The 288,358-nt window shown below is 38.8% G+C and overlaps 5 protein-coding genes, 2 non-coding genes and 3 pseudogenes across 13 annotated transcripts in view; 5 read left to right on the top strand and 5 right to left on the bottom strand.

Annotated features, from left to right (window-relative positions):
• Nucleotides 1-38,636, top strand: part of PEX1 (peroxisomal biogenesis factor 1) — a 72,146-nt gene extending 33,510 nt beyond the window's left edge. Inside the window, exons 11-24 of the mRNA XM_043462583.1 lie at nt 5,660-5,756; nt 7,392-7,562; nt 9,484-9,638; nt 12,334-12,523; nt 12,906-13,072; nt 14,935-15,069; nt 18,212-18,276; nt 20,623-20,765; nt 20,846-20,949; nt 21,727-21,903; nt 22,964-23,194; nt 24,409-24,603; nt 24,889-25,019; nt 38,136-38,636. Of these exons, the coding sequence (XP_043318518.1) occupies nt 5,660-5,756; nt 7,392-7,562; nt 9,484-9,638; nt 12,334-12,523; nt 12,906-13,072; nt 14,935-15,069; nt 18,212-18,276; nt 20,623-20,765; nt 20,846-20,949; nt 21,727-21,903; nt 22,964-23,194; nt 24,409-24,603; nt 24,889-25,019; nt 38,136-38,220 (2,046 nt within the window). The 3' untranslated portion in view covers nt 38,221-38,636. The remainder of the gene's footprint in view (nt 1-5,659; nt 5,757-7,391; nt 7,563-9,483; nt 9,639-12,333; nt 12,524-12,905; nt 13,073-14,934; nt 15,070-18,211; nt 18,277-20,622; nt 20,766-20,845; nt 20,950-21,726; nt 21,904-22,963; nt 23,195-24,408; nt 24,604-24,888; nt 25,020-38,135) is intronic.
• A 16,860-nt stretch (nt 38,637-55,496) lies between these two features.
• On the bottom strand, nt 55,497-62,453 carry GATAD1 (GATA zinc finger domain containing 1). Of its 2 annotated transcripts, XM_043462581.1 has the most exons (5): nt 62,001-62,453; nt 61,120-61,245; nt 59,438-59,497; nt 57,848-58,031; nt 55,497-56,165 (listed from the first exon to the last, which is right to left on the bottom strand). In XM_043462581.1, exons 1-5 carry the CDS (start codon nt 62,259-62,261, stop codon nt 55,975-55,977), a joined length of 822 nt encoding a protein of 273 aa, XP_043318516.1. In that variant the 5' UTR covers nt 62,262-62,453; the 3' UTR covers nt 55,497-55,974. The 2 variants fall into 2 exon arrangements, with proteins under 2 accessions (XP_043318516.1, XP_043318517.1); XM_043462582.1 differs by lacking the exon at nt 61,120-61,245 and having other exon boundaries at nt 62,001-62,452.
• Nucleotides 61,216-89,370, top strand: LOC122438082 (protein lifeguard 2-like). Its single transcript, XM_043462580.1, has 10 exons — nt 61,216-61,524; nt 71,652-71,920; nt 75,500-75,578; nt 77,053-77,106; nt 77,757-77,847; nt 79,697-79,734; nt 79,824-79,911; nt 81,416-81,505; nt 84,003-84,050; nt 88,846-89,370. Exons 1-10 carry the CDS (start codon nt 61,517-61,519, stop codon nt 88,996-88,998), a joined length of 918 nt encoding a protein of 305 aa, XP_043318515.1. The 5' UTR covers nt 61,216-61,516; the 3' UTR covers nt 88,999-89,370.
• Nucleotides 76,121-77,004, bottom strand: LOC122438084 (annotated as a pseudogene).
• Nucleotides 89,371-96,253: 6,883 nt separating the features above from the next.
• On the bottom strand, nt 96,254-241,637 carry ANKIB1 (ankyrin repeat and IBR domain containing 1). 3 transcript variants are annotated; one of them, XM_043462572.1, is made up of 21 exons: nt 241,507-241,637; nt 187,844-187,941; nt 186,701-186,979; nt 171,401-171,701; nt 158,592-158,774; nt 148,897-149,014; nt 140,646-140,854; nt 139,377-139,465; nt 131,216-131,360; nt 128,347-128,513; nt 121,433-121,521; nt 116,030-116,160; nt 111,469-111,603; nt 110,422-110,508; nt 110,271-110,337; nt 108,429-108,574; nt 107,267-107,445; nt 106,389-106,440; nt 100,833-100,947; nt 99,771-99,904; nt 96,254-99,418 (listed from the first exon to the last, which is right to left on the bottom strand). In XM_043462572.1, the coding sequence occupies exons 3-21, from the start codon at nt 186,886-186,888 to the stop codon at nt 98,681-98,683; spliced, it is 3,273 nt and encodes a 1,090-aa protein (XP_043318507.1). In that variant the 5' UTR covers nt 186,889-186,979; nt 187,844-187,941; nt 241,507-241,637; the 3' UTR covers nt 96,254-98,680. The 3 variants fall into 3 exon arrangements, with proteins under 3 accessions (XP_043318507.1, XP_043318506.1, XP_043318508.1); XM_043462571.1 differs by lacking the exon at nt 187,844-187,941; XM_043462573.1 differs by lacking the exon at nt 187,844-187,941 and having other exon boundaries at nt 100,833-100,929.
• Nucleotides 177,882-178,993, bottom strand: LOC122438034 (annotated as a pseudogene).
• LOC122438942 lies at nt 193,539-193,645 on the top strand. The gene has a single exon (XR_006268687.1). It is a non-coding gene; the product is annotated as a U6 spliceosomal RNA (small nuclear RNA).
• LOC122438081 lies at nt 211,963-213,297 on the top strand (annotated as a pseudogene). The gene has a single exon (XR_006268443.1). The product of XR_006268443.1 is annotated as a Y-box-binding protein 1-like (transcript).
• Nucleotides 241,638-242,135: 498 nt separating the features above from the next.
• On the top strand, nt 242,136-281,128 carry KRIT1 (KRIT1 ankyrin repeat containing). Of its 3 annotated transcripts, none has more exons than XM_043462575.1 (17): nt 242,136-242,592; nt 247,188-247,313; nt 248,428-248,587; nt 252,853-252,945; nt 254,088-254,217; nt 254,852-255,095; nt 255,273-255,388; nt 255,603-255,746; nt 262,481-262,637; nt 263,378-263,485; nt 265,458-265,614; nt 266,839-266,990; nt 272,579-272,745; nt 273,375-273,462; nt 273,890-274,096; nt 280,202-280,318; nt 280,638-281,128. In XM_043462575.1, the coding sequence occupies exons 2-17, from the start codon at nt 247,212-247,214 to the stop codon at nt 280,704-280,706; spliced, it is 2,211 nt and encodes a 736-aa protein (XP_043318510.1). In that variant the 5' UTR covers nt 242,136-242,592; nt 247,188-247,211; the 3' UTR covers nt 280,707-281,128. The 3 variants fall into 3 exon arrangements, with proteins under 3 accessions (XP_043318510.1, XP_043318512.1, XP_043318513.1); XM_043462577.1 differs by having other exon boundaries at nt 242,148-242,592; nt 247,210-247,313; XM_043462578.1 differs by lacking the exons at nt 242,136-242,592; nt 247,188-247,313; nt 254,088-254,217 and having other exon boundaries at nt 248,566-248,587.
• On the bottom strand, nt 260,618-260,689 carry TRNAY-GUA. The gene has a single exon. It is a non-coding gene; the product is annotated as a tRNA-Tyr (tRNA).
• Nucleotides 281,129-288,358: the final 7,230 nt, after the last annotated feature.

Here is a 288,358-nt window from a genome sequence, read left to right as displayed (position 1 = left end):
TATATATGTCAATCCCAGTCTCCTAATTCATCCCACCACCCCTCCTTTCCTCACTCGATGTCCATAGGTTTGTTCTCTACGTCTCTATTTCTGCTTTGCAGATAAGATCATCTATACCCTTTGTCTAGATCCCACATATATGCATTAATATGATATTTGTTTTTCTGACTTACTTCACTCCATGACAGTTTCCAAGTCCATTCACATCTCTACAAATGACCCAGTTTCATTCCTTTTTACGGCTGAGTAATATTCCTCTGTGAGTGTGTGTGTGTGTGTGCACACGCACGCACGCATACACATGCGCCACATCTTTTTTTTACCACCTAAAGCATTTTGTGTTGGGGTATAGCGGAATATTGTGAGAGTTTCAGGTGAACTGTGAAGGGACTCAGCCATACGTATAGATGTGTCCATTCTCCCCCAACTCCCTTCCCGTCTAGGCTGCCACATAACATCGAGCAGAGTTCCTTGTGCTGTCCAGTAGTGTTTGGTTGATCATCCATTTTAAATATAGCTGTGTGTACATGACCTTCCCAAAGTCCTTAACTGTCCCCTCCCCCTGGCAACCATGAGTTCATTTGCTAAGTCTGTGAGTTTCTTTCCGTTTTGTAAGTAAGTTCATTTGTATCATTTCTTTTTAGGTTCCATATATTAGGGATGTCATATGATACTTTTCCTTCTCGGTCTGACTGACTTCACTCTGTATGACAGTCTCCAGGTCCATTCACATCTCTACAGATGACCCGACTTTGTTTATTTTTATGGCTGAGTAATACTCCATTGTGTGTGTGTGTATATATATGCCACATCGTCTTTACCAGTTCCTGTGATGGTCATGTCTTAGCTTGCTTCCTTGTCCTGGCTGTTGTAAATGGTGCTGCAGTGAATATTGGGCTGCATGTGTCTTTTTGAATTATGTTTTCCTCTGGGTATGCCCACTAATGGATTGCTGGGTCATATGGTAGCTCTGTTTTTAGTTTTTTTCAGGAACCTCCATACTGTTCTCCACAGTGGGTGTACCAGTTTATATTCCCAACAGCAGCACTTCTTACTGTGCTTTTCGTAGATGGGAAATCTGTTATGTCCTGTTTCCTGATATTGGTAATTTGTATCTTCTCTTGTTTTAATCTTTGTCAGTCTTACTAGAGGTTCCCTGCTCTTTGAAGGGGCTTACAGTTTTCTCCTCTACCAACGCAGTACTTTTTCCAGGGCTGGAGTGTGATTTTTGTGAGTCTTGTGTGTTTTTTTTTTTTTTCCAATTCAAAATCATAAGGCTTTTTTACTTCTATTCACTTTTAGCTCCAGTATAATAACTTTTTTCCTCTTACTACCCCAGTTGGCTTTCTTTTGATTTCTTACTTGAAATAGAGCAACTACTCCAGTAATCCCAAGTTTCTACTTTAGTAAACTAGAAACAGAAGAGCAAATTAAATCCAATGTAAGCAGAAGAAATAATATGAATTAGAGCAGAAACCATTGAAGTGAAAACAGGAAATCAGTAGAGAAAATCAGTGACACCAAAGGCTTTTTTTTTTTAAAAGGTCAGTAAAAATTGATAAACCCTTAGGCAGGCTAAGAAAAAAAAAAAAAGATACAAATCACTAGTATAAGAAATGAAAAAGAGGGCAGATCCCACAGACATTAAAAGGATAATAAAGCTCTGTGTTGACCTGGTGGGGTATAATGGGCAGGGGGTGGGGGCACGGCTCAAGAGGGAGAACAAACGTATACTTAAGCTGATGCATCCTGCAGGCAGAAACCAACACAGCATGGTAAAGCAGTTATCCTCCAATTAAAACAAATTTTAAAAGTGGATAATAAAGTAGTAAGAGTAATAAACAGCTTGTGCCCCTAAAAATTTTTAGCTCTATGCCTAAAAATTAGATAACCTAGTTAAATAAACCAATTCCTTGAAAGACACAGGTGCCAAAACTCACACAAGAAGAATAATGACAATACAAAATGGCTTACATCTATTAAAGAAATTGAGTCTGTAATTAATATCATTCCAAAACAGAAAGCACACACCCAGATGGGCGCACTGGGTACATTCTACCAAACTCTCAAGGAAGAAATTATCCCGGTTGTCTACAGTCTCTTCCAGTGGGTGGAAGCAGAGGAAAATCTTCTAGTTTATTCTGTGAGGCCAGCATTACGTAATACCAAAACAAGACAGGCATCAAAAGAAAACTACTGACTAAGATCTATCAGGAATACAGGTGTAGAAATCCCTAATAAAATATTAGCAAATGTGATCAACTAATGTATAAAAAGAATTCAATTCAATTCAGTTGCTCAGTCGTGTCCCACTCTCTGCGACCACATGAACTGCAGTCCCCTTCTCCTGCCCTCAGTCTTTGCCAGCATCAGGGTCTTTTCCAGTGAGTCAGCTTTTTGCATCAGGTGGCCAAAGTTTTGGAGTTTCAGCTTCAGCACCAGTCCTTCCAATGAACACCCAGGACTGATCTCCTTTAGGATGGACTGGTTGGATCTCCTTGCAGTCCAAGGACTCTCAAGAGTCTTCTCCAACACCACAGTTCAACACAATCAAGTAGGGTTTATTCCAGATATGCAAGGCTGCTACAATATAGCAGTTACTCAAAATGTTCTCTGAATTACCTATGTCAAATTTCAAAATATATCATCATGGTAGAATATTATTTTAAAAAACAATGTCCTATTTACTCAGAAATCAGACCTCCACCATCTGACTTGGGGGTAGCATGGTTAATGAGACTAGTGGAAGAACTGAATTTGAGTCCCACTTCTCTTATGTACTTACTGGCTGTGACTTAAGGCAGTTTTTCAGTTTCTAACCTTGTCTTTTAGGATTAATCTCACTTAAGAGAAATAATATATATGAAAGGGCTTTGTAAACTAAAAAGTGCTAAAATGTGAATTACTTTGAGTGAGAGAAAAGGCCTTCTGACTAAACCAAAAGTATGACAGGTGGGACATACAGCCCAGTACCCCTAATTTCTTTATTCTTTAGGGTCCACTGAATTTAAAAATAAATGCAATTCTGTAAACTATAATGATGGTAGTATTGTTGAATGCCTGCTAAATTTCAGACTTTACACAATAAGGTTGGCTGTTTTTCCTGTTCACAGTAAATAAAAAGCAAAATATTAGAACTGGTGCAGGGCTGTTAAAAGCCAGGCAGGGACTTCTCTGGTTGTCCAGTGGATAAGACTGCACTTTATCGCAGGAGGGCTGAGATTTGATCCCTGGTCAGGGGACTAGATCCCACATGCCACAACTAAGGCCTGGTTCAGCCTAAATAAATTTAAAAAATATATATGTTAAATAAAAAGCTCGTCAAAGCAACAATGGTAAGAAATTGTAGTAGACTGAGGGAGGAAGCCTCTATTAAAAGAATTATAGAAACCTAACAGAAGCAGAAGATATTAAGAAGAGGTGGCAAGAATACACAGAAGAACTGTGCAAAAAAGATCTTCATGACCCAGATAATCACAATGGTGTGATCACTCACCTAGAGCCAGACATCCTGGAGTGTGAAGTCAAGTGGGCCTTAGAAAGCATCACTACGAACAAAGCTAGTGGAGGTGATGGAATTCCAGTTGAGCTACTTCAAATCCTGAAAGATGATGCTGTGAAAGTGCTGCACTCACTATGCCAGCAAATTTGGAAAACTCAGCAATGGCCACAGGACTGGAAAAGGTCAGTTTTCCTTCCAATCCCTAAGAAAGGCAATCCCAAAGAATGCTCAAACTACCGCACAATTGCACTCATCTCACACGCTAGTAAGGTAATGCTCAAAATTCTCCAAGCCAGGCTTCAACAGGACGTGAACCATGAACTTCCAGATGTTCAAGGTGGTTTTAGAAAAGGCAGAGGAACCAGAGATCAAATTGCCAACATCCGCTGGATCATCGAAAAAGCAAGAGAGTTCCAGAAAAACATCTATTTCTGCTTTATTGACTACGCTAAAGCCTTTGACTGTGTGGATCACAATAAACTGTGGAAAATTATGAAGGAGATGGGAATACCAGACCACCTGACCTGCCTCTTGAGAAATCTGTATGCAGGCCAGGAATCAACAGTTAGAACTGGACATGGAGCAGCAGACTGGTTCCAAATAGGAAAAGGAGTACGTCAAGGCTGTATATTGTCACCCTGCTTCTTTAACTGATATGCAGAAATGCTGGGCTGGAAGAAGCACAAGCTGGAATCAAGATTGCCGGGAGAAGTATCAATAACCTCAGATATGCAGATGACACCACCCTTATGGCAGAAAGTGAGAAGAACTAAAAAGCCTCTCGAAAGTGAAAGAGGAGAGTGAAAAAGTTGGCTTAAAGCTCAACATTCAGAAAACTAAGATCATGGTATCTGGTCCCATCACCTCATGGGAAATAGATGGGGAGACAGTGGAAACAGTGAGAGACTTTATTTTTTTGGACTCCAAAATCACTGCAAATGGTGACTGCAGCCATGAAATTAAAAGACGCTTATTCCTTGGAAGGAAAGTTATGACCAACCTAGATAGCATATTAAAAAGCAGAGACATTACATTGCCAGCAAATGTCCGTCTGGCAAAGGCTATGGTTTTTCCTGTGGTCATGTATGGGTGTGAGAACTGGACTGTGAAGAAAGCTGAACGCTGAAGAATTGATGCTTTTGAACTGTGGTGTTGGAGAAGACTCTTGAGAGTCCCTTGGACTGCAAGGAGATCCAGCCAGTCCATCCTGAAGGAGATAAGTCCTGGGTGTTCATTGGAAGGACTGATGCTGAAGCTGAAACCAATACTTTGGCCACCTCATGCGAAGAGTTGACTCATTGGAAAAGACCCTGATGCTGGGAGGGATTGGGGGCAGGAGGAGAAGGGGACAACAGAGGATGAGATGGCTGGATGGCATCACCGACTCTATGGGCATGAGTCTGAGTAAACTCCGGGAGTTGGTGATGGACAGGGAAACCTGGTGTGCTGCGGTTCATGGGTCACAAAGAGTCGGACACGATTGAGTGACTGAACTGAAGTCTTCTAGGGGGCACTTACAGCAGTGTTTAGCAAAATTTAAATGTGTATACCCTTTGATGTAGTATTAACTTGTAGAAATTTATTCTAAAGGTATAATCTGACAAATAAACATATCTGCATGGATATTTATTTTAGCTTTACTTCTCATGGTTAAAAATTGGGAGTAACATAAATATACATCAGGAAGGGTTTTGATAAGCACATCATGGTCCAGTACATCCTCAGAGTGGTATTGTACTAGAGAGCTGATGAACCTCTATGTCTGTTGATAAAGAGGACAGTGATTTATTGTAAACCCTCAGGAGTACTCTAATCCCAGCTTAGTAAATTTGCATAAAATGTGTATGGAGTGTCTGGAAGGAAGATATGGCAAAACAGTGGACAGTAATTTTGGGAGGAGGGGTGATTACGGATTTTTTTTTAAGCTTTTGTCTCTAGTAAGTATTTATAGTTATCTTGTATTTTTTAAATGTTATTTTTAAATTAGGGATGTGGATTTTCTTCTTTTTCCCCAGGCTTATTGAGATTTAGTTGTTATATAGCATTGTGTAGTATATACTTGATTGATGAGGCTGAATCTTGGTGGTTACCACAGTGACAAGGGCTATTGCTGGGACTGAATACATTGAGAGTTCTTATGACACAATTATTTTCTAGGGAAGTGGAAAATCAACTTTAGCAAAGGCAATCGGTAAAGAAGCATTTGATATATTGGATGCCCATGTGGAAATAATTGACTGTAAAGCTTTACGAGGTATGAATATGGTAATATTCTACATAAATGTCTTTTTTGGTAGAAAGAAATGTTTATATTTAATGCTGCTAAGTAATAAATACAAATAGCTAATTTTTATTTAATTTTTCTGTTTGTCATTTGGTCATTGAAATTACTTAGAAATTTTAGATCTTTGGCATTCTAATGTTTTTAATAAAAATTTTAAAACTCCCCATATTTGCTGGAGGCTTTTTTTTTCCCTAGCCAAAACTCTTTGTAGACAATACTCCTAAAAAATGCCAATTTGCACAACTCTGAGAAAATTAGTATTTAGAATATACTCTAATTGAGATAGGTTACTTCTGAATTGCTTTGGGGAACTCGTGGGGTGACTGCTTCGGTGGAGGGAAAGTGGGTGGCTGTAGACAGCAGAGAGGAAATTTACAACCTGCCACACACAGCTGACTCTTGAACAGTGAGTGCCTTAGGGGTACCAACCCTCCATGAAGCCAAAAATCTTTGTATAACTTAAAGTCAGCCCTCTGAACACGTGGTTCTGCTGTATCCACGAATTCAACCAACCTTGGACCGTATAGTATTGTAGTATTTCCTACTGGAAAAAATCCACGTATATATAAGTACACTTGCACAGTTCAAACCTATGTTGTTCAAGGGTCAACTGTATGCTTATACTTCTGAAAGTCTGTAACATATTATTATCCAATAGTTTAAGAATCAGAAAAATTTAATGAGTAGTTAATTTTTTCTCCCCTTGCTACCTCTCCTACTCACAACTAGTCATTATATTGTGTTTATTAATCTAGCATATAGTAAGAAACTAAGAAATAGCCTTTTTTTTTTTTAATAGTTTTTTGATGTGGACCATTTTTAAAGTCTTTATTGAATTTGTCAGAATATTGTTTCTGGTTTATGTTTTGGTTTTCCGGCCACAAGGCATATGGGATCCTAGCTCCCTGGCCAGGGAATGAACCTGCACCCCTTGCATTGGAAGGTGAAGTCTTAACCACTGGACTGCCAGTCCCAAGATATAGCCTTTGAAAACCGATTACTTCATATTCTATAAAGCTGGTTTTTAGAGACCTTGTCCTTCTCTTAGAGTCTTGCTTGCAGCCTCATGTGAAAATTTTAAGATTGAAGTAACAGGAACTCTTGACCTTTCTTGTGAATTGGTATGTTCTCTATTCTTTGAAAATGAAAAGTTTGTAATTCACCATGAAGATGGAAGTCAAATTAGTAATTTAAATATAGCAATTCTAGGATCTTGAGGCAGCTATATTTGTGTTTGCTTTTATCTGATTCTTGACCCCTTACTTTCATTTATGTTTTCCCACATCCTGTTTTTATTTTACTGTTTTGTTATAAATAGGGATCTGAAATTCTCCATGGAATGAACAAACGCATATGTATAGAAATTATAGTAGCATAGTCTTTCAGTTTTATAAAATTCAGTACTTTACTGAGTCCTTTGAAGCTGTATTAATTAAACTGTGTTAATGACTAATAATTTTAGTGATTGGTATATTAACAAAATACTGTATGGATTAAATTTGCATAGTCAAATCAATATTGAGCTTTTCTAATGCTTTCAAGGGCAGCCTGAACTCTCTCAGCCTTCAAATAACATTAAAACCACTTTGTATCTCCTGTGTTAAGGAAAAAGGCTTGAAAACATACAGAAGACCCTAGCAGCAGCTTTCTCAGAGGCGCTGTGGCGGCAGCCCTCTGTTGTTCTGTTGGACGATCTGGACCTCGTCGTTGGCCGCTCTGCCCTCCCGGAACACGAGCATGGTCTGGAGGCCGTTCAGAGCCAGCGGCTCGCCCACGGTAATGCACACGTCCTGCTGGCTGCAGGCCTTTTCCTTTATCAGTCAGCATTTTTAGTGTTAGCAGTAAATCTGTGCTCTTCAGAGAACAGAATATGTGCTATGTAATGTGTTGCTTTTGAGGCCTCTGGGAACATTGTATAATTGTGTAGTTATCTTGTATTGGCAAGATCCATAGAGCAGTGTGAACATTCTCCAACCTCATCATTAGTCTTTGGGGCCATATTCTCCTCTGCAGTGGGTTTCCATTTCCTCCTCCAGGGGATCTTCCCGACCCAGGGATTGAATGCAGGTCTCCCATGTTGCAGGCAGATTCCTTACCATCTAAGCCGTCAGGGAAGTTCTCCCTTCTCCACTTATTAGAAATTGCTGAACTGTACAGCTTTACTCTTGTTTTGCTCATTTGACAAATACTTCTCTATCGCTCATGCACAGTCTCTAGTCTCAGAGTCTTGGAGAGGAGATAAAAGTAAACAGAGTTAGTACGGAAGACTCACAGTGATAGCCGCCGTGTGTGGACTGCGAGGGGTTGCTTTGTATTCCCCATGCAGACACTCTCCTGGTTTTCCAGTTGAGTAAATGGAAACTCAAGGTCAGGGAATTTGACCAGGAAGACACAACTAGGAGGTGGGTAGGATGTGTTCTGCTGGAAGTGTGTCCAGGGCGCAGTAGGAGCACATAGACTAAACTGGAGGTGGTTGGGTAAGAAGTTGTCAGGGGAGGTTTCTGAGAGGAGTTCGTAACTGAGGTGAGTTTTGATGGAGGAGTAGAAATTGGCGCGGAGCGGCCAAAGGTCCAAGCAATTCCAGTGGAGCTTAGGGTTCTAGGAGAGGATGGGATCAGGAGTTGGAGGATTTGACAGTGTTCTTCTGCATCAGGATTCTTATGAGATGAATCCAGAATGCAACCATAACTGCTGGATCACCAAAATAGTGTTAATTTCACATTTGGAATCTCGTAGTGTCTGAAAGACTTGCTAGTCTCATGTTTAAGGGAATGCTGCAGATTCCTAGGTCAGGATCAGATGTACGTTTTTAAGGCCTGTTTCGGTTCTTACCTCATACCAGTCAAACCTTTCTTGAGCCAGGTTGTCCAGAAAGCCGTAGGTATATAAGCTGTATTTTGCTTGCTCAATAGAACACAACATGAAAGTTTTTCATCCTTCTATAATACTTATTTCAGAGACTCCTTTTCTTTTTTTTTTTTTTCCATTTATTTTTATTAGTTGGAGGCTAATTACTTTACAATATTGTAGTGGTTTTTGTCATACATTGACATGAATCAGCCATGGATTTACATGTATTCCCCATCCCGATCCCCCCTCCCACCTCCCTCTCTACCCGATCCCTCTGGGTCTTCCCAGTGCACCAGGCCCGAGCACTTGTCTCATGCATCCAGCCTGGGCTGGTGATCTGTTTCACCCTTGATAATATACATGTTTCGATGCTGTTCTCTTGAAACATCCCACCCTCGCCTTCTCCCACAGAGTCCAAAAGTCTCTTCTGTACATCTGTGCAGAGACTCCTTTTCATTTATCTATTAAGATCCAGAAGTTTACCTAGTAAGAACCAACCTCACTAGGCATGGTTCTGAGTACACGGCATCTACATTGCTTCCCTTGCCTCTGTTAGAGTAACTGGAACCTGGCTAGTACTAGGTCCTCAGTCTAGATGAACTGCAGAATGAGTGGAAGATTTAATTTTTGAAAGGTAAAGAGGGGCCATACCTTTCATACTCTACTTTAAAGCTCGACTTTAGGTTATTATTATTATTATTTTTTTTTAAGTTGAATTTGTTCTGATTTTCACTCAAAAAACCACTACAATATCGTAAAGTAATTAGGTTATTATTTTTAATTAGTGTATGATTTTAAAATTTCACTTTTATATAATAAGCTTTTACACTGTGTTGCTCAATTCCAGCTTTGAACGATGTGGTGAAAGAATTTATTTCCATGGGAAGTTTGGTTGCGCTGATTGCTACAAGCCAGTCTCAACATTCTCTGCATCCCTTACTTGTTTCTGCTCAAGGAGTTCACGTATTCCAGTGCGTCCAGCACATTCAACCACCTGACCAGGTAACTTACTACTTGTGAGGACTGTTGAAATGTGTCCCCTTCTATATAAATTATTTATCCATTTTATTAATGATGTATAACTTTAATTTAAATGTAATGCTTATGTTAGTGATCCTAAGAAGACTTAAAATCAACCTTCAGTGCGTGTTTTACTTAGATACAAAATTCTCATCTGTAACCATCTGAAATATTACCAGGTACTTTCCAAGGAAATATCTTTTTTGAAAAGAACATTTCTTCTGTTTTTCTTATTAAAGTTTTTTTTTTTTTACTACATTTAAAAAGAAACAAAAAACCCTGAAAATTCTGAACTGCTTCATTCCATATCAGTAAAATCTGTAAATACACTAAGGAAATTAGAATTCTTTTTAGATTTAGTGAGATACAGTTGACAAGAACAATTATATATATTTAAAGTGTACCACAGTGATTTGATACACATATACATTGTGGAATATTTACCACAGTCAAGTTCCTTAACACATCCATTACCTCATATATTTACCTTTAAGAGTTTCTCCTTTTAAAAATGTGACTAGCTAAAACATTTTTTTTTTTACCAGCACTAATATTCTGTGCCCGCTGTGATTCTGACATCCGTTTCCAGGATGTGGGGTTTCTTCCCCTCACCACCAAGCGATTCTTGTAGACCAGCCGGGTGTCCCACATCAGCCTGACTCTGACGCTGCCCAGAGCGCATCAGATTCCCCGGGTTGAGGGCTCAGCCCCACAAGATGCCCTCCACATCAGATGCCAGTGTTACCCCGTGCTCCGGAATGGTTTTCCGTCAGAGGTTCCCTTGACTCCCTCTTTGGGTTCCGTTAATTTTCGATAGCAAGTCACAGAACTTGGAAAACTAGTTCACTCAGTGGATTACCAGCTTGTTACAAAGAGTATGAACAGATACAGATCAGCAGTCAGGTGGAAAGGCACACAGGATGAGGTCGGGCACAAAAGAGCATCTGTCCTTGCGGAGTTTGGGACTTGGTCCGGGTCTCCAGCCTGAGAGCGAGTGCGCTCCTTGCCCAGTCGTGTCCGACTTGTTGCGAGCCCATGGACGGCAGCCCGCCAGGCTCCTCTGTCTGTGGGATTCTCCAGGCGAGAATACTGGAGTGGGTTGCCAGTCCTTCTCCTGAGGATCTTCCCGACTCAGGGACCGATCCCAGGTCTCCTGCGCTGCAGGTGGACTCTTTACTGTCTGAGCCGCCGGGGAAGCCCTCCTCCCACCTGGGAGCTCTGCAGACCCTGTCCTTTTGGGGTTTTGTGGGAACTCTGTTACGTAGGCACTGTTAATTAAATCATTGGCCATTGGCACTGACTCAGCCTCCAGTCCCTCTCCCTCCTGGGAAATCAGGGGTTGGGGCTGAAAGCTTCAGTTCTCTAGCCTAGGCAGGTTACTGTGGCAACCAACCCCTGTACTTAGGTGCTCCCAAAAGTCACCTCATTAACATAAACTCAGATGTGGCTGAAAGGGGTTTGTTAGGAATGTCAAGACGCGTTTATCACTCTTATCATTTAGGACATTTTACAGGCTTTAGGAACTCTGTGCCAGGAGCATGACAAAGACCAAATGTACATAAGCACACACAACCCATCATCTCCTCTGGGGCTTACAGTCCTGATGGTTTTAGTGGCAGCGCGCTCCAAGAATGTTCCCAGACAGGCAGCCATATTTTAACTTTCCATTTAAAATTCTTACCTAGCATCCACGCTAAGTACTCAGACCCTATGCTGATTAACTGTTATTGTAGTTAGGGTGTCTGGGGTGGTCAGGTACACACTGCTGTATTCAAAACGGATAACCAACAAGGACCGACTGTAGCACAGGGAACCCTGCTCGATGTTATGTGGCAGCCTGGGTGGGAGGGGAGTTTGGGGGAGGATGGACCCATGTGTATGTATGGCTGAGTCCCTTCACTGCTCACTTGAAACTATTACAACATTGTCTTGTTAATCAGCTATACCCCAATACAAGATAAAAAGTTTACTTAAAAAAAAAACCCATCACATTGTACACTTTAAATATCTTATAATTTTATTTGTCAATTATATCTCAAAGCTGAAGGAAAAGAAAAGGATAAAAATATACTTGTTATTAAGCATAACAGAACATAGTGATATCGACCACTAAATGTTTTTAGAATTATGTTTTATGGGAATAACAACAACAAAATACTCTTAAAGGAGCCAAAATAAAAATCTTTTTACTGGAGAAAGAGCAGTCATTTATCAATGTAATTCTTTTTACAGCTTTATTAAGGTATAAAAAAATTGAAGACAACAAACTCACTATTTAAAGTGTACAATTTGGGAGTTTCCCGATGGAATACTGGTTAGGATTCAGCTCTTTCACTGCTGTGGCCCAGGTTCAGTTACTGGTTGGGAAACTGAGATCCTGCAAGCCACACGTTGCAACCAAAAAATAAAATAAAAAATTACAGTGTGCATTTGATGAGTTTTAACCTGTGTATGTACCGTGAAACCATCACCACAGTTAAGGCAGCAAACGGTTCCCTCCCTCCCCAGTGTATCCTTGGTGGCCTTTTGCAGTCACCACCCCCCAGTCTATCTGCAGGCAAACACAGGCTGCTTCTGTCCCTGCAGATTATGGCAACTGGGTTTTCCCCAAAATACACGTACAAAAGTTTGCACTCAAGTAAAATTATAAATTTGAATTTTGTGTTTTTTTTCTTAGCATCAAAGATGTGAAATTCTGCATACTATATTAAAAAATAAACTGAACTGTGACATGAAGAGGTTCACCGGTCTTGATCTGCAGCGTATAGCTAAAGAAACCGAAGGCTTTGTGGCCAGAGATTTTACCATGCTTGTGGATCGAGCCATACATTCTCGTCTCTCTCAGCAGAATGTGTACAGCAGGGAAGGTACGTTTTATTGCTGAAACCAAAATTTCGTTCTTTCCTTCCGTTGTGGAGAAATGTAGTAAGGTAAGAATTAAATATAGTCCATGTTAGCATTCAATTAAGCAGGTATTTGAGTAGAAAATGGGCATTTCCAGCTAAATTAATGACATTTTTTTAACCGAGTTAAGATTGGCTAAGTGAAATCAGATGGGGAAAGACAAATACCACATGATTCTATTCATGTGGAACATAAAAAACAAAATAAATGAACAGACCAAACCAAACATAAATACGTAGACATGAAGAAGAGAGTGGTGGTTGCTAGAGGGGAGGGCAAGCTGGGTGAGTGAGAATTCATATGTAGATGAGGCTACCAACAGAAGTTGTGTTTATTTTTAAACAGAATTAGTTTTGACAACACTGGACTTCCAAAAGGCTCTCCGAGGATTTATTCCTGTGTCTCTGCGAGATGTCAACCTACATAAACCTAGGGACCTGGGCTGGGATAGGATCGGTGGGCTACATGAAGTGCGGCAGACACTAGTGGATACTATCCAGTTACCAGCCAAGGTACTTAAAAAATTGAGTACTCCCTGCTTCCTGTAAAACCCCTGAATCATTGGCTCTGGCTGTATGTGTTGGCTTGCCCAGTCTCAGTTTGACCCAACAAGAATTGATTGTTACCAAATAAATGTCCAGTCCTATTTGGGGCACTTGAACAGATTTTAAGTATTTGATATAGTCCTTGCCCATAAAGCTGGGGTGATATTTACAGTAAATAACTTATTTTTATTTTTGCCTGCACTGGGTCTTCATTGCTTTGTGGGGTTTCCTCTAGTGGTGAGCAGGGCCTGCTGCTCCTTGGAGTGCCCGAGCTTCTCATTGCAGTGGCGTCTCCCTTTGTGGAGTGCAGGCCCTGTAGGGCACGCGGGCTTCAGTAGATGTGGCACATGGGCTTAGCTGCTCCAAGGCATGTAGAGTCTTCCTGGACCAGGGATCGAACCCATGTCCTCTGTATTGGCTGGCGGAGTCTCATCCACTGTGCCACCAGGGAAGTCCTGTAGTAAAAATACAGTTTGATGTCAATTTCAGAGTTCTTGGATTTTTCTTGAATAATACACATTTCACTGAAGCTTATGAGCCATCAGTTGGGATTGAGCAGAAACAGATAGAAATCAACTAGAAGGTGGGAGAGTCAGTGAGGTCCACAGAACTCAGGATCAAGCCAGACTTGGATGACAGTCTGGAAAGGCAGAGTTAGCAGGCAGCACCGACCAGGCTGACTGTTCTTTAGATCAGCAGTAGAATCTAGAAGGTGGTGTGTTTGGATGAGAAACCTGAGAGAGAAGGATCTTTGCATGAGATCAGGGACCCGACTGAAGATAAAGAAATGGGTCAGGCCCTCAGTTACGGGTAAGTCCTGGGAACTGGCTGGTGGGGACTGGGACGTACTGAGTGCCGCCCACAACCGGGGGTTAAAGCCTGTGTGGAAGGACATGGGCGTGGGACGTGGCCTGCAGGGTCATGACCCGAAGGCTGGGTCTGGGCATCAGCATCAGTGTCCAGGTGTGTGAGGCCATCCACGTAAATGCTGACTTTGGGACCTCATTCAGATTAGAGTGGAGGTCAAGGTGAGGTTGGGATTTTGTCAACAGTGGGACTAAATAGACATACCCAACAGAGGAGACCCAGTGCCCCAGTGGCTCAGGAGTAAAAAATCCACCTGCAGGAGACATGGGTTCAGTCCCTGGGTCAGGAGGAGCCCCTGGAGAAGACTGGCAGCCCACTGCAGTGGTCTTGCCCGGAGACTCCCGTGGACAGAGGAGCCTGGCGGGCTCCAGTCCCCGGGGCAGCGCAGAGTTGAACACGGCTGAGTACAAGCTGCCAGGGGAGACCGGTGGCTGCTGACAGAGCCAGAGGGTTTTCTGGCTGTTCAAAAAGTTTTCTTGCAGAGAAGCTGGTGGTTTAGAGGGTGAAATAGAGCAGTCACATTACTTGTTCAGCATGGAATGTCCTGGGAGATTTTATTATTATCATTACACATGTTTCTTTATTATTTTCTTTCCTTGATTAGGGTATATTTGAATAGATGTAGCAGTCACAGCTTGCCCCATGAGCCATACGAGTGGAGGGCAGTATACTTATTTTTATTTTCTTAATGTTTGGGGGGATAAAACAGGAAAAGTGGAAAGAAGTTCAGATCCATTTAGATGCATTTTATGTGGAATGTATTCCATGGTCCAGTGGGAAAAATCTGTGATAGTTCCTTTGAGTTCATTTATTATTTTACGTAGGAATTTTTTTTCTGTCATTGCACTGTTACAGAGATGGCAGTTGTTACCGTCCAAGGACTTTTTTCTGTACACTGATCTCTGGCTGCTCAGTCATTTGTTTCAGAGCTGAGCTCTTTGTCATATTTTTGTATTTTTCAGTACCCGGAACTATTTGCCAACTTGCCCATACGACAGAGGACGGGGGTGCTGCTGTATGGTCCCCCTGGGACAGGAAAGACCCTACTAGCCGGAGTAATTGCACGGGAAAGTGGAATGAACTTTATTAGTGTCAAGGTATGTTTGGCTTTTTTATTTTTTCTTTTTTTTAATTGAGGCAAAACTTAGATAGTTATTTTAAAGTGTACATTTCAGTGGTATTTAATGCATTCTCGGTACTGTGTAGCCACCACCTCTCTAGTTGCAAAACCTTCTCATCACATTCGCAATCCTCTGGCAATCACCAGTCTGCTTTCTGTCTCTCTGGATTTGCCTGTTCTAGATATTTCATAGAAAAGGAATCATGCCGTGTGTCACCTTTTGTGTCTGACTTCTTTCACTTACCATGATGTTTTCAGGATTCGTCCAAGTTGTAACGTGCCTCAGGACTTCAGGACTGTTTATGGCGGGATGATGTTCAGTCTTTTTTAAGTTGGTGTGGATATGCCATGGTCTGGTGAACATCTGGATTGTGCTCACTTCTTAGCTGTTATGAATAATGCCACTGTAAACATGTGTGTGTAAATTTTTGTGTGGACATATGCTTTCAGTTCTCTGGAATACACATATGCCTCAGAGTATAATTATATATATAATCACTCATACGGTAATTCTGCGTGTAACTTTTTGAGGAACCACCAAACTTTTTTCATAGTGACTATACCGTTTTACATGTATAGCAGCGTGAGAATGAGTATACCTATTTTTCCATATCCTCGCCAACCCCATTTGTTTCTTGATAGTGGGTTAGTCTCATATTTGGAAAACTATTAATAGTAGAAGCAGTGATCAGTCTGTTAAGCTGTGTGGGAAAATGAATAATGAGGCATCTCTCTTTTGTAGGGCTTATTATTATGTTTTTGCTTAAGGCGGCAATAGAATTATGTGTAAGTGTTCAGATAAAAGAGCAAACTTGAAGGGGGAAGCAGAGCTAGAAGACTAGGGCCTGGAGACCACTCTCAGGCAGAAGGTGCAGTTTTATGTTTCTGTTGCTTGTTGTCTGTATCTCACCCTTGCTCCATCACACCAAGTCTTAAGTTTTCTCAGATGCAGGATGAGTGTGGTACAAAAAGGGCATGCTAGCAGATCACCAGGCAGTCACCAGGTGGCGCTGGTGGTAAAGACTGCCTGCCAACACGTGCGAAATCGGGTTTGATCCCTGGGTCTGGAAGATCCCTTGGAGTAGGAAATGGCACCCCACTCCAGTATTCTTCCCTGGAAAATTCCATGGGCAGTGGAACCTGGCAGGCTACAGTCCGTGGGGCTGCAAAGAGTCAGACCTCACTGGCACGCAGTGGATCGTTTTGAGTAATGCTTCTCACTCCACCACTGGTGTGTCATTATGGTCTGGGATGTGATGTCTTATTTGTACAGTTTCAGTGCCCCAGCCATATGTATTTGCCAAAGAGCAATTACTTTTCAAGGCAAAGGAATCATAAGCAAATTTTCCCCCACCGCCTGGAAGTAGGATGTTTCTGTGAAACATTTCCGTAAACCAGGATGGTATAAAGCAAACTAACAGCCAGACACATCCTGCTAGTGGATGAAGAGAGTAAACTGAGGTAGAGCCCCGCTGCTCCCAGACGCGGTCCCAGCTGTGACAGCTCGGTTCTGAGTGGAGGACGGGAAGGCTTGGGAGGAGGCCTGGCGGCGCCAGCCCCGCTGCTGGGCGTGTGCTGCCTCGGTGATGGCTCGCAGCAAACAGACACAGTGCTGTCTTCACTTCTGCTCCATTTCATAAATGTGAGGTGTTTCTTTGGATTTCTTGTCAGTGAAAACAGTTACTGAATAGGTCTTTCATGAATGCAAAGTAGTGTAAAATGAACTTCAAAAAGAAAGGGGAGGAAAAAAGAGGGAAACCTATATTGTAATCTTATTCAAAATTGATTGAAAGCCAGTTTAGTAATTTGCAGTTGTGTTACATCTACCCTCTTTATCACGTCAGTTTTTGTGAGCTGGTTACCTGAGTATCCTGGCATTGATGGAGAGCAATGATCACATTCTTTCTTCTTCACTTGTCACTAGAATGTAGCTGTATTGTGTGTTTTTTTAACATATTTTCAAGATTAACACTTGCAAATATTTTTGTACTTTGGGTTGTTCCATTAAGGGGAACGTCTTATCTCTCCCCTTCAGTAAGTCTTCAGAGCACAGTTGGGATGGGTCTCGGTAGAGAGTGAGGCTGTCGTCAGGGTGGGTCCTAGGAGGTGTGCATCAGAAGCAGGCCTGTCACTGACGCCAACATGTTGCCTTAGTTATTTCTTATTTCATCCTCTATAGTTCTCTATGTTGAGAAAATACAATTAAATACCAGTATATTAAAAGATATCAAATGATGGCTGAATATTAGAAATTCTTTATTTCGGTCACATATCCTGATCATATTTGGTCTTTTTATGGTAATGATTTGTCATTGGAGACAACGTTAGGGCTTATTCAGTTTTTTTAAATATCCCAATTTAAGGAAAAACTGTCCTCATTATTAATTTTGATAATTATATGTACTAAAGCTTGTTTTGAAAGTTTTTTCTGTTGACTTTTAGGAAAAACAATATATTCTTCAAATAACTTATCTATTTATTGAACAAATAAATTGGTTTCAGTAATTGAAGATGCTGATTAAAGAAATTCATGTCTCATTACATGTATTTTGGAGTCTCCAAAGATTGGAGAAAGATGGAACATTTTCCCTTTTTAAACCATTCATTACTTTACTAAATCAATTATTCAGCACTTATCATGTAGCAGGCACTGTTACTGGATTCGATAATAAAGCTGTCTTTTCTGAGCCAATATTCTGTTACTGGAGAGAGACAGTAAACAGACACTTTAATGTATAATACACTGTCAGGTGGTCGTGGATGCTATGTAGGAAGACAGTCAAGGAAAGATGTAAAGTAACTGGAGTGGATTGTAGAGGGGGTTGTCAGACAAGGCCTTTCTGGGGATGTGACATTTTGTCAGAGGTCTGAATGAAATGAAGCAAGAAGCTGTGAGACTCTGGGGACAGACGTTCTAGGCAAAGGAGACATCAGGTATAGAACATGTGGTATAGAGAGTATTTATTCTACTTAGGTTAAGTTTTTACATGTATTTTGGAGAAATCCATTTAATTAAATGTTTTCTATTGTTACATTTAGACTTAGCCATGGACAAAAATGGTACTTTGTTTTTAGTTAGTTTTGAATTCATTATAATTTAATTTTATTTTACCTAACAGGGACCAGAGTTACTCAGCAAATATATTGGAGCAAGTGAACAAGCTGTTCGGGATGTTTTTATTAGGTTAGTACCCTATGAATGTTTTTTTAACTAACTCTGTGGTTATTTATCAGTCAATACTTGTTGATCTTGTTTTTTTTAAAATCTGATTTTTGAAACCTGTGATTTAATGTAGGTTATTAATACGCTGGAGAACAAAATTTCACTGTTTTACCAAACACTACTTAAATATACAACATTTTTCATACTAAGCTTTAGAAATTATTTGGTTTTATATTTATAATAGAAATATTTCTGAAATGTTGAAAGTGAAATCATTATCGGTTATTCATAGATGCTCAAAGTACATGAAGCACATAATTTTATCTCTCTTATAAGATTCCATGTGGCCAACTTAATTAAAATAGAGTATAATTATTACTGCATTTATTTAAAAATAAATGTGAATACAGAAGCTAATATTTAAGAATGAAAATAATACTTAAATGTGATGGGATTACAGAAAGCTTATGAATGAAAAAGCCACTTTGTTCCTTTACTGAAATTTTATTATGAAATATGCAGTTAGAATATATATAACATATCTATATATTTTAAAGAATAATAAAATGAACTCTTATTTCTACCACCTAATTTAAGAAAAGACTATTACCAGGAAAGCCTTATTACAGATAAAGACAGTCAACCACATACTGACCAACAGTTCAAATTTACCAGAATGATATTACAGTTATAAAATTGTATCTAATACTGTAACTTCAAAATATTTATAGCACTCCAAAGAGAAACTGACAGATCTATCTTCATAGTGGAAAATTTTAACACAGTTCTGTTATTAATTTAAAAATAGTAAAGAAAAAAAGTAAAAATTTAGAAGATTTAAACAACATATTCAGCACGCTTGATGTAAGGATATTTAGAATATGTGCCCAACAATTGGGGTATACACATTCTTTTTAAGCATACCTGGAACATTTTTGAAAATTGGCCATATGTCAGGCCATACATAGCAATTGTAGTAAGTTTCAAAGAAATAATGTAATGTGGACTCTGTTCTCCTTTTAAAACAAGTTAAAGGATGAGGGCCCCCCCCCCAATACATTTAGTTGGGCTTCCCTGGTGGCTTAGACGGTAAAGAATTTGCCTGTAATGCAGGAGATGCAGGTTTGATCCCTGGTTTGGGAAGATCCCCTGGAGAAGCACATGACAACCGACTCCAGTATTCTTGTCTGAAGAATTCCATAGATAGAGGAGCCTGGCAGGCTACAGTCCCATAGGGTCACAAAGAGTTGGACACGCCTGAGTGACTAACACTTTCACTTTCAGGCTGGAGAACTGGAACACTTCCGTTTGCCACCAGACCAAGTTCCAGCGATGAAAAAGATAATAAGAGAATATTATGAAATAATAATGTAAATTTTATGCCAGTATATTTGAAATTTGGGCAACGTAGACAAAATATATTTGACCAAAGTCAAGCAAAGAAGAAACAAAATCTGAATTCTTTTTTTTTTTTGAGTTTGAAAATTGTAATTTATTGATGAAAGTGAAGTCGCTCAGTTCTGACTCTTTGAGATACCCCATGAGATACCTCATGGACACCAGGCTCCTCCGTCCATGGGATTTTCTAGGCAAGGGTACTGGAGTGGGTTGCCGTTTCCTTCTCCAAAAATCTGAATTCTTGTACCTGTAGGGAAAAAATGAGTCACTAGTTAAAAATTCTTGCACAAGTCAAACATCAGACATCTTTGGTTTTTTAAGAGAGTTTTGCCAGAGATTCAAGGCACAGGTAATCCAGTCTATTGTCAGTGCCAGATTTATCTTACTTGCCATGTATTTAATAAAGTTTTTTTTTTTTTAATCAACTTGATGGTTATTTTGTATTAAGGGTGATTCTTCAGATCTCTAGTCTATTCTTTTGCCAGAGATGAGATTTATTTTCATTTTATTTTGTAAGGTTCTCTATAAAATAATTTTAGTCACATACGTTTTTTCCTAACTTGAACTTTTAGTTTTATTAATTGACTAACTTTGTATTAATTAAAAAGAAGGTAACATAATAAGCGTGCCAAATTTTAAATTCACAGAAGACATGAAGAGACATTGCACAAAAGAAGTGCAGGTGGCCAAAGCATATTAAAAAGAGTTTACTTGTAATAAGGATCAAAGAACCTTTTTTTTTTTCCAAAGAAGCTTTTAACTTATTGAATAAGACTGGTCCAGAAGGCACGAATCTTCCCTGACTTCTCTAAGACCTAGTTTACTAAAAGCAAGGATAATTACCCTTTCTTAAGGGTTTGTTGTGAAAAATTAAATACATACATATGCATGTGTACACAGATATATATATATATGAAATCGCAAACCCGGAGGCCCTGTTCAACTGTGAGATACTGTTTGTTTCCCCAGAGCACAGGCCGCAAAGCCCTGCATCCTTTTCTTTGATGAATTTGAATCCATTGCCCCTCGACGCGGCCACGATAACACAGGGGTTACAGATCGTGTGGTTAACCAGTTGCTGACTCAGCTGGATGGAGTCGAAGGCTTGCAGGGTAATAATTGTAAATACAGAAATACCTTCTAGGAACCAGATTCCCCCAGGATTTAGTAAAGTATTTTCTTTTCCCTCCAGGTGTTTATGTATTGGCTGCCACTAGTCGCCCTGACTTGATTGACCCTGCCCTGCTCAGGCCCGGCCGACTAGATAAATGTGTATACTGTCCTCCTCCTGATCAGGTGACAATTTCATATACCTACACACGTGCCACTTTCCTTGTGAACTTTACTTCTGCCAGGTAATAGCAGTTGTCCTTAGAAGACCAGTTTTGGGCAAAGGCCCTAGTCATTGTTTTCTTACAGCATGAAAAGATTCTGAATTAGATGCAAAGCCTTTCTTTGGCCCAGCCATCCCATGCAAACTCCCATCTGAAGACTTTGTGTTAGCCGGATGGAAAAAAGGGAGGGAAACAGAGTATTGATGTCCATGTTCCCTGTGTTCAGAGATCACACACCTCATTATCTTGACAGAAGACTGATACAGAATCAAGCATAGTGTATAGGAAGCGTCCATGCCGGTTACGTAGAGATATGCCTTTTAACCACTCTAGTCCTGTGTTCCCAAATTTAGAAACGAATGGATAAGTGAAAGAAGAAATAGACAAATCAGTAGTCAAAGGTATAAATGTATATCACATGTAGCAGTTACTTTTAATTTTCTTTTTGAAACATTTCTTGGCTCCTTTGCCCAAATCCAGAAGATAAGCACTAAGAAATGACCTACACTGAATGGTTGAGAATGTTGATTTTCATTCATTTTCCTCCCTGTGTTCCTTCTGTTAGACAAAAAGGACCAAGGAGGACAGATGTAGCCTGGTGGTACATTCCTCAACTTATTTATAAGTAAAACTTGTTAGATATATGAAGTGAATGTATAAGAAAAATCCTGTAAGATGCACAGTTGAAAATACTGTATTCAATGTTATTTGTTAAGTCAATGAGCTTTTCTCCCTTCAGGCGTCACGTCTTGAAATTTTAAACGTTCTCAGTGAGTCTCTACCTCTGGCAGATGATGTGGATCTTCAGCATGTGGCGTCAGTGACCGACTCCTTTACGGGAGCGGATCTGAAAGCGCTGCTTTACAACGCCCAGCTGGAGGCCTTGCACGGGAGGCTGCTGTGCTGTGGGCCCCAGGTGAGCTTGGAGGAGGCCGCTACCGTGGTGTCTTACGGTGGCGGGAGCCGTTCAGTGTCAACCTTAAAAAAATGTTTATTTTTGAACGACTTCAGTTTAACTTTATAGAAACTTGCTTTTAGTCACGTGTACCGTAATTGGGATACTGGCTTTATAGAGAATTTGTAATTACATGGAGAATTTGGTGTCTGTTTCTTTGACCTTACCTTACTATTGGCAAAATATAGTTGGTGTGTTTAAGGGTATTCTTTGAATTGAGGTATCAGGAATTACATTGCGGATTTCAAATTTTTTGCTTTTTTAAAAAAATCATCAAGTAGTTATTTTGAAGCTCAGACTGTCCCAGATCTGGCCAGTAGGAGCCCCTTTTGGTGGCTTCTGCCTTCGTGGCGTGTCGTCCTCTTTCTCTGATCACCTGCTTCCCTGCAGGACAAGATGTTCTAGATTTATCTTATACTTTTGGTACTCCAGCCCCAGAACGTTTTTTTCTCTAAGGATAATATTTTAATTTTTGCAGCAAAGAATTTGAACTCTGCCACATTATGGACTTTTCCACATATTTTCTAGGAAGGCTTTTCCTATATACACATTTTGTTGGAAGTTATTGCAGGGACTAAATTAGATACTTCCAAGTTTGTGCTACTTATTTTGGTAAGCCATTGAAGGTGTTTCCTCCCCCCGCCCCATTTCACTAGCAGAAAGGGTGTTTATTTGTAAAGCAGTCCATAATGTTGCATCAGCCATGTTTTAGACTGCTTTCTCATTTCAGAATAGAAAAATGTGAATTTAAAGAGACATGAAAATAAAATCCAGAGGTCTGAGTCCTAGCTTTGTTAGTTTTGGGGAAGATGGTTGGCAAATTACCTGTATATTCCATTTTGTCTTTCCTTATTTTAATAGTTAAAATTATGTGACATGCCTCAGAACCATTAGAGAATCGATAAGAACTTTTGTAAAAAGGGCCTGGAGTTTCCTTGGTCTGTTAGAATGCTGTGTGGTTTATTTTTGAATTGTGGATTATTTAGAGCTTTACAGCGGATTGCCCTTTTGTATGTTTTAGGATGGAGGTTCCAGCTCTGATAGTGACCTGAGTCTGTCTTCAATGGTTTTCCTTAACCACAGCAGTGGCTCTGATGATTCAGCTGGAGATGGAGAATGTGGCTTAGAGCAGTCCCTGGTCTCTCTGGAGATGTCGGAGGTGCTTCAAGATGAATCGAAGTTCAGCATGTACCGGCTCTACTTTGGAAGCTCTTACGAGTCAGAACTTGGAAACGGAACCTCTTCTGATTTGGTAACTTGTGTAGTTGTACAGTTCTGAAATAGCAAGCCATATGTTGGTTCAGTTTGTGTCCTAACCAGCCCCCCGTGTTCTTTCTGGTTGGTGTGACTCCGTCAGTAAAGCAGTCTTTCCGTACACTAATCAGTCATTTTCATTCCTTGTGAAGACGGGGCTGGCAGTAAGGGGAGCCGAGGTAGCCACTGGTTGTGATCACCCTTTGGTTTCTTTCAGGTTTTTCTCTCTTCATTAGCAGCTTTAAAACATCTTCAGTAGCAGGTCCATTTTATGTTAAACTTAAATTCTCTTATTGTAGAATAGTCGAGGATAATGAGAAATTTAGTATGATAATGTCAAAAATTCTGACAACAAAATGTTGTCTTTTAGTAATACTTCTGGTAGAAAGTATAAGCATAGTGAAAAAGCTATTAGTAATGTTTCAGCAGGGAAAATGTTTAGATTAAATTTATGTGTTTTAGTCACTAAGTCGTGTCTGTGACTCCATGGATTGTAGCCCGCCAGGCTCCTCTGTCCATGGGATTCTCCAGGCAAGAATACTGGAGTGGGTTCCCATTTCTTTCTCCAGGGGATCTTCCTGTCCTAAGGAATCGAACCTGGGTGTCCTGCATTGCAGGCAGATTCTTTACTGACTGAGCTACAAGGGAAGCCCAGATTAAATTTGGGCAATAGCATTTTTCTAAATTAAAATAGCATTCAACAATATCTCAGAAGACAGTGATTCACTGTTTCTTTATTGGTAATCTTAACATTTTTACAAATATTCAGTAATTTTTTAGGTAGATTTCCTTAATTAGGTTTTAAAAAATATAATAAAAGTAACCCATTTTTATTCTCAAGAATAGTAAGCAGTTTTAATTCTAGTCTTTGTTTTGTGTTTCTTAACATGTAGAAATGTCCCAGAACTTTAGTATACCCTATCACTAGAGCATTAGTGGTGGATTTATAACAAAGCATTTAAAAAAAAACACCTTGTATCATGGCAGTTTTCACTCTGTGGTAGTTCAACCACGTAGGTATAGATGATCCTTTATAGAATATGAACATATTTTAAACCTGCTTCAATTTTAGCTAGTTAAAATGTAAGTTTACCCATGTTAAAGTTTTCCTGCTGAAAGTTTGTCACTTTATCTTTGATAAGCACATGACTTTTTCCTCCCTTGCTCTTTTTCCTTCCCTCCCATCTCTCATTATTGTACTGAACCATGCAGAGCTCACAGTGCCTGTCAGCACCGAGCTCCGTGACTCAGGAGTTTCCCGGAGTCCCTGGGAAAGATCAGTCATTACGGCCCCCACTCTTCAGAACAGCCTCCCAAGAGGGTTATCAAGAACTCACACAGGAGCAAAGAGATCAACTGAGGGCAGATATCAGCGTCATCAAAGGCAGATACCGGAGCCAAACTGGGGTAAGGCTTTCCCCCTTCGTCATAATCGTAAAACTTCTTACAGGTTGTTTTTCCGGTTTTTGATATGTGTTTTTTTGATTTGTAAATGCGCTGTCTTTATAAAGGGCTGAAACACATCGATCGGTCAAATGGTTATGTGCTAACAGTTTTTGGTAATCTTATGAGAAAGGGAAGGCATAGTCCCAAGAAAATGGCAAAAGCAAATAACATTCTTTTTCAAAAGCAAATAACTCTTTTTCATTATGTCCCTTAGTTCACTTTCTGTCATTTTATTTTTTGTTTAAGGAGGATGATGCTCTTAACCCACCAGGACCGACCAGAACCAGTTTGGCTATTAGCCAGTCACATTTAATGACTGCGCTTAGTCACACTCGGCCATCCATCAGTGAAGATGACTGGAAGACCTTTGCTGAGTTGTAAGTAACAACTTCTGATTCAGAAGTATACATGCTGTTACAGGTGACAGTTCTTCAAACTTCTAAAGTTCTAAAAAGAAAAAAAAACTTCTAAAGTTCTTTTTCGAATCACAAATAATATGTGGAATATTTAAAAGCCAATTCAGAAGCATTTGCTTAGTAGACATGCATTCAAACACAAAAACTTCAGGAATAAAGAAGTCAAAAATAAATTATTTTTATATAAATGTATATATAAATCAGATTTAATCAAATGAATTGGTTAATGGACTTTTTTTTGTTTGTTTTGGTTTTTTTGTTTTTTTTGGGTTTTTTTGGACTTTTTAAAGTAAAAAAAAAAAAAAGTAAAATCATTTTTCTTTGATTTCATTCCAAACTGTATGTTGGAATAATTTCTCAAATGACCCCCATTTCTAACATAAATAATTACAGTAAGACTAAACTGTTTTCAAATTTAAGTCTAGTTTCAATTTGGGAAATGATTCCAATATATAGTTTGTAGAAATTATGATAATACACCTGTTTTGTTTTCAAAATAATTTATATTAATCTCAAAAACATTTAAATATATTCACATTTATTCACTTGTGGACCATGTTTAATACTTATTTGAGTTTATAGGCTTCTTCAGTTGTCTCTGTAAAAACTTTGGAGTCTGAGACCTGTAGACTGGGGACCATTCTAGATCAATAATTCAACTTAAGAGATGTAGTCCTCTGTAATGTATAACATGATGACTACAGTTAATAGTACTGTAGTGTATATTTATAAGCTGCTAAGAGAGTAGGTCTTAAAAGCTATCACAGGAAAAGTAACTGTGAAGTGATGATAGTTGACATCTAGACTTACTGTGGTAATTCTTTCACAATATATTCATATATCAAATGACTATGTTGTACCCCTAAAACTAATACAATGGTATATGTCAGTTGTCTCAGTTTAAAGAAAGTCAAAAATGGGAGAAAAAAAAAGAAGTGTATTCCTGGTGTTTAGAAGTTACAACCTTCTTGTTGAGTTTTGCTAAACTCTGGGGTATGTGTGTGTACATTGAAAGGGTAGAAAAATTATTCCTTCCCTTCTAAGTTCTTTGGGTGGTCTAATAAATTGAATAAGGTGGATTAACAGGAGGAAAATCTAATGTTGTACATTCAGGATCTGCATAAAAATAGAACGAAGGCAACCGGATAGTTGAGGTTTATATATTGTCTTGAGATAAGGGGCTGGACTCCACGGGGGAGGAGAGCAATTCACAGGAAAGTGGGAAGAACAGATGTTTGGTGATCAGATGTTTGGTGATCAGATGTTTGTCCTAAGTCTTTTGAGATAAAAAGAAGAAAAAGTTCTTTCTCTCTGGTCATGACTTCTTTCTGGTGCAGACCCCCTTCCTAAATTCTTCTTGGCAGTTAAGGGAGGGATAGAAAGCTTTTCTCAGCTCTGTTGGGTCTTGATTCTCTTTAGCTCAAAATAATCCATGTGGCAGTTTGGGGTGGGAACTAGATTAATTCAGGATCCAGTCTGTTAATAGTTGACAGGTAGAAAACCAAATGTCAGAGACATTTAGCACCAGAATCTGATATCCACAAAAGTATATTAATGAAACATGATTTCTCTCTCTAAAACAACCCCCATTTCTAACTTAAAGAACCACAGTAAGACTAAACTGTTTTCAAATTAAATCTAGTTTCAATAAACTTGGCCTGATTATTTACATAAGTTCAGCAAGAATAGTAATTGACCATATAGGTGCTTTTTGCTGGAAATTTTCAGAAGGAATCTCAGTTTGATGTTTTGAAAGACTTGATGCTTGGAAGCCAAGGCAAGTACTTACCATAAGATTGTGCTTGCAGTAGCTATAGCCTGTTGACCCTCAAACAACATGGACTTGAATTACATGAGTCTACTTATGCTCAGATTTCCAGTAAACATGCACTGTAGTACTACACAGTCCATGGCTTGTTGGATCTGTGGATGCAGAACTGTGGACACAGAGGGCTGACTGAAGATTTATGTCGTTAGTGAGGGGTGGGGCTGGCGCCCCTCACTGCTGTGTTGTTAAAGGGTCAACCATATTCAGGTGGGTTAAATTCCTCTCTTTTGGCGGTCCCCAAGATACCCTGAAGTCCCTATACCTGCCAGGAAATGACCTTCCTAAACTTATCTGGTAAGGTTACTGGGAACTCTGAAAAAAAGGTACCAGGTGGGTTTTCCATAAAATCAATCTTAGTTTCTTAAAATTGTCCCGTCTTTTCTGTTCTCCATGCATTCTCACATATGACGTTACAGTCAAACCCTTGGTAATATAACCAGTGTGTCCAGCTGCGTCCTGTTACAAGGAGAAAGGATTCTTATTGAACTTATGGAAGTAACTGTAGCCATAGGAATATTCATTGAGAGTTTCTGAATTCTGGAAGGATCAGGTCGGAGAAAACATGTTTCATTTTTGTTCACAAAGGCATACTTAACCAAATTATTGATAGCTTAGAAGAAAAAGGTTTCCTTAAATCTGCAAAAATAAAACAATACTTGATAAACACAAAGTCATAAAAACTATAATGGTCCTCAGTAGTTCATTCAATCCCATGTAATTAATTTTTATGGATCTTTTGTTAGCAGTTTTATGAAACCATCAGTTTCTCCATTAGAGTTCTACAAATTCTTACCTAAGTTAGTGGTATAAACTGAAAGTTATCAGAAACCAGCTCTTGTAAGAGTCCATCTCATGAGTCTCACTGAAGATCTAGCACTTTTGCAGGAACACTTTTACAATAATTATAAATGACAAAAGACTTAAAAATGACCATGGTTAAAGATTTGATGAAACTCTTTACTATCTTTGCCAACTTTTCTGTAAATCTAAAGCTCTTCTCCTAAAATAAAAAGTTATTAAAATTTTTTAAAAATCTGATGAAACATCACTATAATGTAGTTGGTGAGGAAATTTGGTTATTTCTGTGACATATAATTTTAAGATAACTGGAATTACAGGAATTGTATAAAATTCCTAAATTTCTAATATGTAATATTCATAAGGCATATCAATAACATACCCATATAACTTTGAGTATCATTTGTAGTGTTTTTTTCTTGCCAGTGCTTCCCGTGTAATGTAATAATATCAAGTAAGCCTAATTTATCTCTCTTTTTGTAAGGAGAAAGGGAACAGATCTCTTGAGATGTTCCAGGGGACCTCTGGAAAATCACAGTTCAAAGTCAAAAAACCTTATTTAGAATTTGGGGAAGTTTGTCAAAAATATCAAGAGGTTTTAAAACACCGGTACTATCTTAGGTATCTTACTGTTAAATACTTATTCGCTTAACCATAGTGTCAGAGACTTTGCAGGCAAATACAGAGTTACATAGTTGTAAAAACAAAACACTTAAGAGAAGACTTGAGAAATAAGACATGAGTCTTAGGAAATTATTTGAATAAAATAGGATTTTGATTTTTAAAAATGTTTTCTATGAAGACTTCTTAAAAAGGTAAAGAACCTTTCACACAGTCTCAGCAGTAGCAGACCAAAAAATTTTTGTCCTGAAGGAGAACATTTTAATATCAGTAGTGTATAAAACTAAAACTTTTTTTAAAACCCTGTAGTAAATTTATTCCATCTTATCCACCTTGACTGCACAGTCTCTCTCTCTCTCCAAGTTTCTGTATTCATTTAATTTTTCCTTTATTCTTTCCCATTCTGAAACAATCAGAATAGAGTTGCATACAGTTGTTTTCCTTGTAATGTCTCAGTTCTAATACATTAATTAGACTTCTTAACACAAACCTTAATTTCTGGTAATTTTGAACTGTCACGCTAGCATTTTGTAGACTGGCAGATTACTGCATACATTTCATAATTTCCGGAAGACTACACCTTAACAGTACAATTCTTCAGTGTAGAATAGGACACATTTCTTTATACTTTGAAATATTTTTAGTTTATACATTGTAAGAAGCCAAAAGTAAACAATACTATGTTCAGTAGTTAGTATTTTATCATATTTAGAAATGATCTAGATATCCAGTGAATTTTCATCATTTACCAAAACTAAGGTTTTAAGTTACCAAATAGATTATGGAAACAAAGTAGACATACCATGAAAATTTATTATTGAGAAGTTCACTTAAGAATGAGTTTTTTAAATATGATTTAGATTACTTATTAAAATTTTATGGGATATTAAAGCAGTTAACTGTCATGGCAAGTTTCATAACAGATATACTTTAATTTTTTAATGGATAGTATCCCAGATCACTTGACTTGGATTAGTTTGTATTATGTTTCTGAGAGTTGAGAAATATTAAATTTGTGCTGCTTTTTTCTTTAAGCCAATTAAGTAGATCACTTTACACATTATGGCAGTATTCATCCAAAATATCACATACACATCGATATAGCAAACACAGACAAACAGACCCGGTTTAACTTCCACCCCCAGATTTTAGCCTTGGGAGGTTTTTTAATTGGACTGTTTTGCTGTGCTGCGTGAATCAGGTGTCCGCATGCGCGTGTCCTCGCCCCCCCCCAGGTTGCACCGGAGCGCCCAGCTGGGCTCCTGTCAACACAGCGGCTCCGATAGCTGTTTCACACGTGGTCGTGTGTGTGTCCGCGATGCTCAGTGCATCCCACTCTCCCCGCCCCCCGCCGCGTCCCCAAGTCCACTCTATACATCTGCTTCTCTTCCCGCCCTGCACCTAGGTTCATCATATATGCACTTGAGTTCAGATTCTAGATTCCACCTATATGCAATAATATGCAATGCTTGTTCTGACTTACTTCACTTTGTATGACAGACTCCAGGTACATCCACATCACTGCATATGACCCAAATTCATTCCTCTTTACACCATGGGAGTTTGTGTGTGTGTGTGAAAGTCGCTCAATCATGTCCAACTCTTGCAACCCCATGGACTGTAGCCTGCCTGGCTTCTCTGCCCATGGACTTCTCCAGGCAAGAATACCAGGGTGGGTTGCTGTTTCTTCCTCCAGGGGATCTTCCCAATCCAGGGATTAAACCCAGGTCTCCTGCATTGCAGGCAGATTCTTCACCATCTGAGCCCCTGGGGAAGCCCAGGAATTGGTATAAGTCTGTAGTTTTTAAAAAGCTTCTCCTGCTGCTGCTCCTTTTTCCCCCAGTCCCAGGTGATTGTAGACTGTGTTTTAGCTGTCTCCTAGGATACATACAGGGACAGAGGAAGAAAGTACGTTTTCTGCTTGTGTTTCGAGTTGATTTACAGTGTTAGCTTCAGGTGTGCTACATAGTGATTCAATATTTATAGATTACACTCCACATAAAGTTACTGCAAAGTAATGGCTACATTTCTCTGTGATGAACAATATAGTCCTTGTTCCTTATTTTATACAGAATAGTTTGTACCTCTTAATCCCCAAACCCTGGCTTGCTCCTTTCCTTCCTTATCTGGTAACCACTAGTTTGTTCCCTACATCTGTGACTCCATTTATGTTTTGTTTTATACATTCATTTGTTTTTTTAGATTCCAAAGTAAGTGATAACAGTATTTGCCTTTTCTGATGATATTCTCTAGGTCCATCCATGTTGTATGAAAGGGCAGTATTTCAGTCTTTTTAATGGCTGAGTAATATTCCATTGTGTATACATACATCTTATGAAGCCAGCTGTTTATTGATGGACACTTCTGTTGCTTCCATACCTTGGCAATTCTAAATAATGCTTCTTTGAACATTAAAATGCATGTATCTTTTTAAGTTTCTATTTGTTTTTCTACTATCTTACTTACTATACACTTAATATTCTATATATATAGCAAATAGAGCATACTAATACTATATGCCATTACTATACTACATTACCAGTATTACTATACATAGTAATATCTAGTATACTAATTAATACCATATATACAGTAAACTATATGTTACTATACAGACCCAGATTAGATTACTGGTTATATGGTAGTTCTGTCAGTGTAGTTTTTTGAGGAACATCCATGTTGTAAGGAGCCTGTATTTTGTTTTCTATGGTGGTTACACAAACGTTCGTTTACACCAGTAGTGTCAGACGGTCCCCTTTTCTCCTCATCCTTGCCTTTATTATCTATAGTCTTTTTGATGATAGCCATTCTGACCGTTGTGAGGTGATATCTCACTATGCTTTTGGTTTGCATTTCTCTCATTGGAAGATGTTAGAAGGCTAACATCTCTAAAGAATGTCTTCTTTGGAAAAGGTCCATTCAGATCCTTTGCCCATTTTTTTCTCAGGTTTCTTTGATATTGAGTTGTATGTACTCTTTATAGTTTGGGTACTAACCACTTATTGGTCATATCATTTGCAAATATTTCTTCCCATTCAGTATGTTATCTTTTTATTGATTATTTCCTCTTTCTAGGAGTTTGGAGGTATATTTATTATCAGAAATCTAGAGTAATTATTTACATAGTTCTAACATCCTGATCTTTTATACTACCTGCAAGCATTTTGAGAACAATAGGGGAGGTCTGGGGGTTGGTAAAGAGAGGTGAACTTTTGAATTGTTTCTAGAGCCACACTTCTCGTTTTGCAGAGACTAGCTTGTAAAATATGCACAGTTTCTTATTTCCTCAAAAAACTGCATTGCAGCCTGAATGCTATCAAGGGCCTGACCCAACCATCCAACTACATGAAGATTTTTAATTATGAAGGAAATCAAAAGATTACTACAATAGCCTACAATATGTTGTCTATAAGAGACCCACCTTAGGGCAAAGGACATGCGCAGATTAAAAGTAAGGGAACGGAGGAGGATTAGCTCAGGACGGCAGAGTAGAAGGGTGTGAGCTCACCCTCTTCCTGCAGAAACACCAAAATCACAACTAACTGGTGAGCAACCACTTACCAAAAAAACGATATTCTACATCCAAACACAAAAGCCACAATGAGATGGTAGGAGAGGCATTATGCAAATCCCATACCTGCTGGGTGGGTGACTCACAAGCTTGGAAACAATTCTGCCATAGAAGTTATCCCACAGGAGTGAAAGTTTTAAACCCCACATCAGCCTTCCCAGCCTGGGGGTCCAGCCCCCAGAGAATCTGGCTTTAAAGGCCAGTGGGGTTTGACCACAGTATTTCTACAAGATGGGGAGAAACACAAAGTCTGCTCTTAGAGGGCGCACACACAGTCTCATGTATACGGAGACCCAGGGGAAAAGAGCAGTGACCCTATGAGAGACAGGGACAGACCTACCTGCCAGTGCTGGGTGGTCTCCTGCAGAAGTGGGGGACAGGGGGAGTAGCGACCTCGACTCACTGCAAGGACAAAGACACCGGGATGTACTTACTAGTGTGACCCCTCCCCAGGCTGCCGTTGGCCTTGCAGGTTCCAGCGCTGCGTCCCCTCAAGCCAAACCACCAACGAGGCAGGAACACAGCGCCCCCATCAGCAGACAAGCAGCTTAAAGACTCCCTGAACATGGCCCTGTGCACCAGAGGGACAAAATCCAGCTCTACCCACCACTGGACCAGAATCAACCCTCTCATCCCGAAGCCTGCACAAACCTCTTAGACAGCCGCAACCACCAGGGGGCAGACAGAAGAACTACTCCTGCAGCCTGTGGAACAGAAACTGCAATCACAGAAAGTTAGTCAAAATGAGATTGAAAAGGAATATGTCCCAGATAAAGGAACAAGATGAAACCCAGAACAACTAAGTGAAATAAAGATAGCCAACCTACCGGAAGAAGAATTCAGAATAATAGTGAAGATGATCAGAGATCTCAGAAAAAGAATGGAGGCAAGGATTGAGAAAGATACAATAAGTGTTTGCTGAAGACTGAAGACTGAGAAGAACTAAGGAACGAACAGTTGAACAGTATGAAATGAAAAATACACCAGAAGGACTCAAAAGAATAAGTGAGGCAGAAGAACAGATAAGTGACCCAAAAGATAATAGTGAAAATCACTGCCACGAAACACAAAAGACAAACACAGTCTAAGAGACGTCCAGGACAATATTAAAGGCACCAACATTTGCATTACAGAGTTCCCAGAAGAAGAGAGACAGAAAGGATCTGAGAAAATATTTGAATAGATAATAGCTGAAAAATTCCCTAACATGGGAAAAGAAATAGTCACCAACATCTAGGAAGAATAAAGAGTCCAGATAGGATAAACCCAAGTAGGAACATGTGTAAGGAACATGCTGAAACACATATTACTCAAAGATTGAATACAACAAAGAAAAATTACAAAGATTAAATATAAAAGCAACAAATGCCATCCAAGGGAACTCCCATAAGTTTATCAGCTGATCTTTCAGCAGAAACTCTGCAAGCCAGAGGGAGTGGCATGATATATTTAATAGATGCAGAAAAAGCTGTTGACAAAATTCAACATCCATTTATGATGAAAAGGCTCCAGAAAGTTGTTTCAGAAGAAATACACCATCAATATAACAAAGGCCATATATGGTAAAGCTACAGCTAACATCTTCAGTTCAATTGCATCCGACTCTTTGCGACCCCATGGACTGCAACACGCCAGTCCTCCCAGTCCATCACCAACTCCCAGAGCTTACTCAAACTCATGTCCATTGAGTCAGTGATGCCATCCAACCATCTCATCCTCTGTCGTCCCCTTCTCCTCCCACCTTCAATCTTTCCAAGCATCAGGGTCTTTTCAAATGACTCAGTTCTTCGCATCAGGTGGCCAAAGTATTGGAGCTTCACCATCAGTCCTTCCAATGAATATTCAGGACTGATCTCCTTGAGGATGGACTGCTTGGATCTCCTTGCAGTCCAAGGGACTCTCAAGAGTCTTCTCGAACACCACAGTTAAAAAGCATCAATTCTTTGGCACTCAGCTTTCTTTATATTCCAACTCTCACATCCACACATGACTAGAAAAACCATAGCTTTGACTAGACAGACCTTTGTTGGCAAAGTAATGTCTCTGCCTTTTAATATGCTGTCTAGGTTGGCCATAACTTTTCTTCCAGGGAGCAGGCATCTTTTAATTTCATGACTGCAGTCACCATCTGCATTGATTTTGGAGCCCCCAAAAATAAAGTCAGCCACTGTTTCCCCATCTATTTGCCATGAAGTGATGGGACCAGATGCCCTGATGTTAGTTTTCTGAATGTTGAGTTTTAAGCCAACTTTTTCACTCTCCTCTCTCACTTTCATCAAGAGGCTCTTTAGTTCTTCACTTTCTGCCATAAGGGTGGTGTCATCTGCATATCTGAAGTTATTGATATTTCTCCTGGCAATCTTGATTCCAGCTTGTGCTTCATCCAGCCCAGCGTTTCTAATGATGTACTCTGCATATAAGTTAAATAAGCAGGGTGACAATATACAGCCTTGATGTACTCCTTTCTTGATTTGTAACCAGTCTGTTGTTCCATGTCCAATTCTAACTGTTGCTTCCTAACCTGCATACAGGTTTCTCAAGAGGCAGGTCATGGTGGTCTGGTATTCCCATCTCTTTCAGAATTTTCCAGTTTATTGTGATCCACACAGTCAAAGGCTTTGGCATAGTCAACAAAGCAGAAATAGATGTTTTTCTGAAACTCTCTTGCTTTTTTTGACGATCCAGCAGATGTTGGCAATTTGATCTCTGGTTCCTCTGCCTTTTCTAAAACCAGCTTGAACATCTGGAAGTTCATGGTTCACGTCCTGTTGAAGCCTCGCTTGGAGAATTTTGAGCATTACTTTACTAATGTGTGAGATGAGTGCAATTGTGTGGTAGTTTGAGCATTCTTTGGTATTGCCTTTCTTTGGGATTGGAATGAAAGTTGACCTTTTCCAGTCCTGTGGCCACTGCTGAGTTTTCCAAATTTGCTGGCATATTGAGTGCAGCACTTTCATAGCATCATCTTTTAGGATTTGAAATAGCTCAACTGGAATTCCATCACCTCCACTAGCTTTGTTCGTAGTGATGCTTCCTAAGGCCCACTTGACTTCACATTCCAGGATGTCTGGCTCTAGATGAGTGATCACACCATCGTGATTATCTGGGTTGTGAAGATCTTTTTTGTATAGTTCTTCTGTGTATTCTTGCCACCTCTTCTTAATATCTTCTGCTTCTGTTAGGTCTATACCACTTCTGTCCTTATTGTCCCATTTCTTCATGAAATGTTCGCTTGGTATCTCTAATTTTCTTCAAGAGCTCTCTAGTCATTCCCGTTCTATTGTTTTCCTCTATTTCTTTGCACTGATCACTGAGGAAGGCTTTCTTATCTCTCCTTGCTATTCTTTGGAACTCCGCATTCGAATGGGTATATCTTTCCTTTTCTCCTTTGCTTTTTGCTTCTCTGGGCTGAGACATGGAAACAACCTCGACATCCATTGACATGAATGGATAAAGAAGCTGCAGTGTGTGTATATATATATATACACATGTATATATAAATGTACATATATACACATATAAACACACATATATACACGTACATATATACACATACATATATATACACACACATACACCTCGGAATATTGCTTAGCCAAAAAAAGTGGAATAATTGCCTTTGCAGCAACATGGATGAAGCTGGGGAGACAGGTCAGAAAGAGAAAGCCCTGCAGACACACGCAAGCCCCAGGCTGGCTGTTGTACTCCTTTGTGCCTCCTTTTTACTGTTGTCTTTCCATAGGCAACAAAAGATACTTGTTTAGCATGAGCTCTTTCATGTGTTTTTCAAAAACAGAAGTTTTCTCCAGTTTAAAGGATCCATCTGGCCACTGACAGATAGGGTCTTAATGGTGACTGTAACCTGCAACCCTTTTTATGGCTTAACCAGGAATGACCACAAGAAGTGTCCCAAAAGAGTACAAAAGACGTAGCTTTCACAAGGTCCACAGTTTCCTCACAGAACTAGCCAAAGAAAGCGGAGCCCTGCGTGGTCAGAGGCAGTGAGAGTGGGGCGGGGAAGACGGAGTCTCCCGTCTCCCACCAGAGTGCGTGGCGCTGCAGTTGCAGACCTGCCCATCACCGCACGCACAGGAGCTACTGGAGTGGGACTTCCCCGCGCCAAGACGACAGTGACGCTTGAGCCAGCAAAGGCCCCTGAGGGCTGGGGCACCTGATGCCCATCAGATGCAAGCTGATACTTAATCTTCTGGCTGGCTTCTCACAGAGAGTCACAAACCCATACCAGCCACAAAGCCAAGCTCTCAAGACAGAACAAGACAAGAGGAAACCTCACCTGTTTAAATACAGGGGACCCACTGCAGAGTGTGTCTAAACAAATGCACGTCTTTTAGAACCATGAACTCACCAGTCTGTGAGGCCAGTGGGCTTGAACAATGGGTGTAAATTAGAACCTATCCCTGGTAGCTCAGCTGGTAAAGAATCTGCCTGCAAGGCAGGAGACCCTGGTTCAATTCCTGGGTGGGGAACATCCCCTGGAAGACAGCATGGCGACCCACTCCAGTATCCTTGCCTGGAGAGTCCCCATGGACAGAGGAGCCTGGCAGGCTACAGTCCCTGGTGTGGCAGAGACCTGGACACAGCTAAGCACACGGCACACACTGCATCTCTCTCTCTAGAGAGGTTTTCCTCCTCGTGAGACGTGACGCAAAGACTAGAGCTGGAAGCAAACAGTAGCCGTGTGCGGGGAGAACTGGATCAACAGAGGACAAGAGTACTCAGAAGGTGTCTTTCCCAGAGTCGCTGTAGCTAAGGCACTGCCGCTGCTGCTGCTAAGTCGCTTCCTTCGTGTCCAACTCTGCGACCCCATAGACGGCAGCCCACCAGGCTCCCCGTCCCTGGGATTCTCCAGGCAAGAACACTGGTGGGGCTCCAGTTCACACAAAAATTTTTCTTCTGCTTCTGAATTGAGAAAAGGACTCTCCCCACCCTCACTTCCACCGAACCTGCAGGCAGAGACCCAGGAGACTGACGTAAGGATTCTGACCCTTGACTGGCTCTTCTCAGCGGTCCCAGGATCTCCCACCCGCAGCCAGGGGAGCCCCCCATATGCACCAAACTGCAGGGGTAGCAAAAACTTTCCCTTCTGGGTTCTTTGGCTTGTCTGTGATTGACTGACATAGGATGTTAACAGGTGATAAACTAATTTTGTAGACACAGGACCCCCATAAAAAGAAGACTCATTGGCGGTCAGTGAGCTGAGGCCTCTGTAGTGTCCTGAACTGAGGGAAGGGATGGGGCCTGAAGCTTCAGAGGTGAAGAGGGCAGTTCACAAGGGGATGAGAGGAGCAGATGCTCGCCCCGCCAACAGATAACAAAAGCCATGTCTGCTAGTGGCTCTGTCTGGTGCGGGCCGTCTCAGTTCTGTAAGGCAGTGAAGAGACAGACAGAAGGCTTTCCCGGGTCTGCTGCGTCTCGATTCCCTTCAGCTCAAGATAACCCACGTGCCAGAGTGGCTCACTGGGGGGCCATATTCTGCTCCCCTTCAACAAAAATGTGCTTACTGTAGAAAAATCAGAAAACAAAGGGGAAGAAAAACCACCAGCAGATTCCCTAAACCTCACTACCTCCCAAATCTCATTTGTACGCTTGTTTTCTGTTAATAAAATAAGACACTCTGCACATACTGCTGTATCGCAGTCCCCCATCCATCCACACATCTTTAACATTCTGTCACATTTTAAATACATTTACTATTTTGTCATTTTATATAGTAAAGCTATGGCGTGACATCCAATTTTTGGATTTTATCACATTGCTCATAGTGAAAACCTTTCTCCTACCTATGTTTGCACATATCCTTAATTATTTCACTGGGATAGGAGTTGTCGCATCAGTTTACTCACATTTTTTTTAATGCTTTTGAAATCTACTGCCAAAGTGTCTTTCAGAAATGTGTGTTACAATAGTAATGTAATTATAGTACCAGCCTCACCATACCCTAATGTTAAATATTTTAGTATTTCTCTAAACTTGGCCAATTTTGAGAACAGTTGTATGTATCTTAAAATTTTACATTTCTCTGATTAAAATATAGTGGTTGATCATTGTCATTCGTATTTTCCCTTTTCTAATTTGTCTGTTCATCCTCTTTGTTCCTTTTCTATTGGAGTGTTCAACTTTTAAAAACTCTTATAAGAACTCTTTTGTTTCTTAAAAACTTGTTTGCAGCAATCCATTGTTTTGTTTTGTAAATTCAGCATTTATAAGTATTAAATGTTATCTTTTTTTTTTTAATAAGGTATGAAAGCTTTCAAAATCCAAAGAAGAGAAAAAATCAAAGTGGAACAGTGTTTCGACCTGGACAGAAAGTAACCCTGGCATAAAATATGCTTCTGACTTTGTGTGTGTGTGTGTGTGTGTTTATGTGGTGTTTGTCCCTGTGTTGTAACAATGAAAATGTCATCTGTACATTTCTTTTAATTTAACTTGTTAATCTATAAAATCAAAGATTGTTAAACCTGTTATCTAATGATCAGGGTTACTTGACAGTAATACTTTAAAATAAATTGAGATATTTATAACAGATTCTGTATTTTATTTCCTATATATATAAATTCTTATTGAAATAATATTGGCCACATAGAATAACTGATTTTTTTCTCCTTTGAAGAAAAGAGAATGTAATTAAATACATTTCTTAGAATTCACGATTGCATATTCAACATCTTTCTTTCATTTGATAAGTTTTATGCTTAACACCTTGATTATTTTGGAAATAAAAAATTCAGTTATCTACTGATCCAATGATCTGTTCTTTTTATCTGAAAATGTAGAATTTGCACACAATTTAAATAAACTGAGTTGTTCCTTCAATCAGAAGTGAAATGACATCCCCTAACATAAACTCCGTCCAGCTGCCGGGCCAGGAGCTTAAATGAGGTACAGCCCTCCCCGCCAGCTCCATGACAGGTCTGTCCTGCCGCGCTCTGTGAGCTAAACTGTAAAGTCACTGCCATCAACACAAGCTGTCGTAATGTGCTGAGGGGAGAGGAGAGCGGTCAGTAGACCACGCAAGTGAACACATGAGAGAAAATGGAAATGTATCGGCTGTAACCACTGCCCTTTTTGCAGCTAATTGTTTGGTCGTGGCTGATAGGTTTTATTTCTCTCTTCCGTTATTTATTCCATGTTCCTCTGACTTCACCCCTCATGTTTGTGGATTAGAAGCTTCCCTGGTGGCTCAGCTGGTAAAGAATCTGCCTGCAGTGTGGGAGACCTGGATTCGACCCCTGGCTTGGGGAAAAAACCCTGGAGAAGGGAGTGGCACCCCACTCCAGTATTCTTGCCTGGAGAATCCCATGGAGAGAGAAGCCTGGTGGGCTACAGGCCACAGCATCACAAAGAGTAGGACACAACTGAGCAGCTAGCATTTAGTGGATTAGAGGCCTTTACTAAGTAGGGTGGTCTAAGCTGTCATTTCCATCTTCGCCTTTGGTGACCTAAGATTGCAGGGGTCCTCCGTTAAATTAACCGTGCACACTCAGTCTCACAAGGGTGCACACTCAGTCTCACAAGGGTCCAGCCATTCTTCTCCCATCACCCATCGTATAGCATCAGCCGCGTACTCACTCAGCCAACATGGTAAATCCTCCCCTTTCAAACCAATGGAATCATCACTGTGTGCCCTTCCCAGAAGCATGCCTCCTTTGTTTACCTCTAAATCCGCAAAGCCCAGAATCACAAGAAAGGCAAGCAGAGATGTTTCAGTCACTAGGAATTAACTGAGACACGTCATTCTCCCTTGCACTTTGGTTCCCAGCTCCTTAGCGCCTTCCATTAAGGCCACGGGCCTTAATACAGTATATATACTCTGTACTGCATCTTGCAGAAAGGAACTCCAACTTCACAGTCAGTTATATCCCCAGAAGCCCAGCTGTTTCCAGGTGAGGGGAATTTACATTAAGTCTAGGGAATTCACTATAAAGCGAGTTTTGTGATCAGGAGCAAATGCCGTAAGGGATAGAGTAATAGTGTGAGTGTGTGTGGTGAGTCCGTGAAAGAAATGCTGGACTGTATGAAGCACAAGCTGGAATCCAGATTGCCAGGAGAAATATCAATAACCTCAGATATGCATATGACACCACCCTTACGGCAGAAAGTGAAGAAGAACTAAAGAGCCTCTTGATGAAAGTGAAAGAGGAGAGTGAAAAAGTTGGCTTAAAACTCAACATTCAGAAAACTAAGATCATGGCATCTGGTCCCATCACTTCATGGCATATAGATGGGGAAACAATGGAAACAGTGACAGACTTTATTTTGGGGGGCTCTGCAAAATCACTGCATATGGTGACTGCAGTCATGAAATCAAAAGATACTTGCCCCTTAGAAGGAAAGTTATGACCAACCTAGACAGCATATTTAAAAGCAGAGACATTACTTTGCCAACAAAGGTTCGTCTAGTCAAAGTTACGGTTTTTCCAGTGGTCACGTATGGATGTGAGAGTTGGACTATAAAGAAAGCTGAGCACAAACGAACTGATGCTTTTGAACTGTGGTGTTGGAAAAGACTCTTGAGAGTCACTTGGACTGCAAGGAGATCCAACCAGTCCATCCTAAAGGAATCAGTCCTGAATATTCATTGGAAGGACTGATGCTGATGCTGAAACTCCAATACTTGGCCACCTGATGCGAAGAACTGACTCATTTGAAAAGACCCTGATGCAGGGAAAGATTGAAGGTGGGAGGAGAAGGGGATGACAGAGGATGAGATGGTTGGATGGCATCACTGACTCAATGGACATGAGTTTGAGTAAGCTCCGGGAGTTGGTGATGGACACGGAGGCCTGGCGTGCTGCAGTCCATGGGTCGTAGAGAGTCAGACACAACTGAGCGACTGAACTGACTGACTGAACCTGGCTTCCCAGGTTGCTCTAGCAGTAAAGCATCTGCCTGCCAATGCAGGAGACCTCAGAGACTGGGGTTTGATCCCTGGGTCAGGAAGATCCCCTGGAGGAGCACATGGCAACCCTCTCCAGTATTCTTGCCTGGAGAAGCCCATGGACAGAGGGGCCTGGCAGGCTGTAGTCCTTAGGGTCACAAAGAGTCAGACGTGAGTGCTGCTTAGCCTAGCACCAAAGGTCTCTACCTCCAAATATATTCTTTAGATTTTGCATGTAAAAGGCAAATACATAGTGCTTGTCTAAGCCTTCTCCTTCTATTACTGTCTCCCTGGGGCATGTCGTAGGGACAGGACAATAGAAGGAGCTTCCTTTTACAAGGCTGACCCCACACAGATGGAGGTGATTTGGGTATTCAAGCAAGGGACACCGGCTGGGTCACTATCAAGCAAGATTTCAAAAGGCTGGGGATAAAAGGGACTCCAGTTTTATTGGGACAGTAATTGGGACATCCCAATTACCAGGATTCAACTCTTTTCCAATCAATACCTAACTTTTTCATAAGAGACTAAAATGGCTGTGAACTCAACAAATAATGCCGTCCAGTAAACTGTGCTATCAAACTCCTGTTTTTGTGTCAGAATTTGGCACAAAAATACAGATCAATGGAACAGAATAGGAAGCCCAGAGATAAACCCACACACTTTGGTCACCTGCTCTCTGACAAAAGAGGCAAGAATATACAACAGATAAAAGACAGTGTCTTCAATAAGAAAATAGAAAATGGGACAGCTATGTGTAATAGAATGAAATGAGAACATTCTCTAACAGCATATGCAAAAATAAACTCAAAAGAGAACCCTTTTACACTATTAGTGGGAATGCAAATTGGTACAGCCACTACAGAGAACAGTATGGAAGTTCCTTAAAAAACTAAAAATAGAACTACCGTATGATCTAGCAGTCCCACACCTGGGCATATATCTGCAGAAAAGCATACTTCGAAAAGATACATGTCCCTCAATGTTCATTGCAGCACCATTTACAACAGCCAAGACAAGGAAGCAACCTAAATGTCTATCAGCAGGGCAATGGATAAAGGCGACATGATATATACATACAGTGGAATATTACTCAGCTATAAAAAGAATGAAACAGGCTGTGGGAGGAACCCCGGTGGGGCAAGGATTTGACCCAGGACCACTTCCGCCCGTGTCGTCTGAGGGGCCCCTTCGTCAAAGAGTCCAGAGAGAAGCTCCAGCCTCTGCCGGGGATTACGGTCACTGAGTCACCTGCCCACTTGCCTGCTGCCTTTGTTGAAAGTCATCATGCCTCAGGGTCAGAAGAGCAAGCCTCGTACCCGTGAGAGACGCCGCCAGGCCCAAGTTGAGCCCAGAATCTGGGTGTTCAGAGAGCCACAAGTACTTCATCCACTGAGTCCACCCACAGAGGCCATATAGATGAGAAGGTGGTTATAATGGTGTAAAAATGGAAGTAAGCTGCAATGCAAGGCTGAGAAATCGGATCGAGATTCCCAAGACAGGCCTGCTGATGGCTGTTCTGGGTGTGATCTCCATGCAGGGCAATTGTGCTAGTGAGGAGCAAGTCTGGGAAATCCTGAATGTGATGGGGCTATATAAGGGGAGGAAGCACCTCATTTTGGGGAGCCTAAGAAGCTCATTACCAAAGATTCAGAGCAGGAGAAGTGCCTAGAGCACCGCCAGGTGTTCTATGTGACCCTCCATGCTGTGAGTTCCTGTGGGCTCTAGAGCCCACGCTGAAACCACCAAGATGAAAGTGCTAGAGTTTATGGCTAAGATCCGTGATATGGTCCCCACTGCCTTCCCATCCTTGTATGAGGCGGCTTTGAGAGACGAGGAAGAGAGAGCTGAAGCTAGAGCTTCAGCCAAGGCTCGTATTGCTGCCCGGGCCAGGGCCCGCTCCAGTGCCTTAGCCAGCAGTTCCTCCCGCTCCAAGAGAGTCTGAGGCAGATTCCTTACTTTGTTGTTAAAAAGAAGTTCACGTTCTAAGTAGTAGAAGGTTGGGGCGGGGCTGCAGACAATACTGTGCGTAACATATTTGTGTTTTTGTGTTCTATGCAGTATCTTGGAAAATTTTTAAAAATTGCTCCTTTTAATAGAAGATTTAAGTAGCTTTGTAATCCAGACTTCTGAGTGATATTGCTCAAACACCGATGCTATGGGTGAGATCTAAGAGTTTTATTGTTTGTATAACTGGAAAAGTTCCACCTTACTTAGTAATTTGGAATAAGATAACATGGCAATGGATGAGGCATTACTTTGGAAATGTGAAAAACTCAGCATTGTAATAGTTGTGGTCAAGAAATGCATAAATAAAAGATAAAAATTCTTGGTTTCCAAAAAAAAAAAAGAATGAAAAAATGGCATTTCTAGCAACATGATGGAAAAAGAGTTATGACTAACCTAGACAGCATATTAAAAAGCAGAGACATTATTTTGCCAACAAAGGTCCGTTTAGTCAAGCTATGGTTTTTCCAGTAGTCATGTATGGATATGAAAGTTGGACTATAAGGAAAGCTGAGTGCCAAAGAATTGATGCTTTTGAACTGTGGTGTTGGGGAAGACTCTTGAGAGTCCCTTGGACTGCAAGGAGATCCAACCAGTCTATCCTAAAGGAGATCAGTCCTGAATATTCACTGGAAGGACTGAAGCTGAAACTCCAATACTTTGGCCACTTGATGTGAAGATCTGACTCATTGGAAAAGACCCTGATGCTGGGAAAGACTGAAGGCGGGAAGAGAAGGGGATGATAGAGGATGAGATGGTTGGATGGCATCACCAACTCGACGGACATGAGTTTGAGTAAGCTCTAGGTGCTGGTGATGGAGGGAAGCCTGAAGTGCTGCAGTCCATGGGATTGCAAAGAGTCAGACATGACTGAGCAACTGAACTGAACTGATGGACCTAGAGATTATCATAGAAATCAAAATAAGTCAAAGATAAATATCATATGATAATCTAAAAAAATGACACAAATGAACTTATTTATGAAAACAGATTCACAGACTTAGAAAACAAAAAAACGTATGGTTACAAGGAGGGAAAGGTGGGGGGAGGAATAAATTAGGAGTTTAGGATTAACATATATACTATTATATATAAAATATATAATAACAAGGATCTACAGTATAGCAGATACCACAGCACAGAGAACTCTACTCAATACTGTGTAATAACCTATATGGGAAAATAATCTGCAAAATAAGGGATATAGGTATATATATAACTGAATCAAAAAGATAGGACACTGAACCCCCCAGGTTGGTAGATGGCCAATAGGCCAATATGCTACTGGGGAAGAGCAGAGAAACAGCTCCAGAAGGAATGAAGAGGCTGAGCCAAAGCAGAAACAACGCCCACTTGTGGATGTGTGATGGTGAAAGTCAAGTCCGACGCTCTAAAGAACAATATTGCATTGGAACCTGGAATCTTAGTTCCATGAATCAAGGCAAATTGGAAGTGGTGAAACCGAAGATGCCAAGACTGAACATTGACATTTTAGGAATCAGCGAACTAAAGTGGACTGGAATGGTGAATTTAACTCAGATGACCATTATATCTACTACTGTGGGCAAGAATCCCTTAGAAGAAATGGAGTAGCCCTCATAATCAACAAGGAGAGTCCGAAATGCAGTACATGGGTGTAATCAAAAACAACAGAATGACCTCGGTTTGTTTCCAAGGCAAACCATTTAACATCACAGTAATCCAAGTCTATGCCCCAACCACTAATGCCAAAGCAGCTGAAGTTTAACAGTTCTGTGAAGACCTACAAGACCTTCTAGAACTAACACCAAAAAAGATGTCCTTTTCATCATAAGGGGCTGGAATGCAAAAGTAGGAAGTCAAGAGATACCTGGAGAAACAGGCAAGTTTGGCCTTGGACTACAGAATGAAGCAGGGCAAAGGCTAATAGAGTTCTGCCAAGAGAATGCACTGATCATAGCAAACACCCTCTTCCACCAACACAAGAGAAGACTCTACACATGGACATCACCAGATGGTTAATACTGAAATCAGATTGATTATGTTCTTTGCAGCTGAAGATGGAGAAGCTCTATGCAGTCAGCCAAAAGACGACTCGGGAGCTATCTGTGGCTCAGATCATGAGTTCCTTATTGCAAAATTCAGACCTAAATTGAAGCAAGTAGGGAAAATCACTAGGTTATTCAGGCATGACCTAAATGAAATCCCTTATAATTATACAGTGGAAGTGACAAATAGATTCAAGGGACTAGATCTGATAGAGTGCCTGAAGACTATAACCAAAGCGATCTACACATTCAATGCAATCCCTATCAAAATTCCAATGGCATTTTTCACAGAAGTAGAACAAGCAATCCCATAACTTGTATGAAACCACAAAAGCCTTCAAAGAACCAAAGGATCTTAAACTTATCTGGAGGCATCATACTCTGATTTAAAACTATAATAATCAAAACAGTAATAGTACTGCCATAAATACAGACGCATAGATCAATGGAACTTAACAGCCCAGAAACAAACCCACATATTTATGGTCTATTTATGACAAAGCCAAGAACATGCAATAGTGAGAGTATCTTCAATAAATGGTAAGGGGAAAACTGGACAGCCACACACACACAAATGGAACATTATCTTATACCACACACAAAACTTAACTCAAAGTGGATTAAAGACTGAAATGCAAGACCCGAAATCATAAAACTCCTAGAAGGGTGATCTCCATAAGCAAAGGCAACAAAAGCAAAAATAAACATGTTGAACTACATCAAACTAAAAGCTTCTGCACAGCAAAGGAAGCCATCAACAAAATGAAAAGGTAAACTACCAGTGTCAGAAAACATTTGCAGATATTTCTGATAAGGGGTTAATATCCAAAATATACTAAGAACTCATTGAACTCGTCAGCAAAAATAATGAAATAATCTAGAAAATGACATTTTTTTCAAAGAAGACATACAGATGGCCAACAGGTACATGGAAGGATGTGCCAACAGGTACATGGAAGGATGTTCAACATCACCGATCAGGGAAATGCAAATCAAAGACACAATCAGATAACCACTCACATCTGTTAGAATGGCTATTATCAAAAGTACAAGAAATAAAAAAATGTTGGCAAGGATGTGGAGAAAATGGAACCCTTGTGCACTGTGGATGAAAATGTAAATGGATGCAGCCACTATAGAAAACAGTATAAAGTTTCCCGAAAAAATAAAAAATAGAACTACCATGTGATCCAGCAGTCCCACTTCTGTGTCTTTGTCCAGAGAAAACAAGAAACACTAGCTCAAAAATATACAAGCACCCCCGTGTTCACTGCAGCATTATTTACAAGAGCCAAGTTATGCAGACAAGTGTCCACTGATGGGTGAATGGATAAAGAAATGGCAGTATGTGTACACAGTATTAACCAGCCTTATAAAAAGATATAAATAACTAAAAAGATTTAAATCTTGTAATTTGCAGCAAGATAGATGGACCTTGAGGGCATTAAGCTAAGTGAAATAAGTCAGAGAAATCAAACCATACAATTTCACTTACGTGGAGAATCTAAAAAATAATAATAAAAACATGACCTCATATAGAGAATAAACTGCTAATTGCAAGAGATGGAGACAGAGGGTGGAGAGGTGGCGAAAGGGGTAAAGCCAAAAGGTCCAAACTCCCAGCTATAAGTCATGGGGATATGATGTACACACAGCATGGTGACTATAATTAATAACACTGCTTTGTATATCTGACAAGTTGTTAAATCTTAAAATTTTTCATCACAAGAAAAGTTTGTAACTATGTATGAAAGTGAAGTCACTCAGTCGTGTCCGACTCTCTGCGACCCCATGGACGTAGCCTACCAGAGATCTCCATCCATGGGATTTTCCAGGTAATACTACTGGAGTGGGGTGCCATTCCCTTCTCCAGGGGGGTCTTCCCCTCCCAGGGATCGAACCTGGGTCTCCCGCATTGCAGGCAGATGCTTTACCCTCTGAGCCACCAGGGAACTATGTATGGTGACCTGTTAACTAGACTTTTTGTGGTGCTCATTTTGTGATGTATACAAATAATCCATCATTGATGTTGTACACCTGAAACTAATGTTGTGTGTCAATTACACCTCAGTTTAAAAATATTTTTTAAAGGAAACAAATAAGTATCACATTCTGTTTGGGAGCCATTGCTTTCAAGCGCCCTTCTTAAGTGAAGTATCTTATGCAATGGGGAGGTTCCCCATAATAGCCACCGTAATTCTAGGTTGTCTCAGTGAGATGTTGCCCATTTGTGTAAGTATTTACAGCCTCTGGGGCCACAGTTCTCAGATACCCATCAGGCAGGTGTGCTGGGAGGTGGTGAGCTCAGTTCTCCGAGACTGAGGACTCCACTTCTTTAGCTACACCTTGGGTCTCTCAAAGCCAACCGTGTGTTGTTTTACAGCGCACCTTGTTAGTTACATGGAAAATTTCTTGAGCCTGGCAGGTGGCAGGTGTCAATCCAGCCCATTCGTGACCAGCTTAGCATAGCTCAGGTGTCTTAGGTGGCCGGAGCTCTACCAGCTCTGCCCGCCAACTTTGCAGTGCTGGCTTCGCAGTTTCCACTAGTGACAGATCTGTTGTTTTTTTTCTGAGAAGATTTCTCTTACAGTGGTGGACACTGTAATGGATTTAAATATTTTTAACTGTGCCTACCTACTCCAGCTTGTACCGGCTGGCGAAAACCACCAGATACTTCTGGTCTCCACTTACTTCCGCAAGTTCCAGAGCAGTTTACACTGTGGACTCACCTTGAGGCTTCGCGAGTCTCCTCACACTTTGCCATCTTGCTTCCTTTAGGTTGACAGGTCTCTATTATTATTCCTTGTTGCAATGATCCCAATTCAACCAGAGTTAGTGTTTCTGGCTGTCTTTTTTTTTCTTTTAATTGCTGTGTGATTTTATTACTCTAAAGATACAGTAAAAAACAAAAACTAGCCAGAATACATCAAACGATAGCACACGTCAACCCAAGACAGGCCAGTCTGCACCCCATCCTTCCGAGTTACGGGCACTATTACTGATGGCGAAGGCCAGCATGCTGGCTGTGGGAGGAGAGGGGTGAGAAGGGGGACACCACCCCGCCTGGGCGTGTGCGTGCATTAGCACGCCTGCACCTGTGGGCACCTGTGGGCAGGAGGGGAGGGGTGCAGCTCCGAGTGTGGCCTCTGCTCACAGGCTCAACCCAAGAGAAAGGAGTCACCCCCCACCGAGTGCCCCACTCAGCTGAGCCTCAGGCTGGGCCGCGGCCACCCCAGAACCGTCCTCCCCAGGGCAGCTCCTCGGGCAGCCAGACCCTCTCTGCCCACCAGGGACGTGTCTGTGCCCGGGACCTGCAGACCCCCCACCTGGCTCGAGGTCTTGCTGGGCAGCTCTTCCCAGTGGGGCACCCAGACTGAGCGTCCCTTCTGCCTTTGTTACCCAGAAAGTTTATCTTTAAAAAAAAACAAGGTCATCTCAGATGGGACCCACAAGGTCCCCCCTCAGGCGCCCCAGAAAGAACCAATCACAGAGCGAGGCAAGGGGCCAGGACCTGGCAGGGCCTCCCCGAAGCGCTTACCTTGCAGAGGAGGTTGGCTGCAAGGTCCCAACGCTGTCGCCCACGAGACCTGGAGCTTCTCATGCTCCAATTGTCCTCCAGGAAGGATCCAGACAAACCTGAAGAGCTCAGAAGGCAAACTAAGAGCATCCTGGCGAGTGGCAAAGAGGCAGTGAAATCCAAGGGCTTCCGGGCTCCCTTCGCCACAGTTGGGAGCCCCCGGCATCTCCAGCAGCTGTCTGCAGGACCTATGTTGTGGTTCAGTCGCCCCGTTGTCTCTGACTCTGCCACCCCACAGACTGAAGCAAGTCAGGCCTCCCTGTCCCTCACCATATACCCTGGAGTTTGCCCAGGTTCATGTTCTTTGCATCATGGGTGCAGTAGAGCCATCTCATCCTCTGATGCCCCCTTCTCCTTCTGCCCTCGATCTTTCCCAGCATCAGGGTCTTTTCCAGTGAGTTGTCAGGACCCATGTCCTCACCAAAACTGTCAAATGATAAAAACTCAAGCAATTTAGTAAGGATTTTGGAGTCCTTTGGTCAAGGGAAAACCACGCACGGACTCAGGAGGCGCAGGAGCTTCGTCAGCCTTAGAGGCTATGTGGGAACAGCCTGATTGGTCAGGGGGCTTCACTAGGAGGCGAGCAGGTCCCGCGCTCTAGGGCCAGGTAAACGAGCCACAGCTGAGCTGGAGTGTAGCCTAGCGTGCTCAGAGTATGTCCATTCCCTGACAGGTGACTAGTTACTTTTAACAAGGCTAACTGGTATGAACAGGCCTTTGATGAGCTTCCTAAATTACCCCAAAGCAGGTGTAGAAACTGAAGTCCTTACCAGCTGCATTTTATATACAGAGAGAACTAGCCTGAGAAGTGGTTCTCACCTCTGGAACTGTAAACATTTTTTTGGCTTCTCTTACAGTTTACTAGATTCTTCGGACCCTAAGGAGGTCCCAGTCTCACGCCCACAGACACTGATTTACTTAGTTGCTTGTCAGAACTTCCCAGCAGGGTTTCCTTTTTCCTTTTGTAATTTTTGTTTCTAGTTGTTAAAGCTCCACAGGTGATTGTAATGTGCTCCTGATTCACTGGTATAGATGCAGGGGAGGCCAGTGGAATCTAAAAACATACTCAAAATCCATATAATTCTTAAAATATAAAACATGGATAATTCGAGTGTGATATTTGTGAATCTGTGACTATGGAGGAGAATGAATAGAAAATGAATTTTCCTTCAGCAAAAGATGATGGTGTCGGCCTTTGTAGCTCAGAACCTCTTAGTCCTGTTAATAAAGCCACAACCACGAGGACCACCAAGTATGGTGGTAGAGGATACGCCCTGACCGAGGGTCCTGGGTGGGTGGGAGCTGGGCCTCTGGGCCTCTGCCCCAGCCCTGACGTGGCCGCCATATTGAAACCCTCACAGACGCCAACATGTCCTAAGTGTCCCCCACTGTGAGGCCCGAGTCACGAAGCTGCCCACTTCTCCCTCGTCCAAATTAGGGTGCTGCTAAGGACAAAGAGGAATTTAAAATAAGACGCTTAATTCTCTCTGCTGAAAAGAAGGCAAGAGATTTTCCTTTAGGTCTGAGTATTTACCTTAGAAAACTTGTATTTTCTCACACTCTTTGAAATGTATTTTTAAGAAACTAAATAAGCCTTAGTTTTGCCCCCTAGCAGTGTTCTTCTCAAGGCCCTGGGAGCCATGTCTTTGACATGTAACTGTCAGGACAGGGCACCCCGTCCTCCAGTTTCTGTGGGAGAGGAGGAGACACACTTCAGTGCCCCAAACTGCTCAAGTCTTCCTGTCACACAGACATGTCTGCCCCTCTCACCCCTCAGAAAGTCAACTAGCTAACGGAGGCGGTCACCCCAATCACCAGGTAAATGTAGCAAGAACTGCATGTGACAAATGGTGCTGTCAAGTTCTCTGAGGACCACTTACTGTTTATCTGGAGAACATGTATATAATGACTGTACCTGTTTGGCCACACAAAAAGGTGAAATTTCTTTGTTTTTGCGACCTTAGCCAAATGCCTGTGATGGAGCAGCATATTCTAATTTAATCCTCACTCAATAGTGTTTTCTTTCTCTACTACCTTTTTGGAGATGTCTGAATTGAAAGAAGTTTTTTCAAACTGTATTTCCCCAACAGCACCTTCATTCTTTAAAGTTATGGTCTTAAAAAAATAAATAAATAAAGTTATGGTCTTTTTAACTTGCACCTCTCCTGTCCACAAGGAGAAGTACTGAAGGTTAGGTATTTTTGTTAAACTTGCTCCCTTCCACAACAGGTGAAACACAGAAGTCAGAGTAATTCCAAATAGCGGTGATGTCACTAGAAGTTGAGGCTATGATTGTAGCCACTGTTTGTAACTGAGTAATTACTTCATGCCAGTCTGTCATGTTGAGTGAGAAATAATGGTTCATGATTCCCACTTCTTGAACAAAAAAAAGAGAGTTTGCTTTTTAATTTTATACACACAGTTAGAAATTAAAAATTTTAATAACCCAATGTGTTCATCTTTCCCTTTGTGACATCCTTCATTACTTTTCAATTAAAAGAAATTTACCAAAATAATACCTATACACATTTTTTTAAAAGTCCAAGTAATTCTAAATAGTTGTAATGAAAAACAGCAGTTCTTCGCTTTATCCTTGTGTCTCCACAACTGTATCAGGATTTGAAGAGAGAAACAGAGCCACTTGGAAAGGTAAGAATCTATTACAGAAATATCACCTTACACAATGATTGGAGCCCACTGAACAGCCTGTGGAAGGCTTTTGCTTCTATGAATGGGCTGGGGTCGAAGTCGCCAGGGTACGCAGTCTGGAGGGAAGATGCTCATGAAAGGGGAGCAAGGACAAACTGGAACCTGCATTAGCCTCTCAGCCACTTGGAGATGAGGCTGGGAGCACAGTCTGTGGGCCCCCTCAGTGCAGGCCTTCATTATAGGAGAAAAGACACAGATCTACACCGTGAGTAACAGCAGCCACTGGTGTTTGCTAAGGAGGCAAATGAAAATTCAATCTTAGTTCTAAAAGATATTACACAAGTATCCACCAAATTATGAACAAATGGTCAGTTTATACACTGGTTTTAAAATATGTCATTTAATAAGTACCTTACTTTGAATTCATTTTATTGATCAGTCATTCTTTGAGTATCCTAATATCTATTACATATTGATGACAAATCTGTCACTCCAAATTATAAGTAGTACAACACTAGTGTCTTCTACTTACACCATTTTTGGGTGGAAAACCCTTATTTACATGAAACAAATGAATGAAATAAATTCAAAGTAAATATATTGGGAAAAATACATTTTAATCCACAGCTCTGAATACTAGCATTTAGTTATTGACAATGGTATTTACAATCAATTTTACAACTTTTGATAAGAGAGATTAACTATAACATAGGGCTATGTATCTACAATATACAAATCGTAACTTTCTTCCAACTAATAAACCATAACTGTGTATAAAAATGGTAACAGTTAAAACTGCTACAATTCAAAATCATTATAATTAAATTAGATTCTGATAAATTTTCTTGGGGTTGTGAAATAATGGTCAGCTCAGGAGAGGAGGCAAGTACGTGTTAAGCCCCACTTCCTCCCACTTTGAAACTGTTGCTCCCTGACGCAGCTGACCTGCCCTTCAAGTAAAATCTGTCCCTGAATTCTGACTAGAATTCCTGTGCCTGGCCTTCTAAATCTCAAACACTCTTTTAGGCCTGTTATGATGAATCCACAGCAGATGGCTTTAACTTGGAGTAGACTTTTTTTAAGATATCAATGCTCAGTACAGTTCAGTTGTTCAGTTGTGTCCGACTCTTTGCGACCCCAGGACTGCAGCACACCAGGCCTCCCTGTCCATCACCAACTCCCAAGTTTACTCAAACACATGTCCCTTGACTCGGTGATGCCTCTGCATCCTCTGTCGTCCCCTTCTCCTCCCTCCCTCAGTCTTTCCCAGCATCTGGGTCTTTTCAAATGAGTCAGTTCTTTGCATCAGGTGGCCAAAGAATTGGAGTTTCAGCCTCAGTCCTTCCAGTGAATATTCAGGACTGATTTCCTTTAGGATGGATTGGTTGGATCTCCTTGCAGTCCAAGGGACTCTCAAGAGTCTTCTCCAACACCACAGTTCAAAAGCATCCATTCTTCGGCGCTCAGCTTTCTTTATAGTCCAACTCTCACATTCATACATGACTACTGGAAAAACCATAGCCTTGACTAGACGGACCTTTATTGGCAAAGTAATGTCTCTGTTTTTTAATATGCTGTCTAGGTTGGTCGTAACTCTTTTTCCAAGGAGCAAGCATCTTTTAATTTCATGGCTGCAGTCACCATCTGCAGTGATTTTGGAGCCCCCAAAAATAAAGTCTCTCACTGTTTCCCCATCTATTTCCCATGAAGTGATGGGACCAGATGCCATGATCTTAGTTTTCTGAATGTTGAGTTTTAAGCCAACTTTTTCACTCTCCTCTCTCACTTTCATCAAGAGGCTCTTTAGTTCTTCACTTTCTGCCATAAGGGTGGTGTCATCTGCATATCTGAGATTATTGATATTTCTCCCGGCAATCTTGATTTCAGCTTGTGCTTCTTCCAGCCCAGCGTTTCTAATGATATACTCTGCATTTAAGTTAAATAAGCAGGGTGACAATATATAGCCTTGACGTACTCCTTTTCCTATTTGTAACCAGTCTAACTGTTTGTAACCAGTTCTAACTGTTGCTTCCTGACCTGCATACAGGTTTCTCAAGAGGCAGGTCATGGTGGTCTGGTATTCCCATCTCTTTCAGAATTTTCCAGTTTATTGTGATCCACACAGTCAAAGGCTTTGGCATAGTCAATAAAGCAGAAATAGATGTTTCTCTGGAACTCTGTTGCTTTTCTGATGATCCAACAGATATTGGCAATTTGATTCCTGGTTCCTCTGCCTTTTCTAAATCCAGCTTGAACATCTGGAAGTTCACAGTTCACATACTGTTGAAGCTAGGCTTGGAGAATTTTGAGCATTACTTTGCTAGTGTGTGAGATGAGTGCAATTGTGCGGTAGTTTGAGCATTATTTGGCATACCTTTTCCTTAGGACTGGAATGAAAGTTGACCTTTTCCAGTCCTGTGGCCACTGCTGAGTTCTCCAAATTTGCTGGTCATGGTGGAGGGTTCTGAAAAAACGTGGTCTACTGGAGAAGGGAATGGCAAACCACTTCAGTATTCTTGCCTTGAGAACCTCATGAACAGTATGAAAAGGCAAAAAGATAGGACACTGAAAGATGAACTCCCCAGGTCAGTAGGTGCCCAGTATGCTACTGGAGATCAGTGGAGAAATAACTCCAGAGAGAATGAAGAGATGGAGCCAAAGCAAAAACAACACCCAGTTGTGGATGTGACTGGTGATGGAAGCAAGGTCCGATGCTGTAAAGAGCAATATTGCCTAGGAACCTGGAATGTTAGGTCCATGAATCAAGGCAAATTGGAAGTGGTCAAACAGGAGATGGCAAGAGTGAACATCGACATTTTAGGGATGTCAGTGAACTAAAATGCCTGGATATGGTTAATTTAACTCAGATGACCTTTTTTTTTTTTTTTTTTTTAGATGACCATTATAATCTACTATTGTGGGCAAGAATCCCTTAGAAGAAATGGAGTAACATCAAGGTCAACAAGAGTCCAAAATGCAGTACTTGGATCCAATCTCAAAAAAGAATGATCTCTGTTCATTTCCAAGGCAAACCATTCAATATCACAGTAATCCAAATCTATGCCCCAACCAATAATGCTGAAGAAGCTGAAGTTGAACAATTCTTTGAAGACCTACAAGACCTAGAACTAACATCCCAAAAAGACGTCCAAAAAGACTATAGGGGACTGGAATGCAAAAGTAGGAAGTCAAGAAATACCTGAAGTAACAGGCAAATTTGGCCCTGGAGTACAGAATGAAGCAGGGCAAAGGCTAATAGAGTTTTGCCAAGAGAGTGCAATGGTCACAGGAAACACCCTCTTCCAACAATACAAGAGAAGATGCTACACATGGACATCACCAGATGGCCAACACCAAAATCAGTCTGATTATATTGTTTGCAGCCAAAGATGGAGAAGCTCTATACAGTCGGCAAAAACAAGACTGGGACCTGACCATGGCTCAGATCATGAACTCCGTATTGCCAAATTCAGACTTAAATTGAAGAAAGTAGGGAAAACCACTAGACCATTCAGGTATGACCTAAATCAAATCCCTTATGATTATACAATGAAAGTGACAAATAGATTCAAGGGATTAGATCTGCTAGACAGAGTGCCTGAAGAACTATGGACAGAGGTTTGTGACACTGTACATGAGACAGGGATCAAGACCATCCCCACGAGAAAGAAATGCAAAAACGCATAATGTCTGCCTGAGGAGACCTTACAAATAGCTGTGAAAAAAAGAGAAGCAAAAGGCAAAGGAGAAAAGGAAAGATATTCCCATTTGAATGCAGAGTTCCTAAGAATAGCAAGGAGAGCTAAGAAAGCCTTCCTCAGTATCAATGCAAAGAAATAGAGGAAAACAACATAACGGGAAAGACTAGACATCTCTTCAAGAAAATTAGAGATACCAAGGGAAATTTTCATGCAAAGATGGGCACAATAAAGGACAGAAATGGTATGGACCTAACAAGCAGAAGACATTAAGAAGAGGTTGAAAGAATACACAGAACTACACAAAAGAGATCTTAAATGAGCCAGATAACCACGATGGTGAGATCACTCACCTAGAGCCAGACATCCTGGAATGTGAAGTCAAATGGGCCTTAGAAAGCATCACTATGAACAAACCTAGTGGAGGTGATGGAATTCCAGTTGAGATATTTCAAATCCTGAAAGATATCATTGCTAATGACCTATTAATCATTTTTATGGCTGTCCAATGTTAGACCTAGGTGCGGTCAAGAACCTACTGCTCTGGGGTGCCTACAGAGCATATTTCCTGTATGTTCAGAGAAGGTGACTGTCCACACTGTAAGCCTAACCTTTTGATGAAGCCTCGTTCCGACTGAGAAGGCAGGTCAGAGCAGTGAAGAGCAGCTCTATTAAAATCAACTAAATGATTATGAATTTCTCTCTACTACAGAAGAATTAAAGTTTTAAAATGCCTGGGCTAATAAAAATCATCCACCAATCATTTTCCTTAATAAAGCAGTCAACAGTCTTAATTTATTTTCTAGATAATAAAATAAAGCTTTTTTAAGAGATGCTGTGAGAGAGATTGTTGATCACAGCTATATTTTACTTGATTTAGCCCTTGGTTAGAAATTTATATCTTAATTAATATTTTATTCTTATAGAAAAATACAATCCATTTTATGAGTTTCTAGAAATAAATTAAGGAGAAAAATAGACACTACCTGTTCCTAATAGTCTCCCTGGAAATGACAGTATTTGCCTGGGAGGATATACACACTTAATGTGTGTGTAATACTTCATTTCAAAATATATTTAATTCTTTTCTATCTCTTTTAATTTTCTAAGTGACTACTAATAAACAAGCTAGTGATTACTTTAGTCATTTTTCCATCTAAGAATTTCATTAAAGAAACATGTGGCATGTCTTACAGTGGTACAAATGCAAGGGAATTGGAAATCCAGGTTTACTTTTTAAACTATAAATGGTTGGCAACTGTTTCCTTAATAGTTATTGCAGGAGTAGGTCCAACATGAGTCCATATATAGCCCTTCTCTGGTCTGGTGGGAACTGTGGGAAATGGTGATGAACGTGACTTGAAATATTCAGAAGGTGCATGACAGACAAATTCCAAGTATTCCATCTTCCTTGGAAGATCCTCCTCTGGTCCTGGAAGGGAGCCACCATTTACATTTTTGAAGATATATATCATTTTCATAAAAATTAAAATTCCTAAACACTATGAGAAACTGGTCTGGTGCTAATGTGACATTACTCCTTGAAATATATATTATTTTGAAGTTACTTCCTATCATTTTTTTCTGCTTTAACTGCTTAAGGAAGATAGCACTCTCCCCAAAATGTAACTCAATATAGAAAGGATTCCAAAAGTGATATTTAGCCTTAGATAATATCTACTATATGTCTACACTGATCTAAATACTTGCCAGATACATCAATGCTTTGAATCCTCACAGCAACCCTCTGAGTTAGGTACCATGATTATTCCCATTTTACATGAGGGAAAGCAGCAAGAGAGATGAAGGAACCTGCCCGAGATCACACAGCTTCTAAGTGGCTGTCCTGTGAACCCAGACAGTCTACTTCAGAGTCTGGGCTCTGAAACTTTATGATATGTGGTCTCCTTCAGAACCTGAGGAAGAAGGGGTGAGAGAGAAGGCCGAGAGGCGGTTCAGGCACATTACTGCCTCTGCTGACAATCCGACCTGATAGGACAGGTAAACGAAAGCTCACCCTTCTACGTACTTACAAGCAAAAGACTAAAACTGCTTGGCCATGTGTCAAAACTTGACACGCAGGTGAGAATAACAGTGATACATTATTTGTCCTTCCGTTCTCTCAGAAAAATACCTTCTGTGTTTTTTCTTAGAATGAAAAAGTAATGTATGCTCATTGCAGAAAGGTTGAAAAGTTTGGGGTAATTTTAAAACTCTAAACACTCTCAAAATTCTATTTATCAACAACTTCTTGTGAGTCTATGTCAAGAATCAATTCTTTGGTCAGCCTGGAAATCAATAAGTACAGTGGCTGCCATTTCAGCCACCACCACCAATGTAACAGGTTACAAAAGGTCCAAGATGACGTGTGTGATATATAGAGGAACATACGTTGATAGTTTGTAAGATGTTGAGACATAAACATGACAGTTCCTCTAGAAATTATTTTTGAGTAACTTTTTGTATGTTACCTAAATAATCTAGTTCTTGAGCAATAAATTCTTTATTTTAATAGAGTTTAACCCTGGGTCACCCAGAAAAATCTTATCCACACAGCTTTTTAGTAGGTGTATGCTGCCCCATAACTCAAAATAATTGATAGCCTCAAACCCCAGCTTTATAAAATTTCATATTTTCTCTAAAATCATCCTTTTTGTACTTATGCTTCTTTGTTATGGACTGAATTGTATGCCCCCAAATTCACATGCTGAAGTCCTAATCCCTAACGTGATAACATTTGGAGAGATGGCCTTTAGAGAGGTAATTAAGGTAAAATGAAGTTGTAAGGATGTGGCTCTCATCCAATAGAATTGGTGACCTTATAAGAAGAGGAAGAGATGCTAGGAGTGCACGCACACGGAGGAAAGTTCCTGCGAGGACACAACCGAAAAGCGGCTGTCCACAAGCCAGGAAGACAGCTCTCACCAGAAACCGACCCTGACAGCACCCTGACGCTGGACTTGCAGCCTCCAGAACTGTGAGACAGTAAATTTCTGTTGTTAGCCCACTCAGTTTATGGTATTTTGTCATGGCGGCACAAGCAGACGAATACACTTTCACATAATAATGGAAAATAAACCGGTTCAAGAGCCTGTCCGTCCCTGTCTAACTCACCCACGATGTAGGACGCAGGGTCGAACTGGTCCCTGGGGCTAGCCAGGGTGGGAATGAGCCACGTCAGCGCCGCACTCTTCTCACAGTACTGGTCCTGGATAAAACCTCTGATCTGAGCATAGTAGGGCTTTCCATCTTGTTCGTCAATTACAGAAACAACATCTCCAATCTGGTAATAGACTCCCTGGGAGAAACAGAAGATAAGCTCATATTTAAAATAACAGAACAACACTACAGGTGCGAATGGAAACTTCCTTAATATGAAAACAACAATTTTCCAAGTGGTCAAGAGAAGGTCTTTGAGATGATCTAATGCGCCGACATTTATATGGTCGTGACTGATGCCAATTCTAAAGCTGTTTCTTTTTTCTCTCTTTGGCTGTGCTGGGTCTCTGCTCCTGGGCATTCTTCACTGGGGCCTGTGGGCTTTCTCTAGCTGTGGTGCACAGGCTCTCTTGTTGCAGTCAAAGGGCTTCTTGTGGTGGTGTGTGGGCTGAGTAGCTGCAGCACATGGGCTCTCTAATTGTGGCTCACTGGCTTAGCTGCCCCTAGGTGTATGGGATCTTATTTCTCTGATCAGGGATCAACTCAAGTCCCTTGCACTGGAAGGCAGATTCTCAACCAATGAACTACCACGGAAGTCCCTAAAGTTGTTTCATTTTTGAATGAAAAAAATTTCACATACACATGGTGACTTGCAGCTGGAGAAAGCATTTGTTTATAAACGTAATTTTATACCACAGTAGTACGATCCCTACATTTTTCCGCCAGAGCCACTGCACTGGACAAAGTTAAGAGACTTGCTAAAAGCTACCTAAGGCAGCACTGCAGCTGAGGCTCCTGTATCAGCCGGAGTCCACCTCTGTTCAGTCTTGAAAAACAGCGCTTTTATCAAAACAACGTCACCTCTCTCTCCCTCACCATGGACTTCCAGGAGCAGCCAGTCCCCACCACTGCCCTTCTCCTTTCACTTCTTAAAGGCATGTGTGAACCTGTCTGCCTACTCCCATCTTTGTATCAGTCTCCATCCTCTATTTGTCCAAATTGCTCCTCTACCTTCTTAGCCTTCAATGTTGTCAGGTTGACTAGGACGGCTCGTTGCCCTGGCTCCACACCGCACATTTGTATTTTAAAAACAATTCCCATAATCTACATTAAAAAATACTTCAGATCCTCATATAATATTTCAATAGGCAACTTCCTCTCCCAACTCAGCTCTGGATGTTTTATGATAGCCATGTATGGGGAGAAAGAGCTTAGAAAGGAACAAAAAACACAATCACATCTTATACAGAGTAGCAAAGATCTTTAGACTAACCCATATTTTAGTACCACATTATGCCTTCCAGGTGGCTCAGGGGTAAAGAATCCACCTGCAATGCCGGAGACGAAGGTTCAGTCCCGGGTTGGCAAGACCCACTAGAGGAACAAATAGCAAACCACTCCAGTATTCTTGCCTCGGAAATCTCACGGGCAGAGGAGCGTGGCAGGTTACCGTCCATGGGGTCACAAGAGAGTTGGATAAGTGACTAAAAAACAAAAAAAACCCACAATAGATTCAAATCTTCCTTCAATAACTATGATGCTCACCTTGTAGAAGATTGATTCTGCAGTGATTATGGTGGAAACAGACTCAGGAGCTTTGATGGGCTATGAAAAAACAGAAGTAAAAATATTAGCACATTCATAGTGTGTGTGTGTGTGTAGTGTGTGTGTGTAGTGTATGTGTGTATGTGTGTGTGTGTGTATGTGTGTGTGTGTAGGCATTTTTCCAGACACATATGAGTTCTGTAATTTGAGAAATACTAAAGTTGTTTGGTGACAAGAACTGCAGTGTTAAAAAAAAAAAATCTTCTGAAGATTGTGGCAAAGCATGGTCTGAATATTTCTGCTGTTATTTCCGTTACCTTTAGCTTAAAAATTGCTGAGACTCAAAGGACAAGCTCCTGATTATGTGGCTGAGACCTAACAGAACCCTTCTCAGAGCTTTACTGCACATAACAATCTAGTTTAAAAAAGTATCTGTGGCTTTAATGGCCAGAGCATGACAGAGGTGGAAATAACAAACAAGTCTCCTCAAAGACATTTTCCATTTCAACTTAACTATAGCTATGATAATATCATCAGAACTAGTTTTCTAACTAGTCTGAACCAAGGCCAAAGGAAGCTTTCTTGGGAGTGGCTAGTAATTTGCCACCACTCAATCATCATCGAAATTCCTTCTTAAGCTGTAATACACACTTTTATGCCACAACACAGTAACTAGGCCTTCCCAAATATGTCTTGGTATCATCCTTGAAGAAAGCGGTTGCCAGAGAAATTAATATTAAAATACTTTCAGAAAACATATTCCACCATACTTAAGAGGAAAAAGGTGTTTAAGTGTGTACAACTATAATCAAGTATTCACATATTTTGTCTAGTCAATAATCACATTTTAGAAAACAAATTCATTAAAATCCTAAATAAATTAGAAGCAACTACTCTCAAGAAAAAGAATCCACAATCTGCACAAGAATATAATGCAAGGCCTCTCTGAGTTTTTTAAATGAATACATCCAACTTCAGAAAATGTCTTTACTGGTGAATGAAGCATTTCTGCTCTGAAAGCGAAGAGTATCATACTGAGGTTTAAAAAAAAACAACAAAAAACAGTATCTAATGCTTTGCCCATTGTGTCTGACCACTGTCTCTTATATTTACAAAACCAAAAATAAGCTTTTTCAGTTATTTCAACACAAATCTTTCAATGATCTATCTTCTTATAAAAGAAGAGATAAAGATTTAGTAAAACTTTTGATTCATATTCATCAAGTTGATCATTATAAATCAGTAAGAAACATTTTTCTGGGGCCATATAACAAGCAAATATGGAACTGAATGAATTCCAGTGTTATTATTTACTTAGAGCTTTATGGAAAAAAAAATACCATGCCCACACCAAGAACTGTAACTGCAGCTCATCCTTTGCACAGAGAACCCAATAAAATGTGCTCAAGATTAAGGTTTCTTTTAGAATCATGTTTTATGTTCCCCCGGGGGGGGGGGGGGAACTAAAACAAGGAAAAGAGGATATGGTTAACTTTATAAAACAATAAGCCTCCTAAAAGAGTTCCTTCCCTTTCTGAAAGCCTGGATCAGTCCCCAGAAGGCTACAGAAGGGCTGCCAAGAGCAGAGTCCAAGTTCAATGGTGAGAGATGAAGGCGGTGGTTGGTCACACTACACACAATGCCACAATTACAGTACAAGACACTGTCCACAATCATCTTACATTTTTTAATTTAAAAATATGTCTTCTCCCTTTCCCTTTAGTGGAAACTTTCTTTTCAGCAGCTGGAGCGGATTTGTATTTAGTGTTTCTGAGACGAGCGGACCTCCTGTGAATTTCCTGCTTACTCTGTTACGTAAACAAAGAACAAAAAAAAGAGAAATAAAAAGTGTAGAAAGTTTGCTGTCCTGATACCACCATCTTACAAGGATCCCAGAGTATGCACTTTAAACGAACATTTAAAAATTAAGAGTGCAACTGTTCTTTTCATGCTGGGTAATAATCAAACGAACCGGCTTAATTTAAAAACGGAGAGCCACAGGCAAACATCTCCAGACTCCAAAAAAGGTGTGAACTACTTGTAAAAGGGCAACGGGCAGCAAGAGGAGTCAGTCAGTCTATGCCAAGGTAAGAACCATTCATCGGTTGCGTTTATAACACAAAAGTCCTTAAAAACTCAACTCGCCTAAGCCAGAGAATGGGTGTGGTATGCCACCTCCTGCAATGGAATACTTATGTTACCATTGAAAATGACCTGATAATCTTAATAAAATGACATTATGACAAAGTAAACTTTATTAACAGGGAAAAGAGGTCCACTAGCCGTGACCCTGCAGGCATCTCTGTGTAAACGTAGGTACCCTGAGATGTCCGGCTGCTACCCAAAATATACACGGGAGGGCCTTCTGAGGGTTTTTCCTCTTCCTGCTTCTCTAGACTTCAAACGTCTCATAAGAAAAGGCGCTGAGAAGGGGCCACACCAACGACGGCCTTGTCGCGAACTGGAGGGGGCGGCCCGGCCCAGTCAGGGCGCGGCCGAGCTGGGAGGGCGCCGCGCCGCGCCGCGCCGGCCTCCGCCCGCGGGAGGGGCCGCAGGGGCTCACCTGCTTGCCGCCCCCGCCCCCGTTGCTCTGCGGAGGGGCGGCCGAGGTGCTGGCGAAGGTCGCGGCGCCGAAGCCGCCCCCGCCGCCGGCGCCGCCGCCGCCCCCTGCGCCGCCGGCCGCCCCCGGGCAGGAGCCGCCGCCGCCTGCGCCGCCCCGGCCTGTGCAGAGGTGGCAGAGGATCTCCCCCTGCGCACCCTTCTTCCACATGGAGGACGACGTGGTCTTGCAGACGCTGCAAGTGGGCTTCAGGCCCAGCGGCATGGTGGCCGGCTCGGGCGGCCCCCGCGGGCGCAGCGACACGGGAATGGCGACCGCCGGCCTCGGCGGCCCGCGGGCCGGCCCGCCACTCCCACAGACAGAAGAGCGGCGCGGGCGCGGCGCCGAGCTGCCCAAACTGGGACCGGGCCGCGGCCGCCGCCCCCTGGAGGCAGGAAGCCGGTTCCGCCCGCTCCGCAGCCAGCTCCAGGCTCCGGCAGCCAGAGGCGCCAGGAGGCGGGGCGGGGCGGGGCGGGACGGGGTGGGGCTTGGGAGGACAGCCTGGCCTCGGCCTTAGGGGCTTCCGGTGATGGGCGGGGCGGGGTGGGGCGGGGCCTGGGAGGACAGACCTGCCTCGGCCTTAGGTGGCTTCCGGTGATGGGCGGGGCGGGGCGGGGCCTGGGAAGACAGCCTTACCTCGGCCTTAGGAGGCTTCCGGTGGTGGGCGGGGCCGCACACTGGCCGCCAGCCTGGCCGGAAGTGCCTTGCCGGGAATTACTGGGGCTGCGGGCAGGTTCACCAGCTTTTCGGCCGTTGCTTATCTGGAATTTAGATTCACTTTAAGTGAATCTAAATTCCAGATAAGCAACTAACAACTTACTAACGCCAATGTACCCCATGCAATGTTCGTTGCTTATCTGAATTCAAATTTAACTGGGCAGCCTGTATTTTTAATTTTCCAAGTCCAGCACTCCTACTTAGGACCCCATTACACTCTTTAAAATTATAATTGACACCCCCAAATACTTTTGCTTATAAGGGACATTTGAGTATTAGGAGTTGGAACATATTTTAAAGCCCTGGAGACGACGTATACGTTCATTGGCCCTTGAGTGGCGGTGTCATCTTGAGTCCCATAGCCTCTGAGCATTAGTCCCGGGAGATAGTGATGGTTTGGCATTGTTGGGAGGCAGATTTGGCCCTGGGAACTTCCAGAAAGAGTCTTGGGTCCTCCCTGGACCGCACTTGGGAACAGCTGGCCTAGGACAAGGGCATCATGAGAATCCAGCCTTCTCAATTAATGCCGCTGGTCAGTACCAGCCTAGCCAGGGAAACGAGTCTCTACCCAGCCTCTCTCAGTGGAGCGGTGGTTGCCTACCTGTCTTCGTGATCCTGGGTTTCCTAGGCTTGAAGTTCTCTCACACATGTTGATGAATATGTTGGTGGAGGGGTGGGGGAGGAAGAAAAAAACTGTATTGACTGCCTTATCAAGTTGTGAAACTGCATTTAGGGCTTCTGCCAATTGTGATTTAAGATATTATCCCTATTTTCCTCTTAACTGATGATCAACAGAGGGACTGTGGTTTGGCCTGGATGCCCCGGTGGACACTGGTCTTGGAAGCACACCTGGACAGGGCTCTATAGCAGCCCTGCATTCTAAGTTGTGGCTCTGGTCCTCCTGGCTCTGAGTCTAGGGTTCCCCAATAGTACCACAAAAAATTAACTACTTTTCAGACTGTTATGGGCTGTAAGAGCAGTTGTGAAAGTGGCTGAGGAGAACAGGTACACAGTGTGGTCTCCTCACTGTAGAAGGATGCACTCTGTGAGAGGCATCTAGGTATTAAATTCTGTGCTCCCTAATTTATCTCTCCTGCTGATACACCTGTTTTCACACCTCCTCCTGGGAGATTACTGCCTCTCACTCACAGAAAACTTTGGCCCCTGGCTCACCAGCTTCCTCTCCAGAGACACCATCCTGGTTGGGGCCCACATCCACATGTATAACCGTTCAATGTCCTCTTTTCTCCATTCTTCCTCATTCCAACATCTCCATCTCCTGTCCTTGTAAGCTCCCATAGCTCCTGGTTACACCCTCTACCCTTCTGAGATCATCAGAAAGAACCACATTTTTTCCTTGATTTAAAAAAAAAAATTTTACAACCTTTTAAAATTAGGTGTAATATACATACTGTAAAGTATCCAATGCATCTATATACAGCTTATCACAAAGTCACCGCACTGGGCCAACCAAATCAAGAAATAGAACATTAGCCCCTCACATGCTCTTTATCCAGAGATCACCACTATACTGATTGCTAACACTGTAGATTTTGTGGCTTCCCTTTGTCAGGGTAAGGAAGGTCCCATCTATTCCTGTTTTCATCATGAATGTGTAGAATTTTATCCAACAGTTTTCTGTGTGAGATGATCATAATGCTCTTTCTCCTTTTTAAAAAATTACTTACTTTTCCTCTGTTGGGTCTTTGCTGCTGCACGTGGACTTTCTCTAGTTGTGGAGAGTGGGGGCCGCTCTCCAGTTGCAGTGCTTGGGCTCCTCATTGCCCAGTGGCTTCTCTTGTCACAGAGCGCAGGCTCTAGAATTCTCAGGCTTCAGTAGTTACAGCGTGTGGACTCAGCAGCTGGGGCTTGTGGGCTCTAGAGCTTGGGCTCAGTAGTCATGGTACATGGGCTTAGCTGCCTGTGGGATCTTCCTGGGCCAGGTATCAAACCCGAGTCACTGGTATTGGCAGGCAGATTTTTATCCACTTTACCACCAGGCAAGTCCTGCTTTTTCTTCCTTGTCTGTTAATAATGTGAATTCAGGTTTCTCAATGTTATATTAATATTGCCACTAATGGATTGAATCCAACTTGGTTATTGCGTACTGGTTCTTTTCACATATTGCTGGATTACTTTACTAATATTTTAAGATTTTTTGTATTTATGTTCATGAGTGGGGCTTATAATTTTCCTTTCTTGTAATATCTTTGTCAGGCTTTGGCATCAAGATCATGTCAGACAAAGAAAGGACTTTGGATTTTATTCTCAGTGAGATGGGAAACCATTCAAAGCTCTTCTATTAATATTTACTGATATGAAAAGATTTCAGATATAATGAAGAGGTGAAAAAGCAGTTTATAGAACAGTGCATAGAACATGATCACTGTATGTAAATTAAATATCTGTGTACCTGGTGTGTACCTTTTTTAGTTATTCAGCAAAAAAATTGTTGCTAATCGATACACAGAGATGGTGAGACAGGCTTATACTTTTCTTTTTGCACCTTTTTTTTTCTAACAGCTTTATTTATTTGTACAAAACAGTTCACCCTTTAAAATATACAATTCAGTGGTTTTTAATACATTCACAGATTTGTACAACTATCACCGCTATCTAATTTTAGAACATTTTCATCACTCCAGATAGAAACTATCCATTAAGTAACCATTAAGTAGTCAAAGGGTTAAGTCAAATCTCCCCCAACCACTAATCTACTTTCTTTCCCTATGAATTTGCCTGTTCTGGACATTTTGTATAAATGGAATTATACAATATGTAGCCTTTTGTTTGCACCTCTATCATTTGAAATATTTCTTACCACATTGCGTGTTACTTTTACTTTTAAAAAGAGGGAAAAGTATCAAAAGGAAAAGAAGGAAATTGGTGGTTTCTTGGTCCTAAAAATCCTCTGCCAGTTGGAGGTGGTAGGTCACAGCAGACAGTATCTAGTCAAGGACTGGCAAGCAGACCACCTCTCAGCATCTCAGTCCCTTGTCTGTAAATCGGGAAGGGTATCGCCCACCCCAGGGCTGCATCAAGATTTGATCAATTATCACACCTGGCACAAAGTTCTCAGTCAAAACATAGGGCTTCTCTTCCAAGCAGCAAAGCCATAGTGTCACAAAGCTCCCATGCAGATGTACTGGAGTGTTAACAGAATAGACCAGTGTGCTGCAAGGATAAATAGGACTATGTGACGGGTAGGGGGGAGGCGGGTGGGGTCAAGCTGGGAGGTGAGAGAAACGGGCGGGAGAGAAGGATTCAGGAAGACACTGTCAGTGGAGGCTCTGACCCAGTCCTGCTCCCTCATGGGCACCTCAGCAAGAGCCGGAGCCACCACTGGCCAGGCCAGGGCTCCCCGAGGTGCCACGGGAGATCTCAGATTGACAGGAGAGAGTCCTAGCTTGGACCCAGGGGAAAGAGATGATTTGGTGCCTATGGGGATGTCTGAGAATATTCTGCAGGTGCAGTGTGTCTGTGAGTATGTATGTTTGTGAGTGTGCAAGCTGTGAACACAAAAATGAACACCTCCCAAGGTCTTAACATTCACACTATGCGAAAGAAATAAAGCTGAGCTCCCCAGGGGATTATCATTGTCAACATGCAGTCTAATTTGCATGATTTAGGTGCTGCATGCTTCATTAATTAAAGCTCTTTTTAAAAAATGCATAAAATATATCCCACAAATATATTTTCAAAGAGATGCTGTTCACCACATCTTGTATCTTGGTTCTGTTTGGACGGCAGAGTTCCTTGTCCAACCACACCCTTGTCCTGCATACCTCAAGGGCACACAGCCACTGAGTCTCCTTTACCTGCCTGTCAAATGAGGATGACGAGAGAGCACACCTCATGGGTTAATGGGAGGATTCAGTGAGTTAGCACAAGTGAGGTGTTAACAGCTCTTCAACCTGGGCACTGCTTGATATAATGCCAATCCTAAGGCTAATAAGACAGGAGGAGGCATTCTTTTGACAAGGCTGGTCAAATGTATACCCCTCTCCCCCAACTACAATCTTGGAAAAAGTGTAATTAACTCAAGTTGCCTATTAACATTGACAAACTAGAGAAAGAAAGCGTGAGGACTGGGCAGGGTGAGCCCTATGGAAGTGCAGGAAGACAGAGAGGGCCAGGGCAGGTACTCCTGCTACCTCATCTCTGTCCTCAGGAGGGGCATCATGGCAGCCCTGTCTCCCACTGCAGCCACACCTTCTGTGCAAATAACCCAGAACTTACTTTCTGTTTCGTGTGTGTGGCCCCATGGTTCCCATGCCAATGCCTCCGTTCAGGGTGTTCTCCTTACCTGGAATATGTTCCCTCTCAAGGCGTCATAAGGACCCTATCCATCTTTCCAGAATCAGCTCAGGCATCACTTGGTCCAGGAAACCTCATGCCAGGAGTCGCAGCCCTCCCCCGCCCCTGCCAAAGCTCTTCCTTGCTGTGCCTTCTCCCTCCTTTTACCTTAGGGGACCCTCGTCTCCTCCGCTACACTAGGAGCACGTGGGGGAAAGGAAGTTTGCCGTTTTCCTCTTTGTGTTTCTTCTACCTCCCCACATCTTGCATTGTTTGTTCTTGTTGTTTAGTCACTGAGTCATGGGACTGCAGCCCACCAGGCTCCTCTGTCTGTGAGATTTCCCAGGCAAGAGTACTAGAGTGGGTTGCCATCTCCTCCTCCAGGGGGCCTTCCTGACCCAGGGATTGAGCCCAAGTCTCCTGCACTGGCAGGCGGGTTCTCTACCACCGGGCCAGCAGGGAAGCCTCAGTAGGTAGGCATCAGTTAGCAGTCTAATGCGTGTGGGTTAATAGATCAGTCAGCCTTTCCTCGGCTGAATGAACAGCGCCCGCCCCATTGCCCTCCTCACTGCCCCCACCTCATCACCTGACTTCTCACCGACCAGCCTGCATCGGGCCTCCCTGCCTGCCTCCTCCCTGGCCTGCAGCCTAAGCAGGCATTCCCCTGCACCACAGTGGGCACTCAAGTTGCCCATTAACGTCATCGCCCGCCATCCAGCACTGGCTGGATCACAAGAGTCTTCCTTATTGGAAATAACCATGCCGGACCCCTGGTGGAGCTTCCTAAGCGTCCTCCTCCTGTTTGGGAAATGGTGATGATGTGGTGCGGATTCCGTGTCCTCCGGTTGCCTCTGCTAAGGCCTCGGGACCCTCCTTGACATGGAATCGGCTTGGAGATGGCGGAACAGGCCTCCCTGAGACTCAGCGCCGAGGGCCTTGGCCGTGAGCGGCCACTAAGGGCCCAGCAGAGGGACCGGACTCAGACCCCCTCTCCCGGGCAGCGGGGTCCCGGCCCACCCCATCCTCCAACTGTCGCTCCCCTAACTGCCACTCAGAACTTCGCTTCTCAGTATCCCCGCCTGTGCCGACCTGTCCTTCGATGACTGCCAGCTTAGCAGCCAACACAGCTCTTTGAGGACTGGGTGAAAGCCACATTTTGTGATTCAGGTAGCCAACCGCTGTAGTTTTATAAGGCAGTCTCAGCTGTCTTTGACTCTTCTTCCTTTGGTTCTGGTCTCAAGAGCTCTTTGAATCTTGCTGCCTCTCCGCCTTCCGATTTTCGGGATGTCTAGGGAACAAAACCAACTTGATTGTTTGAACATCTTTTAACCCTTCTCAGCTCTATGTGAAGACTGTGTTCCTCAGAGGAGTCCGGATTTTATCAAAAAGGGAAATATTTTATTTACCCGAGGAAATGTAACTATCTTTTTAATATAAAAAGTTTTCATTATAAAAATTCATACAATTCAGCATATCCCTCAATTCTGCTGTGTTAGTGATAACCCATTCCTCTGATGTTGGATATTTAGCCTGTTTTAAATTTTTTGGAGTTAAAATGACTGATATAATGAACTTCCTTACACACGTATTGTTGCCTGTTTGTGTGGATATTTTTATGAGGGAAATTCCTAAAAATATAACTGTTGTGTCTAAAGTGGCACACATTTTGAATTGTGATTGATGTTGCCAAATCACTAACCCACAAAAGTCTGCACCACCTGCCAACTCCTGTGAAATTATGTTAGGGCTGATTTAGTCACTGGACACGGAAGATGCATTGCTGAGGGCCCACAATAGTTCTGGGGGTTATGAAAACTTAAAATTTCTTTTAAAATCAGGAGAAAAATGAATACAATAACAATATATAATATACAGTGAATCCAGCCTGGATATTATTTTTAATACTAATGAAACCCTTAAAATATACTCCTTCATAGTTTATTACGGAGGTAGGACACAGGAAGGCAAATATGTATAGGGCCCTTACCAGTCATAACGTGGCCCTGGCTTATCCATTTATCCACATCCTTGCAACTCTGAGAATCCTCTTTTTAGTTTTTGCCAGTCTTTTATGCTAAACAAACAAAAAAAGCACTTCACGATTGTATTTCTTTTCTTTGACTATTTGTGAGGTGTGGTCTCCTAAGTTAATTAACCATTTAAATTTCCTGTATGAATTTCCTGTATGAATGTATAAATTTCCTGTACTTATGTTCCTTTCTCATCTTTATATTGACTTGCTCATTTTTTCCATGTTAAAAAGTTCTTTTTACATTATAGTAAATATTGCAAATTTTATTTTCAGAATTTTTCATTTCAGATTTGTTGATATCTTTTTATGATGATATTTAAAGTGTTCCTCTACCCCAGATCTGTCAGGCATTTTTTTCATGGTATCATTCTCACAAAGGCTTATACAAACTTCATTGATATTTTCTTATTTGGCTATTAATATTTATTATTATAATCTTTCATTCATCTGCAATGAATTATTGTAAAAGATGTGAAATAGCTATTAAACTTTGTTTTCCAAGCATAGCTAATTGTTCTGATACCACAAGACAATGGAAATACCACCTTTACCAAATATTAAATTCTTACATATATGATTCTATTTCTTGAATCTCTTCCATCCTGTTGATCCATTTATCTGTTGCCCTGTGAACACTACACTTTTAATTATTTAACTTTATTATATTTTGATTCCATTTTCCCTCTTACCCAAAATCCTCTTTCAATTTTTGTCTTGATTATTCTCATACATTAACTCTTTCTGGTGAGCTTTAGAGTTATGTTTGCAAGTACTGAAAAAAATTTCAATAAGTTTTGTAAAATTTAGAGATTAATTTGAGAAGAAGGGATAATTGTATACAACAGAGTCTGCCTCCCCAGGGGCGTGGTATCTTGTTCACTTTCTTCAAATGCCAGTCCCACCTGGTCCATGGTTTGCCCAAGCCCTCCCCATCTCATTCATCTCCTCAGACATTTCCATGGTTCTTTGTGGGGCAGGGTGCCACTAGCAGGAGCCTGCCTGAGTCTGCATGTTCCCAAGAGGTGAATGGGGGCCTTTGGCTTTGCCATAAATGATCTGCTTGGTACTGGTTTTCTGAGAACTCTGTTCTGTTGAGAAGCGCTGTGGCAAAGCCCACCAGAGTCTCTTACTGGATTTCTGGTCTCCGCTTCCACATTTGCTTCCTCTGGTTGGCTCTCCACACTGCGCCTCCTGTAACCTTTCTAGTCAGATCCGCGGGGCCTCCTGCTGGAAAACCTTCAGCGATTTCCCCATTGTATCAATTACTTATTGCTGTGGTAACAAATTAGGACAAATGTAACACCTTAAAACAACACAAAAATTTGTTATCTTAGAGTGCTGGAAGTCAGAGGTCAGAAATAAGTTTCACTAGGTTAAAATCAAGATACATTCCTACAAATGTAAGAATACATTTCCTTACCCATTCCAACTCCTATGGGCCTCCTGCATGTCTTAGCTCATGGCCCCTTCCTCCATCTTCATAGACAGTCGCTGAATCCCTCTGACCTGTGCTGCTCTTATCACGTCTCCTTCCTGACTCTGACCCTCCTTTCTCTTTTTTTTTTTTTTTCTTTCCTCCTTTCTCTTTTAAGTATGGTGATAAGGACCCTTGTAAATCAACTGGGTCCACCCAGAGAGTCCCACCTCATACTCCTTGACTTAATCACGTCTGCAGTGTTTCTTTTGCCACATGAAGCAACAGGTTCACAGGTTCAGGGGTTAGGACGTGGACACCTGCGTGCGTGCGTGCCCAGTTGCTAAGTTGTACCTGACTCTTTGTGACCCTATGGACTATAGCCCACCAGGCCCCTCTGTCCATGGGATTTTCCAGGCAAGAACACTGGAGTGGGTTGCTTTGGGGGACCACTACTCAACCATGGCCTTCAGGATGAATTTGACTTGCCAGCCCCACAGCAACCTGCCCCCTCTGCTCTCCTGTTTCTAACCTCATGCTGCTTTCCTCTTCCAACTCCCAACTCCATCCACATGCACTTCTTTCAGTTTCTGGAACCTGCCTCTCTGCTTCCTCCAGTCCTGGTCCAGACAGACTCTTCTGCCTCGGAAAACCTTCCCCTACCTCTTACCTGTCTGACTCCTTCTCATCTCCTCAACTTGCCTTAAACCTCACTTTCTCTGGAGGCTTCTGACAGCTTCTTCTATTCCCTGCATCTTCTTCCACACTTTGTTACTCTCATAATATCCTCCATGTTTCTGGCCCTACTTCTATTGCCTTTTATATGATTGCTTATTTGATTATCTTCTCTCCCAAAATGTAAGCTCTTTAAGGGCAAAGGTGACAAGGGCAACTCAATATAAGAGGGAGTTTATTCACTCATTGCAGAATAAAGCTATAAACATATTACTCTCATAATAGAAATCAAGTTATTTTAATCTATTGTTCTCATATTAAAACTATTTTTCATCATTTATTCAACCAGTATGTGTGGAGCAATGACTTGGAAAGTACAGAGCCAAGGGAGTTAAAGAAAAAACATCATCTGATATCATGAAGTTGCTAAGGTTGTAGTGATACACTCAGAAGGACCTGACTAACAGTGTTCCCTCTCCAGGAAAATGGACTTGGAGGTCAGTGAACCCATAGACTTCAGCTCTGGAGATCATCAACATCTGGTTCGGAAAGCTTCAGATTCTTATCCTGGGGGCAAGACTTCTCGGTCCTACGGAACTGCACCTTCCACTGAGGGGCCACAACAAGCTCGTGGAAATCCACACTCAAAGGCTGGTAAGCGAGCAGATACCTACGTGGTGCAGATTTCACCAGAGACGACAACAGACGACGTCAGCCCAGACCCATTTTCAGAAGCAGCTGTCCGCAGAGGTAAGAATGAAGCAATGGCCTTTTTGCAAGAGAACAGCAGAAGTTTCCTTAAAATATTTCCACGGGATGGGTTGTGGGATTTAAATTTGCCTTTAGTTTTTCCAATGACGCTTTACCATGAAACATGACATATGTAAGAACAGACGGCTCCCCAAGTTTTCCAGGGCATTCATAAATTCATGATAGACATATTATGGTGAATAAATTGTGGTTTTCTTAAGAAATGTGAACTCGTCATTGAACACAGAATGTCTTAACTTAAACATGCAAAGTGATACCATGATACTGGTTTTAGTTTTAAAGAACACTAATTCAGAGCCCTACTTATTAATTCTATATCAGAAATACATTCAGCTGTAACAGAAGTCCAAAAAACTATGGCTTAAATAAATGAGAATTTTTTTCTTTCATGAAATATGAAGTTGGAAGTGAAGCAATTCAGGCAAATGCTGTAGGTCCTCAGAAAACAATATGCCACGCTTAGACTTTCTTCTAACTCTTCTAACTTCTAACTCAATGAAACTAAGCCATGCCATGTAGGGCCACCCAAGACAGACAGGTCATGGAGGAGAGTTCTGACAAAGTGCGGTCCACTGGAGAAGTGACTGGCAAACCACTTCAGTATTCTTGCCTTAAGAATCCCATGAACAATATGAAAAGGCAAAAAGATAGGACACTGAAAGAGGAACTCCAGGTTGGTAGGTGCCCAATATGCTACTGGAGATCAGTGGAGAAATAACTCCAGAAAGAATGAAGAGACGCAGCCAAAGCAAAAACAACACCCAGTTGTGTATGTGACTGGTGATAGAAGCAAGGTGTGATGCTGTAAAGAGCAATATTGCCTAGGAACCTGGAATGTTAGGTCCATGAATTAAGGCAAATTGGAAGTGGTCAGACAGGAGATGGCAAGACTGCATGTCGACATTTTAGGAATCAGCGAACTAAAATGGGCTGGAATGGGTGAATTTAACTCAGATGACCATTATATCTACTACTATGGGCAGGAATCCCTTAGAAGAAATGCAGAAGCCACCACAGTCAACAAAAGAGTCTGAAATGTAGAACTTGGATGCAATCCCAAAAACAACAGAATGATCTCTGTTCATTTCCAAGGCAAACCATTCAATACCACGGTAATTCAAGTCTATGCCCCAACCAGTAACGCTGAAGAAGCTGAAGTTGAATGGTTCTATGAAGACCTACAAAACCTTTTAGAACTAACACCCCAAAAAGATGTCCTTTTCATTATAGAGGCCTGGAATGCAAAAGTAGGAAGTCCAGAAACACCTGGAGTAACAGGCAAATTTGGCCCTGTAGTACAGAACAAAGCAGGGCAAAGGCTAATAGAGTTTTGCCAAGAGAACGCACTCATCATAGCAAACACCTTCTTCCAACAACACAAGAGAAGACTCTACACATGGACACCACCAGATGGTTGGCACTGAAATCAGTCTGATTATATTCTTTGCAGCCAAAGATGGAGAAGCTCTATACAGTCAGCAAAAACAAGACTGGGAGCTGACTGTGGCTCAGATCATGAACTCCTTACTGCCAAATTCAGACTTAACTTAAAGAAAGTAGGGAAAACCACTAGACCATTCAGGTATGACCTAGATCAAAACCCTTATGATTATACAGTGGAAGTGAGAAACAGATTTAAGGACTAGGTCAGATAGGCAGAGTGCCTGATGAACTATGGACAGAGGTTCATGCAATTGTACAGGAGACAGGGATCAAGACCATCCCCAAGAAAAAGAAATGCAAAAAAGCAAAATGTCTGTCTGAGGAGGCCTTACAAATAGCTGTGAAAAGAAGAGAAGCGAAAGGCAAAGGAGAAAAGGAAAGATATTCCCATTTGAATGCAGAGTTCCTAAGAATAGCAAGGAGAGATAAGAAAGCCTTCCTCAGTGATCAATGCAAAGAAATAGAGGAAAACAATAGAATGGGAAAAACTAGAGATCGCTTGAAGAAAATTAGAGATACCAAGGGAACATTTCATGCAAAGATGGGCTCAATAAAATACAGAAATGGTATGGACCTAACAGAAGCAGAAGATGCTAAGAAGAGGTGGCAAGAATACACAGAAGACTGCACAAAAAAGATCTTCATGACCCAGATAATCACAATGGTGTGATCACTCACCTAGAGCCAGACATCCTGGAATGTGAAGTCAAGTGGGCCTTAGGAAGCATCACTATGAACAAAGCTAGTGGAGGTGATGGAATTCCAATTGAGCTATTTCAAATCCTGAAAGATGATGCTGTGAAAGTGCTGCACTCAATATGCCAGCAAATTTGGAAAACTCAGCAGTGGCCACAGGACTGGAAAAGGTCAACTTTCATTCCAATCCCTAAGAAAGGCAATCCCAAAGAATGCTCAAACTACTGCACAATTGCACTCATCTCACACACTAGCAAAGTTGCTCAAAATTTGCAAAGCCAGCAATACATGAACTGTGAACTTCCAGATGTTCAAGCTGGTTTTAGAAAGGCAGAGGAACCAGAGATCAAATTGCCAACATCTGCTGGATCATCAAAAAAGCAAGAGAGTTCTAGGAAAACATCTATTTCTGCTTTATTGACTACGCCAAAGCCTTTGACTGTGGGTCACAATAAACTGTGGAAGATTCTTCAAGAGATGGGAATACCACACCACCTGATCTGCCTCTTGAGCAATCTGTATGCAGGTCAGGAAGCAACAGTTAGAACTGGACATGGAACAACACACTGGTTCCAAATAGGAAAAGAAGTACATCAAGGCTGTATATTATCACCCTGCTTATTTAACTTATATGCAGAGTACATCATGAGAAACGCTGGACTGGATGAAGCACAAGCTGGAATCAAGATTGCTGGGAGAAATATCAATAAACTCAGATATGTAGATGACACCACCCTTATGGCAGAAAGTGAAGAATAACTAAAGAGCCTCTTGATGAAAGTGAAAGAGGAGAGTGAAAAAGTTGACTTAAAGCTCAACATTCAGAAAACTAAGATTATGGCATCTGGTCTCTTCACTTCATGGCAAATAGATGGGGAAACAGTGGAAACAGTGGTTGATTTTTTTTTTTTTTTTTTTGACTCCAAATCACTGCAGATGGTGATTGCAGCCATGAAATTAAAAGACACTTATGCCTTGGAAGGAAAGAATGACCTATCTAGACAGCATATTAAAAGCAGAGACATTACTTTGCCAACAAAGGTCTGTCCAGTAAAGGCTATGGTTTTTCCAGTAGTCATGTATGGCTGTGAGAGTTGGACTATAAAGAAAGCTGAGTGCCAAAGAATTGAACTTTTGAACTGTGGTGTTGGAGAAGACTCTCGAAAGTCCCTTGGACAGCAAAGAGATCCAACCAGTCCATCCTAAAGGAGATCAGTCCTGGGTGTTCATTGGAAGGACTGATGTTGAAGCTGAAACTTAGTTGGCACACCATTGGCCAACTCTAAACTCACATTCCCTTTCCTGTCCTCAAGAAAATCAGAGGAAAAACTTATTTCACTAAGTGTCAAAAAAAGGCAGTTACATTTATACTTTTACTTTTGAATATTGTATCATAAAAATAAGTTTTTGTCTCCTCAGCTTTCATCGTAAAAGTGTTCTTCCTCCTGTCCATTCAGCTTCTGATCACTGGGGCAATCATCAGCCTGTTTGTTTTCTGGTAGGTCTTCATTACTGATGGAGATGACCTATTAAGTTGCCCACATTAATTCTCACTATTTAGCTTGACTGAATTTTGATCATTAAAAAATTATTTTTCCTTAATCATTCATATGTGTCTGAGCTCAGTTGCATCTGACTGCGACCCCACGGACTGTAGCCCGCCGGGATCCTCCATCCATGGGATTCTCCAGGCAAGAATACTGGAGTGGGTTGCCATTTCCTTCTCCAAGGGATCTTCCCAACCCAGGGACCGAACCTGCATCTCTTGTGTATCCTGCATTGATAGGCGGGTTCTTTTCTACTGGGCCACCTGAGAAGGATATACCATTTCTATTGCTTTGTTTTTCTGAGGCAACTCCTAGACCAAAGTGTTAGTAGACTTCTAGAGTTTCACTTTATTTTTTTTTCCAACAATAATTATGATATTTATTTAAAGTAATACATTTACAGCCCAAATAGTTCTACATCGTACATTTTAGGTTTAACCAACTTCATAAAAATACTTGAGAACAGCTGTATCCACAGATTTAGACTACTAAGTTATTTCTTTGCCCATTCTTCTCTCTCTTTTCTTTCCCAAATAACCTCTTTCAGATACAGTTCAAGGTAGGATTTATCCTCCTCCTATTTTGTCCACTGCTCTTTAGGCAGGATCTGCTGCCTCATGCTGAGGTCCAGTGCTCTCTTAATGGGAACCACTCTGTCGTTATAAAGGTTCTCAGGAAGCCTTTTTACGGCTTCTTTTACATCGTCATTCTCATGTATTGTGTCATCTCGCACGAAGCCCAGTTTATTGAACCCGGCAGCGTTGTAATACCGTTTTCGAATACCCTCCAGCCACTTGCTTGATGATGAAACAGCCGGCCTGCCCGCCATGTTGACCTGACCCAGAAACATTGCCTCCTGGGTCCGGAGTTTAACTTCCTAAGCCAGAAACTTTTCCCTTACTCTTATTTTGGGTACTATTTTCTTTTTTATTTTCCCTGAGCTATTTCCACAGACAAAATCGAGTAAAGGAAAAAACGTGAGATTGTGAAGGCCTTGAAGGCTAGATCTCTGTTAAATGCAGAAATTATTTCAGGGAGTATGATCCATCACTGCTTAAGCTCATCCTTTGAAAATCTATATTTTAGACAAATATATGAAAATTTTATTACTTTTGTTTATATACATATCTTGGTATTTCTAAATAAAATCTTCACTGGGACATTTGCATTTATCCAAATTTCACTTACTACTTATGACTGTACTTTTTATGACCCTATTTTAAGAAGTGAGATACAGTTTATCTTTATCTTACAGTTTAACAGTTATATGTTTCACTGTTTCCTTTCCCATCTGTCACTGTCAACTACTTAGGGTTTTCCCCCTTTCTTCTCGTGAGATTGTTTAATTTATACTTAAATATTATACTAGTTAGCAAAATAAACTACTTATTGTGTAAGACAATATCATTCTTTTTTTTTAACCAGGGACGCTTTACGATCTTGGGTGATCAAGCATCCCTGGTTCAATTACTCACTCTTGTAAGTATTACTGGATTAAATAAAAGGTGTTCTTTCTACTAGCTATCAGTTGATGTTCTTTATTAAAAATTAGGTAAAGGTAACATTTTCTTGTAATGACAAAATTATAGAGATGAAAAACAAGCAAATTAGTGGTTGCTGGGAGTTAGGGCTTTATGAGTGCATGTGTATATGTGTGTGTGTTACTATAAAGGGATGGTACAATAGTTTAATGATGAGATAGTTCCACACCTTGATTGTGGTGCTGGTTACATGGATCTGCACACATATTTGTGTCACAGGTCTATGCCATAGCATTACATATATACACACTATACCAATGTCACATACTGGTTTGGGTATTCTACTTTAAATATGTAAAATGGGGGCAAACTGGGGAAAGGGTACACAGGGCCTCTGATCCTTTGCAATTTCCTGTGAATCAATAACTATTTCAAAGTTTTAAAGAACCCACAAACTGTGTGTGGATGGCAATGGGAAAAGTTAGTTTTAAAAGCCAAAAAAAAAAAAAAAGAGGTAAAAATAATAATCTTTATTTTTCTTTATCATACTTATTATCAGACCAAATGTCTCTGTATCTATCTACCTGTAATACATCACATGATATAAGCCCTGGAAGCAAATAACACATGGTTTTAAATTATGCCCAGGCCAGCCTTTTTCGTTGTATTTATTATACTTGCCTGCTGTGGGAAACTCCGCCGCCAGGTGCCTGCGAATTACATTCTCCTGGGATTATTTGTAAGTAAACCTCTTTAGCATCCGTTGTCATTCACCTCTGAAATATATTTTCATCTCATTATTAAGTTCATTCCTTTTTTTTTGTGGAAAAATCTTCCTATGGAATAAGAAGATGGAAATTATTTGTGAGACGTTCTCTTGGATGAATTTTGAAGTCAACTTACATATGAGGGGGAATCCACACCCTTTTAACAAGCCAGAGAATTTGGGGGCCTGTGGCTACTCCGTCGGGCCAGCAAACTTGCCTTTGAGAGGCCTGCTCCCAAGTCTCCCAAGACAGTTAACCCAACTGTCCTCTGTCAGGCACAACAAGCTCATTTTGTTACAGAGAGTGAGTTCCACATTTAGTTCACAAATTGTGTGCAAGAAATGTAACTTTCTCTGTAAAATTTATGTTACTTCTATTTCAACATCTCCTGACTATGTTGTAATTGAATTGGTTTCTGTTCTGTTAATGCTTATACCAGTTGGGCCAACACTCTTGCCTCCTGGAGGCAGTGAACTCACTGACAATAAGCATTGACTCCTCTTGGCAAAACCCAGAGGAAATCTCACTGTGGTTCAATGAGTTGGAAAGAAAGTCAGATTCCATGCACTTGCTCCCATGAACTGCTGACCGCCCTTCCAATGAGAAGATTTACTCACCAATTCATTTGCTTTTCACCTGGTTCCACATCAGTGTTGAGGCAGCTTATAAAAATACACACAATGTAAGAAGATAAGTTGGTGGGGAAATCTGATGGAAGGAAAAATAAGGAAAGGAAAACGAAGCCAGAGGTGAGATTAGTGCACAAAATGCCTAGTCCCAAGCATTTGAGTTTGATCAGCCTAGATTTGGATCTGCGCCTCCTGGTGGTCAACATGAGCAAGGACACATGGGCAACAGTGAGTTTGTCAGCACTCTGAGAATCTTGCATCTTGCATCCTGAAAGTCTGAGGATCTTGCACTGTCTAACGTGAATTGCATGTTGGGAAGAATAGCTTCCTCGTGTCACTGGAGAAGACAGAGCATCTGGCCGGCTGGGAATGTCCTCAGGCCCTGCAGCACTGCTGACCGCAGCTCTCAGCGGCCTGCCAGTCAGTCCTGGAGCCGACTGTGGGCCCAGGCACACCATCACTGCCTTCTTGGTCTCGCCCTCCGGCTTGACTGCCCTCTGGTTCTCAGCTCCCCTGTCTCTCCCACAGCGCCCCATCTCTGGTCCATTTGGACCAAGGGAACCCTCTGACCCCATACAGCCCCCATGCTGCCCCGACGCAGCCCACTTCAGGGCTGAGGACTGGCACCTACCAGTGCAGCCACGTGCTCTGTAGCTAAGTGTCCTCCAGCCCCACCCCCAGGTATTGAGGTCTCGATCCTCATCCCACATCTGAGGGTTGAAGCATTTGTTCTCATCCAAGCACTATGGGAAAGGTCAGCACTGAAACAGTTGCTGTGGCGTTAATAGAAATAGCACATCCTGCTCTGAGAAAATGTTAAGATTTGTGTGGATGGTCCCATTTGATTAATGACAGTATGGTCTACAGATAAAGCTTATACCTTGGTTCCTACATTCCTAATTAATACATGTTTAACTCACTGAATATGAAAGTTGAATTGAAAGTTACTATTGTATTCTAAGAACTTTTTACTCATATGAGAATAGTTTTCTTGTCAGTCTTTGGGAGAACATTAAGAAAATGTTTATTTCCATTATTTCCATATGGCATAGCCTATAGCTTTGTGTGCTAAGATCATGCATATTCCTGCTAGTTCCCTCTAACCTTCCAGAACACACACACCTCAACCAGCTCTTCTGGATTTGGCGCCTTGGGAAGCAGCCTTCTGATTCATTGTGAATTTTGTTTTTAGACAATTCTTCAAGGTTTGCTGCTAGGAACCGTGTCAGTGTAAGTCTCTGATACCCGTTCTTTTCATTTGTGTGTGTGTGCTGTTCTTCTAATGTTATGTGAGCAATAACCACAGTCTCTGGTTTTAGTTTCTATGACGCCGAGGAAGTGTTATGGGCAACAGGAGTGACTGCTCTGGTGACGCTATCACTCAGTTTATTTGCTCTTCAAACAAAAGTACGTATTTTTGAAGCAGCTTGCTGTCATGGGCAGTGTGTGACTGTCTTCCTCGGCCCCTGCTGACCCATTCTGCTTCCTCCTCCCCCTGGCTGGCTGCTTCCTGTGGGCCTCACCTCCACCGAGCACTCGTCCTAGTGACCGTGCTAAAAAAGTAAGAGGGACTTCCCTGGAGGCCCAGGAGTTAAGAGTGCAGGGGGTGTGGGTTCAATCTCTGGTCAGGGAGCTGGGATCGCACATGCCTCACGGCCAAAAGAGAAAACATAAAGCAGAAGCAATACTGGAACAAAATTCAATAAAGACTTAAACAGATGCTCCACATCAGAAAAAATTTTAGGTAAAGGGAAACAGGTAAAATTAATGATATATTTCATTTAACCCAATATATACGAAGGGTTATTATTTCAACATATAATCAGTAGAACAAAAGTAGTCATTTCACATTCTTTTTTTTTAAACTAAAATTCAAAGCCAGTATTTTCTACTTGCAGCCATCTCAGTTTGAAGTAGCTCTATTTCCAGTGCTGATTAGCCATGTATATTAAAAGCACAGCTCTAGACGAGTTTTCTTGGCAGACGTCATAGCCACCTGGAGAGCTAGTGAAACGTAGGCTGCTGAGAGCCAGGCCTGTGAGAAGACAAGGTCTGGGCTGGGGCTCAGTAACGTTCACTTCCCAGGCGCTGACGATGCTTCCAGCCCCAGAACCAGGCTCGGTGACCTGGTACCTTATTCTCTTGGTGAGTTGAAGGCAGGGAGTGACATAAGGGAGACAGATGAACTAGGAAAACATGTTTGCAAGAAAACACATTGGATTCGAGGATCTTCTTTTGCTTCCTAATCCAATTTTTTTCAGGTCAGAAGATGCATATTTCTCTTTCTTTTAAAAATGCTAATCTTCTCTAAGCTGATTTGGTTATTGATTCATAAAAGCACATTAATAAATTTTAGGTTTACAAAAGGATCATTAATTTTTGAAAGCTTAGTATATATATTTCTACTGAAACATATACACTAAAATTGATACATACAGATGTGAAAAAGGTACCCAGTTAATATCTTCATCTACTGAATGCCATTAACGTATTCTATGCACATGCTTTTAAAAATATGAATGATTATGATCATACTATACTTACAAATTTACATCCCACTTATTCAGTGTACATTTTTTATTAGGGAAAATTTTATAAAGATACACACAAATAGAATATTTTAATGAACCCCCACGTGCCAATTACCTAGTTTCAAAGATTGCAAATTTGTGGCTCCTGTTATTTCATCCATACCTTACCTTTTCTCTCTCTTGAAGAAATACAATACCTTTTAGGTAGCATTTTTCAGTGTGTAGGGCTAATGGATTTCCATGGTTCTCGGGATTAGCCAGGGTACATTGTTAGCAAATGGGCCAGTTTCTGTCTAGGGGGTATGAGATACATCTCTAAACACCCTGAAATCCCTATGGATGATAATTGAACTGTTTTTGTGTTTTTTATGTTTCCTCAGTGGGATTTCAGTTTGCTAAATGGAATGCTGTTTGTTTTACTCTTCGTACTTATCATCTATGGAATTCTCTTAATCTTCATTCGATCATATGTAAGTGGGACCTCCTTGAAAACCCCAGAGGACTGGTAGGATATCAGGTGAAGTGCTGGTTGAGTGGTTAGTCCAGAAGCAGACACCAGATGGGTGAAACGTGCAAGGACACTGGTGGGAGAAATGTCTGTGACAGAACAGCGTGGGCGTGACAAGAGCTGGCAAAGCATGGCAGCTCACGTGAGCCCAGGCGGAGGAGAGGGAAGTAAGAGGGGAGCTTGCTGGATGTGGTGCCGTCTAAGGAAGCTCTGGCAAGGCCATCGGGGGGTCCTGGGTCTCCCAGGAAGGCTCTGCTGCCCCCTACCAGTGACTGACAGGGTAAAGCATGACCCAGGAAGGAAACTGCAGTGGGTCTCACCGCATGGCCACCAGGGCCCTGGTCAATGACACGCCCCTCCCCATAGCTGGGGGTCTCCGAGGTCGCCTGCCACACCAGTGTGGTGGGGGGACCACTGACAGGAGGTCTGGGTATGAAGACTGAACTCCAACCCAGGACAACAGCTGTCCTCCCCCGAGAGGATCATGGAGGTGACCAACCCACAGGGCAGATCAGATTCCAGCTTCCCTACATGGTGCTGCCTGCCTGAAGGAACGAGGGTGCAGAGATGGGCAAGCCCGGATGGGCTTGCTCTTCTGACAGCAGCAGCCTAGAGGAAGCTCCTTGTTTTCCAATTCCAGCTTTCTTCCTTCCATTCTTTTTTTTTTTTTTTTTTGCTTTACTATATTCAATCCTTTCTTACTAGATATCATACATAGGCCTATATGTTTTTCACAAAGGCATCAAAGTTAACTGTCACAACATTCCTGACAAGTACATCTCATCTAATCTTATAGAAAACAGGCTCAGAGAAATTAAAGAATTCACACTCCACACTGCACCCAGGGAGTAGATGGTAGGAGTGGGGTTAGAGCGAGGTCTGTGTGATCGGGTGGTCACACCCTTTCCACCACGCACACGGTCCGTGGACTGAGTCCGGTGTGCAAGTGGCTAGGCAGAATGAGAAGGTCTGGCCCCAAGACTGGCAGGGGCCTGGAGTGGCCCCTGTATGGAGACCTTGCTGGAAGCCAGGCTCACAGGACCAGCCTGGGTCTGGTCTAAAGCCGGACCATCTAAAGCTGGACCATCTGTCTAAAGCCCTGAGGCCAACTTGGTCCTGCTGCTGAATTAAAGAATTTCTGTGGCAACAAGTGGCATTGCTAAATGGACTTCAGACATAGAATCAGTATTTTTGCCTGGATTTTGGAGATAAACTCAAAGACATCATAGATATGTCTTTAAAGGCCACAGTTCTCCATTTATTGTTACTGACGGTGGCACAGATACTGTAGTAATAATACACATATTCATGTGGTGGGTGGGTTCCTTACATCTTTACCATGCCACTCAGGAGCAGTTGAGAAACTGTGTTTCCTACTAGATACACGAACCCTAGTTTCCATTCTAAATTTCCTGTCACAAATACCAATCGTATATAATCTTCTGCATATGATTACATGGCAGACTGACAGAACTGTGTCCTACGTATGCATGCCCGCTGGGCCCTGGCAGTTCTGAATCCTGGGGACTACAGCCGTCAGCTGTGTTCTCACACCAGCTCAGCCTGGAACACTGTGCCTCACACAGTGTATCGCGGGCATCTGCTTTCTCTTTTTCCTCAAGAACCTTCTCTGGTTAGCAGAGTGTTCCCCATCTCTCCTAGACCAGCTCTCTCACCCTGAGGAGTGAATGCCATGGTGTTCCTCAGATGATGTACACCACTTCCTTATGCTTTTCTGCAGCGTTTAGATCCATTTGTCAGATACGCTGATCAGGGCTGTTTTGGTGGCAAGGGACATATACCACTCAGACGGGCTCAAGGCAAAGGCCCAGAGACTCTCATGGAGCTTCTAGCTGGGAAGGGGAGGAAGACTTCACAGAAATGGAAACCCCACCTCCCTTTCTTGGTCATCTCTGCTTGCAAAGCACTAACTATTCCAGCACTAACTAATCACACAATGGCTGCCTGGATCCCTCTATCATGACAACTGGTTTCTACCTGCCCCAGAGGATCTCTTTGATCCTGGTCATGTAAGAGGTTCCTGGTCAGTCAAGAGATTCACTGCTGTCGGAGTGGCATCTCCCACCTCTTGTCAATCAGCTCTAGCAAGGCTGTGTGAGGGTCACAATATTCCCTGAGCTGAGGGGAGGGCACTTTTTCTAGAAGAGCTGTGTGGATGGGGCAAAAAAGGAGACATACTCAGTATATCCCATTTGCCGTACTATGCATGAGATGTTTAGTACTTGCTCGATGACCCTTACTTGATATACATAAAGGCTAGTTTTCACTTGCTTGCTGAATGGAATTGAGTTGATACTGTCGACTGACTATGTTAAAAAAAATTAATTTCCTCACAGTTTTGACTTTCTAAGCATCTTATCTAACAGCAGTGACCTAAGTGACCCCTGTGTTGTTCCCAATCTTGCTCCTAACATACGTTGTATCCTTTCTTTCTGCAGTGGTTGCATCTATTGTATGCTGGACTTGGAACTGTGCTCTTCTCACTAGTAAGTTCATTTCTCCCTTTCTTTGATAAAGAATATGAATGTGCATTGGCAGGGCCTTAAGACCTCCCCTAGTCCTGGAGTCAAGTGGAGTCAGTAATTCACTGGAAAGCCCTCCCGCTGACTTGCTCCTTCTTTCTTCTCATCCTCTTCCTTCTCCTTTTCACTTTTTATAAAGATAATTCTTCTTGGAGTAGCTTTAGGTTCACAGTAAAACTGAAAATCACTGTGGATGGTGATTGCAGCCATGAAATTAAAAGACACTTGCTCCTTGGAAGGAAAGTTATGACCAACCTAGACAGCATATTAAAAAGCAGAGACATTAGTTTGCCAACCAAGGTCCGTCTAGTCAAGGCTATGGTTTTTCCAGTAGTCATGTATGGATGTGAGAGTTGGACTATAAAGAAAGCTGAGTGCCAAAGAATTGATGCTTTCAAACTGTGGTGTTGGAGAAGACTCTTGAGAGTCGCTTGGACTGCAAGGAGATCCAACCAGTCCATCCTAAAGGAGATCAGTCCTGGGTGTTCATTGGAGGGACTGATGTTGAAGCTGAAACTCCAATACTTTGACCACCTGATGCGGAGAGCTGACTCATTTGAAAAGACCCTGATGCTGGGAAAGATTGAAGGCAAGAGGAGAAGGGGACGACAGAGGATGAGATGGTTGGATGGTATCACCGACACAATGGATATGGGTTTGGGTGGACTCTTGGAGTTGGTGATGGACAGGGAGGCCTGGAGTGCTGCGGTTCATGGGGTCGCAAAGAGTCGGACATGACTGAGTGACTGAACTGAACTGAACTGAAAACTGAAAGGAAGACACAGAGATTTCCCAGTCTCCATGCCGGCATCACCATCCGCAATGTCAATATCTGCCACCAAAGTGTAACATTCACTACAAGTGATGAACAAACCTACATTGATATATTACAGTCACGTACATTAGGGTTCACTCTTTGGTGTTCTACATTCTACGGGTTTGGACAAATGTATAATGATATGTACCCATCACTGTAATACGATACAGAGTATTTTCACTGCTGTAAAAATCCTCTTTGCTGCTCCAAATTGATCCCTTCCCCATCCCCAACCCCTGGCAACCACTAATCAGATTATCTTACTGTTTCCAAGTTTTGCCTTTTCCAGAATGTCATACAGTAGGAATCATACAGCATGAAGCCTTTTCAGATTGGCTTCTTTTACTTATTAGCATGTGCACTTAAAATTCCTCCATGTTTTCTCATGGCTTGGTAGCTCATCTCTTTTTAATGTTGAATAATATTCCACCATCTGGATGTACCACAATTAATTTATTCATTCATCTCCTGAGGGGCATCTTATTTGCTCTCAAATTTTGGCAATTATGAATAAAGTTGCTACAAACATCCGTGTGCAGGTTTTTGTGTGGACAGATGATTTCAGCTCCTCTGGGAAGATTCCAAGGAGAACATTTACTGGATCATACAGTAAGAATATGTTCAGTTCTGTAAGACAGTATTCCAAAGTGGTTGTAATATTTGCATTCTCCACTAGCAGTATATGAGAGTTCCTGTTGCTCCATGTCCTCACCGGCATGTGAGGTTATCAGTGTTTCAGATTTTGGCCATTCTAATAGGTGCATAGTAGTATCTTATTATTATTTTAATTTGCATTTTCCTGTTGACAATAAGATGTAGGGCACCTTTTCATATGCTTATTTGCCACCTATATAACTTCTTTGGTGAGGTGTCTATTAAGTTCTTTCGGAGAAGGCGATGGCACCCCACTCCAGTACTCTTGCCTGGAAAATCCCATGGATGGAAGAGCCTGGTAGACTGCAGTCTATGGGGTCTCGAAGAGTCGGACAGGACTGAGCGACTTCACTTTCACTTTTCACTTTCATGCATTGGAGAAGGAAATGGCAACCCACTCCAGTGTTCTTGCCTGGAGAATCCCAGGGACGGGGGAGCCTGGTGGGCTGCCGTCTATGGGGTCGCACAGGGTCGGACACGACTGAAGCGACTTAGCAGCAGCAGCAGCAGCAGCTATTAAGTTCTTTGGCCCATTTTGTAATCAAGTTGTTTGTTTTCTTACTGTTGAGTTTTAAGAGTTCTTTGTATATTTAGGGTACCAGTCCTTTATGTTCTCTTGCAAATAATTTCTCTCAGTTTGTAGCTTGTATTAATTATCACTCTCTTCACATTATCTTTCACAGAGCAGAAAATATTATATTAATTTTAATGAAGTCTAATTTATCCATTACTTCTTTAATAGATAATACTTTTTAGCGTCATATCTAAGAAACCATCACCATACCACAGGTCATCTAGATTCTCTCCTATGTCATATTCTAGGAGTTATATGTTTTACATATAAGTCTATTATTCATTATTTTAAAAATTTATTTATTTAATTTTTTGACCATGGTGCGTGGTATGCAGGATCTGGAGCAGGGATTGATTCTGCACCTCCTGCAGTGGAAGTCCCTGTTATGAGCTATTTTGTGAAAGGTTTAAGATCTGTGTCTAGATCCTTTTTTTTTTTGGCATGTAGATGCCCAGTTGTTTCAGCACCATCTGTTGAAGAGACTAATGTTGCCTTTGCTCTTTATTCTGTTCTGCTGATCTATGTATTTGTTAAGCCTTTTTGCTAAGACCATTCTGTCTTGATTACAACTTTATAGTAAATGTTGTTGCCTGGTAGCATCAGTCCTCCCAACTCTGCTCTCCTCCACTATTATGTTGGTTGTTCTGTGTCTTTCGTCTCCCCATATCAATTTTAGCAGCGGTCTGTCAATATCCACAAAATAACTTGCTAGGGTTTTGACTGGGGTTGTGTGGAATCTATAGATGAAGTTGGGAACAACTGCTATTTGACAATATTGAGTCTATCCATGAACATGGAATGTCTCTCCATTGATTTCTTCCCTAATCTCATTCATCAGAGCTTCATTGTTTTCCTCATACAGTTCTTGTCCGTATTTTGTTAGATTTATATCTAAGTATTTAATTTGTTTTGGACGCCAGTGGAAATGTTTTTGTGTTTTTAATCTCCAGTTTCACTTATTCATTGCTGGCATATAGGAAATCAGTTGGCTGTTGTGTAGTAACTGCGTATCCTACAACCTTATTATGATTGGTCATTGAACCCTTAAATGTTCCTGGGGCTTCAGACCTTGACCAGGGCTTCCCTTGGAGCTGGCTGCCTCTGGCATGGTGCCCTGAGTCCTCTTTCCCTGGGGCCCGGGGGCAGACAGCTTGATGCCAGCTCACTTGACTCTCCCACTTCCCTGTCTGCCTTCAAACACACACCCTCACCAGGGAGGCGCACTCTGCACTCCTCACTACCGACACATGACATGATCAGCAGTCATCATCTCTCTTAGAAGAGATAAGATAAAGTCAGCAGTTCTTGGAGGGGAGAGAGAAAGAAAAGCACTTTTCCATAGAAGTTAGGACCCTGGGGGGACAGATGGAGGCTAGGGGCAAGGCTGGAAGCTCAGCTGCTGGAGGCCTTTTTCTAAGGATGACCAACTGTCCTGGTTTGCCTGGGAGGGAGGGGTTACTGAAGACACATGAAGTCCCTGGGCAAACTGGAGTGGTTGGTTCATTCTAGTTTTTTTCTGCACAAAGTTGCTGGCATCAGACATTGGGAGGGGGAGGATAAGTGGGATGAGACTCAGTGGTCCAGGCGAGGGAGCTGCCTTGGCAACCCCAGCCTCGGGTTTGACTCCCTTCTCTACCACTTGCCACAGAGTGATCTTCCCTTCTTGGAGGCTCGGTTCATCTCACCTGCTTCAACTAAGTCGTTCCCACTTTATATGAGATGATGTCTATCATGAACGGATAAGAGGCTACCTAGAAGGTGCCCAATTCTTCCTTTTCCTCCTGTTCTTTTTTCCTCCTCCCCTGTTCATTCTTAGAAGCCTGAGTGGGAACCACGACCCAGGAAGAGCTGATAACCTGAACTACTTGGGATGGGTTTCACAGTAGTGGGTGTTGTTCTAAAATGGATTATTTTTAAGAATCTTTAAAACCCCAGGAACTCCCTGTGGTGCTAAGGTTGCCCTGCCGCCTCACGGCACTGGACTCTGAGCCCGCAGTCTGGATATAAAGGCCCGGGGAGCCGCTTGTGTGCCCTCCCTCCCTCTCATGCACTTGCGCTGCCCACATTTGCTGACTTTGCAACAAACGCAAGGGTGAGAGGCTCTCCGACTTTCTTCTTGATGTTTAAGAAGCTTGTAATTTTACCTACCACAGCTGAGCTAAAACGTCTATTTGGGGGTTATTTAACCATACATAAATCTTCTCCTCATTCTATTTTGGAAATACTGACATCATCACAAAGCCATCTCCCATGTCAAGCTTTGAAAAATGCTATCACCCAAAGGAGAGTCCAGAACTGCTGCTGTGGGCAATGTCAGTATCAGGGAACCATCTGTCTCTTCCTTCTTTGTTTTCAGTGGGAACATGCTGGAAAGTCACAAACACAGGGCATTTTGTAGTTTCTCTCTGTGTCCAATCAGCCCACCTGGTCACGTCACTGACCAGAGGCACAGAGGTTTCTGGACTTGGAAGGAAAGGAAGGCTCACAGATTTGGTCCCACTGGCTTCAGGAGAGTGAAGCACTTGCTTTAATAGATAGAGCACCAACCTGGGGAGATTGTGAATGATTGAGGCTGTAAGAATAACATCTCTAGCTACACGTTTACTGTTAGTGATATATTTACTGATGGTAAAATACTTTCCAGGTAATCTCAGGACACTTCTTTGATCAAAATGTACAGTTTAAGTAGCTAATTCTTCTTTCTTTTCTTTAAGTACTTGGTGATGGATGTGCAGCTGATGGTGGGAGGGCACCATCATCATTCTAACCTGGACCCTGAAGAGTATGTTTTTGCTGCCCTGAACATCTACATGGACATAATCAACCTTTTCCTTTTTATTTTGCGACTGATTGGAATGGGACGGTAGTCACATGGGCAAGGCTGGCTCATGCTGAAGAGAGGGAAGGAGGGACGGCTGTGAAGACTGCAGAGGTTACCACTCCATAAGCCCCTCTATTTTATAAAATAATTTTTAAAATACCTTTTTTCTTGTCAAATGAAAGCAAGCATTTGGTAGACGGTAGCTATAGCTGTTATATATATATATATATTTAGTTCCACTGTTAGGTTACAAAACTTTCTGGTGGACATTTTCTGATTTTTGTAAATTTAAAAGATGAATACATAACTACATACTTACAAACATTTGTAAGATGCTCATTACTTTGTTGAAGTTTTCCAGGTACTACTTAAAACTGTAAACAGTGTCCCTACATGAATAAAACTGATTACAGAAACCTATATTTACTACATTCTCTTCTCTTGATATGGATATTTGGTGGGAATATTTTGCCATCTGACTTGAGAGTAAGGTGAACCAAAGAATTCTGCCTTTCTCTTGGATTCAAGTCAGACTGGAGAAGTAAATTCTATCTTGATAGATCTCTTTATTTCTGTCTGAAACAAATATCTGTTTGCTCCCAGGCCAACCTCTGAGGGCTGAACTACTTCAGTGTCTGGCAGGAAGATAAGCAGGGGCCATTTCTAGCACGGATGGATTGTGCGGGGGATAGGATGGGGAAATCAGATGACATCTTCTAGTCTCTCTAGATTTACCATGGAGCTTTCTTTCTAGATTTAACTGAACATACAGATCTCAGATAGGACATATGGGCGTAAGTAAAAAGCACTATAGTCACATACACCTACCTGAATTTGATTACCTGTTTCAAATTAGCCATATCTCCACTCCTGTGGTAGAATTTCGTTATATAGTGTTTGTACTCTCTTATTACCAGCAAAGTCCTGAAGATGGATGTAACCTTTGAAATGTGAGCAAGTAGCAGAGAAAGGGACTTCACAGCCACCCAGCAAAAAAAAATCTAGGACCCTGTAAAGCTCCTGGGTAGGGCTGTCTCAACAAATACCACCACGTGCCCATACACCTGCCTAAGTCATGGGGAACTACCTCCACACGAGAAAGCAAATTCCCCTGGGAAGCCTGAGGTTTGCATATTCTTTTGGCATCAAGACAACCTTCCTGCATGTCATAGGGACACCTGGTCAGTTTATTTCTCCATTGACATTTCTGCTGTCCCCACACCACATTAGGCATTTCTGTTGCCTCAGCAATGCTCCCAGCACAGTCCACTCTGACTCTGCTCTATGTGCCATCACATGGAAGTCTGTCACTATACTCTATTTAGACTGATGGTCGCTTAGTCGTGTCTGACTCGTTGCGACCCCGTGGACAGCCACGCTCTTGTGTCCACTGGGGTTTTCCAGGCAAGAATACTGGAGTGGGTTGCCATGCCCTCCTGCAGGGGATCTTCCCAACCCAGGGATCAAACCCAGGTCTCCTGCACTGCAGGCGGACTCTTTACCAGCTGAGGCACCAGGGAAGCCCCTGGTGGGGTGACCCAGTGATGACTCAATTAAAAGAGATTCTAACACTTCTATGACACACTTTTGACTTCTGCATTTCATAAGGACTCTGAGCAAGACATACCTTTTAGGGTCAGTCTATGAAATGAGCAGATTACTTTGTTCTCAAGGATAGAAATTCATCTTTTGAGAAGACAGTCCATGATTTGAAAATCTGTCAGAAGTGGTCCCAAATTCCGTGATGGGTAGCACATCTGTAAAGTCAACCCAAGGTGTCCAGAATGGGGCAATGGAAGCTTAAAGAAAAAGAATCCATAGAAAAATTTAGGTTATACTTTCATAATGCTCACAAATGCTGGGCCTATAATTTACTTTTAGATTTTGTTCTTTGTGTTATCCCAAATGGGTATTCCTTCATTTACCTTTGGGCGTGGTTTGCTGAGCAAATCTATCATACACAAATAGACCCTGGTGAAACTACTCATGTTAAAGGCTAGTATGCTGTTAGCCATGGCATTTTTAACAGTGGTATGTCACTTAAAGAATGTCAATGGCCCAAATGCCATGCCATGTATTTGACACAAATGTTGGCAGTTTCGGTATCTTTTGCTTAATCAAAGTCCTTGAAACGAATCAACTGCTGAAAATGTAAAATCATCAATGGTTTGCAAGTTGTAGCACTTTGATAACTCATAATGCACTAAGGTAACGTTTATCTGATTGTTGTGCTAAAGCAGGGGTCAGCAAACGTACAACACACACCAAATTTAGCCTGCTTCCTTTTACATTTTTAAAATTTTATTTTGAAATAATTATAGATTTACACGAAGTCGCAAAGGTACTTCAGAGAGAGTACTCTTGCCCCCTAGTGGTTACCTCTTACATAATGTACAATATCAAAACCAGTCAACTCACACTGGGTACAGTATGTATGTATAGTTGTCATTTTACCACATGTAAACGCATGTAGCCCCTATTGTAACCAAGATACAGACTGTTCCATCACCACAAAGATGTCCTCTTTTCTATCCCTTTATAGTCACACACATAGCTCCCTTCCCCTCCAACATCCCTAACTCATGGTAACCGCCGATTTGTTTCCATCTATATTATTCTGTCATTTAAAAATGGCAAATGGATGAAACCACACAGTGTGTGACATGCTGAGATGATTTTCACTCAGAACGCCCCTGAGATCCATTCAAGTTGTTACAAGCTGTGTCACTAGTTCACCCCTTAAATATTCCATTTACTGCAGTAAATCATGATGTTACTATAGGACATTTTGGTGGACTTCAGTGTTTGGCATCAAGCTGCTATGAACAATTGTGTACAGGTTTTGTGGACCTAAATTTTTACTTCTCTGTTATCAATATCCAAGAGCGCAAATGCTTGGTCATATGGTTAGTGTAGTTAGTTTTTAGCAAAACTCTTCAGCTATTTCCCAGGGAGGCTGTCCTGCTTTACGTCCCCACAGGCAGTGTATGAGTGACCCAGTGGCATCCCTGGCAGCATTTGGTGATACTGCTAATCATTTTAGCCATCCTGGTACGTGTTTAGTCTGCCTTGTGTTAACCCCTCGGTTGTGTCTGACTCTGCGACCCCACAGACTGTACCTCGCCGGGCTTGTCTGAACATGGAGTTCTCCAGGCAAGAATACTGGAGTGGGTTGCCATTCCCTTCTCCAGTAGCGTGTCTTACTATGGTTTAAACATGCATTTCCTACTGGGTAGAGATGTTAAACATTTTTTTCAGGTGCTTATTTGTTAGCTAAACATCTTCTTGGCTGAAATGTCTTTTTTCCATTTTATATTGGATTATCTTTTTACTGTTTAGAGAGTTCTTTATATATTCTCGATATGTGGTTTGCAAACATTTCCTCCCAGTCTGTAGCTTGACTTTTCATCTTCTTCATAAGGTCTTTTGCAGAACAAAGCTATAAATTTTGATTAAGTCCAATTTATAAATTTTTCCTTTTATGGCTCATGCTTTTGGTACCAAGTGTAAGATCCTTTGCTTAATCTAGAACATATTGTTATTTTTTCTGAAGTTTTTTCAAGAGTTTTGTATTATCTATGATCTAGTTCAAGTTTTGTATAGTGTGCGGTTTAGTGATTCATATTTTTGACTGCCTTATTTAGTATCACTGTCCCTCCTCTGTTGTAGCATTGTTGTACATTTGTCAAAATCAGTTGATGATGTGGGAAGGAGACTATTTTTGATTCTCTGTTCTATCAATGTATGTGTCTATCCCCCTATCAGGATCAGTTTTGATTACTGTAGTTTTGAAAATGGGTAGAATGACTTTTCCCACTTTTTCTTTTCCAAAATAGTTTTAGCTGTTTCAGTTCCTTTGCCTTGCCATATTTTTAGAATACTTCACAATTTCAGAATTATTTATAGCTATAGGAAAATATTGCTGGGCTTTCCTAAAGTTGCTAATAAACAACTGAACCAAACCCAGGCATTCTGCGGACTGAGACCCCTGACGAAGCCAGTGGCTTTTCTTTAGGAAGTGAAGATATACACAAAATATTCCCCCAAAGATAGCGACTGATTTTTCATGTAGTCAAAATACTTGTTGCAGCAGGAGGCTGGCTATGCTAACTTACCATTTGTTTGACTTGCAAGGCCTGTTGGGTCCCCGTTGGTTGCCAGGCAACCCACCCCAAAGTGGAGATGTCACATCAGTGACTCCCAAGGCCTCCAGGGGTCAGGCTTCAGTTTCAAGAAGAGCCTAGGAGCCAACTGGAGTACCGGGTGGCTGGGTCAGGCAGGCTGCAATGTCTTGCTGGGAAATGGCTTGAGTGCTTGGGCTGCTACCAAGTCTTTAACAAAAGGAGTGATTTCCCTTTCTCTTGCTGGACTTTATCGTACTGAAACAGCTGGACCACCAGAGAGACAAAGCAGCAGAACGGGGAGGGACTCAGGCCCCACTCTCACCTTGAGGCAGGTAGCAGTCCCTAAACAAGAACAGCCCCGCTGACTCTTAGACAGGACCTGTGGGTGCATAACACGTCAATCCCATTAGACCTTCAGAGCTGGGAGCAGCGTGACAGTCAATCAGCCAAAGGGAAGCCTCCCTTCTCCACTAAGGAGAAACGCCCTTTTCCGAGCTGAAGAGTCTAAACTGCATGAGTCAGGAGCCATATAACAAAAGGTGGCAAATGGATGCCACATCACCTTGTCCCTTAGCTGAGAGGGTAAGGAAGCCAGGGGTGGGGGAGGTAGGCTGCTGGGGGGGAAACTGAATTGTTTTGGTCTTTCCCCGCTCCCCCACCCCTTGCTCCCTGGCAGTGCCTGAAGATCTGCACAACTCTCTCTCCTATGGCAGTGGTGATGCCTGCAGGTATCAGAGCAAACTACAGTCTAGGGGCTCCTTTCTTCTTCACATGCACAACTCTGTAGTCCTTGGCACCTTCTGTCCCTCACAGGAACTGCTGGCCCTGTCATGAAAACATTCCTTCTTCTCTGCATGCCAGAGTCAGCAACAATCAAGGCACATTCGGACAGTTTGTTTCAACCCTATTTCTACCATTCAGCCTGTAAACATTAACTCAACTCCTGTTCAGTAAAAGCTAGGCCAGTGGGAACACTTATCCTCCCCCCATCTTTACTCATCTCGAGTGACAGCATTGACTACCAGACTGATTCCAGGGAATCTAATATTCCCAAACCTGGCCCAATGGTTCACCTTCCAGAAAAGTGTGTCTCTGTCAGCATTCCAATCCTTGCTGCTGAAACAATCAGGTCTGAGGTTTGATTTCACCCAGTAAGTCAGCCTGTCAGTTTTGTGGGTGCTGACAGAAGACACAGGATCCTTGCTCAGAGGCAAAGGCCTCTATTTCTACCACTCAGGGTGTGCAGCACGCAGAGGGAGTGTCAGCATATTTATGTCAGTTCCCACAGGCAACACCGCGGGCCTGGATGAATGCCAAGCATGCAGCGGTCTGTGTCACAGCTGACCAGCAGAGTGCAAGGAATCCAACACTTTTACAGCAAACCTGCTTCTCGTCCCCAGGCTTACTAGCGATATAAATGCTGAGAAGTGGCTCAGGCAAAGCCCTAATCAGGCCTTGCAGTCTTGGCACACTCAGCAAGATGTGTAGGCACTTCAGAGGCCCAGGAGAGCTGGACTGTCTCATCCCATAACTACCATTTTCTGTACAGTATTCTGTTTATTCCTCATGAATCTTTCTCCCAGCTTGTCTGTAAACTGATGCCTTGTGAAGGCTAGGCTGGCTAAGAGATGACATCTATATCCTGATCAGGAATATTTTCAAGTTACGATTTTAAAGACTGAATAATTTCTTCAAAAGTTTGGCCACCACTCAGTTGGTCGAGAGAAGGAAATGGCAACCTACTCCAGTGTTCTTGCCTGGAGAATCCCAGGGACGGGGGAGCCTGGTGGGCTGCTGTCCACAGGGTCGCACAGAGTCGGACACGACTGACGTGACTTAGCAGCAGCAGCAGTTTGTCAGCCACTTGTCAGTCCTAAGTGCAACAGAGAGCTAAATTTAGGAAACTGTTCCGGTCCATCTTTCTTTAAGCATGACTAGTCCCAGTTCCTAGAAGAAAGATCACATACATCTTTCCAGAAAGAAATCTACTGGAGAGAAGGGGATAATGACTGACAAGGCAGTAACATACTGTTGCTAGGAGACAACCTTGTAATTACAACCACAGCCCAGGGCTGAGATACAACTACTACTCAGCCCCAGAGCCAAGCACATCAACACTTTTCTCCTATGGAGTTTGATTTCAGCCTTAAAAAGGAAAAAACCCAAATTTGTATTATCATGTAATATTTAGATTCTAAAATTTTACTCTTTAGTGATTTACTAACTGTAACTTTTAAAATTATGACTAAATTTCAGTAAGTCTGAGGCTGTAATTTCATAACAAGTAAGCCACAGTGCACGCTATGTCACTTCAGTCGAGTCTGACTCTTTGTGACTCTGTACTGTAGCCCACCAGGCTCCTCTGTCCAAGGGATTCTCCAGGCAAGAATACTGGAGTGGGTTGCCATGTCCTCCTCCAGAGGATCTTCCCAACCCAGGGATCGAACCCATTAATCGAACCCAAGAAATTACTCCTGCACTGGCATGGGGATTCTTTACCACCGAGCCACCAGATTTTAATGTCATTAACGGTTAAGCAACATGATCCAAGGACTAAAAAGGGAACAGAAATGAGATCAGTGGCTGTAATAAACAACATTTAAAGAATAATTCAGCATACGGACATTGGAGTTAAGCTTGGGATCCACAAACTGACAGGCACAAGTAAAACGACTCTCAGAGGTTACCACGGGCACATCTTATGCCGCGTCAGCTGGGGGTCTGGGACTTGTGCCTGAGCACTGAAGTTCAGATGCCGGGGGCTGCTGTAATTACTTAGATGGGAAAGAACAGTAAAATGATTGAGAAGCAGGCATTTCTATTCATATGGCATAAAAAAATTTTCCTATCCTAGGCAATTTCACAAACCACCTTAAAATTCTTTTTCCATGTGTATTAGAGACTTCAAGGAAAAACCATAAGTTTTCTTTTGAAAGTTACAGTGATTAAAAATAATGAGTGCTGAAGTCACAATGTTTTAACACATTATCATGCAAAGTTTTAGGCTTATCTCTGGGATATAAAATGCTCAGTAAGTGGGCTAGTATAAAAAATATTAGGAATTAATCTATTACATGTAAGAACCAAATTAACCCCATCAATTAGAGGGAATTTAATGTGAAGAAGATTAGCTTCCTGACTTGGTTAAACAAAGTCTATAATGAGACAAAAGTGAAGTAGTTTAAGTAATAAATGTTTAATCAAAGAATTTTACATATTATTAACAGCATTCATTTGGCCAAACATCTACACGTTTGTAGAATCCTACTGTATATAAAGTGGGAATGTATCAAGTATAGACTATGAAAGTGCAAATAACAAGTCAAGGTTAGAGTAATTTTTTCTTACATTATAAAATTAACTTGTTTACAAAATAGGCTTTGCCAAACTTTATTTCTGAATCGTAAAGTCAGTGACTGTGTTTTTAAAATATGTACCAAGGAAATACAAATTGGATACTGATGGTTTTCATGCTCAGGAGAGACCACAGAAACACAGGGAACTGCACAAGAGTGTGGACCCAGAAGCCCCGACCACACTGCGGCACACGGCGCTCTTCCTCACTGCACCGCGGCGCTCAAGCCGCCTCAACGCGACACAGACTCCTCCTACTGAAAAGCTACAGCTTGACCTAAAAACCGACTGGTGTTGATATTTCAATCTAAAATAAATTTGTAAAAAAAATCCTTTAATGGACTATTTCAGTTTCATATACAGTAATACACTGTAGATAAAGGTAGTATTTTCCCCAACTAATTTTAATAGGGATTGATATCAATCAATGTTTCTGATAGCTGGGGAAATAAAAACCAATGTGGACTTCCGATATCCATGGCACAGGAGCAATTCCTACACAGTTTATCCTAAGGGAACAGGGGAATATTAAATACTCTAATATAATGTCTGAGCCATACGATTCGAAGTACAAGGAAATTTCAAAAGCAGGGTTTGGGAACAAAAAGTAATCAAAAATCGTTAATTACAGCTCATGTGGATATTAATACTAACATAAACCTTTCACCCAGCCCAGGACTTGCCTGTACAAACTTGGTACTAGAATTTTGGTAACTGTAGATTTCGGATAAGAATCTGGCAAAACATTAAATAGAGTGTTGCATATCTACTTTGCTTATGTTATGCTAGTTTTCATAATATGTAAGTAAAACAGCCATTCCAACAGTTTATTCTAGTTTTAATTACACACTGTACCACTGTATCTTAATTACAACTAAGACCAGCATTTTCTTCACAGTAAGACACTGATAACTAGGAAGTTGATTTTTTTCAACACTAAACAGTAATCACACAGCAAATGAGTATTGTGCAATAGAACAAACACGTCAGCATTTGCGATTTAGTCAAACAAACCGATTGGACATTTAGTTGTTATATTTACTGTAAAGGCAAGGCCATGGGTGGTTTTATGGAGGTCTTTGCAATCCATACAGCATAGTTACTTCAGAAGAGACATTGAAGTTGGAATTACTTACTTGACTGGCAACTACCCATTGAGGTGAGGCAAAGGCACGGTAACATGTTGCGCAGGATGCTTTACTGAGTTTTTTTTTTTTTTAATAATTGTGGGATTTACTATAACTCATGAAAACTCCACTTTTTTTTCTATTTTATAAAACACTTACCATTAAAAGTAATTGCACCCATTAGTAATTAGAATGCACTGTAAAATTGTGAAAACAAAGAACTATGATTGCACTTCCAATAAAGTGTCTCTTAAAATACAGCACCGCTGTTGCTAATCAACTGTATTTTAATATTAAAATAAACTGTTTTGAACAGCAGCATTAGATTTCGTTAACTTAAGCTACAGGCTACATTTATTTAAATGCAGTCTCCATGGCAACAAAAGCCCATTAAATTCCGGAACAGCACTGCTACCGAGTGGCACCGGTTACCTCCAGGAAGGCTGAGACTGCTTGGAAGCCCTCTGGACACCGCACACCTGAACGCCTTGCTAGCGCACGAGTCAGTTTGGCACACGTGGACTGGAAATAGACATGAAAAGAGATCTCTGATTCATGTGAAATTAAAATTAATTACACCGTGGTAGATGCAGTGTTAAAGAGAAGCCCTGGCTACCTCAATTCACACCGCTCAGACAAGAAGGCAGAAGGAAAGTTACAGAAGAGCACAGAGAGATGGAGGAATGAAATGTTATTAGATCTGTCCAAAATAACTTCTGAAATGAAGAAAACTTTCAGTTTTTTCTTTTTTAAAGGAAAAACCACCCAAGGATTAGAGAGTAAGCCTTTCATTTAATGTTCAATTTAAGTACTGCTGACCTAAAGAGAGGACTGCACTTTCTTCGAATGTGGAATCTAAGCTATTTATTCCATTTGTGTTGCTCTCTCCTGCTCTTCTGTCTGTCAGCATAAAGGGGAAAAGCTATCCAATTAAATACAGAAGAAATCCCCTGTCAGGTTAAAATAGAAATGAAGCTATGCCATTCAAGGGAACTCCTTCATATTTAATCCTAATGTCAGTGGTTTATAATTAGTTGAAATTAAGTGGATCAAGTCTCTATAAAGCATACTCCTCTAGCATACCATCTGTACCTGCATTCACTAGAGCCCCGAGATGTGCAGTTCATACTAAGTGTACTTGTTCAGGCCAGTCACTTGAGGTCTGAGGTGTCTGACTGGGAACATCGGAACCATCCCCCTTGCTGGCAGCCTCATTACCACTGTTGCCAGCTCGAGATGCTGCTTCCCCAGCCAGAATATTTCCCTCCAAAGGATTTTCTTCTCTTTGGGTTCCTCTCCCTTCACTGATCGCAGCATCTTCAAACACTGAATCTTCTGGAGGTATCAGTTCCACATCCCTCACAGCTTCTGACTCGTCTTTGACACAGGGGAGCTGAGAATCTGCACTGATTTCTGTAGCTGCTGGAGGAATCAGAGCAATACTTTGAGGGTTCATGTCATGAAACCAAGCCATGATATTGCCAAGAAGATTGTCATTGATGTTGGCGTCCTGGCTGGCTGAGTCAGGGTCACTGGATGAGGGGAAGAATTCACTTCTCGCCTCACTGGGAGGGTGGGAACTCAGGGTGTCAGTTGAAAATGGGTCTCTTTCTGCTCCTAGTCTCATGAGGCTGTCACCAAGTTCCAACAGCTCAGAGCTGCTCAACGCGGCTCGAGGGCTATCTGTGTTCCTGGGGACGGAGTCCAGTCTGGAAGGTAAAGAGGTACCTATTGCTCCTAAGGACGCTTCGTTACTGAGAAAGTCTGTACTTTCTTCATCGATGGCCAGCCCAGATTCTTGCAGAGATAACTGTATTGCAAGAAGTATATTGGGATCATCTTCATCCAAGGAACTCAGAGCCTGAGGCAACAGAAAGTAAAACTACTTCAAAATTTAAAAGGAAAAATGACTGAACCCAGTGAGGTCTGCCACTGTTCTTTTACCAAACAGATAATTAACAGTACCTCTATTTATACAGAAGAACTTTTTGACCTACTAGAATCTTAATTTTCTCCTTGCCCATGATCATGGGAAAATAAATTACTTAAGAGTAAATCTGAAATAGAAAAATCTTTCCCTGTAGTACAGCTCTGAAGCAAAGATTGTGGAAGGGAAGGGAGAAAAAGGAGAGCAACAAAAGTAAAAGTAGGAAGCCAGGCTCAAGGGAGAAACAGCAGAAGGCAGGGGCAACGAAGCCGCGCAGCAAGGCTACCTGAAGGGAGTCCTGGTTCTCGGAGCGACTGGCAGGCGTGTAGTCCCGCAGGGAGGAGGTGTGCAGCGCGCTCATGGACGCAGAGCTCACCACGGAGGCGCCCGGCCTGCGGCCTCCGCCACCGTCAGGGAGATCTGTTTCAAAGCAAGCGGCGCCAGAGAGTTTGGTCACATCAGGTCTCACGCATCTTTTTAACTAAATCAACGACTTCTCTTTGAGTGGTGGTGAAAACCCGGGGTCACAAGTTCACGTCATCTTTCAGAGACTTTTCATCCATATTGTCTCACCACAGGCAACAATATATATCTAATACAATTATTTCAAATTCATGATCGGTCTTTACAAGTTTATTTAGATTATACATAGTTCTATTCACAAAGGCAAGTGCTACCAAGTGTTCGTTTTCTTCCCCTTAGGCAACAAGAAAGGTGTTTTAGTTTTCAGAGTTCTTAAAACTAAAGAATTTGCAAGTTACAATAGCCCCCAAAGCTAATCTTTAGGCCTGTCAATCCTGATATATTAAAGATGAGCTGCTGACACTGCTGTGGTTTGAAGATTTTGAATTAACAATTTAATATTTAAAGGATGATAGTTTATCTTCACTACTAGAAATTTTTAAAATGTTGACAGGAGAACTGAGGTTAGGAGAAAAATATTTCATGAACACACTGAGATAACCAACAGCTACAGTTTATCCAATGTTCGCTAGGCGCTGTTAGTGTGTAAGGGTCTCACACGCACTATCTCATTCAATGCTCACAACAAGCCCACAGAGTACACTACTGTTACTGCTTCCTTAGAATGAGGAGACCAAAGCCTGGAGAGGCTCAGTGACTCAGGTTTCACACTGACATGCGGCAGAGCTGGAGTCATGAGCTCAGGTCTGTCTGACTCTCCATACTCTTAATCGCCCTGGTTTTCTGCATCCTGTAACATTAGAAGCACCTGCATGCTGACTGTATATCTAAATTACAAACTCTCTCAGAACATTTAGATTAGCCACTTTTATGAAGACATGCAAGAGAACTAAGAGATTACAACAAACCCAATGCAAGGACTCACCCAAAGTGCTTTCACTTGGCTCGTCGGGGTCTGGAGGGTTACTCATCAGACTGTGCACATCTCCTCGACGGCGCTGTTGTCTGTGCCTCCTCCGATACTGAAATTCAGCATATTCCTGCATAAACCACAGGTTATAAAATACGGGAGAGCATGCACACTTTAAAATGCAAATAAAACCAAACATACACTCTTTTTCCAGGAAAAAAAATGTGTGATTTTATACACATATTATAAAATCACTTGGCTTTAGAAAAAGAAACTTCAGGCTTTGCCATGCCAAAGAAAACAGAAAAGGTTGCCAATGGAAAAGAAAATGGAAAAGAAAAACTTTACATAGCCATTATAATTGTCTGAATAAATTGGGAATACTTGCAAGCTCCAATGCTAGATCATAACTGAGCCTCATTTCATGTGCCTGGATCTTATTATCTAAAGTTATAACTAATACCAGAATGATTTTACTGATATGAGTTAGGCCCTCTGTGAAGGTCTGGTTTTTAAAAAAGGACTGTGATATATGTAACAGGAAAAAAAAAAAAGGAAAAATAAAAGCACACACAGTTAGGTACTTGTTAGACTGATTGATTTGGTATTCATTGCAAAAAAGAATATGAGGTTATCTTTAAAATAAGGTACTACTTGGCTTCCTTCCTGTGTTAGTGCATATGTAGGGTGATCTACAACCCAGGCAAGGCAAAGTGTTTTCAATTTAGCATATGGGAAGAACACAGATGTGGGCAAATGTCCCCGAGTCTATTTCACATTTGTGATACTAGTTTTAAGTGGGTCTGCTATCACCAGAGGCAGAACCTGGGACTATGTGCTATCATCTGGGTATACATGTCCTTTTCCAGACTTTAGCGACAGACAGACCAGTATAGATGATACCAGCATTTGTGTGTTAGTCGCTCAGTTGTGCCCAACTCTTTGTGATCCCATGGACTGCAGTCCACCAGGCTCCTCTATCCATGGGATTTTCTAGGCAAGAACATTGGAATGGTTTGCCATTTTCTTCTCCAGGGGATCTTCCTGACCCAGGCATCGAACCTGGGTCTCCTGCACTGCAGGCAGACTCTTTACTGACTGAGTTACCAGAGAAGCCCTGATACTAGCATAAAAAGGCTAATTTTGAGAATCACTGTAGAATTTTTGAGTGATACACACTAAAATATGATTTTAGTTTATGATTCGTGATTATCTAGTTACTATGATTTTATGATTATCTAGTTACTCTAGAATATTCAATATGATTATATTGTGAAAGTAACAGAAATAAATGAGAATAAGTTTTATAATCCCAGTAAAACTTTCACATCGTATGACTCACGTGAAATTCTTCTTTATCTATGTAAGTAGCTGGACTCTAATTAAAGAATGGAAGGCATCCTATCAGGTTAGAAATAAATGAACATAATACTACAAGTGTCCAGAGAGATTAACCAGGTTCTTTAAATTTACAGCTGAGCTGAGGCATTGTTTCCTCTTTTACTGGAGGCCGATGATCTAAAACCGGATGACTGCTTCATCAAGGTTCACAGGACCACCAAGTACTACCACATTTCTCAGACAAAGACGGCAATGAAATATTATGCCACTTTGAGATTTACCTTTGTGATCCACACAGTCAAAGGCTTTGGCATAGTCAATAAAGCAGAAATAGATGTTTTTCTGGAACTCTCTTGCTTTTTCGATGATCCAGCAGATATTGGCAATTTGATCTCTGGTTCCTCTGCCTTTGACTATGCCAAAGCCTTTGACTGTGTGAATCACAATAAACTGTGGAAAATTCTTCAAGAGATGGGACTACCAGACCACCTGACCTGCCTCTTGAGAAACCTGTATGCAGGTCAGGAAGCAACAGTTAGAACTGGACATGTAACAACAGACTGCTTCCAAACAGGAAAAGGAGTACGTCAAGGCTGTATATTGTCACCCTGCTTATTTAACTTATATGCAGAGCACATCATGAGAAACACTGGGCTGGAGGAAGCACAAGCTGGAATCAAGATTGCTGGGGAAAATATCAATAACTTCAGATATGCAGATGACACCACTCTTATGGCAGAAAAGTGAAGAATAACTAAAGAGCCTCTTGATGAAAGTTAAAGAGGAGAGTAAAAAAGTTGGCTTAAAGCTCAACATTCAGAAAACTAAGATCATGGCATCCAGTCCCATCACTTCATGGGAAATAGATGGGGAAACAGTGGAAACAGTGGCTGACTTTATTTTTTTGGGCTCCAAAATCACTGCAGATGGTGATTGCAGCCATGAAATTAAAAGACACTTACTCCTTGGAAGGAAAGTTATGACCAATGTAGACAGCAGATTTAAAAGCAGAGAGATTACTTTGCCAACAAAGGTCCATCTAGTCAAGGTTATGGTTTCTCCAGTGGTCATGTATGGATGTGAGAGTTGGATGGTGAAGAAAGCTGAGTGCAAAAGAACTGATGCTTTTGAACTGTGGTGTTGGAGAAGATTCTTGAGAGTCCCTTGGATTGCAAGGAGATCCAACCAGTCCATCCTAAAGGAGATCAGTCCTGGGTGTTCATTGGAAGGACTGATATTGAAGCTGAAACTCCAATATTTTGGCCACCTGATGCGAAGAACTGACTCATCTGAAAAGACTCAGATCCTGGGAAAGATTGAGGGCAGGAGGAGAAGGGGACGACAGAGGATGAAATGGCTGGATGGCATCACCAACTCAACGGACATGAGTTTGGGTAAACTCTGGGAGTTGGTGATGGACAGGGAGGCCTGGTGTGCTGTGGTTCATGGGATTGTGAAGAGTCAGACACGACTGAGCAACTGGACAGAACTTGAGATTTATCTTTAGGAAGAATTTGTTTACTTTGTACACTTGATGATGGTACAAAGTTATTTAGAATTAAACTACTTCATAGAATATACATATTTCCATTGAAGAAAACTAAATAGTTGAAAAACAACTGTGAAAGAAACTTGTTACAATTATTCTGATAAAAATCAAACAGCATTCTCTCACCATGCAGTAGACTTTTAAAAAATTGTTTTCATAAAATTAAACTTATCTGAAAAATTCCATGGATTCCTAAGATCTCCGGGTAAGTATATGAAAGGCTTTAGTCAAAATACTCCAAATGGTTTGAGAGTGTTATGGCTATTTGAGAGTGTTACGGCTACAGGGAAGAGTGAGAAGTTCTAGGATTTATAGGGGAAAAAGCTGCCAGGAGTTTTTACTGAACACCAGTTCTGTCAGTGACTTAAGCAGATGCTTTAATCCTTCCAGAACTTCCATGGGGTAGATATCATGATCCACATTTGAAGGATGAGAAACGAAGGAAGGTACATCCTAAGTTGACCTTAAGTTACAGGGTTAGACTTTGAGTTCTGGTGTCCCTGAGACATCTCGATCACACGCTCTCCTCTGGGCTCCACTGCCTTTGTTGCTGTTTCAGTTGCTCATTCGTGTCCGACTCTGTGCGATCCTGTGGACTGTTGCCCGCCAGGCTCCTCTGTCCATGGGATTTTCCGGGCAAGAATACTGGAGTGAGTTGCCATTTCCTTCTCCAGGGGCTCTTCCCAATCCAGGGATGGAACCCATGTCTCAGGGAGCACCTGCGTTGGCAGGCAGATTTTTAACACCGAGCCACCAGGGAAGCTGCAGCCCTCAAAGCGGCACCAAACAGACACTGCTGCTGGCCAGTGACTCTCCCACTTTAGTTCAGGAAGGGTAAGATGTAATCAACTTTAACAAAAACGTAAATTCAACCTCAAAGTCTTCTCCAGTTTGGCAACAAGAGCTAAGTTTCAAAGGTATAATTTTGGCAGATGCTTGATAATCACACACATGAAGAATGTTAAAATTTCATACTGCATGGTAATTCTTTAGAATTGCAATGTTTTAGAATTTGCAATGTTTACACAAAACCTTGGTGCTCAATGTGCCAAAGGCCTTAAAGATTAAAAAAGTTAAATTATTTTTAAGAATAAAATATTATTTACAATTTCACATTTTTTCAATCCCTGGAGAACAAGAGCGCAATAATTTTATTTAGAAATATTCACCCGTGAGATAAAAAGCTTCTCTATTTTTACTAAAATGAAATTGTGTCAGTCCTATTAGTAGGCTCTCAACATTCAAAGACAAACATTTTGAAATTCTTTAGGTTCCTGCCATGAGTCAGAAGTCTGAGGATGACGCACACCTGACTGTGAATATGTTTTTGCTCTACTGTGTTCCTACCTTGATACTGAAATCTTTGTACTCTGTTTTTGATAACTGAAGGTTATTTATTCCTCCTTTTAGGTAGAAATTTTCCAAACTATCCTCAAAGCTGAAATTATATTATAACACAGAAATATTAAAGTATAGGTTCAAGTAAAGAAAAGGTTCATAATTTGTTCTACAATAGAAATTTCATTAATATATCAAAAATGTTTTAAAATTTTAAGTGACTTTAAAATTTTCGTATCAGAGCTCTAAGCACAAATTTTTCCTCAAGTCAATGCTGTTTGGATATATCTACCAATATCAAAAGGCCACAGGTGATTGCAAGTATTCTCAGCAGCTGAAAAGAGAAAATATCTGATTTAAATACACCACAGTCGTTTACGAATAATAATCAATTCCACTGTCTTTCAGTTGCAGTTATTATATGGGCTATAAATGATAAAGGTTTCATAGTTTGTCCTTCCCCCTTACAAGGATTACATTAAAAGATTATATCAAAGTGTCAAATGTTATACTGTTGTATGAAGACCAACGTAGAGAAAACTGCTAAAACCATTTAAAATCAGACTCAACAGTGACAGTGGCAATTTAAATCTCAGAAAATAGCAATGTGATTAAGATTTTCACTTTATCGTGTTTTTATTGTTATTTGCAGTATTAAGGACCTTCCTATTTTAAAATGGGATATAAAAAACAACAATGAAAACAAGAAGATTGTGAAAATCTTAAAGACAAGCAAAGAGCAAATGATCAAAGCATTCTTTCTGCATAAAACATTAATGTTGAGCTTTCACCTAACTGATTATAAATCAATTCTAACAGGTTGTTTCAATAACAAAAAAATAGATTTTGTATTTATGTTTTTTATAAATTCAGACTGAAACAAGTAATATTATCATTAGAAGTGCATTTCTAATAAATAAAATTTCTATTTCTGTTAAAGATATTTTCCAAAAATGTACCCTGTAAGTTGGCCTTCCATAATTAAAATTCAGTAATTAAAATTTTAAGAGGGGGTATGCATTTAATAATGTGATGATAATTCAATACCATAAGAAGGTAAATGTAGGCTTGGCTGAGGCACTGTTACTATAAAGGACAGAAAAAAAAAACCACTGTTTACAGCCTCAAAGGGATATTTAGAAAATAGAAAAAGTGAAAGGGAAAGTGAAGTCGCTTAGTTGTGTCTGACTCTTTGAGACCCCATGGACTGTAGCCTACCAGGTTCCTCTGTCCTGGGATTTTCCAGGCAAGAATAGACAGATGAAGGTACAAATATAAGCAGGACTGCACTAAGGAAAATTGTAACTAATCCAACCCAACCCAATCCCCCATAAAACAATTACCTCAGGTGATGCAAATCCTAGATATTCCCAATCCCATGTTCCACCAGCAAAGCTACAAGGAAATTAAACACACCATTTGATTTATTATCAGTACAACAAAGTACAAATAATCAGACCCTTGTTCTTTGAACATTACTTCTAACTCCTTTGCTTGGAACTTGCTTAAGCAAAGACCAACTACTGAATATAATTAAAATAATTCTTTCATTATTTTTTTCAAATTCTATGTTGTTTTGTTTATGTAAAACAGTGGAAAATTAAAAATCACCATGCTATACCAGAGTATTTTTTATGATTGCTTCTATTTTTGAGTGTTTATATAAAAATAAGGGTCCAAGGAATTTTTAATCCTTAAAACTAGTACAAACAAGAAAATATGCTTCAATTTATAATGGCAGTGTAAGTGTCTGAAATAAAACAACCAAACTCAACTTTTCTTTAATGGATGAGTATGTGGATCACTTACAAAAGTTTACTAACATCAGATTTCTAATTTCCTCGCAACTTTTTACCAGAAAATGCAAGTATGATGATAACAATTTGGCAAGGCTTCCAAATTCTACATCATAAGATGTCTATGACTATCAAAATGACACATTAGAATACTTGTTGAATTATGAGTTCATTGAAGTGTGAAATTTACCTAGCTTAATTAGTCTGAGAAACTACAGAATGACCAACAAAAAATAACAAGAAAAACAGAAATAGTACTGGAAGAAAAAAAAAATCACCAAAAAGAAGTTAATATACTTTTATCAGCTATCCATATTTCAGGTATAAGTAACTTTCAGGAATATGCATCCCAGATGGACAAAAAATACACTTGCTGCCTCTGTGGCTGGTGCTAGGGTGAGGTTCACAGTGTGTATCCTTTTTACCTGCGTCGTGGAGCTTCCGGTGAGTCTGCAGGAGCAACTCCCCGAGCCACAGATGCCAGGAACTCTTGCCTTTTCTGCTGTACAAGGCATGCAGCCTTGATGATCTTGTGGCGGGGTGTGCGAAGGTAAGGCCTATTGACTTTTTGGGCAAGGTCTTCAGTGACCATTTCTAGGTCTGTCTATGTTAAGAAAAAACACACAAACAAAAAGATTATAGGATAAATGGGTAAGTCAATAGCAAATTCAGTGTCTGTCTGGTTAAATCTAACTCTCTTTTGAAATCAGAAAGTAACCCAACTTTCGTAGTAACTTCCAATTTAACATGTAAGTTTTAGGAAAACAGCATTCATTAAACAGGCATTTATAGCAATGTAGTTGGTATGGATTACAAAGTAGTAGTGAGTACAGCAGCTGTATAAAAAAATTTTATAACTTGTCTGTGTGAAAAAGAACTAATAAAATTCAAAGCATTATACATGCAAGTGCAAGGCCACATGGCACAGACTTTATGTAAATGCTGAAGGAAGGTGAGGCAAGGCAAAACCTTTGGGATCTGGGGCTAGGTCTGGAAGACCTCATGGAGAATATGAATATCAAGCACTGAAAGAAATATAAGACATAAATTAGTAGAGGGGAGTTTAAACGAATGAAAAAAACATCCGTATCAAGAGGAGAAAGTTTAGTTACTTCAAAAAAAGAAGAATGTATAATGTACTTGGTTGGCTACACTCATGTCAGTTGGCTTAAATGTTTTACTTATTTTTAAAAGTGCTCTAAGTTTTTCTTTCAGTTGCACTGTTAAAACGAACTGGCAAACACCAATTTTCTCATCTAGTAAGTGATGCTGTTAGTTTCATTTTTGAAGATAAGATTCTATCAGACCAGATTTCAACCTCAACCAGTTTAAAACAAATAAGTGTAGTAGGAAATGCTTGCCTAGCTCAGAGCTCCCTCGAATCTGCATAGTGACAAATTCAAACATAAAGAAAATTTCAGTTTATTACCGTAACTTTTGGTTTATTTAAAAACCATATTAAAAATGGAAACAAAACTGTTTATTACACTTTAGTAAGATAAAACTTAGTTATAAAGCGGTTGAGAAAGGAGAAAATCTGTTTTTCATCATAACTACATTTAAGTTTAATAAAAAAAGATATCTTACTTGCATGAGTTCAAAAATTTCTTTCTTTGTGCTTTTAAGTTCTAAGAAAAATCCATATGGATAAGAACACTTAAGAATGCGTCGAGTTTTTAAGAGCACATGAACTGCATCTTCAATGAAAGTGGTATCTGGACAGGCTCCTTCAGCTATAAAGTAAACCAGGCACCGTAAAAAAATTTTTTTGCAAATACGCTGTTATAAAATTAATTAAATGACTAAGTTTTCTTAAAAGAAAGGTGAAAAAAAGAAGGGACAAATCTCTAAGAAGAAACTGAAGAAGCTATATCATAAAATGGACTTGACTCAGACTAAAAACCTATGTAAAACTCATACATTTTGCATTTATGTGAGCTGCATACATTTATAAATGGAGCACACCCCTGCAGTAGCCCAGGAATGCAGTCCTAAAGGAATGCACACAATGACCGTGGATTCTGCTCCCACCCTGTCTGTACACAAATCCAACTTTAGGTCACCTCAAAGGTTCCAGGCTTCACTAAGTTTCTCAGGTTGTCCATGGCAGAATTTTGCTTATCATGATTTAGAACAAATGCCTTGCTAGGGCCTCAAAAAAAAAAAAAAAAAAAGAGTCTAATTATAAATTATGCTTCTGCAAAAATGATACTGTAAGGTAAAAGATCCATCGTGGGAAACTACTGGGTAGCAAATGCTATTAGCAGTAAATGAACCCTTCAGGGAGAGAAAGAGCAGAAGTGGGAAGAGCAGCTTTATTTCTTCCTTTCTTAATTTTCTTCTGATTCTTTCTTATATCTTACTATGCTATCTAGAACCTCCAAAAGGTTGAACAGAAGCAGCAATTCAAATCTACAAATATTTATTTTATATTTACATGTTTGGGGCACTGTTCTAAGTATTAGGGACACATCGGTGACAGAACATACTGTACAACCTCTGAGGATTTTTTCTTTCAATTTTTACTGTGGACAATTAACACTTTAAGAGTTTGCTATTGGCTTGATATAGTTATGTCATTACTATGGTCTAAGAACTAGTAATTAACAAGGAGATTAAGCTGCTATTGATGCTTTTTGTCCCATTCTAAGCTATTTAGCTTACGGTTATTGTTTTAATAAGGAAGTTATTCTCATGAAAAGGCTGTTAGTACTCACTACTTCTATAAAATGGACCAAAAAAACATAAAGATGATCGATTGCATTTTGGGCTTAAAACCTTTTATATATAAGCTATGATAATTTTAAAAATATGACTTTTTAAAACAGACATGCCAGAACCTGTATGCTGTATAGTCACTGTGAGGTATTTATTATATTCTAATTATGTAAATAGTATTCAATCCATTTTTAGGGATTTTCTTTTTGAACTTCCACTTTAGGAACCGTAAGTAAGCGCTATCTCATGACCTTGCTTTTTGACTCCAATGTCCATTATTTACTAATGAGATGATTTTCTCCCAAACCTGCACTTGACTTCCATTCCATAAGGCACTCTGCTAAATTTCTCAAGAATTTCTGGGAGTTAGTCATGCAACCAGACAGCTTGTGAGTCCTGCTCTGTTGACTAGGTCAGGAATGCCTTTTCGGTCGCATCGGCCACGGTGCTGAGTAAGCAAAACCATGCTGTGTGCTTACCGGCCAGCAGTGGAGGCTGCACTAAGAGGAGCAGATGAGGTAACCCAGGCGGAAAACCTAATCAGAGGTCTCAAATGCTAAACTGCACTCTGGACTTCAAAGAGCTTCAAACTGCCAAATGAGCTAATGGAGATAATATATTCCTTTAAGGGTCTTAATCTCCTGCCAAAGAAGTGACTTAGGCATGACAGATACTTTACATTAACTGTCACATGTATCACTTATAACTTACTTTCTTTGAGAGCTCTACTCAATTGCTCCATCTTTTCTTTGGCTGTTTTAAGAAGGCGTTGTTCTAACTAAAGGAATAGAAATAAACACATCATTTTCTTTCTTATTCACAACAGTATTATTCAGTACATCTGAGATGATATAGGACATACCTGATAACTATGTTCATGATTTTTAAATCTTGTGTAATAGTGCATAAATCTGTCAAGTTCCTGAAATCGCTTGTGTTTTTTTTCAGCCTAAGAAACAGAAGTACACAAAGGACTTTTATAATACAAACAAAAGTACTAGCTATTAAAATTGGACTTTTTTTTGACCACACAAAAAATTTTTATTAGTAAAAGATAGTAATGCATACAAATTTGCTGCTTGCTTTGTTGAGAAAACAATAACCAGTATAAAGTCTTGAATTTGTATTTTCTGTGACAAACCACTGAACCCACTATTCCCAGAGTGTGAAGTAAATATGTCTCTCAAGCCCTATGGTCATCACATCTTCAGTGTTTTATTATACTGTTTATTGCTATGGACCGAAAAGGGTCTCCCATCAAATTCATGTTGAAGGTCTAATCCCCAACATGACTGTATTTGGAAACAGGCCCTGTGATATCACCCTGAGGTGATAAAGGTGGAACAAGGTCCTGAGGCTGGAGGTCTAATCCAGCAGAGCTGGTGCTCTTACAAGAAGATGGAGGGACACCAGAGCTTGCTCTGTCTCCTCACTGTGAAGACACAGTAAAAAGACAGCTGTCCATAAGCCAGGAACAGACTCATCACCAGAAACTGAACTGGCACAGATCCTGATCCTGGACTTCATAGTCTCAAGAACTGTGAAAAATACATTTTTGTCATTTGAGCCACTTGGTCTATGGGATTTTGTTATGGCAGCCAAGCAGACTAAGATATTTATTGTATGAAATAACAATATGATATTGTTCATATAATGTTAAAATTATTTTTAAGTCATTTTAGAGATATGCTGGGATATATGTCTTTTCTGATATTACCCATACAATCAAGAAAAAAAAAAAAAAAGAGCCCAGGCTTATAGAGCCATTTTGTTTAAATTAAAAGCTATTTAAAAGTGTATTGAATTTAATGCCTCATTACAATAAAGGTAGGAAAAGAAGAAATGCAAAATACTTCCACTGGTATTAAGGGGCTTAACCAGAGGTCTTGGCTTAAACAGTTTTCTCTACCTCCACGGTCATTTCCTTGGATTGCTCCTCCACATGCTGAATGACTTCATAGCGAGTACATCTGTAATATCCTCCAGTGGAAGAACTATGTTTTTTCCATTCTTCCAGACAAATCCAGCAAAAGTCATACTTGCACTGCAAAAGAAACATGTGCAAAAAAATGTGCAAACATATCTCCCCATGTTGGTATGCAAATTACTTTCCAATTCTTAGTTAATCAGTTTGTTGAGACTGAACAATCCTGCCTGTGTGACCAGGGACACAAACCTTCTCAAAGACAAGCTCTCTGTTTCAGGTCTTCTCTGAAGGCCTTATCTGCATTATGGAAAGATGTGGGGGTAATTTAAAATTATTGTTTATAAGGATAAATTAAAATACAAATAATATTATTAAGTAATCTCAAGAAATCTTTAAAAATATCAATATGATACTTTTTCCAAAAAACAGAAACAGATACTGACAAATGTTTCATTTTTCACGTGCACAGCAATCTTACTTTGGTCTCTAAAGCTCTACGAGTGTATCTGAAAACTTCTGTTGACTTTGACAAACTGGTTTTGAAACTGGGAATAAGTTAAAAAGGTCTTTAATCAGAACATCTAGCAAAAAACCTATTTCTCATTAAAAAAAATTCTTTCTTAATTACTGTAACTTGCAAACAATGCTAAAAATATGAGCATTCCAGTATGAAAATATATCCATTTTTTTCCTCTTAAATGCTTATGGATTTTGAGTCAGAAAGATCTTCCTAATTTAAATCGATGTTTTCTCGTGGTAAGTTTACAGCTTATTTTTAAAAATTATTTACATCTTTGATCTGTTCAGAATGTATCTGGGTATTCAGTATGAATTAAACTTTTGTCCACGTGGCTGTCCAGTTGTCTCAGTACCATTTATTACACAGCTCACATTTCCCTACTGGTTGGCGATGTTTCCTTTACCAGCACGAAATCCCCATGAATGTATCTATTTTCTGGGCTTTCTTTCATTGATCTGTAGATTCATGTGCCAGAGCTATGCTGTTTTAATTACTGAGCCTTTATAGTGTGGCCTACTATTTGGACAAGGATAGTTCCTCCTCACTGTTCTTTTTCAGAGTTTTCTGGCTCTTATTTCGTTTCTCCATATGAATTTTTGAATTAACCTGTCTAGATGCAGAAATAAAACCTGCTGGTATTTTTGTTTCAATCTTTCTAAGAACTTTGTTAGCTTTCCATTTGTTTGTCGGCTTCTGTGACCTAAAGTTAGAGGTCTTAACATTTTCTTCAGGTACTCTTATACGTTTCTTAAGCTTCTTTCTAGATAAAGGAAATCTCTTCTTTCAGCACATACTCTATCTGGGTGTTGCTGGAACACGTGAAGGCTATTACTCTCTGTGTATTACTTTTGTATTCTGCTAGCTAATTAAATTTTTCTTGTTTGCAATAGTTTTTCAGTTGATTCTTGTGGGTTTTCTAGGTGTACAATCATGCTGTCTATAAAAAAAAGACAATTTTATTACCTCATTTCTAATCTTTACATCCTCAATTTCTTTTCACTGTTGAATTATGTTGACTGGTATCCTTGGTCCAATGTTAATAATATTTGTGATGAGAGCATTTTTATGTTGTTCTCAATTTTAGGAGAGTACCACTAGTTTCCCCACTAAATACCATGCTAATTTTTGGACTAAGGTAAATTTATTTTTATCATACTTAAAAGGAAAATGATATGTATTCCTGAGTTTTTGTTAAATGCTTTTCTACCATCTATAGAAAATTTACATGGTTTTTCTTCTTGTATCTATTAAGTTGAGGTACAGTAATAGCTTTTTAAATATCAAGCCATTCTTATATTCCTGAAATAAACCCCATGTGACTAATTACCTTTTTAAAAAATTTAAAACATGTTTTTTCATTTAGATATAACCAATGGTCAATTACTCTTCTAATGCACTCTGCTGGATTATATTTGCTAACATCTGTATTTTCTCCTCCAATATCTTATTTAGGACTCATTCATTGTTATTTATAAATAAGACTGATCTATACTTTCAATGGGGTTCCTAGGTGGTGCTAGTGGTAAAGAACCCGCTTGCCAATGCAGGAGACTCGAGATAGGTGGATTCAATCTCTGGGTTGGGAAGATCCCCTGGAGAAGGAAATGGCAACCTGCTCCAGTATTCTTGCCAGGGAAATCCCATGGACACAGGAGCCTGGCGGGCTACAGTCCTTGGGGTTGCAAAGAGTTGGACATGACTCAGTGTGTGCGCGTGCACACATACACATACACATTCAATATTTATCAAGCGCTCATATCAAAGTTCTGCTCATTTTATTGCTTTTAAAGAAGACATTGTTGAAAAAAACTCTTCCGGGGAGTGAGTTTGTTCAGATATTTCTTCTAGGGTTAGTTTAATAAATTAAATTTTCTTAGAAAATCAATCCATTTCAAGTCCAAGTTCAAATTTATCTGAAAGAGTTGAGCAAAATTATCTATTATTATTTAACATTCTATGATAAGAAATTTTACATTCTATGATGAGAAAAAGAAAATAGAACTTTGATAATCTGTAATTTTTTAGTTGCAGGATATAAATTTTCCACAGAGTCAGATCAAAGTTCAAGTGATTTCAAATGTGTAAGAATATAAAATTTAAATAGTTTCCTAAAAATCATCTAAAGGGAAACGAATTTTTTAAAAAAATGAACCTATTTTTATATTGCCAAATCTATCATTCTTTTAAAATGTTTCACCATTTTATTCCAGATAGTAAAAACTATCTATTGAGCAATTACAAACACTGAAGAATTAATAAAGGTATATTATCATTTAGTCATTGTGTTAGAATATGGATTCAATTACATATGACTTCTTGTTCTACCTTAATAGTTAAAAAGAAAAAACTCTAAAAGCATAAAAACTTTCACTTTCTAGATGTCTCCTTTTATGTCATAAGAATGAAAGAATTACTCATCAGTTTCCTCTGTTGAATGCAAATACTAAAACAACAAGATTCTGTAAAGTGATTATCCTTCAATTAAAAAAAATAGGATAGGACAGGGCCTGAGTTTGCTAGAATGAGATAGGACAGGGCCTGAGTTTGCTGGAAATAAATTTTATTTGATAATGTACAGAAATACTGACCATAAGAAGAAATAGGTATGTGTTTACATACATATAATTTTAAATCAACTATTAAAAAATGTTGAGCAACAACAAAAATAAGACTATTCTTATAGAATGTAAGTAAGTGCTCCTTTTATATATAACCGAAACTTAAGCAAACTTTAAGATAAGTTACCCTGTATCATTAGCCTGATTAGTTCATGAAAATTTTATTTACTTGATATGTATTTATCAACTATTTACTGTTGGTGAGTGCTATGACTGAAATAAAGGTAACGTTGGATTTGGTCTTTTTATTAGTACTCCAGCTGTTGATTTTTTATGGTCAACCTTTTGTTGTGTAAAAAATTTTCTTTTACACATCTATGTAGTCTGTATCAGACTGTCCAAGAAAAAACTAATATGAATGTTGGAAACACAACTGCATATGAATGAAAGAATTTTGGTCTGATCAGCTGAACTAACCAGCACTCCTGAGCATTGAGAATACTGTGTACAAAGTTTTTCTTCTGAGGAAATCACTGCTGTCTCACTAAGACAATTCACTCATGTTAATTTATTATAATATAAAATCATCTGGTAACTGTCATTATTTTTGAAGTCATAGTAATAATCATCATTAGCTTCAAGGTAAAAAAATCAGTAAGTGCTCAGAGAAGATATTGATGTCTTTTATCGAAATCTTAACTGTACGGGTTTCTTTCACATCCTAAATCAGAATAATTACATTGTTCTTCTCTCAATAATTTTAAATACATATTTTTATATACATGGCAATTCCAAGGAAAAGGAAAAAAACTGAGACAATACAATTAAACAAAAATGGTCATGAAAGTAGGCATGGGTTAATAAAATATTCTTAACTTCTAGAATATTTGTTTTAAATATAGTAGCTTCTTTCTGTGCAACTAGGTCAGGAGGGTAGCCTTTTGAAAGTAATTATGTATATTAATTTTTAGCCAAGTGACATTTTCACTTTCAATATAGTAATGAGTTACTTATTTAATTAATTTTATTAGCAAATCTAAAGTGTGCACACTGCTTTGGGCACTTTTCTTATACAGGATTTAAATTTGGGCTTAAAGGAGTTGCTTGGGGCCTGATTTGAACCTTAAGACTAAGCAGTATGCTCCAAAATAAGCTTTGTAACATCTCTATGTAAGGTAGCACTTGATCATTTACACATACACAGAACTCTCTCAGGATCAAGAACTCCGGCATCTCTGATGTGAACAAGGGCCATCGAATCCTTACCTTTGTTTTTAACATTCACTATGATTGTAAAATTTAGTAATATAAATCAACATTTATGTTAATTAACAAAGAATGTAGAATACAATCTCCTAGAATCACTCTGAAAGACAAGATTTTTATGCTTACAGTATTTTTCCTTTGGATTCACAATCAAATTAAGGTTCTAACCGCAAAGCAAGTACAATCCTCTTTAACTTACCTTAGCACACTGCATATGATTGCATCCCTCATTCTTCTGTATCGGAGACTTACAATTAGCACAAGGCTTGGAATTAGTTAACAACCAGAGACAATTGGCAGCATCCTCATAAGCTTCACTGACTCCCACGACTTTGGGGTATTAAGCACAAATACAAAAATAAACAATTTAGTGTACAACTTCAGATGGAAAAACACTCAAAGTTTTCTTTGCAGGTTGCCTCTCAATTTTAAATATATATACTTATTTTCCTATCAGAGACTCCTATCAGAGTCTATGGCAAAGTTTTTAATCCATGATTATTTAAGATAAACTAAAAATGAATCCAACGATATGTCTAGAACTAAACTCATCATTTCCCCCAAATCTTCTCCTTTCCCTATCCCCTGCCCTGGTAAATGATTATCTACCCAGAATCAATCTAGGAAGAACATGATCTTGGACATCTTCCTCTTTGCCTCATCTGCTGTATCCCATGGGTTCTATCTCTTACTCTCTCATATCCATCTCCTCTCCATTTCCAGGTAGGATCCTCCAAACCTTTTGCCTAGACAATTAAAACACAGAAACCAACTTATCTCCCCAGATCCTTCTCCCTCGTCCCCTAAACCCACACTATACTGCCTCTGTAAGATGATCTTTTAAAAATACAAACCTTTAAATCTTTTAGTTGTTCCTCACTGACTACAAGATTAATCACATTTCTTTAGCAAAGAACACAACGGCCTTCATGATTTGGCCACTGACTGACTACCTGGCGAGGTCCTCCCATCTGCTATCCCGACACCAACCTTATCCTCTTCACCATCTTATAAACCATTTATTCTACTTTAATATGAGATCTGCAAGCTTAAAGAATGCCAGGGTTTTTAAGGACTCTAAATTTTACATTTTATATTCTATAAATCCCTACCACCACCTATGGAGAGATTTAGGGGCTGGAGAGAGTGGCACATGCGTAATTTAAAATTTATTTTTTCCTGCAAGATTGTCAGTACTCAAGTTTGGTTTCTAATTTCAAGTACAAAGGTAAGTTCTACCTTTTCTTCACTGAAAGAGATTTTGAAAATCACTGTGAAATCCTTGAGTGGTCCATTCTGTTAAGGCCCTCATTATATGCAGATTGTCTAGAAAGGGTGGGGTAAGAGGTGAGCCCTACAGATGAAAGCAGGGGAGAAATCAGACTCTAAGTTTTGAAGTCTAAAAGAAAAAGTCACTCAACTCCCAGATTCAAATCCCTGAAGAGGGAAGGGGACAAAGGTCTGTGCGGGCTGACCCTTGGGAAGTAGTTCTGCATATGAACTGGAGGCGCTGAGCACCAGCAGGAGCCCTCTGATGGAGTCCAGCAGTGGAGGGGGATGGTGTCTTGCCACACGGAGCCCTTAGTATCTACCTACTTAAGTTGGTGTCAACAACAGAACAGCAGCTACTGCTCGACTGTAAAGCGCTGCTATTCCACATAGCAGAGAAACAACTGCAGCAATGAACTGCTGACTCCACTCCATTTCTAAACCCACGTGGTAAGATGGTTTCATTAGGGTGCTGGTGCAGAGAATTCTTTGAAAATTTCGTGGAAAACAGGAGTTTCAGAAGGAACTTACTACCCTTACCCTTAGCGGCTGCTAATCAACTCTGGAGGTAACGCTGTTTACCAAGGGTACTGCTATAAAACCTAATTTCTAAGTACAATGTCTGATTTCTGTTTAAAAGTACTGGCCTTTCTCCTCCCTTTAGCAAACCATTATTTTTAGCTCAGAGGCTCCAACATATTCTTATGACCTTTATTGTCCATTGTTACAATAAATAAAGCACAAAGGCATTTAAACAAAGCAGCTGTGTGGCCTGCAACATAACAGTTTTATTCTCGCACCCTTGGAGAAAGAATGCTAGTTTCTGATTGCATTCTAGGGGATTACATGAAGTAAATGGTGTTCAGAAAATAATCGACTATCAGAACAACAAATCCTTGTGCTGGAAAAAAATGCCTTCACTACCAGTGCTCTGAACATGCTCATGTCAGACATCTGCCCTTTGTATATCTTTTCTCAGTATCTCCAACATGAAGGTCCCTTCAATCTACCTGGTGAGCCCTCTTCACCCCTTCAGACTTCCAAACTCTTCTTTCAGCTGCATGTCTAATATAGCTTGATCTTCTTTCCTTAATAGTCTAGTCTCTTTGTAAGAAAAATTGACTTCATTCAATCAAGTATTACAGTATAACAATATATTAATATAATCAACATCCATAAGTGAAAACTAAGTTGCTTTTAAGACTTTATTGTGAAAAAAAAAAAAGACAATTCTTAAAAAACTATTTGAACTTCATTTAATAACTATTATTATGAAAACACACTGGTGTTAAATTTTTATAAATTATCATTTCACAGAAAATATAATCATTCCTGTTTTTTGCTCTGATTAGCTACAAAAGAGGTAGGTTTGGTACTGAAAAACGGTGTTTCAAATTTATATGGAATTAATTATTTCTTTTCTTCTTTTTTTTTTTTTTTTCTTCTTTTCTTCGAATTAATTATTTCAATTGAGCTCAGTATATTTTCTAGTTATTTCTCTCATCAATTAGACTCTGTCACTCCTTTTAGGTCTCATAATTCAAAGACTGGAAAACCAGGGATAAGGGAGAAAACAATCTCATGAATCTACCAGTTCTGTTGAAAATTCTTATGCCATATATATGTGACCCTGACCTAAACTAATATGTAAACCCAATACAGCAGGGAATCAAACTTTTCCTTTTTAGAGTATTATTTTTGTATTAGTATATTTAACGATGATGTTCTACTTACGTATTACAATTGGCCTATTATTGTTTGCTTTAAGTCTTACCATAAATGTCATACACTTCAAAGTGGCTATTAAGAGTTTACTGGTCACCACCAGCTTTCACTGTGGTGGGTGTGCATCAGGACAGTGAGAAAGTTCTCTCAGCAAGAGGGAATTTTCTCATCTAGGAGAGAGGTAGGGAAGGCTTCATAAAAATACTTGATGCCTAAGCCATATCTTGAAAGGTGATGGATGTTCCTCACACAGATGGAACAGGAAGGGCATTCTAGGCTCATGTGCAGTAGGGCTGTGAAACAGCACGGCATAGCCAAGACTGAACGTGCGGGGGTGGGGCTGTGTGTAACGCTGGGAATTTTCTCTGCAGTCTTGCTGTTGGCTCCCTCTACAGTAGACCACTTGTGGGTGTCCTGGGTCTCTTGCTTCCTATCCAATTTTCTAAAGTTCCTCCATCTTTCTGAAATAAGATACCATTTGGGACTCTTTGAGGGTGATCTTCAGTTTTTAACTTGAGGTCTCCCTGTCTCTGGGCACCAGAGATAGCCATGTATACACCGTGTACACCATTTTCTAATTCTATTTGTCTTCTTTCTTCATTATCAAGATCTTTATCTTATGCAAGGATATTCTGTCACAATTCCACCAAGAGTCCCTAACTCATCATCCACACTTGCACCTGACTGATTTTTCTAAGCAAACATCTTCAGTTATCATCCACACTTGCACCAAAAAGGAGTTTTGAGAAAGGAAATGATAACTGAAGATGTTTGCTTAGAAGAATCAGTCAGGTGCAAGTGTGGATGAAGAATTAGAAAATGGTTAATTCTGTTAATAGGATAAATTCAGACAACTGGGCAAGAACTCTTTCAATCTGGCAATACCTATCTTTCCAGCCTCATCTTTTGCAAATTTCTCCCATGGACCTTAATTTTAATCTCTACAGAATGTATAAAGACATGCAGGTAGGTGGGCAATAGCAAGCCATCTCTAATGGAAATATAGATGTTTCCAGGTGTTAGAAGCAGGAAAAGGAAAGCAAAATCCAATCATCTTACCATATTTAAATGTGTTGGAGGGTAATGGTAGTAATATCTCTATGGAACTCTCATATACAGACATACTACACACAGATGGAGAACAGGGAAAATGGATGGGTAACTGGAGAGCAATGACACAGTCTACCTGGTATTCAGAAGAGAGATACGATGAACCAGGGGACCAAGAACAATCTATACAAGCCTTTCTGATTTGGGAAGCAGATGTTCAGAAGATATTTGACTGAATTATGAATGTTCAGGAAAGAAATGATTAATCAGATATCACTATAAAATATCCTAAGACTATCCAGTTGCCTTTGTTCCTGTTTAAAGGACATGTGTTTTCTCATCATGTGAAAGAGATCGCCCTCATGGTCTATTAATAAACTGCTATTCTAGTCTACCTAAGTTGTCTCTTTTCCATGGGTCTGAATAATCCGCAGTCAGTGCACAATATCATCTTGTGAATATAGAATGCTGAGAACCATTTTTCAGGCAATGGTATATTGTCCAATATAACAGTAATACAGGCCTGAGGAACTCAAGGCTGCCAGCCAGTCTCTTCCAGTACTGCTTTAGTTGCTGACAGATATGCCTCTGCAGTATGCTAACATTCAATTCATATCTTGCTGCTGTCAGGAGGATTCCTTAACATCCTCTGTCCCCAACCTAGTTAGTTGTTATTGTACTCTCATCTAACCTAACTATGTTAGCTACCATATGATGCTATAATATCTGGCTGCTTCCCTACTAGCCTCTGTACTCCCTGGAGACTGATGTCATCTGTATTGTGTGCTTTGCTCATAATAAGTGTAGATGAACCACGTGAATTCTTAATCCTGATTTGCAATACCTCAAACGCCAATATTTAAAAAGTAAAAAAACTCCAAATTAGTTTTAATTTATATTAATTTAAAAGAAAACAGCTGTCATAAAATACGTCAGGGGGTAAAAAATTACGGCAAAGCAGATATATTTACCTGTCAAACATAGGAACTGCTATTAGGAAGGCTAATTCAAACCTATTCTATTTGCCCTGTGTCACTCAATCCAATCTGTTAGCTTCCTATCTGTGCAATGGTATAACTAGCATCAGTCTCACAGCATTTCTGTGAGGATGAACAGAGATATTATACTTAGAGACATCTCATTATAAACTAGTTAAACAGACACTGCATTTACTATAAGTAAATCTACAGAACCACATAATACCAAGAAATTGACTGGCCTTACCCTCTACTGGAAGCTTCCTCTCAGTATAGACCATGCATTTCTTTTCATGAAGTCTAGAAAAGCTGGTGAGCTCACTCCAAGATAAAAGGGAAGGACTACAGGAGCAGAACTTAGTGTGAGCTTGTCTACCTTGGAGTCCTAATAAGTCCGTCAGAAACAAGGAACCCGTCTATGCTTCCCCCTGAGCTCTCCAAAATGATACTGGCTAGAGGGCTTAAAAGGGGAGCTCTGCATTAACAAACTTGAAAACTTTAGAAATGAAGACTAAGAAACAGGACCACGTTATCTTTGGAATGCTATTAGAAAATATGTAGCTATCTAAAATTCCCCTTACGTTCTTCCGGTTTCATTTCAGTTATTTTTTGTAGCCAGTTTTTCCACGTTTGGCAGTCACAAGGCTCATGGGCTTCACCAAGGCACTCCCTGAAGAAGAAAACATGGAAAAGGCAATTTAAAAACATCCTTCATCAACATCAAGGTAAAAGAGCAGGTACTGTTTTGAATGTAAAGTTGAGAACACTGAGGCACAGCGGCCACTGAGAGACGAAGCATTTCAGTAGAGGAATGCGAGCATGACTCGACAGCTCGGCAGCACTAGGTCAGAGTTTTCCTTCAGCAGTGCATCTATTCACACATTTTAAAAAGCCCTAAACAGATTAACTAATATTTATAATTTAGTCCTTCAGCTTCCCAGGTGGTGCTAGACGTAAAGAATCTTCCTGCCAACACAGGAGACATAGGAGACGTAGGTTTGATCCCTGGGTGGGGAAGACACCCTGGAGAAGGAAATGACAACCTACTCCAGTATTCTTGCCTTCTAAAAGCTGGTGTGGGTTGTCATTTCCTTCTCCAGGGTATTTTCCTCATCCAGGGATCAAACCTGCATCTCCTGTCACAAAGAGTTGGACACGCCTGAAGTGACTTAGCACGCAGGCAGGCCTTAAGAGCGGTAAAGATATTTTTATCATTTAGGTTCTGTCTCACTAACAGTTTAAATTTTTGCAATTCAAAGTGTGTTTCCCTGGGGAACAGCACTGTCATTACTTGGGAGCTTGTTTATGTGCAGAGGAGCAGATCCCATAAAACATACTGATTAGAATCTGCCTTTTCTCAAAATCTCCACATGACCCTTCTGCATTTTAAAGTTTGGGAAGTACTATTTTACATCACACTCTTGTCACTACTTGTACCTCTGAATCCCCAAGTAACAGCAAGGGCAATCTAATTTACTTTCAAGTCTTTGACAAATCCTAATTTTCTGTTCTATTGGCATTTGGCAAATTTTGACTTAAATAATAAAAACCATATCAATTTATTATTTGTAACTTAATTATATATTCTTTCTATAGGCAGGCATATAAAAGTCAAACATTAAAAATGACATAGAACCATTACAAACTGTTTAATTTATATTGTATAGGACAAATTGTTACAGTTAATAACAAAATATCATTTTTTGGGAAAGAAAAAGGCAATCTATAGGTGCCATCATCACCATTATCATCACCAGTGTCATTTTAAACAAAAATCTTATTTACAGTTTAGCTTTGTTAAGAAGACGGGCCAACTGACAGATAGAGTCTTACAACCTATGAGGTAACATTCCACTGTGTTAAGAATGTATCAATTCTACTTCATACCCATGGCTACTATTTTTGAAAAACAAGACAGAACAAGTGTATGGAAGAATGTGGAAAAACTGGAACCCCTGTGCATTGCTGGCAGGAATGTAAAATGATGTTATGGAAAACACTTTGGTATAGTTCCTCAAAGAGTTTCAACAGGATTGAAAATAAGGACTCAAACTTTTATGCCAGTGCTTATAACATTATTCACAATAGCCAAAAGATGGGAACTACACTGTTCACTGACATATGACTGGATAAACAATGAATATATATATACATTATATATATACACAGTGAAGTATTAGTCATAAAAAGGTATATCTATACACAATGAAATGTCAGTCATAAAAAAGAATGAGCTTGTGATACATGCTATAACATGGAAAGAATCTTGAAGACATGTTAAGTGAAATAAACCAGATACAAAAGGATAAATATTGTATGACTCCACTAGAATAGGGACATTCATAGAGACATAAAGTAGAATGATGGTCACCAGCAGATGGGGTGGGGAGGCAGGATGGGGCGTTACCGCTTAATGGTTACAGAGATTTTGTTTGGGATGATAAAAATGTTCTAAAACGGATGGGATGACAGTTTCACAACACTGAATGTACTTAATGCCATCAAATTGTATACCTAAAAAAATCACTATGTACTCCTTGAAAGAATAATTTTCTTAAATTTCTGATTATTACCATATTTGGGGAATCTTTTCCAAAACTGGTTTTATGTAACTTAGCTATAATTTAACAGCCTTTAAAAAAAATATTGGGTTGATTAAAAGTGGAGGTAGACGTATTCAGTATATATTTTAGCACATACTAAAATCAACTCTGCTTTCCAGAAATGTAAGGGATATCTGTTGTAACTGTTCATTTTAATTTGACACATATATTAGAGTAAGAAATACACCACAGATCTAAGAACAGTATTTCCATGTGTTGTCTGAAAATGGAATACAGAATCTATACTTCTCATGAATCATCAAAAAAACCCCAAATGAACATAAAAAACCAAAGTGCAGAAATTTTACATATCTGCAATATCTAAAACAAAACAAACGAAGTCAGTAAAATACATTATTCTCAATAAGTTTAGGATTTCCCTCCTCCCCCGGAAACTAAATAGCATATTCAATATTTTTTTCCTAGTAGAATCAGGATCAGTATGACTGACTGTGCTGTCAGCACATTTTCTGACAGAAAAAAGAAAAATAATAATGGAGGAAGGCGTCCTTTGCTTTCAAATAGAGTCTGAAAAAAATGAATGCCATGTCTTCAAAAGGCCGTGCTTGCTTACTAGTGGGCTTGGCTCACGGAGGCCATTCTGCATTAGAGAGCAGTATCAGTTTTTCTTTTCTAAAACCTCACAGGAGGGCACAGGTGCTTCCTCAATCGCTAGCCTAATCAGTATGATCATGTCTGAGTGTTACAGCCCATTGGCACAGTTTCCACCACTTTCCAATGCAATGCTAATGGGTATAAAATGCAATGGGTATAAAATGCAATGGGTATAAAAAGAAGCACATGAATAAACGAGGAGCTAGAGCAGAAACCACGACTGAGAAAGTGTTGCCACTGAATACCACCAAGATTCTCTGAAAACTAAGACGTAAGAGAAAACAAGCCTGAACTTCTGCAAAGCACCGTAATGACAATGCTATCAGATGTCAGTAGGTGACTGACCATCTAGATCTAGCCATGTGCAGGAAGAGACAGTATTCTGATAGGGATAATGAAGATACTGGAAAGTTCTGCAGACGCTGGAAAGTTAAACTCCTGAAGAAAGTGTTAACCAAGACACCAATGACTGGTGGCAAATACTTTGACAAATTGCCATCACACAGGCTATTGGGAGAAAGCATTGTAGGTTCAGTTATCAGGGGCACAGAACTTGTTGGTGAACAAGTTAGAACAGAAGGGCTGTCCTGTGGTGGGAAGGAAAATGCCCGCTCCCACCCTCCCTCCTAACAATGAAGTATTCATTGTGTCCAGGCAGACATATCCTGGGGACAGCTCTCAGCTGATTCTGTCACATTTAGTTCTTAAAAAGAAGAAATTATTATTGGCATTTCTGATGGTTTTTGCAATCATATTTAGCAAGTATTTTTGAACTTTTGGGAGAAAGAAAGAAGCAAACCCTGAATCACATGCTTTTATTTTATAAAGATCTCACTTGCAAAGCTTCCTTTTGCATGAGGCAGATTTTTTGTCTTTGAAACATGAGATAAGGGCAGCAGAATTCTACTTAGAACTTCTTTTTTTCTTAGAATTTCTGACCACAGGCAAAGCTCTGAATACAGTCAGTGAATATGAGTAGGAAGCTATGTAAAAACAAAAAATGCCAATTAATGGTTAGAGAAGTAAAGCAATAGAAAAATCCTAGAAAATACATATATCATACACCTACATATATCATTCTTGTAGCTTAACGAATTTCAAAACTGAAAAGTAAGGTTAAGCCTTGAATTGCTGTGTTAGAAAATGATGATACTATTCGTATCCTACCACCCTACCACCAGAAGGAGTAAATAAGTGTGATCTTAAATCCACACGGCCATCCGCAGACCCCTTAAACTGGGATAAAATTCGAACTAGGGCCTGTGATTTTGGCATACAGTTTCCAATGGAGATTGAGTATATCCAGCCTAATATTTTGGAGTATGAGAAAGAGTAAGCTGACATATTTCTCTAAACATTACACTAGAAATGCACAGCGTCTAGCATCATGTCTGTGTATGCACGTTTTACCATCTCATCTATCTTGGTAGGTTTCTCTACTAGTTTCCATATTTCCAGTTAAGCCACACTTGCTACCTATAGCATACAAAGAGAGGTGGGGAAGAATGTAAGAACATAAAAGCAAATTCTGAGTAAAAACTAATAAAAACTAGACCACAGAAACCAGAGTTTAAGAAGACAACGCCAATCACAGGTTTTTCTTTCCTTTCAAAACTTTATTACCCTCAGATCTCAGGAAATGTTATCGTCTTATCTTCTAAATATTTTACTAATTTGTGTTTTCTATTTTCTAAAAATCTTACTAATCTATGGTTTCTATTTTTGTAGGCTCTTCACCAACCCTCTTAATCAGAGAGCTCAGAAAATGATTTTCTGAAGGACAGTACATAATTAATAACACTCTAGGTGGAGTGAAGGTACTAGAACTTAAGTTTCTCAAGAAAATAACTTCAAATAAGTTCTTTTATTTCCTTATTTTAAATACTCTTACTTTAAATAAAGTAGACTCATATTAATCTAAGGATAATTTATCTACAATTAAGTTTATGTACATTCATTAACTCACTTCCCACTTCTGTTGCTGGATCCTTATCTCTTCTGCTGGGGTAATGAGGTGGAACTAAGGGTCAACCACTGAATGATAAAACATGTAAAATTAAAAATCTGTTATTGCTGTTTAGTCGCTAAGTAGTATCCGACTCTTTTGTGACCCCATGGACTGAAGCCTGCCAGGCTCCTCTGTCCATGGGATTTCCCAAGCAAGAATACTGGGGAGGGTTGCCATTTCCTCCTCCAGGGGACCTCCCTAACCCAGGGATCAAAACCACATCTGATTTGGCAGGCGGGTTCTTTACCACTGAGCCACTTCAGTTTAGTTCAGTCACTTAGTCGTGTCTGACTCTTTGAGATCCCCATGGACTGCAGCACGCCAGGCCTCCCTGTCCATCACCAACTCTGGAGTTTACTCAAACTCATGTCCGTTGAATTGGTGATGCCATCTAACCATCTCATCCTCTTTCGTCCCCTTCTCCTCCTGCCTTCAGTCTTTCCCAGCATAAGGGTCTTTTCAAATGAGTCAGTTCTTCGCATCAGGTGGCCAAAGTATTGGAGTTTCAGCTTCAACATCAGTCCTTCTAATGAATATTCAGGGCTGATTTCCTTTAGGATGGACAGGTTGGATCTCCTTGCAGTCCAAGGGACTCTCAAGAGTCTTCTCCAACACCACAGTTCAAAAGCATCAGTTCTTCGGTGCTCAGCTTTCTTAACAGTCCAACTCTCACATCCATACATGACCATTGGAAAAACCATAGCCTTGACTAGATGGACCTTTGCTGGTGAAGTATAACCTGTCTGCTTTTTAATAAGCTGTGCCACAAGGGAAGCCCAAAAGTAAAAATTAGGCATGTGTTTTTTAAATGTTGTGAAAAACTACCTCATGTGGATACAGGCATGTGGATATACTCTAAATATTTATTCAGTATTTTGTTGCTATTGTACTTGTTGAATCTGATTTAGTTATGAAAGGAGTAAACATTGTTTTTCTTTTATTAATCACTATATTCAAGCAGTTAGCATAGAAGCCTAGCAAACTTTTTCTGTAAAGGATCAGATAGTAAATATTGTGAGTTTTCCAGGCTACATGGTCTCTGCTCCAACTACCCAATACTGTCATAGTCTGAAAGCAGCCACAGAGGATAGGTAAACAAACTGACACAAGAGGGTATGGCTGTGTTCTAATAATACTTTATTTTAAAAAATTGGTGCAGACGCTACGTTGTTGAGCACCTGACCTAGAATTCAGTGCTATATATAGGTTGGCAGTTCAAGTAATAATTTTAGTTAATGATAATGATGATGAGTGTAAGAAATAGATCTTTCATGGTAGGGACATTTCCCTAACTATGCCTTTTTACCTACCATCTAGCAGTGCTACAATTTGACTTTGGATTCTGATAGGTATACTAAATAAAGATTAGTGTTTTATATCCACCTCAAATATATCCTTGCATATGTGGTAAATCTGGAAATGAGCAAAAAGCATTACAAATACTATTTCTTCCTCTGATCATTAAACAAAAACAAAAGTTATTATAATTGAAACTACTCTGAATAAAGTATAATGCTGATGTTAGACAAACATACAGTCAAGTGACTACACATACTGACTATACTGATTATACTGATTCATTATTGATTTATCATTACTGATTTATCAGTTCATACTTACTAAGTACTTATCAGGCACTAGAAATTATATAAAACACAAGATCCATGAAGTGGTTTCTAACTGGAACTGTGCAACAGAATCACATAAGAGTTTTTTTTTTGGAGCCCCACTCCAAAATCCACTAAATCAGAATTTCACTTGTTGGGGTCTAGAATGAAAATATGGAAAAGGTGTCTTATATTAAACTCTGGGCATCCCTGGTTAAGTATCACTGCTAGACACTTCTACTTTAAGAAAAAATATCAAACTAAATATTTTCTAATCTAAGGTCAATAATTTGGTATTAAAGCTCAAGTTCATGGGCTCTAGCATCAAACATAGAGGGGGTCTAATCTCATTTCTACCAGTTCCTAGCTATATAGTCCAGGGCAACCACTCTGCATCTAAATTTCCTTATCTGTAAAATGGGTATAATAACAGCATTCCATTCACAGCACTGTTGGGAGAATTCAATATTTGAAAATTTTGACAAGGTGGCTGGCACACGTCAAGCACCCAGTAAATGTAAACTATCACTACTGTATACATTTTTTAATGAATAATAATGGTATCAAAAATACTACAACTTAAAGGCATGATTCGGAGTATAAAGTCTCTTTAAAAACTGTCAGAAAGGTGACTAGGCTATTCCAACTTGTCCTGTACTGACCAGCAGAAGAGGTGTCCTTTTCCACAGTCCACAGCAGGAGCTCTGAGCAAGGGGAAGCTGAGTGTATCAGACCCAGAGGTGTTTGATCCTTGTTTTGTCAGTCTGACTGCTCTTTCACAGCCTGGAGTAGGACACCATTTAATGGCAGGATTATTTTCAACAAAGGCCTGTTTAAACAGCAATAACAAAACATAAAAAATATTTTAACTCTCAATTCTAACACAGTGTACCCTATGTCAATTTATTTCAAAGTAAAAACAGAATGAAATGAAAAAACAAACAGTAGTCAGTCTCAAGAAATACTTAAAACAGTACTGGAATGTATAAAATAAGAAGGAAAAAATGTGGCAATTACCTTAGTAATAATGTTTAAAATTTATGTATTCTTTAATCTAAGAAGAAAGTAGATTGATGACAGAGTAAAAATGCAACTATTCATACATAAAATGTGTAATTTAAAAATGTTTTCTCACAATATGCCACTTTTCTGATGGAAAATAGTTATAATAAATAGAATCTTGAGTATTAGCTGTATTAGAATAATAAATTTCTATATGGTACTTTAATAATACATAAAAATCAATATTACAAACACAGTTATCATATGATCCAGTAATTCCACTTCTGCATATATACCCCAAATAATTAAAAGCAGAGACTGGAATAGATATTTGTACACCCATATGCATAGGAGCATTATTGCTGCTGCTGCTGCTAAGTCACTTCAGTCGTGTCCGACTCTGTGCGACCCCATAGATGGCAGCCCACCAGGCTCCCCAGTCCCTGGGATTTCTCCAGGCAAGAACACTGGAGTGGGTTGCCATTTCCTTCTCCAATGCATGGAAGGGAAAAGTGAAAGTGAAGTTGCTCAGTCATGTCCGACTCTTAGCGACCCCATGGACTGCAGCCCACCAGGCTCCTCTGTCCATGGGATTCTCCAGGCAAGAGCACTGGAGTGGGGTGCCATTGCCTTCTCCAAGGAGCATTACTAACATCAATCAAAAGGCACAAACAACTCAAATGTCCAGGGATGAAAGTGTGGATAAACAAAATGTGCTACATACATTATTGGAATATTACTCAATCTTAAAAAGAAATTCTGATACATGCTACAATGTGAATAAACCTTGAAGACATTAAGCTAAGTGTAATAAACCAGGCACATAAGGATAAATACTGTATGATTCCACTTATGTGAAATAATATTATATGGATATAATACGGTTTATAAGGATAAACACTGTATGATTCTACTTCTATGATTCCACCAGGCTTCCCTGGGTCAGGAAGATCCCCTGGAGCAGGAAATGGCAACCCACTCCAGCATGCTTGCCTGAGAAATCCCATGGACAGAGGAGCCTGCCAGGCTCCAGCCCATGGGGTTGCAAGAGTCAGACACGACTTAGCGACTAAATCACCACTGACTGCCACCACTTACATAAGATGCCTAGAAACACACAGAGACAGAAAGTGGAACAGTGCTTACTGGTGGCTATGGGAAGGGGAAATGGGGCATTTGTGTTCATGGAAACAGAGTTTCAGTTTGGGATGACGATAAAAATTCTAACCATGAAGGGTAATCATGGTTGCACAATAATGTAAAAGTACTTAATAACAACAAATTGGTCACTTAAATCTGTTTAAACTGGTAAGGTTTATGTGTATTTTGTCACAATAATGAAAAATGTAAAAAAAAAAACCCAATATTATCATACTTTCTGTGTTAATGAAACAGTAGGACTTCTTTCTTAAAAGTCAATATATTAGGGTTCAGACTATAAAAAAATCTGAACACTCCTGTTAAATCACACAAAAAAGATTTGCACATAGTAATGAATAACTCCTGAGTAAAAATAAAGAAGATGAAATAAACATTATAATTTATTATATGAAACTATTAAGCAACCTAGATGCCCATCAGCTGATGAATGGATAAGGAAGCTGTGGTAGATATACATCATGGAATATTACTCAGCCGTTAAAAAGAATTCATTTGAATCAGTTCTAATGAGATGGATGAAACTGGAGCCCATTATACAGAGTGAAGTAAGCCAGAAAGATAAAGAACATTACAGCATACTAACACATATATACGGAATTTAGAAAGATGGTAATGATAACCCTATATGCAAAATGGAAAAAGAGACACAGAAGTACAGAACAGACTTTTGAACTCTGTGGGAGAAGGTGAGGGTGGGATGTTTCGAAAGAACAGTATGTATATTATCTATGGTGAAACAGATCACCAGCCCAGGTGGGATGCATGAGACAAGTGCTCCGGCCTGGTGCACTGGGAAGACCCAGAGGAATCGGGTGGAGAGGGAGGTGGGAGGGGGGATCGGGATGGGGAATAAGTGTTAATCTATGGCTGATTCATATCAATGTATGACAAAACCCACTGAAATGTTGTGAAGTAATTAGCCTCCAACTAATAAAAAAAAAAAAAGAAACTAATACTTGAAATATAAAAAAATCCATAAATTTCCAGGTTGATAATCTTTATTTCTAAATATTTATACTGAGGAGTAAAAATACATCATTTAAAAATTTAAAATAGCTACTATTTAATATGAATTTTTTTTGACCAATTAGTTACAAAAGTTCAACACGCAAATCAATAAATAGTTCTGCATATTAGTTTTATTTTCTGGTAAACTACCATTGCCACTTTTTACTTTTACTTCTATCATGATTATAAAATAATACTTTAGCTTAAAACTTTAATTTAGGCCACTACTCCTTTATTCTGAGAGACAAAAGCCAGAGTCCATTATTTTACTTTCGAAAATAAAACAAAAAATTAAAATTTTTAATATAGGTTTAATAAAATTTAAATTGTGGAGATCACACAGATTAATTGGCAACATACCTTAATATCAAACTGTAGGTATCGTTTGTCCATCTCCTTAGAAACTACACTTTCTATTATATCCACAGGCACAAGTTGGAAGCAATCATACGCAGGGCAGAAAATGTTGTGAGCTTCACCTTCTTGAATTTTCAGATTCAAAAACCTAATAAAATTGTCAATTGATAGAAAAAGGGCAAGGATACAATTTATTTGCATATTCTAAGAATTTTTTCCTGATGCTGAATTTTCTGTTAGAGTATAATTAAAATACACCAGTAAACAAAGGGTACAGTATCAACTGTAATACATTAACTCACATAATTCACAAACACTGAACATTTATCATCTGCCCAGCCATTCACTACATATGTATGACTATTTATACACATCTATGTTTTATACATTTTTTACATTTGTTTGCTCTGTCCTCTTTAAAAGCTTGAAAAATATATTTAAGAGTAAAAATTAAGAAATAAGTGAGTTAGAAAAGTCATATTCTATTCTCAGTATTCTATGCCTTTAAAAAAAGACAGCAATGGTACAGATTTAAGCCACACAAAATTTAAGAGAGTTTTGAGATGGCACCAGAATCTAGTGCAACTTTCAGAAGAAAAGGTTTTCTACTTATATTCAGATAAACATTAAAATGTGTTTCATGTCCTACTCTAGGCATACTAGTTGAGGTAGTAGGGAAAAGGCATCCTAGAAAGTGACAGGAATCTAACCCAAGGTCAATTAAGTGGTCAAGAGCAAGATTTGGAATTAGAAGTCCAGGTCTGCTACTAACAAGTTGTATGATCTTAAGTAATTAACATTTAAGCATTCTGTGCCTCAATTTCACTATCTATAAAATGGAGATAACAATATGCACTTCCCAGAGTTGTTTTCAGATTATATGACACAATGTATGTGAAATATCTACATGGTGCTGGGCACAGAATAAAGAATTAAAAAATTTTTACTGAGGGTTTTCTTATTAATAATATTTCCCATGGAAAAAGAAGAAACAAACTTTTGAAGTGTGAATTTCCCTTGCCTGAGGGAAAAAATCACCAAGACTGATTTCAAAGACCTTACATTCTGTTTTATTCTAGAAGTTGGTGGTTTCAGGTCTTACATTTCAGTCCTTTACTCCATTCTGAATATATTTTTATGCATGGTATATGAAAGCAGTCCAGTTTGATTTTTTATTCGTGACTGTCTGACTTGCCCAGCACCATTTACTGAAAATATTAATGCCGTCTCTTCTCCATCGTTGACTCTTCCCTCACTTGTCGCAGATTAACGGCCCACGAAGTGTAGCTCATTTCAGGGCGCTTTTCCTCTGCTCCACAGAGCTCTGTGTCTCTGGGCCAGGACCATACTGACTGACAACTGCAGCTCTGTTGCTGCTGCTCAGCTGCTCAGCGTGTCTGACCCTTAGCGACCCCATGGACTGCTGCACGCCAGGTTCCCTGTCCTTCCCCATCTCCTGGAGCTTGCTCAAACGCATGTCCATCAAGTCGGTGATGCCATCCGACCATCTTATCCTTGGTCGCCCCCTCTCATCCTGCCTTCTCTCTTTCCCAGTATCAGAGTCTTTTCCAATGAGTCAGCTCTTTCCACAGGTAGCCAAAGCACTGGAGCTTCAGCTTCAGCATCAGTCTTTTCAATGAATATTGAGGGTTGATTTTCTTTAGGATTGACTGGTTTGATCTCCCTGTAGTCCAAGGGACTCAAGAGTCTTCTCCAACACCGAAGTTTAAAAGTATCAATTCTTTGGTGTTCAGACTTCTTTATGGTCCAAGTCTACATCCATACATGACTGCTGGAAAAACCATGGCTTTGACTATATGGATCTTTGTAGTAATGTTTAAAATCAGGGAGTGTGACAAATTTACCTTATTTCTTCTTTCTCAAAATTGCTTTGGCTATTAAGGGTCTTTTGTATTTCCATACAAGTTTTAGAATTATTTGTTCTAGTTATGTGAAAAATGTCCTCAACAATTTTTAATAGTGTAAAGGGGTGTTGAGACTGAAAATTTGAGAACTGCTAACTACAAGTTGCTTTTTCAACAAAGCAGGAACCTCTTCCTTTTAGCTATGAACAGGTTCCCTGTGAAGTCAGATATAATTTATCTTAATACTTATATTCCCCTGTCACAGTGCACAATGTACACAGACATAGTTAATATATGATGTTTTTAAATTTTATGTATTCTAAATATATCAGAGCGGAACTGGAGTGGTGAGCGGCTGAGAGGAGATACCCCATGTCCAAGGTCAGTAGTGGTGGCCATGAGGAGATACCCCATGTCCAAGGTAAGGAGCAGCGGCTGCGCTTTGCTGGAGCAGCCGTGAAGACATACCCCACGTCCAAGGTAGGAGAAACCCTAGTAAGACGGTAGGTGCTGAGAGAGGGCATCAGAGGGCAGACAGACTGAAGCCACAATCACAGAAAACTAACAGATCTAATCACATGGACCACAGCCTTGTCTAACTCAATGAAACTAAGCCATGCATGTATGGCCACCCAAGACGGACGGGTCACAGTGGACAGTTCTGACAAAATGTGGTCCACTGGAGAAGGGAATGGCAAACCACTTCAGTATTCTTGCCTTGAGAATCCCATGAACAGTATGAAAAGGCAAAAAGATAGGACACTGAAAGAGAACTCCCCAGGTCAGTAGGTGCCCAATATGCTACTGGAGATCAGTGGAGAAATAACTCCAGAAAGAATGAAGAGACGCAGCCAAAGCAAAAACAACACCCAGTTGTGGATGTGACTGGTGATAGAAGCAAGGTCCGATGCTGTAAAGAGCAATATTGCCTAGGAACCTGGAATGTTAGGTCCATGAATCAAGGCAAATTGGAAGTGGTCAAACAGGAGATGGCAAGACTGCATGTCGACATTTTAGGAATCAGCGAACTAAAATGGGCTGGAATGGGTGAATTTAACTCAGATGACCATTATATCTACTACTGTGGGCAGGAATCCCTTAGAAGAAATGCAGAAGCCACCATAGTCAACAAAAGAGTCTGAAATGCAGTACTTGGATGCAATCTCAAAAACAAAATGATCTCGGTTCATTTCCAAGGCAAACCATTCAATACCACGGTAATCCAAGTCTATGCCCCAACCAGTAACGCTGAAGAAGCTGAAGTTGAATGGTTCTATGAAGACCTACAAGACCTTTTAGAACTAACACCCCAAAAAGATGTCCTTTTCATTATAGAGGCCTGGAATGCAAAAGTAGGAAGTCCAGAAACACCTGGAGTAACAGGCAAATTTGGCCCTGTATTACAGAACAAAGCAGGGCAAAGGCTAATAGAGTTTTGCCAAGAGAACGCACTCATCATAGCAAACACCCTCTTCAAACAATACAAGAGAAGACTCTACACATGGACATCACCAGATGGTCAGCACTGAAATCAGTCTGATTATATTCTTTGTAGCCAAAGATGGAGAAGCTCTATACAGTCAGGAAAAACAAGACTGGGAGCTGACTATGGCTCAGATCATGAACTCCTTATTGCTAAATTCAGACTTAAATTGAAGAAAGTAGGGAAAACTACTAGACCATTCAGGTATGACCTAAATTAAATCCCTTACGATTATACAGAGGAAGTGAGAAATAGATTTAAGGGACTAGGTCTGATAGACAGAGTGCCTGATGAACTATGGACAGAGGTTCATGCAGTTGTACAGGAGGCAGGGATCAAGGTCATCTTCAAGAAAAAGAAATGCAAAAAAGCAAAATGTCTGTCTGAGGAGGCCTTACAAATAGCTGTGAAAAGAAGAGAAGTGAAATGCAAAGGAGAAAAGGAACGATATACCCATTTGAATGCAGACTTCCAAAGAATAGCAAGGAGAGATAAGAAAGCCTTCCTCAGTGATCATTGCAAAGAAATAGAGGAAAACAATAGAATGGGAAGACTAGAGATTTCTTCAAGAAAATTAGAGATACCAAGGGAACATTACATGCAAAGATGGGCTCAATAAAGAAGAGAAACAGTATGGACCTAACAGAAGCAGAAGATATTAAGAAGAGGTGGCAAGAATACACAGAACTGTACAAAATAGATCGTCACGATCCAGATATTCATGACTCTAGTGTGATCACTCGCCTAGAGCCAGACATCCTGGAATGTGAAGTCAAGTGGGCCTTAGGAAGCATCACTACGAACAAAGCTAGCGGAGGTGATGGAATTCCAGTTGAGCTATTTCAAATCCTAAAAGATGATGCTGTGAAAGTACTGCACTCGATATGCCAGCAAATTTGGAAAACTTAGCAGTGGCCACAGGACTGGAAAAAGTCAACTTTCATTCCAATCCCAAAGAAAGGCAATGCCAAAGAATGCTCAAACTACTGCCCAATTGTACTCATCTCACATGCTAGTTAAGTAATGCTCAAAATTCTCCAAGCCAGGCTTCAGCAATATGTAAACCGTGAACTTCCAGATGTTCAAGCTGGTTTTAGAAAGGCAGAGGAACCAGAGATCAAATTGCCAACATCTGCTGGATCATCAAAAAAGCAAGAGAGTTCCAGAAAAACATCTATTTCTCCTTTATTGACTACGCCAAAGCCTTTGATTGTGTGGATCACAATAAACTGTGGAAAATTCTGAAAGAGATGGGAATACCAGACCACCTGACCTGCCTCTTGAGAAACCTGTATGCAGGTCAGGAAGCAACACTTAGAACTGGACATGGAACAACAGACTGCTTCCAAATAGGAAAAGGAGTACGTGAAGGCTGTATACTGTCATCCACTTATTTAACTTATATGCAGAGTACATCATAGAGAAATGCTGGGCTGGATGAAGCACAAGCTGGAATCAAGATTGCCAGGAGAAATATCAATAACCTCCGGTATGCAGATGACACCACCCTTATGGCAGAAAGTGAAGAACTAAAGAATCCCTTGATGAAAGTTAAAGAGGAGAGTGAAAAAGTTGGCTTAAAACTCAGCATTCAGAAAACTAAGATCATGGCATCTGGTCCCAACACTTCAAGGCAAATAGATGGGGAAACAGTGGAAACAATGGCTGACATTATTTTTTTGGGCTCCAAAATCACTGCAGATGGTGACTGCAGCCATGAAATTAAAAGACGCTTACTCTTAAGAAGGAAAGTCATGACCAACCTAGACAGCATATTAAAAAGCAGAGATATTACTTCGCCAACAAAGGTCCATCTAGTCAAGGCTGTGGTTTTCCCAGTAGTCATGTATGAATGTGAGTTGGACTATAAAGAAATCTGAGCACCAAAGCAATGATGTTTTTGAACTGTGGTGGTGGAGAAGACTCTTGATAGTCCCTTGGACTGCAAGGAGATCCAACCAGTCCATCCAGTCCTCAGTGTTCATTGGAAGGACTGATGTTGAAGCTGAAAGTAGAATACTTTGGCCACCTGATGGGAAGAAATGACTTTGAAAAGACCCTGATGTTGGGAAAGATTGAAAGCAGGAGGAGAAGGGGACGACAGAGGATGAGATGGTTGGATGGCATCACCAATTCAATGGATGTGAGTTTGAGTAAACTCCAGGAGTTGGTGATGGACAGGGAGGCCTGGCGTGCCTCACAGTCCTTGGGGTCGCAAAGAGTCGGACACGACTGAGCGACTGAACTGAACTGAAATACATCAGAACAGGTTTAATTTCTGGGGAATTACAAGACAGAAACCAGAAGACCTTACTGAAGAACAGATAACTTCTCTGTGAGCTAGGCTATCAATTTTCAGCAACATAAAATTTCTCACTAAATTTAAAAGTATAACATAATGTTGATAAATGTTAGTAAAAGAGGGAAATCTTGATCAAGCTTAACTTATCTTGTAGGTCAGCTTCACAGATTATATCCTAAGCTCCCACTCTACTGTTCATTACTGAGCTTAGTAAGATTCTAATAACTAACATTTACTGAGTGGTTACTATGTGCCAGGCGCTGTTCTAAGCATTTTACATGTATTTAGCTGTTTAACAATTAACTGGAAACACTCCTATAAAGTAACACCACAGTTACCATTTTATAGATTACAAAATTGAGGCACAGGGAAGTTACTGTTTACTTAAATCAACAACTAATAAGTAGCAGGAAGGATATTCTAGGTTTGACAGAAAAATACTAATTTTCCTTTCATTTAAGCCCTTGGCATATATGCTTCAAAGCATCTGCATGGACTGATGAGACAAGGGGGTAGAGAAGAGTAAGATAAATTAAGAGGTTTTCAAACTATCTAAGGGCCTTTAAAAATTCTTCCTTGCTTCTTAGACTGGGGAGTTTCTTTTCTATGTCCGATGAAAGGACTGCAATTAATTTCAAAATTGTTTCATTCACATATGAATCACTCAACCTGGAACGTGTTTTACTGATACTGTAGATACTTGACTGGACAAGAACTACCTGGTAGGAGTGAGGAGAACATTAGGTGGGCTGATAAGGGACCATGGAAAAAAACAATTAGTCTTTCAAATTTAAATCTTACCATTAATTTCTCATGGCTAGTCTGTCATGAGTATGAGAGATGGTTCCTGTGATAGGAGTTTGGTGAGGAAGATGAAAAAAATTCAAAAAAACTCAAGTAAATCTCTTAGGGGGGCTCAATTTTATAGAGAAATCAAGGTCAACAATATCAAACTTGGTAGAACCCAAATACTACTTCCTAATGCAATTCAGTTGACAGTTTTAAGCTAAATAAAGTACTAAACCTATGGAGGATTTTCTGTGCTTAGAACTAGGTCAAAGTTTGCTTGTGTTGTGAGCTCTGACCCTTGCCAATGAATTTATCTGTTATCAACTGCACTGATTTGATCCTATCTAATTAGACTCAGAGTTGAATCTAATCTATTTTATAAAAAGAACAACCAGATAATTTTTTTTATTCTGATTTTTTAAAACCCTTTATAAAAGGTTCTTTTACTCCCTCCTCCAAATAAAATCTTGCCTTATATTCCAATTTGGAAAACAGATAGAGAAAAGGTGATGTGCTGTGTGCTCAGTCATGTCCGACTTTTGCGATCCCACAGACCACAGACCACCAGGCTCTCCTGTCCATGAGACTCTCCAGGCAAGAATACTGGAGTGGGATGCCGTTTCCTTCTCCCAGAAAGACAGAAAGAAGATCAGTGGTTGCCCACAGATGGGAAGTAGAGCGGGGTGGTGGTGGTGATGGTGCAAGTGTAAGATGGAGGTAGGAAGAGATGGGTGGGATGCATTTCAGGGAGAAATGAGGAAACAATGGGGGGTAATGAATATATTCATTAACTTAATTGTTTCATGACATTGTATGGTATATAGAGTCAGAGCTTTTTGAATTATTTCATTTGATTATGTGGCTTACTATATGTTAATTATACTACGACACAGTTACTAATAAAAGAAAACCAGGAAACGTCCTCAGGTCCTTGTCTCATCCAACATAGTGCTCCTCAATTCCCTACACTTGGTACTCAGTTTTAAAAACTTTTATATAGTTTGAAAGAATAGTTCTAAAACTTTTGTCTTAAATATTAATGACATGCCTTGCTTAGGTCATCAATCAATAGATTTATGTGTCTCCAGGGATAACCTGATATCATATTGCTCATTACAGTGATCTTCATTTTGTTTATAAACCTCCCTTGAAAAGTATATTAGAATAAAATTAGTGGATGGTGAGAAAACATAAATTGGCAAGGTAATGGGAAGGAGAACAGAGACAAACATGAGAAGGAAAATAAAATTTCAATTTGTAATATAAACCAATCATACCTAGAAGAGACATATAACTTTGAATTGATTAAAAAGGAATTTTAAATATCCGTATTCTTACAGATTTTCAAGTCTATTGGCTTGTCACAAAAAGTTCAAAGAATGAAAATAAGTGCCTAAAAAAGCTTGAGATATAAGAAACTGACTACAACATGAACTAGCATACCAAGAAAACTTATTTACATATATCTGCTTTCTTCCCCACAGTATCTCACATTAAGCTAAATAACCTTAATTACTAAGTTAAACAATTTTATAAAATTAATAGATGGGAAGATAGCAAAATAAAAACAAAATTCTGCTTTAGTAGCAAAATATAATACATTTCAGTGTAACTCTGAAAGCAACATAAATAATCCATATCACTGAATACTGAAAGCAAGCAGCTTTACTGCCCAATCACAGCGCTACCCTGCAGTGAGAAACACTGAGTTGCGTGTATACTCACGACTCCCAGCATCCTCTGCAGAAGTCATGTCCACAGGGCATGTCCACTGGGTCTTCAAACACTGAAATACTGCACATGCAAATGTCACACTGAAAATGAAGGAAAATGAGTTCAACAAAGTCATACTCTCGAAGGAGAATATTCCTTTGTTCATTAGTTCATGGCAAAAAATGCCAGCAATTCATGTAATCAAAGTGTTCCGAAATTATAAGGGAACTTAAAATTACTGTGCCTATCTTTGACTAAATAACAAATATCACGCTTACCTCATTATAAATTGCTGTGGGATCGAAATGTTTTAATGCAAAAGTTAAATTCTTAAATTCTAAACTTATGTGCTAAATTAGTCAGCAACTATTTGTTTTGAAAGGAAACATAAGAAATAAATCATTACAATCTATTCAGGTCAAGATCAAATTGCTCCTTGCGAGATAACCACTTCAATATGGTGTCCTCCACCCTATACTCAACCCAGAAAATCTACAAAAGTAAAAAGTAACTTTATTTTTTCAATACAGCAACTCAGGATATTCAGAGTAGCAATTGAAGGATTTCTACCCAGGGAACCATGCTACAAAGCTTTGTATCTTCTAGCATAACTAGGAGAATCAAACTTTAAAATGTTACAGATGCGAATTACATAAGTAGGATGCTGTTTTCCAAGAAGGTCCAGATAAAATCTGGAGTGCATTCATACTTATCATGTATTTTGAGCAGCTGAATTATTCAAGAAACATAAAAATTGTTTATATAAGTGCATCAATGGTCTGACAATTAAAAATGGATATAATGGCAGTACTGTGTCTCAATAAAAAGCAAATATTTATTAGGAAATGTATCTGGATGAATAACTCCAGAAGCTTCATTGAAACACAGTTATCAACATATTATAAATATATTCCAAAAAATATAAAAATATTTTCATATTTTTGGTTTTAGGTGCCTATCACAAACTCAACTTTTAACATTTCAATATGGCTTATTCAAAACTGTAAGTAACTGGAGTTTTTCAGTGAAAATATCATAAGCAGTTTTGCCAAAACCTTTAATGTTTCTTGTTTTAAAAGAGAAAAGAAAGCCCACTTGTTTTTCAATCTATAATTCAGGGATCACAAAAACAGTCTCTGATAATAAATATTTAACCAAAGTATGAAATAATCGAGCCCTTTAAGCAGGGTTCAGGATTCAATTACAAGAACACAACTAGAGGCTCCATGAAACAACGTTAAAATTAAAACTATGAGAAGTACACTGAGTACTAAACCGTACCAAACTGGTGTCCAAATCCCCAGGCGATAAACTTAATTCATCTGGAGAGGTGACGGAAGAGCGGGTAGTCCTTGGAGTTCTCGGAGAAGGGAGTGTGTCCCAGGCGTTATACCCGCTTGGTGGTGGCGTTGGCATCTGAACACCCGATCGCTGGCAGCAGTTCTCTGGGTTGGACATCCAAGCTTCAAGTAATTTCTCCCTGTCCCAGTCTTTAAGACAAATGGAATGGATATCTCTCAAATAACAGAGAAAATATGGTGCTGTTTTAAGAGCTTCATAATAACAAAAGAGAGACTAAATTACAGGGCTATAGGTCCTGTAGGAAGAAAAGTTATTTGTTAGCAAAGTTGTAATTACAAATGACATATTTAGGTATGTTATATCCATTCATATTTTTAAACAGAATTTAAACTTTTATAATTTACCATGGCTAACCACCATGTCAACATTTAAATGATGGCTAAAAACTTCAGGCATTTCTACTCATAATCATAAGTGGTGGCTCACACATCATTGGAATTTACTAAATTTTTATTGGTAAAGGTTTGATTAAGCCATTTTATTCTTTCAAGAATAACATATAACTTCACAATTGGCCTCACTGCTATCAAGTTGTAAAATATTACATAGTTCATAATAAACATGTCAAAATGCCAGCAACTCCTAAAAATTCATTTGATAAACATCTTGAAAGCAGAAAGAACTTCTTAAGGGATTATGATTATAAAGTTTTAGGGAATTTGATGTAAATTATATATTAAGTGAGCCTGAATCTGGCTTAACTAAAAAAGGTTATCTTTCTACTATGAATACTTTCAAAACAGCCAAGTGACCTATGTTATTATACAGAGTCACAAAAACCTAAACCTTTAAAAACAATAAACTGATATATCCAATGATTTTGCTAGGTGTTTAACATATATTATTTCACCCATTCCTCCCAATAAACTTTCCAATCATTATTGAGGTGAAGAAACCAAGACTTGGGGAAATTATGTGACTTGGCCAGGCTCAAACAGATATGAGGTATGTGAAGCAAACTTCTGTGAATCCAAAGTCTGTGTTCTTTCCACTGCAGCCCAATAAAGCACAGGTCAAGAGTAACATAGAGTAAATTATTTATCATAGGCCCATTCTATATCATTTTACAAACCAAATACAAATATCTGTGGAAACTCTGTATGGAAGACTTTTTTCATCCATACTGTCAATATATTTGGCGGTTTAACAGGATAATTAGGATTCAGGTATGCAATGAAGACAGAGTGTGTTTCCACAGGTGCAAAGGCATAGAAGTTCAATGGAGAGATGTGAACAGCTCTGTAAAGTTCCAGGGTACTATACTTTGGTTTGGGGAGATGGAAGATAAGATTGGAAATAGGAGTCAGATTACAAAGAAGAAAAATCCAACAACTGAAAAGCTCTGCATACAAGTGTATTCTGGGAAATGTTGCTAAATGGACCTGAGGTTTTTGATAGGTCACCACAGGCATACTTTGAAGATATTGCAAGTTTCCTTCCAGACCGCTGAAGTAAAACACAGTGTAACAAAGCAAGTCATACAATTATTTTTGTCTCCCAGTACATGTAAAGATTATGTTTACACTACATGGGCTTTTTTTTTTTTTTTTTTTACTATAATGCTATTGCACACTTAACAGGACTACAGTACCGTAATTAAAATACTTCATTGCTAAAAAACACTAACCATCGTCGGACAAGGTAGGGTTGCCACAAATCTTCAAGTTGTAAAAAAAGCAACATCTACAAAGCACAACAAAGTGAAGTGCAATAAAACAAGGTATACTTGTAATTAACAAGTTCAAACTTTCTTAGAACAGTATGATTACTTTCCAAGTCTCCATTAAAACACTTTTAAATAAAGGGAGAAAAGAACGGCAATAATTTATATACACACAAACAAATTAAATTCTAGTCTTGGATTCTGTCATATAGCTCATTTAGCAAACATCTATTGAGTGTATTTTATGTGCCATATACTATGCAAGCTGTAGGGATACAATGGGAAGGAAAAATAGGCACAATTCCTGCTTTCAAGGAATGTAAAGTCTAGTAAAGAGAAAGTCATTAAATAAAATCAACACATTAAAAAAAATCATCACTGTCAGAAGCAGCATTAAGAAGAGGTAGAGACTCCCATTTAGGGAGGTCAGAGGTGACTGGGGAAATGGCCCGGAGTGAACATCTGAGGGATGAATGAGAGCTAACTAGGTAAAAGGGAGACGTAAAAGGGAGAGCTAACAAGGTAAAAGGTCTCCAGAGACCAGAAGGACCGTTTGAGGGAGGCTGAAGAAACAGACCGGGACTAGGCCATACAGGGGGCTTCCCTGATGCTCAGTGGTAAAGAATCTGCCTGCAGTGCAGGAGCTGCATGAGACATGGGTTCGATCCCTGGGTTGGGAAGATCCCCTGGAGGAGGGCATGGAAACGCACTCCAATATTCTTGCCTGGAGAATCCCATGGACAGAGGAGCCTGGAGGGCTACAGTCCATAGGGTCACAAGGACTTGGACATGACTGAAGCGACTTAGTATGCATGCAGTCCATATAGAACTTCTAAATAACACTCCTGTCATCAGTTTATGAGTGACAGGAAGCCAGTGAAAAATTTGGCATACGGGTAGGAAGAAAAGGTTGTCACAGTTAGATCTGAACAGATCTTTCTGGCTACAGAATGGAGAAAGAAATCGGAGAGGGGGATAGTGGAGGAAGGGCAGACTAGCGAAGAGGCTACTGGGAAGTACAAGTAAGAGATTATGCAGCTAAGGCCATGGCTGGCGCAGTGGAGATGAAAAGAAAGGGAGAAGTTAAGATTTGGGAGGTCAGACTGAAAATTTGGTGACAACGGGATATAGTGACTGAAGGAGAAGAAATGTCAAAGTTTTTGTCCCTGTTCTACCATGTTGGTTGGGTGGTGCCGCCTTCCATGTAAATAGGAAATACCAGAGATTCAGGTACAGGTTTAACAGTGTGATTTTAATTTTAGACATGATGAGATATTCTAGAGGTACTTTTAAATAGGCAGTTAAATATAAGTGTATAGAGTTCAGAGAAGAAGTCTAGTCCAGAGGGAGAAATGTCTACAGAAGCCTTGGGAGAAGATGTCATTTCCTAGGAAGAGAGTAGTGAGAGGAGATGTGGACTATTCAAGTTTAATTACCTTAGAAGTGATGAGTCTCCAAAGGAGCTTTAAAAAATACTTTAATATACATTTACTTCAAGGACAGTCAAACTAGACTGGGTCTCATATTTTAAAAAACCGAAATGGCAACCAGCTCCAGTATTCTTGCCTGGAAAATTCCATGAACAGAGGAGCCTGGCGGGCTAGAGTCCACAGGGTCACAAAGAGTTGGACACGACTGAGTGACTGAGCAAACACACAAGTAAATTTTACTTATTTTCTCATTAGGTAGCTTTCAACTATTAATACATGTTACTTTTATTACTGAGGAAATGCTCAGAAAATGACCTTTGTATTTTTAACAGAGTCATTCTTAAAATTCAATTACTTCTCAGTAAACATAGCCAAACATTTCTGTCTTCTGTCTTCAACCTCATTACTTTGGGACTAAATTTGACAGTACATACAATAATGCTTAAATCTATTTTCTTGTGGAAAGCTGAATGAATGTTACCAAGGATACAACCTATAAATCTACCAAAGAGTTCAGTTTAATAGCTCTGAAACAGAGCCCATCTGGGTTTTGACAGCAATTAGTGTAAACTGTAGTTCTGTGTACTATTTTATTCACTAACATCATTTACCTCTGAAAATCTTATTTGATTATCAAATGTCATTGATATTACCTAGAAGAATGTAGAAGAAATGTTCATTTGAAAGCCTGCATGAGCCTCTATTTTATGTTCTAACAAGGGAATGCAATGTATTAACAGAACTCTTAAGTATCAAAAAAGTTATCACAGAATAGACAAAAGTCAACTAGTAAAATTCAATTAGATATCACCTTATTAGAGTTGAGCCTATTATGTAATAGAAGTTAAGGAAATATCAATGGAGTGAAAATGGAGTTTATCACTTAAAAATACTTGATGACATAATGTGTAAACACTAGAGAAGAAAATCTTTGTTTTAATTACAATAAAGTTACTGGTTAAGTTAGCCTTAGATTTTTACAGGATACAATAAGTCAGAATTATGATACATTATATAACTTAGCCGAATGTAGACACCTGTGGCAGAAATGGGTCTACACACAGAGCAGAATTGCTGCTTACAGTGAAATGTGACCATGTGACTAAATTCTGGTCAGTGGAATGATTTATGTCAGGGGTGATTTATGTCACTTCTGGGACAGGCTCAAAAAACCTCCCACATCTTTATCTGCATGCTTTTTCCTTTCTGACTGGTTGGCTGGAACGGAGAGAATCCCTAGGGCAACCTCCAAAGCCACTGTTAGGATGGCAGAGTTTCTCAGTCAGTCGGGATAACTGTATGGAGCTGAGCCATTGCCCCATTCCTAACCTAAATAAAACACCTTAGACTACTATTATGATTAAGACACATTTACTGTGGTTGACTCTATACTTTCACTTCAGCAGTGGCCTACTCTAATATAACTGGCACAACACAGCCCCTCACAGATGAATGACTTCTACTTTTATGTCAGCTCTATATTATATATAAATACACTCTCTTTATTTGAAAGCTCAAGCAAAGGACAGGTCGCTGTGAACCTTACACAAAAGAAACACAGTTTAAGATATTTTGTATTTCTTTACAAGTTTCTATATTATGACTGTTAAGCATTATTACTGATTAAAAGGAAAATATCTTTAAATTCTAAGATTTTAAAAACTATTTTGAATTCCTCAATTTCATTTTTGAACCAGGTCTAGATTTTTTCCCCAAAGGATTACTTCAAAGTTCTAAAAGATGACAATGGAGAAATAGGGTTCTATAATAAAAAGGTGGGTTTAAAATGTACAAATAACATTTCAAATATATTATCTATTCATTCTGTAACTATGTTCTCAGGGCTTTAAGGGATGGTTATTGTGGAAACAAAAAAAACAATAAAAAGCTGCCCTCTAAGAGCTCCCAGGTTAATGTAGAGAAAAAGCAAATACAGAGATTATTGTAATATTGTATTCTAAGTTTATGACACATGTATGCACAGAATATAATGGGAAGAGACAGGAAGGCTCTCAAAGTAACCCTGGGAATACATAAGCTGAAAAGATTTCCTGGAAGCGGTGCTTAATGAAGACAAGCAGGAGGGGTAAACACGTGGAGACTGACAGCCCAGATGCACAAGCCTGAATCATGAAGATATACTGAAGAGATGGGATGTTCCACGTCTGGGGAGAGCCAGTGAAGGGTTTTTCAGCAGGGGAGATAAATGCTCAAAATTTTAAAATGCAATATAAAAAATGAATACAGGTGAAGAGGAATGCCAACACTGGACTACAATTTAGATGAAAAATAATGACAAACTGAATTTAAGTCAGGGGCAGTGAGAATGGAAAGAGCTAGGGAGACTGGGGAGAGGATGGGAGCTATTTAGGAAGAGAAATGAGGAGGCTGTGCTCAAATGTGATAGAGAGGTAGAAGGAAAAGTGTGACTTCTCAGTCTGGTCAGGGTGACTGAATGAATGTGGAGGCCATTTATCAAGACAGTGGGAGAAATGATGAGTTCATGTATGGACATCCTTTGGTTGGGGAGAAAAGGTTAAAAAGCCATTTAGAAATAAAGTCTTGAATACTTCATTAAGGTCAGGTTGCAGACATGTTCTTTATTATCTAGGTGGTTTTTGAAACCCTTGGTGTCATTAGATAAATGTGCACAACAATGTTTCTCAGATAAGGGTCTATTTGGTAGGCTGTTTATAACACATGCTTTTATGCCTATTCCCGCACCTAAAGAAAAGACTTAGATTCTCTAGAAGTTATCCTAAGAATTTCTAGTTAGTTTTCCAGGAAATTCTTATTTATACCAAAAGTTAGAGCCACTGGTATATAAAGTGGAAAAGAGTGTCAAGTACAGAACTCTGGGAAATAGCAATATTGAAGCTGGTGATTCTGGAGGGTTATATACCAAATTATTCACAGAAATGACCAAAGGAAGATGAAATATGCAGTTTAAAATTTTCTTCTAATCAAAAGATCATATAAAAATTTTTGGAAGTAGGCATTCTATTTTAATACAGATGATAAAGATTTATAGTTAAAACAAAGAGGTATGTTTCAAAATTACTGGATGAGAAAAGCCATTCACCTTTCCCTTTTTAAAAGTAATTTCTAAATCAGAAAAAAACTCTTTGAATAAGCCAAAATGTCAAATATCAAGTGTGCAATTGGAGGGTCCAACTCAACATGTGACAATTCCCAGAATGGTTGTCTTAAGGATCACAGAGGACTTAAAATAAGCTAAGCACTTTTTCTAAGTAAAGTTGGTAATGTCCTCAAAAAAATTTTGAAAATGAATGAAAAAAACCCCACCTTAAAAGGAACAGTATGTTCTTGTGTTGACCCTATAGATTTTGCTTTGTGCATTTCATGGTGAGGAACAGTTTTTACATAAATACAACTGACAAAAAAAAATAACAAACTGCTAGTTAACTGACTTTATTTAATCAGCTTTAGTAAAAATTAATGTCAAAACCAGGACTAGGACTATGGACTCCAACTCTCAACCCTGCTCAAATCAGATACATTTCTAAAATTAGACAATCTATAAGTTGGTTTACTTGTTCAATTTTCAAAAAGAGATTTCTTATTTCTTCTCTATGATTCATAGCCAGTTTATATTTACTTCAAAACACAAGGATGTCGAGTACTGCAGTAACCACTGCACAAATAACAACTCAGGCTTGTTTAGCAAACTATTTTGTTTTATATTAAAACATTAAAATAGCCACCTTTTTTTTTTTCATATTGATTGATATTTATTTCAGGACATGCCATGTCAAAAATAAAACGAGAGAGTCAATCCTTGCCTTTAACAATAACATTGTATTATAAAAGCGCTTTACAACTCCATCCCATTTTTGAGTACCAGTTACTAGGGTATGTGGGCTGATGATTATCTGAAAGCATTTCTCTATTCACATCCATAATCCAAGTGCTCTCTGAATATTATAAGGTGACAGTAAGTGGGAAGTGGAGGAGGAGGAGGAAAGAGAAGGGAATAAGTTTCTCCCAGTTAAGGGTTTGTTGCAATGAGGGGATGAGGATGTATGAAGATATTTTTGCTGTCTTTTCACCCTTATACTGTGTTAAGTAATGCTTACAACATAAATTCAGCAGGCTTTTCCTGAGCTGTAACTCAGAAATTTACTTCCTGCAAACAATGTATTTACAAATGTGTTTATTAACTTACACAGCAATCTCACAGTAACTAGTAAAGATTAAAATGGTGCACTCCTAGTATATTTGTTTACAGTGTTTTAAGGGAAATACATATTGCCATTGTGATGAAGCTCTAAATAGACTGAATAAAACATCTAAAAATTGAAAGTAGTTAAAAAAGGCAAAGAAATAAATATCACCAAAGAAAAAAGATTAATTGTAGCTTAAATATAAAACTGAATCACTAATTAACCAAACTATACAGATCTAATAAAGAGCAAAACCACGTTGAGAGAACATTAAAAAAATGCTGAAAAATAAGGCATAAATCTGCATAATGTTAAGTTTTATTTTCATTCTCTCTTTTCCCTCTTCTATGTATGCTTGTTCAGATCTGCCTCTAAGGGCTTATAAGAAAACTTTCCATATTCAATTTGATCTCAAATGTTCTGGGCAAAGTATCTGCTATTCTGTTGAAGATTCTATACTTGGTAAGCTTTAGATATCATTGTTTCCATTTGTTACAGTAATTTTGATCAAGGTGCCAAATTTACATTCTTCTAAAAATTGAAAGTAGTTAAAAAAGGCAAATAAATAAATATAACCAAAGAAAAAAGATTAATTGGTTCTTCTTAAAGGAATTTGATCTCTACAGTGCCTTGCCTGCATAGCATTTTTTAAAAAAGAAACAAAGGAAGAAATAAAGAAAAGAAACTCAAGAGAAATCTATTGCTTAAAAAACATTTCTTTTTCAAACAGATCTCTATTTTGATGATTTTAAAATCTTGGGAGAATTAGCTCTTAGAAGAATTAAGTATTTAAAATGTTCTGAAAAAACAAGAGAAACGTAAAAGTGCTTCAAAACAGCCATCTTTTAACTGTGAAAAGTTTCAGAAAGTACTCAGGACATTTCTTTCATTACCATGAGCTCGAAGTAAAGCTTCAGCAGTAAATAGTGGAGCCTGGAGCATGTCTGCTGTTTCCACAATAAGCATATCTTTCAATCTACGAAGATCCTGAGGTCTTAATCCTTCATATGGCTTTAAAAAGAAGAAAAACAAAATTAAATTGGCTATTATACCTTTAGGAAGTTCTGCAAATCTGTAAATAAATATATATGGTTATCATTTATTTAATCTTTCAGTTCTGGGTTGGCAATGAAGCTAAAAAGGCACTCACTGTATCTTCCACTATCACGAATTTCAAAACTACTTTATCACAAGTCTTTTTTTAAGTTGGAAAGTAGATGCCTGGTCTCATGAACCTCATCACTCTAAAACAAAGAATTATACTATAACGACAAGATCATCTTACTTGATAGTTTCAAAAATCTAAATAATACTAAAAAAAAAGCATTAGAAATAAAAACCTACAATTTCACCACTGACCAATGGTCATGATTAACGCTCTCAAGTATTTTTATCCAGTCTTTTCTTTCGGCAAATCAGCTGTATGTGAATATGTATGTATTCACTTAGATACAGTTTTAATCACTGAACCACCAACATTTACACTTAGTAAGACTGAATTTGGAGAAAAGTGATTATGACATACTATTCAACTTACTCATAAATGTATTATCTCTGTTTATTCAAGTGTTTGTTAACACTCCATAAAGGTACTTTATCATTTCAGGTGTTTTTTTATTCTTCTGTATTCCTTTATCCTTTCCCCCCTTGCTTTTAACAGAAAATATATAAAGAATAAAATCACAAATGTCTCACTATTCATAAGTTTATAAATGCCAAAATAACCTGTGACATGTTTTCCTCATTTCACTTCCCTAATTTCCCCATCCTGCTTATGGCAATCACTACCATGAACTTGATTTGTAGCTACTGTAATAATAAGGCATAACATTAGCAATTTGCCTTTATTTTTATTCAATATTGCATTTTTATTACTAATACTGATATAAATATCTACTTCAATCCTTTAAACAGATGTAACCAGCTTACTGCAGTAAGCACAGAACTAAAGGTAACAACTTAAAAAACAGCAGAAATTCTGAACTACTTATCAGAACTACAACCACTGAGGATGTCCTTTGGTGTCATTTATCAAATATTCCAGAGAGTTCTGGAAACCCCAGAACAGTATGCAGTTAGTAAACCCCAACTTTTACAGTTGATTTACAGATATTTTAAAATTAGATATTAACTTTATTTCTTGTTTTGCTTTATTAAATTATCATGGAAACCATTTCCTCAATTCTTACTCAACCCCATATGACAGGAACTCTATTCATCAAGGCTATTTCTCTCACTTGATACAAGTTTTCTAACCCTAACATGTCTTCTGGTAAGGATGCATATATAAGCAATGAGTGCATTCATGACAGGAAAGACTGACAGACTTGACTGCAAAAACACTGCCAAGATTTAAACATAAAAACTGTGTTGCTTTTAATACATAAGGAATCTGTGGCAATCAGTAAATTTAAAATATCGAAAGTCACAAAAACACAAACATCCTTAAGTATATAAGCTCTTTACCCAACAAAATGGCTGTTTGAAAACAAAAAAACAAAAAACCCAACCACCACCCTCAATATTGCTAAGGTTGTAGTGAAATAGTCCTCTGATATACTGTGGGTAAAAATAGTAATTGGTATGTCATTTAAAAACTAAGCATCACATCCCATGAGTCTTTAAAATATTCATCTTTTGACTCAATAATCTTACTTACAGGAATTCATCCTAAGGTCTAATTGCAATGTGAACAGAACTGGTCATCTGCACTGTTACTTATAAAAGTGACAAAATGCAACTAACTCAAATGTACTTTAAGGGAGTTAAAGGATATCTACATGTTAAGAGTAGTCAGCAGTCACTCAAAATATTTCCTGTAAGTTTATAAATATCAAGAAATGTTAAGGAAAATAAAAAAGTACAGGATACAAAATGTCCAATATCATCACACTGATGAAAAATGGAAGGCAATATGTTACAAGTATTATTTATAAGTGGTAGAACAATGAATATTTAAAATTTTTACTGTGCTTTTTATAAAGAGCATGTTTGGTTGAAAAAAATTTAATTAAAAAAAATTAAAGAAAAGTCACTGGGGCTGTTAAAGAGCTTTAAACACTGGCAGAGCATGCACTCAGTCAGTCTGCAGTGTTACTCTTTTTATAAACGACGGTAAAGCCTTATACTGAATACACCACAAGGCACGCTCTTTAATAGTCTACTATACCAATACATGCATTCAGCTATACTGCCATGAATCTCTACATATTACAGGTATCCTATGACCCTAACTAGAAAAAAAAATTAACCTAAACTTCGAATATAGTTTATTATTATATCCCTCTCTAGGGACTAACTAAAAAGAAATTAAAAAGGGAAATTTAATCCAAACTATCCTTTAAATAGTACCCCCAAATCATCATGTAAAGCTTGCTTTTAAGCTAATTTATAAAATACAGCTTTTCACGCAGAAACTCACAAATCCCTTCACGATTAAATCTGAGTATTCATTCTGGCCTAGAAGTTATTCACTATATATAACACTGCTTCTAGAAAATGTGCTCTAAGTTCAGATTTGGGACTCCAGGTATTTTTCTTGGCTACTGATAATGAAAAACAACATTTCTTGATATTCCCAGTGGTGGCAGCTGTATATTTCCTGGTATTAATTCCTAAATGTTCCTCTTTAGAGTAGCCTTCATTCTACCTAACTTATGTTGAACAAAATAAAATTTGATTTTAGATATATTAAGAAAGGAATAATGTAAAGCAACCTGTATAGATTCCTTTCTTAAAAAAATACACAGCTTAAAACTTAAATAAGTAACAATGGAGGAAAAATAGTTCTTGAAGGAAAAAGACATACTGCCTACATGAACATGTAACATGATCACTCTGAATCTCTGCAATTGAACTAGGTTATGTGAAGCATTTTAATACATTGTTTAGTTCCAGGTCAGTAGGAATCCAATATGCTACTGGGGAAGAATGGGGAAATGCTCCAGAAAGAATGAAGAGGCTGGGCCAAAGCGGAAACCATGCTGAGTTGTGGGTGTGGTCTGGTGGGGAAAGTAAAGTCTGATTCTATAAATAATAGTAACACACTGGAACCCAGGATGTTAGGGTTCATGAATCAAGGTGAATTGGCTGTTGTCAAGCAGATGGCAAGAGTGACCATCCACATCTCAGGAATCACTGAACTAATTAAAATGGGCGGGAATGGGAGAATTTAATTCAGATGACCACTATATCTACTACTGTGGGCAAGAATCCCTTAGAAGAAATGGAGTAACTGTCATAGTGAACAAGAGAGTCTGAAATGCAGTACTTGGGTGCAATCTCAAAAACAACAGAATGATCTTGGTTCACTTCCAAGGCAAACCTTTCAGCATCAGAGTAATCCAAGTCTATTAGCTCCAAACACTAACACTGAAAAAGCTGAAATTGAATGGTTCTATGAAGACCTACAAGACATTCTAGAACTAACACTAAAAAAAGATGCCCTTTTCATCACAGGAGACTGGAATACAAAAGTAGGAAGTCAAGAGAAGCCTGGAGTAATAGGCAAGTTTGGCTTTGGAGTACAAAATGAAGCAGGGCAAAGGCTGACAGAGTTTTGCCAAGAGAACGCACTAGTCATAGCAAACACCCTCTTCCAACAACACAAGAGAAGACTCTACCTATGGACATCACCAGATGGTCAATACCAAAATCTGACTGATTATATTTTTTGTAGCTAAAGATGGAGAAGCTCTACACAGTCAGCAAAAACAAGACCAGGAGCTGACTGTGACTCAGATCATGAACTCCTTATTGCAAAATTCAGACCTAAATTGAAGAAAGTAGGGAAACCACTAGACCATTCTGGTATGACCTAAATCAAATCCCTTATGATTATACACTGAAGGTGATGAATCAATTCAAGGAATTAGATCTGGTAGACAGAGTGCCTCAAGCACTATGGACGGATGTTCGTAACACTGTACAGGAGGTGGTGACTAAAACCATCTCCAAGAAAAAAGAAATGCAAGAAGGCAACATGGTTGTTTAAGGAGGTGTTAAAAATAGCTGAGAAAAGAAAAAAAGTGAAAGTCAAAGGAAAGAGGGAAGATATACCCATCTGAAGGTAGAGTTCCAGAGAACAGCAAGGAGAGATAAGAAATCCTTCTTAGGTGAACAATGCAAAGAAATAGAGGAAAACAATAGACTGGGAAAGACTAGAGATCTCTTAAAAAAATTGGAGATACCAAGGGAACATTTCATGCAAAGACGAGCACAATGAAGGACAGAAACAGGAAGGACCTAACAGAGGCAGAAGAGACTAAGAAGAGATGGCAAGAATACACAGAAGGACTATACAAAAAAGGCCTTAATGACCCACATAACCCTAGAGCCAGACACCTTGGGGTGCGAAGTCAGGTGGGCCTTAGGAAGCATCACTATGAACAAAGCTGGTGAATGTGATGGAATTTCTGCTGAGCTATTTCACATCCTAAAAGATGATGCTTTTAAAGTGCTGCACTCAATATGCCAGCAAATTTGGAAAACTCAACAGTGACCACAGAACTGGAAAAGGTCCGTCTTCATTCCAATCCCAAAGAAAGGCAATACCAAAGAATGTTCAAACTACCATAATATTGTACTCATTTCACATACGAGCAAGGTAATGCTCAAAATCCTTCATGCTCGGCTTAAACAGTACGTGAATCAAGAACTTCCAGATTTTCAAGCTGGATTTAGAAAAAGCAGAGGAATCAGAGATCAAATTGTCAACATTCACTGGATCATAGAGAAAGCAAGGGAATTCCAAAAAAAATCCCATCGACTTCTGCTTCATTGACTTTGCTAAAGCCTTTGACTATGTGGATTACAACAAACTGGAAAATTCTTAAAGAGAAGGGAATACCAGATCACCTTACTTCTCTCCTAAGAAACCTGTATAAAGGACAAGAAGCAACTGTTAGAACTAGACATGGAACAGCAGACTGGTTCAAAATTGGGAAAGGAGTATGTCAAGGCTGTATACTGTCACCCTGCTTACTTACAAGCAGAGTACATCATGTGAAACGCCAGGCTGGATGAATCACTAGCTGGAAACAAGATTGTTGGGAGAAATATCAATAACCTCATATATGCAGATGACACTAATGGCACAAAGTGAAGAGGAACTAAAGAGCTGCTTAATGAAGGTGCAAAAGAAGAGTGAAAAAGCTAGCTTAAAACTCAACATTCAAAAAAATAAACATCATAGCATCCAGTCCAATCACTTCAGGCAGAAAGATGGGGAAAAAGTGGAAACAGTGACAGATTTTATTTTCTTGGGCTCCAAAATCAGTGCAGACAATGTCTGCTGTCATAAAATTAAAAGTTGCTTGCTCACTGGAAGAAAAGCTATGACAAACCTAGAGAGCGTATTAAAAAGCAGAGACATCACTTTGATGACAAAGCTCCGTACAGTCAAAGCTATGGTTTTTCCAGCAGTCATGTATGGAAGTGAGAGCTGGACCATAAAGAAGGCTGAGCATCAAAGAACTAATGCTTTCAAATTGTGGTGCTGGAGAAGATTCTTGAGAGTCCATTGGACAGCAGGGAGCTCAAACCAGACAATCCTAAAGGAAATCAGTCCTGAATATTCACTGGAAGGACTGATGCGGAAGCTCCAACACTTTGGCCACCTGATGTGTAGAGCCAACTCATTGGAAAAAACCTTGACGCTGGGAAAAGATTGAGGGCAGGAGGAAAAGGGGGTAACAGAGGATGAGATGGTTGGATGGCATCACTGACTCAATGACATGAGTTTAAGCAAACTCTGGGAGATAGTGAAGGACAGGGAACTGGCATGCTGCAGTCCACGGGATCGCAAAGAGTTGGACACAACTTACTGACTCAAAAACAACAACATGAAAAAAAAAACCAACAACAACAACATGGAGGCAGTATCCCTCTCTACCGCAGGAAGGATTAAAATGAAGGCGCCTTTCTCTTTTCTGTTGCAAAGATAAACTGCTTCTATTTTCAGATTAATACAAACCATCAATAACCTTCAAAGTAGTCCAATACTGATACCAAGAAAGAAAAAGTAAACTACTTTAAAGACAAACAGGGAATAAAAGTGCCTCTTTTGCATCAGTGCATATTACTGCTACCAAAATACCACTGAAGAAAAGTGAAACAGTCCAACATATAAATTGTACCACTTTGATGCCATGTATAAAGTGACAGTATCTTCAAAAACTGTTTCAGAAGAGACTACGACAAAGGAGTTATTAAAGAAATATTTATTTTCCCCCACAACTAAAATAGCTTTCCCCTGATTATATAGGTGAAATAAATTCACTGTTAGAAAAAAATGAAAAAAAAAAACAACAGGTATTTATTGACCAAGTATATTGGTAACTGTTAAAATTTTAAAAGACACTCGGGGAAGAAGAGGCTATTTCCAATTTCTCTCAGTATCAACCTCACATTAGCTGACCCCTGAGCTTAGCCTGGCTCAGCGGTAAAGAACCTGCCTGCCAATGCGGGTGACAGGAGACTCAGGTTCTATCCTGGGTTGGTAAGTTCCCCTGGAGAAGGGAATGGCTACCCATTGCAGTGTTCCTGACTGGACAATCCCATGGACAGAGGAGCCTGGCGGGCTGTACTCCACGGGGTTGCAAAGAGTTGGACACGACTGAGCACACAGCACAGAGCTTACTTAGCCTGAGAAAGAGTGGGGAAAGAATAGGCAGAGAAAGACTGAGGGCTCTCAGAGGAAAGCAGCTACCCCCTCCTAAGTGTGGTAGCCAGCCAAGGCAATGGCCAACCATACTGGTTCCCTGTCAGAAAAGGAGCTTCGAGCCTTCCTGAGTTATAGGCTGGGAGGGGAGAGGGATGGGTGGGCTCTTGAGATGGCTCTCACAGCACTGTATTGCTCAGTTTTTCCTTCCCTTATCTAGCTACCGTCACACAGTCTTCTCTCACAGAGCCTGACTCTTACTAGAGTCTCCGTTCTTTCTTTGGGGGGTTGGATAAATTAAGTACCCCCATTCCCAGCTATCACTCTAATATTTAATCACCTTGTTTTTATGTCTTCAAACCAGTTACAACTCTCAGATATTGTGTTCATTTATTTTTCAATCTTACTTGTGAGCATCTCTCGACCTTTGCTAGAGTATAAGCTTCTAGAGGGCAGGAGATCTTCGTTCCTCACTGTATCCCTAATTTCTGTTAAAATAGTGTCTGGTAAAGTAGTCACTCAAAATTTTGTCAATGATGGGCTGAAGAAGACTGCCCATTTACAGACTAATCACCTGGAGGAAAGGACTAAATTAAAATGTGTCAGGACTTCCCTGGTGGTCCAGCAGTTAAGGCCTCGCCTCCCAATGCAGGGGGTGCGGGTTCAGTCCCTGGTCAGGTCGCTAAGATCCCATGTGGCTCATGGCCAAAGTACCAAAACATAAAACAGAAGCAATATGGTAACAAATTCAGTAAAAACTTTAAAAACAGTCCACATTAAAAAAAAAAAATCTTTAAAGTAATCTTTAACTAAAGAAAACAAGATAGGTAAAACAATATAAATCTTTTAATTTTAAGAAACTTTTTTTGGCCATATGGAGAGGTAGGAGCTTACAAACTGTCAGAAATTCATGGGAAATTAAAAAACAGACAATAGAGTAATTTTTCTAAACACAAACAAATAATAGTTATATAAGTCCTATCAGAACCAAGTTAGCACTGAATAAACATTGAGAAATCAATCACTTTTAGAGGAAAAAATTTACTGTGTATTACAATAACTTCTTTATTTAAGTATTATCTATGGATGTCCACTGTACAAGCAGTGCTTTCAGACGTGGAAAATATTCTGCTGAATAAGAAAGTTATGATTCTGGCACTCACAGAATTGACAATCTAATAAAAGAGAAAGGGGGTAAACAAGTAAACAAACACATAAAATAATTAAAGCATGTGATAAAAATAAACAGGGTACTATGACAAAGAGTAATGGAAGGAGAGGGGCCTACTTCAGAAGAATGGTCTAAGACTGCCTCTTTGAAGATCTGATATAGTCAAGAGAAAACTTGGGAGATGATTTCAGACATAAGGAATAGTAAGTGCAAAAAGCCTTAGTGTAGTCTAAGTACCACAGCATGCCAGGAAAAGTCATTTAAGATAAGGTTGGAAAGGTAAATAGCGGCAAGACCATAGAAATTCTTATGTCTGAGCAAACAGTTTGGATTTTATTCTAAATGCCATGAAAATCACTAAATGGTTAAGTGATATGATATAATTTAAGTTTAATAATGTCACTCCGGCTACTGTGCACAAAACGGATTCTAAGGGGACTAGAACAGAAGGCAGGAAACCAGGGAGGAAACCACTACAGCAGTTCAGATGAAGAGTGAAGGTGGAAAGGACGACTGAGGGAGGGAGGAGTAGAGAACCAGAGAAGTAAATGGATTTAGGTTCTATTTTTGGAAGTAAATTGACAGACCTTCCAGATTGTTTGGATGTGATGAACTGAAAATGTTGCCACATTTATGCTTGAGTGGGTGGAGGTAATGTTTACCGATATAAGACTTAAAGGAAAGCCAGGAAGCAAAGTCACTGCAGCCCAGGGAAGAAGTGTCTCACCAGGGCGCTCAGGGCTGGTGCACTCGGATGATCCAGAGGGATGAGATGGGGAGGGAGGTGGGAGGGGGGTTCAGGATGGGGGGGGACACATGAACACCCATGGCTGATTCATGTCAACGTATGGCAAAACCCACTACAATACTGTAAAGTAATTGGCCTCCAATTAAAATAAATAAAGTAAACAAAGAAAAAAAAAAAAAGAAGTGTCTCAGTAAGAAGGGAGTGGTTAATTGTGTCAAGCGGTGCTGCAGAATTCAGGTGAGATGAGGAGAGAAAAGCATCAAGTAAGAGGAGGAGAGAAAAGGATTTGGCAAGATGGTGACTCTTAATGTCTATGTCAGTGCAGTTCCATCAGAGTAGAAGGGAAGAAAGTTACCCTGCAAAGGGCTGGAGAGTGAAGGGAAGCTGAGGAAGTCAGTATGTACAGACATCTCTTTAAATTTCATTTTTCTCATATGAAGATCAGAGATATGGGGCTATAACTGAAGGGGGACAGAGACAGGAAGAGTGGTTAATGGAGAAGTTGTTTTGTATTTTAAGATGGGTGTAATCCAAGCATGTTTGTTGAGAAGAGCAATCCAGACAGGCAGAGACTGAGGAATAGAAGGACTGGAGTCTTGGAGTCAGCATCTCTTTATATAATTAAACATATATATGGGGCTTCCCTCATAGCTTAGTTGGTAAAGAATCCGCCTGCAATGCAGGAGACTCCGGTTCAATTCCTGGGTCAGGAAGACCCCCTGGAAAAGGGATAGGCTACCAACTCCAGTATTCTGACCTGGGTCACAAAGAGTCAGACATGACCGAGTGACTTTCACACACACACACACAAATGTACATATGTCAAAGGACAGGTTTTCTGGATGTTTTTCATACTCATGGCTTTTTTAGATGTATTTTCATACTTATGGCTATACAGATGACAGAACGTATAGCATACTGGAAAGAAGACCACATAAACTGGCTTTTAAAGAAGAAAAAAAAATTTAGTACAGTATTTGCACAATCTCTTTCATTAAAAAAAACTTACCTCTCGTTTATCTAAAGCAGCATATTCAGCTTCTATTTCTTCAGCTTCAGGATCTCGTGAGAAAACCATCTGAGATTCTAGATTGAGGGCCAAATCTTTGTGGTGTTGCTTTTCAGCACAATCACAAGGAGTATCTTTATTCTCATTCTCAGCAAACAGGTCTCCTCCATGTTTTACTAAAAGCTAAAAAAGATTTTTTCAAAAAACTTGCACCTATAGATTTAAATGACAAGTTATTCCATGCTACATATTAAAACTTTTTAATATAATAAAAGAAGCATGACAAAAAATCAACAATATGTAATAATATGAATTGACAGTAAAAGTTAGATACCAGTGGCTTCTGATTTTAAGATAAGCAATTATTGTTAGTCAGTGTTAAGATGACTTCCTTTGGTTAAAAACAGCAAACCTGTTTCTTAAATTTTATAAAGAAATTCTTGAACATTCTGTCCAATCCAAAGTTTTACTTAAAAATTAATAATTTTATAGCTATTCAATGCTTTAAATTTTATACATTTCTACAAATCTTTCTTAAACAAGAAGGACATAACCACTAACACCTGATGTCCTGGCAAGGCAGACAAAAATTTTCATTTGTATCATTTATCATCCAGTTAAACACTGAAATGAAATTAGGTTGAGCAAATCACTGAAGCAAAACTGTTTCCAATATTACTCAAAATAAGCAATGGGAATAGCAGCTCACAGCCAAGGTGAGAAGATACTCTATCAAATCTCTTGATATTTAAAGAAAGGATTTCACCCAAAGAAATCCCACTTGTAAAAATGCATGAAAGAGTACCAATGTGTTTACTACTGAGGTTTTTGCTGATTTTGTAGAAGCTTAATACACTGTTACTAAGGGCTGTAGGTTCAAGGTTCCCCATTACACCTGCAGAGGCACTGGGAAGGACACGAATACCATGAGGGCCATAATCCAGGACACCCCAGGACAGCATAACAATCAGTCACAGAGCCGATTCTTTTACAGAATTCACTCACCACCATATAACACAGTAACAGACACCACCTATTGTTTTCTAAGTGCCAAGCACTATGCTGAGACTTCTAATACATATTCTTATTTAATGTTAACAACCCCAAGTAGCAGGGATACTATGATGTTTCAGAAGAGTTAAATAACTTGACCAAAATTACCCAACTAATAAGCAGCAGAACTGGGATTCAGACACAAGTCTGACCAAGTTCTTAATGACACTGTATTGACACAAAGAACAGGCTGATCACAAACATTAGAGAAGTCACATGTATCCTGGGCCTACCGTAAAGTTCTGGCCAGATCTCATTTATGATCTAAACATGCATACTTTTTAGCGATTTTCTTTGTTTAAGGGAGTTAATCAAAATGGTAGCTTCTTTTCATTTTCTTCCAAATTTTATCTCCTCTCCCTCCAACAAACACAGATCTTCCTGTAAAATTCCTTTATTGCTTCTGCAATTCTCATGGTTCCTCTACAGTCATCCCAAGAGGCCCTGACAAAATAAGGGACCTACACCAATGCCAGGCCTGGAAGCCACTGACAAGCCTAGTGGACATGACTCTGGCTTCTTGCTTTAGGCCAAAGGTATTCCTCAGAGCTAAGATGGTTTACAACATTTTTTAAGTTGTAAAAACAAGCAAACAAATCAAGAAGAATATGAAACACAGACTTGTGGTCTCAAAGCTTAAAATAGTTACACATTACATCTGGCTTTTTTTTTTTTTTTAACATCTGGCCCTTTAAAAGAAAAAAACCATGTGAAGCATAAGTCTCAGCAGCCACTGTTACCATCTGGAACCCTTCAGTCTAAATGCGGTCTGGGGACCGGTGGTGTCACTGGGGGTTTGTTAGAAATGCTGAATCTCAGTGTTACCACCCAAGCCCCTCCCCTCCAGACCTCTAAATCAGAATCTGATTCTAATCTCAAGGAGCTTCTTAGGCACAAGCACTGACCCTACACCCTGGCCTAAGTGACATGGAGACTGGCACCTTTATATCACCTACTCTACTCAATACTGGGAAGGAGCAAGCCCACAGGCTTACCATACCAACTGCAGGATCCGTTACTGTTTTCAGCCGTTCAGCTTCACAGGTTATCCAACACAAAACAATTTGCTTCTGACTGCTACAGAACTAAGAGCTGACTTTGTTCTCTGTTCGTTATTCAGAGCAGTAGGAAATGATTTCTAAAAAGCACACTGGGATAGCTTTCAAAGCCGTGATTTGATTTATGTCCAAAATAGATACTACCACAGAAGACATTCCAAATATTAGCAAACAAGATAAATCATATTTAACTTAATTATCCCAGTCTTTAGCAAAAGCAAAGACAACAAAATTTAAGAGGCTGTGCCATTCCAAAATATTGGTGAGAGGAACCTTCCAGTCTGCATTCCATGGGGTTAAAAAAAAAAAAAAAACGTGTATGGAGAGGGAATGTGTGAGAAGTCATTGTTGAGAGTCACTTTTGACAATTTTCAGAAGTTGAGATTTCTTACCTTGACTGGTGATCTGTCTTTGAAAGCAGTCCCAAAATGAGTCTGATGGGAGTGGGGTGAGAGGTCCCAAAAACCTGTATCTCATTGCTGGAGAGACACCCGTAATGGGTGATGGAAGGGAAGGTTCGTGTTTGCAGTGCGTCCATTTGTCTTGGCAAGGAAATCAATGTATATGCTACTTTTGGCAGAGAAGCTAGCTAGCTAATAGCAGTGCTGCCTGACAATGGAGGAGGGGTTTTTTAAAAAGTGTTTCAGCATACTGACCTTTGGGGCCTAAGGTCGAAACACCAGTAAAAAGAAGATGTCAAGACATGGTAAACTTCTGCTACATGAGTTAGTCGCTCAGTCGTATTCGACTCTTTGCAACCCCATGGTCTGTAGCCCACCAGGCTCCTCTGTCCGTGGAATTTTCCAGGCAAGAATACTGGAGTGGGTTGCCATTCCCTTCTCCAGGGGCTCTTCTCAACACAAGAGATCAAACCTGGGCCTCCCACACTGCAGGTGGACTCCTTAATGTCTGAGCCACCATTTTCTGCATAAAGTCAGATGTTTTGCTTTTGCCTAATAGGGAGTTACACCTGGTTTTGAAGAGGCAGTTTTTAAATGCTTCAACCAAAGCATCCAAGTATCATTTTCTTCACTCTCAAGCAAGGAGAACTGAATATTTCATATATATGTATTTTTAGCCTGTCTCACATACTTGGTGGTATATACAATTTTCTACCTTAAAAGGAACATCCAATTATCACCATCTCAGCACATCTGTTTATCGACGTTGTCTTCCTTTCTATTCATAATCCCACAGGAAGAGGGGAAGAACAGCTTCGAGTTGATGACAAATCCCTTTCCACCCCTTTGATCCTTCACCTAAATGGCTGGTGACTCTGCATAAGTCATTTAACTTCTGTAAGTCTCAGTTTACACAGGTCCATTTGTAAAATGAGGCTTACATTATCTTGAGAAAAAATGTAAAAAGAAAGATGATTCTTAAGAGTCTGTTCTCGTTGTAAAATCACCGTTTCCTAATCTGTCTCCTCGATGACCCGGAGCACTCCGTTACTCCCACCCTTCAGTCTCTGACTCCACTGGCTCCCGGCAGAGGAGCCCCTATCTTAATTCTGTTAGTCCTCTAATGACTTCCTTAATACTTTCTCAGCCACATTTCTGAAATCAGTGACTGACACTCACTGTCTCTACATTTCCTCAGCAAATTACTCAATTTCTCCCAGCAATCTAACTTCTACTCTGCCCACTTCACTCTAATATTATTCCTGAAAGTCATTAATACCTCTCAAAGCCAGGAGCCTTTCTCAGTCTTCTATTTCCTTGCCCTTTCTGAAGCATGTCAAATGACTGACTGCTTCCTCTCCTTGAAATTCTTCTCTTGGCATCCTCGACACTGGATTATTTTGGTTCTCTTCTCTGCTTTTTTGTTTTTTTGTTGTAGGCCACTTCTTGTTCTCATTCCCTTTAAACACAGACATTCTCCAAGTTGATGCTGTGACTTTAATTCTGTAATTTTATCTATAATCTAAAGTCCTGTCCTTGGATTTGTCATCTATACTTTATCTTGCTTTTAGTTATCAACTCTATGGAGATAACATTTAATTCTAAATCTATATTCATTACCCCCAGTTAGTTCTAATTTTTAACAGCCTGAATATCATTTCATGTGGATAATCTAAGGCCTCAATCTTCTTCTAAATGGCAATTCAAGATATTCGCCTTTCCTTCTAACCAATTTCGTCACCTCATCTCACTTTTAATTTTTTTCTTTATACTATTTAAGTACAGTTCACATACAACACCTGAACTCACTTTTTAGATGTCTGTCAATTGCTAGCAGGCTTCAAAGTGAACTAGGTTCAAAATCATGCTCAGTTTACTTAAAAATAAAGTTAATTTGCTTTACTCTAATTATAGATATGACAGCAGATTGTTATACAAAATGCAGAAAAATCAAAGTGAGAAAATTATATTATCCAAAGATAGCTCACCATTGTTAATATTAATATTTTATTTTATTTTATTTTTTTCGTTGTTAATATTAATATTTTAAAGTCTTCATCATCTTTAACCTTTGTCTTACTTTCTTGTATCAACTGACCAAGTCACCAAAATGCATTTGTTTCATTCTTTCCATTTCTAATACCACCACACATATCCAGGCTCTTTATCAGTTCACAGTAGAATCAATGCAAATAATATCCTAACTCCTATCACTCCTTCTAGTATATTGGTTTTCAACCTTGGCTGTACACTGGAATCATCTGGAGAAGTTTTATTACAGGGGGCCCATGCTCAGAAATCCAATTTTATTGGTTTGAGATATGGTCTACAGAATGGGATTTTGTGTGCAGACATGGTTACAACCACTGTTCCAACACAAAGGTTTCCAAATTGTTTAAGAATCACTTGGGTAGTCTGATAGTTATAATAGGGTGACCTGGAATGGAGACTAAGTATATGCACATTTTACAGATGATTTCATTGTAGGTCCCACAGATTACTGCTCTAAGGTAAGGCTTCTCAAACTTTAATGTGAATATGGATGACTTTAGGGTTCCTGTTAAACTACAGATTCAGAATCACGTGATCTGAGATGAGACCTGAGATGCTGCATCCCCAACAATACCCAAACTGATGCCACAGTCTGAGGAACAGTGTCTGGGTAGCAAGGCTTTAATAACCACTCCTTTAGAAGTACCCCCTTTCAAATAAAATCTATTCTACATTACAACCATTAGGCTAATCTTACTATATTTGCTTTCATAATCGCACCAATCAAAAAAATTAAATGGCTCAATTTTCTATAAATAAATTTCAAATTCTTGGCATTAGCACTTAGGATTTTCTACTTACTATGGCTTCTATCTTCATTTTAAATCATCTGTCTTATCAAACCTCTGCAAGATATTTCAATTTGCATATGTTTGAGATATAGAACAGTCCTTCTCAAACTGCAACATGCAGATGAATAACCAATGAAACTTGCTTAAAGTATTCCTGGAGTCTACCCCAGAGATTCCTATTTGGTATCTGGAGGTCTGGCGGGCACAAGACTTTGTATTTGCAACAAAAGTTACTGATGCTACAGGTCTGAGGACCACATTTTGAGTAGCCTCCTCCAAATACTTAAACTGAAGTCTTATCCACTCAAATATTACTACTATCCAAAACATTTTCTAGGATTAGGAAAATTAAAATGATCTTTCTTCCCTTCAATGCCTGTAACAATATTTTGGATGCAATAATGAAATCATAACTATCTTGATTAAAAATTAGGAAACCGAGGCCCAGACAGGCACAGTTACTCCCAGTTGCTAAGCTGGGACCATAATTTCCTTATTCTTTTTTACAGTTTTAAAACTCCAGGTGCTAAAAACACAATATAATTAAGTAAAACTTTTCAGTATAACTTGTGAATGATTTTTATGGCTTTTCAAAGAAGTGTGAAATGCTCTGACAGCTGCTGAGTGTCATATAGGCCCTGTGGCTATAAAGGGGAAGTGGGACTTACCAGCTTTGGTTTCCTAGTGACCTTTATTTGATCTGACAATAAGTAGCAACACTTAAAGCTTTGAATAAGCAGGTAGGACAAAGGTGCATAGGAAATATCTAAAGATAATATTCATTTAAAAAAACGCTTTTCACAAAGAGTTGAAGCACTATCAAACACAACAGCCACCTCTGTCATATCAACCATTTCTTGAATCACTATGACAGGTGAAGCACCAATATAAATGAGGCTTAATGACTGGGCTTGCTCTAGGCAAGTCAGCCAAGGGGAGAAAAATCACGAATTAGGCCTTGCTAACAGACCTATGCTGGCCAAAAAGCAATAGTGAGAACCCTGGATCAAACAACTGACTGGTTCAGGATTGAGAAAGGAGTATGACAAGGCTGTCCATTGTCACCTTGTTTATTTAACTTACACGCAGAGCATGTCATGAGAAATGTCAGGCTGGATGATTTATAAGCTGGAATCAAAATTGCCAGGAGAAATATCAACAACCTCAGATATGAGGATGATACCACTCTAATGGCAGAAAACAAAGAGGAACTAAGGAACCTCTTGATGAGGGTGAATGAGGAGTGAAAAACCAGTTTAAAAATCAGTATTTAAAAAACTAAGATCGTGGCATCTGGCCCCATCACCTCATGGCAAATAGAAAGGGAAAAGGTGGAAGCAGTGATAGATTTCTTCTTCTTGGGCTCTAAAGTCACTGCAGCCATGAAATTAGAAGACAACTGCTTCTTGGCAGGAAAGCTATGACAAACCTAGACAGTGTGTTAAAAAGCAAAGACATCACTTTACCGACAAAGATCCATACAGTCAAGACTATGGTCTTTCCAGTAGCCACGTACAGTTGTGAGAGCTGGACCATAAAGGCAGAGTGCCAAAGAATTGAGGCTTTCAAACTGTGGTGCTGGAGAAGACTCTTGAGAGTTCCCTGGACAGCAAGGAGATCAACCCTGAATATTCACTGGAAGGACTGATGCTGAAGCTCCAATACTTTGGCCACCTAGTGCGAAGAGTCAAGTCACTGGAAAAGACCCTGATGCTGGGAAAGACTGAAGGCAGAAGGAGAACAGGGTGACAGGGGAGGAGCTGGTTGGGTGCCATCACCGAGGCAATGGACATGAGCTTGGGCAAACCCCGGGAGATGGTGAGGGACAGGGAAGCCTGGGGTGCTGCAGCTCAGGGGGTCACAAGGCGTCGGACACGACTTGGTGACTGAACAGCAGCAGGCCCAACACATCATTCCTCTCCAAAGTCTATCTCTACTCCAAAGGAGAAAACAAAAACTCAGCAACTAAGGAAAACATGCATTATTTATAGCATGAAATTCTTCTAAGACTTGTATTTTTTAAGTCACTTATTTATTCACTTATGTTTGGCCGTGCTGGATCTCTGCTGCTGTGTGGGCTTTTCCCCAGCTGCAGCGAGCAGGGGCCCCTCTTCACAGCGGCGTGCAGGCTTCTCACTGTGGTGGCTTCTCTTGCGGCGGAGCACGGGCTCCAGAGCACAGGCTCAGTAGTTGTGACACGTGGGCGAAGCTGCTCTGTGGCATGTGGGATCTTCCCAGATCAGAGACTGAACCCCTTTCTCCTTCACTGGCAGGCGGATTCTTTACCACTGAGACACCAGGGAAGCCCGAAGATTTAAATTTTAATGGAGTTCCATTTTTGCATGCTAGGCATCCATTACTTAGTATTTTTAAAGTTCTTTATATACTTAAAGTGTACAGGAGTTGCTACATATTGATAATTTTACATATTTAAAATAAGCTTCTATAGTAGGACATCCTCTTCGTTTTCCTCTCCCAATCTTTGCATAATGCAGGGATCCACTGCAAACTTGTGGGCCAAATCTAGCCTACTGTCTGTTCCTATACAGCCTGCAAACTAAACTTTGTACATTTTTAAATGGTTGAAAACAATCATAAGATTATTTCACGATATGTGAAAATTGTAAGAAATTCAAGTAGGAATGCCCATAAACAAAGCACTACTGGAACACTGCCATGCTCATTTACATACTCTATGGCTGCTTTCACCATACTGCGGCACGGTTGAGCAGGTGTCTAAAGGAGTTACCATCTGGGGATTTACCTGTTGGCACAGTGGGTAAAAATCCACCTGACAATGCAGGGAACATGGACTTGATCCCTGGTCGGAGAAGATTCTACATGCCATGCAGTAACTGAGCCCACGAGCTGCAATAAGGGTGTAACTTCTGAAGCCCACTGTGCTCTCGGGCCTGCGTGCCGCAACTACTGAAGCCTGTGTGCCCTAGAGCCCGCACACCGCAACTTCTGAGGCTGTGTGCTGCAACTACTGAAGCCTGGGTGCCCTAGAGCCCGCACTGCAACTTCTGAGGCTGTCTGCCTTACAGCCTGCACACCACAACTTCTGAGGCTGTGTGCCTTACAGCCTGCACACCACAACTTCTGAGGCTGTGTGCCTTACAGCCTGCACACCACAACTTCTGAGGCTGTGTGCTGCAACTACTGAAGCCTGTGTGCCCTAGAGCCCGCATACCACAACCTCTGAGGCTGCGTGCTACAACTATTGAAGCCTGTGTGCCCTAGAGCCCGCATACCACAACCTCTGAGGCTGCGTGCTACAACTATTGAAGCCTGTGTGCCCTAGAGCCCGCATACTGCAACCTCTGAGGCTGCGTGCTGCAACTACTGAACATTCGTCTAGAGCCTGTGCTCCCCCTCAAGAAGCCCATGCACCATAATGAACAGTAACCCCAGCTCGCCTCAACTACAGAAAGACCCCACGTGGCAATGAAGCCCTAGCAAAGCCAAAAATAAATAAAATTATAAAAAAATTTTTTAAATTAAATATACACTACCTGGGCTTTCACAGAAAAATGTTTGCTTACCCTTGGAATGATTCTTTGAAATATGAAAAAATTAGAATGAAAGGGACTTTAATTTGCATTAATAAATATTCAACATATAAGCATTTCTAATTTTCAAACAACTGCAGTCTAGTCTTGTGTTAGTTTTATCTCATAAATAATCTGAATGATTAGTCAAACTTCAAATTTTCCTACTTAAGGAAAAAGTAGGATTTGATATAAGCATAAATAAGCATCTGTTGTTAGAAGGTGCCCAGTAGAGATAAAAAGAAGAGGCTGGCCAAAATAGGCAAGGAAGAACTATATTCTGCAAATTAGTGGCATGAGTTTGACACACACACAAAAAATAAAACAAAAACATTGCCAAGATAATTCCAGGTATTAAACGTAGATATGGTGGTAACGGTAGCATCATTAATAGGAACAAGGCAGTCCATAAGAGGACCTAGTGGATAGAGAAGCTTGAGTAGTTTTGGAAACCCTGAATTTGAGAGACCGCTGGAAAGTCCATACGAGGAAATCAGCTAGGCAGTAATACAGCATGAGAAACTTCAGGGTGAGCTCTCCATATACGTGTATGTGCGTGCGTGCGTGTGTGTGTGTGTGCGCGCGCGCATGTGTGTGTGTGTATATAGATAGATCAGTATATCTGTATCTTATGTTTAGCCACTGATGCCTTCACACATGCAAGTTTCTAAAAAGACTATGATTAAGAGGTTTCTTATATTCTGTGTATGTACATGTGTGTGCCCCTTTAGCTTACTACAGAACATAATTATTACAGAGAGAAGGGGAAGTTATAAACATTTTATTTAAATGGTTCAAAATAATGAGCCACAAGAATCTATGTGTTTAAATGCACATACAAAATTGCCCAATGTTGACTTTATCAACTCTGTCCTTAAATAAACACAGAAAAAAACATCTTCAATAGCTAGAAAAGACCTATTTCCATAGACATTTATAAATAAATCCTTAGAGTTAAAAAAAAATAGTTTGGCCTTAACCATGGAATAAAATAATCAATTTAACCTTAAAAGCCAGACATTAAAAATGGGATATATTTTACTACAATCACAGATTAACAGAAAAATTAGTGCTAAAGCGTTCTTTTGAGATAACTGTGATAGTTACCTCTTGGATGGTTGGATAGTTTCCTCTTCTTTGATAATCTCAAAGAAGCTGAGTGACTGAAGGTCTACAAATAATCACTGTGAGGACCAGGACTAGATATCAGTGCTCTTTACACCATACTATGATAGCTTAATGAAAAAAATTAATAAACATCTGATAATACTCTTTCACTCAACCCAAACCCTTTGTATCATGCTTGGTACCAATGAGCACTATGAATACTAGGAAGACCTTACACAAAGACACCTAAGGACTAATACTCTAAGACGTACAGTTACAGAGTAGGTTATATATGTCAATGTATTTGTTTTATGTACTAGAACTAGAAAACACAATAAGGTCTCTGGAAATTAGTTAATGTACACTTTCTTGTGAAACTCTTTGTGTTTAATTAACAGTAAACATTATCAAAAGTCATTTAAGACCTGAGGCTGGGTAAATATACAGTCAAGTATATAAAACAGATTTAAAATAGCTTTATATGGGTAAAATGACATGCTACAATCTGTTGATGACAACTAGAATAAATGCAATGAAGGTATTTATAGGGTTCTATTTATGGTTTTTACATTAAGTCAAAGAGCTCTTTTGAATACAGAAAAATGAAAATAGCTATTAAATGGTGTGATTTGAATAATATCATATACTGAAAGATCAAACAGTAAAACATACACATTCACACCAAGCAAATCATCAGGCTTGTCAGTCAGAATAAATCTGGCATTAATTTTCTCCACTGAATAAAAAGTGATATACAAACACATAAATGTGTTGGCAAAAATACTACATTCACTTTTTGAAAACAATTTAATAAGCCCATCACTGTAAACGTACTTCAAAATCAACAACTACTGAAGCAATGCTTATAGAGAATTTTTGGAAGCAAGATACAAAGCAGCAATTTAAGAGCAATATTATTACTATCAAGAATAAGCTATTTTCTACCCTAGCTCACTTGAAAATTATTAATATTTTGCTGATGCAGTCCTGTCAACAAGTCACTATAGTAGTGATTCATTCATAAGAGGTGGGTGTAGAACAACATATAAAAAAACTTGTGTAAAAGCCTCAGGAATTCTGTCAATAGCCTCCTTCCATGCTAAATCCTAGGACATCCTTCTACCACAGAGAGAATCAATGTTAGAAAGTAAAGCTTAAGATTAGTTTTAAGTTAATGACCGTCACTGGACTTCCCTCATAGCTCAGTTGGTAAAGAATCTGCCTGCAATGCAGGAGACCCTGGTTCGATTCCTGGGTTGGGAAGATCCCCTGGAGAAGGAAATGGCAATCCACTTCAGTGTTCTTGCCTGGAGAATCCTATGGGCAGAGGAGCCTGGCAGGCTACAGTCCTTGGAGTTGCAAGAGTTGGATACGACTTAGCAACTAAACCAACCAACGAAATGACTGTCACTTACTAAGTAGTGGGCAAAGGTGACACAATTCCAAGAGCTGAAATGACTAAGATTCTAAAAGATCAGTAAGTATCACAAACAAGAGCAAAAAACACAAGATCAAATCAGAAGACTTTCAGAAGTTGAAAACAACTGACACTTCAGATACACTAAAGAAGTCATATAAATGGCCATAATCTTTTAACATGAGTAAGAAAATGGAGAACTTTCATGGTTTTTTGTATATTTACCAATTTAGAAGTATAAGTTTATACACATGAATAACATTAAGGAAATACTAAATTTTCAGATATATATTTTAATCTTATTAGCATATATTTAATCTGGAAAACTATTTTTCTAATCAAGTCCTACATTTCTGGTAAATGGATACTCTGATTCAATTTATAATGCTCCCCACTGAAACTTAAATATATTTACGCAAAAGAACTTCTAAGAGTTATGTATGGATTGACATGTGCATAGCTGAGAGACTATAGCTGTATAGCAGCGAGGACAGTATAAAGAACAATGATTTCTTAGCTTGGTTAAGACCTTATACTATATGGCTGATTTTACCTAAGCCTGTTGTTGGATATTTATATATATAAATATACATATATAAACATATATATATATGAAAAACATAGATGGAAAAATTAAAATACAAGGTACTCAGGTACTTCGGCGCAAATTACACAGGAAAAACCTAGCACATTTTAATATACACATTTTTTAAAGCCCCAATAAATATATTAATTAATATTTATCCCTTGCTGCTGCTTCTTGTTTAGTCAATAAGTCGTGTCCAACTCTGCAACCCCATGGATTATAGACTGTCAGACTATAGCTTCTTTTATCCATGGGATTTCCCAGGCAAGAATACCAGAGTGCGCTTCCCAATCCTTCTCCAGGGGATCTTCCTGCCTGGGGATCGAACCCAGGTCTCCTTCATTGCAGGCGGATTCTTTTACTGCTGAGCCACCTGGGAAGCTCATATGCTTAGGGAACTGATCAATTCTAGATAATATAGGTAAACGTCCCACTTGTCAAGATTTGCCATATGTATACATTCTATAAACTGGCGTCTAAAATCAGTGACAAGTGAAACTTTTGATATCAAAAGTATTACTCTCAATAAGATAGTGTTTGTATGACGACTGCTGTCTTCAGGGATATTAGTCAATCTTAAATTGCTTCTGATTTCATTTTATTTCTGAGGATGAATGTTTGTGGGTTTGTTTTCCCTAAAAGAAGAGCTCCTAGTTCTTTTAGAACCACAAGAGACAGAAATGACTAGTCAAATTAACTAAGTAAAACAAATACTGATTATTACACATTACCAAGACACAGATTTTACCATGCAGAATGCTAAAACAAACAAACAAACACACCAAAGTTTTACCTCTACACAGGTTTTCATCCCTGAGGCAGCAGCATAGTGCAGGGGTGTGTTCTTTTTGTTATCAACAGCATCAATAGCTGCTCTCTCATATTCGCCTTGGTCAAGTTTTGCTCCTTTCCATCTTAAAATCATCTGTAGACAATCCGCTCTTCTAAAATCATCTTCTGCAGGGCGTGCTAAGCGAGGATGAAGGGCTCCTTCTGAGATCATAATTTGAGGTCCCATACACAACAAATGCATAGATGTTTCATTGTGCACATTCCGTTTATTTGGATTTCCATCTCTACCAAAAAGAAAGGTCCTAAAATGGTAAAGAATGAAAATCAGGTTTTTCCTACCTGGAAATAATACACAGGAGATACATTTAAAGCTCTACTTCTAAGCTGCTAATCCAGTTTCTACTGAAGCACTGTTTCACAATAGGTTGAATGACTTTTTTTTTTTTTTTGCTTGTGCTGGGTCTTTGCTGCTGTGTGGGCTTTTCTCTAGTTGCAGAGTGAGGGCTCCTCTCTAATAGCGGTGCACAGGCTTCTCACTGCAGTGGCTTCTCCTGCATGAGGGCCTCAGGAGTTGCGGCACATGGGCTCAGTAGTTGCAGCTCCCACACTCTAGATTATGGGCTCAGCAGCTGTGGTACACGGGCTTAGTTGTTCTTTGGCATGTGGGATCTTCCCAGATCAGGGATCAAACCCGTGTCTTCTGCATTAGGAGGTGGATTCTTTACCACTGAGCCACCAGGGAAGCCCCACTAATTCTTAAAATTGTAAAAAGAAACTTCATTCTAGAACACTACTACTAAAAAAACAAAGTTGACTATCATCACTGTATTTGCTAATAAAACAGAAAAAGGCACAGGAAGAAAAAAGAAAGGTAAGGAAAAGGAAAATGAAAGAGAAGGGAAAAGGGAAAGGAGGAAGAAGGAAAGGAACCAAAGGGCCACATAACGGACTGCTGCTGCTGCTGCTTCTGCGTCACTTTAGTCATGTCCAATTCTGTGTGACCCCACAGACGGCAGCCCACCAGGCTCCCCGTCCCTGGGATTCTCCAGGCAAGAACACTGGAGTGGGTTGCCACTTCCTTCTCCAATGCGTGAAAGTGAAAAGTGAAAGTGAAGTCGCTCAGTCGTGTCCGACTCTTTGCAACCCCATGGACCGCAGCCTACCAGGCTCCTCCGTCCACGGGATTTTCCAGGCAAGACTACTGGAGTGGGTTGCTACTGCCTTCTCTGCAAAATGGACTAGTATATCAATTAACATAAATGTCTTAGGTACATTATTAAACATATCCCAGTGATTTATTTTTTTTGTTACTGCTCTGCTATATTTTATTTCTCTTGAGTACATATTTACTTAAGAAGGATGCTGACAATATAGGAGAAGCAAGCAATGCCTAAGTCTGGAAGTAAATGTTAAATCTAGGAAAAATTTATCTGAGTTTTCCGTAGCCTTTGAAAGAATAAGGCATATATTTATACAATGTAATACCTTCTTAAGGCAGTAAGCTAGGTGAGTTCTGGAAGACCACGATCTAATTTCAAGGTGGTAGACCTTACCAATGATTATAGATGAGCTGCCTTAACTTCTGCCAGATCCAGATCTGAGCTGTGCCTAGCATCCACTACATCTTTTGGGCTAGGCTCAGTGGATTAACATTTGAGCCAGTTCAGTGGCCATAATAGGAAATGTGTTGGATAAAACCTAGCATAATTCAGTCAGCCTGCACTAAAAAACACAAATATACTATGAAATGGGCATATAGTCCCATATTCAAAGATGAGTCAATTTACTATGGAGGGCTGGTATCACTTGCATTCCTATGTCTAAGGGCAGAAGAGCAATGGGAAGGGAGCAGAAGAGTCAAACACTTAAATCCTAGTTACAATTCAGTTAAAATCTGAATTGTTTTTAGGTTAGTTTTAGCTTAGAACAAGAAAAAACAAAGACAAAACCCTGACCAGAAAGGAACTAGGATGAGCTCTTCAACTTGAATGAATGAGCCAAGCTAGAAAGCTCTTATGAGGAAAATGGCTGAGTAAGACGTCCTAAGGTGGTTTCCAGATTTTTAGAACAACTCTGGATATCTCCTGCTTTTATCATTCAAGATTCTAGACAGCTCAGCAATACAGCCCTTCAAAACTAGCCTATTAGGCTTCTAGGGTCCACACTGATTTGAGTCATCCTGAAAGTAAAACATGAAGTCTCTGAAGCAGGAACAAATGAAATATTATAGTAACTAGTCCCTCATACCCCAACTCCTACCACTGGGGTGATGCAATCTGAGCCAGATCAGACATCATACAGTACATGCACTGGGGTCTGCACTGCAGGGCAATGTGACCAGCAGGCTAGTATCTCCACCCCAAAGAGGTCTATGTCCTAATCCCCGGGACCTGTGAATATGTTACCTTAGACAGTAAAAGGGACTTCACAGATAGGATTAAATTAAGGTTTTTGACATTGGGAAAGTATCCTAGTATCCAGGTGGGCCCAATGTAATTACAAATCCTTAGAGAAGAAAGACAGGAGGGTCAGAATCAGAGACGTTGGAAGATGCTATGCTGCTGTCTTTAAAAACAGTGGAAGGGGCCACAAACCAAGAAGTGCAGGCAGCTTTTAGAAACTGGAAAAGGTAAGGTAAGGGATTCTACCCAAGAGCATGCAGAAGGAATATAACTCTGCCAACACTTTGAGTTTAATTCAGTGGAACCATTTCAGATTTTTGACCTCCAGAGTTTTAAGATAATACATTTGTGTTGTTTTTAGTCACCAAGTTTGTTGTAATTTGTTATACCAACAATAGGAATAAGCCCTAAATATAAGACTGTGGGAAGCCTGTGTAGTAGATCTCCTTCCCTCTGGAGATCAGGGAAGGTGTGAAGAGAAGAAGGGGTTGGCAGTGGGGTGGGGATGGGGGTGGGGGGGTGTTGTGTGTGTGGAGGGGGAACCTATCCCTGCGTATGAACACTGTTCTAGGGAAGATCTTGGGTTCTTATGCTTTGTAATGTAAAATATGTTTCTGGGCAAAAGATAAGGCTATCATCTCTGAATCTTACAATTCAGGGAATGTAAGAATGGTCACAGGTCTCACCCACTCCTTACCCCCCAGTCAAATGTTAAACAAGTATCTCCTGAGAAGTAAACCTTTGGAGTTCTCAATCTCTACTCAGTCCAAGTTTAACTTTCAAAGCTTGTCTTTGAAGCTCAGGTCCCACGTCCTAATAAAAATTTGCTCAGAAAGCCCCATTTTCTCTAAAGGCCTACAGAGCCTTTATGGCCTTCTGACTCCCTCAGTACATGTGTAGGCTCTTTATTGCTTTCTCTGCTATCTGGTTTCCAAGGATCTGACCTAGCCATCTAAACAAACCCAACCCTACTTAGAAGCCTCTTTACACTAAGCTCCCTCCTCCAGTTGCTTTGATCATTCCCTTCTTTGTCTTCCTATAACATCCTAATTATATAATTCATTATATCGTATCACAGTTACTTTCTTACATATCTGTTCCTTTCTCCCACTTGGTTTATAGCCTTTTAAGGCAAGGTCTATACCCTATTCTTTCTTGAATCCCCAATATAGTGTCAAGCACAGAGGAGACTCTTGCTATACTTTTGATAGATGAACTACTTTGTGCATTACTTTTATAATGAAGATTAGTGATGTGGCATTAGGAATACATTAGGACAGAATTCTAGATCTCTCAAGCCAGTAGCACAGCAGACTGGGCAAGAACACAGTATCTACTGACCAGCACAGACGGCCTGGCTGTAGCCCTAGTTCCGTCACTTTCTAGGTGTATGGTCTTGCATAAAATAGCTAATATATAAATTATACTATGCATGTAACCAATAGAAATATACAGCTAATATATGTATTATATACATAAAACCAACTAATATATGGTTCCAATTCTTTGACCAAGTAAACCTACTCCTGAAATTTATCCTAAAGGAAACAAAGAATAAAAATGTATAATAATAATGATATTCAATAGAACTGCTATTTTGAACAGAAAAAGTTGTAATCACTTAAATGTCTGGTTTTAGGAAAACTGGGAAATATAAATCAGTATTTCTGTACAATAGAAAATTATAAAGTCATTAACAAGTCTATATAAGAATATTTATATTGTGAAGTAATTAGCCTCCAACTAATAAAAAAATTAAAAAAAAAAAAAAAAAAAAGAATATTTATAGCAAAAATCAGAAGGGACATGGAATGATTCTAACAGTTGTTTAAGGGAGGCAGCAATGTGAGTAGTTTATTTATATAACCATAATGTTGCTTCATAGTTAAAAAAAAGGAAAAATATATTTTTTCTAAGTCAACAACTGATGATAAAATTTTCAATGATATTTCCCTGTATTTATAATGGCTGAATTACAGTGAATAACCAAAATTTAAACACTACTCTAAAAATGTGTTCAAGATTAAAATCTCTTCCAAGAGTCATTAATAACAATAAAAAAGATTTCATTTTCTTAAAAATTTAATTTAGAAGTAAATTATGAAAATTAATTCAGATTCCATAAGATTCTGTACAACAACATAGACTTAGCTTTTCCTAGCCCTATTTCCAATATGTCACATATTTTCTCTTTTAGTTTGTTCAAGAGACCTAAGGTTCTCATCACCATGGAATTTAATACAACTTGGAAGGATGTCAGCTGATATGGAGACCAAGTCTCTCATTACACAATCCTACATCCTCCCCAATAGAGGGAAGAGATAATGTGATAATTTTGCAAACATTCTTATACCCAATCTGTCAGACCCTGATTAATCAAACCAAAGCAAGCTTATTATTCTGAAGTTAAAATATTAAAATAGCTTAATTACCTATATTTATTCAGGAAAGATTCTCAAATTTACTAGATACAGTAGTATACCTGCATAAACATTTTGTACTAAAACTGTCAAGCTGGATATTCTACTTTTATTGATTCACATTACTACTTTTATATTATATGCTTAAATTCAAAAGTAGAGTCTTCTTTAATTTACATGAATGAATAAACAGAATTACAAATTCGTAATTGACATGTAAGTTTTAGACAGGCCCCTCTAGTAACTATGCCAGTAATTATGAAGTGTATTTTACTACTTACACACAAGGTTAATTCTTGGACCAGGATAGGAGATAACTGACAGGAAGGTAGAGTAAGGAAAACATTAACCTGGAAAAAAATTCCTTTCAATTGATCTTAATACCCCATTAAAAGTCATCTGTTTGTCTAGATTCTTTCAGTGTTCATTGTCAGTCAATTTATAACTGTAACCTATAAATCTACATTTACTCTCCACTTCAATATGACCCGATTCAGATCACTGTACTAAAACTACACTCTTTCACATCATCAGGAATTTCCTAAGAGTTAAGTTCTTATCCTCAATTCTTGTTTTAACCTTAAACTGCTAATAAGTCATTTATATCCTGATCTCTTTATTACGTTGGTTTCCCTAACTACCCATCTTTTTAAACAGGTCTCTTAATTTTTCAGAACAATCTCTCTTTTACCTATGATGATGGCTCTACTTTCCGATCTCCTTAATGGAAGCAAACTCACTTTGTGAGACTATTTTCTTCTCTGTACATCTTCCTTCCTTTCAGATAGCACATCCATTCTTAAAGTCACTTATCTTTCGGTGGTTTCTATGAATACACTTTGTAAACTGTTAACTTTTATTGGAACCCAAATGACAGACAGTGATAGCAGAATCATGGTTTTTTCTCAAAGGGCTTCTACTATTATTTCAGTGACAATTCTTAATGCTCTATCACCCTGACTACTACCCTGACCTTCAGACCATATTCTAAATTTTTATGGCTTTCCCTGGTGGCTCAACTGGTAAAAGAATCTGCCTGCAATGCAGGAGACCTGGGTTTGATCCCTGTGTTGGGAAGATCCCCTGGAGAAGGGAAAGGTTACTCACTCCAGTAATCTGGCCTGGAGAATTACATGGAATGTACAGTCCATGGGGGTCACAAAGAGTCTAGGGCCCATTTCTCTTGCCCATTCCATCATTATCTCATATTCAGCTGAGCTCTCCTGAAAATAACAGTCTTCCCTGTTACAGTCTCAATTTCTTGTCGTAACACTATTATTCCAGTAGTTACTAAGATACACATATACTTTCAGTTCCCTTTACATCTTTCCTTTCGAGCAACATTATTTTTGAGTAGCTGTATTTGCCAGGTACTATTATAGAGGTTAGGCATATTGTTAAGAAAACAGATTAAGTACCTGCCCTTACAGTGTGTACACAGCAATGGAGCTTAGGAGAGAACTGAATTTCAATCCATTTATAAGAATTTAATAACTCCTGAAATACAAGAATCAAAAAAGCCCCCAAAAAACTGGAAACTCTATTTTAATTCTCAAAGCTTGATATTAACATATGCTCTGATACACACGTACTCTAATAAAGATTATATATATATATATATATATATATATATATATATATATATATATATTTTAACCTTTCAAAGAAGTGCCTTTATTTATTTACAGGGTTTAGGAAAGGGAAAAAAAGCTCTAGAAAAAGGAAATTCCAAAATAGATGTCTTCGGCAAGGGTCGGGCGCGGTGACAGGTTCTGACCGGTCCGGGCTGTAAGTCTTGCTCTTGCCGGCGGTCACTTCCAGGTGGTGAGGACGGTCCTCCCGGCATCTCTCTATCGGCTCCCTCTGGGCCCCAGCGACTGGCCCGGCGGACTCCTCAGCTCTCGGTCAGCCCCGTCGCCCTGCACCAGCTCCTCGTCGTACAGGATTTCATAATTGCCGAGGACTTCCTTTGGGGTGACTTGTTTCATTTACAGTGTGGCATTTCACCGTTAGGGCCCGCGATGTTGAGGGTGTCGTCGATCAGGCTGTACTTCAGGATTCGGTAGTTGGCAGTGCTGGAGGAGAGGGACGGTGACGCGTTTACCTCGATCAGCCAGGGCTTCAGTTTGTCGTCGATGATGATGATGTCGTAGCCGTAGCACTCAAAGCAGTGCTTGTCGCTGTTCCCCACGGGCACCGCGGCCTTCAGGGGCTGCACGACGATCCAGCGGAGCTCCTCAAACAGCTTGTTGGGGCTCTCCAGGTTAGAGTTCCTCGGGTGCTCTCCAGGTAGAGCCTGTGTTCACGGTCCACGTGCCCCCATGGATGTGGTTGTAGTCCTCCCCGTGTTTCTGAATGGCGACACTGGTGAGGTGGACTAACATGTCGTCCAGCTCACTGGTGCTCGGGGTGTATTTCACTGCGCAGAAGCGGCAAAATCCAAGTTTATACATGTAGCAGCGCAGCGGGCGGTACGTAGACACCAGAACGTACAAGCGCAGGTCGAACTTACTGCCGCCGATTAGTAACGGGTTGTTAATGTACAGAGAGATCACGTAGGCTTCCTTGGTGGTTCGGGAAATGGTTGACTATTTGACCATCCGGGAGCCGGGAGCCAGTTTCGACACTAAAGATATTGCAGATGGTCTGCACGCTCATCCAGTAGAAATTCCAGTCCTCGTTTTCTGTCACTTGGCCCCATCCTCTCTTCTCAAAGTTATTTATCAGCACCGACTTCTCGATGTCAGTGACCCACTTCACTTTTCCTACCATAATCCATAGGTATTTATGGAGCCAACAGGAACGTCCGATTTCTCTTCAGTCTCCCTGACTCTTGCCTTGGGTTCTTACCTGACGTCAGATTGTTTCCCTGTGACTTTCTCCTGTGGGCGCAGAGCGCTGAGAAGCGCCTGGGAGCGCGGAGCAGTGAGGCCCGCGCCGCGGCCCGGCCCTGCCTCCAGCCCCACTCTGCGATCACCGGAGGACACAGCCCACTTCCCCGGCGCGGAACGGCCCTCTGCCCACCGCGCTCTACTTCCGGGGCGGCTGGGATTTTATATTTTATTTATACCAAAAGACAGGCCCCTTTCATATTCTAGGAAGCACAAGAAGTTATCCTATAAAATCTAAGGAACAAGCACTCTAATTTCCCATTTTATACATGCCTATCCAAACTAGAACATGTGGACTCCAAAGTCTAAACAGTGCTTTTGCTACATTAAGTAGTAACTATTTATGAATATGGATTTAGTTTCCCATGAAAGAAGCACTGTGGTATGGTATAACGTAAACACACAGCATTTAGGTTCAGAGAGATACAGATGCAAACTAGCTCCTAAACTAAACTGCCCTTCTTTTACCATATTACTATGCCTAAGAAGAGGGGAAAGTCGTGCCTGCTGTTGCAGGTACCATAAAGCTAAAGGAAATGGGGATTAAGTCAAGGCCTTATTGCAATTTACTTTATGGCTACTAAAGTATATTGTCTTGGCTAGGTATACTCCTTTGTCCACCATATATGTCAAGTGTTAGGAATTTAGCCAAGCTGAGTCAGAGTCTATACCAAAGTTGGCAGGCAGGTATGCCAGGTTACATGAGGCAGCATGAGAAAATAATGGCCATCAACTTGTTAACAAGTTTAGAAAAAACACACAGTAAAACACTTGAAGCTATCTAAAACACAAGCAGTTAAAACAGAGCCGGTACTTCACTTAATGCTGATGTGTGCTATTTATCCTTATTCTACTGAATGCACGACACAGTGTTAGTTCAGCTCAGTCACTCAGTCGTGTCCGACTCTTTGCGACCCCATGAACAGCAGCACGCCAGGCCTCCCTGTCCATCACCAACTCTTGGAGTTTACTCAAATTCATGTCCACTGAGTCAGCGATGCCATCCAGCCATCTCATCCCCTGTCGTTCCTTTCTCCTCCCTCCTTCAATCTTCCCAGCATCAGGGGCTCTTCAAATCAGTCAGTTCTTTGCATTTGGGGAGTTTCAGCTTCAACATCAGTCCTTCCAATGAATATTCAGGACTGATTTCCTTTAGGATGGACTGGTTGGATCTCCTTGAAGTCCAAGGGACTCTCAAGTCTTCTCCAACACCACAGTTCAAAAGAATCCATTCTTCGGCGCTCAGCTTTCTTTATAGTCCAACTCTCACACTCCATACATGACCACTGGAAAAAACCATAGCCTTGACTAAGATGGACCTTTGTTGGCAAAGTAATGTCTCTACTTTTTAATATTGCTGTCTAGGTTTGTCAAAACTTTTCTTCCAAAGAGCAAGCATCTTTTAATTCATGGCTGCAGTCACCATTGCAATGATTTTGGAGCCCAAAAAAATAAAGTCTGTCAACTGTTTCCACTGTTCCCCATCTATTTGCCACGAAGTGATGGACCAGATGCCATGATCTTAGGTTTTCTGAATGTTGAGTTTTAAGTCAACTTTTTCACTCTCCTCTTTCATCAAGAGGCTCTTTAGTTCTTCTTCACTTTCTGCCATAAGGGTGGTGTCATCTGCATATCTGAGGTTATTGATATTTCTCCCGGCAATCTTGATTCCAGCTTGTGCTTCATTCAGCCCAGCGTTTCTCATGGTGTACTCTGAATATAAGTTAAATAAGCAGGGTGACAATATACAGCCTTGACATACTCCTTTCCCTATTTGGAACCAGTCTGTTGTTCCATGTCCAGTTCTTACTGTTGCTTCCTGACCTGCATACAGATTTCTCAAGAGGCAGGTCAGGTGGTCTGGTATTCCCATCTCTTTCAGAATTTTCCACAATTTGTGGTGATCCACACAGTCAAAGGCTTTGGCATAGTCAATAAAGCAGAAATAGATGTTTTTCTGGAATTCTCTTGCTTTTTTAAGTGTTAAGTGACATAGTGTTAAGAGTTATTTAATTCCAAAATTGACTAAACAATTAAAACAGTAATATGATTTGTGATTTTTCTCTGCACTAAATAAATTTTGAAAAAAGATACACAGATTAAAGAAATTAGAGTTGTCTAATCTTAGGAATGGAGAAGGCAATGGCACCCCACTCCAGTACTCTTGCCTGGAAAATCCCATGGACAGAGGAGCCTGGTAGGCTGCAGTCCATGGGGTCGCAAAGAGTCGGACACGATGGAGTGACTTCACTTTCACTTTTCATTTTCATGCATTGCAGAAGGAAATGGCAACCCACTCCACTATTCTTGCCTGGAGAATCCCAGGGATGGGAGAGCCTGGTGGGCTGCTGTCTATGAGGTTGCACAGAGTCGGACACGACTGAAGTGACTTAGCAGCAATCTTAGGAAAGGAGAGCAATAAAGTAATTTCTGATTCTAGGACAGGGTGTTAAAGGCTTTAATAAATAAACTCTCAATCACTGATCTCCAAACAATTAAGAAAAAAGAAAAAACAAACACTTTAGACTGAAACTGAAAGTATAAAGTAAAAATATAAAGTATATGGCCAAATCATAAAAACAGTAACTTTAAAAGAGAATATATAGTCATCTTTTCTTCAAGTCTTTAAACACTCATTCAATAGAATGATAAGCAGAAGATGGAGACAGATACATCCCTTCTTAGAGAAACCAATAATATTGATCAAATCAGCAATTTTTAAACTTTCTGGTAGTAGACTTTTATAACTTTTACAAATTTAAAAATTACTGAAGATTTGTATTGGGAAACTGGGATTGACATATACACACTACTATATATAAAATAGATAACTATAACAATAAGGACTGACTTTATAACACAGAGAACTCTACTGAAGACTGCAATGACCTTTATAGGAAAAGAATCTAAAGATCTCTAAGAGCCTTTCTTTATATGAGTTATTATGTAGAGATATTCATCATATTAAAAATTAAGATAAATTCATCCATTAAAAATAAACTCATTATATATTTCACATTCCTAATATCTTAAAATGAAAAATAACTGTATTTAACAAAAATTAAGTGAACACAAGTGAACACAATTGTTTTACATGTTTACAAATCTATTTTAACATTTGGCTAATAGAAGACAGATTCTCATAGTATTAAATCAGTTATGTTTCATTTGGGTTGAAGCATATGAAGAAAATCCAGCCGTATATAATTAGAAAAGAGAGAAATGTTTTAAAATAGCCTTTTCAGATAAGTGTGAATATTCATATTTGATACCAAAAACTCAACAAGTAGTCATTTCTTACAAATTACCTGCAGTATAAAATCTGAAATCTTTTTTTTTTTTTGGGTAAAAATCTGAAATCTTATCAATGAACTTTTGCACTGTTTAAAAATCTACTGGTTTACCTTATATTTTGAATAAATCTTTTACCCATGCATACCTGCAAAAAATCATATACTTATCTTCTGAAAAATACTAATTCACTAAGTTATACAGATCTTCTAGATTTTGTCACATTTCATCATATAGTATTTTAAAAACTCATGTTAATTTATATCACTGCCAATCTTATTTAGAAAAGTCCCTACGTACTGGGAAGCTGTCAAGCTTCAGGCAGTAAATATAAGCTTTCAAAATACCAATACTCACTGGCAAGCTCAATCATCTTTTATTGTTGTTATTAGTTTAAAATGTTTTCATGAAAAAATAAGCATCAACATTTCAACTCACACCTCAAACAACAGTACAAGTGTTCTTCCTCAAAAAATAAGCATCAACATTTCAACTCACACCTCAAACAACAGTACAAGTGTTCTTCCTCAAAGCTATCAGCATACAAGAGCAGAAGTACTTTATGCATTCTTCTCATTTATAGACTACTTAAAAGATGTGTACTCAAGGACGGAAATTAATTAACATTAGTAATTCTATTGCTTCATCGAGGACACTTTAAGTAAAACTGGCGTTTGTTTTTTTTTAATTTTATTTTTTTCATTTATTTTTATTAGTTGGAGGCTAATTACTTTACAATATTGTAGAAAAAGAGACACAGATGTACAGAACAGACTTTTTTTTTTAAAAAAAAAAACAGCAAGTAGCTGACAGAGAGGAATACAGTAATTACTAGTAAGGTTCTGTGCCACTGCCTTGATTCATTTAAAAGCATCGGCAGTTTTATCCTCCATTTTTTGCACTATCACCACAAATGTTAACACAGTGAAAAATGCAAATAACATCTTAAAATTAGTATAAAAATAGTTTTGATCTATTTTACCTACTTGAAAGTATCTCAGGATCCACAACTCCCCAGAACGCACTTTAAGACTCACTAGATTATATGAAAACAACCTAAATGTCTGTTGACAGATGAATAGATAAAAAAGACGTGGTACATATACACAATGAAATATTTACTAGTCAGCCATAAAAAAGAATGAAACAAAGCTCCTGAAGCAACATGGATGGACACAGAGATTACCATAATAAGTGAAGTAAGTCAGAAAGACAAATACCATATGATATTACTTATATGTGGAATCTAAAATGTGACACAAATAAACCTAAATATGAAACAGAAACAAAATCAAGGACACAGAGAACAGACTGGTGGCTACCAAGGGGGAGGAGGGGTGAGGTAGGGCAGGAGTGAGAGTTTGAGATTAGTAGATGCAAACTGATATATACAGAATGGATAAACAACAGGGTTCTACTGTACAGAACAGGGAACTATATTCAGCATCCTATGATAAACTATAATGGAAAAGATATGAAAAAGAATATATGTATAACTGAATCACTTTATTGTACAGAAATTTATATAGTGCTGCAAATCAACTACATTTGAATAAAACTAAAAAAAAAAACTCACTGGATTAGATAAATCTCTTAAAGTTTTCCAATTTTATAAAGTATATACATTTTTCATTTATTTTTATTAGTTGGAGGCTAATTACTTTACAATATTGTAGTGGTTTTTGCCATACATTGACATGAATCAGCCATGGATTTACATGTGTTCCCCATCCCAATCCCCCCTCCCTATAAAGTATATTTTAAGTTATACTATAAATTATTAAAAAGTATTTTGCTACTTGAGTTCTTTTATGTTAAAATAGACATATTACCTTAGTAGTAACATTCAAAAACATTTTACCATGGTATTCTAAGAAAGTTTTAATTAATCACATAATAAGACCTGATATTAAATATTATTGTTAGTGTTCAATATTCAGAAGCTAAAGCAACAGTTTCATAATCTCACTGAAAATGTTCAAATAAAAAACAAAGACTGAATAGACTAAGTAATCAAGAATTAATCTACTTAGAGCATTCCTGTCCAGCAGAGTATTTGTAATATTTACAATCTAGTCAAAGAGATGAGTTTAATAACAACTGGATGATTTAAAATCTAAGTTATAGGAATTTCTGAGAACAAAGAATACTGCAGGTCAGAACAGTTGGTAATGAATTCATAAAAAGGCAGAAATCAAGTGAGGACTTAAAGGACAAGGAATTAGAGAAGAAACAAGACATTCTGAATTAGGGATTAACAAAAAAGCTAAGGGGGTGGCATTTTTAAAAGTGGGAAAAGCAAGAGGGAAGGCAACCAGTCTGACTAATATGATCATGTTGGAGAATAATGGGAGATTAGGCTGACTCGGTAGAATGAGGGCAGAGAAAAAATAAGGCTTTAGAAGCCAAGTAAAATAAGGCAAACAATAGTGTACCGCTACAGTTTTCTTATGACAGAACATTGAAAAGGATAAACTTTTAGCAAGATTAATCTGAACATGAGACTTGAAGAGGAAAAGACTTGCAAAAGGAACATTTAGGAGTCAAGTACTTTCAGTATTGGAAGAAGGGGTTGATAAGGGTAAACAAAGTTTTAGGCAACAGGAATGGAAAGATGTGAACCCAACAGATAAGACGGAGTGAACTCTGCATTAGTAACAGGTTAGGTAAAGGAGATGAGTAAGTCAAGGATAATCTGAGGATATCTAGGGTTACAAATTTGAGAAATAATAAAACTATATGCTAGGCATCATGAAACACAACACATTCATTTAATTATACAAGCTTAATATGTATCTATTTTACAGACAAGGAAACTGAAATCCAGAGTAACTAGTCTGTCTTGCCATTAAGTGTTTTAGGATTCCAGGGGGTGCTAGTGGTAAAGAACCCACCTGCCAAGGCAGGAGACGAAAGAGATGTGGGTTCAGTCCCTGGGTCAGGAAGACCTCCTGGAGAAGGGCCCGGCAACCCATGCCAGTACTTTTGCCTGGGGAATCCCATGGACAGAGGAGCCTGGTGGGCTACAGTCCACGGGGTCACAGAGAGTCGGACACAAGTGAAACGACTTAGCACAATAAGTGTTTTAGGCACTCCTGACATACAAGCTTATCTGACTATAGAGATAAGAGGCTATCACAGTGTTGAAAGCCTAAAGACTATAGTCATCTGCCTATGTGGGTAGTTAGCTTTGCCATTTATAAGCTGCAGAGTTCTGATAAGTTGTTTAACCTCTCTGAGCTTCGGTTTTCTCACTTCTGAAATGCAGATGATAAACGACCTTACAAAGCTATAATGAGAATTAAATGAGACAAGGCACGTAGAGCAGTTAGTAGTGCCTACAAAATAGCAAGCCCTCAACATGTTTGCCACTATTTTATTAGTATAATATGTCAGGGTAATTAACATAGGCAAGATCCATTTTTGAAAGAAAAAATGTAAAATTTCAAACAAGATTAGGTGGAGGTGGCTTCTAAGTGGGTATTTTTAGAGAAATGAAAATAAGAGATAAATGAAAAATGGAGAGGTAATAGAAATATCTCTTTTTAAATCAAGAAATACCTATTTTATTTTTAAGAGGTTACAAAAATACCTACTTGATAATCATAGGCCTGAATAAACTATTCATGGAATTTTTCTCATTCACAAATCCTGATCATAAAGATAATATCTGTGCAATGATTTTTAGAAAGGTCCTATTTACTTTGTGTAAGATACTATGCTACATGTTGGAAGTACAAAGGAAGAAGCTGTAATTTAGGTAGGCAAAGAGTAGGTTTACAAAATTACAAAACCAATGGGATAGTGTATACCACACAAGTTGATATTGATATTTTCAGTTTCAAGAAAATGTTTTACTTTCAGAAAAGTCTTTTCAGGTAACTGAATCTTTTAAAAGAAGGAAACTCAAATCTGATCAAGACTAGGTAAGGCAAACACATCAGTTTTTTAACTTAAATTGCTTTGGACACCATTCCCTGCAATTTTTTGATAGATGACAAGCACTTTTCTAGAACTGAAACACTGTAAATTAAAACACTACACTGTTATAAAGAATTCATACTATGAAACATACTGAGGATCAAAATGTATTTACAGTAAAAAGAATATGTGAACTAGCCTCACAAATGAAACACATAATGAAAAAATCATAGTTAATAATTTAGGCATATTCAGTTTTACAAACTTTAGTTCACTACAGTATCACATAACATGCACATATGTATGCATGTATTCTCAGAGTGTTTTTTTTCCCGTTTCTCTAATCTGTTACCAACTGGTTTACAGTAATACTTACCCTAATATTCTATTCATTCCATGTCTAGCAGCATAGTGTAATGGAGTATTGTGCTGGTAGGGCTCCCCGTAAGATGTGTTTGGATCTAGGGATTCTTTCAGCTGAGGGTTGCTTTCATATATTTGGCAGGCCAGGTTTTCATCACCATTGATGAGTGCTTTACGGAATTTGGTGGTTGAACTTCCCATGTTTTGTTTTGCTTTTTTCTGGTAGGCAATGGCACTTTTTTCCTTCACCCTTCAGCCACTTCTTAAGTGCTTCTGCAACATGTTTCACATTCTAATGGAGGAAAAAATATTAGATTGTAAAACCAATAATTATGAAGCAGTATCCTAAGGAAAAAATACCACAATTAGGAATGCTAATAAAACCTAGGAGCATATATTACGTTTTACCAAATTTATCTTAATAGCCAAAAAAATCTCAAATGTTTAATACTGCCCAAGTTAACTTCTTAAACTGTAATATTTTCCCATACAGAAAGTGATGGTTTCACAGGCTGTACTTTATACTATAAAGTTAGCTATATACATGGTCTTTTCAATTTTCTCCTTCACAGAGGCAGGAAATGAACTTGATTCAAATTTATGGTTGAATACACTTAAATTCTTGTATAAATTACATATAAATCTGATTCGGCCAATTTCTAGGATATGAAAAATATAGGAAATTTTGCTCATAAAAGAACTCCAGAATATGTTAAATTATAATAAAGTAAAATGAAATTGTTCAGTACTTAGGACCTCAAAGAAAAGATTTTTCAAAAGTAAATGAATAAAACTAATTACAACTAATTACACACAGAATAATGAAATAGTGATTATTCTACCATAATACCATTACATTTATTTTCTTCTACTGTAAGTAATTCAAAACAAGGCTGAAAACATGAACTGTTTATTTTGGAAAGAGGTTCTAATAAAGATCACAGGTATTTACTACTGAAGCAATGTGAGGTGGGTAGGGGAAAGACAGGAAAACAATCACTTAATGTGGAGTATGAAACCTCACATTTACCTACACTAGCTATGTAACTGTAACACCCTTTTAAAGCCTCAGGTTACTGTCTATACAGTAAAAGGAAACAACCATTTCTTAAGGACAATAGTAAGGATTATTAGAGCTACTTATTTAAGTACCTACCACAGTATGCTTAATAAATGCTAGTTTTGTTCCATTCCAATCAATGTTTCTGAATCTAGTCTTCAGCCATTATCAAAATCAGTCATAAAGGAAACAGCCTATGCAAAGGAAGGTATGAAACAAAAGGTTTATTCAATTGGTGAGTGCCTCTAGTGTTGTGCTAATAGAAGATAAAACTGAAAATAGGTTGTGGCCAGATTAAGAAATGTATACTTTAACCGGTAAAGAATGGATGAAAGTGAAAGTGAAAATCACTCAGAGTAAGAAATATGTCTTTCCCTAATTTCCTAATTATCTTTTAATTGTGAAGGGCTCTATAGTTTTTGCTTTTAAGAATGAAATCTGTCTTTCTTATTCTTTATTTTTTTGTGGATATAAGGTAACACTTCAATAGTATATGTGACATTAAAACTATACCTCCAATTGTGTTAATTAATGTTTGTACTCAGAGATTTTTGTTTACAATGAACTATACTATGGCTCAAATTTTAAAAATCTATTATAGTAAGAGGGTTAAGCTCAAAGGTCATATGTTAGGGGGGCAGAGGTGCATAGAACCAGCTGCTACAATAAGTAACCTTACAAGGGAGTGTAAGATTCCTCAACAGATTCTTCCAGTTTGACATCATATTTCTAAAGGTTATCTTTAATACCAGTTAAATTAAGAGTAGGAGCCAATCATTTTGTTGAGGCCAACCTTCAGCCCATAATAATGACTTTAAAAATAGTTTACTTTTGCAGTAAAAGGTAACATATTAGGAGATAGATATTTATTTTTTAAGAACTTCATCTTCTACAAAAGATTTCTGGGAGTAGTTTATTAATTTAAGCACACTTGAGTTTTTGAGGTAGTTTATTAACCTATGAATGAGGAAACTGAGAGACATGCATTGAATCATAGCAGCAGAAAGCACTATATTTAAATCATACCAGCCTATCTTTCCAAATTTAAAACTAAAAGCTTTTGAACATTCACAGGTTGTTGCTTGCCTTCATCATTATCTTATTGCTCGTGTCCAAGTCTAATGCTTCAGTAAGACTGAAATTGATACGACAGAATGTACAGTCAGTTTACAGTACCTCTAAACAAAGTAAGGTTTAGTGCAAGTATCAGCAAACTTTTCCCATAAAAGACCAGACAGTAAAATATCTACTTGTGAGTCATATGGCTCCCTGAGTCATATGATCCCTGCCATAAGTACTCAACTCGGCTGTTACAGCTTGAAAGCCACAGGTAGTATCTAATCGTAGAATAGCTGTGGTTGTGTTCTATAAATTTCATCTACAAAAGTAAGATCCGAGATGTGGTCCATTAGCTGTAGGCTGCCAGCTAACTCCTGATGTGGTGGGAGGAAAATAGCTGGTTTGGAATCCCACATCTACTTCTCAGTACTAATAACACAAATCATTTAACCTCTCTGTACCTTAATTTTTTCTTATGTAAAAAAGGGATAAGGCCACCTACCCTGCAGAATTGTCAAGATCAACTAGGTTTAAGTATGTAATACAGTGCATACTAGGTACTCAATAAATTTTATCTCCCTTCTTCTATCTGTAAGCCACTGGTTAAGAGTTGCTGCCTTTAAAGAACTCAATACTCAAATTCTTTTCAAAAGACAGTGAAACCTTAAGAAAAATGTCACCTACTCTATGTTTTATATCAGAACTGATATGTAGCCGGTAGTCTAAACTTCATCATTTATTAGGGGTCTGACCTTTGACAAGATAAATACTATGTATTTTTTTTAAAAGTCTTCTGAGTCAAAGTTAACTCCTCTTAAACTAATTTTCTAGGTCACTGCCAGTATTAACAAAGGTCTCTCAGTGTAACTGCACTTATAAATACTAAGTGAAAGGCATACAAAATTTAGTACAAATCCAGAGCAGGAGACAGAAGTTCACACTGGAGGTACATGGAAAACACACATACACACATAAACATATATAAGGCAGGGAGTAGGAGGTCTTACTCCAAAATGTTGCTACAAATGCAATATAGTTAAGTGATTTGGGAATTAGCTTGCCTAACTGCATATTAAATTGAAGTCAGGTGTAGCTTTAATGTTGATGGTTTCCTGCAAGAAGTTCATGAACATTGGCAGTCTACAGAAAAACTTGTGGGTATTAGAGAATACTATCAAAATGATCTGAGCTGAGAAAAAATCTCTTAACCAAGATGGCAACTTCCTTGTAATATACATTCCAGAAACAAAATGTCCAGAAAAACATGAAAGTATTATTCTGACAGCTCTAGAAAACTCATTGTGGCAGTCTGGCTGTCTGAGGTTTCTGAGCAACCAAGGAAAGAGATAGTCCAACAAATTCTGGCTGTTGCTGGATACCATTTATAACTATACAGTTTTCACTGTATGGAAAAGGATGCTGCAGTTAGTAAAGAAAGAAGTGAAAACAGCTGCAAAGGGCAGCAACTGAGTGCTTCTTTTTGCCAAACTGGCAGATGAACACTGAAAACAGTTAGCGTGAGGACCACGGGTGGAAAGCTGCTCAAACACGGGATACAACCACTGTATGCAGCAGCACTCTTAGAATTATTCTATTTCCTGTTAAAACGTAATTATCTGCAATCATCAGAGAACTCTAAGTTCTAAACTCCCCACTAGCAAAATTTTCAAGTAGCTAAAATTTTTCTTAGATGGTATTCAGCTTTCATACATTTGACTTTACAACCACTGAAAATATGTAGTGCTCAAAATGAATATTTTGGGCTCTGATGTTAAGTTAATGTCAGTGAAGAGCTCAATTTTAGCAAGTTTGGCATATCTGGTTATTTAGCAGTGCTTGCTTTCATAATTTTTGAATACTATATTGTCCTTATTTCCTGAACATAGGTAAAAATGTTAAATTGGAAGCATTTTAGTGTGGTGTGAAGAAATCAGAGTCTTAAAATTGATGCAACTGGGAAAAAGAATTACTTATGCCTCAAACTGAGGCTGCCTAAACTTAAATCAACTATATATTCAATTAAAAAAAGGATAAATATAACACACCATTTACAAAACATTAGAAATTTGTAAACAAATATTATTTTAAGAGGTAATAATTATGAGATGAAAACAAGATGGTGGAAAGAAAAGACTTGAGCTCACCTCATCTGGAACCTAACAAAAAAGATACTGTAGTTCCAAAGACAAAGACAAAGCCACAATGAGATGGTAGGAGGGGCAAATTCGTAATATAATCAGATCACAACTTGCAAACTGGAAAATAATTATATCATGAAGTTCTCCTACAGAAGAGAAAGTTCTGAACCCCATGTCAGGCACCCCCATCCAGGAAGGACTCATGCAAGGACTCATGTGCACTAGGATCTAGGGTGAAGCAGTGACTCCACTGGACCCTGGACCAGACACCTACAGGTCTTGAAAGGTCTCCTGAGGAAGCTGGGGTTGGCTGTAGCTCACTTAGGGACAAGGACACCAGTGCCAGAGGCCCCAGGGCATGTTCCTTGATGAGAGCTCTACTGGAGGTCACCACTTTGGCACTGAAACCTTGTTTCACCTGGAGGATCCAGTGGTGGGATGCCTCAGGTCAAAAAATCAACATGGTGGGAGCACAGCCCTACCCAACAGCTAACAGGTTGCCTAAAGTCATCCCGAGCCCACAACTGGCTCTAAACACATCCCTTGACAGAGCCTTGATAACCAGAGGGATAAGACCCAGCTCCACTCACGAGGGGTCAGGCACCAGTCCCTCTTACTAGGAAGTGGGCGCAAGTCCCTGGACCAATCTCATTCACCAAGGGGCTCATAATCCAGTGATCATGATACCTACTCAAAGGCGGTGAAAACCTACAGCCACACAAAAACCTGCAAATGGCTATTTTCTGTAGTTGTTTAATTGCTCATTCGTATCCAACTCTTTGCAACCCCATGGACTGTAGCCTGCCAGGCTCCTCTGTCCATGTGATTTTTCAGGCAACAATACTAGTGTGAGCTGCTATTTCCTTCTCCAGGGGATTTTCCTGACCCAGGAATGGAACCCATGTCTCCTGCACTCACAGGCGGATTCGTTACCGTTGAGCAACCAGGGGAGCCCACTTGGATGTCTGTGGCAGCTCCATTCATAACTACCAAAACTTGGGAGCAAATAAGACGCCCTTAAGTAAGTGAAGGAATAAAGTAACTGTGGCACATACAGACAATGGAACAGAATTCAGCACTATAAAGAAATCAGCTATCAAATCATGAAAACACATGAGGAACTTTAATTGTACATTAGCAAGAAAGAGAAGCCAATCTGAAAAGGCTACAGACCACAAGATTCCAACTACATGACATTCTGGAAAAAGATAAAACTATCCACAATTTTAAAAAGATAAGTGATCACTAGGGCTGGGGGCAAGGGAAGGATGAATAGAGGGAGAACAGTGAATTTTTAGGGTACTGAAAGTATGCTGTATGATATTCTAATAATGGATGTGTATTATTAATACATTTGTCCAAATCTACAGAATGTTAAACACTAAGAGTGAATCCAAAGGTACACTGGGTTTTGAGTGATTCTATCGTGTTAATGTAGGTTCACCAGCTTAACAAATGGACCATTCTGGTGAGTAATGTTGATAATGGAGGAGGCCATACACACACAGGGCTAGGGGATATGTGGGAAATCTCAGTGCCTTCCTTTTCATTATGCTGTGAACCAATAAAGCCCTAAAACAGATTCTTAAAAAAAAAAAAAAAAAAAGACTTGAATCCTAATCTTTATGTTAATCTCTGGGCACTAGCTTCCTTGACAATACAATGAACATGAGCTATTATGAAAAATAAAACTGAAAGTAAAAAAAAAAAAAAAAAATTAAAAAAAAAAAACAAAAAAAAAAACTGAAAGTAAAGTATTTAGCACAGTGACTAATGAAGAAGGCATTTCATAAATCTATGTACTTTCCCCTGGGTGTGTGTATGTGTGTGTGTGTTTTCCAGAAGCCATTTTATACTTACTTATCGGTTCAGAACTTTAGGACAGTTTAAAGAGATAGAAATTTAACCACCAGATAGGTTGTATATGACTATCCAAATCTAAGTTGTGAGAAAACTTCGAAATAATATTTTATCATTATGTACTTATAATTCATTTCTGAATAGTGCTGGAAACTAAAATTACTTAAGTAAACCAATACATATGCAATAAAAAGAAACAGAAAAGACAAGGAAATATGTTAGGTTAAAATTAGTTCATTTTAAACCAAAATTTTCATCAGTTCAGTTCAGTCGCTCAGTCATGTCTGACTATTTGCAACCCCATGGACTGCTGCATGCCGGGCTTCCCTGTCCATCACCAACTCCCGGAGTTAACTCAAACTCATGTCCATCACCTTTGGTGATGCCATCCAACCATCTCATCCTCTGTCGTCCCCTTCTCCTCCCGCCTTCAATCTTTCCCAGCATCAGGGTCTTTTCCAGTGAGTCGCTTCTTTGCATCAGGTAGCCAAAGTACTTACACATACTTGTAAGTATACTTAGAAGTATTTCTTACTTTTACAAAAATAATGACAAATATACTTATATTATTTAATATTGTTAAAAAGGTTTATTCCCCCTATCAAGATCCTAATTTTAATTTAGGGTGTTCTGCCCACAGGAAACTCAAGACTAAGAGGAAATCAATTCTTTTTATGCAAACTAATGTTCTCTCAAGGTTTTCCTATCAAAAATGAGCTTAAAACTTCATAATGGTGCTCGCTTCGGCAGCACATATACTAAAATTGGAACGATACAGAGAAGATTAGCATGGCCCCTGCGCAAGGATGACACGCAAATTCGTGAAGCGTTCCATATTTTTAAAAAAAAAAAGAGAAAAAAAAAAAAAAACTTCATAATGACTCTTATAATTTACAATATTATTAATTTAAGAAAGCTCTAGGGAAAATTATAAAAATTAGAAGAAACAGTAACACTGAAAGTATGTGAGCGCCTAAAATCTATGACTTTAAACAGTATATTCTAAATATACATCATTAATATTAGAATTATGCTACACATAAATGATTCTTTTAATTGTTAATATTACAGTTTTTATTTACTATGTTGAGTATAAGTCATAAGTATGATACTGTATGGTCCTTCTAACTTCTGAAACTGTGTGCATGTTAAAAACTGAATCAAATTCCAATTTTTGGAGTTTTAAATTTTGTAACATTTATAGATAAACATCTAATCTCTCAGTATTGGAAAGTTATTAGCACCACCTATTATAGAACCATACGAAGAGAAGTGGAGAAAACAAAAGAAGGGAAGCTGCCAATTTTCTTCTTCTGTCAGTCTTTTATTCACAATAAGCTATCTGAAGATCATCAACAGGGACAAGGATAAGTGATTGATAATCTCTGATGTCACCACCTCACTTATATATTCAAGTGAGAGGGAAACCCAGAGGGGTAACAATGTTTGGATCTTGCTTGCTGATCATCCTTCAGATACAAGTGAGATAAATAAAAACATCATTGTTTTTCTATTTCCCAAATATAAAATGGATCCCTTTTCCAAAATTTCATTTTCAGTTCCTTGTATGGAACTTAAAACCTAATTTTAGAAATAATTTTAAACTGCTTCATTTTATTTCTAGAGCATATCTAAGGAAAGTTATTTCAATGCATGAAAATTCATAAACTAAGTGTTCATAAATTTAACAAATAACAGAACTTACAATCCCCTTAAAAAAGAAAAATCACTAGAAATACCTATAATGCAATAAATGAATTACACTTCAAAATAAAATCACAATGAGTTTTAAGTCTTAAAAAAATCTTTTCAATATCTCTCATCATAAACTAGTCAAATACAGTATTATTTTAACTTTCAATTTAAGAGGAGAATATGTCTACTTTAATCTAAAATATATGAAAGAAAATTTATTCTAATACTCAAACATACAAGTAGCTCAACTGCTTTTAAATTTTCAATTTCCAAGAAACTGTGAACAAATATTTCTCAGTTTAGGTTCCAATTAAGTAAATTATGGTAAATCCATTCAACAGAATGCTAGGATGCATTAATTAAAATCATTTTTATAATTTTATGTGGAAAAAAGCTTTTACCATAAATAAATGCTACATATACTATCAGCGCCACTTAAAAAATATACATCCATAGAAGAAGACTAAGGAAACACAGATTACCCCATTAACTCTGAAGGGAAGAACTATGCCAACTGCACTTGGAATTCTTCCTCTGTTCTTCTTGGCATTAAAAAAAGGTATTTACAATAGATCTAGTAAAACTGGACATAAAAGGGAGAACCTGACAAGAATACAGTTACAGTAGGATTTGGACACTCTACTTATCATCGATGGATACATGATCCAAACAGAAAACCAACTGGCAAACAATGGCATTACATAACAAACTAGACCAGTTGTACTTAACAGTTACAAAATATTCCATCTAAAATCAGCAAGATATATATTCAAGTTCACATGGAATGCTCTCCAGTATAGGTCACATGCTAGGTCATCAGGCAAGTCCCAATGAATTTAAAAGGACAGAAATTATATCAAGCTTCTTTTCTGATCTTAACAGTATAAAACCAGAAATCAAATACAGGAAGAAAACTGTGAAAAACAAAAACACATAGACACTGTGCACCTCAGGAAACAAGAAAAATCTCAAATAAACAAGCTAAACTGTCATGTAAAGGAATTAGAAAAAGAACAAATCAAACTAAAAGCCAGCGGAAGGAAGGAAACAGTAAAGATCAGAGACAAAAAAAAACCAAACTAGAGAACCCCTCCACCCAGAAAAGATCAATGAAATAAGGAGTTCTTTTTTAAACATAAAATTATTAAGCCTTTACACAGGCTCATTAAGAAAAGACAGAGGACCCAAATAACAAAATAATAAGTGAAAGAGGAGAAATTACAACCAACATCACAGAAACATAAACAATCATAAGAGAACACTATGAAGAGTTATATGCCAACAAATTCAGCAACCTGGAAGAAATGGATACATTCCTGGAAACATACAATCTTGCAAAACTGAATCAGGAAGAAACAGATAATTTGAATAGACTGATACTAGTATTAAAACTGAATCAGTAGTTAAAAACCTCCCAACAAAGAAAAGTCCAGAACCAGACAGCTTCCCAAGTGAATTCTACCAAACATATAAAGAAGAGTTATACCTAGCCTTCTCAAATTATTCAGAAAAACTGAAGAGGAGGTCACACTCCTAAGCACATTCTAAAGTCCACCACTACAGATGTCAAAACCAGACAAAGACACTATGAAAAAGAAAATTATTTCAATATCCTTGATGAATATAGATGCAAAAATCCTAAACAAAATATTAGCAAACCAAATTCAACAATATACATAAAGGACTATAAATCATGGTCAAGTGAGATTCATTCTGGGGATGTAAAGATGTTTCAATATCTATAAATCAATGAATGGGATATACCATGTTAGCAAAACAAAAAATAAAAATCATATGATCATCTCAACAGGTACAGACAGACCCCCTGACAAAAATTCAACTTCCATTCATGAGAAAAACCTTCAACAAAGTTGGCATTGAGGGAACATATCTCAACATAACAAAGTCCATTTATAACAAACCCACAGCTAATTCATGTTAAATGGCAGAAGAGTAAGTAAAAAAACAATCCCAGTGACCACTGCATTAAAAAGAATGAAATACCTAGAAATAAACACACCAAGAAGGAAAAATCTACACTCTGAAAACTATAAGACATTGATAAAGGAAACTGAGATTGATACAAATAAATGGAAAAGCATTCCATACTCATGGACTGGAAACAGTAATATTGTTTAAAGGTCCATAAACCTAAAGCAATCCTTATCAAAACACCCTTGACAATTTTCACAAAATTAGAACAAAAAATCCTAAAATTTTGTGGTACAGAATCATAAAAGGCCCCAAATAGTCAAAGTAATCTTGAGAAAAAAGAGCAAACCTGGAGGTATCACACTCCCTTAACTTCAGGATATAATACAATGCTACAGTTAAAAAAAAAAGGTAAGGTTCAGTTCAGTCATTCAGTAGTGGCTGATCCCTTCAGACCCCATGGACTGCAGCACGCCAGACCTTCCTGTCTATTACCAACTCCTGGAGTTTACTCAGACTCATGTCCATCAAGTTGGTGATGCCATCCAACCATCTCATCCTCTGTTGTCCCCTTCTCCTCCTGTCCTCAATCTTTCCCAGCATCAGAGTATCTTCAAATGAGTCAGTTCTTTCCATCAGGTGGTCAAAGTATTCGAGTTTCAGTTTCAGCATCAGTCCTTCCAATGAATATTCAGGACTGATTTCCTTTAGGATGAACTGGTTGGATCTCCTTGCAGTCCAAGGGACTCTCAAGAGTCTTCTCCAACACCACAGTTCAAAAGAATCCATTCTTCGGTGCTCAGCTTGCTTTATAGTTCAACTCTCACATCCATACATGACCACTGGAAAAGTCATAGCTTTGACTAGATGGACCTTTGTTGGCAAAGTAATGTCTCTGCTTTTTAATATGCTGTCTAGGTTGGTCCAAACTTTTCTTCCAAGGAGTAAGTATCTTTTAATTTCATGGCTGGAGTCACCATCTGCAGTGATTTTGGAGCCCCCCAAAATAAAGTCTGTCCACTCTTTCCCCATCTATTTGCCATGAAGTGATGGGACTGGATGCCATGATCTTAGTTTTCTCAATGCTGAACTTTAAGCCAACTTTTTCACTCTCCTCTTTCACTTTCATTAAGAGGCTCTTTAGTTATTCTTCGCTTTCTGCCGTTAGGGTGGTGTCATCTTCATACCTGAGGTTATTGCTATTTCTCCCAGCGATCTTGATTCCAGCTTGTGCTTCATCCAGCCCAGTGTTTCTCATGATGTACTCTGAATATAAGTTAAATCAGCAGGGTGACAATCTACAGCCTTGACGTACTCCTTTTCCTATCTGGAACCAGCCTGTTGTTCCATGTCCAGTTCTAACTGTTGCTTCCTGACCTGCATACAGATTGCTCAAGAGGCAAGTCACGTGGTCTGGTATTCCCCTCTCTTTCAGAATTTTCCACAATTTGTGGTGATCCACACAGTCAACGGCTTTGGCATAGTCAATAAAGCAGAAGTAGATGTTTTTCCGGAACTCTCTTGCTTTTTTGATGATCACTGGATGTTGGCAATTTGATCTCTGGTTCCTTTGCCTTTTCTAAAACCAGCGTGAACATCTGGAAGTTCACACTTCATGTTTTTTGAAGCCTAGCTTGGAGAATTTTGAGCATTACTTTACTAGAGATGAGTGCAATTGTGCGGTAGTTTGAGCATTCTTTGGGATTGCCTTTCTTTGGGATTGGAATGAAAACTGACCTTTTCCAGTCCTGTGGCCACTGCTGAGTTTTCCAAATTTGCTGGGATATTGAGTGCAATACTTTCAGGTATCATCTTTTAGGATTTGATATAGCTCAACTGGAATTCCATCACCTCCACCAGCTTTGTTCGTAGTGATGCTTCATAAGCATCACTTGACTTCACATTCCAGGATGTCTGGCTCTACGTGAGTGATCACACCCATGATTATCTGGGTTGTGAAGATCTTTTTTGTACAGTTCTTCTGTGTATTCTTGCCACCTCTTCTTAATATCTTCTGCTTCTGTTAGGTCCATACCATTTCTGCCCTTTATTGAGCCCATCTTTGCATGAAAAGTTCCCTTGGTAACTCTTATTTTTCTTGAAGAGATCTCTAGTCTTTCCCATTCTATTGTTTTCCTCTATTTCTTTGCATCTGGTCACTGAGGAAGGCTTTCTCATCTCTCCTTGTTATTCTTTGGAACTCTGCATTCAAATGGATATATCTTTCCTTTTCTCCTTTGCTTCTCACTTCTCTTCTTTTCACAGCTGTTTGCAAGGCCTCCTCTGACAGCCATTTTGCTTTTTTGCATTTCTTTTTCTTGAAATTGGTCTTGATCCCTGTCTCCTGTACAATGTCACGAACCTCCATCCACAGTTTATCAGATCTAGTCCCTTAAATCTATTTCTCACTTCCACATTATAATCATTAAGAGATTTGATTTAGGTCATACCATTATGGTCTAGTGGTTTCCCCTACTTTCTTCAATTTAACTTTGAATTTAGCAGTAAGGAGTTTATCATCTGAGCCACAGTTAGCTCCCAGGCTTGTTTTTGCTGACTGTATAGAGCTTCCCCATCTTTGGCTGCAAAGAATATAATCAATCTGATTTCAGTGTTGACCATCTGGTGATGTCCATGTGTAAAGTCTTCTCTTGTGTTGTTGGAAGAGGGTATTTGCTATGAGCAGTGCATTCTTTTGGCAAAACTCTAAATTTGCCTGTTACTCCAGGTGTTTCTTGACTTCCTACTTTCGCATTCTAGTCCCCTATAATAAAAAGGACATCTTTTTTGGGTGTTAGTTCTAGAAGGTCTTGTAGGTCTTCAAAGAACTGTTCAACTTCAGCTTCTTCAGCATTACTGGTTGGGGCATAGACTGGGACTACCGTGATATTGAATGGCTTGCCTTGGAAACAGAGATCATGCTGTTGTTTTTGAGACTGTACCCAATTACTGCATTTCAGACTCTTTTGTTGCCTATGGTGGCTACTCCATTTCTTCCAAGGGAATCTTGCCCACAATAGGAGATACAATAGTCATCTGAGTTACATTTACCCATTCCAGTCCATTTTAGTTTGCTGATTCCTAAAATGTCGATGTTCACTCTTGCCATCTCCTGTTTGACCACTTCCAATTTGCCTTGACTCATGGACCTAACATTCCACGTTCCTATACAATATTGCTCTTTCAGCATCGAACCTTGCTTCTATCACTAGTAACATCCACAACTGCATGTTGTTTTTGCTTTGGCTCCATCTCTTCATTCTTTCTGGAGTTATTTCTCCACTGATCTCCAGTAGCATATTGGGCACCTACCAACCTGGGGGGTTCATCTTTCAGTGTCCCTTCTTTCTGCCTTTTTATACTGTTCATGGGGTTCTCAAGGCAAGAATACTTAAGTGGTTTGCCATTTCCTTCTCCCATGGACCACATTTTGTCAGCACTCCGCACCATGACCTGTCCATCTTGGGTGGCCCTACATGCATGGCCGTGAGGAGATACCCCACATCCGATGTCAGGAGAGGCAGCTGTGCTTCACTGGAGCAGCTGTGAGGAGATACCCCATGTCCAAGGGCAAAGGAGAAGCCCCAGCAAGATGGTAGGAGGGGTGAATTTGCATTCAGAGTCGGACCCCGCTCCCGCCAGAGATGCCCAAGCCCTCTGAGCATGCCCTCTGCCTTCTGTGCACTGGGACCTGGGGACCCCACAGAGACTGGGACAGCACTGTGCTGGAGCACCTCCTGTGGAGGTGTGGGTCAGTGCTGGACTGCTGCTCTGGCTGAAGCAGACTTGGGTATGGAATACGCCCTCTTGGAGGAGGTTGCCACTGACCCACTGCAGAGCTGCCAGAGCTTACACAGGACTGGGAAGCAGATTCTTGGAGGGCACAGGTGGAGCCCTGTATGCACCAGGACCCAGGAGAGGGGAGCGGTGACCCCGTGGGAGACTAACCCAGACTTGCCTGTGAGTATCCGGGAGTCTCCAGCGGAGGCATGGGTCCGTGGTAGCCTGTTGCAAGGCTGGGGGCACTGGGTGTGGCAGTGCACACATGGGATCTTTTGAAGGAGGTCGCCATTGTCTTCGTTACCTCCACCATAGTTTCATCCCAGATAAACAGCAGGGAGGGAACACAACTCCACCCATCAACAGAAAATTGGATTAAAGAGTTACTGAGCATGGCCCTGCCCATCAGAACAAGACCCAGTTTCCCCCTCTGTCAGTCTCTCCCATCAGGAAGCTTCCATAAGCCTATCCTTCTCAGAGGGCAGACAGACTAAAAACCACAATCACAGAAAACTAACCAATCTAATCACATTGACCATAGCCTTGTCTAACGTCCATGGGATTTTCCAAGCAAGAATACTGGAGTAGGTTGCCATTTCCTTCTCCAGGAGATCTTCCCGACCCAGAGATTGAACCCAGGTCTCCCACATTGTAGGCAGACGCTTTACCATCTGAGCCACCAGGGAAGTCCAGCATAAAAATCAGACACGGATCAATGGAAAAGAGTAGAGAGCCCAGAAAGAAACTCATGAACTTATGGTTAATTAACCTATGATAAAGAAAGCAAGAATATATAATGGGGAAAAACAATCTAGTCAAATAAGTAGTGTTAGGAGAACTGGACAGATAAAAGAATGAAATTAGAATATTTTATTGCACCATATACAGGATAACTCAAAATGGATTAAAGGTCTGAAAATATAACCTAGAAGAAAATACAGAATACACTTTTTGACATAAATCTTAACCATGTTTTTTTGAATCTGTCTTTTTGGGCAAGAGAAACAAAAGAAAAAATTAAAAAATGGGACCTAATTAAATGTACAGGCTTTTGCACAGCAAGGGAAACAATCAATAAAGCTAAAAGAGTACCTACTGAATAAGATAATATATTTACAAATGATATGTGTGATATGAGACTAATGTCCAAGATTTATAAATAGCTAATAAAAATCAATATTGAAAAAGCAATTAAAACATGGGCAGAAGACCTGAATAGACATCTTTCAAAGAAGACATACAGATGGTCAATAGGCACATAAAAAGATGCTTAACATGACTAAACATCAGGGAAATGTAAGTCAAAATTACAGTGAGATATCATCTCACACATGTTGAAATGGTTTTCATCAAAAAGACAACAAATAATAAATGCTGGTAAGGATGGAAGAAAGGGAACTCTAGTTCACTTGTTGGTGGAAATGTAAATTGGTACATCCACTATGGAAAACAGAATGAAGTTTCCTCAAAAGATTAAATACAGACTACCATATGATCCAACAATTTGAGACTTGAGTATATATCCAAAGAAAATGGAAACATTAATTTCAAAAGATATATGCACTCCAATTTCACAGCAGCATTATTTATGACAGCCAAGATACAGAAGCAACAAAAAGTGTCCATCAACAAATCAATGATAAAGAAGATGTAATAAATATATAATGGAATATTTATCAAAAAAAAAAGGAAATCTTGTCATTTGCAACAATGTGACAAGAACTGGGGGGTATTATGCTTAGTGAAGTTAGTCAGAGAAAGACAAATACTGTATGTTTTCAATTATATGTGCAATCTAAAAATTAAACAAATGCAGAGGATGTGGAGAACAGGGAACCCTCTTACACCACTGGGAGGAATGTAAATTGACAGAGCCACTATGGAGAATAGCATGGAAATTTCTTTAAAAACTAAAAACTGAACTACCATATGACCCAGCAATCCCACATCTGGGTATATAACTGGATAAAACCATTAATTCAGAAAGATGCATGCACGCATTGTTCACTACAGCACTATTTACAACGGCTAGGACATGTATGTGTTAGTCTCTTAGTCGTGCCTGACTCTTTGTGACCCCATGGACTATAAACCACCAGGTCCCTCTGTCCATGGGATTCTCTGGGCAAGAATAATGAAGTGGGTTACCAGTTGCTTCTCCAAGGGATCTTCCCGAGCCAGGGACCAAACCAGGGTCTCCCACATTGCAGGGAGATTCTTTACCGTCTGAACCACCAAGAAGCCTAGCTAGGACATGGAAGCAACCTGAACATCCATCAGCAGAGGAATGGGTAAAGAAGATGCAATACATATATATAACTAAATTTTATTCAGCTGTAAAAAGGAAGGAAACTGTGCCACTTGCAGAGATGTGGATGGACCTAGAGACTCACACAGAATGAAGCAGAAAGAAAAAAGCAAGTGTCATTTAGTATCACTTATATATGGAACCTAGAAATTGATACAGATGAACTTAATTACAAAGTAGAAATAGAGACACAGATGTAAACAAACTTATGGATACCAAGGGGGAATGAGGTGTGGGGTGAATTGGGAGGCTGGGAATGACATATATACACCACGATGTATAAAATAGATTAACTAAAGACTATACAGCTCAGGGAACTCAGTGCTCTGTGGTAACCTAAATGGGAAGGGAATTCAAAAAAGAGGGGACATATGTATAGCTGATTCATTTTGCTATACAGCAGAATCTAGCACAATATTGTAAAGCAACTACACTCCAATAAAAATTAATTTAAAAAATAAATAAAATAGAAAGCAAACAAGCAAACACATATAACAAAACAAACTGAGTCATGAATATAGAGAACAAGTGAGTGATTACCAGAGGATGGAAGGGCAAGACAGAGGAAGGGGATTAAAGGGGGTTGAGAGGTATTAATACAAACTACTATGTAAAATAAGTAAGATGCAAGGATGTAATATACTGTGGGCTTCCCACTGAAGCACAGAGGTAAAGAATCTGCCTGCCAATACAGGAGATGCAACAAGAGATGTGGATTTGATCCGCATCTGGGTTGGGAACATCCCTTGGAGTAGGAAATGGCAACCTGCTCCAGTATTCGTGCCTGGAAAATTTCATGGAGAGAAGAGCCTGAAAGGCTATAGTCCATGGGGTCACAAAGAGTCGGACACCACTGAAGGACACGCACACATACACAACATACAGTATATAGAATATAATCAACATTTTATAATAACTTTAAACAGATCATAATCTATAAAAATAATCATTATATTGTGCACTTGAAACTAATGTAACATTGTAAATCAATCATACTTCAATAAAAAATAAAAGTAAAATTGACCTAATATGACTGTGACATTTAAAAGTAATAACATAGGATTCAAGTTTTAGATTATATAAGTTAACAATGCATAATTATATATAAATTATTATATAATATAAATTCTACTTACATTTAGTGTCAAAAATATATTTACCATAAACTTAACAGAAATTAAGACTCCTGCTGCTGCTAAGTCGCTTCAGTCGTTTCTGACTCTGTGTGAGCCCATAGACGGCAGCCCACCAGGCTCCCCCATCCCTGGGATTCTCCAGGCAAGAACACTGGAGTGGGCTGCTATTTCCTTCTCCAATGCATGAAAGAGAAAAGTGAAAGTGAAGTCGCTCAGTCGTGTCCGACTCTTAGCGACCCATGGACTGCAGCCCACCAGGCTCCTCTGTCTATGGGATTTTCCAGGCAAGAGTACTGGAGTGGGTTGCCATTGCCTTCTCTGATATGGAAACAAATATTGTTGGGATTAAAGAAGATCTAAATAAATGGAGAAAGGAAGGAAAGAAATAGATGAGGAAGACTAAGAGGTAAAAACTTCCAGTTGCAAAATAAATGAATCATGGATATGAAATGTACAGCATGGGGAATATAGTCAATAACTATGTAATATCTTTGCATGATGACATGTGGTAACTAGACTTATTACAGTGATCAGTTAGAAAAGTAGAGAATATCAAATCATATGTTGTATAATAGGAACTAACACAGTGCTACAGGTTAATAATTTTTCTGAAACAAGCTCATAGATCAGATTTGAAATTATGAGAGGTGGCAGGGGTGGGGTGGGGTTGGGGAGGACTGGATGAAGAAAGTCAAAAAGTACAAACTTCTAGCTTTAAGATAGGTATTAGAGATGTACAGAATTATAAATATAATCAACACTGCTGAATGTTACAGATGAAAGTTGTTAAGAGAGCAAATTATAAGAGTTCTTATCACAAGAAAAAAAATTTTCCCATTTCTTTAATTCTATGTCTATATGGGATGAAGGATGCTCACTAAACCTGCTGTGATAACCACTTTAATGATGTATGTAAATTAAAGCATTATGCTATACACTGAACACTTATCCAGTGTTGTAGGTCAAGGAAGGAGACAGGGAGAGAAAGAAAGAGAGAGAGAGAAAGAAAAAGAAAGAGAGAGGGAGGGTTGGAAGAAGAAAAAGGGTAGATAAGCTATGTTTATAGATTGGAAGACTAAATACAGAATTGCAAAAATCCTAGAACATATTCATCAAACTTGAAAAAAGGGATGGTGAGACAACTTAATTGTCCAATTTCAAGATGGTGTTATACTAGCATAAAGGTTTAGCAAATAGATTAATGGAACAGAATAAAGTCCCCAGAAATAGAATCAATAGCATTATGGTGCTGGGACAATTCAATAGAGGAAAGTTAAGTCCTTTCATCAAATGACAAAAATTAATAGATATCCATTTGGGAAAAAACTGAACCTTCACCCTTATCTCAGAAGATGTGTAATAACAGATCCTGGATCTTACTGTAAAACTTAAGCTGATAAATTCAGTATACAGAATGAATTAAGAACTTCTATTAAGTGATATGAACAAAAACCAAAAGAATATAGTGACAGACTATAATATTGTTTCCAATTATTCACTTCTCTCTCTATAGGAGGATTTTACTTCCTTGCCATTTACACCAGTGTTGGCCATTTGATCTGCTGTGGCCAATGAAAGATGAATAGAAATGAGCATGACATTTCTGAACCAAAGCTTTGAGAGTCATCATGTAATGGCTGCTCTTTTTTTCAATACCATAAGACCCAGGCAGTAGCTTCTCCTTCAACCTGGCTCAGAATGAAGACATGAAGCAAATCTGAGCAGATCTGTACCTGACATGTAACTGAATAAAAAATGTTTGTTGTCCAGAAAACTACTAGAGCTAATCAATGAATATTGTAAAGTTGCAGGATATAAAATTAACACACAGAAATCCCTTGCATTCCTATACACTAACAATGAGAAAACAGAAAGAGAAATGAAGGAAACAATACCATTCACCATTACAACAAAAAGAATAAAATACTTAGGAGTATATCTACCTAAAGAAACAAAAGACCTATACATAGAAAACTATAAAACACTGATGAAAGAAATCAAAGAGGACACAAACAGATGGAGAAACATACTGTGTTCATGGATTGGAAGAATCAATATTGTCAAAATGGCTATACTACCCAAAGCAATCTATAGATTCAATGCAATCCCTATCAAGCTACCAACGGTATTCTTCACAGGACTAGAACAAATAATTTCACAATTTGTATGGAAATACAAAAAACCTCGAATAGCCAAAGCAATCTTGAGAAAGAAGAATGGAACTGGAGGAATCAACCTACCTGACTCCAGACTCTACTACAAAGCCACAGTCATCAAGACAGTATGGTACTGGCACAAAGACAGAAATATAGATCAATAGAACAGAATAGAAAGCCCAGAGATAAATCCATGAACCTATGGACACCTTATCTTTCACAAAGGAGGCAAAGACATACAATGGAAAAAAGACAACCTCTTTAACAAGTGGTGCTGGGAAAGCTGGTCAACCACTTGTAAAAGAATGAAACTAGAACACTTTCTAACACCATACACAAAAATAAACTCAAAATGGATTAAAGATCTAAATGTAAGACCAGAAACTATAAAACTCCTAGAGGAGAACATAGGCAAAACACTCTCCGACATAAATCACAGCAAGATCCTCTATGACCCACCTCCCCTTGGAAATAAAAGCAAAACTAAACAAATGGGACCTAATGAAACTTAAAAGCTTTTGCACAACAAAGGAAACTATAAGTAAGGTGAAAAGACAGCCCTCAGATTGGGAGAAAATAATAGCAAATGAAGAAACAGACAAAGGATTAATCTCAAAAATATACAAGCAACTCCTGAGCTCAATTCCAGAAAAATAAATGACCCAATCAAAAAATGGGCCAAAGAACTAAACAGACATTTCTCCAAAGAAGACATACAGATGGCTAACAAACACATGAAAAGATGCTCAAATCACTCATTATCAGAGAAATGCAAATCAAAACCACAATGAGGTACCATTACACGCCAGTCAGGATGGCTGCTATCCAAAAGTCTACAAGCAATAAATGCTGGAGAGGGTGTGGAGAAAAGGGAACCCTCTTACACTGTTGGTGGGAATGCAAACTAGTACAGCCACTATGGAGAACAGTGTGGAGATTTCTTAAAAAACTGGAAATGGAACTGCCATATGACCCAGCAATCCCACTTCTGGGCATACACACTGAGGAAACCAGATCTGAGAGAGTCACGTGCACCCCAATGTTCATCGCAGCACTGTTTATAATAGCCAGGACATGGAAGCAACCTAGATGCCCATCAGCAGACGAATGGATAAGGAAGCTGTGGTACATATACACCATGGAATATTACTCAGCCATTAAAAAGAATTCATTTGAATCAGCTCTAATGAGATGGATGAAACTGGAGCCCATTATACAGAGTGAAGTAAGCCAGAAAGATAAAGACCAATACAGTATACTAACACATATATATGGAATTTAGAAAGATGGTAATAATAACCCTATATGCAAAACAGAAAAAGAGACACAAATGTACAGAACAGAATTTTGGACTCTGTGGGAGAAGGCGAGGGTGGGATGTTTCGAGAGAACAGCATCGAAACATGTATATTATCTAGGGTGAAACAAATCATCAGCCCAGGCTGGATGCATGAGACAAGTGCTTGGGCCTGGTGCACTGGGAAGACCCAGAGGAATCGGGTGGAGAGGAAGGTGGGAGGGGGGATCGGGAGGGGGAATACATGTAAATCCATGGCTGATTGATGTCAATGTGTGACAAAAACCACTGCAATGTTGTGAAGTAATTAGCTTCCAACTAATAAAAATTAATGGAGAAAAAAAAAAAAAGCTTGTTTTTATAAACCACTTAAATTCTGCAGTGATTTGTTTTTATAGCATAATTTGGTGCGAGCTATTATAGGACTGTATCAACAATTCACAGTAAACCCCAAAAACCTAAAAACATGGCTAAAACAGACAAAGTTTATTTTTATCACGTAACTATAAATCAGGAAGGATTTAAAAGTAGCCCAAAGCTCTTATACAACCTATAAACTATCTAATGTCATCAATGTCCTGAGCTCCCCCAATTTTATACTCCGCCATTTTTAGCTTGTAGGCTTCATCCTCATGGTCGTAAAATGGCTGCAACAGTTCCAGACTGTACCTTTGTTAAATCTCATTAGGCTGATCTAGATCACACAGCTATCAGTAACTTCAAGGAGAACTGGAGAATAGTTTTCACCTTTTAAAGTTTCCATAGTTGAACCAGGAAGAAAGAAAAGATTTAAAAATAAAGATTAGGTCAACATACATAAAGTGTGGGTCACAGATGCCACTTCTACTTATCAGACTAGTAGAAGAGACTGGAAATGAACTGAAGTGCTTATTTATTACTGGTGGGAAGTATAATTTGAAACAATAATTTCATTGTTTTAAAGTATTTGTTCATGTTGAAAATGAATGTATCATCGGCCTGGAAAATCTACTCCTATATATATATATATATATATTCTTATATAATCTTATAATCTCTATATATTCTTATATAATATATATTTACTTTTATATTTAAAGGAGACATAATAAGGCCAATTTATTTCTTTTAATAAACTGAAAATGTGTGTGTTAGTCGCTACAGTCATGTCCAACTCTTTGAGACTCTATGGATTGTAGTCTGCCAGGCTTCTCTCTCCATGGGATGCTCCATGCAAGAATACTGGGGTGGGCTACCATGCCTTTCTCCAGGGACTCTTCCCAACCCAGGGACTCTTCCCAATCCAGGGATCAAACCCACACCTCCTGCATTATAAGCAGATGCTTTACCCAATGAGCCATCAGGGAAGCCGAGACTTAAAAGTATCAGAGTATATTTATGTATGAAAGGTAATTCTATGGAATTTTTATTTCCATAAATAAATAAATACACACACACACACACACACACACACAAACACATTCAGCATGTATATGTGTGTTTGTACCAGGTTATGATAATGTTACTTCTTACTGTGGGTTATGGTTTTAAAAAACTAACAGATATTGTCTTAGGATAACTCCTGACAGGTACACAAAGAGATCTGTACACTTAGGCTTATTTTGTAATTATTTATAATAGGAGGGCTTGGCAACCAGCAGACTCTACTGTACCATAAAACTGGCTGAGTGGTTTCATTGTGATCCCAACTGTACAATGTTTAGGTCTGTTCTTTTAGGCTAAACAGAAGAAGGAAGCTGGGGTAGATCTGACCAGTTAGTATGTATACTCCCACCTAAGCCCATTTCCAGAATGTTACACACCCTCAGCAGGCTGTCCCTGTGCTTCTAGCACACTTTGTTCAGATAGCATACATCACGTTTTCTTCCAAACAGAAGAGGAGCTGAGATGCACAGAAGGCACCGGTCTGGACAAGTTTACTCCACATAAAATTTTTCAAGCTCTGCTATTTTAGTCACATCCGTCACTTCTTCCTTCATAGCTACCTGTACCTCCAATTTTTATATTTTTGGGGTTGCTTTAGCATTACTCAGCTTTTTTGTTTTCTTTCACAACTGTAGAATTAGGTTTGAATTTTGCTTAATCATTTAGCTTTGCTAAATCCGTTGTTTTTGTAATTTTTTTGAAGTTTTTCATCTGCTGTTGTCTCCTCTACTGTTCTTTTTTACTTTAACGTAAAAGTCTGACGTAAGTTATGACATACATTCATATTGTTGTGTAACCATCACCAATTTCCATCTCCAGACTTTTTCACTTCTCCCACACTCAAAGTCTGTCCCCAGTTCGCCCTCTCTTCAGCTCCTGGCAACCACCATTCTATTTTCTCTTTCTCTAAAGTTTGTGCTTTTAAAAATTCAATTTTCCAAAATGGAGATCGATCTCCTTCATTCAGTTCTAGGACAAATTCTGTGATCATCTTTGCCTCTTCATTCCTCTGTTCTCCCTTTCCAGAATTCCTGTTGTCTGGATAATGGATGTCTTAGCTAGATCTAATTTTTTTAATCTTCCTCTCAACTTCTATCTCTTTACCTTTTTCTTCTACTTTTAGAAAAATTTCCTTAATTTTATCTTCCAACTATTCTACTGTATTTAAATTTTAGCTACTATGTTTTAAATTCTGAGCTCTTTCTTGTCATCTGGTTGTTCCTTTTCCTATAATATCCTATTCTGGGATCAAGGATATAACATCTTGTCTCTAGGAAGATATTAAAGTCTTTTAAAAAAACTTTTGTAGATTTAACATAGAGATGTCAATTCTCCTGAAATTATAGAGTTAATACAATCACAATCAAAATCCTAGCAGGAATTTTCACAGATATAGACAAGTTGAATCTAAATTTTATATGGAAAGGTAGAGAAACTATAGAGTAATTAAAAACAAATTTTCAAAGAAGAATAAAGTTGGGGAAAATATCAACTGATTTCAAGACTTAAAAGCTACATTGATAAAGACAGTGTGGTACTGGCAAAGAAACAGACATATAGATTCATGGAAGAAAAAAAAGACTCCAGAAATATATCCATACAAAAAAATTCACTTTTGACAAAGGTGCAAAAGCAATTCAATAGACAAAGAGTTTCGTTTTTAAAAACAAATGGTGTTGGAATAACCAGACACCCATTTGAAAAAAGGGGAAAAAAAAAAAAAAAAAAAACCAGAACCAGGACCAAAGGTGCAAGAACAACTTACTCTTTTAACTAAAAATGGTTCATGGATCTAAAGACAGAACGATAAAACTTTAAGAAGAAACCACAGGAGAATTAATACATTTTTATATTGGGTTCTACTTCCTTTTTCTAAGTGAAAGACTATTTTAAAATCAGGCTTTTCTGAGGACAGCAAAATTCTTCTATTGTTAAGTAACTACAGCCCTCAATGTAAGAAGGACATTTGTTTAGAATCTGGGGACATTTTATTCTTTTCCTGTTCCTCAAGGCTGTCCCACTGACTGAATCTAATATAGGGTAAGATATGCTATTACAAAAGAGATTTCAAAAGAAAGTGAACCTATCTCATAGGTACTGTACAGTACATAATTGCATTAAAGATGAAAGATACAATTTCTAATGTTCTTTGTGCTTAATGTCAAACATTAAGAAAAGTCTGGCAAACACTGTGTGATCCATGGCCAGGTCTACAAAGGTATCTTCTCATGATGAATAACTTATAGTTTAGAGTACTACTCTACCCAAACACTCTACCACAAGCTGTTCTAATAACAAAGGGTATTTCTCCCTTTAATCCTTTGAACAAAATGTACTAAACAAAAAGCTAAGGAAGAGATGTAAGCTGAAAGGAAATATCCACAGTGTACTGTGGTGGTGTTGCTATTAAGTCAAATGACATTGATTAACAGTAAAGACAAATTCTAAAAGAAGATTGAACAAAGTCTTCACAACATGATTTTTTAACTTGCTGATTTTACAAGACAGTTGTATTTCTTTAAAGATCAAGATTCTACAAATGCTTTCCTCCATTACATTCCAATTTATTTGTATTATCTGGCAGGTGTTCCATCATTCTCTGGTAAAAAACAATTCAATTTTTCTGGAGAAAAATTCCACCACAAGCAGGACATGTTTAGATAAGGCTGGCTCTACTCCCAATTAAGTTCAGCTCAGTCGCTCAGTCGTGTCTGACTCTTTGCGACCCCATGGACTGCAACACGCCAGGCCTCCCTGTCCATCACCAAGTGGCGGAGTTTACTCAAACTCATGTCCATTGAGTCAGTGATGCCATCCAGCCATCTCATCTTCTGCTGTCCCCTTCTCCTCCTGCCCCTAATCCCTCCCAGCATCAGGGTCTTTTCCAATGAGTCAACTCTTTGCATGAGGTGGCCAAAATATTGGAGTTTCAGCTTCAGCATCAGTCCTTCCAATGAATATTTGGACTTATTTTCTTTAGGATGGACTGGTTAGATCTCCTTGAAGTCCAAGGGACTCTCAAGAGTCTTCTCCAACATCACAGTTCAAAAGCATCCATTCTTCGGCACCCAGCTTGCTATATAGTCCAACTCTCACATCCATACATGACTACTGGGAAAACCATAGCTTTGACTAGATGGACCTTTGTTGGCAATGTCTCTGATTTTTAATATGCTGTTTAGGTTGGTCATAACTTTTCTTCCAAGGAGCAAGCGTCTTTTAATTTCATGGCTGGAGTCACCATCTGCAGTGATTTTGGACCAAAACATAAAGGCTCTCGGGGATTGCAAGATGGCAGAGGACTAGGTGGATGTGAGTACATCTCTCTCCATGATACATCAGGAATACACCTTACGACACAGAAGTGCATGCAGAACACCAGCTGAGAGTGGAGAGGAGTACCTGACCAGCAGAAAAGAATATATAGAACCAAGTTCGATCGGTAGCGGGAGCGGAGAGCGGACCCCAGAGAGCCCTGAGCAGCCCCACCGCCGCCGCCGGCCTAGTTACCATCACACCCCGGGAGGAGCCGCAGCTGCCGCAGCCGGCCCCAGTCACCATCACCGCAACCATGAGCAGCGAGGCCGAGACCCAGCAGCCGCCCGCCGCCCCCGCCCTCAGCGCTGCCGACACCAAGCCCGGCACGACGGGCAGCGGCGCAGGGAGCGGCGGCCCGGGCGGCCTCACATCGGCGGCGCCTGCCGGCGGGGACAAGAAGGTCATCGCAACGAAGGTTTTGGGAACAGTAAAATGGTTCAATGTAAGGAACAGATATGGTTTCATCAACAGGAATGACACCAAGGACGATGTATTTGTACACCAGACTGCCATAAAGAAGAATAACCCCAGGAAGTACCTTCGCAGTGTAGGAGATGGAGAGACTGTGGAGTTTGATGTTGTTGAAGGAGAAAAGGGTGCGGAGGCAGCAAATGTTACAGGCCCTGGTGGAGTTCCAGTGCAAGGCAGTAAATACGCAGCAGACCGTAACCATTATAGGCGCTATCCACGTCGCAGGGGTCCTCCACGCAATTACCAGCAGAATTACCAGAATAGTGAGAGTGGGGAAAAGAATGAGGGATCGGAGAGCGCTCCCGAAGGCCAGGCCCAACAGCGCCGGCCCTACCGCAGGCGGAGGTTCCCACCTTACTACATGCGGAGACCCTATGGGCGTCGACCACAGTACTCCAACCCTCCTGTGCAGGGAGAAGTGATGGAGGGTGCTGACAACCAGGGTGCAGGAGAACAAGGTAGACCAGTGAGACAGAATATGTATCGGGGTTATAGACCACGATTCCGCAGGGGCCCTCCTCGCCAAAGACAGCCCAGAGAGGACGGCAATGAAGAAGATAAGGAAAATCAAGGAGATGAGACCCAAGGTCAGCAACCACCTCAACGTCGGTACCGCCGCAACTTCAATTACCGACGCAGACGCCCAGAAAACCCTAAACCACAAGATGGCAAAGAGACAAAAGCAGCCGATCCACCAGCTGAGAATCGTCCGCTCCCGAGGCTGAGCAGGGCGGGGCTGAGTAAATGCCGGCTTACCATCTCTACCATCATCCGGTTTAGTCATCCAACAAGAAGAAATGAATATGAAATTCCAGCAATAAGAAATGAACAAAAGATTGGAGCTGAAGACCTTAAGTGCTTGCTTTTTGCCTGTTGACCAGATAACTAGAACTATCTGCATTATCTATGCAGCATGGGGTTTTTATTATTTTTACCTAAAGACGTCTCTTTTTGGTAATGACAAACGTGTTTTTTTTAAAAAAAAAAAAAAAGCCTGTTTTTTCTCAATACACCTTTAAAGGTTTTTAAATTGTTTCATATCTGGTCAAGTTGAGATTTTTAAGAACCTCATTTTTAATTTGTAATAAAAGTTTACAGCTTGATTTTTTCAAAAAAAAAAAGTCAACAAACTGCAAGCACCTCTTAATAAAGGTCTTAAATAATTGTAAAAAAAAAAAAAAAAGAATATATAGAACCACGCAAAACTCAGTCGGACAAAGGAACTAGAGGGGGAAATGGGAGTAATAGTAGGACTGGACTGCCGTAGGCAGGTGGGGAAACTGAAGCAGGGGGCTGATCCCTACACTGGGCAATTGTCTGAGTCAGAGGAGAAACATTTAAGGATGAGAGGGAAACAGCTGATCTGTGGCAGCCTAAATGGAATGAGAGTCAGACAGTCCTTGCCACAGCCATATGTACCCTAGATGGCACAGTAACTGGGAGCTGGAGTTTAGGGATCGTGGAGCAATCCCAGGGCAAGGGCTGCTATTGACTGTGGAGAAAGATTGAGGGGATGTGAGGGAAGAGATTGTGGTGGGAAATGCCTGTGGAGGAAAGTCAGGCAGCCATGGAAGCAAGGCAATACTGCTGAGTCATGTGTAGGGGGTGGAAGCATCCCCACAGCCTCTCTCTCCCCACATGCCAGCATCAGCAGCTGAACAACAGAGACGCTGGCCCATCAAAAATCTGACCCACTGAACTACAGAGTAGGACTCCACTCAGGGTGCTCCTTTAAGTGCCTGATGTGCTGATCTACAGAGTAGGACCCCAGGCAGGGGCCCCTCCATGTGCCTGGTGGGCCGAACAACAGAGAAGGAACCCAGGCAAGAAGCCCTCTAAGTGCCTGAACGGGCAGAGCTGCAGAGAAAGACTGGCCAAAGAGGCCTTCTGATCGCCAGGTACAGGAGGCTCGAAAAAAGGCTCTGAGAGCGTCATAACTCCTGCGGCAGAGGCAGTCCGTGTCCTTGCACACGTGGCGCCACCAGGGTCCCGGGAAGCCAAGCAGCTGCACCACATTCACGCTCAACTCTCACGGGGGCAGGGCTGCCACAGGCAAAAAAAAGTCTTGTATCCACGCGCGCGCAGGGTTGCTTTGGTAGTGTCCGACTCATTATGACCCTATGGACTGTGGCCTGCCAGGCTTCTCTGTCAGGGAGGCGGGTTCTCCAGGCAAGAACACTGGAGCGTATTGGCCAGCACTGGCTGCCATGCCCTTCTAGGGCACTATATTTCCTGCTGCCCCAGCCGCCAGCTCCCCTGGGGACCTGGTGCTGCCGGAACCCCTGCGACCCAAGCAGCTGCCCCGCCTCCGCACCGGGCCCTCAGAGGGGCAGACCCAAGTCCTCCAGGGCAGCCTCAGGGGCAAACCCCAGGGGACGGCCCACATGCAGAGGTGGGAATAAAACCACAGGTGAAACCCAGGGGTGGTGTGACTGAGGAAGAAGACCCCAAACCTTCCCACCAGCTGTACAAATTAAATTCACACAATCAACTGGGCAGACTCTGCATCTGCGGAATATATAAAACGTCATTGAGAGCTCCCACAGAAGAAAACTCACTAGTTCTGACAGCTGTGGACATTGGAGGCAAGAACACACAAGAGTAGGACCAGATTAGAATCTGAGCTGCCCCCACGGCAGGTCCAGAGACCAGCACAGCATTGGGCATCCGAGGGGGGCAAGGAGGACTGTGACTCCCAGCAAGGGAAAGGACTCTGACAGCAGAGACTCAAGAAAAACATTATTATTATGATGTTTTGACTTCTGTAGATTTGTTTGGATATTTTTTTTCTTTTTTTCCCTGCTCTGTTCTAGTTGTCGATTTTATTGGCACTATGAAATCTAACTAAGCTTTTGAGCTTTCATTTTTCTTTTTTTTCTCAGTCGCGTTTTTTATTGTTGTTATAAACCTCTGCCTCTATATTGGGCTTCTGCAGTTCTGTGGAGTTGTTTTTCTTTTTTTTCTTTTCTCTTTTCTTAATTTTAATTTTTAATTTTTTAAGTCTATTATTATTTTCCCTACATTTATTCCTTTGTTTGCTTTTCCTACTGTTCTTTTCCCCTTGCAGTTAATCTTTAATGTACATAAATCTTCTTTACCTACCTCTATTTAAATTTGCATAGCTATTCTTCCTTTTCTTTCTTACCTTTAGTCTCAACATATTTGTTAGTTTTATTTTCATTGCTTTATGGATGGTAAAGTGTCTGCCTAAAATGCGGGAGACCCGGGTTCAATCCCTGGGTTGGGAAGATCTCCTGGAGAAGGAAATGGCAACCCACTCCAGTATTCTTGCCTGGAAAATCCCTTGGACGGTGGAAGCTGGTAGGCTATAGTCCATGGGATCACAAAGAGTCAGACATGACTGAGCGACTTCACTTTTGGCACCTTGCTTTAGTTTTGTTTTCCAGTTTGTGCTTTAGTTAGTTTTGTTCTGGTAGACATACCTTTTGGTTCCCTTTGTTCACCAGGTCAATCTACTGTACTATATTTTTGCTGGACTGTTTTGATTTTGCTTATGGGCATATATACATGTGTATATATTCAGTCACTTTTTATTGTTGTTATAAACCTCTGCATCTACCTTGGGCTTTTGCAGTTCTGTGGAGTTTTCCTTTTACTTCCTTTTTTCTTTCTTCTTCCGTTGTTTTTTTTAAAAATTTTTTTCTTTTTATAATTTTAACTTTTAATATTTTTAAACCTATTATATTTTTTCTACATTATTCCTTTGTTTGCCTTTCCTACTGTTCTTTTCCCCTTGCTGCTGCTGCTGATGAGGCTAAGTCGCTTCAGTTGTATCTGACTCTGTGCGACCCCACAGATGGCAGCCCAGCAGGCTCCTCTGTCCCTGGGACTCTCCAGGCAAAGAGTGGGTTGCCATTTTCTTCTCCTTTCCCCTTGAAATTAATCTTTAATATACATAAACCTTCTTCATCTACTTCTATTTAACTTTGCATATCTAGTCTTTCTTTGTTTTCTTTCCTTTCCTCTCAACATATTTGTTAGTTTTGCTTTCATTGCTTTATTCCCTACTTGGCACCTTGCTTTAGTTTTGTTTTCCAGTCTGTGCTTTAGTTAGTTTTGTTCTTAACTGGTAAATATAATTTTTTATTTCCTTTGTTTGCCAGGTCAGTCTATTGTACTTTGTTTTTGTTGAACTGTTTTGACTTTGTGTATATGTATATATATATATTCCATTATTTTAATTATTATTTGCCTGATTTTGTAACTGCCATTTGTCTGGGGTTCATCTTTGGTTTCTTGTTTTGGGATGTTTGCTTTAATCTCACTTAATGCCATAACAAACCACTTGTGGAGTCTTCATTCCTGACCATAGATCAAGCCTTGAGCCTTTGGAGTAGGAGCACTGACACTAAGACTCTAGACTACCAGAGAACCAACTCTAGGGAGTATCAAATAGTGAGAACTCACACATAGGAAACCACTTGAATACAAGACCCGGCATCACCCAACCACCAGTAGCACCCTGTCCAGGATGCCTCATCTAAACAACAAACAAAACAAAAAAACAACCCAATCATCAGCAGACAGGATTACCACCTCATTCAGCCTTGCCCACCAAAGGAAAAACAAACAAAAAAACTCAGCAGAAATTTCACCCTATTTGAAGCTTACAGAAACCACTAGACCAACCTTTGAAGGGCAGAAACCAAGAGGAAGAAAGAATTCAACCTTGAAGCCTGCGAATAGCAGACCTCAAACACAAAAAGTTTAAAAAAAAAAAAGGGCAGAGAAATACTGCACAAATGAAGGAACAAACTAAAAACACAGAAGTCCAAATAAATGAAGAGAAACAGGTGAACCACCTGAAAAAGAATTCAGAATAATGATAGTAAAGATGATCAAAAACCTTGAAAACAATGGAGAAAATGCAAGAATCAATTAACAAAGACCTAGAAGAATTAAAGAATAAACATGCAGAGACTAAACAACACAATTACTGAAATTAAAACTACTCTAGAAGGAATCAATAGCAGAATATCTTAAGCAGAACGAATCACTGAGCTGGAAGATAAAATAGTGGAAATAACTTCTGAAGAGCAGAATAAAGTAAAAAGAATGAAAAGGATTGAGGATAGTCTCAGAGACCTCTGGGACAATATCAAATGCACCAACATTCGAATTATAGGGGTCCCAGAAGAAGAGAAAAAGAAAGGGTATGAGAAAATTTTTGAAGAGATTATAGGTGAACATTTCCCCAACACGGAAAAGGAAATAGTCAATCAAGTCCAAGAGGCACAAAGAGTCCCACACAGGATAAACCCAAGGAGAAACACACCAAGACACATACTAATCAAACTAAAAAAAGAGTAAACACAAAGAAAGAATATTAAAAGTAGCAAGGGAGAAGCAACATATAACATATAAGGGAAACCCCATATGCTTAACAGCTGATCTTTCAGCAGAAACTCTGCAGGCCAGAAAGGAATGGCTGGATATATTTAAAGTACTGAAAGGGAAAAATCTAAAACCAAGATACTGTACCTGGCAAGGATCTCATTCAAAACTGATGGACAAATCAAAAGCTTTTCAGACAAGCAAAAGTTAAGAGAATTCAGTACCACCAAACCAGCTTTACAACAAATGTTAAATGGACTTATATGGTCAAGAAATACAAGAGAAGAAAAAAGATCTACAAAATCAACCCCAAACAATTAGGAAAATGCCAATACAAACATATACATCAATAATTAATTTAACTGCAAATGGATTAAATGCTCTAACCAAAAGACAGACTGGCTGAATGGATGCAAAAACACGACCCGTATATATGCTGTCTACAAGAAACCCACTTTAGACCTCAAGACACATGTAGACTGACAGTGAGAGGATGGAAAAATATATTCCATGCAAATGTAAGCAAAAGAAAGCTGGAGTAGCAATCCTCGTATCAGACAAAATAGACCTTAAACTAAAGAAGGTTATAAGAGATAAGGAAGGACACTACATAATGATCAAGGGATCAAGCCAAGAGGAAGACTTAACAATTGTGAATATCTATGCACCCAGCATAGGAGCACCTCAATACATAAGGCAAACACTGACAGAAAAGGAGAGACTGACAGTAACACAATAATAGTAGGAGACTGACACCCCCCTCACACCAATGGACAGATCATCAAAACAGAAAATAAGGAAACACAAGTCTTAAATGATACATTAGATGAGAGGGATCTCACTGACATCTTCAGGACATTCTATCCAAATGCAGAATACACTTTCTTCTCAAGTGCACATGGAACATTCTCCAGGATAGACCACATCCTGGGTCACAAATCAAACCTCAGTAAATTTAAGAAAACTGAAATCATATCAAGCATCTTCTCCAACCACAACGCTTTGAGACTAGATATCAATTACAAGGAAAAAAAAAAAACTGTAAGAAACACAAACACATGATTAAACAATGCCTTTCTAAATAACCAACAGGTTACCGAAGAAATCAAAAGGGAAATAAAAAAATTTCTAGAAAGAAATGACAATGAAAACACAACTCAAAACCTATGGGATGCAGCAAAAGCAGTCCTAAGAGGGAAGTTTACAGCAATGCAATCCTACCTCAAGAAACAAGAAAAACATCAAATAGACAACCTAACTTTACACCTAAAACAACTGGAAAAAGAAGATAAAAAAAAACCCCAAAATTAGTAGAAGGAAAGAAATCATACAGATCCAAGCAGAAATAAATGAAAAAAGAAATGAAAGGAACAATAGTAAAGATTAATAAAACTAAAGCTGGTTCTTTGAAAAGATAAAATTGACACACCTTTAGCCAGACTCATCAAGAAAAACAGAGAGACTAATCAAATCAACAAAATTAGAAATGAAAAAGGAGAGGTTACAACAGACAATGCAGAAATACAAAGGATTATAAGAGACTATTATGAACAACTATCTGGCAATAAAATGGGTAACCTGGAAGAAATGGACAGATTCTTAGAAAGTTCAATCTTCCAAGACTGAGCCAGGAAGAAGCAGAATTTATGAACAACCCAATTACAAGCACTGAAATTGAAGCTTTGATCAAAAATCTCCCCAAAAACAAAAGCCCAGTACTAGATGGCTTCACAGGACAATTCTACTGAACACTTAGAGAAGAGTTAATGCCTATCCTTCTAAAACTATTTCAAAAAATTGCAAAGGAAGGATCACTTCCAAACTCATTCTACAAGGCCACCATCACCCTGATATCAAAACCAGACAAAGACAACACACAAAAAAGAAAACTACATGCCCAAATCACTGATAAACATAGAGGCAAAAATCCTCAACAAAATTTTAGCAAACAGAATTCAGCAACACATCAAAAAGCTCATATACCATGATCAACTTGGGTTTATTCCAGGAATGCAAGGATTCTTCAATATACGCAAATCAATCAATGTGATATACCATATTAACAAACTGAAAGATAAAAACCATATGATCATCTCAACAGATGCAGAAAAAGCCTTTGACAATATTCAGCACCCATTTATGATTAAAACCCTTCAAAAATGGGCATAGAAGGAACCTACCTCAACGTAGTAAAGGCATATATGATGAGCCTACAGCAAACATTATTCTCAATGGTGAAAAACTGAATGCATTCCCCCTAAGATCAGGAACAAGACAAGGGTGTCCACTTTCACCACTATTATTCAACACAGTTCTGGAAGTCCTAGCTACAGCAATCAGAGAAGTAAAAGAAATAAAAGGAATCCAGATTGGAAAAGGAGAAGTAACGCTCTCACTGTTTGCAGATGACATGACAGTGTACATAGAAAACCCTAAAGATAGTATCAGAAAACTACCAGAGCTAATCAGTGAATTTAGCAAAGTTGCAGGATACAAAATCAATACACAGAAATCACTTGTATTTCTATTTACTAACAATGAACAATCAGAAAGAGAAATTAAGGAATCAATCCCATTCACCATTGCAGCAAAAAGAATCCTAAATATCCTAAAAAGAATTCCTAAATATCTAGGAATAAACTTACCTAAGGAGACAAAAGAACTGTACACAGAAAATTATAAGACACTAATGAAAGAGATCAAAGATGACATAAACAGATGGAGAGATACTCCACATTCCTGGGTAGGAAGAAGCAATATTGTGAAAATGACTCTACTACCAAATGCAATCTACAGATTCAATGTGATCCCTATCAAATTACCATTGGCATTTTTCACAGAACTACAACAAAAAATTTCACAATTCAGAGGGAAACACAGAAGACCCCGAACAGCCAAAGCAGTCTTGAGAAAGAAGAATGGAGCTGTAGGAATCAACCTTCCTGACTTCAGGTTATACTACAAAGCTACAGTCATCAAGATAGTATGGTACTGGCACAAAAACAGAAACACAGACCAATGGAACAAGATAGAAAGCCCAGAAATAAACCCATACACCTATGGGTACTTTATTTTTGACAAAGGAGGCAAGAATATACAATGGGGCAAAGATAGCCTCTTCAATAAATGGTGCTGGGAAAACTGGGACAGCTACATGTAAAAGAATGAAATTAGAACACTTCCTAACACTGTACACAAAGATAAACTCAAAATGGAGTAAAGACCTAAATGTAAGACCAGAAACTATAAAACTCTCAGAGGAGAACATAGGCAGAACACTTGATGACATAAATCAAAGCCAAGATCCTCTACGACCCACCTCCTAGAGTAACGGAAATAAAAACAAAAGTAAACAAGTGGGACCTGATTAAACTTAAAAGCTTTTGCACAGCAAAGGAAACTATAAGCAAGGTGAAGAGACAGCCCTTGGAATGGGAGAAAATAATAGCAAATGAAACAGCTGACAAAGGATTAATTTCCAAAATATACAAGTAGCTCATACAACTCAATACCAAGAAAACAAACAAACCAATCAAAAAGTGGGGAAAAGACCTAAACAAACATTTCTCCTAAAAAGACATACAGATGGCTAACAAACACGTGAAAAGATGCTCAACATCGCTCATTATTAGAGAAATGCAAATCAAAACCACACTGAGATATCACCTCACACGGGTCAGAATGGCCATCATCAAGAAGTCTACAAACAGGAAATGCTGGAGAGGGTGTGGAGAAAAAGGAAGGCTCTTGCACTGTTGGTGGGAATGTAAATTGATATAGCCACTATAGAAGATGGTATGGAGATTCCTTAAAAAACTAGGAATAAAACCACCATATGACCCAGCAATCCCACTCCTAGGCATATACCCTGAGGAAACCAGGGTTGAAAAATACACATGTATCTCATTGTTCATTGCAGCACTATTTACAATAGCTAGAACATGGAAGCAACCTAGATGTCCATTGACAGATGAATGGATAAGGTAATTGTGGTACATATACACAATGGAATATTACTCAGCCATAAAAAGGAATGCATTTGAATCAGTTCTGATGAGGTGGATGAACCTAGAACCTATTATATAGAGAGAAGTGAGGCAGAAAGAGAAAGATAAATATCATATTCTAATGCACATAAATGGAATCTAGAAAAATGGTTCTGAAGAATTTATCTACAGGGCAGCAGTGGAGAAATAGACATAGAGAACAGACTTATGGACATGGGGAGAGGGGAGGAGAGGGTGAGATGTATGGAAAGAGAAACATGGAAACTTACATTACTGTATGTAAAATAGATAGCCAATGGGAATTTGCTGTGAGGCTCAGGAAACTCAAACAGGGGCTCTGTGTCAGCCTAGAGGGGTGGGGTGGGAGGGAGATGGAGGGAGGTTCAGGAGGGAGGGGACATATGTATACCTGTGGCTGATTCATGTTGAGGTTTGACAGAATGCAACAAAATTCTGTAAAGCAATTATTCTTCAATTAAAAAAATAATTAAAAAAAAATAATAAAGGTTCTACTCTAGTGGTAAGCATAAGGCCCAAATCTGGCTAACCCATGTTTTTTATTCTCCTATCCACAGTGAATGGTTCGTGCAAAGTGGACCACTGACTTAATTCTAAGGCTTTTGTTGGAGGGACCAAGAAAGAAGTGTTTCCTTCTGCATCTGAACAAAGAATGTGTAAGTCATTGTGTTTTGTATCACGTATTTCCCCCATTACCACTGGCCCACAGCTATCTGGACTAAGGATGAACATCTGACCCAAAGTGAAACTTCTAGCAAGCCAGCAGCCTATTACAAGGTCTGGTTCAAGAATTCTACTTAAAAGCAGGTCCTATACTAGATAGTAACTAATTTAACCAAATCCTCTCTTTTACAGAATTTGAAGGTATTGAGAGAGAGGGAAAACATGAATTAACTGCACTTTCATACTTCATTATTTCTCCTCAACCCTCCACAATTCTTCCCTGCAAAGACTTATCTGCTCAGGACCTACCCTTTTCTCATGAACAAAACAAGCATATGGAAGGAATGCAAGCACATGGAAGGAATTCCTTCATCTTCTCATAGTCAGGTTTATAAACCAACTTGCATTCATTTTTTTCTTCTCTTCCTGTTAGAATGAAAGTGCATGCATCGCTTTCAAAGCAAAGGTAAATGACCTACTTATGCTATGAATTCCTTGCTTTTTAAACAGTTTCTTCTTTTCCAAAAACTATACTCTTTCGTTTACCTTATCCCATTCCTAGGCCAGTAGTTCCCCAGAATCGAGGGATGATATATGCCCTGATCACCTATCAACATGAAAACATGATCATTATTTTCCACTTTAAAAAATCTCCTCCTTAAAGGATGGTCTTCTCAATAATGCTTGGTCAATGACATCTACATAGAGGAAAAAAGAAAAAAAGCAATCTTGAAATCTACCTAAAACCTCACACAAAACTGAAATTCCAAATGAATGGCAAATCAAAATGTGAAAGACAAAACAGTAATTCTTTCAGAAAAAAACTGGGAGGGAACACATTTATAACTAGGCGAAGTAGAGATATTTTAAACAAGATATGCTAACATTAGTTTATTTCATGTATATATCACTGTCTTTTCCCCCATAATTGTTTCAAATCTCTGCATTTTTAAAGGATGTAATACATAATCAGGTTTTTTCCTCTGCCACAATCATTTCTCTCCCACTCTCTTCCAGAAAAACCACTACCTTGAAGTTGGTTTTTCTAAATATATGGAATAACCTAGCTATTCATCAGTAGAACAGATAAAATAAATGGTGGTTAGTCATACAATGGAATACTGTGTAGTAGCTAAAACATACCAAAAAATCTACACAATCATTATCTAAAGAAACTTTTTTTTAGTCCAATCAAAATGTAAATTTGTGGCTAAGTATAGTTTTATACTTCTTTGTATTTCCCACAGATAAGAGTGTCTGTATCTTCCAAATCCAAACTTAAGAGTCAGGTAGAACAATCTAAAGCCCAAATACGATACTTGAAAATACTTATCCTGGATTTTCTGACAGGTGTTCAGCGTACCCAAAAGCAACAGAGCAACTGAATGAAAGAGTAAACAATCTGTATCTAATCATAGTAAAAAAAAAAAAAAAAAAATCTGTATCATCTATCTACTGTGTTGATTATAAGAATAGCTATCAGCTGGGACTCAGTTCATCATACATAAGCATTTCAGCAGCCTTTTTACACTAACTTCTAAACTGCTAGACAAAGTATGAAACTTAGAACTTCCTGCCCCCTCCTGATGCTTTTTTCCATTTGCAAGGAGCCCAACTGGTGTAATATTTCTGATCTTTGTCTACTCCGGGATATAAACAAATCTGGAGAGAAGGCAGGACCCAGCAGGGCCCCTGCCCCTGGCCAGCCTTGTCCAGACCTTCCTGGCCTCCGGGGGTACTGCCTCACGAATGGGGCAGGCTGCGGGGAGTGTGTCCAGACATGCCCGGGCGCCTCCCCAGGCTCACCCCCGCTAGCGCCTTTCCCCTGGGCGACTGGATATGCTTACTGTTTTTACCTCTCAACTTGCAGAACTCAGGGAAGAAACAGAAATGCTTCCAAACGTCACTCAACAAAACATTAAGAATCTTAAAGAAGGTGAGAAACATAAACTTTACCCCTTTTAACAAAGGATCATTAGCACTGATCTTCACTGATAATGAAATTTCCGAAAATGACTACAAAATTACATTATATAAACATAAAAACTATAAAGAATAAAATTCCAATTGATGGATTCACTTTTCTGTTCCTTGACAAAATGTAACTTATAGGCTTAATATTGTAAATTTCAAATAATGCTATTAATGAAACTAACAACTCAAACAATTCATGTACAGAAGTCAACTGAAAAAAACGCCAGAAGCCTCGGTCTATAAGGAAGAGCTCATGAAAACACCTAGTCAAAAAAAGAAAGAAAGAAAAAACACCTAGTCTTATGGTTCAACCTATACTACAATCCCACCTGCATTTTATAATAAAGAAACACAGGCTTTGGGAGTTTAATTATTTGGGGAAGGCCTTATGGTACATTTAGAAAATTCTGAAGACAAACTTCAGTTTGAATCCTGGCTCTGACACTTACTAGCTTACAAGCTACTTAAAATTTTTGAGATTTTTTTTCTCCCATATGTAAAATAGATAATTAAGCCTCCATTGCTGGGCTATTATAAAACAGAGTGACAAAGTATATAAAATACATTCAATATTTGCTAAATACTAGGTATTCAGCAAATGTACCTGGAGGAGGAAATGGCAATCCACTCCAGTATTCTTGCCTGGGAAATCCCATGGACAGAGGAGCCTGGTGGGCTACATAGTCCACAGGGTTGCAGTGAGATGGACATGACTGGGTCACTGAGCATGCATGCACTGTATAATGTAGCCATCACCATCATCATTACTGACTTGCCTAGAATCACACAGCTATATCTAGTTCCAAAAACTTTTTTCCTTCTTTAAAAATGCTTAATAAAATTTTGTACAGAGTATAAAAACTGGAAAATACATAGAAAAAGATAAAGAAGAAAATTAAAAGATCACTATTAACCTTAAACCCTGTAATAATTACTGTTAACATACTGGCATATTTTCCTTCTGTATGTACAGAGCCTTCTTTTAAGTCCAGAACTGGATGGATCATGATGTAAAAAAAGGTGAAATTCTTTCTTTGGCAGTTAATTTTTACCATGAGCATTTCCTCATTTGATGAACACATAATTTTGATATGGAACATAGATAATTGGGCTTCCCAAGAGGTACTAGTGGTAAAGAACCCACCTGCCAATGCAGAAGACATAAGAGACACAGGTTCGATGCCTAGGTTGGGAAGATTCTCTGAAGAAGGGCATAGCAACCCACTCGGTATTCTTGCCCGGAGAATCCCATGGACGGAGGAGCCTGACAGGCTACAGTCCACAGGGTCGCAAAGAACTGGACATGACTGAAGTGACTGAGCATGCACGCACATAGATAATAAATTAGTCCTTTCTCTATTGCTTTATATTCAACTCAGTTGCTAAATTGGGTCCGATTGTTTGTGACCCCAGAGACTGCAGCACGCCAGCCTCCCTGTCCATCACCAACTCCCGGAGTTTACTCAAACTCATGTCCATCAAGTCGGTGATGCCATTCAGCCATCTCATCCTCTGTTGTCCCCTTCTCCTCCTGCCTTCAATCTTTCCCAACATCAAGGTCTTTTCAAATCAGTCAGGTGTTCACATGAGGTGGCCAAAGTATTGGAGTTTCAGCTTCAGCATTAGTCCTTCCAATGAACACCCAGGACTGATCTCCTTTAGGAAGGACTGGTTGGATCTCCTTGCAGTCCAAGGGACTCTCAAGAGTCTTCTCCAACACCACAGTTCAAAAGCATCAATTCTTCCGATGCTCAGCTTTCTTTATAGTCCAACTCTCACATCCATACATGACCACTGGAAAAACCATAGCTTTGACTAGATGGACCTTTGTTGGTAAAGTAATGTCTCTGCTTTTCAATATGCTAAGTTGGTTCTAACTTCACTAGTATGGCTAAGCCTATGTAAACCTTTGAAGCTATGTTTTTACCCCCCACAAGAGGCTTTAAGCCATGTGGCAGTACCTGTTTTCTCAGCAAAGTCCCTACTATTATTATACATGTTGACATTCAAGTCTTGGTTTGCATCCGGAAGAAAGAATCCGTTTACACTTTACATTATCTTTAGCTATTGACATTGCATCTTAGCATTAAGTACATTCCATTGCCATAGCAACAAAATAAAGGTTAAGGGCTTCCCTATGTCTACTGTCTGCTGTGCAAGCCAAAGACCCAGACTGAGACGGGAGGCTCTTCAACAGCAGAGACAAGAACCTGGACCCTATGCACCTGAATTCAGTTTATATTCCATATATCTTAGTGAAGTAATGAAAGACAGAGGACTATAACAACCTTTAATACCTAAAAAAAGACATGAAAAATTCATATTTGAGCCACCAATGTTTCCCTGAATCCTGAAGAAATAGCAACAGGATGAACCTAAGTGCTTCAGTGACACTTTTCAAATTGAAAAGTTAGGACAGGATTCAAAACATGACAGTAGGGCACAATATGTGAATTGAAATATCTAAAGTGTATGACTTCCACAGCAATACGATTCAAGTCTTGTTGGGCTTGAGAGAAAGAAGGCAAGGTACCTCTATGGGATCTAACTGCTCCAATTAAGGTAGTTTAGTAAGCATCAGCTACACAAAAACACTAGAGCCTACAAAGTACTCAAATATTGAATCGGGACCAAGTACCCTCCATCCTGGTTTACAAGGAGGAACAGGTATTGACCATTCTTGGAGAATATCAAAGAAGCTACAGTATAAAGTTATAAATCATGATGCAGAGTCATCTAAAAGCAAGCTCCATACCAAAATATAATAATGACTGTTAGGAAATTCCACTTTCAATGACAGTGATGAAAAATTCGTATGCTTTACAGAGGATTAAAAGATGCTCATTTCTCAAAAGAATATATAGACTTAGGGACGATGTATGCTAGGGAAGCACGCTGCAATAAAAATCAGTCAAAAAGTAATTTCAAGTTGAAATAACAGGCATAGAACATATTTTTAGAAAAGGGAGAAGCAGAAAAATAAGATCTGGAAGTCAAAGATTTGTAGCCTATTCCAGATGCACGTGATTGTCAGGCACACTTCTCAGAGCATAAGCAAAATAAGCACATAATATAATAAATTCATGCAACAAATATTTATCGAGCATCAACCACATCCCAAGTGTGTAGGGGAAATACAGCAGGAACAAAATAAAATATTTTTATTTCCATTCCCAGTATTTTATTCCCCATTCCCATGGAGTTTATACTCTATATTCAATAGTGTAAGGTGTTATTGAAAAAATAATAATAAAGTCAGGAAAGGGATAGAATTGGGGGATGCAGTAATTTTTCATAGGATGATTAGGAAGGGTGACATTTAAGTAGATGAAATAGTGAGCCACGTGTTATCTACGGACAAGAGTATTCCAGGCAGAGGAAACAAGTCAGTGAAAAGAAACATGCCTTGTGTGTTCAAGGAACAGAGAGGAGACCTGTGTAGTGCACAGTGAGGAAGAAAGTGGTAGGATATGAAGTCAAGAGATAAAATGGGGGCAGGCACACTGTCTAGGGTCTTGAAGGGTCATCATTTCATTTTGGATGAAAAGGGAAGGCACTAGAGGGTTATGGGGAAAGGAGTGAAATGACCTGGCTTGCTTTAACAAGATCACCCTAGCTGACTGTCTAAGAAGACTAACGGTGGTGGTGCCAAGGTTGGAAGCAGGGAGACTATTCAGGAAGCAGCTGCAATAATCCAAGTAAAAGATGATGACAGCTTGGACTTGAGAGTTAGCAGCAAAGGTAGTAAATACTTGATCAGACTCTGGATTTATTCTAAAAGTAAGAAGAGACAGAACTTGCTGACAGATTGAAAGTAGGGATGAGAGAGAGAAGGAAAAGACAAGAATGACTTCAGGGTTCTTGGTTTGAACACCAGGAAGAAAGGGGTTATTACTGAGACAGGAAGATTGCAAGGGGTGAGGTGAATGGAAAGGAAGGAGATCTACTTATATTTGAATGCTACACTCAAGAGACCTATTACACGTCAGGTAGACAAAAGGATATATAAGTCTGAAGCTGAGGAGAGAGGTCTGGACTGGAGCTACCATTTAGAAACTGACAATATACAGGTTGTACTTCTTTTTGTATAAACAATTTAACATTAAAATATAAGCCCGCTGATGCTTTCCACACATTTTTCCAATTTTAAAATGCTGCAATTTCCTTCCTATCTATTCTAGACTATTCAATTATAAATTACTTAAATGCATTAAATAGGATACAAAAATGAGAAGCCAAAAGTCCAATTAAGGAAAAGAAGTAAACAAACTACATGTGAATAAGGAAAGAGTGTGAATAAGGAAAAGGCAGGTGGTGAGAGGCATCATGGAGACAGTTAAGCTACACATTACATTAAACAGGTCATTGATTTGTGATTGACACTGCCTGGATTTAAGGGCAGAAAATTTCATATGAAGAGAGGTCGCTTTAAAATGATACTCTAGATAGCAGGGGAATGAGAGACACTCCTGTGTAAATGGGATCTGAACATTTTTTTCTCACTCCAATCCATCCTGTACCTGATTGCTAATCTTATATATGTACAATTTTGTGTTTACCTTCTTTTATGAAATAAGATTTGGAATTATGGCTAATTTCATTCATTTCCCTTTTAAGACATTTCATTGTAGACTTTCTTTAGTTTTGGGAGAACTGCTTTTAGATCACTGTGATACACACACATTTATATCCTGAATTTTTAAAACTTAACATCATAACCAAAAGTTATGCAATTTTAAATACTGCATTAAAATTAAATTGTTGCAAAATTTTTTCATTCATTTTATTATCTCCCCTGTCAGGGCTCCTCATCTAAAGAACTCTGAACACAGAAAATGATTTTCAATGAGGAACGGTTTTTTAAAATTCTCGCAATGCTTGTATACACATAGTACCATCCCAGAAGCATGAGAGAGAAATGTTAATTCCCTACAATAGATGCCAGAGACACCAGCAGCACCTGGGAACTTGCTGGAAGTGCAAACTCTCAGGTTCTTACCCAGACTTACTAAATCAGAAACTTTGGGGGTGGGGCCCAGGAAACTGCACTGGCAAGCTCTCCCAGTGACTGATACATGCTAAACTTTGAACATTAAGGCTCAATTCTCTCAAGGAATGTCTGTTGAAAAAGGCTACTAGACCATAAAATCTTGAACATAGAAACCTTATGTTTCACTTTTGACTGCCTTATGTAACTGGCATTTAATCCACATTCAGAATTTTGGAATGGTTAAATGAAAAAATCAGAGGTACCCCTTGTTTTTCTACATTCTATGATACCAAGTTACCAGCCCAACCTTTACCCTTCCTTTTTAGTCCTCACTATTCTATAGCCTTTCCAATCAGAATATTATATTATAACTTTTAAAGTAATTCTGTGGATGCTGCGTCGTCACATTTCACAGCAAGAAAAATCCTTCAGAAGATTCTCCAAAGGCATCAATTTATGGATGAGAAAATAAATGTGTGGAGAAATCACATGACAAGCAAATCCTTACAAAAGTAGAGACACTAAAAGATAAAATTATTACCTTCAGTCAGCTTTATCTGGCCTGAAGCTAGTATATTAGATTTAAATAAAGAAAGGTGTTAGAAAGATTGAAAGAATCATCTTTATACCTGGTTTCTGGAAATAAAGATAAATGTAACAGCAAAATCCATCACTTTATTTACTGGCAACAGTGTGTCCCCTTTTCTCATTCCTTCATCTATACATTAACTATGGGGGAAAAAAGATCCCTAACACTGTAAGAATGCTATTCGGCTACCTAGTGAAATGGCATGCAACGCTTGCCCTCCGCAGGGCACCCAAAGCTGGTGCTCTGGGACAACCCAGAGGGATGAGGTGGGAAGGGAGGTGGGAGGAGGATTCAGGACGGGGGACACATGTATACTTGTGGCCAATTCATGCTGATGTATGGCAAAAGCCATCACAATATTGTAAAGTAAATACTCTCCAATTAAAGTAAATTAATTATTTTTAAAAATATTAAGTTTCCCAGAAGGGAATCTCAAGACTGTTTACAGTAACTGTTTCATTCAGTTAATGTGGCAATTTTTCTGACCAATATTTATCTTCCTGGTTATACTCCATCCAACACAGAGGCTGCCTAGAGGAAGGAGCTCCTTTCATACTCTGTATCCCAGATTGAAAGCAATTTTAATTGTATTCTCATCTTATTTCACAAGGATTCAGAAGTAATTTATAAGCAACATACTGATAATTAAATAAAGAAGGGGATATAGTGTACTGAAGGTAGCCTGGTATACTTAGAAAGTATATGGACTTTGGAGTCACAAAGATCTTCAGGATTTAAGTGTGTGTGTGTGTGTGTGAAGATCTATTCAAGTGTTTTTATTTTAAAAGGTTTTAAAATTGTAGTTGATGTATGACACTGTTAATTTCAGGTGTATAGCATTTAATACTTTTGCAGACGGTATCCCAGTATGGGTTACTGTAAGATAATAGATGTAATTCCCAGTGCTACATACAGCAAATCGTCTCTGCTTATCCTGTTTTTTACACGTGTGTGTGGTAAGCTGCTTCAGTCGTGCCTGACTCTGCGACCCCATGGACTGCAGCCAACCAGGCTCCTCTGTCCATGGGATTCTCCAGGCAAGAATATAGGAGTGGGTTGCCATTCCCTCCTCCAGGGGATCTTCCTGACCCAGGGATCAAACCCACATCTCTTGCATTGGCAGGCGTGTTCTTTACCACTAGCGTCACCTGGAAGATCCACTATTTTTAACACAGTGGTTTTTATCTGTTAATCCCATACCATTGATTTATCCCTCCCCACCTCCACTTCCCCCTCTGGCAACCATAAAATTGTTTTCTATATTTGTCAGTCTGTTTCTGTTTTGCGTATACATTTATTTATATTATATTTTAGATTCCACATATAAATGATATCATATAATATTTGCTTTTCTCTGTTTGACTTATTTCACTAGGCATATCCTCTAGGTCCATGCATGTTGGCAATATTTTATTTTTATCGCTGAGTAACATTCCATTGTGTCTATATATGTATACATATATAGATATTTACATACTACACCTTAAGCTATTTGTCTGTTGATGGCCCCTGAGCTTGCTTCCATGTCTTCAGTTCAGTTCAGTTGCTCAATCATGTCTGACTCTTTGCAACCCCAAGAACCGCAGCACGCCAGGCCTCCCTGTCCATCACCAATTCCTGGAGCCCACCCAAACTCATGTCCATTGAGTTGGTGATGCCATACAACTGTCTCATCCTCTGTCGTCCCCTTCTCCTCCTGCCCTCAATCTTTCCCAGCATCAGGGTCTTTTCCAATGAGTCAGCTCTTCATATCAGGTGGCCAAAGTACTGGAGTTTCAGCTTCAAAATCAGTCCTACCAATGAACACCCAGGACTGATCTCCTTTAGGATGGACTGGTTGGATCTCCTTGCAGTCCAAGGGACTCTCAAGAGTCTTCTCCAACACCACAGTTCAAAAGCATCAATTCCTCGGTGCTCAGCCTTCTTTACAGTCCAACTTTCACATCCATACATGACCACTGGAAGAACCATAGCCTTGACTAGACGGACCTTTGTTGGCAAAGTAATGTCTTTGCTTTTTAATATGCTGTCTAGGTTGGTCATAACATTCCTTCCAAGGAGCAAGCATCTTTTAATTTCATGGCTTCCATGTCTTAGCTATTATAAATATTGCTGCTATGAACACCAGGGTACATGTATCTTTTCACATTAGTGTTTTCATTTGTTTTTTTTTTGATATATCCCCAGGAGTGGAATTGCTGGATCATATGCTAGTTCTACTTATAGTTTTTTGAGGAACAGGGATTTCCTTTTCTCCAGATCATATCCAACATTTGTCATTTGTAGAATTTTTCAAGATAAGCCATTCCAAGCAGTGTGGTTTGCATTCCTCTAATAATTAGCAATGCTGAGCATCTTTTCATACACCTGTTGGCCATCTGTGTGTCTTCTTTATAAAAATATCTACTCAAGTCTTCTGCCCACTTTCTGATCAGATTGTTTATTGTTTGACTCTAAGTACAGGGCTTTACTTTTGGGCTATTATGTTCCATTAATCTGTGTGTTTTTGTGCTAGGATCATTCTGCATTGATTACTGTAGCTATATAGTGTAGACTGAAATCTGGGAGGGTCTTAGCTCCAACTTTGTTCTTTCTTCTCAGGATTGCTTTGGCAATTCTGAGAAGTTTGCAGAATTCGTTTGCAAATTTGGCAATTCGTTTGCAGTTCCATATAAGTGTTAGGATTATTTGTTCTAATTCTCTGTGGATTTGAGTTTTAATTCTTACCCGTACTTGCCCTCGTTTGATAGAACAGAAGCGATAATGTTAGCATAATGCCTCATACTGTTGATTATCTAGACTTTAGTTATTTTAAAATACAAAATTCTTGAGAATAGAAACTATGTTTAATGTTATTTCTGTATTCTCTTACATTATATTCAATTAGGTGTTCAATAAATATTTACTGAACTAATATGGGACAGATTTTAATACATCAGATAAATGTCCTACCTAATAGGTACCCGTGCTTCCAGATTCCAGTCCCCAAAGCATCCCCCTAAGCCAACTAGCTTAAGACAGATCTGTTTTTGCCCAATTCCACTTAAAAACCTTCCAAGGCTTCTAGCCCTTAAGCTGTTAAAGAAAAGTTCCTGCCAATACCAGAAATGATCTCACCACAGTCTCTCTCTTGTAACTCAGACTGACCTCTAGACTAGCTGAGCTCCAGCAGTGCTCTTCCCATGCCCTATAAACTCCTCCTCGGCAGGCTAACTTCTACTAGTCATCCAGGTCTCAGTTTAGAAGCCGTTTTCTCTATCAAGGTCCCTGATCACGGTTCTCCAAGCCTCCACTACCAGTTAGGTGTCCTGCCTCCCTAACTTGATAATACACTCCACTCACCATCTAATACTATAATAAAGTGTTTAACCTGCTTCCCTAATTAAGTGGTAAACTTGAGGACAGGATCACACAACATTCAGTTTTATACCCACTGTTAACCAGTTCTGGCACATTTATTGAGCATACTGATAAAAGTCCTGTGTTCTCAACAACAGTTTCCAATTGGAAAATACCATCATGCTTATTTCCCTGTTTACTTATAAATAACTGGGGACAAAAACAGCCGGCTGACTAATAGATTAAAGAAAAAGATTCTGGGGCCTTATTCTGCACACATTTACTATGATACAGAAAGCAAAATCAGCATTAATTTTTTTCAAAGAACAGAAAAACTATTTTGTGAGTACTTATTACTAATGGGGGACTTGTTTTGTCTTGGTCCCAAACCCAGAGGTTACAGTCATCAAACTGGATTTGATCCTCAACTAAAAGAAGCAGAGCCATGGTTGATGGAAGAAGAAACAGAAGTTGCTGCTCAAACTAGAATGCCATCCTAGGACTGAAAGGTGACAAGCACCTGTTATGGATGACTGAAAAGAATGGCAAGTGAGTCTGCATCCCTGATAGGCCAATGGAACCACCACTGGAACCAGCCCTAGGCTTCCCTCTAAATTTCTCTTTACAGTGGTCCTCCATATCCATGGATAAGAAACCAGCCGATATGGTGGGCTGATTGTAAGGGACTTAAAACATCCACAGATTTCTGCCTGGGGCCCTGGAAATAATCCCTTGCAGATACAGAAGGATGACTGTACTTAAGGAAAATGCCCAACCCCCAGTTTGTTTCTACCACTCTCTTTTTGATTTCTAGAGCAACTGAAGATGATTTCTGATTGACAGGAAAGACAATACAAGATCAGAAGAAAATTCAGAAAAAAAATTTGTATACCCAGAACAGTATAGAGATATTCTCAAGACTAGAATACTGGAAGCCATGGGGGAAAAGATAGACATAAATGATAAAGTGAAAGACCAAAAGAAAATGTGTGGCCACTGATTCTATAAACTAAGACAAAAAACAGAAGACAAGACTGACAAAACATACTGGCAAACAAAGCTAAAGGATTACATCCAGAATGTATCAAAGGCAACCAACAGGTCAATAAGGAAAAAATCCAACAGGAAAAAATAAGTAAAGCTATGAATAAGCAATTCAAAGGCCTGAAAAATCAAAAGGACCAACAAATATATGAAAAGATGCTCAGCTTCACAAGTAGTTAGCAAAATGTGGAATTAAGCACCATAAAAAACTTTTAAAAACTGACTTTATAGTCAAAGAAAAACATCAGGGATAGTGAGTTTCTGAGATAGTTACTCTCAGATTGTAACGATGGCAGTAAGAACTGTGTCAACATTTCTGGAAAATAATCTGGCATTATTTGTCAAAATTAAGCAGTATATATTATGTACAAGATATTTGTCACAATATTGTTCGTAATAGAAGACTAGAGACAATGCAGATGTCCAAAATGAAAACAGATATGGCTTCAGATATCTACTGCTACAAAACTAACCACTTCAAGCTTAGTGCCTCTAAGCAATGCCATTTCTCACAACTCTTGCTTTTTTCACCTCTGGTTCCTCGGCAGGTGCATTCAGCTCAACCGTCAGCTAGGTTAGTACGTCCAAGACAGCTGGTTGATGCTGACTGGGGTGTCTTGGTTCTCTCACCCTCCTGTAAGCTAGACCAGCTTCCTTACATAGTAGCTGTGGGAAAGCATTCTTTGAAGTCTTCTTGAAGACTAAACTCCAGAATACATCATATCCATCATATTCATTGGCCAAAGCAAATCACAAGGCTAAGACTCAAGAGGTGGAGAAATAGATGGGAGAAGCAGCAAAGCCTTGTGTCAAAGAGGAATACATACCAGTATGGGAGAACTTTATGGTCATTAATCATTCTATCACTGGTAGGTGGGGGTGTGTGTGTACTATATACATACACACTATGTTCATAAATCTAGAGTTCTATAACAGTAATATTATACAGTTATATATTTCATCACATATATGTATGTTTGTAAATCTTGGAAATACGCTTATAAATTAACTAATGAAATACTGAGCTATGTGAAGTAGTCAGAATGCGGGCCGAGAACGCGGCGCACTGAGGGTATGTCAGGAAGGCCAACACGGTTGTGGCCCAGAGGTGAGGGTAACGGTGTCGTATGCAGACATGGAGTTGCACAGAGCTGTGGGCCCAGTGAGGGCTTGTGGATCCACAGGCCAACAGGCTCAGCAGTCAACGATGCAGGGTGTGGCAGGGAGAGATACAGGGAGATGACGGTCTGCATGACAGACCGAACAGAAACACAACAGCTGGACAAATGATGACCATAACGAGGTTAATGTGGAGCTAAGGCTCTCACCACCAGAGAAGGCATTATAAACACGGAAAGGGCAAAGACTAGAGCGAACCCTGGGATATCGGACTGGAACCGGAAGTCCTGGTTTTATAACGTATGTACACAGGTACAGAAATAACGATGGATGTATATGGGTGTATTATACATATAAATACGTGTATATAAACCATACTCACACATTTCCTAGTTCCTATAAGCAATGACACCCCAGTGGCAATGAGCAAACTAAGTCTCTAAATTTTTGTTTTTAAAAACCATCTTCTACCTAAACAAAAATACCAAATAAGGCTCCTTGGAGAAACAGCTGATTCCAGGGCTAGGCCAGGCAAAGTACAAGACGAATCAAGAACAAACAGCATGTGCCAGAAGTGCACAATGAATGAGACGGGGCATGATAAGTTGGCACGGGAGTCAGCTTGAAGCGGCTCCCACTGGCTAAACCAGGGATAACTGAGACAGCAAAATAAAGTAACAAATCACAGCACACTAAAATCAAAACCCGTGAGTCCTTACTGATTTAATAAAAATAATAATTAATAAAATAATTAATAAAAATAAATAATTAGATTGGACTACAAAGTGCTGATAAAGCATATATCCTCCCAACAGATGAGTTAAAATCATTTCTAAATCAGAAGGAATACATTTTCACTTCAGAAACCAAAACTCTTTAAGGCATCAAAGAGTTGTTAAAATTAAACTCAAAATGTTTAAAAGCTGAATAGATTTTATATTGCTCAATACTCTCTCCTTCATGGAGAATACAAATATTTTTAGTACATTTTCTAGGCTCCTGGTCCCACTGATTAACTAGAAGAAAAAAAGTTACATATGCCTGAAAATCTATGTTACAGTTAACCACAATGAACTTCAGAATTGCCTTTTCAAAGGTTTAAACAACTGAAAATTACATTTTGATACTATACAATTCATCTGCTCCAGTAAATAAAAGATACTAATACCTCATGAAATTAGAATCTTTCAAAGTATTATTAACCTGACCTGACCAAGGAGGTGCAAGACTTATATACTGAGAACTATAAAACATTAATAAAGGAAACTGAAGACGAGTCAAAGAAATAGACAGATATCCCATGCTCTTGGATTGGAAGAATTAATATTGTTAAAATGGCCATACCACCCAAAGCAATCTACAGGTTTAATGTGATCCTTATTAAATTACCCATAACATTTTCCACAGAACTAAAATGTGTAATCCTAAAATTCATACAGAACCATAAAAGGCCCAGAATTGCCAAAGCAATCCTGAAGAAAAAGAACAAAGCAGGAGGCATAACCCTCCCAAGCGTCCAACAATACTACAAAGCTACAGTAATCAAAACAGCACGGTACTGGCACAAAAACAGACATATAGATCAATGGAACAGAACAAAGAGCCCAGAAATAAACCCACACAGACAAAAAAGACAAGAATATACAATGAGAAAAAGACAACTCTACAACTCTTCAGCAAGTGATGTTAGGAAAGCTGGACAGCCACATGTAAACAGAACACATCCTCTCATCATACACAAAAATAAATTCAAAATGGCTTAAAAACTTAAACATTAGACATGACACCATAAAACACCTAGAAGAGAACATAGGCAAAATATTCTGACATGAAACATATCAATGTCTTCTTTGGTCAGCCTCCAAAGGCAATAGAAACAAAAACAAAAAGAAACAAATGGAACCTAATCAAACTTGCAAGTTTTTGCAAAGTAAAGGAAACCATAAAAAAAGAAAAAAATGAAAAGACAACCTACAGAATAGGAGAAAATATTTTCAAAATGATGCAAGTGACAAGGGCTTAATTTTCAAAAAATACAAACAGCTCTTACAAGTCAAAAACAAAACAAAGAGCCCAATCCAAAACTGGGCAGAAGATCTAAATAGACATTTCTCCAAAGAAGAAATACAGATGGTCAATAGGCACACAAAAAGATGCTCAACACCTCTAATTATTAGAGAAATACAAATTAAAACTACAACGAGTTACCACCTCACACCAGTAAGAATGGCCATCGCTAAAAAGTCTACAAATAAACAACAAATGCTGTAGAAGGCATGGAGAAAAGGAAACCCTCCTACACTACTGGTGGGAATGTAACTTGTTGCAGCCACTGTGGAAAATGTAAGGAAGTTCCTCAGAAAACCAAAAATAGAATTGCCATATGGATCCAGCAATCCTACTCTTGGGCATATATCTGGACAAATCTATAATTCAAAAAGATACATGCACCACCCCCTATGTTCAAAGCAGCACTATTTACAATAGCCAAGACACGGAAGCAATGTAAACGTCCACTGATCGATGAATAAAGATGTGGTACATGTATACAATGGAATGCTACTCAGCTATATAAAAAAAAGGAATGAAAAATGCTATTTGCAGCAATATGGATGCAACTAGATATTATCATAATAAGTAAATGAGAAAGACAAATACCACACAACATCACTCGTATGTGGAATCCAAAATATGACACAAATGAACCTATCTATGAAACAGAAACACAGACAAAGAGAAGAGACTGGGGGTTGCCACGGGGAGGGGACTGGCAGAGGAATGCAGGAGGCTGGGGTTAGCAGATAAAATTTTTATCTATATAACAGGTAAACAGCAAGATCCTACTGTACATCACAAAGAACTATATTCAATATTCTATGATAAACCATAATGGAAAAGAGTATTTTAAAAAAGATGCATATGTATCTATAACTGAATCACATTATTATACAGCAGTAATTAACACAACATTGTAAATCAACTATACTTCAATTTTAAAAGTTGTTTTACCCACAGGAAAAAAAAATAAAACGGTTAAAACTATGTAACAAGGACTTCCCTTCTGGCTCAACTGGTAAAGAATCCGCCTGCAATGCAGGAGACCTGGGTTTGATCTCTGGGTTGGGAAGATCCCTTGGAGAAGGGAAAAGCTACCCAGTCCAGTATTCTGGCCTGGAGAATTTCATGGGCTATATATAGTCCATGGGGTCACAAAAAGTTGGACATCACTGAGCGACTTTCAACTATATTACAAGTCTTTTCCCTTAATGGGAAATCTTAATGTCAAATCTTTTCTAGTGTATAACAAATAAACCAATATTCAGCATTACTATAAACCAGAATCTGTGTGGTTTTTAAATGGAAATAAAATACTTCTTAGGAAAGTAATAAGAATCAAATGAAATAAAGTAATAACTAAATACATGGTGGTCAGTGTGAATTAAACACTCAATAAACGGCCTTTACTGTGTTAATTCTCACAGGAAGTCAAACAATTCTGAAATACGGTCAAGTGAGTTAAAAACCTATTAGAGATGTCTGTAAAGGCATATGGATAAAATCACAGTCAAATATACAGAATGGCAAATTCAATAAGGAAAGGAATCTTAATTTACTTATCCTCAGTCCCAGAATCTAACACAGAGCCTGGTACACAAAGTAGGCATTCAATAAAGGTTACTGAAATGAAGTGAATATGAAAGCTAGTTATCTGAACAAGAAAAAAAAAGAGGTACTCTGAGGTTGTCTGAAAAATAAAGAATCCCCAAATTACCAATACTATTCTCTGAGTAAATCACACTTTGAGAAAGAAAACAGAATACCTAAGCATTTTAAGACCATGCACAGAAACTCCTCTCAGACTGGTCTTTTTAATAATGACTGAGTCACTCTCAAATCTGTTTTGGCAAATGTGTCATACATAAAGTTCAATATTAGAAATGTTTTAAAATTTCACCTAATTAACTGTGCAACCCAAAAGGGGGAAAAGTACCCAAAACACTGAGGAATCTTACTTCCATTGAAGGGGAATCAGATAAACTTAAGTCACGGTTCTTCCATGTGTTTATATATGAAAATCAGTTTAAGCTTTTACCTACAAGTAAGTTGTAAATACACATATTTCACTTTCACAAGTTCAAATGCACACCCCAGAGAAGGAAACAAAAAAACCCCAACTCTCTCAAAAGTGGGTAGTGCTCTGACAGAAGTATACCAGGAGTAGCAAACAAAACTTCTCTCCCATATCTCAGCAGCCACCTGTTACAGCCCACACTTATGGCACAGGCAGCATGGTTCGGGAACACTTTCATATTGAAAACTCAAAATTCCCAGTGCAATGGGCAAGGGAAAAAGCATAATGTGGAAATAAAGCCTTGTCTTCTCCACTCTAAGTCCAGAGGTAACAGAGGTCAATAGACTTTAAAAAAAAATATTTTCTTCAAGTTATTTCCCATTTTACTAAAAGTAAAAACCACACCCTTAATAATATATTCAACTCTGTGTGGTGCTTGGCTTCTGAAACATGCCAGGAAAGTACATTTCCAGAGAGACAGCTGGAGCTACATCTCTTAAGCCTACTTCAAACTAAAATCTGTGAACAGTGTGCAGTTACAAATCAAATAATAGCCTCAAATCAACTGCTAGGAGGTTTTGAAAACAAACAAAAAAATCACTGTTAAATACATTTACCTTTCTGAACAAAATGACAATGTTATCAGAAAAGAAAAAAAAAACCAAAACATCAAAGCTACCAGTCTACATTAGGGAATAATTTAAAGAACAGTAACAGACAGCCTGCAATACACAGAGGAAAATCATTCTTAAATTATCTTTTGCTTTCTACAATGCTTTGAAAAGTATAAACTGCAAGAAGTCACCTAGAACTACTGTCCAGTCACTGACAGCATTACAGTTATTAAATCTAATTTCTGGAAAGTTCTGCAGTGACAATTTAAAAAAGCAAGCCAAATTTTAACGAAGAAAAAAATGCTTAGGTCAAAACCTGGAAATACACGTTGACGGTATTTACAGTTAATTTTTTTTTTCTTTAAGAAACAGGAAGGTGACAGGCACACTCGTGTGTAATATCTGTAGGTGGTTGAGCCGAACCAAATTCAAAAAGATTTCTATGGAATTAAGGATTTAAAATAATATCTTGACAAATATAATATGACATGATCAAAAATCACTTTAGCTATTTTTTTCCTTTACTAAGAAAGCAAAACCTTCCAATACAAAGGTTTTCACATCACACACACTTTCAGAATTAAATGTAAATCCAAAACACTAAAATTGTCAAAAGGTAACCAAAACACATTTGAAAATATGAGACTTCTGTTTTTCATACTGATTTCTCAGACCTACTAGTAAATTTCCCCTGGAATGGGTCTTTTCAATACAAGATTGTTCAATATGCCACTTCGTGTGAATAGAGCTTGTGAGACTAATTCTCCAAACCTCCTCGGGAGATGCTTAATTACATCTCTAATTCCAATTTCCTGAGACTCAAACAGTCACATACAGTCACATACAGAAAACAGCCTATATACACAGGAGAGGAGAGGAATGGAGGTCCAGGGGAGCGGCCCGTTTTTGTGTGGTGGCAGAAGCTGCAAAAATAAAGGTTCACTGGAGCTATTATCCCCACCCATCACAGCCCTCAAGAACGCTTTCATCCATCCACCCGCTCCAGACTCTCGAGCTCTCCAGAACGGACGAACCCGTGGCTTTCCACGTCTCAGAGGATGGGCGGGGGGGGGGGGGGGGCTGTGAGGTCCGGGGTACACATAGAAAAAGAGGGAGGACACAGATCCTTTGAGGACGGAGGGACAAGATGCATCCCGATGAGGAGGCTGGGACGCGCCACGGAGACACCGAGGCTTGCAAATTCGCTGACAGAAAAGCTCACATGAAGCAGACAGAGGACGTTGCCTGTTCAGAGACGGGAACAGACAATCCTCCAGAAGAGAAGGGAGACAGCATCTGTAAAAGTCCCGGGAGGGCGTGAACTAGGTAGCGCTGAACTCGGAGCTCAAAATGGGTAGAAACCGCCTCAAAAAGACCCACACGGCGAGGCTGAGACTTACGGTTACTTCCCGGGCTGAGGGTAAGGGTCGGGTGGACCCTGCAGCTCTGCAGTTCTGCCACCGCCGTGGCGCCCCTGTCTCTCCCGCCGAGCCGGTGACCTCAGGTACTCTCTGCGCCCCACCCACCCGGGGGGACGCCCCTTCTCGGCGTGCGCCCCCTCCTCGCCGGCCCGGATGCTCCCGCCAGGCAGAGACTGCTGGGGCCGAGAGTGCGCACTGGAGGCCCGCGGGGACGCTGCGAGAGCTGGAGGCGCCCGCGGCGAGGCTCAGACTGGGCGGGCGCCCCCCATCCCTTTCTGGCCGCCGCGCCGCCTTACTCGGGGGAGGGGAAGAGGGGGCGGTGGCTCTCGCCTCCGCCTCGCGGTCAAGTCCGGCTCAGGCTCCAGCCTGGAGCGCGCGCGCGCGCAGCCCGGGCCGTCCTCCTCCCCTCCCCCGCCTCCGGCTCAGCTGCTGGCGCGCCCGCAGCCGCCACCACCCCGTCCCCGAGCCGCTCGGCCACCAGCCCCAGACAGCCGGCAGTCCCAGCGAGAAGCGGCAGGAACCGCAGCACCTCAGCCGCCGCCCCGGAAGCTCTTCCCCGCCAACCGCGAGGCTTCAAGGGGTGTGAACCCGGAAGCGATTTCCTCGCCCCGGTAGCAGCGGGATGGAAAGCTAAGGCCTTTGAAGACCTGGAATCCCCTAGTTTAGAGAGCAGGTGAAGTGTGTATGGCGCAGAGCTCAGAGGCGAGCAGAGGCCAGTAAAGAGCCAGTGGGCAAGAGGCTCTCCGATCCCAGAGACCGGATCTCTCGAGTTGCCGGGTGTGGGTCGCGGCCGTACACGCCGGGCGGCTTCAGTTGGCGACCGAGTGTTTGTCTGTCACAGGAAGTTGGGCCTGGCCGCTGGGAAAGCGAAGGGAAGGCGGAATGAGAAAGCTGTGAAGGTCCCCCGCCCCCGCCCCCCAGGTGACTGTCCCACCCACTGAGTTGAATGTAGCGGCCCGGGAGGCGCTCGGCCCCCAGCACGGGTGAGACAAGGAGGAGGAGGAGGAGGATCCAGACTCCAACGAGAGAGACGGAGTGGTAGGAGGCCGAACTGTCTCGATCCAGGCAAGGACTTCATTTCTTATAAGTAGTTACAGAGAAGCCAAAGACACTCTTTGGGTGGCATCTCTTTGTGCAAAGAGGCGTGCCCGCCCTTTTCTGGTAGTGGGCGCTGATGGGTGGTGGTGGCCGAGGAAAAACCTCCTAGGAAGTGTTTATTTTTTCACTTCAGGAAAAGCGATTGACAGCAGCTCACCCCTCCTCTCTGTCCTCTGCATCTTTTAAAGCTTTTGGCTGTCTTTCTTTGCTTGTTTCTCCGTGGTGGTTTTAGCTTCACCAGAAATTTTTCATCTAGCTGACCTGACTCCGGATTTCACCTCCATTCCCATCTCACTCATGGAGTGAGTTTAACTTCAGTTTGCTTGCCAATGCTTCCTTCAGCATCATGTTTTTTTAACTGTTTTGATGTCCTTATTTATTTGAGGGAAAGTGTCAAAAGCTCGAAAATGTTTTCATGACAATAGAAAATCGAATATTTGATGGTCTTTTCGACTTAATCCCATGTTAGTGTATTGGTTATTTTTCTCTTCGAACTGGGTTGTGGAACCACAGTAGCACTTGATATAAAGTATATTTGGATATACTAGGGATGAAATCATGCTCCCCCAAATAACCTCCTTAAATATACCTGATGTTCACTGTAGGAATTCATTAGTTCCTTCTCTGTTAGTCAGATTTTACTAAATCTGCCTTCAAAAGTTATTTGAAAATTATTAAATATCTTTCAGAATAGAATGTGACTTAATAGAAAGAAAGTACTTGAAAATTACCAGTGATGCTTTTTGATATTACCTAATGTTTGGTAGAACTGGTTGAAAGGACAGGAACAGAGCAAACTAGAAATAGCACCAATGACTTTTCTATTCTGCTGTATTATTGTTTCCTCTCTTTTTATTACTGTAAGCCACTTTGAGTGGGAAAAGGATGAAGTTTCTAATGGTCAGCCTATCCTTGGAGGGAAGTTCTTACTGATATTTAATTGCCATCTCTTGTCTCTAATGCTATAATGCTTTAAAATATTAAATTGTTTTATGAGAGTGGAGAAGCGGCTGGTAACTTAGCTACTCCGCCTCGGTTTTTTTCTTCTGTAAAATGGAGATAATAATAATACCTACATCATCAGGTTTGGGGAAGAATAAAATGAGTTAATGCATGTAAAGCCCTTAGCACAGTATCTAGAATGTACTAATCATTGTAAGTGGTGGTAATTATTCATATTATTTTTAAAAGTTGAGAAACATTGCTTAAGGATGGAGGAGAGAGAATCAGAACATCCTACAGAGCCCTAAGATAATGCTCCATTTTTTTGTTTTTAATTCATGAAGTACACTTTCTGATCATTGTTGCTTATTTATATTAGCATATACTTTGCAAACTGGTAAATCATCTTGTCTGGAGTAGGAAATGGCAACCCACTCCAGTATTCTTGCCTGGAGAAGCCCATGGACAGTGGAGTCTGGCAGGCTACAATCCATGGGGTCTCAAAGAGTCGGACAAGACTGAGCAGCTGCATACACGAATCATCTGTCAGTTTTGACTTCTGGTAACTAAATTTACAATACCTATATTCATGTACTGAATCTTCTCTTTTTCTGCACTGCAAAAATACTTTGAAAGTTTGTCCATCTCGGGGATTCCGTGGCGGTCCGGTGGTTAATTTAGACTGTGCATTCATTGCCTAGGTCCCAGTTTCAATCCCTAGTCAGGGAACTAACATCCTGCAAGTCTTGTGGCATGGCCTAAATAAATAAATTCATTTCATTAAATTTGTCTATCTGTACTCTATGTAGTAAACGTTTCTTATTAACAACATTATTGGCAGTTTATTCAACAGGACCTGCCCCCTGAGGACCAAATGGCATCTGTTCACCCCATTTCTCACCCAGTCATAGTGATGAGAAATGCCTGTATTTTCAAATGATGCCTGGTAGATGTCATGGCCAAATGAGAACCTCTTCACTTATTTGTAAGGCATCATTAGTCAGGCAACATATTATCATCTACACCTAAGCATTTTCCAGAATAGAATGATTCATGAACAAAATGCCACATTCTTCCTATTCTTGGTCACTTGAACGCTTATCTAAAATCAGTATAAACACATTACAAACTCTAGTTATACCTTTTCCTATTATTTTTAGCTCAAATTACTCTCTTTCAGTCCTTTTGCATGTGATTCTGCCTTAGCAGTTTTGACTTCATATACTAGTAGCCTTTGTTCTTTTCCTAATTTAAGCCTTTGTTTTCTTCTTTCATGTCACTGAAAGTATGTATATTTCAAATATTCATTTTTTTAATTGTATCACATTTGTTTATCTTTTAAAAATTCAGTGTACTGTGCAATACCAAATATTCTAGATAAGTGATAAGTATTAGGAAATAAAGCACTTTGCCAATAGATTTTTTTTTTTAACATGAGGTGACCAACAGTTTAATTAATTTGCTTTAAAGTGTGTTTAGAAAACTAAGAATTACTTGAATTCTCATTTTAGATGTTTAATAGAAAAAGGCTTTCTGTAATTGTGCCATGTATGTTATACAGTGTATTCATAATGTGTGTCTTTCTTTTGGGGACTGTCAGTATTCAAAGAGGCAGGATTCATTGCAAAACTTAGTAGGTTTTATATCTTGAAGTCATTGTTAATCTGAGGTGAAAAGTAAATGCTAAATTGAAATTCGGAGATGAAAAAAGTCTCATCTTTTTCACTAATAGGAAGTTCTATTGCATGAGGTGGGTTTTAAGATGGTCTTATGAAAAAACCGAACTGAAAAAAATCCCCACAAGGTATAGAGTGAGAATGCATGTCTTCAAAACTTTTCACAAGATGAAATGTCTCAAACCTAATGTTTTATTGTAGTTTCTCTGTTATCTATAGTTTGTCTGGATCTAAATTAGTGAAAATTTTTATAACCTAAAATTTTTTTAATTTATAAATAAATCTTATAATTTAAAGTTGTATTACTTAAATAATTTATAAATTAAAATAATTTAAAAATTTTGTACAATAATTTTAATTTTTAAAAAATTTTAGCTAGTGTTTACTTAAAATGTCAAAAGTTTAAAATTTTAAAAGCATTCTTTTTAGGGAAATTTTCCAGTTTTAAGGCAGTGGAAGGGAGTAAATTAAAGATTTTTTGTTATTATGTAAAGAAGTGAATTAAAGATTTCCGTATGACTTTATTTTGCAGTTGAGAGAACAGTAAAAAGTCCTCTGTCTCCTCTCAGATGACATTCAAAACCTTTCTTGAAAATGAGCTCTATTTTTCTGAGAGTTGGAGCAATAAGGAAATTATTAAATATAAACAGATCATTTTAATGCCTAATGGACTTTTAAAAAAACTGAAGAAGGTTCATCTTACCATGGACGGGAAAGCAACTCTTTGCTTGATGTTCTTGTCGAAATTTACTAGCATATAAATGAGAGGGAAATTAAAAATAAAATAAAATATATTCAGTACAAAGAGATGTATTTTAGTCTGTGTGTGCTGCGCTTAGTTGCTCAGTTGTGTCTGACTCTTTGCAACCCCATGAACTGTAGCCTACTATGGGTATTCTCCAGGCAAGAATACTGGAGTGGATTGCCATGCTCTCCTCCATGGGATCTTCCCAACTCAGGGATTGAACCCAGGTTTCCCGCATTGCAAGCGGATTCTTTACCATCTGAGCCACCAGGGAAGCCCATGAAAAAGAAAAATTAGTCCAGCCATGAAAAAAAATTATAATAGCACTTAATGAGGAGATGGGACTATTAAACAACCAAGAAAGTGCTTGAGCTTCAATTACTTGTTGGAAATTGCCCAATGGAGACTTAAAATTAGTCTGGGGGAGAAAGTGTACATATGTATATGTGTATATATATATATATATTTGAAAGCAAATTTTTGAATTATCTAAGGCATTGATAATGGAAGTGAAGAACATTTGTAAGTGGATATCAGAAAGCTTTTATCAGCTGATTTAATGTTTTTGTGTCTGTGATAGGCATCTCCAATGAAAATTATAAACTATCCTTAAGTTCATCCAAATATCAAAGTTCTTTTTAAAGATTCTGGAAAGAATGTCAATGGCAGCTACGTATTTTTAGCTTCCATACTTAACAATATGACATTCGCTTTTGGAATTTATGGATACTATTCTGAATCACTATTTCAAGGCATTTTTGCTTAGTATTTATAAGATGTTTTATAATTATATCACCTCTTTTACAGGTCCAAAAGGCAGATTCTTAATTAAGAATCTGCCAAGATCTATAAAAGTATATATCCCCATTTTAAAAAAACAAAAAATCTAGAATAGGAAAGGAAATAGAATAGAAATAATAGAAATATTAGAATATATTAGAAATATTAATTTTAATATTTATTTAATATCATATTATATAATATATAAATAAATTTAATATTTAATATTAATATTAGAAATAATAGAAAAGGAGACAAAGACTACAAGGTATCTTAAATTATGCGTAGAGGTTTACTAGTGGTGAGATATGATCAGTCATCTTGGCTTGCTTTTTATATACTATAAATATTCTAAGACAGAAAAACCAACATTTTATTAATTGTTCTCATCATGATTATGTCTCCTTTAATCTTTCAAGGGATTTCTTTGTTTTTATAAAGCAATGGGAAATCCAGAAAACATAGAGGATGCATACGTTGCTGTTATTCGGCCAAAGAATGCTGCCAGTCTCAATTCTCGGGAATACAGAGCTAAGTCATATGAAGTGAGCACAGTTTACTAACATTTGATTTTCTACCACTGAATGTTATCCTCCATTATCATTTTCATTTACATATAAAGTCTTACCATAGCCTGTAAATTCTTATTGATAACCTAGATATTGACAAGCTAGAATTTACGATTGTAGAGCTCTGCCCATCACCGTGTCTTTTTCTTTCTGCTGCATGTATTTTGACCATTTTTCTATTCATTAATATGGATAAATTCTTAGATAGTAAAAGTTACTTATTTGAGTTTTGCATATATAATTTATAACAGTTTGGTTTTTACTAGAGTTTATGGAATGGCTTGCAGAAAAAATTGCAAAATTCAGCTTATTCAAAATTCCAGTCTAAATTTTGTTCATGGTTATTTTCCAAAACTCTGTTTGTAACAGTTTATTTAAAAATATCTTTACCTTTAATTGTTTTAGGCAATTAAGTTACTTCTCTGAAGTCTTAAATACATTATTAGTATTAGTAAACATGACTGAGACTGAAAAAAAGAAAAGCCCAAAGCAGATTTTATCTTTACTATGCAGCAGATTCAAGCATCATAAAATAATTCTAGTCTAATCTAATTTCAACTAACTTCTCTGCAGGCGTGCATAGCCGCTCAGTCCTGTCCAACTCTTTGTGACCCCATGGGCTGGTGACCTCATGGGCTGTAGACCCCCAGGCTTCTCTGTCCATGGGATATCCCAGGAAAGAATACTGGATGGGTTTGCCATTCTCTTCTCCACCCAAGGACTGAGCATGTATCTCTGAGTATTCTGCTTTAACTGCCTTTTTAAGGTTAGCTATCTGAAACCTATTAAAGGATATTGCAAGGATTCTGAGAAGGTTGCCATTCAGCAGTGCTGTGGCTTATTGCTTCTCAGTCCTGGCTACACTTTAAATCACCTGGGGAAGTTTAAAACTTCCAGCACCACGACCTCACTCCCCTGACATTCCCATTTACTAGGTCTGAGATGAAGCTGCACATTGATACCGTTTTGAAAGGGTTCATGTTATTCTAATGTGCAGCTAGGCTTAAGGTTAAGAAAGATTGCTGGCTAAATTCTAGGGCAAGTAAATTTTATTTTAAACATTCTCTTAATGTTGTTTTTCTCATCCAAGATTTTGCTGCATGAAGTTCCCATTGAAGGACAGAAAAAAAAGAGAAAGAAGGTTTTGTTGGAAACTAAACTGCAAGGTAACAGTGAAATAACACAAGGCATATTGGATTATGTAGTAGAAACCACCAAACCGATTTCTCCTGCAAACCAGGGTATCAGAGGTAAGAAACTTTTCTTTTTAACACAGTTGGTTTTAAATGCTTGTGAAGGAAGACATTTTAAAAAATATGTTAAAGTCAGTTTCTTTTTATGATCCTTTTCATTGAAAAACTTGAAAAAGGCTCATAAATTTCTGGGTTTTTTTAAGCTGGAAGCAAACTCCCTTCAAGAAGTTCCTTGACTATAATGCTTTTTAAGTTAAAGAATATTTTTTAAATATTTGAATAATTTTAAGTAAAAAAAAAAATTAAAATATTTTTGCAGTTTCTTTCTTTTTAATCGGAGTATAGTTGCTTTACAGTGTTGTGTTAGTTTCTACTGTACAGCAAAGTAAATTAGCTTCAGTCCAGTCCAGTTCAGTTCAGTCGCTCAGTCGTGTCTGACTCTTTGCGACCCCATGAACCTCATCACGCCAGGCCTCCCAGTCCATCACCAACTCCCGGAGTTTACTCAGACTCATGCCCATCGAGTCGGTGATGCCATCCAGCCATCTCATCCTCTGTCATCCCCTTCTACTCCTGCCCCCAATCCCTCCCAGCATCAGGGTCTTTTCCAATGAGTCAACTCTTCACATGAGGTGGCCAAAGTACTGGAGTTTCAGCTTCAGCATCAGTCCTTCCAACGAACACCCAGGACTGATCTCCTTTAGGATGGACTGGTTGGATCTCCTTGCAGTCCAAGGGACTCTCAAGACTCTTCTCCAACACCACAGTTCAAAAGCATCAATTCTTCAGTGCTCAGCTTTCTTCACAGTCCAACTCTCACATCCATACATGACCACTGGAAAAACCATAGCCTTGACTAGACGGACGTTTGTTGGCAAAGTAATGTCTCTGCTTTTAAATATGCTATCCAGGTTGGTGATAACTTTGCTTCCAAGGAGTAAGCGTCTTTTAATTTCATGGCAGCTACATCTATACATAAATCCCCTCTTTTTTTAATTCCCTTCCCATTTAGGTCACTTCAGAGCACTGAGTAGGGTTCCCTGTGCTACACAGTTGGTTCTCATTAGTCACCTATTTTATACATAGTAGTGTATATATATGTCAGTCCCAGTGTCTCAATCCATCCCACCCTCCCCTTCTTCCCTTTGTATCCATGTTTGTTCTCTATCTCCGTGTCTCTGTTTCTGCTTTGCAAAGAAGCTCATCTGGGACACTTTTCTAGATTTTACATATATGCCTTAATATATAGTATTTTTCTCTCTCTGACTTCCTTTGCTCTGTGTGGCCATCTCTAGGTCCATCCATATTTCTGCATATGGCACAGTTGTGTTGCTTTTTATGGCTGAGTAATATTCCATTGTATGTATGTACCACATCTTCATTCACTCCTCTGCGGATGGATTTTTAGGTTGCTTCCATGTCTTGTCTATTGTAAATGGTGCTGCATTGAACATTAGGATGCATTTATCTTTTTGAATTATGGCTTTCTCCAGATACATGCCCAGGAGTGGGATTGCTGGATCATATGGCAGTTCTAGAGAAATATTTCAGTTGTGTTAATGATTTGTTCAAGAAAGAGAGAAAGCCAAAGTGGCTTGAAAACTAATAAGAAAGCGCAAGTTATTTTTGTTAGAAGTATATTTCCCTAGATAAGTATCTTTGAACTATTATTTTTATTTCTCTACTCCAGGACACAGAAAACTATAAACCTCTCTCTATAACTAAGAAACAGTTAAGATTCTGTGTATTAGAGCAAGTCATATAAATTACCAGGTAGCAGAGGTTTTCTTCCCATTTGGTCACAAGAAGAAAATCATTTTCAAAGAGCCAAACTGAGAACTGTAGAAATATTCACTCTGAAAGGTTCAGGCCCCATTTACAATATTAGATAATCTATAGCTTATGAAACTGATTAAATATCAATGATCAATTTTATCAGGCTGTGCCTCACAAGAAGCAGATAGCAGTTAGAAGTTCTAGAAATTATATATCTCTGTCCAGAATTCAGGCATTATAATTAAAAAGGTAAAGCTAAGTTCAGTCAGACAACTGTTGAACACAGTTGTCGATAGTGAAGTAAAACATAACTCTCTGTGCCTGAATTTTTGTTTTTTTACAGCTTATTCAGTTTTTGTTTGTTTGTTTGTTCATCTTTATAGAGGATAGTTATACAATTCATCTCTTTTCACTAAAGAGACTATTTTTGTTGCAGCGATAAGGCTGAATCATGTCATTTGATTTGTTGGTTATTTGGGATACTTGTTCTCTAGAGATAGCTGAAATAAGACTGTTTCATAACTTCTGAAGGTACCATTTACCATATTTTACCTCCCCAACAGGTAACCTCCTCAATAGGACCTGAAGAGCTTTTGCAGCTCTGACCATTGTAACTGGAGATTATAAGAAGTTCCTGCATAAACTTACAGCTCTTTGACACACATTCTGAGTCCCACAAAGAGAATCCCCTTTCCCTGTTTATCAGGTTGACTTTTTAAATAAAGTGATCTAGAAGTGATCTTAGCTGAAAAAGGGGACTATCCCTGTGGGTGATCAGGCATGTGAAAGGCTCCTTTGGATGCCGCAAATTTGTCAGCTTTTTCTACCTGTCTTAGACTTCTCTTAGTAATTTGTATTACTATTACTAAATTATTTTAGTTATCAGGATCTATTCTGAGATCAAATTACTGAGACAAAGTCTGAGCCCAAATCACGTATTTGAGCTGAGATAGACAAGTCATAATTTGCTATGAATTAGCCAAACTCTAACACTTGGTTCATTCATCAAGGAAGGGGATATAAGTGATATTAGTGTGAACAAAAATGTCCCCTGGCACAGAGGAATGGGTAGTTTTTCTTAGAAGTTACGAGTGGATAGGCACCCTGAAATATGTCTAGCACAATTATGTCTTGTATACTTAGACAGTAGAACGTGCTAATAAATTTTCAGGTAGCTTTTAATAAGAGAAATGAAAACAAAGAAGTTTTTACTTAACTAAATAGTTAAGAATATGATTTCTTACATAAGCATCACATGAAAATTAGAAAAACTGCAGTAGTTTTGCCTTTTTGTGCAATGCTATATGTAGTTTACAAAGCACTACCACAATTGCTTATCCATGAAATTCTTAAATTGATCCTGTGAGTTGGTATATAGTCATTTTCACATCTGTAAAACGGAAATGCAGACATAGGCACCTAGAAAAATCATATTCCCATTTGTGGAAGAGTTAGGACGAGAACTGTATTTCCCAACTTGTAGTCAGTGCTTTACTCCTCCCCGGACCCCCCCATACACACCACACCCCCCCACCCAAAATAGATCTCATAGTTGCATATAAAATTGGCAAAGTAGTCAGTTTGGATCAGAACTAGGTTTAAGGAAGCTACAAGTCAGGAAAGATTAAGTGGGACAAGACCTCAAACCAGACAAAAGTAATATTACCTCTGAAATTTATTAGAATGTTTTTCTTTATCTAACACTTGTATTTTGTACAAGTGTCAATTTTGTAGAAAATTGTTTGGGGGCTGTAATAATAATGGGCCATAATAATCAGAAATATTCACTCTAGCATTTTGTGAATGAATGAAGCTGTTTGAATGCTTGTAGTATCTACTTGTCCACAGATGGCATCCAGCCAGGCCTTCCTACTTGGGTCGAGAACAAGGTTCTGTTTCTGGGGGTGGGGAGGTTGGAAGGGTTGATAAAAATCATGACAAAGATAGCCAGAAAGTGAAAGGTTTCAGAGTGAAAAACTTATAGGTTATTATTTATTGCCCCCTTGCTGCCAAATCAGGAACAACAGACTTAAGAATGACGGTTACAATTCAAAACAATAATTTATAGCCCAATCAGATTTTAATAAAGCCTGAAATTGAGGATGGAGGTTGAATATTAAATGAAAGGTTACTAAACTTTAGAACTCTGTAATTTATATATACTACCCTTCTTGGCCAGCTCAGACTTTAGTGAAGTTCCCACCATCTACATCCCAACTGAATGAAGACGTCCGTGCCGCTTCAGCTTGCAGGACGCTCTGCTGTTGAGCTGCGCTGTCAGTCCTTAGTGGGCGGATCTCCTTGCTGTGTGTGGGGAGCTTCTCTCCTAGCGAGTCAGAGCCAGGGATCTGTTGGTTAACTGCCTACAGAATGATGTACGTTATTATCAGAATTACCAGTTTTTATTAGCGCATATAATAAAATTGACTTTTTATATTTCAGTTCCTCTTAATACTGCCTTTAAAATATTTTTTCTAATTCTCAAGGTAATTTATAAGATTTTAAAAGGCCCATTATTTTTATCTTTACTGACTTAAAACGATTAGGAAAACGAGTGGTCCTGATGAAGACATTTCCTCTGGATGGGGAGAAGGTGGGCAGAGAAGCTGCGTTATTTATTGTTCCGTCAGTTGTTAAAGGTAAAGCCTTGAGTTTCATCTTGTGAATCGTGGTGTACCTTAGGTGCTAAGCTAAAGTCTATGGAGGAACTTAGGAATTTGGAGTCATAGTTATTGCAATACTGTTGTAAAAATCATGTTTTTAATATAATGGAAGATGGAGAAATTTGTTACTTAACAACGTTTTGATTCCCAAGTAATAATCAGGCTTGTGGACTAATCGTCAAGTTTTTGTTTCTGTTTTTAAAAGTAGAATAAGGATGAAGGAAGCTATAATAAAAACAAAAAGTTTTCAGGTTATAATGAGGAATTTTTCAGACTTTGCTATATAAAAAGAAATAAAAATGTATGTATTTTGGAAAATTAACAGATTATGATTAGGACCTATCTTGTATTTGGGATAAGAAAGTGTCAGTAATAGTTTTAAAATACTCCACCCAACAATAATGGTAATATTTAAAGAACTTAGATCTAATGTGAAAATTTAATTTGAGCTTTGACAAGGAATTTATCCTATTATCCTGGAACAATAGAAAAAATATTGAGCTTCGTCAGACCTGCAGTCTACTAATTTTTTGTTATGGGCAAACCACTTCTTTAAGCCTCACCTCTTTATCTGTAAGATAGGTATCTGCTCCTGCTTGATTCATTGTGCTGGAAGAATCCAATGAGGTATTTATTAGATGTAAAAATCGCTTTGGAACCTGTAGCGCACTGGCCTCATGGAAGGTAGTCATGATACTGACGATATATCAATGGCCCAGTGTGGACATCTCATCAGACTGCTGCTACACAGTACTTAACATATATTTTATTAGCCAGCTCTGCCATTCCAGATTTCTTTTTCCGAGCTATACTTAGGTTAAATACTTCAGCATTTTACATGATATTGGAAATCTTATTATTAATCAGAATTTTACAACATTGTTGAGCAAAAGAAAGAGGAAACAATTTCTGTAATCCTACAAGATTCTAAATCCTGCATTCACCCAATTGGACAAGGTCACAGAGCTGGCCAGCCCTTGAATCCAAGTCTTCTAATTACAAGTCTAGAACAACTTATACTTATCAATTTTTTAAAACATACTGTATACGTTTAAATAAAAAACACGCAGTTGTAAGCCTTTTATATGATGGCATAAATCTTCATTTTTCTTTTTCAGATAATACTAAATATACTTATACTCCAGGATGCCCAATTTTTTACTGCTTACAAGATATTATGCGAGTCTGTAGTGAATCCAGCACTCACTTTGCTACACTTACAGCAAGAATGTTAATAGCCTTGGATAAGTAAGAACTGCCATTAAAAATATTTTTTAATAAATCAAGTACATATTCATAATAGAAATTAGCTTTGTGAGATAGATATACTTTATGGATGAAAATAATAAAATTTATAATATATATATTACAAAATGGTAAGTTTTTGAAGTATAATATAAAAATTTTAAACGCCAAAGATAAGATTCTCCTGATTTGTTTGCAACATGTTAATTTTATTCTTTGAAAGTGACAAAGATTGCCCTGGCTTAAGAATTAAGATTCCTTTGTTATAAAACAAGATTTATTATTGATTTACCCTTATTAGTGAACAAGTCATTTAACCTGTCATGCCTTTGTCCTGTAACAGCAGGTCTAGTGTCACCTGTATCTCAATGGTTTAAATTTTAAAGTGCTTCATGTTTTTGAAATGGTTTTAATTATTTAGTGTTATATACATTTTTTTGTTATATGCATTTTAAAAAAGTAGTTTGCTGTGTCCAGTAATAAAACTTTTATTTACAGTAAGTGAAATACTTAACTAACACTAATTAAAATTATAAAAATCTGAATGTAGTATTAGAAAGAGTTAGATAATAGTTTACTTTTTTCATCTTCACTTTAGAGCAAATACTTCTACTGCCTCTTCTTTCTGTTTTGCCAGGTGGCTAGATGAACGTCACACACAATCTCACTTTATTCCAGCCTTATTCCGACCTTCTCCTCTTGAGCGGATAAAAACTAACGTTATAAACCCTGCATATGCTACTGAGTCAGGTCAGGCAGAAAACTCACTCCATATGGGCTACAGCGCACTGGAAATAAAGAGTAGAATGCTAGCCCTAGAGAAAGCAGATACCTGCATTTACAACCCTTTGTTTGGATCAGATCTTCAGTATACAAACCGGGTAAGAATTTTGGCTCTTATTTCAAAAGATATTTGATTTCAAAATATCATTTATTTTTCCTGAGACAAATACATGTATTAGTAATTGTAAACACTGAGATGACATCCTCACTTAGCTCTGCTTTTATACATTAAGGTCATAAAGCTCCTAAACAGTTTTTCTGTTTTCCCTTTGTAGGTAGATAAAGTGGTAATAAATCCATACTTTGGTCTCGGAGCTCCGGACTACTCGAAAATCCAAATTCCTAAACAGGAAAAATGGCAGAGGAGCATGAGCAGTGTCACCGAAGACAAGTACTGCTCTGGTTTTACTCCACTTTGCTTTTTTAAAAGCCTATATTCTAATGTTAAAAAATTATTTTAAATGATATATGCAAATAGTATGCAGTGTAATCGTCACGTAAATGATTTAGTTTACAGCTGTTCGTTGATGTGTAGCTTTCATAGATGTGTCATATTTGTTTTTTGAATTTCAGCAGTGCTGTTTTTGTTTGTTTTTCATGATTAGGGAACGACAGTGGGTAGATGATTTTCCTCTCCATCGAAGTGCCTGTGAAGGAGATTCGGAATTATTAAATCGACTTCTCAATGAAAGATTTTCAGTCAATCAATTAGATAGTGACCACTGGGCACCCATTCATTATGCATGCTGGTAAATAGATTACTTACTCTTTTCTTTTTAGAAAGAATGAATCTTTAGTTATTAATGTTAGTGTTTCTTTTCAAAGCTGTTCTCATTCCAGCCAATTTTTCCTCCACCATGTTTGTTTACCTTCTGAGCTTTCTCTGTGGGAATCTTTTATTACTATGCGTGTGCCACAGCATCTGCCCCATTTGAAAAGTATCATTAACGTTCTCAGGCATTCCTTAGGTCATGAAGTAAGATAGCTAATGACTAACAAGTGCCACTGCACGGCACTTGGTCCCTGATTCACCCTTGCAGTTTCTATTGTTTTGTACTGGAGTTGTATTATGTTTGCTTATCCTTATTATAAAATGTACATGTGTTATTAGCTACATATGACTTGACCTTGCATCATGTTAGAAAAGTATCCTTTTAGTTCTTTGGAAAGCTGTGGTATCTGGAAACATCCATAAGTTTTCATTATAAGCTGTGGTATCTGGAAATATCCATAAGTTTTCATTAGAATTAAATCCTGTTTTTGTTTTTTTTGGGGAAAAGGATTAGCTCTCAGGAGTGAGGTTAGCTCTCTCCACTAGTTGCCCATGGAGTTCTTGCTCTTGTACTCTTCTCACATAATCATAACTCTTCCCCTCAGCCTGGACTGAGTTCTTAAATTTATGTTCATAGCAGTAGTTAACCATTTGCTATAGCCTGTCCTCTAGAAAGGATGTAATGAAGTTATTTACCCTTATATATATTTTTAATTTATTTAAATTGGAGGCTAGTTACTTTACAATATTGTGGTGGTTCTTGCCAGACACTGACATGAATCAGCCACGGGTGCACATGTGTCCCCCTTCCCGAACCCCCCTCCCACCTCCCTCCCCACACCATTCCTCTGGGTCATCCCAGTGCATCAGCTTTGAGTGCCCTGTTTCATGCGTTGAACTTGGACTGGTGATCTATTTCACATATGGTAATATACATGTTTCAATGGTATTCTCTCAAATCGTCCCACCCTTGCCTTCCCCCACAGAGTCCAAAACTCTGTTCTTTACATCTGTGTCTCTTTTGCTGTCTTGCATATAGGGTTGTCATTATCATCTTTCTAAATTCCATATATATGCATTAATATACTGTATTGATGTTTTTCTTTCTGACTTACTTCACTCTGTATAATAGGCTCCAGTTTCATCCACCTCATAGAACTGACTCAAATGCATTCTTTTTAATAGCTGAGTAATAATCCATTATGTACATGTACCACAACTTTCTTATCCATTAATCTGCCAATGGACATCTAGGTTGCTTCCATGTCCTAGCTAATTGTAAACAGTGCTGTGATGAACATTGGGGTACGTGTGTCTCTTTCAATTCTGGTTTCCTCGGTGTGTATGCCCAGGAGTGCGGTTGCTGGGTCATATGGCAGTTCTATTTCCAGTTTTTTAAGGAATCTCCACACTGTTCTCCATAGTGGCTGTACTAGTTTGCATTCCCACCAACAGTGTAAGAGGGTTCCCTTTCCTCCACACCCTCTCCAGCATTTGTTTGTAGACTTTTTGATAGCAGCCATGCTGACCAATGTAAGATGGTTCCTCATTGTGGTTCTGATTTGCATTTCTCTGATAATGAGTGATGTTGAGCATCTTTTCATGTGTTTGTTAGCCATCTGTATGTCTTCTTTGGAGAAATGTCTGTTTAGTTCTTTGGCACATTTTTTGACTGGGTCGTTTATTTTTCTGGTGTTGAATTGCATGAGCTGCTTGTATATTTTTGAGATTAATTCTTTGTCAGTTGTTTCATTTGCTATTATTTTCTCCCATTCTGAAGGCTGTCTTTCCACCTTGCTTATAGTTTCCTTCATTGTGCAAAAGCTTTTAAGTTTATTAGGTCCCATTTGTTAATTTTTGCTTTTATTTCCATTACTCTGGGAGGTGGGTCATAGAGGATCTTGCTGTGATTTATGTCAGAGAGTGTTCTGCCTGTTTTCCTCTAGTTTTATCTTATATTTTACAGGAAAGTTGTTTCTGACTTACTGTTTAAAATGAGCTTCTCTGGCTAGTTTGAGAAGTGCCTACATCGTTTACTGCCTGTTAAAGTCTACAGCTTTTTAGCCACATGTCATTGATCAAGTTACTTTACTTCACCTCTCTGCATCTTAGTTTATTTATCTATATGTAAAATACAATAATTAGATCATTTTCAACTGAAAGTCTTTTGATTTCTCTGATTTCAATATTTGTGATTAAGTAGCTAAATATAGTTGCTTTTAATATATATCTTTTCTCTATTGACAATATGCTATTTCCTTAAAAATATCCTTTATTAAATATGCTCAATTTTTTTCTGCTTCCTTAAAAATATATTGTTTTATTCTATAAATGTAACCTTAATGGTTTTTCCATTATAGGGATTTTTATACTCAGATTTGAAAAGAATTACCCTAAATCTTCTTTCACTGAACTTATAATTGTTTCTTCAGATTACTGGTAAATACTGGTAGCAGCAACAGTACCAGAAGAAATCACATGCTTTTCCGTGAGCTAAACAAAAAGAAGTAGAGAATATAGTTCAAACATCATGAATTGAGAAAGACAGAGCCAGTGAATTTTAGCTTAGGAATCCCAAAATTACACTTGCCTGAATAGTTGCCCTTTCTGTGGCAGGGCCTCATTTCCTTCTCTGTTAAGAGAGTGGTAATATTTTCAACTATGTGTTACATAAAACAGAAGTATGGTATTGTATTTAATGTGCTTTGGAATGTACCTACATTTCAGTCCCTACTGAATATTTTAGTTCCTAAAAGTATGGCCTTTAGCAAATTAGTTAATGTCTCTAAGGATCTATTTCTTTATCTAAAAGATGAGCTTGATTTTAGTGCTTTTTTTAAGATTAGAGGAAAAAATGTGAATAAATGCTTGGAAGGATACCTGGCAGTAATAAGCACTCAAAAAAACGGCTGTTATTAAAGTATTAAAAAAATTTAAAGATTTTGATGTCTGAATATAAAATTCATTCATCTGTTGTATTTTTTTTTTGGATATTACTCCAATACACTGAGGAAGAGTTTTATCCTTCAATAAAATCAAATTTCCATCAGCTGGAAATAATAACCAAGTTTAATACACCAGTAGTAGTAGTAATATGGGTCACCTTGCAATACTTTTAATAAGATATATCATTTGACTGGTGTGAACTTGAATGAAGACTGCTTAAACTATTTAGTAAAGAACATAAATTACTTTATCTTAGAAATGTACGCCTACTTAGTAATTAATACTAGGATTAGAAGGGGAATACTGGTCTGTCTCATCAAGAGACTGGGATGGGGTCCGTCTTTATACGCTTAGACAAGATGTTTTATCTGTCTTATTCTGTCTTCTCATCTTTAAACTGAAGGATTTTTATTAGATCAGTGGTTCTCAAACTTTTGTGTTAAAACTCCTTTTATTCTTCAAAATTACAAGATCCCAAAGAGCGTTGGTTTATGTGAAGTAATAGTGTTTTATACTTTATTAGAAGTTAAAACTGAAAAATGTCTTTAAGAATTTAATTATTTTAAAATAGCATGTTAATATAAATAGCAGAGTTTTCCAAATATATCTTATTTTCCAAAATAAAGAAGTTAATAAGAAAAGTAGCATTGTTTTACATTCTTGCATTGTTTTACTGTCCAACCTTGGAGAAAATAGTTGGATTCTCACGTCTGATCCTGCCTTTAATTTGTTGCAATTTGCATGTCAGGGAGCTTCTAGAAAACTCCACTGTACACTTATGAGAAAATCATAGTGAAAAGGGCAAATAACATCTTCGTATTACTATGAAATATGTTTTACCTAGAGGACACGCTGAAAAACTTTCAGTGATCTTTCTGATTTCCTGGATCAGTCTTTAAGGATCACTTAATTAAATCACCCCTAGGATTGCTCCAAGCTTTAGAAATTATCATACTTATGACAGGTGCCTAAAAACTTTTCTTTAGCAGAATCACCATTCCCAAAACTATTTAATTTGGCTTTCTCCCCATATGGGTAACCTCTCAGCCAGTCAGTAAATGTCTCACTGACATCTCATATTTTCTCACCTCTCTCAAATCAGTGTCTTCTCTCTCTGATAGGACTTCCAGGCTCCACATCATTGCTAGAGAGTGTTTCAGAACTCTGATGATTTGACTCCCTACGAATTACTCCATCCGATTTCATTTGGGCCTTCACTGCAGCGAGCTGTGTGTTGTCTTTGTCTCATTCATCCTGTCAAGCTTCTGGTCCCCTATTCTAAACCTAGGAACTTCCGTGGTGGCTCAGACGGGTAAAGAATCTGCCTGCATTGCGGGAGACCTGGTTCAGTCCCTGGGTTGGGAAGATCTGCTGGAGAAGGGAATGGCAACCTACTCCAGACAGAGGACTCCGGCAGGCTACAGCCCATGGGGTCACAAAGAGTCAGACACTTCTCTGCACTTTCTGCTTTTCTGTACTTTCTTTTCTCTTGTCTTCAAACATACATGAATCCTATCCCTACTTGAAAAAGAACCTTAATTTGAACCTGCTCCCTCTTCTGGCCACTGTCCTGTTTCTTTCCTTCCTTCCACAGCCAGACTTCAATGATAACGGGACCATACTCACTGCTTTCTCTTTTTCAGTCTTCATGAACCTTCTTAACCTTTGCTGAGTTTTTAATCTCTTTCACTGCTCTGCTGCATTTAATAGTGGTGACCACCCCTTTGTTTGCAGAACAAGTGGCAGTTGAAAGGGCACCTATAGAAAGAAAGAAAGTGAAGTCGCTCAGTCGTGTCCGACTCTTTGCGACCCCATGGACTGTAGCCTACCAGGCTTCTCTGTCCATGGAATTTTCCAAGCAAGGGTACTGGAGTGGGTTGCTATTTCCTTCTCCAGGGGATCTTCCCAGCCCAGGAATCGAACCTGGGTTTCCTGCATTACAGGCAGGCGCTTTACCCTCTGAGCCACCAGGGAAAATATAAATGCAAGATAATTGTTATCATTATTATTATTGAAATGCTAGTCTTCATCCTGTGACCCAAGCATGTTTTAAATAGTATGGAAACTGTTACACTAAAATTCAGAAAATTGGATTTTAACTGGTTAACCGTGAGACCTTGGGCAAGTTACTTAACTGGTACAAGCTTCATTTTTTTCATCTGTTTGTTAGAAATATCTCTGCCTGCCTCATAAGTTGTTGTGAAGATTATAGTAAGTAATTATAGTACCTTGAAAACTTTTTAATCATACACAGTGTTTTTTTATTTTAATTATTTTTGTTATTACTTCTTGAATTCTCCCCGTCAATATCTTTTCCTATCCTGAAAGTATGTTTTTCAGGATGCATTTCATTGTTCTAAGATGTTCATCTTTCTCTCTCAGAAAGATTTCATCCATTCCCCCAGCTTTAACAGGCTAATTCTGATACCTCAAGCCTTTGCCTTCCTCCTGAGTATCAAGTCTGTGTTTTCATTTGCCAGCTGAACAGTTTAGTCACCCGTTTTCTTAATGCATGAGGCAGTATGGAGAATGCAAAGATAAAACTTTCAAGGAATATCCAGGCTGACAGAGATGTATATATACAAGGATGAAAGTAAACGATGAGATTAAAAAAGTTAAAGTAAAACGGTAAATTATAGTGGGAATATTTAGGAGGTAGCTGGTAAACTGTTTCAGAGAAATAACAGAACTTAACCTGAAATAAAATCAGGAGAAAGAAAAAAAGACATCTCAAGAATAGCTAAGAACATAAGCAAACAGTCACATGAATGAGAAGGGTAGGATACAAGTGGCAAGTTTGGGGTATAGAAAAGCCAGAGCATATGTGAAAGGGAAGAAAGTTGACAGTAAATTGGTTTAGTTCTAAAGATGTGCTGTTTGCCCCTCAAATGCACCATATCTAAGAGCAAATTTCCTTTCCCTTTTTACCCATTTATTTCCAAAAAAATGAATTGCCTTTTCACCATTGCATTAGATTGCAGCCTTCTATAAGTCTTTGTAACCAGATGGTAAATTCACTATGTCTGGCACATTCTTTGTACTCTTTGCTTACTTTTTTTTCCCACTACCTAGAATATTTTACTTCAGCATCTCTTCAGCTTTCAAATTGTTCTTCTATCAGAATACTTTTCAGGACTCTCTTAGGCTGAAATCTTATCTTCCTTTTCCAACATTTTCTAAAGCATCATTATATACTATTATGATTTGACAAATATATATATTCTGATTGTTACCCTCAACTGTTACTTAAATTTTACAGCATGATGTAACTTATCTCACATGTTTGTTTTCCTCTGATTACATTAGAAGCCTTTGCCAGAGCAGACACCATTTATCTTAACATATCTTTGTGTCTTTCACATTCCCTCCTTCAACAGCTACATGTAAATAGGTCTTGGGCCTATTGTAAATTAAAGAAAAGCATTATTAAATTTCTGAGTTACTTTCTGCTCCTGAAAATATTTTTGACTAAAAATTTTATCTCCCTAATTTATAATTTTTGTATTATATTTTCTATGATTGTAATTCTATATCCTCTGCTCTATCTTGTATTTGAGATTATATTTTCTCCCAGTTGATCAGAAATAGAAACATTTGAATTAAATCAGAGTACTTCATAAGAAATCTGTAAGCACTGAAAGCATTTACATAAATGTCTTTATTCCTTGTTCTCTGCCATAGAAAAATCTTAAATTTCTTTGAGATGTCTGAAATTTGGATTTTTCAAACACTTCATATGACTTTTGTAGGTGTTTTATTTTGTAGGTATGGAAAAGTTGAAGCCACTCGCATATTGTTAGAGAAAGGCAAGTGCAATCCAAACCTTTTAAATGGACAACTTAGTTCTCCTCTTCATTTTGCTGCTGGAGGAGGACATGCTGAAATAGTACAGATCCTCCTAAACCATCCAGAAATTGACAGAGTAAGTTATTTCCCAGGCTTTTTTTTTTAACATCCAAACAGTAAATAACTAGTAATGGCACTTAAAATGTTCAGTTGTACACTTGAGAGGTCAGCTGATAAATGAAAACAAATTTAACTTGCTATGTAGAATAAGTAATATGTATACACTTTGCTTTTAAATTGTAATAGAATACACCTCACATGAAATTTATCATTTTCACCATTTTTAGATGTACAGATCAGTGGCATTAAGTACATTTACATTGTTTTACAACCATTACCACCATGCATCGCCCAAGTGTACATAAAATTTGGCTTCCTTTCATTTTATATAAAGTGTCTCCTGTATTGCAGGGAGATTCTTTACCAACTGAGCTATTAGGGAAGCCCTTATATAAAGTGTATTTTCTAAAAAATATATTAAGGAAAAAGATATTTTGGAATTTGTACTAACAAATTTGTAAAGGGAAAAATAATAGCTTTAACAAGACCTTTGTTGTTGCTGTAAACAGAATTTTTAAAAAACAATAGCCACAGTGATTAGTGCTTTGAATCTTTCATCTTTGGCTGTTCATGTTTACTTGAAGTATAGCATGCAATAAGTATGCTTAATATGTACTTAACATTTGCCGATAGTCTTTTTAATGAAATTTTGATTGACTGATATTGTCCCTTACTTGTATATTTGTAATGCCTTTTTTCTTTTTTTTTTGTAATGCCTTTTTTCTTTAACCTGTGATTCTTCCCTCACATTCCTAGCACATAACAGACCAACAGGGAAGATCTCCTTTAAATATTTGTGAAGAAAACAAACAAAATAATTGGGAAGAAGCTGCAAAATTGTTGAAGGAAGCCATTAACAAACCAGTAAGAATTAACTTCATAAATAGTAGTTAGAGCCAAACATTGTATTTAAGTTGATAAGTAATTTGAGGATCTGAGGTAAGAATGGAAGGATGAATGTATGGATGGCTTCTCTACTGCTTTTATAAAACCTCATGTTTAGACATCATAGATATTAAATTTGCTATCATCTCTAACATTTGAGCATTTATTCTTACATATCGAAATAAAAGTTTGCATAAATAAATCTTTCAATCACTTAAAATTAATCTAATTCCCAATGTAATCTCTATACTTTATATGCTGATTACAAATTGTAACCTTTCATTGAAGCATCTCTCTCTACTTAGGCCTTCTAAGTGAAGTGAAAGTGTTCATCATTTAGTCATGTCCGACCTTTTGCAACCCCATGGACGGTAGCCTGTCAGGCTCTCCTCTGTCCATGGAATTCTCCAGACAAGAATACTGGAGTGCGTAGCCATTCCCTTCTTCAGGGCATCTTCCCAACCCAGTGATTGAATCCAGTTCTCCTGCGCTGCTGTCTTTACCGTCTGAGCCACCAGGGAAGGCCCTAGGCCTTCTAAGCAATACGTCATATTTGTAAATAATCATATTACACATCACCCAGTAATTTAATTACTTACCTAGTTCAGATTCATTTTCCTCCTTAAGATTAGTGACTGGGTTCCTAGCCTTTTATTTTGCCCATTCAGCTTGGCCTTTCCATCTACTTACGTACAAAATAATTAGCAGTGGCATTAAGATAGAGAAGAATTAACAATTAGAAAAAACTCTGTCATGCCTCAAAGTTATAGTGACAGTAAACTGTTTTCTATGTAAAAATTGTTTGAAAACTTGCAAACCAGATAAAAGAATTTATACCAACTAATAAAGGATAAAAGTTTTATACCAACAGGATATAACCCATATATCCGAGCCTTTCCAGACATTTCCATTAACTAGATAATATGTACTTGTTGAGCATTTCTGTAAATTTACCACCATGAAATGCTGAAAGTGATAAGTGATAAATAATAAATACATGATCTCTGTCTTAAAGGGAAATTTCACACATTCATACACGTTTTGTCAAAACGTTATTCCCTGAGCACAGGACAAAAGCAAGGAAATAGATAAGCAGTACAGGCACCCTTATATTAACTTCATTGCAATTTACTTTCTAATTGTATAGTTAAAAACACAATTTTTATTTCTCATATAATCTTTAAATCTGGATGTATAAGATAAAAGGAATTAGGTACTTTTACCTAAAATGAACTGTCCTGGAAGTTGTTTAGAGGCATCAGTTACTTCCTATAACAATAAAAATGAATTGATAATATCATTTCTCTCTGTGATTTTCTGAACTGGAAGGAAGAAACTGGCTCAAGGTCCAGTGTTCATAACTTTTATCTGCAAAATCCTTTATCACAGATTCCTCTTGGGACAAATTATTGCTGGTACACATTTCTACATTGTAATTTGTGGCCCACTAAACTCATGAGATAGTTAACTAACACCAGATTTAGTTAACCAAGTCTATATCCCCCATTTGGTATTTACATTGTATGTTAATAGTTTTAAAGTATTCTCTCAGAAGATTCTGAAGTTGAATATTTTTTTAAAAACCATTTGCCTTCATTTCTCAAACTTATTTGACCATGGAATATTCAGAGGAAAACATGTTTAAAAATATAAGTAATGGAAGTAAATTTTTAAAAAATATTGCCAGAAGTGGTTAGGACTGTAAGCTTCCAGTGCAGGGGGCACAGGTTTGATCCCTTATTGGGCCACAAAGATTGCAAGCTATGCAGCAAGGCAAAAATGGAAAAAATAAAATATTGCCAGAAGATTCTCACTTAAAGTAGTTTTTCTGATATTTTCCATATTAGAAATCTATAATAAAGCAGATGAAGTTGAAACTAAAGCATTTTGGGGGGTTGGGATGTATAATTTCTACCCCGTTTGCATAATTTATTATCGTTCTTTGTCCTAGTATGAAAAAGTTCGAATATACAGGATGGATGGATCATACCGTTCTGTTGAACTGAAGCATGGAAATAATACTACAGTGCAGCAGATAATGGAAGGAATGCGTCTCTCTCAAGAAACACAGCAATATTTCACTATTTGGATCTGTTCAGAAAACCTCAGTAAGAAACTTGTTATTCTGATGTATAAACCCCATTATTCCTTTTTGAGAGTGAGTTGGTAAACTAAAGTATAGCATCAATTATTATTGACTTTTAAATTTTCAAATGATATAATATTCTTTTCTTTTACATAAATTGTTCATGTTCAAACTGCTGAAACAGATAAACCTCTGCTTGCGCCTGGCCCCTTTTTATTCATACTATGTTGGGGGTTTTGACTAATTTTACTTACGTATGTATTTGTGGCTGTGCTGTTGCTCGTTGCTGCGTGGACTAGTTTCTAGCTGTGACAAGTGGGGCCTGCCCCCTGGCTGTGGTGTGAGGGCCTCTCACGGCAGCACGGGTCCTAGGGCGTGTGGGCTCTGGGCACAGGCCGGCACACGGGCCTGGCTTCTCCACAGCATCTGGGGTGAGCCCAGATCGGCCACCAAACCTGTGGCTCCCGCACTGGCAAGTGGACTCTTTACTACTGAGGCACCAGGGAAGCGCCATACGGTATTGGAAGTGGTAAAAACCAAAACATTCTTTGGCAATGAAATTTGATTTGAATGCTGTTTAAATGCAGTTTACATTTGATTTAAATGCTATTTAAATGCATCCAACTTGCCTTTATTTGATTTGAATGCTGTTTAAATGCAGTTTACATTTGATTTAAATGCTATTTAAATGCATCCAACTTGCCTTTATTTTCAGTGCTCACCTCCTCTCAAAATAATACAGATATTCTTTTTCTTTATATTGGTTTTCTATCAGATCTTTTTATTTCAGTTCAGTTCAGTTCAGTCGCTCAATCATGTCTGACTCTTTTTATTTAAACTCAGCCTAATGTCACTATAGATTTGGTCTCTCAGACAAAGTATTGCAGATACATAAGGGATTTCATCAAGGTGGGTGTGATTTGTTTTCTAGTGATTTAACTATTTTTTAAACACCAAATTTTTACTGATTTTATCATAATTAGGCTACCGTGGAATTAAGGATCTTAAATTCATTTGATAAATTTTAATTCATTTCCAGAATTATTCTCATAATTCTTACATTCTTAAAAAACAGTTAACCTCAAATTGGGCATAATATTGATTACAATCAATATTGATTTAAATTTAGACCTTTAATTTGTGTGTGTTCAATACTTAGGCACAGAATTTAATGAAAAGTTTCTATGTGTTGGTGTAATTAGCTCATTTTTACATTATCCTTTATTAAGGGAAAGATGTTTTTCAGGCCTTCAACTCAAGCCTTATCATAAACCATTGCAACATGTTCGTGACTGGCCAGAAATACTTGCTGAATTGACTAATTTGGATCCCCAAAGGGAAACACCACAGCTTTTCCTAAGAAGAGATGTGAGACTTCCTTTGGAAGTTGAGAAAAAGGTTTGCCCAGAAATCTTTTCTGTAGTCATTTAGATGTTCAGAGTCTGCTGAGTTCCTGTTTTAAGCACTAGAGGCAAACACTGTGCTCCTTTACAGAGGGTTCATTGCTGTTTTTCTGTTCAATCCTCAATCCCTGTTGTAAGTGATAGAGAGTTTGAGTCAGTCCACTTACAAAGCCCCTGGTTGGTTTTTCCATTTCCACCTCCACTGTCTTACAAAAGAAATAGAGACTCCATCCTAAAGAGAATAGAGAGAACTAAAAAAACCATTCTGGATAGAGAAGATTATATTTACAAAGGGGACATTAAAGTTATTCCCAGTAGTCGGTATGTAGCTATTCTTTTAGATTCAACAGAGAACTATACATTTATAGTTCTATACATATATAAACTATACATATATATGTATATATATAAACTATATAAATATATAAACACATATAAACTATACATAATACATATATAAAAAAATGAGAATGGAATTTACGTGATTAAAAAAGTCTGTCCTAAATAAGTATGTCTGGATTTGAATTACTGTAAATGTTAGAAGTGAAATAATGCCATCTGAAGGATGACCAGACAAGGGAAAAACCTAAGGGATATATTACAAGTTAAACTAGGTAATAGTCTAAATACAGCAATAGCTTTGAAAACTGGGGAAAAGAAAAGTTCTAAGGTCTCATAAATTTGGTGAAGAAAAAATATACAATGCATTTCCTCATTCTTTTATTCAAGGAAATACTAAACACATAAGGTTAAGCACATTTCAACACGTGAAAATTTCAGTGACCTTGTCCAAACTTGGTAAATGTTTTATGTCTGACTATTCATATTGTCCATCTTATATTACCCAACCTTAGGTAGAAAAGACATTTGACAAAAGCCAATGGCCTTTCTTGATGGAACTCTCAGAAAACTAGAAGGGGAGCTTCCTCAATCCAATAAATGGCATTTATAAAAAACCCGCAGTTAACATACTCAATGGTGAAAGACTGAAAACTTTTCCTCCTAAGATCAGAAACAAGACAAGGATGCCTGCTTTCACCACTGCTGTTTAACACAGAACAAGAAGTTCTAACCAAAGCAATTGGTCACACTCTCCCCAGCAGCACCCCTAAATGTAAAGCAAGGGGGGAAAAAGGGCATCCGAATTGAAAGGAAAAAGTTAAACTGTCTCTGTTGATCAAAAATGACATGATCCTATATATAGGGAATTCCAAAGAATCTACACAAAAGCTACTAGAGCTAATAAATGGACTCAGAGTTGTAGGGTACATGCTTAACACCTGAAAATCAGTTGTTTCTATAACCAGCCACAGACACTCAAAAAAAAGGAAATTAAAAATCCTTTACAATAACTTGTATAAGGATAAAATACCTAGGAATAAATTTAATAAAAGAGATGCAAGACTTATACATTGAAAACTATAAGAATAAAGTGAAGGGATTCACATTTCCCAATTTCTTAGTACAAAGCTACAGTAATCCAAACAATTTGGTACTGGTATAAGGATAGAATTGAGAATGGAATAGAATTGAGAGTCCTCAAGTAACTCCTTATACCATACCAACTATTTTGGCAAGGATGCCAAGTGAATTCAATGAAGAAAGAGTAGTTTCTTCAACACATGATGCTAGGGCAACTGAAAATTCACATGCAAAAGTATCAAATTGGACTCTGATCTCACATCACATCAAAAATTAACTCAATGTCTCAATAACCTAAATACAAAAGCCAAAATCATAGAATTCTTAGGACAAAATATATGTGTATTCTTTATGACTTTAGATTTGGTCATGGAGCTTTAGATATGACACCAAAAACATGAGTAACAAAAGAAAAAATTGATAAATTGGACTTCATCAAAATTAAAAGCATTTGTAAATCAAAGGACATTATCATTAAAGAGAAAAGACAAGCTATATAATAAAAGAAGATACTTGCAAATCATATATATGATAAGTGTTTCAGTTTAGTTCAGTTCAGTCACTCAGTCATGTCCAACTCTGCAACCCCATGGACTGCAGCACACCAGGCTTCCCTGTCCATGACTAACTCTCAGAGTTTACTCAAACTCATGTCCATAGTGTCAGTGATGCCATCCAACCATCTCATCCTCTGTCATCCCCTTCTCCCACCTTCAATCTTTCCCAGCATCAGGGTGGCCAAAGTACTGGAGTTTCAGCTTCAACATCAGTCCTTCCAGTGAATATTCAGGACTGATTTCCTTTAGGATGGACTGGTTGGATCTCCTTGCAGTCCAAAGGACTCTCAAGAGTCTTCTACACCATAGTTCAAAAGCATCCATTCTTCGGCACTCAGCTTTCTTTGTAGTCCCAACTCTCACATCCATACATGACCGCTGGAAAAACCATAGCTTTGGCTAGGTGGACCTTTGTTGGTAAAGTAATATCTGCTTTTTAATATGCTGTCTAGGTTGGTCATAGCTTTTCTTCCAAGGAACAAGTGTCTTAATTTCATGGCTGCAGTCACCATCTGCAGTGATTTTGGAACCCAAAAAAATAAAAAGTCTCTCACTGTTTCCATTGTTTCGCCAACTATCTGCCATGAAATGATGGGACTGGATGCCATGATCTTAGTTTTCTGAATGTTTAGTGTTTACTATTCAGAATATAAAAGGAACTCCTGCAACTCAGCAACAAAAAGACAACTCAATTAAATTGGGTAAAGGACTTAACATTTCTCCAGTAAAGATACACAGGTGGCTAACAAGCACATGAGATGTTGTTCAAGATCATTAGGCGTTAAGGAAATGCAAATCAAAACACAATAAGAATCCACACCTACTAGGATGGCTGTAATAATAAAAATTTATAAAGGAAGATATTGAGGGTTGAGGAAATAGAGAAAATAGAACCTTTGTATACTGTAGATAGTAGTATAAAATGGTGTGGCCTCTGTGGAAAATAGTTGAATAGTTCTTAAAAACACTAAACATAGAATTACTATTTGATCTAGCAATTCCACTCCTAGGTGCATACCTAAAGAAAACAAGAGCTCAAATATTTGTATTCCAACATTCTTATCAGCAATATTTATAATAACCAAAAAGGTGGACACAAGCTAAGTGTTCATCAACAGATCAATGGATAAAGAAAGTGTAGTATATACATACAATGGATTCTTACTCATCCATAAAAAGGAATGAAGTTCTGATACATGTCATAACATGATGGACCTTGAAATTATGTTAGGTGAAATAAGCCAGACACAAAAGGAAAAACAGTGTTTGATTTTACTTACATTAAATAAATATCTGCTGCTGCTGCTAAGTCGCTTCAGTCGTGTCCAACTCTGTGTGACCCCATAGACAGCAGCTCACCAGACTCCGCCATCCCTGGAATTCTCCAGGCAAGAACACTGGAGTGGGTTGCCATTTCCTTCTCCAATGCATGAAAGTGAAGTCGCTCAGTTGTGTCCAACTCTTCGCGACCCCATGGACTGCAGCCTACCCGGCTTCTCCGTCCATGGGATTTTCCAGGCAACAGTACTGGAGTGGGTCGCCATTGCCTTCTCCAAATAAATATCTAGAATAGGCAAATTCATAAACAGAAAGTATGTTAGAGATTACCACAGGTGTGTTGTGAAGAGAATGAGGACTTACTGGTTACACAGTTTCTGTTTGGATGTTGAAATGTGAAAATGGTGATGGTTCACAGCATTATGAATGTAATTAATGCCACTAAATTCTACACTTAAAACACAGGTAAAGTGGCAACTTTTGTTAAACAAAATGTGATAGATCTATGAAATGGGCAAGTAATCTAAGCATACTCAGCCTGTCTTTCTTCTCCACTTAAATAGTATCTTCAAAGTTGGCTGGTAGAGAAAGAGTAATAATAATGATAGTACTTAGACATTGAATTAATTTCATTTTATACTACAACTTTGGTAAAGTAGGTTCAAGTGAAAAAGAAGCAAGGTTTAGGAGTACTTACAGTGAATCAGAATATCATCATCTGATAAAGTGGTTACGTTCTTTCACTCCTTGTGTAATTGAGAAATTCGTGTTTCTACCATCTGAAAAATAGAAGAATTGCATTTTTTTGGTTAGGATTATTCTTTTAGGACAAGAAGAGCCTACTTTCATTTACAAAGAACAGTTGTTGACTAATACTCCCTGAATACACTATTAGGAATTATAACTATTCTCTACTCAAATTCTTCAAATTCACTAAGTCAGTTTTTACTAGAAAAATGTTTTCTTTTACTTTTTCCCAACTTTTTCTTTTCACTTTTTAGTTTCAGAAATTAAAAACCCATAGGAAAGTTGAAAAAGTAATAAAATTCATACCATATACCATTCATTAAATTCACTAATTGTTAACATTTTACTATATTTGCTTCACCTTTCCTCTCTTTTCTTTGTAAACCATTTAAAATTGAGTTGCAGGCATCATGGCATTTCATCCTTAAGTATTTTAACATCATCTTCAAAGAACAAGGATGTACTATACATACTACAGTACCACTATCAACCTAATAAAATTAATATTTCCACAATAATATCTAATACCAGACCCATATTCAGATTTCCCCCCAGTTTCTCAGTCTCTTAAAACGCTCAACTGAAGAAGCTAGTCAGCCTTCATGCTTTGTATTTGTTACCTCTTTGCTTCTTTTAGTCAAGAGCAATCCCCTTATCTTTTTTCCTCCATGAAATTGTTTCAATTTTTTAAATATTGTGTAGAGTGTTATTTTAGTTAGCAGACAACAAAACCTTTTACTGTAAGGAATTTGGGTCATTTTGAATCATATATGGAAATTCTCAAGTATTTATTTAGAATCTCTGTAATTGGTGATCATATTATTCCAGGTAGATATGTATTCTGTAGGGTAGCATTTTTCAGTCTTTTTTAATCTTATCAGATAAAGGGAAACTTTAGTTTTTAAAACTTAAAGTATGCTCTCCTTTCATGTTATTTATCAAATAGAAACTGTTAAGCTCTTTTCAGACTTCATGTTTCCTTCTGGGAACTGACAGTACTTCCTTTCATCTTCTTTGTGGTTCACTACTATGTTGTGTGAAGCATAAATTATAAAAGGATGTTTGAGGAATATAAAGAATTTAAGTAAAATTGTACTAGAAATTACTCACACTCCCATAAACTGATGATAATTTTACTGGACTTGAATCAGAGGTTAGCAAACTGGCCTACTGCTATATCTGAACTGTTGCCTATTTTTGTATATCCTGTAAGCTATTAATGGTTGAAAAATTCAGAAGTTAATATTTCATGTCATGTGAACATGTCATGAAACTCAAATTTCAGAATCAGTATCAAAAGTTTTAGTAGAACTCTGACATTTGTAGATGTATTGTCTACAGCTGCTTTTGTGCTAAACCAGAAGAGCTGAGTCACTCTGTTAGAGACTTTATGACTCACAAAGCTTAAAATCATACTGTCTGGTCTTTAATAGAAAAGAATTGTCCACCTCTGCTCCAAAGCAAAAATAGCGTATTTATATGCAGTTACATAGCTTTTGCTTTTTCATGTTAGTGACAAGTTGTACATTTATAACAGGAAATTGTGGCCTAATAACCATACTATATTTTCTCCTTTAAGATTGAAGACCCACTAGCTATTCTTATTCTCTTTGATGAAGCCAGATACAATTTATTGAAGGGCTTTTATACAGCTCCTGATGCTAAACTGATAACGTTGGCAAGTCTACTGTTGCAGATAGTTTATGGAAATTACGAGAGTAAGAAACACAAGCAAGGTTTCCTAAAGTAAGTATTTAATATAATTCATGGTCTTGTGCTATGCCCAAGATTCAGTTTACCAAGAAAGTTTAGAAATACGTTATTAAGAACTATAGACACTAATTTGGAATTAAATAATATAAGGCATGGAATGAGAAGAAAACCTATAGTAATGCATTCTTTTAAGTTATATTCTCTCCAAGGTTATTTTTCTTATATTTGAATATAGTGTGAGGTACCTTATACTTGTCTTTCTTTACTGTATGTTTAAATAAGTTCACTAAAACCTTACTTAGATAAGTAGTAACAACAACAACAAAAAAAGTTATAAGGCAGACACATTTCAGAATCCCACCCAAAAACTAGTTCATGTTTCATGTTGTGAGAAAACACTGAAGTTTTAGCACATCTAAAGTTTGTTTATTGTAGTTTTCAGCATTCAAAAATATTTTGTGCTTACTGAAAGAAGAAACATTTCTCTAGACTGAGCAACGTTGAGATCACGACTTCTTGCTTAAAATGTTGAGTTCTCTGATATTTTAAGTATAGTATTTTTCAGCTCAAAAATCATTTAAAGCCATTTGTATCTAGATGATTACATTACTTTAGCTACTAAAGATAATTTATTTTTAAAATGTTGGGATATTTGCTTACAGTGAAGAAAATCTCAAATCTATTGTACCTATTACCAAATTGAAAAGTAAGGCACCTCACTGGACAAACCGAATACTTCATGAATACAAGGTAAGCTGTTAAATAGAAATAAAAAGACATAACCTAGTTGAAATTTTGTTAGTATTTTTAGTGCTTTAAACATGGGTACATTAAATTTATATTCCTGAAATAAAAAAGTTATAATTCACATATCTGAAAGAAAAAGTAGCAAGATACTTTATTTTTAACAATTTTTTTTACTGAATACCTTCTGAATGCTGGTACTGTGGCAAGTGCTAGAGATTTTTAAAAATAAGAAATAATACACTATCTTTATCCATGCACTTAAAATATAATAAATAAGCATTGTTTTTAGACCTTGTCTTTTTTAATAGAAGATCTCAGAAGAAAAGTGCCCTTGGGATAGTCACACATGTTATTCTTTGGGTTAGCCTTGATTTTAGAAACTGTTTAGTTGACCTGTCTGTCACATCTCCTTATTTTACTTTGTTTTTAGAATCTTAGTACAAGTGAAGGTGTCAGTAAAGAAATGCATCACCTACAGCGCATGTTCTTACAGAATTGTTGGGAAATTCCTACATATGGTGCAGCTTTTTTCACAGGACAGATATTTACAAAGGCAAGCCCCAGTAATCATAAAGTCATTCCTGTGTATGTAGGTGTGAATATAAAAGGACTTCATCTCCTCAACATGGAAACTAAGGTAGATTTTTATCTTTTCAACTGTTTTTGACCAGTCACACTATATATATAATATCTAAAATAACAGTACTAGGCTACATGAACAATTTCATTTATAATAGCAGAGGATGAGGGTTGAAAATAAAATGATTACCAATAGGGAGTTAATATTAATTGTAGTACATTTCTACATTGAAATACCTTGCAGCCATACAAAAGAATGAAGAATATTTTTGTGTAGAATGATCTCTAGATATATTTGGTGCTGAACCATATGTAATATGCTATCATTCATGTAAAAATGGGTGGAAATGGGTAGTTAATGGAAGAAAACAAAAACACTAACACAGAAAGATACACGCACATCCCTTTTCATTGAAACATTACTTACAGTGGCCAACATAAACAACTTAAGTGTCATCAGTGGAGAGATGGCTAGAGAAAATGTGTGTGTGTGTGTTATATGTTCTTACAGAATTGTTGGGGAATTCCTACATATGGAGCAGCTTTTTGCACAGGATAGATATTTACAAAGGCAAGCCCCAGTAGTCATGGAGTCATCCCTGTGTATGTAGGCATGAATATAAGGTTATACACAAACACAATGGAATATTATTATTTGGCCATTAGAAAGAATGAAGTCTTGCCATTTGCAACAATATGGATGGACTTTGAGGGCATTGTGCTAAGTGAAGTAAGTCAGACAAAGATAAATGCCATATGATCTCACTTGTGTGCGGTGGGATCTTAAAAAAACAAACAAACAAACAAACAGGCTCATAGAAATGAGAACAGATTGGTGGTTGCCAAAGGCAGGGAGCTGGGAGATGGGCAAAATGGGTAAGGGGGTCAAAAGATGGAGACTTTGAGCCGTAAACTAAGTCACGGGATGTAGTATAGAGCATAGTCAATAATGCTGTATTGCATATTTGAAAGTTGCTGAGAGAATAGATCTTAAAATTCCTCATCACAACGAAAAAAAGTGTTAACGGTGTATGGTGATGAATGTTGACAGCACTTGTAGTGTATACAAATCCTGAATCATGCTGTATACCTGAAACTAATATAACATCATATGTCCATTATACCTCAAAACATGTGGGCAAGTGAAAACTACATTTACAGAAATATGTGTTGTGGTGCTTTTGTATGCAGAAAAAGTTTCTTATGCCTTTGGAGAAGGGAAACTATGTAGCTGGGCATAGGAGAAGGGAGACATTTCACTGTATAGCATTTTGCAACTTAAAAAAAAATTTAACTGTGATTGTATTATATATTTAAAAATTAATTAGATATAAATGAAAAAGATTCAAATTTAAAAAGGAAGTAAAATATCTGAAACAAGTGGTTCATTTTGAAAATTTGAATTAGTTACAAGAACATTTTTGGGGGCAGGATGAAGTGTGGATAGGACTGTGAATACCTGTTAGAACACTTCACAGCTTTTCTATTCCACCATCTTGATCTGGCCGCCCCTGCTTCAGAGCTTTTCAGTCAGAGGCTTATTGGGATGTTGTGCTCCTTTTTCTAACCAAAGTCATGATAATATAAATATGGAGTTATCACTTATTTTTAGCATATTTAATACATTTCACAGGATAAACAGCTTTCTAGTTAGTAATAGGAAGCAAATGAAAGTCTGTTTTGTTTATTCAGATTGATGAATAGACTATTCTCGGACTCAATTTAAGTAATAACTAGGCTTATGTAAGCCTTATGTAAGCCTGATGAACTATGGACAGAGGTTCGTGACATTGTACAGAAGACAGGAATCAAGACCATCCCCAAGAAAAAGAAATGCAAAAAAGCAAAATGGCTCTCTGAGGAGGCCTTACAAATAGCTGTGAAAAGAAGGGAAGCGAAAAGCAAAGGGAAAAAGGAAGGATATACCCATTTGAATGCAGAGCTCCAAAGAATAGCAAGAGATAAGACTTCCTCAGTGATCAGTGCAAACAAATAGAGGAAAACAATAGAATGGGAAAGACTAGAGATCTCTTCAAGAAAATTAGAGATACCAAGGGAACATTTCATGCAAAGATGGGCTCCATAAAGGACAGAAATGGTGTGAACCTAACAGAAGCAGAAGATATTAAGAAGAGGTGACAAGAATACACAGAAGAACTATACAAAAAAGATCTTCACGACCCAGATAATCATGACAGTATGATCACTCATACTCACCTAGAGCCAGACAGCCTGGAATGTGAAGTCAAGTGGGACTTAGGAAGCATCACTATGAACAAAGCTAGTGGAGGTGATGGAATTCCAGTTGAGCTATTTCAAATCCTGAAAGATGATGCTGTGAAAGTGCTGCACTCAATATGCCAGCAAATTTGGAAAACTCAGCAGGGGCCACAGGACTGGAAAAGGTCAGTTTTCATTCCAATCCCAAGGAAAGGCAGTCCCAAAGAATGCTTAAACTACCACACAATTGCACTCATCTCACACACTAGTAAAGTAATGCTTAAAATTCTCCAAGCCAGGCTTCAGCAATACGTGAACTGTGAACTTCCAGATGTTCAAGCTGGTTTTAGAAAAGGCAGAGGAACCAGAGATCAAATTGCCAGCATCCACTAGATCATTGAAAAAGCAAGAGAGTTCCAGAAAAACATCTATTTCTGCTTCATTGACTATGCCAAAGCCTTTGACTATGTGGATAGACTGTGGAAAATTCTGAAAGAGAGGGGAATACCAGACCACCTGACCTACCTCCTGAGAAATCTGTATGCAGCTCACGAAGCAAGTTAGAACTGGACATGGAACAACAGACTGGTTCCAAATAGGAAAAGGAGTATGTCAAGGCTGTATATTGTCACCCTGCTTATTTAACTTATATGCAGAGCACATCATGAGAAACGCTTTGCTGGAGGAAGCACAAGCTGGAATCAAGATTGCCGGGAGAATTATCAGTAACCTCAGATGTGCAGATAACACCATCCTTATGGCAGAAAGTGAAGAAGAACTAAAAAGCCTCTTGATGAAAGTGAAAGAGGAGAGTGAAAAGTTGGCTCAACATTCAGAAAACTAAGATCATGGCATCTGGTCCCATCACTTCATGGCAAATAGATGGGGAAACAATGGAAACAGTGGCTGATTTTATTTTTCTGGGCTCCAAAATCACTGCAGATGGTGATTGCAGCCATGAAATTAAAAGATGCTTACTCCTCGGAAGGAAAGTTAGGACCAACCTAGACAGCATATTAAAAAGCAGAGACATTACTTTGCCAACATATGTCTAGCTAGTCAAGGCTATGGTTTTTCCAGTGGTCATGTATGGATGTGAGAGTTGGACTATAAAGAAAGCTGAGCACTGAAGAATTGATGCTTTTGAACTGTGGTGTTGGAGAAGACTCTTGAGAGTCCCTTGGACTGCAAGGAGATCCAACCAGTCCATCCTGAAGATCAGTCCTGGGTGTTCATTGGAACGACTGATGCTGAAGCTGAAACTCCAATACTTTGGCCACCTCATGCGAAGAGCTGACGCATTGGAAAAGACCCCGATTCTGGGAAAGATTGAGGGCAGGAGGAGAAGGGGACGACAGAGGATGAGATGGTTGGATGGCATCACCGACTTGATGGACATGGGTTTGGGTGGACTCCAGGAGTTGGTGATGGACAGGGAGGCCTGGCATGCTGCGGTTCATGGGGTCGCCAAGAGTCAGACATGACTGAGAGACTGAACTGAACTGAAGCTTATATAAAAAGGCGTTTTAGATTAGGAAGTTTCACTGTAAACCTAATTTTTATTTTCATCATTTAAGTCTTATTTATGTAATCACATAACTTCTGAAATGGTAGTTATTTCATGATTACTCAGAATCATTGTTATTGGCAGCAGTTATTTTACCATATTGTTAGATACACCTGTGAATGGAGATAAAGACTATGCAGGGACATATGTAGAAGAGGGACTGGCTTCAGTAATTCACTTGGAACTTGACTTTATGAAGTCTTTGATATTGGCTTGTTTTTGAGTCATTTGCTTATCATTTTCTATTTAGACTATTTTATTCATAGAAAATAAGCTGTTTCTTATTAGCTTATAACTACTTTTTTTATTCCTATTGTACTGTTTGTTAAAGGAAATGAAAGAGAAATTCCCCTTGTCATTTCGAGAAATTTTTCCTCTATTTTAGAGCATTTTATATCAATATCTGCAAATTCTTCTTCATTGAACTGGCTGGTGATGCCATGGGCATAACACTGAGCCTTTTCTCTAAACTGTGTATTATGTTTGACTTTTGGTAGCATTCCAAATTTAGGCAACAGTAAAAAGCTTTATATAGTATTCAAATGATGGTTCAGTAATAGAACATTTCATACTATGAATAATATTCTCTTCCAGGAATTGAGTGAGATAGCAGTTAACAGGCAGAGGATGATAGTAGTATTATTAAGAATCTGCTTTTTCTAGAATAGAAATGCTGTCATTGGGTATAGACAGAGGTGATTGAAACCAAGGGTAACAATGTTTTCTCTCCACATAATTATTACCTGTGTGCTTTGTAAGCTACCGGTAAATTTTTGGCACTATAAAGGCTCTAAGATTTTCAAACCATCAAAGATGAGAACAGTCAGCTTGTCGTCAGTTGTCTTAGATTGACCAAGCCCTAAGGTGTCTATGTGGTCAGTATGACAGACTTACTTAGAGTAAACACCTTCATCTGAAAAAAATCCTCATTTGCATCTAAAACTCTGTTTCAGTGTATACTCAATATACTTATTTTAAAGGATGGCATGAACATTTTCTTTGTATATATGTATGAAAAGAATATATTTATTTTTAGGGTAAGAAAATATAAGTTATTACCTGGAGATAATTATTTCTTAAATAATCAAAATAATATATTGGATTCCTATTTAAATATACCATTATTTAAAACATGTAGGTACAAGGTACTGTAATTGTTTTTTAAATAGTTCTGTTGAATATATGAAGGATATATTATTAATTTTTAAAATAATGCTTATATTTACTATAAATATGGGCTTCCCCCATGGCTCAGGTGGTGAAGAATCTGCCTACAATGCAGGAGACCTGGGTTTGATCCCTGGGTTGGGAAGATCCCCTGGAGAAGGGAAAGGCTACCCACTCCAGTATTCTGGCCTGGAGGATTCCATGGACTATATATAGTCCATGGGGTCTCACAGTCAGACACAGCTGTGACTTTCACTTTCTTTCACTTATTATAAATACAGCAGTGTACTTATTTTCAGTGATATGAAATTGCCTAAGTCACCAATTTTACTACATTAAATAAATTTCAGATCTGAAAGTACTGTATGAATATTCAAAAGGTACTGAATATAATAAAAGGAATTGTTTTTAACCTGCAGAAAGTAAAAACTTTCAGTACACTTAATTTTCTTGAAAACCACTGATAGAATGGGCATCTTTGTTTTCCCATCATTGGGTAAGTTTAAAATGTACAGTGTGTTGATTTGTTATACTTAACCTATTTCAAAATGGCTACCACTATAGCATTATCTCTATCACATCACATAATTATAACTTATGTTTTCTGGTGAAAACATTTAAGATCTACTCTCTTAGCAACTTTCAAACATATAGTACAGTATTGCTAACTATAAGCACCATGCCCCACATTAGATTCCCAGAACTTAATTCATCTTTTAACTGAAAGTTTGTACTACTTTGACCAACATCTCAATTCCCCCCACCTGCCAGTCACCGATAAAACCACCATTCTGCTCTTTGTTTCAATGAGTTTGGCTTTTTTAGATTCCACATGTAAGTGGTAGTATCATCCTGTGGTATTTGTCTGTCTTTAGCTTAAGGCCCTCATGTTCCTTCCATGTTGTTGCAAATGAGAAGATTTCCTTATTTCTCATGGCTGAATGTGTGTATGTGTGTGTGTGCATAAATAAACATACATAGCACAGAATGGGCATCTTCAAAAAATTTTGTCATTCTGATAAAAAGAGTGTCATTGCTCAAGAAGTCTGCCGTGGCTCTTTGCTGCAGGCTATGTCAGGTTACCAAGTTTTATTCTAACTTTCAAAACCATTCTGTTTAGACCTGGCTAGATAAGTGTAGATAGTAAGAGAAGAAAGGTATTGTTTTTAATAAATATTTCAATATTAATGATTTGCAATTATGTTGCAGGCTTTACTCATCAGTCTTAAGTATGGTTGCTTCATGTGGCAGTTGGGAGATGCAGATTCATGTTTTCAGATCCATAGTATGGAAAATAAAATGAGCTTTATAGTACATACAAAACAGGTAAGTACCTAATCAGTTCTTGATTTATATGATAGTAATAAACTCTACTGTATTAGTAAAATTATTTCTTTCTTAAAAAATGACAGTCCATTTTACTTCAAGTAAAACCTCTTAACGTGAAATTAACATTATTTAAGACCAAGGTAAAAAGGCAGGTCTTTCCTAAGCAAAGCAAGAAACTTAGCTGAATAATTTATTGCAGTCTTACAACAATGAAAAATTCCTTCTCAAATACAGAACAGTCTGCCTACTGCATGTATGTCGTTTACACGTTCTTATATGCTTCACATTTATTGGTGACATATATTTTACTTTTTAGGCTGGCCTTGTGGTAAAACTACTAATGAAGCTAAATGGACAGTTAATGCCCATGGAAAGAAATTCGTGAGAGGAAACCAGCTGATACTCAAGCCACCACATTTTGTGATGTAGATTTTTTCCATGAAAGATTTCTTAAACTATTACTTTTAACAAGGCATTTAGTCTCTTGTAATATATACATATATACTATTACATTGTACAGAATCTGTACTCATGTTTGGTGTGTAATATACCAATTAGTTTTGTATAATATCCTTGTAAGTTAATTTTTAAGAGAAACACACAAAAATGTGTAGATTGATAGTCTGTATAACATTAGACAAAACAGTAAGCTTTAAAAAAAGTTATTTTTGGTAAATGATAAAGAATTTAGAGGGGACTATGATGAAATTAAAAATATAGCTTTGCTATATCTTTATGTGTGTGTCATTTCAAAATATATAGAAAGTCAACATAATTTGAATAAAGAAAATATGTTTTCTGCTTAAAGCATATATAGCACTATTACTTAAAATGTGTTTTTGTAATCTTTGAACATTTTTCAACATGTTTTTAAGATACTTAGTTAAAATAAGCTAATATATCTCAAAGTATTATAGTTCTTGAAACCCCTGTGTCATAATTATCTGAGTACTTCTTAAAAACAAGGGTTTCAGGGACTCATTCTAGACAAGTTCACTGTCTTCAAAATAGCAGGGCCTGTGAATTTTTCCTTAAGTTTTAGTTTGTTTTCTGTTGATATAATTCCATACCCAGAAATGAATTTGTATTATTAAAGTTAAGTAAATTATACAAACTTCCTGGCACACAAACATATACACTTATGGACACTTAGACTAAGGGACAGTCTCTGGCATTAGTTGTTTCATTTATTAAGAACATGCTGTATTTTTATGAGTTGGCACAATGGTGTAATATTGCCTTTACGTTGTAGGAAGTAGATCACCAAATATCTGGTGGTTTTCTTTAGGGGAGCACTGATGTCATGTGAGTAGCTAACTTGATTAATCTGCTATTTAATATTGAAATTAGGCTTTCTAAGCTTTCCAAGCTTTGAAATTAGTCTTTCCAATTCCAAGAATTGTTGTATTCAATTCAGAGGCAGTCCAGAGATTCAACAGTCATATTTAAAATTAGCCTACACATTGCAGATAATTTTTTTATATCATCATCTACTCTTCACATTGACTTCTGCATGTTGTTAATGGTGGTGTGCTGAGCTTTATTAAGAATAGGTGGTTAAGTAAATGAGAAGAGAAGCCCTGATTTGTCTTTGACTAAGTGCTAAGCATTTTTGACTGCATAGACAGTGCTCTGTCAGTTTCATCCATTTCAGTAGCCTCAGGTGTTACCAAATACTCTGTTGACTCCCAGACCTAAAACTCCAGCCTCAGCCTTAATCTGAGTTCTTGATCTTAATTTCTTGCTATTCCTGCTCCACCTCAGTGGTTTGCACAAGGAACTGTTCATCACAGCTGGAAGCAGTCTGCTCCCTCTCCTGCCCCATTCTCTCCTTATGCTTGTGTTGTCTGGTTAACGGCATCAAACTGCATGTGGCTGCTCAGCCTGGAAATGTGGGAGTGTTCTATAGCTTTTCTGCCTTTAATCGTCTACACATTCCTCTTACCAAGTTCTGTCACATGTCCTGTGAGTCCTTTCCTATTCCCTGCCTGTGTTTGCATGGCAGCCACCATAGTTCAAGTCCTTGCCATCTGTTCCTGGGCTCATTGTAGCATCTTCTCCTGGCTTCCCAACTTAGAGTCTACATTCTGCCCATCTGTTTCTCCACACCTCTCTCATAGTTCCAATTATTTCATTACCCTCTGAAAACCCTCCTCACTGCATGTAATGTTAAATTCCAGTTTCTTAGTACTGAATATGCTAACCCGCCTATCCAGGTTAATATCTATGCGTTTCTCCCACACTCATTCTGTGCTTCCAGCCCATTGTTTCCCAACCCTGGCTCTGCAGTAATGTCACATGGGGAGTGTGACATAGTGTGACATTTACCACTTTATGACTCAATAATTTTAGGTAGGGCTCAAGCATTTCTGTTTTAAAGTATCCCAGGTGATTTTGATATACAGCTTAGGGTTTAGAACTGCTGTTCTAACTAACTGTAGGAGATAGCTGAATGCTTTTTCTTTCATAGAGGGAGGTGAGGATACATCTCTGCTGCATCAAATAACTCCCTCCTCTACTTAATACCACATACCCTCCTGGAGTTGTATGGTATGGCAGCTCTGGGAAAAAGGAAGAGGAAACTATTAGAGTAGCATGGCTATTAAAAGCTTAAAAATATACAGCATTAAGAAGTCAATTTCAAAATTAGTAGGGAAAAAATGCATGATTGTCAGACCACAACAAACCAGAAATAAAGGGGAAATGCAGGCAGCTTTTAATGAGTGCCTAGGAGTATATGAGCACTAAGGGTGAAAGATACTATTTTCCTTTTCATCATCCTTTCAATAAATTTGAGTGCCTTTTATATGCCAGGGAGCCAGTGGTAAGAAAAAGTCTCTGCCTTCAGAGATCGAAGTTTTATGAGAGAGGCAAAGTACTCATATAAACTGTGATATAAAAGTTAAAATTACTATTTAAGCAAAAAGAGGGAAACTTGATAATAGATCAAGAGAGGATTCCTCGTGCCAGCGCTGCTTGAGCTGGTGTCCAAGGAATAAGCAGGAGTGTATGCTCTGAAGACAGCTGAGGGGAGAGGAGATGAAGTGAGAAGTTTTGACCTCAAGGATGGTCTTGGAGAACTGATGAGAGGAATTACAATTTTCTAATTTTTAGCTAAGAAGTGAATACAAACTGTTGTTTATCCAAGTCGCAGCAAATGAATTTCCATTATAGAAATAAAACCAGAATAGGTAACACTGTGCATGATGACTGCATTAAGAAGAAAATGTACTGAAGAACCACATCTTATAAGATTTAAAATTGGCAAAAACTTTTTTTCCTTTATTTTTATTAGTTGGAGGCTAATTACTTCACAACATTGCAGTGGGTTTTGTCATACATTGACATGAATCAGCCATGGAGTTACATATATTCCCCATCCCGATCCACCCTCCCACCTCCCTCTCCACCTGATTCCTCTGGGTCTTCCCAGTGCACCAGGCCCGAGCACTTCTCTCATGCATCCCACCTGGGCTGGTGATCTGTTTTACTATAGATAATATACATGCTGTTCTCTCGAAACATCCCACCCTCGCCTTCTCCCACAGAGTCCAAAAGTCTGTTCTGTACATCTGTGTCTCTTTCTGTTTTGCATATAGGGTTATCATTACCATCTTTCTAAATTGCATATATATGTGTTAGTATGCTGTAATGTTCTTTATCTTTCTGGCTTACTTCACTCTGTATAATGGGCTCCAGTTTCATCCATCTCATTAGAACTGATTCAAATGAATTCTTTCTAATGGCTGAGTAATATTCCACGGTGTACATGTACCACAGCTTCCTTATCCATTCGTCTGCTGATGGGCATCTAGGTTGCTTCTGTGTCCTGGCTATTATAAACAGTGCTGCGATGAACATTGGGGTGCACGTGTCTCTTTCAGATTTGGTTTCCTCAGTGTGTATGCTCAGGAGTGGGATTGCTGGGTCATATGGCAGTTCTATTTCCAGTTTTTTAAGAAATCTCCACACTGTTTTCCATAGTGGCTGTACTAGTTTGCATTCCCACCAACAGTGTAAGAGGGTTCCCTTTTCTCCACAGCCTCTCCAGCATTTATTGCTTGTAGACTTTTGGATAGCAGCCATCCTGACTGGCGTGTAATGGTACCTCATTGTGGTTTTGATTTGCATTTCTCTGATAATGAGTGACGTTGAGCACCTTTTCACGTGTTTGTTAGCCATCTGTATGTCTTCTTTGGAGAAATGTCTGTTTAGTTCTTTGGCCCATTTTTTGATTGGGTCATTTATTTTTCTGGAATTGAGCTTCAGGAGTTGCTTGTATATTTTTGAGATTAATCCTTTGTCTGTTGCTTCATTTGCTATTATTTTCTCCCAATCTGAGGGCTGTCTTTTCACATTACTTATAGTTTCCATTATTGTGCAAAAGCTTTTAAGTTTCATTAGGTCCCATTTGTTTATTTTTGCTTTTATTTCCAATATTCTGGGAGGTGGGCCATAGAGGATCCTGCTGTGATTCATGTCGGAGAGTGTTTTGCCTATGTTCTCCTCTAGGAGTTTTATAGTTTCTGGTCTTACATTTAGATCTTTAATCCATTTTGAGTTTATTTTTGTGTATGGTGTTAGAAAGTGTTCTAGTTTCATTCTTTTACAAGTGGTTGACCAGTTTTCCCAGCACCACTTGTTAAAGAGGTTGTCTTTTTTCCATTGTATATCCTTGCCTCCTTTGTCAAAGATAAGGTGTCCATAAGTTCGTGGATTTATCTCTGGGCTTTCTATTCTGTTCCATTGGTCTATATTTCTGTCTTTGTGCCAGTACCACACTGTCTTGATGACTGTGGCTTTGTAGTAGAGTCTGAAGTCAGGCAGGTTGATTCCTCCAGTTCCATTCTTCTTTCTCAAGATTACTTTGGCTATTCGAGGTTTTTTGTATTTCCATACAAATTGTGAAATTCTTTGGTCTAGTTCTGTGAAAAATACCGTTGGTAGCTTGATGGGGATTGCATTGAATCTATAGATTGCTTTGGGTAGAATAGCCATTTTGACAATATTGATTCTTCCAATCCATGAACACGGTATGTTTCTCCATCTGTTTGTGTCCTCTTTGATTTCTTTCATCAGTGTTTCATAGTTTTCTATGTATAGGTCTTTTGTTTCTTTAGGTAGATATACTCCTAAGTATTTTATTCTTTTTGTTGTAATGGTGAATGGTATTGTTTCCTTAATTTCTCTTTCTGTTTTCTCATTGTTAGTGTATAGGAATTCAAGGGATTTCTGTGTGTTAAAAAATTGCCAAAATTGACTCTAGAAAGACTTGATGGAAATATTTAACAAGGTAAAACTACCCATAGTTCTTGACCAAATTTAATAAAGGGTTGGATACATTTTATTAGATTTTAATTTGATCCTGAGGAACTCAGTGGCAAAAACTAATTAGAAGAATTTGATATATGGAAAAAAACTGATTTATTAATCAGTTCCTTACTTTATAACAGAAAAAAACACTTGCAGTGAAATTATTTCAGTAAGATGAAAATAGGAAAAATTTAAATTGTTTTTGCTGTACTGTGTGTATAGAAACTGAAAAATTAAGTTGGTGTGAGTACATGCAAAAAATAGTACCTCAACAAAAATTCATCTGTGATGGTATGATTCCCCTTTAATATTGTATTCATAAAGCCAGAATGCCTCTATGATCATACTTGATATTTGAAGAGGCAGGGATAAGCAGAGTGGAAAGGACCTAAAGCAAAAGAAGGGTAAGCCCTGGAAGTTCTTAGATATAAGAGTGCTTGAGGCAAAGAAATATATTTTGGACATCTAAGGGTGTAGGTGAGAAAAACAATTTCAATACATTCGGACAATTTCTATGACAGGAGGAAGTACTGGTTGTTCAGAATCCACTGGAAGGGCACCAAAGATAAGCAGAAAATTAGGCACCTACTTCTCCATTAGAATGTAGAGTTCCAAAGAATAGCCAGGAGAGATAAGAAAGCCTTCCTCAGCGATCAATGCAAATAAATAGAGGAAAACAACAGAATGGGAAAGACTAGAGATCTCTTCCAAGAAAATTAGAGATACCAAGGGAACATTTCATGCAAAGATGGGCTCAATAAAGGACAGAAATGGTATGGACCTAACAGAAGCAGAAGATATTTAGAAGAGGTGGCAGGAATACACAGAAGGACTGTACAAAAAAGATCTTCATGACCCAGATAATCACGATGGTGTGATCACTCACCTAGAGCCAGACATCCTGGAATGTGAAGTCAAGTGGGCCTTAGGAAGCATCACTATGAACAAAGCTAGTGGAGGTGATGGAATTTCAGTTGAGCTATTTCACATCCTGAAAGATGATGTGATGAAAGTGCTGCACTCAATATGCCAGCAAATTTGGAAAACTCAGCAGTGGCCACAGGACTGGAAAAGGTCGGTTTTCCTTCCAATCCCTAAGAAAGGCAGTCCCAAAGAATGCTCAAACTACTGCACAATTAAACTCATCTCACACACTAGTAAAGTAATGCTCAAAATTCTCCAAGCCAGGCTTCAGCAATACATGAACCGTGAACCTCCAGATTTAGAAGTTCAAGCTGGTTTTAGAAAAGGCAGAGGAACCAGAGATCAAATTGCCAATATCTGCTGGATCATCGAAAAAGCAAGAGAGTTCCAGAAAAACATCTATTTCTGCTTTATTGACTACGCCAAAGCCTTTGACTGTGTGGATCACAATAAACTGTGGAAAATTCTGAAAGAGATGGAAATACTAGACCACCTGATCTGCCTCTTGAGAAACCTGACCTGCCTCTTGAGAAACCTGTATGCAGGCCAGGAAGCAGCAGTTAGAACTGGACGTGGAACAGCAGACTGGTTCCAAATAGGAAAAGGAGTACGTCAAGGCTGTATATTGTCACCCTGCTTATTTAACTGATATGCAGAGTACATCATGAGAAACCCTGGGCTGGAGGAAGCACAAGCTGGAATCAAGATTGCCGGGAGAAATATCAGTAACCTCAGATATGCAGATGACACCACCCTTATGGCAGAAAGTGAAGAGGAACTAAAAAGCCTCGTGATGAAAGTGAAAGAGGAGAGTGAAAAAGTTGGTTTAAAGCTTAACATTCAGAAAACTAAGATCATGGCATCTGGTCCCATGACCTCATGGGAAATAGATGGGGAGACAGTGGAAACAGTGTCAGACTTTATTTTTGGGGGCTCCAAAATCACTGCAGATGGTGACTGCAACCATGAAATTAAAAGACTCTTACTCCTTGGAAGGAAAGTTATGACCAACCTAGATTGCATATTAAAAAGCAGAGACATTACTTTGCCAACAAAGGTCTGTCTGGTCAAGGCTATGGTTTTTCCAGTGGTCATGTATGGATGTGAGAGTTGGACTGTGAAGAAAGCTAAGCGCCGAAAAATTGATGCTTTTGAACTGTGGTGTTGGAGACTCTTGAGAGTCCCTTGGACTGCAAGGAGATCCAACCAGTCCATCCTAAAGGAGATCAGTTCTGGGTGTTCATTGGATGGGCTGATGCTGAAGCTGAAACTCCAATACTTTGGCCACCTCATGCGAAGAGTTGACTCATTTGAAAAGACCCTGATGCTTGGAGGGATTGGGGGCAGGAGGAGAAGGGGACGACAGAGGATGAGATGGCTGGATGGCATCACCGACTCGATAGGAACGAGTTTCAGTAAACTCTGGGAGTTGGTGATGGACAGGGAGGCCTGGCATGCTGCGATTCATGGGGTCGCAAAGAGTCCGACACGACTGAGCGACTGAAGTGAATTGAACTCCCCATTAGCTAAACAATACAAATAGCTAATACTTTAAAATGGTGTTTACTATAGGCCCGGCATTATTCAGAGCACTTTTAGATATGTTAATTCATTCAATCACTGAAGCAGTTACTATTATTCCCATCTAACAGATGGAGAACCAGTTAAGTGGTTTGTGAAAGAACATAGCTAATTAGCTGTGGAGCTGAGATTCATATCAAGTCAGTCTGGTTCCAAATACAAATGAATTAGAAACATACATGGTTGTAATAAAAACAATATTTGTTTTCTATCTTTTAA

The sequence above is a fragment of the Cervus canadensis genome, chromosome 3 (assembly GCF_019320065.1).
Source record: "Cervus canadensis isolate Bull #8, Minnesota chromosome 3, ASM1932006v1, whole genome shotgun sequence".
Lineage (NCBI taxonomy): Eukaryota > Metazoa > Chordata > Mammalia > Artiodactyla > Cervidae > Cervus > Cervus canadensis.
This window is presented reverse-complemented; position numbering and strand designations above follow the sequence as displayed.

What these genes read in the sequence shown, in the direction of transcription:
- GATAD1 (XM_043462581.1), bottom strand. Translation starts at nt 62,261, where the DNA reads ATGCCGCTGGGCCTGAAGCCCACTTGCAGCGTCTGCAAGACCACGTCG. An exon ending in GGGGCGGGGGCGGCAAGCAG is followed by an intron (nt 61,246 to 62,000) that starts GTGAGCCCCTGC and finishes TTTACGTAACAG; the next exon opens with AGTAAGCAGGAAATTCACAG. An exon ending in CAGAATCAATCTTCTACAAG is followed by an intron (nt 58,032 to 59,437) that starts GTGAGCATCATA and finishes TGTTTCTCCCAG; the next exon opens with GGAGTCTATTACCAGATTGG.
- ANKIB1 (XM_043462572.1), bottom strand. Translation starts at nt 186,888, where the DNA reads ATGGGAAGTTCAACCACCAAATTCCGTAAAGCACTCATCAATGGTGAT. An exon ending in ACCTACAGTTTGATATTAAG is followed by an intron (nt 128,514 to 131,215) that starts GTATGTTGCCAA and finishes CTGTTTAAACAG; the next exon opens with GCCTTTGTTGAAAATAATCC. An exon ending in AGAACCAGGACTCCCTTCAG is followed by an intron (nt 99,419 to 99,770) that starts GTAGCCTTGCTG and finishes CTGTTGCCTCAG; the next exon opens with GCTCTGAGTTCCTTGGATGA.
- LOC122438082 (XM_043462580.1), top strand. An exon ending in ATCAGCCTGTTTGTTTTCTG is followed by an intron (nt 75,579 to 77,052) that starts GTAGGTCTTCAT and finishes TTTTTTAACCAG; the next exon opens with GGACGCTTTACGATCTTGGG. An exon ending in TATTTGCTCTTCAAACAAAA is followed by an intron (nt 79,912 to 81,415) that starts GTACGTATTTTT and finishes ATGTTTCCTCAG; the next exon opens with TGGGATTTCAGTTTGCTAAA.
- KRIT1 (XM_043462575.1), top strand. Translation starts at nt 247,212, where the DNA reads ATGGGAAATCCAGAAAACATAGAGGATGCATACGTTGCTGTTATTCGG. An exon ending in TGTTCCGTCAGTTGTTAAAG is followed by an intron (nt 252,946 to 254,087) that starts GTAAAGCCTTGA and finishes TTTCTTTTTCAG; the next exon opens with ATAATACTAAATATACTTAT. An exon ending in CCCATTCATTATGCATGCTG is followed by an intron (nt 255,747 to 262,480) that starts GTAAATAGATTA and finishes TTTATTTTGTAG; the next exon opens with GTATGGAAAAGTTGAAGCCA.